Source organism: Chlorocebus sabaeus, chromosome 15 (genome assembly GCF_047675955.1).
Source record: "Chlorocebus sabaeus isolate Y175 chromosome 15, mChlSab1.0.hap1, whole genome shotgun sequence".
Taxonomy (NCBI): domain Eukaryota; kingdom Metazoa; phylum Chordata; class Mammalia; order Primates; family Cercopithecidae; genus Chlorocebus; species Chlorocebus sabaeus.
Genome location: NC_132918.1, coordinates 31,668,978 through 31,957,335, shown reverse-complemented (window position 1 = coordinate 31,957,335; position 288,358 = coordinate 31,668,978). Strand labels below are relative to the sequence as shown.

The 288,358-nt window shown below is 38.6% G+C and overlaps 1 protein-coding gene across 1 annotated transcript; it reads left to right on the top strand.

The window, feature by feature from the left end:
- The first annotated feature begins 55,987 nt into the window (after nt 1-55,987).
- Nucleotides 55,988-238,389, top strand: IQCJ (IQ motif containing J). The gene is made up of 4 exons (XM_073023488.1): nt 55,988-56,230; nt 219,092-219,156; nt 226,093-226,173; nt 235,946-238,389. Exons 1-4 carry the CDS (start codon nt 56,222-56,224, stop codon nt 236,127-236,129), a joined length of 339 nt encoding a protein of 112 aa, XP_072879589.1. The 5' UTR covers nt 55,988-56,221; the 3' UTR covers nt 236,130-238,389.
- Nucleotides 238,390-288,358: the final 49,969 nt, after the last annotated feature.

Sequence of the window (288,358 nt, the reverse complement as noted above, 5' to 3'; positions counted from 1 at the left end):
AAACTACTGATAGACAATATAATTTCTTCATATTAAAGGCAATGGACCTAATCCTATCACTGAATGAGGAGTAAAATGCTTACCATCTGAAAGTTAATTCTTTATGCCATTAGGGTACTAGTTAGAATCAGTAATCTTTCCTCATGAGCATATCCTCGTGGATCAAAATCATATTTATTGGGCATCATTTCATGCGCCGTTCATTTTACTAATAAGACTAATTCCTTGGGAAAGATCTGAGGTGGTGTGGTGGGGCTCAGCCACGCAATTTTGAGTAGGCAAAAAGATTTTTATTCTCAAATTCATTATCAGCTCTATATTGTACTCATCAATCATATTTAATCTTCCTGCTCATCCTAAATCTCTCCCCTTATCTGCCCTCTTCTCATCTTCCTTTTCCTTTTCATATCAACTCCCTTCTTCCTAGTCATCATCTATGCTGGAATTCACATACCTAATCTTTAAGTTTGTAGTTCAGTTTTTTTCTTTTATTCACCACTGATCAGAAGACATGTAGTTCAACTTGTAAAGAAAGAGAATGGGCAGTCTTTAGCCTGTCAATAAGTCAAGGTGAGGCATGGGGGAGGAGGATAAGCTTGGGGGTGTTGCATAGATTGAGTTGCTCTATTTCTTTTTTCTCTTGCCGAACCAATATATTGTGATATATTAAATCAAAATATCTGGGTTTCTCTTTCATTACATTACAAATAGAATCTCAGAGGCTTCAATATGAAAGTGGGGTAAAATCACAAAGGGCAAAAGCGAAATAGAGAAGAGAGCATAGTCAGTTAGAACCCCAAAGAGCACCAACAACCAAAAGAAGTAGAGCAGAAGAAGTCACCAAAGAAAACCAAGGAGATGGGAGGAGCACCAGGACAGCATGGTGTCATGGAGACCAAGGGAAAGGAGTATTAGGAGGGGTCAACAAAGGGTGGAGAGCTGCTGAATGGTCAAGCATTGTGAATGTAGAGATGTCTTCATTCTGTTAGTTACATGGAGGCCATTAGTGATTTTGCTGAGTACAGTTCTGAGATATAATGGGGCAGAAGACTGATTGGAGTGTGTTAAGTATGACAGCAAGTGAATAAATGGAGACAGCTAGTGAGATTATCTACACTGATTTCTTCCATTCTAAGACCTGCTGTTTCCCTTTCCTCTCCAACGCTTAGATATTTCAGGAGATACCTTGCAATGGCTCTCTAGGACTCCTACCAGCAGCCAGGTGGAGGAGTGGGCTGAGACAGACTTGCCAAGGCCTGGGGCATGTGTGGACAGAGCCTGGGCAGAACTCGTTCATCCAATTATCACTTCAGCTGAGCTCTGGGATCTGATCATACCACACTCTATTGAATTTTAACTCAAATTCCTATCTTTAGTTGTGGTTAAAATATATTCTAAAAGGATAATACTGTGATGCAACATTGAAATCAAGCATTATTAGCAACCAGAAGTTGCTTATTCAAAGCCAAACAATGATACTGAAGGCCATAAATATGGCCAATCCCCAGTTCTAGAAAGCAAGATATTCAAAGGTGGAGAGGTTAGAGGGATGATTTGTGTTCCCGCCCACCTATCTTTTAAACACATCTAGAGCTGACTTTTAAGGAAAGCTGCTCAGCACTACATCAAATGTACTGTTTAAAATTAAATCAAAATAACATACCTTTATTCATATGGTGACACTTTTTTACATCTAAATCCTTACATCTAGAAATTCTGAATCACTTTTAGTCACTTTCTGAGTTATGTTTAGCCTCAGGAGGACATGTTAATTTCTATAAGCTAGCTCAAGATTTTGACTTCTTTATCATGTTTAAGTTTAGCGTACAATTTTTCATAGTATTTTACATAAAATGATAAACTTTGTTGGGTAACATTTGTTCAAGTTTTTTTTAAAAAATATACTTTTAAATTTATAACTTACATATAGCATAGGACACAAATCTTAAGTGTACAGCTAATAGTTTATACATATTCCTGTGTAAACACCATCCAGATCAAGGAACTTCAGAAGGGTCTCTCTTACCCCTCCTCATTATATATAATCACCTGCTGTTTCTCTATAAGGCAATTCCTATTTTGACCTTTAGCACCATGGATTCACTGTGACTGTATAAACGTAAGAACTCAATAATACCCCCCAAAAAACTCAACCCCCAAAACAAACTAAAACAGGCTTCCATGTTTCCATATACTTCTTAAAAATATTTAGGCCAGACGTGGTGGCTCATGCCTGTAATTCCAGCACTTTGGGAGGCCGAGACAGGTGGATCACAAGGTCAGGAGATTGAGACCATCCTGGCTAACACGGTGAAACCCGTCTCTACTAAAAAATATATGCAAAAAAAAATTAGCCCAGTGAGGTGGCAGGTGCCTGTAGTCCCAGCTACTCGGGAGGCTGAGGCAGGAGAATGGCCTGAACCCGGGAGGTGGAGCTTTTAGTGAGCCGAGATTGCACCACTGCACTCCAGCCTGGGTGACACAGCAAGACTCTGTCTCAAAAGAAATAATAATTTTAATGGGTATATGAGATATTTTGATATAGGCATACAATGCGTAATAATCACATCAGGGTAAATGGGGTATCCATCACCTCAAGTGTTTATCATTTGTTTGTGTTACAAACACTGTAACTATACTCTTGTTATTTTAAGATGTACAATAAATTTTTGTTGACTGTAGTATCCTATTGTACTATCAAATACTAGATTTTATTCATTAGATCTAATTATTTTTTGTACCCATTATCCATGCCCACTTCCCTTGCCCCACTATCCTTCCCAGCCTCTGGTAACCATTACTCTCTATCTTCAAGAGTTCAATTGTTGTAGTTTTTAACTCCCACAAATGAGTGACAACATGAGACTCTTGTCTTTCTGTGCCTGGCTCATTTCACTTAACATAATGTTCTCCAGTTCCATCCATATTGTAAATGAAAGGATATCATTATTTTTAATGGCCGAATGGTATTCCATTGTGTATCTGTACCACATTAAAAAATAATATCAGCTTTTATTTTAGATTGGGGGGTACATGTGCAGGTTTGTTACATGGGTATACTGTGTGATGCTGAAGTTTGGGATATGAATGATCCCATCACCTGGCTAGTGAGCATAGTACCCAAGTTAGTTTTTCAAATCTTGCCTCCAACCCTCCCTCCCTCCTTCTAGTAATCCCCAGTGTCTATTGTTGCCATCTTTATGCCTATGAGTACCCAATATGAGCTACCACTTACAAGTAAGAATATGTGGTATTTAGTTTTCTGTTTCTGTGTTAATTCACTTAGGATAATGACCTCCAGCTGCATCCATGTTGCTGCAAAGGACATGATTTCATTCTTTTTTATGGCTACATAGTGTTCTATCATGTATATGTACTACATTTTCTTTATCCAATCTAGTATTGATGGGGACCTAGGTTTATTCCATGTCTTTACTATTGTAAATAGTGCTGTGATGAAAATGAGTGCATGTGTCTTTTTGGAAGAGGGATTTATTTTCTTTTGGATATATACCTGGTAATGGGATTTGCTGGATCGAGTGGTAGTTCTAAGTTCTTTGAGAACTCTCCAAACTACTTTCCACAGTGGCTGAATTAATTTACATTCCCACCAACAGTATATAAGCATTCCCTTTTCTCTGCAGCCTCATCAGCATCTTTTTTTTTTTTCACTTTTTAATAATAGCCATTCTAACTGGTGTGAGATGGTGCCTCATTGTGGTTTTGGTCTGCATTTCTCTAATAGTGATGTTGAGCATTTTTTATATGTTTGCTGATCACTTGTGTTAATATGTCTTCTCTTGAGACATGTCTGCTTATATTTTTTCCCCACTTTTTAATGGGGTTACTTGTTTATTGCTTGTTGAGTTGTTTAAGTTCCTTATAAATTCTGGATATTATGGCTTTGTTTGCAAATATTTTCTCCCATTCTGTGGGTTGTCTGTCTACTCTGTTGATAGTTTCTTTTGCTGTGCAGAAGCTCTTTAGTTTAATTAGGTCCCATTTGTCAACTTCTGTTTTTGTTGCAATTGCTTTCAAGGACTTAGCTATAAATTATTTTCGAAGACCGATGTCCAGAATGGTGTTTCCTAGGTTTTCTTCTAGGATTCTTGTAATTTGAAGTCTTACATTTAAATCTTTAGTTCATCTTGAGTTAGTTTTTGTATTTGGTAAAAATTAGGGATCCAATTTCATTTTTCTGCATATGTCTAGCCAGCTAACCCAGCACCATTTATTTAATAGGGAGTCCTTTCCCCATTGCTTATTTTTGTTGACCTTGTCAAAGATCAGATAGTTGTAGGTGTGTGGCATTTTTTTTTTTTTTGGAGTTCTCTATTCTGTTCCTTTGGTTTATATGTCTGTTTTTGTGCCAGAATCATGCTATTTTCGTTACTGTAGCCTTATAGTAAGTTTGGAGTTAGATCATGTCATGCCTCTAGCTTTGTTATTTTTGTTTAGGATTTCTTTGGCTATTTCAGCTCTTTTTTTGGTTCTATATGAATTTTAGAATAGTTTTTTTCTAAATCTATAAAAAACGACATTGGTAATTTGATAGGAATAGCATTGAATCTGTTGATTGCTTTGGGCAGTATGGCCATTTTAATGATACTGATTCTTCCAATCCATGAGCATGGAATGTTTTTCCATTTGTTTGTATCATCTCTGCCTTCTTTCAGCAATATTTTGTAGTTCTCCTTGTAGAGATCTTTCACCTTATTTAGATGTATTCCTAGGTCTTTTATTCTTCTGTGACTGTTGTAAATGGGAATATATTCTTGGTTTGGCTCTCAGCTTGAACATTATTAATGTATAGAAAGGCTATTAATTTTTGTACATTAATTTTGTATCCTGAACCTTTACTGAAGTCATTTATCACTTCTAGGAGCCTTTTGGATGAGTCTTTAGGGTTTTCTAGGTATAGAATCATATCAGTGAAGAGAAATAGTTTGACTCCTTAGTTTTCCTATATGAATGACTGCTGGGAAAAAGCTGAGTGCTGGGAAAAAAGTTGAGGCAGAGCTTGCATGTTTGACTTAATGTCCAGGGCTCAGGGCATAAAACCCCTCGTGGCCTCTGGAATGAGTCTAGACTTGCTGGCTCCTTGCTTCTAACTTAAACTAGAAGAACATGCTCCCCATTATCTCAAGAAGCAGGATATGTTCCACATGCTTCAAAGGAAATGCTAAGCCATCACAGCTGTAGATCATGCGCTTGCCCTTTTGATCCCCACAGTCTCACCACCTGTTTCTTTGTTTGATCACCAGTAAATAGTCTGGGCTTCCAGAGCTCGGGGCCTTCACAGCCTCCATACTCACGTTGGCCCCCTGGACCCACTTTCTCTCTCAAACTGTCTTTTCTTAGTGCTTTGACTCTGCCGGACTTTGTCACTCCCACGACCTGGTGTTGGGTCTGATCACTCCAACAGATGATTTTTATTTCTTTCTTTTGCCTGATTGGTCTGGCTAGGACTTCCAGTACTGTGTCAAATAGAAGTGGCGAGAGTTGGCATCCTTGTCTTATTCCAGTCCTTAGGGGAATGCTCTCAGTTTTTGCCCATTCAGTATGATGTTGGCTGTCGATCTGTTTGTCATAGAGGGCTCTTATATTTTGAGGTATGTTCCTTCAATGCCTAATTTGCTGAGGGCTTTTATCACAAAGAATTGTTAGATTTTATTGAAGGCTTTTTCTGCATCTATTGAGATAATAATTTTTCTTTTAAATTCTATTTATGTGGTGAATCACATTTTTTGATTTGCCCATGTTGAATGAGCCTTGTATCCTAGGAGTGAAGCCTATCGATCATGATGAATTAACTTTTTGATATGCTGCTGGCTTCAGTTTCCTGGTTATTCTGTTGAGGATTTTTTTTGTCTATGTTCATCAGAGATATTGGACTGTGACTTTTTTGTTTTGTTGTACCTTTGCTATATTTTGGTATTGGAGTGACGCTAGCTCTAATACTAGAAGGTAGCTTTGTAGAATGTATTAGTGGGGAGTCACTCTTCCTCAATTTTTTTGGAATAGTTTCAGTAGAATTGGTACCAGTTCTTCTTTGTACATGTAGTAGAATTAGCCTATGCATCCATCTGGTCTGGGGCTCTTTTTAATGATGGCTTCAATTTCAGAACTTGATATTGGTCTGTTCAGGGTTTCTGTTTCTTCCTGATCCAATCTTGGGAGGTTGTATGTTTCCAGGAATGTATCCATTTCTAGAAAAGTTTTTAGAAAATTTCTAGATTTGCTAGTTTGTGTGCACAGAGGTGTTTGTATTTCTTTTGTATTTCTATGGGATCTATTGTAATGTCATGTTTGTTGTTTCTGATTCTGCTTATTTGCATCTTTTTTTTTCTTTGTTAATCTAGCTAGCAGCCTATTAATCTTGTTTATCCTTTCAAAAAGCCACTTTTGGTTTCATTGATACTTGTGTGGACCTTAGCTCTCAATTTCATTCTGTTCTGCTCTGATTTTAGTTATTTCTTTTTTTTCTGCTGGTTTTGAGGTTAATTTTTTTGTTTTTCTAGTTCTAGGTATGATGTTAGATCATGCATTTTAGGTCTTTCTGACTCTTTTAGGTAGGCATTTAGTGCTATAAACTTTCCTCTTAACACTGCTTTTGCTGCATTGCAAAGATTTTGGTATGTCGTGTCTCTGTTTTCATTAAGTTCAAAGAATTTTTTGATTCCTGCCTTAGTTTTGTTGTTTACCCAGAAGTCATTCAGGAGCAAGTTGTTTAATTTTCATGTAATTGTGTGGTTTGGGGAGATCTTCCTGATATTGATTTCTATTTTTGTTCCACTATAGTTTAAGAGTATGTTTGGTATGATTTCAATGTTTTTTAATTTATTGAGACTTGCTTTATGGCTGAGCAAGTGGTCAATCTTGCAGTTATGTTCTGTGAGCAGATGGGAATAATGTGTATTCTGTGGTTGATGGGTGAAGCATTTTGTAGATTTCTATTAGGTCAAATTAGTCAAGTATTAAAATTAAGTCTAGAATTTCCTTGTTAGATTTTTGCCTCAGTGATCTAATGCTGTCAGTGGGGTATCGTGTGACTGGCTGAAACTTTTTATAGATCTAGAAGTCATTGTTTTATGAACCTGGGTGCTCCAATACTGGGTGCATATATATTTAGAATAGTTAAGTCTTCTTGTTGAAGTAAACACTTTAACATTATGTAATGCCCTTCTTTGTTCTTTTTTACTGTTGCTCATTTAAAGTCTGTTTCATCTGAATTAAGAATACTAACCCCTGTTCTTTCTTGTTTTCCATTTGTATGATAGATCTTTCTTCAGCCTTTATTTTGAGCCTGTGGGTGTTATGTGTGAGACTGGTCTCTTAAAGACAGCAGATGGATGAATCTTTTATTGTTTTTTAATCCAACTAGCAAGTCTGTGCCTTTTAAGTGGGACATTTAGACCATTTACATGCATGGCTAATATTAACCTGCTGAGGTTTTGATTATATTATGAAGTTGTTAGCTCTTTGCTTTGTAGTTTTTGTTGTGTGGTTGCTTTATAGAGTCTGTGGGATATGTACCTAAGAGTGTTTTTGTGGTAGCAGATATTGTTCTTTCGTTTCCATGTTTAGAACTCTCTTATAGATCTCTTGGAGGGCTGGTTTTGTGGTAATGAATTCTCTAAGTTCTTAAATATCTGGAAATGATATTTCTCCTTTGCTTTATGAAGCTTAGTTTGATAAAATAGGAAATTCATGGTTGGAATTTATTTTCTTTAAGAATTCTAAAAATGGCCTCCATTTTCTCCTGGCTTGTAAGATTTCTGCTGAGAAGTCCACTGTTAGACTGATAGGGTTCCCTTTGTAAATGATCTGACCTTTTCCTCTAGCTGCCTTTAAGATTTCTGTTTAGTGTTGACCTTGGATAGTCTGGTGTGTATATGCCTTGGTGATGTTCATTTTGTATACTATCTCACAGGTGTCCTCTGGATTTCTTATATCTGGATGTCTATGTCTCTAGCAAAATTAGGAAAATTTTCTTGAATTATTTTCTTAAATATATTTTCCACGTTGTTTATTTTTTTTCCCCTTGTCTCTCAGGAATACCAATCACTCACAGATATAGTCACTTTATGTAATCCCATATTTCTTAAAGACTTTGTTGATTTTTAAAGATCATTTTTTCTTTATTTTTATCTGATTCAAAAGACCATTCTTCAAGCTCCAGAGTTCTTTCTTCTGCTTGGTCTAGTCTATTATAAAGCTTTCAATTGTATTTTGAAATTCCATAAGTGAGCTCTTCAATTCCAGATGATTGATTGATTTTTTTAAAGGTGTTTATTTGTTTCTTCATTTCCTGGATGATTTTCTCTCTGTGTTGATTTTCCACCTTATCTTGGATCTCACTGAGCTTCCTTGCAATCCATGCTTTGAATTCTCTCTGTCATTTCTGAGTTTCCATTTTGGTTGTGGACCATCGTTGGAGAGCTGGTATAATCCTTTGGTAGTGTCACTACATTCAGATTTTTCTGTCTCTTATCTGAAGATGCCAGTACTTCTAATTTTTGTAATTACTTTCATGCAGGCAGGATTTTTGTCTTTTTATTTTTTTTCTTATAATTTATAATAATGGTTTTTTTCATTCCATTTCCCTCCCTATCCCCAGTCCTTAGGGGGTGTGACTGTAGAGAATGCTGGGTAGGGTCTTTTGGCTTTGCTTCTATGGCCCTATGCATGCCCTTTGGCAGGTTTTATATTGGGTGATGCAGTTTAACCTACAAGCCAATAGGTGATGCATATGGGTAAAAGCCAGCTGTGGCCAATGTGGCTGGATGTATATTTGATCCTTGCTTATGGGGAAAAGCTTTCTCTTGCCTCAAGCAAAGGACTGTTCTCTGAAGTCCACAGTGGTCTGAGCTCTCTGTTCATCCCTGGCCGGGGAGGGGGGCGGCAGTGGGTGTACAAAATGGGAAGGGCCAAACCTTGCAGGTCCACTAACAGGTTCCCTGGTGGCAGACACCAGCACCAGAATGGAGGGAGAATCCAATGGACAGCCACCAAGTGCCCAAAGGTGTGCATAGTCATGTTGCTGGGAAACCTCCTTAGCCCCTAATTCTCTGCATGGGCAGGGTGGTGGTCTAAACTCCCAATTCAGGAGAGAGTGGGTCCTCCAGATACCTGTAGTATAGAGGACCCTGCTTCACCATAATCTCTGCACAGGAAAGGTAGAGAGGCTGTATCCACGCATACAGGTTCTCCAACTGCTTGGAGATATACATGGCCATGGTCTGGAGAGGAACCTGCTTCACCACAATCTCTGCACAGGAAGGCTAGGGCAGCTTAGGCTGCTGATCTGGGTGAATGGGTGCTCTGACTGCCTGGAGATCTGCCTGGGTGGTATCTGAGAAGGCCCTACTGTACCACAATCTTTGCACAGGAAAGTAGGGTGGCTCAGCCTGCTGGTCCAGGTGAGTGGGTACTCTGAATGCCTAGACATGTGCCTTGGGATGTGGCAGAGAAGGCCCTACTGTATCATGATCTATACCCAGGAAACACGGGGCAGCTCAGGCTGCTAGTCCAGGCAAGCATGTGCTCTGAATGCCTGAAGTTCTGCCTGTGGGTGGAGTAGAGACAGCCCCACTGCACTGCAACCTCAGGGAACAGGCTGAGGCACCCAGCAATAACATACAGCCCCACTGCACTGCAACCTCAGGGAACAGGCTGAGGCACCCAGCAATAACATAGGCAGACTGGTTTCAGGTCACCACGCTGGCCCTGACTGCAAGTCTTGTCATCCAGGAGAAGGTGCTGCAGTAGCAGCTCTCCTCCTGCCCTGGGCCTGTGACAGGGGAGAGTGTAATTCCAGTGACTGCTACTGCTGAGGTGCTCTTCACAACACTGGCTACCCCATTCCAGAGCAAGAGATTCAAAATCTCCAGCCTGAGACAAAAATGCCTGCATGGCCACACTACTGGGTTGCCAAAGAATGGCTGACTTTGTATGTTCCCAGATTAAAAATGACATCCTGCTGTCAGTCCTGGATCTGGGAAAATGCCTGCAGCTTTTCCCAGTGTCTTTCTCTCTCAGTATCTCCAAGCATCTCTCCAAGTTAGCTTCATGGCTTGGGAGAAACAAAGTGTGCTCCTTCAACCTGGGTTGCTTGGATCCCCAGTAGATAGGTGGATCACAGAGGGAGGAGGTTCTGTGCCTCTCTCACATACTCTTTAATCATTTTTATCAGCTGGATGCCATTATGGGGGCTGTTTGCCTACATTCTCCTCCCAGGGATTTGGTGTGTCCTTTGTGATTCCAGTGGATTCCCATTTTGTTTCTTGAATGATAGCTCACAGAATTGATCTTTATGCATTATTTTGCTATTTCCAAGTAACTGAGGTATGCTTAAATGCATCTAATCTGCCATCTTGGGAAAAAATACATTTTCTTTATCTGCTTATCTGTTTATGGACATTTAAGTTGCTTCCAAATCTTGGATATTGTGAATAGTGCTGCAATAAACTGATTCCTTCTTTTGAGTGTATACCTAGCAGTGGGATTGCTGGGTCATATGGCAGTTCTATTTTTAGTGTTTTTGAGGAACCTTCTTACTATTCTCCATAGTGGCTGTACTAATTTACATTCCCACTGTATTTGTCCATTCTCACATTGCTATAAAAAAATACTTAAGACTAGGTAATTTATAAAGAAAAGGGTTTTAATTGGCTCATGGTTCTGTAGGCTGTACAGAAAACATGATGCTGGCATCTTCTTGGCTCTGGGGAGGCCTCTAGAAACTTATAGTCATGATGGAAGGCCAAGGGGCAGTGAGGTGTCTTACATGGTGGGATTGGGAGCAAGAAACTATGAGGGGGAGATGCTGCACATTTTAAACAACATGATCTCATACGAGCTCAATCATTATCATAAGAGTGCAATCATGCATCAAGATGATAGTGCTAAACCATTCATTAGAAATCTACCCCAATAATCTAATCACCAGGCCTCATCTCCAACACTGGGGACTACAACTACACATGAGATTTGGTGGGGACACAGATCCAAACCATACCACGCACAGTGTACAAGGTTCCCTAGTCTCCACATCTTTGTTAGCATTTGTATTGCATGTCTTTTGGATAAAAGCCATTTTAACTAGGGTGAGATCATATTTCATTGTAGTTTTAATTTGCTTTTCTCTGATCAATGATGAGCATATTTTCATGTACCCGTTTGCCATTTGTATGTCTTCCTTTTAAGAAATGTCTATTTATATCTTGTGCCCATTTTTAATTGGATTATTTAATTTTTTTTCTATAGAGTGGAGTTCCTTATATATTCTGGTTATTAATTCCTTATCAGAGAGATACTTTGCAAATATTTTCTCCCATTCTGTGGGTATCTCTTCACCTTGTTGATTGTATTGTTTGCTGTGCAGAAGCTTTTTAATTTGATGTGATCCCATTTGTCCATTTTTGTTTTGGTTGCTTATGTCTTTGGGGTATTTACTCAAGAAATACTTGCTCAGACCAATGTCCTAGAGAATTTCCCCCAATGTTTTCTTTTAGTAGTTTCATAGTTTGAGGTCTTAGATTTAAGTCTTCCATATACTTATTATTTCACTACTTTCATAGCTTCATTTCTTATTTGAGTTGTCCATATTATAGCTTCTAGTTCCATCTCTCCTTTCCCTGTCCAATCATCTCTAGATGGAAGGAAAAAAAGGAAGAGGATTATGTTCATAGAGGTTTAAGGGGGCTGCTTTAGCAGAGGAATTTACCTTCTCTTTATTCCTTGATGCCTAAAATTGCTAAAGTTTTCTTCTTTCAATTGAATGGGTTGTCTGTGGATGGCAGTAGCATCAGGTTATTAGTGTGAAACAGCATTTTCCGATTCTCTCTCATAGTGCAGTCATGCAGCAGATACTGAGAACAGGTGAGGGAAAGTTGGGTGCTTGTCAAGGGAGGGCTGTAAGTAAACTACTTCAAGAGGAGGACGGAAGTTGATAAGGGAGCTGGACAGTAGCTGACTGTAAGCGACCCTTCCTCCAGTCAAGCCTCCTTTCCTTCAGTCCCTGATGATACTGCCACAGACCACCTTCCTCATGATCTTGGATCCCAGTCTCTCTTTAGACACCAAATGCCTTCCGTTCTTTGATTTTACAATGGCTTTGGAGGGCTGTGTGAGCTCTTCAACACCTAAGAACCCTATGCTCTGCTACTCAGGGTTTGTAATGGCTCACCATTACTAACTAACCAGGAGGAATGTGGCTGGCGATTTGTGATCTTTTTTATTCACAACATTTGTTAACACCACTAGGGTGGGGAGATTGTTGGGATGTTTCTGCCATCATTTGAGATGATTTGCTTTTGCTCTTCAGCTAAATGGATGTATCCTGTTTAGAGAGGATGCCTTAATACTATTTTTGACCCAAGTTCTGCCTTATGGAGCCTGAAGAAAATGTCATGCCTTTCTGGCTTGCATCACTGGTCATTTTGAGGGCAGTTTATCTGTGGTTCTGGCTGTCCTTGGCTGGGGAAAGGGTTCAGAAAAATTCAGAACACATTCCTGTTTACTAATATCCCCTTTCTACCCATTTCCTCTCACACTTCTGTTTTGGTGAAATATTATTAAAATTAAAACTGAAGATAACCTGGAGGAAAAAAGAATATACCTCAAAAAAGGTGTCAACCCAGAAATCTGTGTGTGAAAGGAAAGGGAAGGAGATGTTCTGGCACCCCAACACACTTCTTGCTGTGATTGTGTGAACATGAGCACCTCAGGTCTTACTTTCTGTGGTCAAGTCCTTACTATTTATTATTTTGTCTTGTTCCTGAAAACTCACAAAAGTTTCATATGACAATTTTGGGTATTAGTCATAGTCTTATTTTGTATCAGAGAAGAATAAGAGTGAAAGCAGGGAGACCAGTTAAAAGCCCACGGTAATAATCTAATTCAAGAGAGGATGGTGTCTTGTATCAGTGTGGTTGTAGTGAAGACCAAGTTAAGAAGATAAGTTTAAATATTGCTTTAGATGTGAGAATCTAAAGGAGTGCTCATAGATTTAATGTAAGAAAAGATAGAAAGCGATGAATCAGTGATAACTCCAATATTTTGGTTGAGCAACAACTGGTTGGGTACTAGTGTTTAAGATGAAGAAGACAGACATTTTTTAGGGGGACCACACATATACTATGGGTACAGTATATAGAAATCAAGAGTTCTGTTTTAGCCATAAGTGTGAGATGTCTATTAGACATTAAATAGCTGTGTGAAAATATCAAGTAGGCAGTTGGATACAGGATTTGATTCTCAGTGAAGATATCAGGACCAAAGACAGATATTTGAGAATCATTGGTATGTAGATGGCATTTAAAGCCTTAGGAATGGATGTGATCATGAAGGGAGAAGTTGTAGAGGAAGAAGAAAAAAGGGCTTATGTCTGGCCTCCAGCACTGAGAGGTCAAGCAGATGAAAAGAGAGAGAACTCATCCATGGAGAAAAATAAAAGACAATCTAGAACCTGGCATGTAATGGTAGGTATTGTTACAACCCTTACTACTGTCACTGTTTTATAATAGAGCTAAAATACATAAAATCTCTAATTTGACTTTGCCTTGTAGACATTATCTTTCATTATTCAGTGCCAGAATTTTCATGCATGTTCTTTAATTTTCTTATTTGCCTTCACAGTTGAAGGCACAGGCAGCTGGCTTCAGTCCAATGAGCTTCCAACTGAGCCCAAAGATTCACTGTTTCCAGCACACCTAGTGGTTTCCAACTTTGTACCAATTTATATTAACTTTATGAGAATTGTGCTTCCAATCTAATTACCTATTCAAACTAGTATTTACACTTTCATTTTTACATTTTCCACTCATCTTATAAACCAATCAAGACAAAATGCAGTAAAAGTACTCGCATAATTGCACGAATTGCTATATAAAGATGGTGGTTGCCAAAATGAAATGGGCTGTGAGCAGGCAGTGCCATAGTGTGATAGATTTACATGTTTATTACTCAAGTGAGGTATGAAAATGTGCATATAAAGGCAGTTTTGAGGGGGTCTATATATCAACTACAAATGCATTTTTCCAGAAGTCAAATGTGAAAGGCAAGACCCAGTTGTATTTTTTCACTGCCAAGTGGACCATCTTCTCTTTCATATATCTCTCTAACCCCTTTCTTCACAGAAGTCACAGACTAAGAAATAGGACTCCTTTTTGTAGTACTGGGGCTTGATTCAGTAATCAATAGCTCCAAATATCATTTAGTTGAATAGTCATCTTTCTTAATAAGGAGTTAGAGATTAACAAAAGACATCACAGATGGTAAGCAACAGACTTGAAGGGAGTCATGCCAGCCACTAATTACTAAGACGTATTTGGAGAGCATTGGTACTTGTCTTAACCCACAAGCAAGAACTTTCATTGCTTCAGGCTTCCTTCCATTTCTACAACATTTGAGGCATGGTTTAAAACCAAATACTTTAGCAATTGGCTTGGCTTTCCAAGTATCAGGCCAATTTTAATTCTAAAAAAAGAACTCTTCTTATTCCACAAGAGATTAAAGAATTTCTTTAATTCCTCTAAGAACTCAATTCCTTCAACCTTGATTTACCTGCCAAATACATATACATATATTTTCCCAGGCAGTGAGTGCTTACTGATGTATTGTTATTGTCAGTGCAGACTTTCTTTTAGATTCTTGTAGTATTCATACTGGCAAAAGAAGCCCTGAAATATACATTAGTGATCCGTTTGTGAAGGCTGATCATTCATGAGGTTTATTTTATTTTATGTATTTGGCTAGATTTAGTAGTATTTATTTATAGATAGCAGGTGTGAGGTGATGATATCTTGGTGCTTCAAAAACTTGTAAAGGAAAGTTTTTAAGATATGCATCAAAAAGTACACTACAAAGCACAGTACTAGAGTGAACATTCATGAAGTCATTCCTGTTTACGAGTGAGAACTTTACCAGTGATATTGAAATTTCCTGTGTGCACTTACTCATTTCATTCTCTGCCACCCAGAAGATGGTAGCCACTTCCTTGAATGTGGTGTTTTTTCATTTCCTTGATTTTTCTTTTTAAATGTGAAAAAAATGTGTATTCCTAAGCATTGTATTGTTCAGCATTGCTTTTCTGAACATTATACAAAATGGCAGCAAATTGAATGTAATCTTTCCAAAGTGTCTTTTCTACTCAGTATTATGCTTCTAAGGTTTGTTCATGTTGTAAGAGTGTAAGAGTCTTGTGGCTTTGCTTTCTAGCAAGCACTAAAACTGTTAGACTTCTTCATTAAAAAAAATTAAGGATAAACTGATAACTTGGGGCTCTTAACTTTTATTCTCTCGTTTACTTACATTAGGGCATATTTTAAAAATCTATGGATCATTTACTTCTTGGAAACTCCTGTTTATTTCTTTTGTGTGTGTTTTTGTAAATATTGGATTTTTTGCCTTTAATTTGTTGTATTCTAAAAATGCTAATTATTTGCTGTTTATAGGTGCTGTAATATCTTCTCCCATTTGTGGCTTATCTTTTCACTTTCTTTACAACATCTTTTGGTGAATAAAAGTTCTTAATCTTACCGCAGCTGAATTTATCTTTTATAGTTAGAGCTATTTTGTATCTTTTTGTAAAAGATTTTGTAAGAAATTCTTCTGTATACTGATATCATGAAGATATTTATATTTATTGTAAAAGTGTTATGATGTTGCCTTTCACATTTAAGTCAAAACCATTCAGAACTGATTTTTTCCTCTGTGATACGAAGTATATGAAATTTGGCTCACATTTTTTTTCTTTCTATATGGAAATCTATTATACTGATCTGTCATGCTAATGGGAAGGCTGAGGTGGGTGGATCACTTGAGCCCAGAAGTTTGAGACTGCAATGAGCTATAATTGAGTCATTGCACTGGGTGACAGAGTAAGACCCTATTTAGAAAAAAAAGAATTACGTGTACTCTTGATTTAGTGTCAAGAAAATATAAATGTCATAAAATGAATTGGGAAGCATACTCTCTTCTATGAAGGCAACTTAATAAATTAAAAGCTACCTGAAGTGCACAACTAGTTGGTTAATTTTAATCAGGATTCAAACAGGGCCTACATATTCCTTATAGTTAATGTAACTGTTAAGGTGTTTTTTTTTTTTTTTTTTTTTTTTTTTTTTTTTTTTTTTTTTCTTCCCTTTTGAGATGGAGTCTCGCTCTGTCGCTCAGGCTGGAGCACAGTGGCACCATCTCTGCTCACTGCAAGCTCAGCCTCCCGGGTTCATACCATTCTCCTGCCTCAGCCTCCTGACTAGCTGGGACTACAGGCGCCCGCCACCACACCCGGCTGATTTTTTGTATTTTTGGTAGAGATGGGGTTTCACTGTGTTAGCCAGGATGGTCTCGATCTCCTGACCTCGTGATCCGCCTGCCTCGGCCTCCCAAAGTGCTGGGATTACAGATGTGAGCCACTGCGCCCGGCCCTTGTTAAGCTTCTTTTTTAAAAAACCTTTTATTTTAGGTTTAGGGGTACATGTGAAGGTTTGTTATATAGGTAAACTTATATCACAGGGGTTTGTTGTGCAGATTCTTTTGTCACCCAGGTATTAAGCCTAGTACCCAATGGTTATTTTTTTCTGATCCTCTCCCTCCTCTCACCCTCCATATTTAAGTAGGCCCCAGTGTCTGCTGCCATGTGTTCTCATCATTTAGCTCACACTTATAGGTGATAGCATGTGGATTTGGTTTTCTGTTCCTGTGTTAGTTGCTAAGGATGATGGCCTACAGCTCCATCCATAGACATGATCTTATTCTTTTTTATCACTACATAGTATTCTGTGGTATATATACACCACATTTTCTTCATTTTTTAAATTATTAAACTTTTGTATTCTTATACTTTAAGTTCTGGGATATGTGTGCAGAACGTGCAGGTTTGTTACATAGGTATATACATGCCATGGCAGTTGCTGCACCCATCAACCCATCATCTATATTAGGTATTTCTCCTAATGCTATCCCTCCCCTAGCCCCTCACCTCCCAACAGGCCCCAGTGTGTGTTGTTCCCCTCCCTGTGTTCACATGTTCTCACTGTTCAATTCTCACTTATGAGTAAGAAGATGTGGTGTTTGGTTTTCTGTTCCTGTGTTAGTTTGCTGAGAATGATGTTTTCCAGCTTCATCCAATTCCCTGCAAAGGACATGAACTCATGCTTTTTTATGGCTGCATAGTATTCCATGTTGTATATGTGCCACATTTTCTTTATCCAGTCTATCATTGATGGGCGTTTGGGTTGGTTCCAAGTCTTTGCTATTGTGAACAGTGTCACAATAAACATGTGGCTTTATAGTAGAATGATTTATAATCCTTTGGGTCTATACCATATTTGGTTTATTCAGTCTACTATTGATGGTTATTTAGGTTGATTCCATGTCTTTGCTATTGTGAATAGTGCTACACTGAACATAGGCATGCATGTGTCTTTATGGTAGAATGACTTATATTCCTTTGGGTATACACCCAGTAATGGGATTGCCGGGTCAAATGGTAATTCTATTTTTAGCTTTTTGAGGAATCACCACACTGCTTTCCACAATGGTTGAACTGATTTACACTGCCACCAACAGTGTATAAGTGTTCCCTTTTCTCTGCAACCTTGCCAGCACCTGTTGTTTTTGACATTTTTAAAAGTAGCCATTCTGATTGGTGTGAGATGGTATCTCATTGTGGTTTTGATTAGTATTTCTCTAATGATTAGTGATGATAGGCAATTTTTCATGTGCTTGTTGGCTACATGTATGCCTTTTGAAAAGTGTCTGTCCTTTGGTTTGCTGCACTCATCAACCCATCATCTACATTAGGTATTTCTCCAAACGCTAACCCTCCCCTACCCCCTCACTCCCCAACAGGCCCCAGTGTGTGATGCTCCCTTCCCTGTGTCAATGTGTTCTCACTGTTCAACTCCCTTTTGTTGGCTGCATGCACGTCTTTTGAAAAGTGTCATGTCCTTTGCCCAATTTTTAATGGGGTTGTTTTTTTCTTGCAAATTTGTTTAAGTTCCTTATAGATACTGGATATTAGACCTTTGTCAGATGCATAGTTTGCAAATATAAAGAACTGTTCCTTATTTTTCCCCACATCCTCTGAATGTGGCCCATTCTATAGCACAATTGTGCTCTATTTATCTATTTGTCTCCTATGGTATCTCATTTAACTTGTTCTTTCATTCTCCATATATTTGGTATGGTAAGAAGAATTTATTCTAAAGGCTTTACTAAGTTTGGGTCATTTTTTCTTTTGAAAAGCAAGTTTACTTCCTAGGTGATGCTAAGATTGATTGGTGGTTTCAGGTGGTAACAGCCGGATTTCTCCCCTTAATCTTTTACCGAATGCTTTCATCCGTTGATGATTTCGGTTTGAATCAATTATTTCATTTGAAATGTCAAGAGGGGAATTTTTAAATCATCATTTCTACATTTGCTAGCAAGATACTTCTGTGGAACTAAAATATGGTTTGTATAGGAAATGGAGGAAAAAACTTAATTCTTTCTTCTTGGTAATTTTCTGAGTATAGTTTTGGTGCCCTTGTTCTCTCCTAAAATGACCAACAGGATGTTGTTTCTAGTTTTTTTTTTTTTAATTATCTTTTAAACGAGCTCATGCACTGCTATACGTTTAACATGTTTCAGTCTGTTGCTATCATAATTTTGTCTAGTGTCCAGTGGGAGTCTCTTCATGATGACTCACGTTCTTTGGGGTTAACATGGACATGACATTATCAGCTTATACATTTCCTACCCCCAGACCTTTAATAAGCCTTTCCTCTAAGAAGTTATCATTCCTGTTGATGGGAATAATACTTGATGATGGTCATCTAGACATTGGGAATTATCTTGGCTTCTAGTTCTTTTTGGTGGGCAGAATTAGGAAAGAGGTATTTTAAAAAAGAAAAAAAATTATGAATTCATACTGTTTACAATTCAAATTTAACCTTGAACTTTTTTTCTTATTTTGGTGTATGTGTGTATGTCTTATCTTGGACATTAAACGTTGGTTCCTAAAACCACTGACAAAAATTTAATCTAAAGTATATGTAAAATAGTTTCTAAATATTATGTCAATATTACTACTAATGTGATGCCTACTGAATAAAGTTTAAAATTTGTTTGTGTCTCTCTGTATCAGAATAGATTTTACAATGGAGGTGCCTTCCAATGACTATGTATCAAAGTCACTAGAAAGAATTGTGTTCTCTGTTTGGTTATGCTACCGTCTTATTATACAGCTAGGTTCATCTTTTTCACTCTGTGTTTCAAACTCAGAGACTTTAAATTTTGTATTTCACTTTTATATAAAATCATATAATTTATGTGATTCCAAAGTTGGAACTATGTATTCAAGTATTTATTCTGGTCTTGTTTCCATCTCTGTCCCCTCAACTGTGTTCCTTCTCCATTTTTATAAGTAGCAGTTAAAAATTGTTTTTTGGTTTATTCTTCCAACGTTTATTTAAAAATGCAAATATTTGCACAAATTTATATCTTTTATGTGAAAAAGAACACACTATATAAATGAAAAAGTAGCATACAGCATAGTGGCTATATATGCTTTTAAAAAAACCTCAATTACACAAGATCTTGTAGTATGTGGCCTGTTGTCCTTTTTGCTCTCTCTCGCTCCCTTTCGCTCTGTCTCCTCCTTGTATTTAAGTATTTGATTGCGAACTTTTGTATTTTTGTAAGTAATAGTGGTCACTTTTATAGAAATATGTTTATATAATACTCTTAGTACCATCTTCATTTATATATTGAGTATTGTTACTGAACATGAGCAATACTGCAATTCTCTGCTTACAGTTTCTTCCTCCACCGGGCTTTCCTCCACTATTAGGTTTACTCACTATGGCGCTGTCTTGGTCTTAACTCTTAATTATGTGTAAGTTCTTAGTGTATGATTTGCCAGCTCCAATACAAAATGGTCAGCAATCTTATTCTGCTTTCTATTGACTCTTTCCCTTTCCTGCTAGCTTTGTTAGCTGTATCATTTTTACATTATCAGAGTATGTAACATTTTCATAATATCCTCATCTTTAATTTTAGTTATATTGTTAAATATATTCTATGCTTAGTCCATTATTTTTACCAAAGCTTTTGCAATAATTTCTTATTTGTCTGAAACTCATTTTCTAGTAGAATACTCAAGAAGGGCTCATGGAATTAATATCCCTAAATTTTTGCATTTGGCTGAAGCATTTATCATAGAAAGATATATGTATATATAATTTTTGCTTTATATTTTCCTTTCCCAGAGTATCTTTTAACATGTTCCATTGTTTTCTACCACTAAATGTTGCTGTTGAAAAGTCTAATGTCAATTTGATTATATGACCCTGATATGTAACCTGGTCTTTTTGTTTAATACCCTAATGACTTTTTTCATTTTCTTTAGAGTCCAGTAGTTTTACTAGTATATATCTTGGTGATAACTATTGTGGAATAATTTTTCTAGGTATACTGTATGGTTTTTTTTTGTATGAAGATTTAAGTCTTCTTTTATTTCAGGCAAGTTTTCTTATATTATTAAATGTTTTTCTGTTTGTCTTTCTTTTTTTTTTTTAGTTTCATTTAGTTTTCTTTTTTGGAACTCAAATTATATGCATATTGGAATATGTTTTTGCCCACATTTTATTTTTCACAGTTTCTTTTAAAATTGCTTTTTCTAATTCTGTTTGATTTCTTTTACATTTCCTTTTTATCGCATATTTTGCTCCCTGAATTTTTATGGGGTCTATTTTCTCCTGTGTTCCTTTCGTTTATTTATTTTCCAATTCTTTCTGAGTTCAGACAAATTTTAAATATTATTCACTTCTTGTTTTACCATTTATTTATCATTTATTTCTGACTTGTGACATTTTCCCAAAACTGTTTTTTTAAATTTCTTTTAGCTCATTTTCAGATATTATAACTTTTATCTGTTTTGTACTATATTTTTCTGGTTTGTTCTAGTGTCTGTTAAGATATTTTGAAGTTCATTTTTTCTGTTTTTTTGGCAATGATTTTGCATGACATTATAGAATATATTCCTTTTTCCCCCCCATCATGTTTAAGTGAGATGGGTTTTCTTGGGCTATGAGAAGATTTCTGAGAAATCCTCCAGGAAGTTAATTGAAAAATATAGTTTCACTGCAGTTTATTTATTAAGTAAACTTTTAAAAAATTAGGTCTAGGCATGGTTCTGGAAAACACCTGACTTCAAAATTTCTTGAAAATGTGTTTTTAAATTTATTAATATAAAACATGACATAAAATTAGGAAAAACTACCTGTAACTCTGCCTTTTTAACTTTGAGCCAAGACATTTGTACAGCACAGTTAGAGGTACAAGTCCTAATGCAACGGTTCCCTCAATTACAAATTAGTCTGCTGGGTAAGAGCACGAGAATCTGTGAAACCTTGCAGAAGAAAAATCTAGAAGGAGAAAAAGACCTTTTTCTTGACCCATGGGGACCAAGAATGCCTGTTTAAGAATGTCCACTCCTGAACCTTTTCCCAGACCCACCAATCGGGATCTGAATTTTGGGAAACTCTCTGAGTGATGGGTTGTTCATAGTGAAGTTTTACCACCATTGGCTTAACAGTTTTCACCAATTTCTTACTGAGCAGAAACTAGATGTTGATATCACACTCCCACCAGCTATGCTTTAGGTTGTTTTAGTTATCTATGTTCAAGTTAATATGAGGTAGATGCTATATAGTTATTCCAGATTGTGGGTGCAGTCACCGTTAAAAACATTGTTTATTACACTAATAAGATTTTTAAGTTCATAGACTCGATATAACTGTCATTTTTAACTCCAATATGATATTCTAATGAGAATAAATCACACTTTCTTTAGCCATTCCTTCATTGTTGTACATTTAAACTATTTCCAACTTGCTGCTATAATATATAATACTGTAATAAACTTCGGTATGCATATACTTTTTTCAGTTTTAGTATTATTTTCAGTTTTAGTATTATTTCTTTGCACTTACGTAGATTTGGAATTACTGGAAAGTCTGAAGTGTAAACACACTTAAGACTTTTGATGAAGATTGCCAAATTGCTTTCCAAAAATTTATACTAATTCAAACTGCTGCCAGCAATGTAAGAATATATTTCAGGGTATCCCAGCCAGCACTGGGCATTATCATTCATCTATTAGGCAATTAATGTTCTTATTGATTTTTAATTTTCTGCTTTTGGATTCTACCAAGTCTACTTAACGAGCCATCAGAAAGGGCTAGGCTGAGTGAGGAGTGAAAAGATGTAGGGCTGAGGGCATCTCAATTGTTTGGACATCCATCATATAATCTATCCGTATCTGTGTCCTCTTGGTCTTCCAAAGTGCAGGTCATTAGCTTCTTTCAACCTTTCTTTTCTCATTCATGAAATGAAGGGGCAAGGCCAGCTGCCCAGCAAGGTCCTATTTGGCTTCAAAGTTCTGATATGTCTGTTAATGTGAGCCTAATCTTTCGTATCTGCGCAGATTTCTCTGGTTGTCTTGTCAATAGTTGCAGAAATATGTCTGTCTATCATGCATATCACTTTTTCTTTGGTGTCTTCAGTAGAAGGTATTTTAGAACTTGCTCTTCCTATGCTCTCGCTCTCCCTTTTGAAAATTCTGATTTAAAAAAATGCAAATATGGTATATGAATATTTAAAAAGTGATTTCCATTTAACAAATTACACATGATCACATAATTCCCAATGTGACTTTGCATCAGGGAAGAAGTAAGAATATGTATTTTATATTAAATGCATAGCATTTAAATACTTTAATACAAACAAACTGCATTTGAATAATATTAATCTCTCCTAAAAAGACCTTGCAAAGCACATTAAATATTTAAAACTTTTGCTTGCTACAAAGTTCTTGAACGACTTGACCATTTCTACTTTTCTGTTATTTGTAAGTTTGGAGAACTTTTATATGCATTATTGCGAGTTTTGAATCTCCACTTGTGAAGATTTTCTCCCACAAGGATGGGGTGAACTGAAAAGCTAAGTGTCCCTTAGGGTAGAGTGTGTTAAACCCATAATGTTACATGCAGCAGTGAGGAGAGCCGAGTACGTGGTAACAGGAAGGAAATTGTCCAATATATGAGGTCCTACCTAAGAGCGGTAGAAACATAGATTCTTTGAATTGGCCATGATCTTTGAAATCATCAGTTGAACCATCTATTTATTAGAGAATCCAGGTACCACATCTGCTGGTGGTTGGTCAACTAGTCACTCTTGTATACTTTCAGTGTTTAGGAGCTCATCATTTCACAAGCCAGCCCAATGTAGACTGTAGGTGGAAAGCATTCAATTTGGGAAAGTTCTTATTTACCTTGAGTTCAATTCTACCTCACTCTGAGCCATAACTTTGGGAATTACCTAATCCCATGGAATCACTCCTGGAGCAATTACATGGATTAGGTAATTCCTAAAGTTACTTTGTATAAAATGATTTTCTGCAGGCATGTTTACCACTCTTAGCAATGATTAAAAATAAGTTCCATGAAAAGGAATGATTTTCTAAGCATGCATTGAGGGAAATGAATTAAATATATGTTAGGAGTTATCAATAGTGATATTGATGATAATAACAACAAAACCTAGCATATAGTGTTTCTTCTGTGCCAGGCACTGCCCAAAGTGTTTTATATACATGAACTCATTTGATATAAGGCATCCTATGAGGTATGTACTATTATCCCCACTTTGCAGATGTGGAAATTGAGGCAGAAAAAAATTGTATTAGTCAAGATTCTCCAGAGAAACATAATCAACAGGATATATATAATATAATACAATAAATATATTTTTAAATATAATATATAATGTATATTATATTATATATTATAATATATATTATGTATACAGAGAGATTTAGTATAAGGTTTTAGCTCATATGATTATGGAGGCTGAGAAGTCCTACGACCTGCTGTCTGCAAGTCAGAGACTCAGGAAAGTGGTGGTATAGTTTGAGGGCCTAAGAGCCAGAGTTAATGGTGTAGATTTCAATCCAGGTCTGAAAGCTTGAGAGTAAGGGGCAACAAGGGCAGGAGATCAGTGTACCAACTCAAGTAGTTAGGCACAGTTAACTCAACCTTCCTCCACCTTTTTATTCTATTCAAAAGATTGGGGGATGCTTGCCCACATTGGGAGGGTCATTGCTTTATTCAGTCTGGTAATTCCAATGCTAATATCTTCTGGACACATCCTTACAGACACGCCCAGGGATAATGTTGCTATCTGGGCATCCCATGACCCAGTCAAGTTGATACATAAAATTAACCATGACAGAAGTTATATAAATTTTTCAGTGATTCTCACCACATAGCTAGTAAGTGACTATCACTGGTTTTAAACCCAATAGTTTGCTCCAGAGTTTGGGCTCTTATAGATGATGCTATACCTAGAGTGAGCACATAATTTATCATTCAAACCAAGACACTTCCCTGCCCACCCCCTCCTTTTTTTTTTTTTTTTTTTTTTTTTTTTTTTTTTTTTTTTTTTTTTTTGAGAGACAGTCTCTCTCTGTTACCCAGGCTGCAGTGAGGTGACATCATCATAGCTCACTGCAGCCTTGATCTTCTGGGCTCAAGTGATCATGCCACCCTAGCCTCCCATGTAGTTGAGACTACAGGTGTGCCATCATACCTGGCTAAATTTTTTTAAGAGATGAGGTCTTGCCATATTGTCCAGGCTGGTCTTGAACTCCTGGCTTCAAGCAATTCTCCACCTTGGCCTCCCAAGGAACTGGGATTATAGGCGTGAGCCAACATGTATGCCAACACTTTTGAAAATGAAAAGAAGCACTAGTAAAAATTAGTCCAGAACAACACCCCAGCTACATGCTTCTCAGATGACAGGCTGATAAAAATATTGAAAGGGCGCAGTATTACCATGAAGGGCAGATCAAAGTTTTGTGGGCCCCAAATGTTATGCAATGTTGAGGAACCTCTTTCAGAAAAAGAACATGAAGTTATGAATACAAAGTATTTTTTTTTTTTCAAATACAAGAAAAAAGTCACAACAAATTAATGGAAACTTGGGGATTCAAGTCCCTTTCTTCTGATATCTATTTGGGAAACTTACCAGACACCCTTGACTGTAACTTGTCTTCTCTCCCACATGGAACATTCTAGAACTCCCAGATTTCACAGGGTGGTGAATATCACAGGCCTTGAAGCTTAAGCTTCAGTAGATCTATTCCTGTTCACCTTTTTCAGGTGACTTAGAGCACCTAGTGTTTGGTGCTCATTACTTGGTAAGATAAAGCAGTACTTAAAAATACATGTCAAAGGATCACCACAGACATGTCAAAAGGGCCACTTTGTAGTCTCCTAGTCCATATAAGGCATGGTTTAGATCTTCTGGGTCTACAAGAAAAGTTCCTGCCCAGGCAGGTGGTCTGGCAACTTACTGTGAATGGGTTCTAGGTTTCTAGTATGAATCCAGGATGAATATATTATATGAATTACATATTCATATAATATTGAAGTAAATATTACATTATACTCTTTAAAATTAAAGCTATAGTAGGATTTAGGACTTGTCAATGCAATACACTAGGGAGAGGGGGATCTAAGGTTCCTTTACCATTTTCTCAGAAACAATTCTTCATCACATTTTTTAAAAGATGTTTTACTGGCCAGTGTGTGGTTTTGACATGACCTTCTCTCTCTGCCCTAGTGACTTTTGACTCTCTCTCTCTTTCAGGTCAGCTATGACTTCATAATCTGGATTCCAGCCTTAGAATACCTGTTTCTGTAAAGAAAAATCTGTTATTTTTTTATCCTGCAAGGTCTGGTGCTTCTATCTAGGAATCTCATAGTGTCATATGCATTAGCAACATTAGATTATCACTAATAAAAGATAAGAAAGCTAAGTGCTGCCTGCAAAGCAATCACTTATGTGTGGTTATATATAATTTGAATGCTCTCAGAAATATAAATTAAGTTCTTGATAGTGTTCTATTGTGCAATGCCAACTTCATTCTCCTCCTCCTATTCTCCTCTGCTACAGTCCTTCCTCACCTGTTCTCTCCACACTGTATCTCCCTTTTCCCTTACTCTTCTAAGACAGCAATGCAGTTTTGGTTAGGAGAGGATTAAATGTCACTTCACATTTTCTTTGTTTGTTTGTTTGTTTTTACATTTTTATTGATAGTAAAGGGATAATGGCATAATGGCACTGAGGTGCCTGCAAAACAAAGAGAGAATTAGAAATAGGAACAGAGGACGTCTTCCTTACCGTCCTAGTGAAGATTTCCCAGGGAGTCTGAAATCTGAAGCTAGTACTACTGCCTGTCAGTCCAAGTTGTTCATTATATTCCTGTTTGTCTTGTTTAGATTATACATCCCCTGGGCAAGAGGCTGGGTGCTTTTATTACAGTACCCATGACTCTGTCAACATCATCTAAATTAAAGCAAACACTTTCTCGAATGGCACCTTTTGATCATGTCTCCCTGTGCCCAGACTGCTTAGGACTGAGAGGTTTGAGTTAGCTATGACACTATTAAAATGAACTGAACCTAAAATGACTGGGATGTTCTTGAGAAAATTCATTTTCTCATCCTGACATGGGCTGCAGAAGACACATTGAAGCTGTAAAACACAGCTTGGAAATGACTAGACTAATTTTAGAACTCGTTTACACAGCTGCTCCACTGGAAAGCAGACTTTCATTGTAATTCTTTCTCTGGGATGGCTTGCCTTTTATTTAATTAAAAATGATTGGCAAGGCAGCCTTTTGATACAACTGGGTCCACAGTAAAACTGCAAGACAAGTGTAGTTGCAGTAGCTCTCTGACATTCTACTTTATTAGATGTCAGTTTATAATTAAAAGTTTGAGTGGCAGAAGTCTGAGTACCCAGAAAAATGATCTCGAGGATCTTAATTATTTCCAGCCATCTTCCTGGCAAATATGTGAGACTGTAAGATCCGATATAGAGGGAGTCATTTAGACCTTTGACATTGCCCAAATATTCCCTTTGAAAAATACAGAAATAGAGAATGCTCTGGGGTTTAAAACCTGGATGAGAAAAATTCATATTTTGAAATGGTATTGAAACCATCTCCTCCTTGGTGAAGGGTTGCAGGTTTGAAGCAATAGATATTAGGAGTAAAATAAAAGGAGTCAAATATCCTACGGAAAGACCTTGGTCTTAGTTATGAAGTTAATTTTTTTAAAAAGTGCTTTTTCCTTCCAGTTACACTTGTTATTTGATGATATTCAGATACTTGTTGTATAAGAATACGTTTTAGAAATACCTACATTGTATTTTACAAATGTTTTGAGATATTTTTCCATTTGTACAAACTAGTACAATGATTCACTGAACTTCAGGAATCATCAAATGCTCTTTTGTTCTTTGACACTGGGTGCCCTGACTTGAATATATTACAATCATCAAATGTTTTTCTTGTAAAGGGTATTTATATTTCTGAAACTTCACACCTTGAAAGTGACCCAGTTAGAAATTTCTGGGGAGCCAAGAATGATGGTCTCTAGCCACATCCATGTCCCTACAAAGGACACAAACTCTGAACAGAAAACCAAACACCGCATGTTCTCACTCATAGGTGGGAACTGAACAATGAGATCACTTGGACTTGGGAAGGGGAACATCACACACCGGAGCCTATCATGGGGAGGGGGGAGGGGGGAGGGATTGCACTGGGAGTTATACCTGATGTAAATGATGAGTTGATGGGTGCTGACGAGTTGATGGGTGCAGCACACCAACATGGCACAAGTATACATATGTAACAAACCTGCACGTTATGCACATGTACCCTAGAACTTAAAGTATAATAATAATAAAAAATAAATTTAAAAAAAAGTTTAAAAAAATAAAATAAAATAAAATAAAATAAAAAAGAAATTTCTGGGGAGCCAACCAAATGAATTTTTAATCTTATTAGCAAATTGCATACTATAATAGTCACAAAAACTTTGTATTAATAGACTCAAGGCTACTTTTAACTTACTTTGGATTGATACCTTTAGTACTACTACATTTTAGAGATCAAGTAATGTTTAATAAGAATATCAACAAAGTGCCATTGAATCTATGTCAAGGATATTTTAATGGGTGAAAGTTGAGATTCAGGGACTTTGTTACCTCTTTGTTATCTGGTACTGTTTAATATAAAGATTCATTAATTCATAAGGCAGAAATAATGTAAAGAGAGGTTATATGTTCTAAATGACAGTAGACCTGTACCATGGTTTGGCCTCATGTTTCATTTTCTAGGAGGAAATGGTAGCAAGCAAAGAGAAAGCAGCCATTTTCTATTGCTATCACAGTAGCAGATGACTGAGATTTTTGCAAACTGAATTTGAAAGCCAAGTTCAGAAAATATTAAACTGTACTAATTTCCAACAACTACAAATTGGCACATTTTTAGAACTGTCTGGTAAATTCAAATGAGAGAGGTAAATTATGATTTTTAAATGAAGTACATGTGGTGCTTGGAGATGACTTTTTTAAACATGCACATTCCCCACTAATTGGCTCCCAGGAGGTGAATGAGACTTTTTGTTGTTTTTCTTCTAGGTTCAGCTTTAAACAAAGTGAACTAACAAAGTTAGTCACCTATTGGCATTCAGTTAAAGTATTATTTAAAATCCTCCTCCCACTCCCACCACCACAAAAAGAGACTATGTCACATAAGAGATAAACTAGCTTTGGTTTACAAAATATACTGTAAAAATACTATGTATGTTACATTATCTCCTCCTTATGTCTTAGAATCATACAGTTAAATAACATATTTTCTTTAAAAAAAATCTGGCATGAACATTGAAAATACTTTAAGTGGAGAGTAAGTCCAAGTGGCACAGTGTTTTGGAAAATAAGCTCTGAGAGTCAGAGGAGGTGGCATTATAAAGGCTGAATAGACTATTTAACACATTAAGGATAAACTCTCAGCTGGCTGTATGAGAACCATGTCCCTCATCAAGTCCTTATCCAAATTCTGTACTGTACTAGCCAGTTTGGCTAAGTCTCTCTCATCAGGTTAATTAGTGATGCTGGGAAAAATAAAGGACTATTGGAGAAATTATTTATCTTCTACAGTGTGTGTATGAAAGAGCAGATTTGGCTTTAAAATTCTTGACACAAAGCGATACTGCTCTGTACATTCCCCTACTCTTTCTTCTCTATCATTTTATTTTTCTTGATGCACAGTATGTGTTTTTGTTTTCTTCACCTCCATAAAAATAAACCTCAAGTCCTACTGGGATGAATTAAGTCTTCTTTTCTTTTTCTGATTTTAATGAGCACACATTTTAGTGTACCCGCTTAATGGGATTGGGTTGTGTATTGATAAAAATCACTGTAGTAACATTGGTCTGTTAATTAACAAATTCAACACACATTTATTCAACACACTATATGCTGTGGACTTTTCAACGTTCTGGAAATCAGAGTGAATAAAGTACAGTTTCTGCCTCTTGTGGGTACAATGAAGCAGGGCAAGACCTGCAAATAGATAACGACCATGCAATGGAGAAGTGCTACAATGATAGCCAATACAGGAACTTACTATGCTCAAGAAACTACTGTAGGCACTGAACATGTCCTAATGTGAATGTAGTCCCCTGGAAACCTCTGTAAGGTGTATACTACTATTAACCCATTTTACAGCTGAAGAAACTGAAACAAAAGTGGTTAAGCAACTTTGCCAATGTTATACAACTAGCAAGTAGCTACCTAGGCAGCCTGGCCCATGAATTACCTAATTTCTGCTCAGTAGGATAATGCTTCCATTTTGAACCTCATGATCTACTGTGCCTCAAATCTTTCCCTACTCCCCACCCCGATACATGCAACAGATCCTTGCTCTTCAAGGTGCATAGGAGGCATCGATGTTCCTATACGTCACAGCTTTTCTTGATGGGCCTCCCTTTTGGCCAGCTCCATGCCTTTTTCTTTCCCCTGATTTTGTACTGTCTGAACTGATTTGGTAGATTAAAACCTAATAAAAAGTAAGCAAAATAAGTATGGGAAATCTACCTTCTTACCCCTTCCCTATTACAGAAAGAAAAACAATGCATGCCAGTAATAAAATACCACTCTGAGTCACAGGCTTTCAAATGATATTGGGGTACATGGTTTTGGAGAACTTTGAAATCTGAGACAATGGCTGAAGTTATTTATCTTTCTAACATTCCCAAGGTGTGTAAACCATTTCTAATGTAAAATAGAAAACCTATAGGCTTCAACAGTGCACTAGATTTAACATCATCCTTCATTATGGAAAAAGTATTTCCCATTGTTTAGTTTTGTCTGACTAATGCTGTATATTTTCTGAAACTAAATCCATATCTAATATCTGTACACATATAGCTATACTTTTTGAGGATTGATCAACCTCGCTACACACAGGGAACAATAACAGATTTTGGTGCTTCAGGGTAGAAGAGGAATCTAAGAAGGAATCATAGTTTATACACATAGCTTAGCATCGTGGATTATGTGGGATATTGAGGGAATTCCTTATTCTCTGAAGAAATGATCTGATGAGATACCACTAGAAAAATACACTAACCTCCGGGACAAGTGCTCAGGAGGATCCCCTTTGCTACAATCCTTTCAAACAGGGGTCCAATAGAATTATGGATATACATCAAATTCTAAAATACATATTGCCTGACTTTAATGATGCATTACTGTCTCAATAATAAACTCATTTGTCTAATTATTCTCAGATGGTTTCATAAAACAAAACAAAACACCATAACACATTGACAACCTTCCTACTGTACTCCCTATCCCACCTCATCCATGTTTTTGTTTTCTTTATTTTTCAGGGAAGTATGTATAAGTATTTGAGTATATTTCCTCCTTTACCACTATACATTAACTTTCACCACGTTTTAGTGTTAATATTAATGAAAATAATATTTTCACTTTAATCATTAAAGACCAATGGAACTTCATTGGTATATGACTGAGGTATAAAAAATTATAATTAATGGTGGTGGTGTTTGAAGTCATCTTGAATCTAATAAATACTTATTATCATTAGCCGGGCACAGTGGCTCATGCCTGTAATCCCAGCACTTTGGAAGGCTGAGGTGGGTGGATCATCTGAAGTCAGGAGTTCGAGACCAGCCCAACCAACATGGTGAAACCCCGTCTCTACTAAAAATACAAAATTAACTGGGCATGGTAGCACTTGCCTGTAATCTCAGCTACTTAGGAGGCTGAGGCAGAGTTGCTTGAACCTGGGAGGCAGAGGTTGCAGTGAGCCAAGATCACACCATTGCACTCTAGCCTGGGCAACAAGAGTGAAACTTTGTCTCAAACAAACAAACAAAATATATATATATATATATATATATATATACGCATATATATACACACACACACATCTATATATATATATATATCTCACTAGTATTATAAGGCACAAGTAGCATAGTGGAAAAAGCATGAGCTTTAGATCAGGAAGACTGACATCCAATTGTAGATCTACTTCCTACCTGCATGATCTTGGACAATTTATAAACTTCTCTGAGCTTCATTCCTTCATTTTTATAATGGAGATGACATCTACCTTGGGAAACTTTTACTTTGTTTTGTTTTTGAGAATTGTAAGTATATGAAATTTCTAACATAAGATCTAGAATGTAATAAGTGGTAGCTATTATTATTTTTTGAAATCTGAATTAAAAATTTTTTAAGTTTATTTTTTATTTTTGTGGGTGCATAGTAGGTGTATATACTTAGAAGGTAATATAGTGTATATATAGTGTATATGTGTATATATAGTGTAGTATATATGTAGCACACAATGAGTATTGGATTTTTTTGAGTATTGTTTAAAATTTACTTCGATTATTGAACATATATCTCCTTATAGAGTCTTATGAAGATAGGAATCATGTTCCCAACCAATTTAGAAATCTCACTTTCAGAACTACCTCTTCAAAAACAAAAATGTGGTTGGCCTGGGATCCACTCTCTCCAAGACCTTGCTTATCATATGAATTTTCTATTATCTTTGTTATCTTTGTGGGCCTTCTACAAAATGTGAAAAGAGATGCAGGTAATTCCAGGACTCTAGACGATTCTTAACAATTGTCTCTAGATGCACTATTTGGGTTGGGCTAGGCTTATCACTTGATAGAAACATAGGTGCCTAGAGAAACCAAGAGTATGGGTGCAGTGGTGCATGCATGTAGTCCCAACTACTCAGCAGGCTGAGGTGGGAGAATCTCTTGAGCCCCAGGAATTGAAGGCTGCAGTGAGCTAGGACTGCACTGCTGCACTGTAGCCTGGTGATATGGTTTGACTGCATCCCTACCAGAATCTCAACTTGAATTGTATCTCCCAGAATTCCCATGTGTTGTGGGAGGGATGCAGGGAGAGGTAATTGAATCATGGAGGTTAGTCTTTTCCATGCTGTTCTTGTGATAGTGAATAAGTCTCACAAGATCTGATGGGTTTATTAGGGGTTTCCGCTTTTGCTTCTTCATTTTCTCTTGCTGCTGCCATGTAAGAAGTGCCTTTTGCCTCCCACCATGATCTGGAGGCCTCCCCAGCCATGTGGAACTGTAAGTCCAATTAAATCTCTTTTTGTTCCCAGTTTTGGGTATGTGTGGAAATGAACAGTATAGTAAGTTGGTACCAGTCGAGTGGGTGTTGCTGAAAAGATACCCAAAAATGGGGAAGAGACTTTGGAACTGGGTTAGAGGCAGAGGTTGGAACAGTTTGGAGGGTTCAGAAGACAAGAAGATGTGAGAAGGTTTGGAATTTCCCAGAGACTTGTTGAATGGTTTTGACAGAAGCGCTGATAATGATATGAACAATAAGGTCCAGGCTGAGGTGGTCTCAGATGGAGATGAAGAACTTGTTGGGAACTGCAGCAAAGGTGACTCTTGTTATGTTTTTGCAAAGAGACTGGTGGCATTTTGCCCCTGCCCTAGAGACTTGTGAAACTTTGAACTTGGGAGAGATGACGTAGGGTGTCTGGCGGAAGAAATTTCTAAGCAGCAAAGCATTCGAAAAATGACTTGGGTGCTGTTAAAAGCATTCCATTTTAAAAGGGAAATAGAGCATAAACATTCAGGAAATTTGCAGCCTGATGATGCAGTAGAAAAGAAAAACCCATGTTTTGAGGAGAAATTTAAGCCAGCTGCAGAAATTTGCATAAGTAGCAAGTTGCCTAATGTTAATCCCCAAGACCAAGGGGAAAATGTCTCCAGGCCATGTCAGAGACCTCATGGCAGGCCCTCCCATCTCACGCCTGGAGGCCCAGGAGGAAAAAGTGGTTTCATAGTCTGGGCCCAGGGTCCTGTCCTGTGTGCAGCATAGAGACTGTGTGCCCTGTGTCCCAGCTGCTCCAGCCATGGCTGACAGGGGCCAATGTAGAGCTCAGCCTGTGGCTTCAGAGGGTGGAAGCCCCAAGCCTTGGCAGCTTCCATGTGGCGTTGAGTCTGTGGGTGTACAGAAGTTAAGAATTGAGGCTTGGGAACCTCCACCTAGCTTTCAGAAGATGTATGGAAATGCCTGCATGCCCAGGCAAAAGTTTGCTGCAGGGGTGGGGCCCTCATGGAGAACTTCTGCTAGGGCAGTGCAGAAGGGAAATATGGGGTTGGAGCCCCCACACAGAGTCCCTACTGGGGCACTGCCTAGTGGAGCTGTGAGAAGGTCCTCCAGACCCCATAATGGTAGATCCACCAACAGCTTGTACCATGCACCTGGAAAAGCCACAGACACTCAATGCCAGCCCATGAAAACAGCCAGGAGGGAGGCCATACCCTGCAAAGCCACAAGGGCAGAGCTTCCCAAGACCATGAGAACTTACCTCTTGCATTGGCATGACCTGGATGTGAGACCTGGAGTCAAAGGAGATCATTTTGGAGCTTTAAAATTTGAGTACCCCGCTGGATTTCAGACTTGGATGGGCCCTGTAACCCTTTTGTTTTGGCCAATTTCTCCCATATGGAATGGCTGTATTTACCCCATACCTGTACCCCCATTGTATCTAGCTTGCTTTCTCTTTTACAGGTTCATAGGCAGAAGGGAGTTGCCTCAGATGAGACTGTGGACTATGGACCTTTAGGTTAATGATGAAATGCGTTAAGACCTTGGGGGACTGTTGGGAAGGCATGATTGGTTTTGAAATGTGAAGACATGAGATTTGGAGGAGTCAGGGGCAGAATGGTATGGTTTGACTGTGTTGCCACTCAAATCTTGACTTGAATTGTATCTCCCAGAATTCCCATGTGTTGTAGGAGGGTCCCAGTGAGAGGTAATTGAATCATGGGGGCCAGTTTTCCCCGTGCTATTCTTGTGATAGTGAGTAAGTCTCACAAGATCTGATGGGTTTATTAGGGATTTCTGCTTTTGGTTCTTCCTCATTTTTCTCTTGCTGCCACCATGTAAGAAACGCCTTTCACCTCCTGCCATGATTCTGAGGCCTCCCCAGCCATGTGGAACTGTAAGTCCAATTAAACCACTTTTTATTTCCAGTTTCAAGTATGCCTTTATCAGCAGCGAGAAAATGAACTAATACACTTGGGCGACATAGTGAGACCCCATCTCTAAAAAAATTCAACCAACTAACCAAACAAAACAACCAAGAAGAGGAAAAAAACAATATGGCTTCTGACTCAGTTTTGGCTTTAAGTTCAGGATTCTTTTTAGGTTCAGAAACATCCATATATAAGAGAAGCAAGGATCCCTTTATTTGTTCAGTATACATTAATGAGACATACATGTTGTTTTTCCTGTCTTTGGGCAATGTACTGTTTATCTTGGAAAACAAGACATTTACACATTAATTCAATAATAAAGCAAATTCCAGGAGTTACATTAACAACTAAATAGAATAGATTGTGTGTCAAAAAATTGTTCTAACATTGGAGGCCAAATTTTTTATTATTGGCTTATAGAATGTTAGAGTGAGAAGGAACTCCAGGAATAATTTTATTCACCGTTTCTCAACTTGAAGTCAGTTGATACTGCTTTTTCAAGATGTTTCTTATATTTACGTCATTAACACATATATTATTTAGCTAATATTTTTCTTCTTTTTATTTAAATAAACCACATTGTACCATGAATGAAAAGAAACCAGTCTTATATGCTATAAATATAAAATCAAATACAGTAAAGATAAAACAGTGGTTAAATTCTAGCTAGAGACTTTGCCTTTGGAAGGCCCTAAACTTGAAGTCTGCCCTCTCTTCATTAATAAAGGAGATTTGCTGCTATTAGGGATGTGTAAAAGCTATACCAGCACCAAACTGAGACTTTCTTTTTGACTTTCATAGAAAAGTTAAAAACATTGAAAAGAAAATGATTTTCTTACTTTGAAATTCAGTCGTATTTAATACTTTTTGCCAACTTATCTACTACTTCTGCTAATATAGTTCTCATACTTTGGGACACATTAATTTAGTTTAGTCTCTTTAGTTTTCAAAGTAGAAAATCTAGATTCACAGAGATCAATATTGGACAAGATGGCACTAAAAGCTGGGTCTCCTGATCCCAAATCTCTTCCCTGTGCCCTCTCTCCGTAATTAAAAACACACAAAAGTAGGATGCTTTTTAGACATAACCTGTCAATTTAGAATGCAGCATATCTGAACTCTCTTGTAGCCAGTTATGGATGATGCCCTTGATAATAGAGTGATCTCTGCTTTCCTGTCTTTTGTTTAAGTGGATTTACTATTCCTTTTACGTATCTGCTTGCTCATTTGTATGTCTTATTTGTAGTTAAACATAATATATGAATTTGAATTTGAATTTTGGAGGTTCTTGAAATTGAGAGACTGAATTAAACACAACTTCAGCAAATCAATGATAACCATAAGTACCATTCCCCTCCTCTCCCCCTGACACTGCATGTGATGAAGTGATGAACAGCTGGAGTTTTGCTATTACCCTGGGAGCAGCTTATTTTGACCTTGTCACAGTCTACCTGCTTGCAATTTCTAGTACAGAACCTCTTCTCATCAGAGAACCTGAAGCAACTATTATTTTATGCTGTTTAAAATTAAAGCCACAGTAAGGTTTAGGACTATACCAAAACAAGACACTAGGGAGAGGGGGATCTAAGGTATCTTATCATTTTTCTCAGAGACTATTCATCACATTTAAAAAAAGATGTTTTACACTTTACCTATTGTGAATGAAAAAGAGCCACACAGTAGCCCAAAGAGGGCAGGTTTAAAATCACACACATGCTTTTGGGTTTTAGTTCAGTTCCCCACCGCCGCCCCGCCCTTGGAAATAACCATATTGTCCTATTTGGGTCTTCTTGTTATTTTTTTTTATTACTCTTGTTTTTGGTTCACTTGTTTTATTGATGTTACAAACTATTTTTTTCTAATTGTACAGTTTTATTTCCTTTTTTCGTAAGTGAATTTGTGATTAATGTCAAATAAATAGTGGTCTGAAGGCTTTAAAATGTTTGGTCTTTGCCTTCATTTTTTGTTATTGTATTGTATTGTATTGTATTTTTTGAGACTGAGTCTCACTCTGTTGCCCAGGCTTGAGTGCAGTGGTGCAGTCTTGGCTCACTGCAACCTCCTTCACCTCCTGGGTTCAAGTGATTCTCCTGCCTCAGCCTCCCAAGTAGCTGGAATTACAGGCACGCACCACCATGCCTGGCAAATTTTTGTACTTTTAGTAGAGACAGGGTTTCACCATGTGGGCCAGGCTGGTCTCGAACTCCTGATCTCAGTTGATCCAACTGCCTCGGCCTCTCAAAGTGTCGGGATTACAGGCATGAGTCACAGCACCTGGTCTGTATTCATTTTCTGTTGCCACGAAACTTAGTGTTGCCACAACTTAGTGTCTTAGAACAATACAAATTTATTATGGTCTGTTTCTGGAGGTCATACATCCAACACAGGCCTCATTGGCTGAAATCAAGGTGTCCTTAGGGCTGCATTCCTTTCTAGAGGTTCTAGGGGAGAATCTGTTTTCAGCTTCCAGAGGCCTCCTGCATTCTGTTGCTGGTGGCCCTTCACCTCCATCTTCAAAACCAGCAATGGCTGGTCGAGTCTTCCTTACCTTAGCACTATGACACAAATTCTTCCTCCCTCTTCCACTTCTAGGAGTCCTTGTAATTACATTGAACTCACCTGTATTTTCCAGAAAAACTTCTTATCTTGAAGTAAGTCAGTTAACACACTTAATTCCATCTACAACCTTATTTCTCCTTTGCCATTTAATGCAAGATATTCAGTTTCCAGAGATTAGGATGTGGACATCTTTAGGGGGGTCATTATTGTGCCTACTTCATTCTTTTCTTCAAAGCGAACTCTTTAGTAGGTGGAGTTTATGAGGTCTGGTTGTGATGTGCTTTTCAAACCACTGGTCTTTCCTGCTCTCCTCCAGTCTATTTCTACCCCATCCCTGTATTTCCTTCTACCCAAAGCTTTTCAGCATGTAATTATGGACACAAGTCAACCTCAACACTTCCAACAGAGGCCTGAGAGCCTCAGTTATCGAGATAAGATTATATCCTACCTTGGCCTCACCTAATTTTAATTTGGGATGGCCTAATCTAAAATGATTCACAGATTATGAATCATTCATTGCACTGACAGATATTACAGGTTACCACCTACTATGTGCAAAAGTGCTTTTCAAAGAAGTTAAAATGTATATTTTATATGGTTTCTGTTCTCAGTGTTAGGAAGGCAAGATGAAGAAATTAAAGCAACATAAGAATAATGTATTAATACAGATTAACAAGACAAGAAATGTCACAGGCAGCACATGATCAATGATTAATTGGCAAATCAGTGCAACAGGACATAAGAGTAATGAGTTCTAAGAGAGAACTCTTTGTGTTGTGTATACCCCTTGCCCCTGTATTATCTATTACTACTTAACTAACTCCATCAAACATGGCTCCAAATCTATGGCAGTTCTCCATATCATCCTTAACCTGTCCTTGTAAAACGAAAAATCTGATATCAGATGTAAATAAGGCTTAGAAGCTCATGGCCAGATTTGGAGAAATTATGATATCAGTGTTAACAGGGCCATTTGCAGGAGGTGGTCAGCATAAAGTACTCATAATGAGTCAGCAAACAGTTATTAACATGAAATGATACTGACTCAGCTTTTATTATTTTTTCCAAGTTGATAGACACTTTCCTAACATTTTGCTATATGTTATTCAAATATTTTCATGACTTTTATTGGTTTTGGGAGGGAGTTTCTAGTTATCTGCATTACTCAATTTAAAATCAATAGTGGATTTAATCAACATAATGTTTTCTAATCATTAATGAGTATTAAATAAAACCCAGTCTAATAGCATTTTAAGCAACATTTTCTGTCAAAGAAGTATCTGAACCATTTTCTTTCTCCCAAAACCTTGATTTAATTATGATACTGGTATTATTATTGTACATGTTCATATGGGATGGGCTCATTTGACTATAGTTAAATAACTTAAGTCCCATCCTAAGAAATTTACAACTGTAGAAGGCTATTTTTAAGAAGGATTTTTTTGACTTGTTAGTTTAAGAGGAAAGGATAGAATTTTTAAACCATATACTTTGTTCATTAGAGACTATTTACATACCGACCTGTTCTCTAGTAATCATGTTCTTCTTAGATGTGTATTGCTTTTGGAAGTTTTAATTAAACTGTTTTTGATATCTACAAAGACTTTCCATAGAGTAATTCAATTCCATTGTCTGACTCTAATTTCTTGCCTCCCTGACACTGATATTTTCTTTCCATTATTTATAATTGAATTTTGTAACAACTATGATGCCTCAATTTTATTTTTGCATATGTAATCTCCATATGAGTCTCATAACAATCTTGCTAATGTAAGAAGCTGAGATGAGGAAATTCAGAGAGCAACTGGTTATTGAGTTGCAGCAGACCTTGTGAACCTATGGAGGCAGGTGAAGCAGGGGCTGTGATATGATTTTCTGTCTCTGCACGCTTCCCCTCTCATCACACTGTCTCCTGTTTGAGTCTGCATAAATACCTTCATTTCATCATCTCTCTTTCACCATGACTCCCATTTTGGTAAAATTAAACTTCTTGACCAATGGAATTGTTTTGACTGGCAGCAAATAATTAGGGATTCTCTATTTCTGGTCTCATTTTGTCACTGTTACTAGTGTCAATTATCATTAACATAGAGGCCACTTTATAGGCAGTTTTGTTGTGATGCACATGTGTGTTGCAAAGCAAGAAAACATAGGGCTAGCAGGAAGAGGGCAGGCCTGGTAAAGACTGGCTAGCTGCTTACCAAATCCCTTTTTCTCATCTTTCGGCTGGACTGCATTTCCCGGGCTCCATTATGGCAGGGGGTGGCCACGTGACTAAATTATGGACAACAGTGTGAGCAGAAGTGATGTGCCCCACAATCCACCAGTCTGGCCCTATTACAAACCTCCTATATGTGATCCTCCATAATGTCCCCCTATCAGACATAAGAGATTGACCATGTGAGCCTGGGGGAGACATGTTGAAGATGGCACACATAATATAGAAGGAGCCTGGGTCCTTGAATCACTGCTTGGAGGAGAGTCCCGTGGTGCCCTGGGGCACTGGCATAATAATTTACCTCAACAAGACATGTACTTATCTTAAGATTGAGTCATTGTTAATTCTGTTACAGCAGCTAAGTTTAACTTAATTGATACACTTGGGTCTGCCAAAGATATTTCTGCAGGCCTCAGTTTCTTCTTTCAAAAAATGAAGGAATTTGCCACATGGGCCTTCTTGCTGTTCCCCAAACACACTAGACAGCCAGGACTTCTGCACTTGCTGTTGCCTCTGCCTGAAAAATCCTTCCTCAGAAACTCACATGGGCTGCATCCTCAACTCTCAGTCTTCAGCCTGAATGTGACCTTATCAGTGAGACCTCCTGTGGCCACCCTTAGGTATAATAACATTTCTCCCTTCCTCATCATTCCCTCTTCCTCTTAGCTTGCTCCAGTTTTAAAAATATATATATAACACAATCACCAAACAACTGACCTATGTGTGTATTTGGCACTTCGTTAAATATTTGTTGAACAATTGCATGAGTGAAGCGCTCTCCAAGGTGACAAGCAGCTGTAAAGGATTATGTTTCCTAATTTCAAGACATTGTAATCTAAGGAGAAATACAAAACTTTTACAAAAGAGAAATCTTCAATACACAGAAGACATATGAGCTTTGATAACATATTTCTAAATATATAAGGAAAAGAGATTCTAATAATTACTGGCCACTTACCAAGTGTTATACATTAAATTTTTCAAAATGTTACTTCATTTGATGACTCTACAAACTCAATATTATTGTACCCATTTTATAGCTAAGGAAAGAGATTTCCAGGGCTGGAATGGAAGCTTCTTGAGAGCAGGATCACATCTATCTTTTTTACTATTGTATCGCTGGCATCTAGCAAAGTTCTGACAAAGTAGCAAGAAATAAAGAATATTAAGAATAAAAAGTAAAGAATGGGTTAAATAGCTTGTCCATGATAAGACAGTTGGCATTAGAACATACATTTGCACAGAAAGGATTTTCCGCGGGGGGCGGAGCAAGATGGCCGAATAGGAACAGCTCCAGTCTCCAACTCCCAGCGTGAGCGACACAGAAGACCGGTGATTTCTGCATTTTCAACTGAGGTACTGGGTTCATCTCACTAGGGAGTGCCGGACCATGGGTGCTGGTCAGCTGCTGCAGCCCGACCAGCAAGAGCTGAAGCAGGAAGAGGCATCGCCTCACCTGGGAAGCGCAAGGGGGAAGGGAATCCCTTTTCCTAGCCAAGGGAACTGAGACACACAACACCTGGAAAATTGGGTAACTCCCACCACAATACTGCGCTTTAAGCAAACGGGCACACCAGGAGATTATATCCCACACCTGGCCGGGAGGGTCCCACACCCATGGAGCCTCCCTCATTGCTAGCACAGCAGTCTGCGATCTAACCGCAAGGCAGCAGCAAGGCTGGGGGAGGGGCACCTGCCATTGCTGAGGCTTAAGTAGGTAAAAAAAGCCCCTGGGAAGCTCAAACTGGGTGGAGCTCACAGCAGCTCAAGGAAACCTACCTGTCTCTGTAGACTCCACCTCTGGGGACAGGGCACAGCTAAACAACAACAAAAGCAGCAGAAACCTCTGCAAATGCAAACGACTCTGTCTGACAGCTTTGAAGAGAGCAGTGGATCTCCCAACATGGAGGTTGAGATCTGAGAAGGGACAGACTGCCTGCTCAAGTGGGTCCTTGACCCCTGAGTAGCCTAACTGGGAGACATCCCCCACTAGGGGAGGTCTGACACCCCACACCTCACAGGGTGGAGTACACCCCTGAGAGGAAGCTTCCAAAGCAAGAATCAGACAGGTACACTCGCTGTTCAGCAGTATTCTATCTTCTGCAGCCTCTGCTGCTGATACCCAGGCAAACAGGGTCTGGAGTGGACCTCAAGCAATCTTCAACAGAGGGCTTGACTGTTAGAAGGAAAACTATCAAACAGGAAGGACACCTACACCAAAACCCCATCAGTACGTCACCATCATCAAAGACCAGAGGCAGATAAAACCACAAAGATGGGGAAAAAGCAGGGCAGAAAAGCTGGAAATTTAAAAAATAACAGCGCATCTCCCCCGGCAAAGGAGCACAGCTCATCGCCAGCAACGGATCAAAGCTGGACGGAGAATGACTTTGACGAGATGAGAGAAGAAGGCTTCAGTCCATCAAACTTCTCAGAGCTAAAGGAGGAATTACGTGCCCAGCGCAAAGAAACTAAAAATCTTGAAAAAAAAAAGTGGAAGAATTGATAGCTAGAGTAATTAATGCAGAGAAGGTCATAAACGAAATGAAAGAGATGAAAACCATGACACGAGAAATACGTGACAAATACACAAGCTTCAGTAACCGACTCGATCAACTGGAAGAAAGAGTATCAGCAATTGAGGATCAAATGAATGAAATGAAGCGAGAAGACAAACCAAAAGAAAAAAGAAGAAAAAGAAATGAACAAAGCCTGCAGGAAGTATGGGATTATGTAAAAAGACCAAATCTACGTCTGATTGGGGTGCCTGAAAGTGAGGGGTAAATGGAACCAAGTTGGAAAACACTCTTCAGGATATCATCCAGGAGAACTTCCCCAACCTAGTAGGGCAGGCCAACATTCAAATCCAGGAAATACAGAGAATGCCACAAAGATACTCCTCAAGAAGAGCAACTCCAAGACACATAATTGCCAGATTCACCAAAGTTGAAATGAAGGAAAAAATCTTAAGGGCAGCCAGAGAGAAAGGTCGGGTTACCCACAAAGGGAAGCCCATCAGACTAACAGCAGATCTCTCGGAAGAAACTCTACAAGCCAGAAGAGAGTGGGGGCCAATATTCAACATTCTTAAAGAAAAGAATTTTAAACCCAGAATTTCATATCCAGCCAAACTAAGTTTCATAAGTGAAGCAGAAATAAAATCCTTTACAGATAAGCAAATGCTTAGAGATTTTGTCACCACGAGGCCTGCCTTACAAGAGACCCTGAAGGAAGCACTAAACATGGAAAGGAACAACCGGTACCAGCCACTGCAAAAACATGCCAAAATGTAGAGACCAGCGAGGCTAGGAAGAAACTGCATCAACTAACGAGCAAAATAACCAGTTAATATCATAATGGCAGGATCAAGTTCACACATAACAATATTAACCTTAAATGTAAATGGACTAAATGCTCCAATTAAAAGACACAGACTGGCAAACTGGATAAAGAGTCAAGACCCATCAGTCTTCTGTATTCAGGAGACCCATCTCACAGGCAGAGACATACATAGGCTCAAAATAAAGGGATGGAGGAAGATTTACCAAGCAAATGGAGAACAAAAAAAAGCAGGGATTGCAATACTAGTCTCTGATAAAACAGACTTTAAACCATCAATCAAAAGAGACAAAGAAGACCATTACATAATGGTAAAGGGATCAATTCAACAGGAAGAGCTAACTATCCTAAATATATATGCACCCAATACAGGAGCACCCAGATTCATAAAGCAAGTCCTTAGAGACTTACAAAGAGACTTAGACTCCCATACAATAATAATGGGAGACTTCAACACTCCACTGTCAACATTAGACAGATCAACGAGACAGAAAGTTAACAAGGATATCCGGGAATTGAACTCATCTCTGCAGCAAGCAGACCTAATAGACATCTATAGAACTCTCCACCCCAAATCAACAGAATATGCATTCTTCTCAGCACCACATCGCACTTATTCCAAAATTGACCACATAATTGGAAGTAAAGCACTCCTCAGCAAATGTACAAGAACAGAAATTATAACAAACTGTCTCTCAGACCACAGTGCAATCAAACTAGAACTCAGGACTAAGAAAGTCAATCAAAACTGCTCAACTACATGGAAACTGAACAACCTGCTCCTGAATGACTACTGGGTACATAACAAAATGAAGGCAGAAATAAAGATGTTCTTTGAAACCAATGAGAACAAAGATGCAACATACCAGAATCTCTGGGACACATTTAAAGCAGTGTGTAGAGGGAAATTTATAGCACTAAATGCCCACAAGAGAAAGCAGGAAAGATCTAAAATTGACACTCTAACATCACAATTGAAAGAACTAGAGAAGCAAGAGCAAACACATTCGAAAGCTAGCAGAAGGCAAGAAATAACTAAGATCAGAGCAGAACTGAAGGAGATAGAGACACAAAAAACCCTCCAAAAAAATCAATGAATCCAGGAGTTGGTTTTTTGAAAAGATCAACAAAATTGACAGACCGCTAGCAAGACTAATAAAGAAGAAAAGAAAGAAGAATCAAATAGACGCAATAAAAAATGATAAAGGGGGTATCACCACTGACCCCACAGAAATACAAACTACCATCAGAGAATACTATAAACACCTCTACGCAAATAAACTAGAAAATCTAGAAGAAATGGATAATTTCCTGGACACTTACACTCTTCCAAGACTAAACCAGGAAGAAGTTGAATCCCTGAATAGAACAATAGCAGACTCTGAAATTGAGGCAATAATTAATAGCCTACCAACCAAAAAAGTCCAGGACCAGATGGATTCACAGCTGAATTCTACCAGAGGTACAAGGAGGAGCTGGTACCATTCCTTCTGAAACTATTCCAATCAATAGAAAAAGAGGGAATCCTCCCTAACTCATTTTATGAGGCCAACATCATCCTGATACCAAAGCCTGGCAGAGACACAACAAAAAAAGAGAATTTTAGACCAATATCCCTGATGAACATCGATGCAAAAATCCTCAATAAAATACTGGCAAACCGGATTCAGCAGCACATCAAAAAGCTTATCCACCTTGATCAAGTGGACTTCATCCCTGGGATGCAAGGCTGGTTCAACATTCGCAAATCAATAAACATAATCCAGCATATAAACAGAACCAAAGACAAGAACAACATTATTATCTCAATAGATGCAGAAAAGGCTTTTGACAATATTCAACAGCCCTTCATGCTAAAAACGCTCAATAAATTCGGTATTGATGGAACGTACCTCAAAATAATAAGAGCTATTTATGACAAACCCACAGCCAATATCGTACTGAATGGGCAAAAACTGGAAAAATTCCCTTTGAAAACTGGCACAAGACAGGGATGCCCTCTCTCACCACTCCTATTCAACATAGTGTTGGAAGTTCTGGCTAGGGCAATCAGGCAAGAGAAAGAAATCAAGGGTATTCAGTTAGGAAAAGAAGAAGTCAAATTGTCCCTGTTTGCAGATGACATGATTGTATATTTAGAAAACCCCATTGTCTCAGCCCAAAATCTCCTTAAGCTGATAAGCAACTTCAGCAAAGTCTCAGGATACAAAATTAATGTGGAAAAATCACAAGCATTCTTATACACCAGTAACAGACAAACAGAGAGCCAAATCATGAATGAACTTCCATTCACAATTGCTTCAAAGAGAATAAAATACCTAGGGATCCAACTTACAAGGGATGTAAATGACCTCTTCAAGGAGAACTACAAACCACTGCTCAGTGAAATAAAAGAGGACACAAACAAATGGAAGAACATACCATGCTCATGGATAGGAAGAATCAATATCGTGAAAATGGCCATACTGCCCAAGGTAATTTATAGATTCAATGCCATCCCCATCAAGCTACCAATGAGCTTCTTCACAGAATTGGAAAAAACTGCTTTAAAGTTCATATGGAACCAAAAAAGAGCCCGCATCTCCAAGACAATCCTAAGTCAAAAGAACAAAGCTGGAGGCATCACGCTACCTGACTTCAAACTATACTACAAGGCTACAGTAACCAAAACAGCATGGTACTGGTACCAAAACAGAGATATAGACCAATGGAACAGAACAGAGTCCTCAGAAATAATACCACACATCTACAGCCATCTGATCTTTGACAAACCTGAGAGAAACAAGAAATGGGGAAAGGATTCCCTATTTAATAAATGGTGCTGGGAAAATTGGCTAGCCATAAGTAGAAAGCTGAAACTGGATCCTTTCCTTACTCCTTATACGAAAATTAATTCAAGATGGATTAGAGACGTAAATGTTAGACCTAATACCATAAAAATCCTAGAGGAAAACCTAGGTAGTACCATTTAGGACATAGGCATGGGCAAAGACTTCATGTCTAAAACACCAAAAGCAACGGCAGCAAAAGCCAAAATTGACAAATGGGATCTCATTAAACTAAAGAGCTTCTGCACAGCAAAAGAAACTACCATCAGAGTAAACAGGCAACCTACAGAATGGGAGAACATTTTTGCAATCTACTCTTCTGACAAAGGGCTAATATCCAGAACCTACAAAGAACTCAAACAAATTTGCAAGAAGAAAACAAACAACCCCATCGAAAAGTGGGCAAAGGATATGAACAGACATTTCTCAAAAGAAGACATTCATACAGCCAACAGACACATGAAAAAATGCTCATCATCACTGGCCATCAGAGAAATGCAAATCAAAACCACAATGAGATACCATCTCACACCAGTTAGAATGATGATCATTAAAAAGTCAGGAAACAACAGGTGCTGGAGAGGATGTGGAGAAATAGGAACACTTTTACACTGTTGGTGGGATTGTAAACTAGTTCAACTATTATGGAAAACAGTATGGCAATTCCTCAAGGATCTAGAACTAGATGTACCATATGACCCAGCCATCCCATTACTGGTTATATACCCAAAGGATTCTAAATCATGCTGCTAAAAAGACACATGCACACGTATGTTTATTGCGGCACTATTCACAATAGCAAAGACTTGGAATCAACCCAAATGTCCATCAGTGACAAACTGGATTAAGAAAATGTGGCACATATACACCATGGAATACTATGCAGCCATAAAAAAGGATGAGTTTGTGTCCTTTGTAGGGACATGGATGCAGCTGGAAACCATCATTCTTAGCAAACTATCACAAGAACAGAAAACCAAACACCGCATGTTCTCACTCATAGGTGGGAACTGAACAATGAGATCACTTGGACTCGGGAAGGGGAACATCACACACCGGGGCCTATCATGGGGAGGGGGGAGGGGGGAGGGATTGCATTGGGAGTTATACCTGATGTAAATGACGAGTTGATGGGTGCTGACGAGTTGATGGGTGCAGCACACCAACATGGCACAAGTATACATATGTAACAAACCTGCACGTTATGCACATGTACCCTAGAACTTAAAGTATAATAATAAATAAATTAATTAATTAAATAAATAAAGAACATACATTTGCCTGAATCTAAAGTCTGTGCTTTTGTTTTGTTTTGTTTTGTTTTTACTATCAGAGAATGGCAAATATGCAGCGTTGTGATCCCCTTTCTGATTCTGGGCTGTTGCTTTTCTCTGTTCTTCCTGGTGAAAGGCTGTCCCCTTGATGGACATTATGTCTGGGATGTTTCTATTCTTCAGGCCTTAGTCCAGCCATGACCTCAGTGGAATGGCTTTCCCTGACCGCTTGGTTGGAAGATTGGAAGTAGCTTTCTCCAGTTACTCTCTGTGCATCACCTGTTTATTGCGTACATCACCTTCATAACACCTACCACTGCAAAAAATTATCTTGTTTGCTTTTCAGTTGTCCCTCTACCTACTATAATGTAGACTCTGCAAAGATAGTGACTTTTTCTGCCTCTACTCTGTGTACCCTGTGTGACACATTGTTGATCAATAGGTGTGTGTTGAATAAATCAGTGAATCACTGAATAATTTGATTGATGTTGGCATTCTCTCTTCCAGTGCTCATGACAGGCATTACTGATCAATCATGACACTCTCTACTACTAAATCCAAACTCATACTCTGAAAAATTTGTAATATAGTTCTCTAGGCACTTGGAATTTGAAGTCTGACCCACTGATCAATAACATCAACATCACCTGAGAGCTTATTGGAAATGCTCGTTCTCAGGCCCACTCAGACCTACGGTATTGGAATATGTATTTTAACAGGATCCCAGATGATTCCTGTGCACATCAAAAGTGTGTGCAACATGACTCTAGGAATACATAATACTAGTCAGTGGGTTTGGCAAATAAGAGGAATCCCCTTTACCATCTCTGTGTTCTCCTCCATTTTGCTTGTACAAAGATAGAACCCCAGCCTTAGCATTATTGTATATTATCTGGAGTGATTAGGTCTTAGTGGGGTTAATGTAGAAATACTTTTATTTTATTTTATTTTATTTTTTTGAGACGGAGTCTTGCTCTGTCGCCCAGGCTGGAGTGCAGTGGTGCAATCTCGGCTCACTGCAAGCTCTGTCTCCTGGGTTCACGCCATTCTCCTGCCTCAGCCTCCCGAGTAGCTGGGACTACAGCTGCCCACCACCATGCCTGGCTAATTTTTTTGTACTTTTAGAAGAGACGGGATTTCACCATGTTAGCCAGGATGGTCTTGATCTCCTGACCTCGTGATCCGCCCGCCTTGGACTACCAAAGTGCTGGGATTACAGGCGTGAGCCACCATGACCAGCCAGAAATACTTTACAGAGAAGTGTTTAAAAAAATTGGTTTCCCCAGTTTGAGAGCTGCTAACTATGGAAATAGATGAACATTTTTGTGTAAAGTTGAAAGAATCCCTCGTGCAAAGAATGGATGTAGGAGGAAGGAAAAGAAAAGTAGGTGCAGAGGAAATGCTAGGTTAATGCAAAAGTAATTGCCGTTACTTTTTATGGCAAAGACCACGAGGTTGGTGCAAAAGTAATTGTGGTCTTTGCCATTAAAAATAATGACAATTACTTTTGCACCAGCCTAATAGGGTTAGGATCAAGGGTGCATATGTAAAGAGCAAGGCTAGATAAGGTCTAGATGGAGAATGATATTAGCAGTTAAAAGCAAAAAACAAAACTTGCTTCTCAAATTAAACTGGGGTAAATAAATTTGATATGAAGAAAGTTAGATGCTCTTAGTGAAAATAGTTTTGCTACATGGAAAAGACACAGATTATAATCTGAGGGTGGCAAAAATCAAGGTTTTAACAAAAAAGTTAATGGATAAATAGAACCATGGATATAGATTATTTGCTCTTCTAGTTTTACCATTAAGAGAATCACAGCAGGGAAAGAGTTCCCCTGGAAGGGTGTTGAGTTCAGTAAGTACCTCCTTAGACCCAGGCAACCAGGGTCCCTGCCCTGCTCTGACTTTGTATCTTAGAGGGCCTGGCTTGTGGCTTTCTCTGGTCAGTGCCCTTCCTTATGGTATGAAGGATTCAAGGAACCAAGAGGACATACCCACTTGGAGTCTTTGGCCCCCTTTTTAGTACATGGTCCCATAACTCAGACTCCAGAAGTCCCTATGTAAGTGACTCTCGGGTTGTTTCCAAGATCTGTGAAGACCTCTCTCCTATGGCCTGGCTCCAAAATCCTGAGGGTGTGAGTACATAACTAGTGTCCACATATTCAGGCCCACAGGGTGTGCAGTGAAGGTGTTTGTGGGCATTGGATGGTGGTGTGAAGAGTGGTAGACTTGTCTTCTGGATTGTCCACACACATTCCTGTGAGGCTGCAGCTTTTGCAGGGTGGAGGTAGGGATGTGAAGAGAACGGCGCTAGGCTAACGGGGAGTGGTGGGAGGCTCCATGATTGCCCTAAGGCTAATATTGGACTCAGTGATGTTGTCAGTCCATTCTATACTCCATGAATCTTTTTCCCCCTTAGGGGGAAGATATTTTCATAACTTATGAATGTCATTAATTTTGCTTGGATCTTCAATTAAAGAAGTTGAATGATACACAGCTGAATGCAGTATATTTACTGATTCTTCAAACATTCAGAAGGCACCACTATGGTATTAATAAATATTTGCACTCTCACTGCAGATGTGGGACAAATCAGAGTGCTATAGGGGAAGATATGAATTTGACTCAGTCCTTATTTTTAATTCACTTCCACTTTTAGAAAATGTCTTTTATCATGAGAGCCATTCATAATGTACTAAAATTAACCACCATGTGATTGTAGCATTTACAGTAACATCATGCTTGTGCCTGGCATCTGTGTTTGTCTCCTTGTTAATTCCTCAACCTTTCCATTTATTTTTCATGTTCACAAAGGTTAATTGACATCGACTACTGTTTATATGAGGAATTCCTCGGTGAGTCTTAGTGGTGGCCGCTTTGTAAGGTTTCAGTTCAGTTGAGCAGAGAACTTTGATAGTCAATCTACAAGGCTCTCTGTAAGCCTAGCACTTAATTGAAGTGCACTACCCCTGACTGGGCTGCATTGTCAGGCATGGGGGATGTTTGATGTTTTTGCTTTCTTTTTCATGTGGCTTAATCCTCCATACACAGAGTCCCTCTTGGGGTTCTTATAGGCACTTTCCTTTTTGCTAGGTCATTGTGCTGATAAAACAGTAGTGATTTATTGGTGATGCTCTGATGCCTTGGGCTGAGGTTGGGCAGTATGGATACAATACATCTGTATACTGCTTTTCACTTGGTATGCAAACTGGCACACATAATGTGGTTTTTACACAACAACACTGTAAAGTAGGCAGAGCACTACTTCCTCCAACACTGGTCCCTCTGTAGCAATGGGAGACTTAAGGCTCTGGTCACAGTGGCAGGTGATGGAAAAACAGCTGAATCCTTCTGACCAGTGCTTATCCCCTACACAAGTGGCACATGGACCCATTTCCCTTGTCATGAAGGTCAATTGTGCCTGCTGTGGAGGCCCCCAGTGCTCTGTACAATTTGAGAATCAGTGACCCACATATGTTACTTTTTGATTCTGAGTTGGTAATTGGCTCCTAGTAACTCACTTCACATACTTGGGTTTCTGTGGGTGGTGTTTGCACATTGCTCTCATTTATGTCCACTGGCTTGCCTTTTGAGGCTTAAAAGTATTGTTACCTGTTGTTGTCACTTAAAGACAAAAATATATTTGTCTTATAGCAAAAGGTATAGCCGTATATATAGGATGATACATATGTATGTGTATGTACTATATTTTCTTGTGGTTTTGTATCTGTTACCACCAGCTAAAATTGATGTAAAAAGATAGGCTGGTAACAGTTTAGCCTACTTGTTCATGGTTTTCTGGGGGGAAGGGGAATCAGATAATTTTCCCTTAGATAAATAAGTGTTTAGGGTTGAGATGTCTGTCTAACGTGGCGCTATCACCCTCTCATAAAATCACCTTTTTATCCTCTGTCCTTTGGATCCAGAGAATTAACATCCATAATGTCAGGGAAATAGGATTCACTACCCCCATCTAGCTTCCTGTTCCAAGTCCACGGCCAGCACCTTGGCTGAGGCTTCTCAGCAGATCCATGGTGGTCTGCCCCTCAGCCATCTGTGCCTGGGAAACATCTGTAATTGGTGGCCCCAAGGCAGTGCCAAAGCCTCTTGGGATGGGTGGACACCAGAAACATCCAAGTTTCCAACCCTTCTGCCTGACGTGGCCTGCCAGTTTCTAACAGAATTCCCTCTAATACCTCTGCTCACAGTATCAAGGGACTCCCAGATGAGCCTGAAATGGACAAGAGCGTACCTCTGCCCATGCTGACATGAGTGTAGGCTTTTCAGGTTAATGGAAGAAACTGGGTGCCTTTGGAGTTTACTTTGTATTGCCCCTGACTGGTTCGATGAACAGGGATTATCAACAATTTGCCAAGCAGCAAGTATGAGTTTACAAAAAGCAAAACCCATAGGTGGAACAATCTTGCCAAACTGCCAGCTATGATATTCTGGGTTTCATTTAATTTTAAATCTATTTACCCCCAGGTGCAAGTGGCATGGAATTACAGTATCCCCTGTGGTCCCTCCCTGGATGTAGGTGTGTGGTAGACATCTGCTGACCAGCACTTGCAGAAGCTGAATTCTTATCTAACGCTGTTTGCTGGGGATCTTGTAGCCAAAGCCTTTTAAATCAAAGGGAATCATCAGAGAGAACAAAAAGGGATCCCCTACTCTTAAGAGAAAGGCCCTGATGGTGTTCCATTAACTGTCTGCCTTAAACATCTGAATGGTTTAAATAACTAGAGTGCATTTGTCTCCCTGTCTCTGTCCTCATTAAGCAGGATAAGTTTAAACACACACACAAGTACACATACACACACATGCACACATACTTCTGTGGGGATACAGCCCATGTCACTATTTGTTATTCATCACAGTATATGAGATCTCTGTTATGAAATGTCCTGTCTCCAAGAACAGATATTGCTTTTCTTTTAGAAAAATATCTTTGGCTGGATCCCTGGAACTTTAATTAAAATCCTTGTTGCTCTTTAAAAAATGTTATTGCATTTCAGACAGCTTGGATGTAAAACAGTGATGCCAGGAACCAGAATGTTTTGCTGGTGGGATAAGGGACTATGAGAACAGATCAAAGGGCTGCCTGGGCTAGCCTGAGAGGTGTCAGGAGACAGCTCCTGGGAGAGACCTGCCACTTAATGTGGGACCATCAGTCCCCCAGATTTAAAGGTAGTTGTCTGAAGCAGTCACAAATTTTCTTCCATTTGTGCCCTTGACATTGTCTGGGTTGTTTTCAATAAAAAACTAAGAAGATTATTATTAACTAATTAGTTAATTCATTTATGATTTTTGGTCATTTGTGGCACCACTTAACACTGATCTCTTCAATAGGCTGTGAACCACCTGAGGACAGGAGCTACACCTGTTTGTTTGCTGCCATATCTCTGGCACAGGACTCAGAATGTGTTAGTGAAAGTAGGTAGGCAGTAAACATTTTTGGAATGGATGTGGAGGCCCTTGATGTTCTGGATATGAAGGATGAGATATGAAGGAGGCTAAGACATAGTCCTTGCCCTCATAGAGCTCTCAGGCTATTGGGTATATCAAAGGTAATTAGAATTAGAACTTTTGGTTATTAGGAGTTACCATTTCTTTAGTGACTTATGATGTGCCACGTACTTTTCAGACTTTTAACTCTCAAAGGAACTTCATAAGATAGGGTTTTTTTTTTTTTCTTTTCCAGAACATGAAACAGTACGAGAGAATTTGAATGGTTTACTCAAAGACACATGTCTACTAAATAGAGAATGCTGTCTTTCAACTTGGACCTATCTGTCTCTAATAATTTTGATGGTGCTATCACCTTTGAACATTTATCTCTTAGTATTTCAAAGTCAAGATTTTCTGCTTGTTCTTAATGGAGAACTAGAGGAGATTGAAAAACACAATTTTTTTTTTTTTTTTTTTTTTTTTTAGTAAAGTTACTAAATGGTTTGCATTACATTTATTTGGTCAGATGAGCTTTGTCTTCATAAAATGGGAATGGAAGTATCTATCTTCTGCTTGTCCCACCATTGTAGTTTGGAAGTAGAGAACTTGTTTGATTTCATAGGCTCATGGCTGGAAATAATTTGCCTCATGATGTGTTATGCCTTGAGTCTCACCTGTTTTTGATTTAGATGAGTCTCTGGATTTATAGATGAGACTGGTGCTGAAATGAGTTAAGACTTTGGGGCGTTTGGGATGGGATGAATATATTTTTCACTGTGAGAGGAACATAAATTTGGGGGACTAGGGGTGAAATACTGTGGTTTGAATGTTTCCCCCAAAAAGCATGTGTTGGAAACCTAATCCCCAATGCAACAGCACTGGAAGGTGGGGCCTAACACGAGATGATTAGCCCGTGAAAGCTCTGCCCTCATGAATGGATTAATGCTGTTATCACTAGAGTACGGTCATAAAAGAGTGAGTTCAGTTATTTCTCTCTCACTGTCTCTTGCTCTTCATCCTTCCACCATGTTATGATCAGAAAGAAGACCCTCACCAGGTGTCTGCCCCTTTATCTTGGACTTCTGAGCCTTTGAACCATGAGCTCATAAATGTCTGTTCATTATAAATTATCCAGTCTCAGGTGTTTTGTTATACTAGCACAAAATAGACTAAGACAGTACCTGTGAAGGTGAGACTCTTCCTGAGTGAGTGAAGGTGGTGCTGAGTGCAGGGCAGTCAGGTGATGTGGGGGAAGCAGAGTGAGCCCTGTGCTCTGAGCTACTCTGAGCTTTTCTTACTTTTACTGTGGGTGAGCTTGCAGGATGTATATCAGTTGGTGCTGACGGTTTGGGCAGGGGGCAGGCAGATCAGCTGTGGAGGGTGCTGTGGCCATATTCTTCTCTTATGTTTCTGAGGAGAGACATGGGACACTCTGCCACCACCAGAGACTTAGGAATAGAGCCGGTGGTGGGGGGTGCTATTCTTGTGGGCACCGAACCCCCTCCTCAGGTTCTTACACTCATTTGAAGAGGATCTGTTGCAGTTGAGCTGGGCAGTAACCTGGCTTCTGGTAGCATGTGGCCCCTTGCTTGAAGACGACAGGATCTGCCACTCATTAGGAGGTCCTTCGGGTCTGGAGCTGAGGCAGATGCTGAAGCAAAGGATGAAGGGAATTGGCAGATAATGTGCTTTCTCATGCGAATTCCTCAGTGGTCCTCCCATGAAGAAGGGTAGAAGAATGCTGGGACTGTCACTCCTTAGGCAGAAGGGACCAGATTTGACTTACTGCCTGGGTGCCTTTAAGTCAGAAATTCTGAGTTCTTGTCTCAGGCGTGCTCTTGCATAGAGCCAGGATGCCACAGAACTAGCTCCCTCTTATATTTTGGCAGAGGATACATAGACTCAAAGCCTGCCCTGCCTTCTCATTCTACAGATTAAAATTAAACAAAACAAAACAGAGGCCCAGAGAGGTTATACGAATGAACCAAAAGATTTGGGGTTTTTTTGCCTTCAGCTTTGGCTTCCAAATCCATTTTCAGCCTTGTGCACTCAGGTTATGGGTGAACTGAGGAAGTCCAGACCTTCCTGCGGTAGAGGGATCCACAAGAGCACAAAAGTGCAGGTCAGCTCCAGCATCTATGTTGCTTGAGTCTGGAGGTAGTGGCGGATGGGATGCCTTCCTCCTTGAATGACTCCCAGGCTCTGTAACAGCGGTCTTGAATGGCAGCTGCTTTTATGGGTGAGAGGGCGGACTTCATCAGAATCTCCTGGAGAGAGTTTCAAAACATGTGTAAACTCTGCTTGCCTCATGCTACCAAGTGTAATCCACAGTGCAAGAGATGGCAGTGAGCACAAGTTTTGTAAGTAATTCTGATGTGTCCATCCCCTGCTGAGTGCCTTGTGGTACTATTTGACAATGGTAAACCCTTGAGGGAGTTCTCATCTTAAGGGTCATTGTGTTCTCCACAGCATCTGATGTGTAATTCAGTGGATATTTGTTGAACAAATGGATGAAGCAAATGGCAGTGGAGAGATAAGAACAGAATCTGAGCAGACAGGCCTGAGCACTGGAATGTGAGGGGGACTGGCGGTGCCTTGGTCAATACGTGTTAATCGAGTGTGCTTAAAGGTGAGTCTGGCCTTCTGCAGCAGTCTGACCATTGACTCTTTATCAATAAACATAAATACTGTTCTGCCCTTGACCTCGAGAGTTAAAATAATAAATAGCTTAATTGGTCATCATTAACTCCACTTCAAATTTACTATTGCCGAGTGTGGCCTTGAACAAAATGACTCCCATGCTCAGCCCAGGCATTTTGTCCCCGAACCTCCCAAAGGAGTGTCCCTGGTAAAACCAATAAAATCAGCCTCCCACCTACTCCCTCCCATCAATAGCACATTTGCTATTGAGTCCAGGCAAATGGCCATTTGCAAGGTTGGATGAGTAGTTAAGCCACACAGGCACAATGTAGTATGACAACATTCTTCATGGTAATATCGTCCTCCTCATTACATTTGAATATAGATTGCCAGTGTGCAATGCCTTCGACCTCGCTCTCTATTTGTGAGGTTTAGGAGTTCTTCAGACAAGGTGACGTCCACATGTGTTCCTCAGAAATTATTAGCCTATTTGTAAACCTAAACAAAATCATAGCTATTGTCTCTAAGCACTTAATTTGCCAAATCTCTTTTCTTCCTATCCTTAATTATGTATAAATTTATAGACTTAAGCCACCTGCCTCCTCAATGCTTGTATATAATTGTACCTCTTAGCTACCACTTAATGGCTCAGGGCTCTTCCTTTATACTGTCTTTGCTTCAAACTGTACATTTAAATATCAGTACTCAGCTCAGCTTCTGAGTATTAAACATTTTTTCTCTACTTCCTTGAAAAGCTGTGAACAAGCCTTTTAGCATTTTATCTGGACCAAACAGTAGTGGTTTTACACGAGAAACGAGAACTCTGGAAGTAAATCTATGTATTTATATGTCTAAAGTGCATTATAAAAAGAAGCAATAAATCTAGTTTTCTGCGTAAAAGGAATTAGATTTTCCAGTTTACCTCTGCACTGGGATTAATAAAATGTGCAACAAATAGCTGATGGAATGATCCATTTGAAGTTTGTAAAGGTATCTAGGGAAGCTGGCTGGAGTAGCCTTTCCATTTTTTCAAAAGCAGGATGCCTCTTAATTTTTTGATTCAGTGTTGTTTCTGAATGACTGTTTTAAAATGAGCTGAGAGGCTGTTACCTGCCTATTTCTGCATGGCTGAGCAAATTCACCCGTAAATCCAAGTTTCTCTTCGTTTCCATCACTATACGTCTCCAAATTACAGAGAATTCATTCCTGAGCTGGAGAGGTGCCAGAAGTTTCTCATCTGGCTGTCTGTGGGCTGCCTTTTTCTTTCCCCTCTTTGAGGCTTTCTGATGCCTAGAGTGAGCTCAACTCAAAGGTTTCCAGCCTCACACTCGCCTCACATTCCCCCACAGTCACATTGAGCTCTGTGATTCTGAGGAATACAGTGTGCCAGCATCCGATCCAGTCTCCTTTCACCTGCGGGTGTTCCAGAAACTTCAAAATGCGTCTGGTAATGTATTTGCTTTTCTAAACATGCCACTTTGATGTGCGTTATATGCAGCTGCTTATTATTTTTTAAAAATCTGTCATCTGAATTAAAATGCATGCAAAAAATGTCAAAAAGAGCTTATAGAACAGTGTGGGCTTAATTGTTGGTCTAGGTGTGTGTGCATGTGTCCTTGTTAATGTAGGCATGTGTGCATAAATATGTATTATTTATGTATACATGTGTCTGTGCAGACAGATTTCACTAAAGGAATCTCATTGAAAGCAACACTTTTTATGAACATCCAGATTTTCTAATCAGATCTGTAAACATCTTAACAACAGCAAGTAGAGGAAAAATAAAATTTTCAAACCCATGCAAATGGTATGTTTTAAACACTTATTTAAAAAGCCCTCCTTTCTTGTGTGTGTGTGTGTGTGTGCATGTGTATGGGGAGGAGGTGTTGATTTTTGAAAACTGGGAGAGAAGAGTTGTATTGCTGCTGCACGAGAATTTCTACCCCATGTTACCTGCCTTCTTAAAACTCAGTAAGCACTGAGGGGAAAAGATGTGGTTCTGCTTTGGAGTAACCCCAGGGGAACGTTGATCCGCAGTGTTCAGCAGGCATTTTAGGTATTCTAAATACTAGTGCTTGAATAATAAGTAGATGGGGTAGATTTGCTATAGCCAAATCCTGCTATGTTTTCTGTCTTGTAGGAATCACATTCACACTGTACGTTTAGGATCTGCATGTGTTTATTGAACTCGAGTGAAGCAGCGTGAGAGTGCAGGCTCATAAATCATATTATTTATTTGCTAGTGTTGGGTGCTAGATTCTAAAATTAAGAGATTACTTAGCAATTAATAATATAGTCAGCATCCCTTGTCTCATTGGGTGAGATTTACATCCTTGGGACTTGCTCTTCTAGTTGTAAAGATGAATGATTTAAGGTTCGTACTTAATTGCTATTTCAAACTCTTAAGCTAGAAAGATACTTGCAACACTATATTTAAAAGACTTATTCTGAAAAAATGTGTATGTATATTTCTAACTGACGGTGAGCTAATTATGACTATAATGTGCTATTTGCTTAAAAACAACTGATCTTGAGTATTGCTTACTTTTGTAATAGAAACTTGTTTTCTTGCCTTCAGATTATCATAATTCTTTCACTTTGCATTATGCTCTTGCTTTTTGAGATCAATATTAACTAATTGTTGTAAAGATGAGAAAATGAGGTAGCAAGTCAAATAGCATTCACTAAGTAGGTTTTCTTTGAACTAGTAGTTTTCTAAGAAATTAAATAGATTTTCACCAGTAGGTTTTCTAAATGTTCAGTGAGTAGTGATACTTGAAAATGGAAGCATCTTAAATATTAACTTAAGTGGAGCAGATTAGGATAGTATTAATGCCATCTTGTAGTTTCTTAATATATTTAAGATGGGGTAGTAAATAGGTTAATTATTTTATATTGGCTATTATTTTTGCTTCATGATAATGATTATAAAAGCAACAATTGCTTTTGATTTACTTCGCATTGTGGACAATTGTAAACTTTAGTAAAATAGTTTACTAAGTTGTAACAATAAAAATGAATATTATTAAAGTCAGTGTGAAAGCTGCTTTTACTTTTTAGCATCCGAGATCTAATATTTTATCACATATAGAGCTGTGTACTTATAGAGGATTATGTATATTTTTAAAAATTTACATAACTCTAAATGCTGATTTTATCAACCATGTTCAATTTATAATTAAAGTATAATAATACAGTAAAAATGCATTTCAGTGTGTAGAAATGGCTCCTTGAAACAGCATATTATATTAGGAGCCATTAAAAATCTGTGTAGACTATTAATATTATACTCATAGATTGTTCTGTGTGTAACTGATTCCTATTTTAGGTCCTATTCATTTCCAATGTTATAAATGAACCTCAGATTGTGTCCTATTCAGTGTAGGAATCTTGCCTTGAATGTAAATATCTTAATGAAGATTTTAAATTGAATGAATAGGATGGCTGAAGATTTAGCAGTACCTTTTTTCATGTGTATTGCAATATGCATAAATACATATATAGAAATAGTAAGTTATGTAAAAATATTCCTTGCCTTCAATCACATTACAAAATACTCTCACTTTACTTTTGAAGTCAGTTATTTTGTTTGAAGTTTCATAGGTGTAAAAAGAGGTTTTGTTTTTCAAAGCTTATGTAGTACTGTGTGGTAACAGGAAAACATTCTGTGCCATTTTGTAGTGAATATCATATGTACTAAAAAGTGAAAGGAAAGAATGCTGCATTTGCCATCTGTCTCTAAGTATGACCTCCTACTGGCTTTAGACATATTGTAGACCAGGCCTTTATTTTATGAAACAAATTTATATTACCCCCAAATACCTAAAATGATTGTAAAACACTTCCCCCATACAATAGTTTCCCCATTATGTGACTGAGACTGTCCTAACAAACATTTTATTTTTAAGGCTCATATATAGAATGAAGACATACAAATATAATTTGTAGGCTGACCACGCATCCAAAGCTGAAAACATTCTTCCTTTAAGTAAGCATTTATTAAGTATCACATCGCCAAGCTGGCTTCTAGCTTTGGGACAAAAGGAGGTGTCAAGGAGGGAAGCTCCTGTTTAAAGATACCATTCCTACTATTTCATTATTAACTGTTATTTATGGAGGCATGACACCTTCAATATGGTTTGAGAATTGCATTGGCTTTTTTGTTTGTTTGTTTTTTTGTACCACTTACTTTCAAAAGGACAAAATTCTTGGGAGCATTTGCCAATAGAGAAGAACAATCACAGTTAGGGTGGGGAGGGCATGCTGATCAAGAAAAATTCTCTGGGGAAGATGAGTTCTCAACCAAGCAGGGGAGGAGGTTATTAGCAAAAATTGATATAAAGGAGAGGAATAGGAGAATTTGGGGTAGATGGAACAGAAAGGAGAAGTAAATCATGACAGGAGACGAGAAGGCAATGACATTGTGTGGAGAGAGGAGCTATATTAGAAGTAAGAGGAAATAAAATTAAAAAAATTATAGAGTTGGGCTTTACATTTTTCAAAATTAGTATTCACTAACCTTATTATAGTCTGTGGAAAATAATTTGATTAAGTAAACATTTATCCTATTTTGTTATACCAAACAACCTCTGTAAACAAAATTTCAAAGTCTACATAATAATTTTAATTTCTATTTATTGAGCATTTACTATGGGCCAGCTATGGGCCAGGCACTACACTAAATACTTTAAATGCATTATCTTATATAGTCCTCATTTACTATTAATATCCACATTCTACTGGTGAAGAAACTGAGGTACTGAGAAGTTTATGTAACTTGTCTAAGTTTGTATAAGGTCAGAAATGGAGGAGTGGGATTTGAACCCAGATTCTAGAGCCCAACCTTCTAGCTACACACACAAAAAAATCACGTCAGCTTCTTTCATCTCTAGTTCCAGGTCCAGACTGGTATAACTAGTTGTTCACTGGCTGTGTCATTTAGGTTCTCTGGGAAGAGATTCTGAGACAGAATTAGTAGTGCAAGTGGTTTATTTGAGAGTAAAGACAAATGGGGAAGGAAGCAAAATTGGGCAGGGAGAGCCTTCTGACCACACAATGCAGATCTCACAAAATCTCACCCAACCCAATGGCAACCTCTGGAGGGAAGAGTGCCCATTAAAGGAGTCTCACAGTGGGCAGAAATGACCAGGCCTAGTACCCCTGCTATGCTCAATCGCCGGCTAGGGGTTCTCTGAAAGAGCATGACTGTGGCTTAAAAGTCAAGGAAGATCCTGAAGGTCCTGTAGCTGGATGTTGTCAGCTAACTGCACTTCTTACAGCTGAAGAGCAAGTTCTTTCTTGAAGGGAGAGCTGGGCAGTGTACCTCCGTGGCTGCCGAGGTGATATCTCTACAAAATGTATCATAGGAACTTAGCGGTAAGGCAAGCTAGGTGCCTAGGGTGAAGAATTTAAGGAAGTACGTATGCTTTGGGACATTCAAGTGCTGGGTGGGCACCTCAGAGTAAGTGTCTCCTTAAGTTTTGCACCCTCAGGCACCTTGCGTGTCTCACCCTAGTCCCCAGAACCTCACATTCAACACACTTAGAATTGATCTCATCATAGTCCCTCCAAATGTACTCTTACAGTCTTATCTCTCAGGAAAATCCAAGAACTGCTCAGTACATCCTCCTACTAGTCTCTGCTCCCATCCAATTCAGTCTCTCCACTGCCACAGCATCATCTATGTGAAATACAACTCTGATTTATAATTCCAATGCATAATACTCTTCATTGGTTCCCTGTAGCCTAAAGAATGAATTCCAAGGTTCTTTCTATGGCATGTAAAGACCCTGTATGATCTGACTACATGGACAATCTGGATTCAGGGCTGAAGCAATTTCAGTGCTGTATCTAAGGAACATTAGAATTGTTTATTTTTAAATATTTTAAATATTTTAAATATAGAATAGGTATTTTACAGAATAGAATTTTATAGAATAGAATAGAATTTTTAAATATAGAATATAGAATTCCATATATTTGGAGAATATATGGAAACTAATGGGAGATATACCTGGCAAAGTAAATTGGAGCTGACCAAAGAACTGTAGTCATGGAGTTTAACTTTTCTTTTGAAGGGATCTGATCAGAGAAGTAACATGATAAAATTAGGCTTGCATGAAGGTGAACGAGGCTGCGATGTGGAGGCTCCACTGAATGGAGATCAATCAGAAGTCAGGGAGACCAGTAAGAAGGCTGTGTTGCTATTCCAGGTGAGAAGAAATGAGGTCTTGAGTTAGGAATGTAAAAAATAAAAAAAGACATGAAAAAACATGAAGGAAAAATAGAATTTTAAGGCTTATTAAGAGAAGATGTGAGGGGAAGATAGTACTCAAATGGGACTTGAACACTTGAATTGAGTGATGGGAGGCTTGTGTATGGGAACCAGAAATGGACAGAAGGATCTTGTTGAGGAAAGATGACAAGAGTCTAAGAGGTGTCTGCAGATTAACCATCTTATTTATTTCCCCAAATGAATATTACACAATTTTTTTATTTTTCCTTCATCTCAGGCACTGCTTGTTCAGTTCCTCAAATTTTGCCTGATTTTTAATTTACTGTCATTTAGAGATTTTCACAATAATCCTTTAAACAAAAGATTAAGGCATCAAAGACAAAAGCTATGTTTACAGACACCAACCATTCTAACAACATTTAGGTTCTTTTTTCTAAATTCAACTGTAAAAACACCTTTTTGGGATCCACACAATTTCTAACAGCCAGTTTGAGTAACTAATTATTATTATATTTTATTTTTTTAAGAAGTTGTATTGGCTTCATATAGACCTGATCCTGCCCAGCAGAGGCTGACAAGACTGGCCCATCTAATTAAAGGTCTTTGTTCCTGGGGTAGATAGAAGAGCCAACACTGTTATCATGAGTTGCAGACATCTTCTCATAGAGGAAATCTGAAACTGCTGCCTCCCACTATCCAACTAACAAAGGGGCAAAGGTAATTGATTTAACATGAACAGAAAAAAGACTTTGCAAATAAAGATTCACATTATATATGATTGTGACACATAATTAAAAACTCAATTTTCAATAAAATGGAAATAATGGCAAAGACTTGATGCTAAATAAGCTTAAGGTGCAGAAATGAATAGTAAGTTTTATAGGAATTTGCAATGCAATATGAGAAGCTCAAAGCAAATATTTAATTGCCCTGAAAACTGAACAACATAACAGTCACATTTGCATATTCTTCCAGGCTGACTTGTTTTACTGTAGAGTGCAGGAAACCTCTTGTAGTAATATTATGTTAGCATCCATGGTGTACAAAAAAAATTTTTTAAGAGACAATCAAATTAACCTCCAAATCTGACTGAATAACCGCCTACACTGACTTGTGCCTAACAAGCTGTGACAATCAAAAGATAAGCTGGTAACATGTTGTTTGTTTTGTGACAGTGATAACAGAGATCTAACGCCTCATTCGTAACTAGGGCTGCCAGACATAGAAATACAAGATTTGCATACTCTGACCTCCAGAGCATGGAGCTATCGTAAGCCAATGAGTATAAATTCCCTTTTCTGTTTCAGACTTAGATATAGGACAGTATGTTTTCCTGATTTCATTAAAAAAATGAATAAGACACTGAAACATAAAAGGGAGGGGTCTGTGTATGTGGACATTTGTAATTCTGTGCTCTAACTCCAAACTTCAGGGAAGCGATCTATACGGATGATGTTTAATCTTCATGGCAGATCAATGAGGCAGACACTGTTGGTTACTGCCTATCTCACAGATGAGGAAAACTGCTGGAGAGGCTTGATAACCTGTTAAAGGTAACACAGTGGTCAAGTAGCAGAGTGGATTTGGACCCAGGGCCTGAGCTCTTAGACATTGAGCTGGGCATGGAGGGTGTGAACAGAAGCAGTGATTGGCTGGTGGGGTTTGCCCACCCAGAAGGCTCTCCTCTGAAACTCTCCATCCTTGGACTGCTCTTCTTACCTTTCCTGGGCTCTCAAACTTTCCTATATACTGTAAGGAAATACAGTTGTAAATTCAGGAACCAGCACCAAACCTATTTTTTTGATGGACAGATAATAAGTTTCTCACTGAGCTTAAAAATATGTTGCTACCATATTCTAGTGATGTATGTCTCTGCAGTGTGGGAGTCCATCTGCTCATCCTCACCTAACTATATCACTTTTTTAAAATGGGCTTTGTTGATACTTGGAATTGGGAGACTTTAATTCTGCATTCAATTTTAGTCCACATTGGACAATTTGAGCTCATACTTTATGGGAGACAGCAAATTGCCACTATATGCTACTCTATGACCATGTATATGTAATTAAATATACATGAATATTCCAACTGTATGGCAGTCTGATGAAGGAAGAACTAGATGTGATGGAGCTCCCTGGTAGGCTCTCTTTGTTAGCAAGGATGACCCCATTTATAGCCCCTTATATGTCTCATTCTGAAGTATTGATTTTCTTATCTGTAAAATGAATATTATGACAACTAGTTCCTGTAAAGAAGCATGTTGTAGTGGAATAAATACAGGCTTTGGAATCAGACATGCCCCGGTACACATCCCCTTGCTGTCACTTTGGAAAGCCACTTTAATATCTCTGGAACAGGAATAATACTACTTAGTATTGCTATGAGGATAAGACGGTGCCTGTGTCAGTCCTGGCACAGGGTAGGTATTCAATAAATGTGTTTGGCATATCGTTAGGAGCACAGAGACAGAGTGCATAAGTGATTAAAAGCACCTGACCCTGGACCCAAACTTCTAGGCTCAAATCTGAGCATTATCATTTATCAGCCGAGTTACCTTGGGGAATTGAGTTCCCTGTGCCTTAGTTTTTTTTGTCTGTAAAATGGAAATGACTAAAGTACCTTTGTAATAGGGTTGTTGGGAATTACAGGAGACTTAAGGTATATGAAGTACTTAGAACAGTGCCTGGCACACAATAAACACTCCATGAGTGTTAAGCCCCTCTTTTGAGATTTATTTCACTTCAATGTGATTTCTTCTCAGAGCTCAAGGCCTGGAGATTCACAGTACCTCTAGGGACAAGGATTTCCAGTTTCTTGTTATCTAAGACCTAAAAAAATACTTGTTTTAATCCAGTGTCCACCGAAAATTAATAGTATCCATCTTAGTTTAATAGATTGTTGTATCATCTATACCCATTGTTGGCAAAGGCAGGGCTCTCAATAGCAAGGGTGGGGGAAAAGCAAATTAGGACAACCAGCTTTAGATGGTAATTTGCATTTAAAAAAATCTATCAACACATGATTAGCACCTCCCTTCGGACCTATCAGTTTTACTTCTAAGAATTTTTCTAAAGATGAACTCACATAACTGAGCAAAGACATGTGGTGAAGTTTTCATTGCAGCATTGTTTGTGTTATTAAAAATCTATAAACAACTAAGTATTCACCCAGGGAAAAATATTGAAATAATTTGTTATATCCATGCAATGGAATACTGCAGGGGAGAGAGCTTAAAACTGTTTGAGCAATACAGGAGAATATTAAAAACTATACAAACATACTTTTAGGAAAAAAGCATTTTGGGGGCAGTCTATAGCATAAATGATACTATGTTAAAAATAGTTATATATTTACATCCATTTGCTTGTATAATCATAGAAAAATTCTCAAAGCATGTATGAGAAACTAGTGTTTACCAATCAGAAGTGGAATGTTTGTGGAGTGAGTACTTTTCCATTTCACTTTATGTACCCTCTTTGAATTTTAAAACATGGGCATATATTGCTTTTACAACTTAAAGTTGTTTTAAAAAATGGTCAATAAAAAATTCCTTTGTTCCCTCTACTGCCATATATTAGTTTTTTAAAAAAATTAGCCCTTGCAAATGTAATCCTAAGCCTTGGTATAATATTTTTGAGTAATGGAGCCAACTATCATCTTTAGTTAAAAACAGAATGTGTATCAACTCACGGCCAAAGCTCTAATTTGCTCCCAGGGAGCACAGACCAAAATGACTAAGGAGATACCCTAACATCAAGTCACAGGAGACTCTTAAGTCCTGTGGCAAAATTTCCTGTATTTCAAAAATTCATGCACTTAGAGAGGAAACATTAAATCAAAAGCATTAGATGGGGGTAGGGAGCATTGAGTCAATGACTTTTCCTCAGGACTTATTAACGCTAAACATGGGGAAACATTACACAGGGGACATTTTTACATTAAGGTTTCTCTGTATTTCTAAAACCCCTCACTCAGTCTTTTGCAAAATGCTATATAAAAGTTACATTGCTTTTGAGTTTTGAGGGCGGAAGTGATTTGCATGAGGAGTAATCAAGATTCCTGCTCTTTGTACTTTCAAAAGTGCCTACACACACATTGTCTTATTTGATACTCACAAACAAGGTATTTAGGACAAGAATAAAGCTCATTTTCTATATAGGGATCTGAGGTTTAGAAAAGTTAAGCGACAAGCAAGTCAGCATGGAGCTGAACACAGAAGGACCCTTGGCTGTGTCTTGGCCTCTTTTTTTTTTTTTTTTTTTTTTTTTTTTGCCACCAGCACTCAAGGGTGTGGCTATACAGCAGAATCACTCCTCTGGTTGTGAAATGTGAAGTGGTTTAGTACTTTCTTGGAATTACTTTTAACTCTGGTCTAGAAAGACCCAGGAATGGCAAATTGAACTTTCTCCCCAAAGTGAATTATAAACATCCGAATTTAATTGGTTAAGGAACCTCTAATAAAATCCAGGTAGATCTAGTTTCTCATTTTGCCTCTCATCCTTACTAGCCATATAATCTTGGGCAAACTGTTTCTTCATCTATAAAATGAGGTTAATGATAGCTTTAACCTTCCATGGCTGCTGTTAAGATTTTAAATGAAATAATGTGTGAAAAGTGCCTGGCAAAGTGCATGGTACACAGCAGAGGGTCAATAAACACCCAAGGCAATAATAATTATTAATAATATGATAACTAAATCAGGGTCCAGGTAAGCATGGCAGGCAGGGTTCTGGTAGAAGCCAGAACTTTTGTTTCCTTGGAGGTGACAGCCAGGAGCTGCATCCCAGAGTGGGTGCCAATTGGCTTCTTTTCTTTGGAAGGATCCTTCCCTGGAAACACAAAGAACCAACTAAGCATGGGCAGGAAAGCTACTTTAAACTTCCCTGCATGTCATTGTAGGGGCTTGGACATTTCTGACTGAAGAGAATACCCCCAGTTTAGAACAGAGTTCACTACCTTTCTAGTTTATGGTCATCAATAAGACGAGGAGGGAGCAGTCACCTCCCCTAAAAGGACAACCTGATGATCTTCTTGCCCTGGGGAGTTGGTCTTCAGCCTCCTAAATTACAACTTTAAAAATCAGATTTTGGCTGAAATCTGAGAAGCCAGAGTTCAGAATCTAGATAATAAACAATGAAAAGTCTATTTACTAGATATTTAGCTTCAAAGTATTTTACTAATTTCTCATTTGAGTTTTTAAAAATTATTTTGCTTTATTACACAGTTTATACTTACTGAAAAAAATACAGAATCAAGATGGAAGAAAATAAAAATCCTTAAGAAGAAGCATTTCATAATCGTTTTGGTATATAGCCATTGAAACTAAAAAAATAAATATGTTTTAATGAAAACTCTAAAGCACTGAACGTACAGTTTATGACCTCTCAAAATCTGGGAATATATCATGTGCATCTTTCCATGTCAATACATTTTTTTTTCCTATGCTTTCATTTTCAATGGTTGTGTAGTATTTGATTGGGTAGACATTCCATAATTTAATCTTTGGATCTTGAATGCTTAGGTTGTTTTCTTCCTGCAAGAAAAATTCTTGAAAAATTATTGCACAAGTCTTTATTTCTTTATAAAAAATAAATTCCTAAAAGTGGAATTTTTAGGTCAAAGAGTAAATGCATTTTAAAGGGTTTTGATGTCTAATTGTCTCCCAGTTATATTTGCCAATTTTACCCTCATTATTAGTACAAGCATGTAGCTAATGACTATTTAGGTAAACATGACTTCTATTTATTTATTGCAAAAGTTGAATACCTTTACAATAGCCTGTATTACCATACCAGAAATAAAGAGGACTTCTTGCTGACACCAACTGCTACTTTTGTTTTTATAATCCAAACACAATATATTATTAAGACAGTGTGTTAATTAATTGTATTCAGGAGCTTGGTAATTATGATCAGTAGAATACAATTTGCTTTTGGTGGAATGTAATGGAAAATGTAGAAATAACTCGGAGGAAAAGTTACTACAAGCACACTTCCCTGGAGCCCATTAATTCCACCCACATACCTTTTTTAAGGTGTGAGAATAAAACAATCAAGGGCGTATAAACCTTTCCACTGTGGTTATCGTCACATCAATTTTGTCTATGGTTGGAAGTAACCCTGCCTGATCCCTTCTGCACCACACTAGGCTTCACAGTAGAAATGTGAAGGTTGGAAACTTTTCAGCAGAAATTACTCTTGATGACACCAGCCCCGCTGACAGAGTAATTCCTGCTGGAAAGAAGGCGTCTGAATTAATGGTCTAATAAACCGAGTTAGTGTTTCATCTTGGCAAAGGATTAATTAGGGGAAGAGAAATTAACATTTATTTGGGTTCCTATTTGACAGGCCCTTTATTATTACATTATTGCATTTAGTACACCCTATCAACCTATGAGGTAGGTATTGATGTAGGCATTTTACAATGAAGGAACTGAAATTCAGTCAAATAAAGTATCTTGCCTAAGGCCCCACAGCTGGTGAGCTGCAAAAGTGAGATTTGAACCTGGGCTCCCTGCTTCGGAAGTCTGTGTTCTTTATACTGTTACTTCTCACTGGTTGTACAACAAGTCTGACTGTCTCTCCTCTAGAATAGTCATTGTAAGTATGAATGCACTTCTAGTCAACTAAACTGCAGGTTTCCTCTTAAAATCAGTATGTCAGTCTTACTTAGAGCACTCAGAATACTGAGTCTGCTTACAAACTTTTGTAGGCTAGAAATAGAAAATCTGCTAAGCTAGTCAGACAATAAAGAGTTTATTATCTTAGGTAACAAGATATCCTGAGACAGAGGGACTCCTGCCTTTTTTCAGAGGCTCAGTGATTTCGTCATGGACTCAAGTCCCCCACCTTGCTGCTCTGCCATTCTCAGTGCTATCTTGCAAGTGTCTTTTATTGTGTGGTGACTTCAGAAGCTCTGAGTGCAACATCTTCATGTGTACTACAATGTTCAGAGACAGGAAAATGAAATGGCTCCTCCTCACACATCCTCTTTCTTTTGTAAGAGCAAGACAAACTTCCCAGTAGACTCTCTTGTGCCTCATTGCCCAGGACCGTGCCATAGGCCCCTTCCTAAACCACACCTTGGCATTAGGAATGACTTAGGCCAAGATTCACCTGAGGGTGGGGAGGGTGAATGCTGACACCAGAGCCAGGCTTTGTGGCAGGAAGAACCACCAAAAATACTGCCAATACGGCATTCCAGAGATTTTGATATTTCTTTTTGTAGTTAATTGTGTATATATTCTGGGATTCTTCAGTGGTATAAAAGTATACTGTTGCTTTTCTAGATAGTTTTATTTTTATATAACTACCAACTAGAAATGAGCATGTATTTTTTCAGTGTGGTTGACCAAATCCTTCCCATTTCCATCACCTTCTCCAATGTATTTTATATTCTTCTTTACCCAAATGTTCACCTATTCTAACTCTTCTTCACAATCCTTCTGGATACAACTTCTTCCAAGAATGTGGAGAAAGTATGATTTTAATGCAAAATGAAGAACCCAATATTCCCTGTCTATTAGAGTTAGCATAATTTTTACCCTTAAACAAAAAAGAATATTGTCTTACTGGAGATCATTAAGTAGAATAAACCTACTTTTCTGTCATTAATAAATAACATGATCATCTTTTCTTTCAGCAATTCATTTAACCCTCATGCTTGTATTCAAACAAAACAAAAATTGAAGTGGAGGGATGTCCATTAATTTCCAAAATAATTAGTTCAATAAAACAACTTGTTGATTCAAGGGGAAAGGTCAGTTTTTTTCATTGTATTGGCTTATTAAATTTGAAGAATTTAGTTCAACAAATGTTTATCACAATCTATGATGTACTAACATTGTGGGAAAGTAAGAGAAGCTACAGAAAACCTTACACAACCTGGTAGAGAAGAAGAATAAATAATCAACTTAGAAAAAGTATCTATAATAAACTATTACATGAGATACAACAAAGGTATATGAAAATTATGACATCAATAACAAATGTATTGAGCACTGATTATGGCCTAGATTGTGCTTCTATTTGCTTTACAGGTATTAACTCATTTAGTTTCCAAACAACTCTATAAGGTTTTTTTTTTTTTTTTTTTTTTTTAGCCCTATTTTACAGATGAAAAAACATAGGCAGTAAAGAAGCGTGAGGAGAGTTTCATGGGAATTTGGATGAGGATGTAATTCTTCCTGGGAAGTTAGGGGAGCAAGTGTTTTAGGGGAAAGATATGTGGAAAAGGTGACCTTCCAGCTAGTGTTGAGGTGGGAGACACAGGGGGAAAAAAAATGGTTTTGTAGTGCGGAAAAATGGCATCTGGAAAGCATCTCTGAAAGACCTTTGTGTGTCCTGTGTGGCTGAAGCACTGTGCAAATATGTGGAGGTTAAGGAAAGGGAAACTGTGGTTGGGTTGTCTAAGTGGTATATGCCCAGCTAAAGGGCTAGAGGTCTGTCATCATGAGTTAACACCCATCTAAGGTGTTTACACAGGAGAGTGACATGATGAAATGTGGTTTAAGAAAATGATTCTAGGACAGACAGAGAAAAACAGACTGGATGGAGGAGGACATGAAAAGGAAAAGGGAGACCCACAGGCTCAATAACCCCTCTGTGAATAGCAATGTCATTGTTCAAAATGTGAGAGAAATATGATATCCTTCAGCAAGAATATGAACCTCAACCATATGCCTTATACAAAAATTACCTCATAATGGATCACAGACTTGAATGTAAAATGGAAAACTATAAAAAGTTTAGAAAAAAATAGAAAAATTTTGAAACCTCAGATTAGGTAAAGCCTTCTTAAACTTATCACCAAAAGCACTATTCATAAAAGAAGAAAACTGTCAAATTGGACATTATCAACATTAAAAACTTTTGTTCTGTGAAAGACCTTGTCAAGAGAAAGAAAAGACAAGCTATAGACTGGGGGACAATATTTGCAAATGGCATATATAACAAAGGAATTGTATCTAGAATATATACAATGAACTCTTTCAACAATAAATAACCCAAACAATCCTTTTGGAAAATGGACAAAATACATATACATACATTTCACGTGAAGAGGATATATAGATGGCAAATAAGCACATGAAAAGATGTCCAACATCATTAGCCATTGGTGAAGTGCAAATTAAAATGACAATGGGGTATCACTACGTATCAATCAGACTGGCTAAAATTAAAAGTAGTGATAACATCAAATGCTGATGAGGATGCAGAAAAACTGGACCACTCAGACGCTGGTGAGAATATAATGTGGTACAACCATTCTAGAGTAAAATATGGCAATTTCTTACAGAACTAAAATGTGCTTACCATGCAACACTATAATTGCACTGTTGGACATTTATCTCACAAAAATGAAAACTGTATTCACGTAGATGACTGTACACAAATGTATATAGCAGCTTTAGTCATAATAGCCCCAAACTGGAAACAACTCCAGTGTACTTTAATGTGTGACTGGTTGGTCAAACTGTGGTATGTCATAAACTGGAATACCATTCCATAGTAAAAGGAAGAGAACTATTGATATACACAACTTGGGTGATCTCTTGGAAATTATACTGAGTGAAGAAAAGCAGTATCAAAAAATTATATATTGTATGATGCCATTCATATAACATTCTTGTAGTGACAAAATTATATAGATGGGGAACAAATTCGTTGTTGCCACAAGTTGGGAAAAGAAGAGAAAGGAGGCGGGGGGCTATAAAAGGGTAGCAGGAGGGATCTTTGTGATGGAACTGTTCTGTATATGGACTGTGGTTAGTGGTTACATGAACCCATATATGTGATAAAATTATATAGAACTAAAAACACACGCACACATATACAGTGCATGTAAAACTGGTGAAACTTGATTAAGCTTGGATTGTGTCAATATCAATTTCCTGGTTGTGATATTGTACTGTAGTTATGTAAGATGTCATCATTGGGGGAAACTAGAGAAAGAGTACACAATATTTTTCTCTATTATTTCCTACAATGAAAATTGTGTGAATCTACAATTATCTAAAAATAAGTAAAAAAAAATAGGCATAAAAATGCGTGTACTAAAAGAAGATAAATTCGGTTTGGAAATGTTGAGTTTGAGAAGCTAGAAAAGTCTAGTAGCATGTTGGTAGGACAGTTTTAGAGTGGAAGAATGGAAGACTAATTAGAGGGTATTGGTAAATCTGGAAGTTGTTTGCATAAAAATAGGAAAGTCTTTGATGAGATTGCCCAGCAGGTGAGAATGAAGCCATAATCAAAATAAGAGCTCACATAATTGACCTATCACTTTCAGACATTTTGCATCCTATAGACGTGTTCCTTATTCACTCTTCACAACAAACCTATGATGTAGCTACTATTATTATATCTACTTTACAGATAGGGAAACCAAAGCCTAGAAGGGTTAAGCAACTTGCCAGGGTCACACAGCTGGTAATCAGAGGAGCTAGTCTATGTGACTCCAGAGGTTACCTTGCCTCCAGCATGAAAGAAAAGCACTGAATAAAAGCATGGGAATATGATCATTTCAAGTTTTGGCAGAAACCAGAAAAAAAAGCTCATGAAAATGACGGAGAAGGTAACCCCATTAAGACCTAGGTTTTATATCCTGAGCCTTGAAGGGGATTTACTCTAGTCCTGTCCTCCAGGTCTTGGAGGCACATCCTAGTTACTTGTTATCAAGGGAAATGCATAAATTCTGTTTGTACAAGATTGTTGGATGCTGGGTCGGTTCTGAGAAGCATATGGTCCATGGAGTTTGTGGGTGGGACTGGTCTGGGTCTATTCATGGAGTCAGTGGACCATGGGAGGGAAGTTAGACTTGTCTAGGGCTAAAAACTCAGAGGCACATATGGGTGTGTCATATCGGAGGAATTAGGGGAGGGTAATGAAATGAAGGTCAGCTGTGAGGAAGCTGAGGCGAGAGTAAGAGAAATGAGTGGAGTCCGGGACTGTGGAGAGGGTACAGCGGCCGCCCTTCCCACAAGGTCTGGGACAGCCAGGCCTCTCCCTTGAAGGGCAGAGCTAGGACTCACAGCCCATTTGCGTAACCTAGACTTGGGCTTCCCACCTTTTCTTTTCACAAAATTTATCAGTTGGAAGGAATCAACAAAACTGATCAGTTGTCTAGTTTCATATGGACATAACATAAAAGCCTTACTAGCTTTCAGGAATAAGGGATAAAATGTAGTTTTGTTCTTTCTTAATGTCCCCAGTTGATTTGTATCATAATTCCTGCAGATGTAGCTAAAAACAAAATCCCTAAAATATAGTGGAAAGCATTAATTGAGGAAGTTTCAAAATGATATTAATATAATTAATGTTGACCTATGGAAACTGTAACTTGAATTTTTCTTAGGACTTTTTTTTAGAATAATAGTACTGTCATCTTCATAATTCATCAGCTTTTGCTACAATAACATTCATTAGAAAGAATACTCCTGGATTAAATGTGTGAATACAAGTGTAGGGCAGAGACAATATCTTAGTCTATTCAGGCAGTTAACAACAAATAACATAGACTGGGTGGCTTATTAACAAAAATTATTTCTCTTGGTTTTGTAGACTGGAAGTCCAAGATCAGGGTGCCAGCATGGTTGGGCTCTTGTGAGGACCCTCTTTTAGGTTGCCAATTACTGACTTCTCAACTTCTTGTTGTATTCTCACCTTGTGGAAAGAGTTGTAGAGAGTTCTTTGGGGTCCCTAATGGGATTAATGGTACTAATTCCATTCATAAGGGCTCCATCTTCATTCATAAGGGCTCCACTTTCATGACCCAATCACCTCCCAAAGACTGCACTTTCTAATATCACCTTGCGGATTAGGATTTCAACAGATGAATTTGAGAGGGACACAAACATTCAGACCATAGCAGTGAGTCTGCAGTGTCAGAAATTAAGACAGTTATCAAAACCTAAATGGGTATTTACACACACACACACACACACACACACACACACACACACCCTGCAGTTTGAAGGACTCCCTTTGGCTTTTGGGACAATTTGAATATCAGAATGATAATGACACTAAAATATTATAACTTTTAAATAAAAACTTTAAAAGCCCATGGGTTCATAGTGATACTAAAAAGAAAGAGAAAGGAGGAAAGAGTAGTGCAGAAAGCTATGCTTCACAGAATTTCAGCTAATAAATGTAGAAGGAATAATGGAATTAAATAATATCTATTTTGAAATTTCTAATAAATTAAGCAAAGAGTGTCAATGAATGCTAAAATTATTTTACGGATTCAGAATATTCTCATATTCTCAAAGTCTAACCCTTCAGATGACTTAAATTACTACAAAGGGGAAAATGTGCCTCTACAGTGGACAGATCTGGAGGACATCACCTTCCCCAACACAGCATCATCAAGAGGGGGACCACTTGACATTATCTGCTTCCTGATGAGTTGCAGTAAGATGAATACAGTATCACCTACATAGTACTCTTGGCAAAAATGTTAAATCAGAATATAATCACAAGGATACAGTCAGACAAATCCAGAATGTGGGACATTTTGTAAGACAAGTGGCTGGTATCTTTGGGACTGTTCTAGCTATGGAAAGACCAAACAGAAACGTAGCATCCAAATGCACTATGTGGACCTTGACTGGATCCTGGATTTCCCTCTCTACACCATACAAAGACCATAAAAGACATTTTAGGCCCTGTGCAGTGGCTCATGTCTGTAATCTCAGCCCTTTGGGAGGCCAAGGCGGGCGGATCATGAGTCAGGAGATCGAGACCATCCTGGCTAACATGGTGAAACCCCGTCTCTACTAAAAATACAAAAAAATTAGCCGAGCGCGGTGACAGGCGCCTGTAGTCCCAGCTGCTTGGGAGACTGAGGCAGGAGAATGTTGTGAACCTGGGAGGCGGAGCTTGCAGTGAGCTGAGATTGTGCCACTGCACTCCAGCATGGGTGACAGAGCGAGACTCCATCTCAAAGAAAAAAAAAAAAAGGACATTTTAGAAACAACAGGGGGAATGTCAAGGTAAACTGTTTATAAGATAATATTTCTGAATTAACTTTTTTTTTTTTTTTTTAAGCCAGGATAGTATATTGTGGTCATACAAGAGAATACTCTTATTCTTAGGAGACATGTGCTAAGGTATTTAGGGGTGAAGTTTCATGATCTCTACAATGTACTTTCAAATAGCTAAATTTTCAGTGGACTTATGAGCTGATACAATTGGTTTAGGCTGTTAATTTATTGGTGACTTATTTGGACTTTCCTTATTTCTCAAAGTTATGACAGTTCATTTTAAATTCCTCTGTGGTAGTTCAAACTTTGACTCCCATTTTTATCTGCTTCTTGATTCCTTTTCACCTCCATACCTTCTTAGCAATGATGAAGCAAATGCCTGGATTTGTATTAACCTTCTGTATCCTTCAGAATCCCCTACTCACATCTCAGTCAGCAGGTGTAGGTTAGCATATAAGCCTGTAGGATTCTTACCATTTTATTAGACTCTCGTGACAATTTGGCAAGAAGCATTTAGTGTTTTCCTTGTTTCCAGCTAGCCTTTGCCTGAAAATAAATCTAGCTCAGTTTCCTAGAGATTGATCATTTACAAAGAGAAAAGTCAGGGGCTTTTATATCACCACTTCCAACTCCTTTTGCTAACTAATTCTTCGATAATAGATGATATTCTGTGTATAAAGGTTGTACAACTTTTTGTCTTTGGGAGGCCGAGACGGGCGGATCACAAGGTCAGGAGATCGAAACCATCCTGGCTAACTTGGTGAAACCCCGTCTCTACTAAAAAATACAAAAAACTGGCCGGGCGAGGTGGCGGGCGCCTGTAGTCCCAGCTACTCGGGAGGCTGAGGCAGGAGAATGGCGAGAACCCGGGAGGCGGAGCTTGCAGTGAGCTGAGATCCGGCCACTGCACTCCAGCCTGGGCGACAGAGCGAGACTCCGTCTCAAAAAAAAAAAAAAAAAAAAAAAAAAAAAAAAAAAAAAAAAAAAGATTTGGCTCCCACATTTCCAATAAAATGCTCCACCTTTCAGTGGTGACCTCAGTTAGCTGTATTGTGTCCTGGCCTCGAAACTGACCTCACCATAACCTGGGGAGCCTGGCAGGACAGGGGCTACCTTCATTTTCATGATGAGGAGGTAGAGGCTGGGGAAGCCAGTGTATTAGTCTGTTCGCATGCTGCTGTAAAGAACTGCTTGAGACTGGGTAATTTATAAAGGAAAGAGGTTTAATTGACTCACAGTTCCACATGGCTGGGGAGGCCTCAGTAAACTTATTAATACAATCATGGCGAAACAGGAAGCAAACTCATCCTTCTTCACATGGCAGCAGGAGAGAGAAGTGCAGAGCAAAGGGAGGAGAAGCCCTTTATAAAACCATCAGATCTCCTGAGAACTTGCTCACTATCACAAGAACAGCATGGGGGAACCTCCCCCATGACCTAATCACCTCCCATGAAGTCACTCCCCAAACACGTGGGGATTATAATTCAGATTACAATTCAAGATAAGGATTTTGGGTGGGGCACAGCCAAATCATATCAGCCAGGAAAGAGCTTTTGTCAGTCACACAGGTAATTAGTTGGTTAGTGATAGGAACAGGGTCTGGGCCTCCTGGCTCTTTGACGAGAGCTTTTTCTCCTTTACATGTTTTCTCTTGGCAATGTTCAAAATCTATGCTCCTAGCCATCTTCAAAGTGACGTTTCCTTCATTCACAATAATGGATTGAGAAGCTGCTATAGGTCCAGACCAGGACCAACACTGGGGACAAAGACAAATATTGGCCTCAAGGTTCTTATGTTTCGTTCAAAAGAACTAGATATTAGATATTACAGATACTGTAGAAACTAGATATTAGATAGCAGAGATTTGATATTATAGAAAAGGAAGGTGGAAAATTTGTTCAGAGGCACCTCAGTGGTCTTCAGGATCTTTTTTAATTCTCTACAGTTTTCTGCAGTTTTTTTGGACAGAATCTGTATTTTTTTTTTTTTTAACTATTAGAAGTTTTAAATGTACATCCATGATGATTTCTTTGATTCTAGAGTGGGGAAGTTTTAGGAGGACAGATATCAGACCCTACCTTACACGATTCCATCCTTCAATGTTGTCTTTCTTTGTACATCTACAAAATGGAGAGAGCCAATGTGTTACCTGGGATGAGTTCACTTAGAAGCAGAGAATACAGGGAATCCTTGTGAATCCCTTAGAATCCTTAGAACAGAAAAATGAGATTAGAGTTGCTGAAAGATGTCTGATCTCTATGAGGTCTTAACTTCATGGACTTTTGTTTTGGGAAATAGGACTTGACCTTGGATGGGTCAAATAATGACATTTTAGAGGCAGTTTCTTTATTATCCATGTTGGTTGATGTAACTTCATTCTCATCATAAGCAAGTTGATATTTATCTAATATGTACCTGTATCAGTAGTTACAGTATTGAAGTTATTCCACATCAGCTGTTAATAACTGCTGCCCCACAAGATCATTCACCTCTGCTCTCTCAGCATCTTCTCTGGGACTGGTTTCCCCATTCCCATTTCCAAATCCAGCAACCCAAGGATTAGTGCTTGGCGCAGCAAGGACACTGGTTGTCACATATTTTGAATATCTCTTTTTCTCTAGTTATTATTATACTGTAGTTCTTAATTTCTTGCCAATCAATTGCACAATTCTTTCTCTAAAATACCCTTATACCTTAGAAGCTGGCAAACCGACTATTAAGCTCTATTTCAAAACCATGACATCAAGTGAAAAATCACAATCTTAATTTTTAAATTTAAAATAGTAAAAGTAAATGTGTATAGACAGTGTTCTTATTCCTGTATGCTTGATAGAGGAGCTGCTTATTTTTGGAATATAGAGACCACAGATCAAGAGGAAAATTTAAATGAAATCAAGCAGAAGGGAGCCTGGCATATCTGTGAAAACTGGTGGTTGGTCCTGTTGGAGGCAAGGTTGCTTCATGGGGAGAGGAGAGTCATTCAGTGGGCATCAGCTATCATCCCCATGTGTTTCATTATAATGGCAACCTTCTTTGGTTGTTGACATCTTCTCTGCACCTCATCTTTGCCAACAGAGCTCTAGGTAGTGACCTCGCAGGAGCTGGCTTTAGCTGTCCTCAACAATGCTCCTTTTTGGACATGAACTCAAGCCCATCTACTGTGTCCCAGACTGATCTTTGTGTTCAGATTTCACCAGATACAGCCCCACGTCTTTCTGGGATCAACACTTTCTTGATGTCAAGACCCCAGCCCTTAGTTTATGTTCAGTTAAACATGGTTTTTCTTAACTGTAGGAAAGACTAGACTCATTAAATTATTTTATAGTTGAATTAAAAACATTAATCAATCTCCATGAGTGTATGCTTCAGTAGACAATTTCATGTATCTACTACTTACACGCAGCAGCTGCACATTTTTAGCTACTGAGGTGTTTGACTGTTTTTCAGCTTCAGAAAAAAGTAGTCACATCTGGTGTGAGACGTGCAGAATGTCAGTCCTTGTATTTTCTCTTGCTCTTTCGCTGTAATGAATATCATACTAGTAGCCAGTCAAAAGCATGTTCATGTAAAATGATTCCCTTTACAAACAAGAAACAGGACTTTGAGTGCTGTACATCAGTTGTCAGGCTAATCAGATAATCCGCTTTTCATTTCAAAGTCCGTACTCTAATCTGAAAGCAGAAATCTTCTCTCTTCTCTTTGCAATAGTCACTGGATAAAGATTCTGTTATCATAATCCTATTAAAATGTATTCACTTTTGCAGTACACCTTGATAATAGTATTTATCCTTCTAAGCACCCGGGGAGAAGAGTGATAAAAGACAAATCTATTCAAAATTTCAGGAAAAAATAGTTGCAGAGATGGATATGGTAAAAGCTTAGAAATGAATAACAACTAATATCTGTAGCAGGAAAGAGTAAGCATTAATTCATGAATTAGGCTTCTAGTTAGACTCTGAATGGGAAAGGTAGTAATTTTCCTACTGAAATGTCCAATACCAATCCCATGGGTCTGCATGGGCGAATGCTGGTGAAACTGAATTTCCTGAGCACTGATATTCACCTGTGGCATTTCTAATACATTACTGTTTATTGGCACTAATGGCTTTGAAGTTGCAACACCATTTTAAAAAATAAATAATTAGCTTTGATAGGAGATGTGCAATCAGAACCATAATTAATGAATTGACTGCTGAGAACAATAGCTAGTGCCCGAACTTTTAGTTGTTATAGATATTGTGCTTTCTCCTCTTCATTTTGTATGAGCAATTAAAATTCCTGGTGACTTCTGACATTTTTGCCTTGAGTGAGGGGATCTCCAACTTCGCCACTCAGATGAACCAAGGGTGGTAGATTTTATTTATTCCTGATATGATCATCCTGTATTGATCTAACTTCATTGATATAAAAGCTACATAAAATGATTTGCCATTTCCACAGGCCTTCCTCTGCATGTTTTTGCTTCAAATTAAAGTGCATTTTCAAGCATCTCTGTATCTTACACTAGCCTCTAGTACTAGGCTTTTCATTTATTTCTATATAGGTCTATTGTGAATTAATGGTATATTTCAGGTATAACTCTGATTCACATCATGGAAAATTATCCACTTTCATTCACAAAGATTTCACCTGAAGGTTATTTACAAATTAGTATAAATTTAATGTTTAATGTTATTAAATGTCCTCTCAGTTGTAAAATGTATACTTAGTATTTGTATATTTGCAAGAAATCTGTGGATTTCCTGTCTTTTACATTTTAAAAACCTGGAGAATTACTTCTTTTGTAGGTAAATTGACTTGTCTTACGCCCTCCCCTTTTAGTCACTGTCATATGATTTGATCGACACTTATAAAGCTTCCTGGGATATGTCATACTCCACTCTTGAGGTACTTGGTGACTAAATTAAATACAAAATGGAGTTGTAATAGCTTATGGCTTGAATTAAGGGTATTTTAGGATCGACATTCTCCTCATCTAAAGAGTAAACATGTTTTACAGGACAATTTAGGACAAAAAGCCCAAACTAAAGCTCACCATTTTGAAATGAAATATTTATGAAACAAGTTTTGTATTTTCCTTTTCTGGGCTGAGTCTAAAATTCCATAATGTGGGTATTTCTCATAGAAACTTGCCAGGAATCATTCCAGTGCTGACATTGAATCACCCTCTTGTCTATGGTGTTTCACATCTAAGTTGCTGGTTTGCTGGGACAGAAGCAGCACTCTCTTCTCTTTACATGAGAAAGGAACACTTTAAATGCCCAGCAGCTGCTGAAGCTTAAATCTGGAATAGGTACATTGTTTTGAGAAGTAATAATGCTAGGTAGTTTTCTCCATTTTGAAATGGAAATACTACATTGATTTAATTTAATGTATATTCAAATTGCATACACCTATGTGGGTTTCTTTGCTTCATTTCATTTTGGGGGCCCCATCTAGTGAGGCAGAGAGAGGCTTCATCCAGTCTCTGTGCTTCTTGGTCTATAGGCCTCAGCAGGGCTGGTTGGTGGGGAATGGATAGTTCAGAAATGAGCAAAGCAGATATGGGCTGTGGCCTCATGGGGATATCAAGCCATAAAGGGCCATTTACTCTTCCCTAAATGTCCCATAAATATTATTTCCTAGGACTGCTGGTGATCCAGTCTTTGGCCTTCTCCCACTTCACCCCTCCAGTTGTTCCTTCACTTCAGACCTGGATTTAGAACTGAGCTAACTCACTCCTTAGTTCTTTGAACACTTTCACTGACAGTCCGTGCAAGGTCCCTCTCTTGTGAATTTATTTTCTTCGTAGCTCCTAATGATCACACTTATCCCTCCTCCCTAAAGTATCCACTAGATTGTGTTCGGTATGAGTACAGTGACGTGTGATTCTTTATAAAATATGTAATCACTTTGTGTAATTTTATGTGTAAATGCGCTATAGTTCTCATTCTTTCTTACCTTTTCCCTTTAATACATTTTAAATATCTATTCATGCATGTATAGCTAGTTCATTGCTTCTACTACTGCATGGTTGTTTTGGAATAAATCCCCCATGCATTATTTACCTCTTCTCTTAGAGCTCCTGCCTACCTTAGTGGCCTTCTTGCCCACCATTTTTCCGCAGCCTGCCATTCTAGCCATGGTGTCTTCCCTACATTCCTCTAAAGCAGAAGATCTTTGCAACTCCTGTGTGCCTTTGTGACCACCACCTAAGTAGCACTTATTATTATGCATCCTTAGATGTAATTTAATTTAGGAAATCATTTCTGATCTCCCCTTCAGAATATGTTTAGCCCTCTGTTCTGTGCTTATTATACCCTGTACTTCCCTTATTGAAACCAAAGTCACACATTGTTGTAATAGTTTACTAATCAATAAGCTCCCAAGGGTCTGGCTCATGTCTGCCTTCCTCACTGTTGAATGGTTGACTTCTCAGTAATTAGCCCAATGACTAGAATGTAGTAGATTCTTGATAAAAATGTTTTGTTGATTGAATAAACAAATGTGTGAATGAAATCAAGACATGACTACTATATCCAAGAAGCTCTTAGTGCACCAAATGACACAACCAGTAAGTAGTAGCATTTCCATCCTACTGAGAAGCAAACTGAAGCGCTGAAAGATAAATTGCTAAAGTCACATATACATAAGTTATGGAGTTGGGATTTGAACACATGTTTATCTGACTCTGTATGGTCATATTTTAGACTCAGAGGCCTTTGGGTACTCAAGTATGGCTTTTTCTCATGGATGAATTTGTTACAATTACCACCCTCCTACCTGTGGATATCTACTATTGCTTAGCCTACATCTTCTGGAGCTGTAGGCTGAAGGGGAAGATAACAGACAAATTCATTAAGACAATTTATTGAGCATCTATTACATTCTGGGTATTCGCTTAGAACACAATGGTAGGGGTAACAGGAAACATCTCTCTCAATGGAGCTTACACTCTCATGGGGGACACAAGGAGCAAGTAAAGGTAGAGTTGCAGATGATGTTAAGAGGATTGAGAGTGAACCTGTGCTGCTGGTAGTGGATATTTAGACTGGTTGGTCAGGACGTTTGAATAAAGATGTGAATGAGGAGGAGCCAGCCATGAAAAAATCCAAGGCAAGAGTGATCCAGAGAAAACACTGGGGCTGGGGTGGAGGGTGGGAAAACACGTCTGGTGTTATAAGGAAGAGCAAAGAGGCCCCTGGGATTGCAGCTTGGTGAACATGTGTGGGCATAGAGGAGATCAGGTGGCTAGATAGGGGGGTGACACATCATACACAGCCATACAGGACATAGTGAGGACTTGAGATATCATCGTGAGTGTATCAGGAAGCCATCTGAAGGTTTTTAAGCCAGGGAGTTATTGATCTATGTTTTCAAAAGGATCAGTTTGGCTGATGATAAGGGGGAAAAAAGTAGGAGGAGAGTGACCAGTTAGGAGATTATTGCAATAGCCTGAAGTTGTGGCTGTGAGAATGGTGAGAAGTGGTCAGATCTGGATACATTTCAAAAGTAGAGCAAATAGCATTTGCTAGTTCATTGAATATTGGTATGGAGGAGAGGAGGAGAATGGAGTTGGGGATGTGAGAGAAAGAAACTAAGGTGAATTGACTACAGGGAAATGACAGAGCCATTAACTGAGATGGGAAAGGCTGACAATGGAGCAGGTTTCAAGTGGAAAGCTGGGAGCTCTGTTTTGGACATGCTTGGTTTGAGATATCTGCTAGACATTCAGAGACCTTGTCAAGTAGGAAGTTAGAATAATAGCCCAGAGCTCAGAGGAGAGGTTAGATCTTGAGATGTAAACATGAGAGTTGTCTGTGTATAGATGGTGCTAAAGCCAGACCCCTGGAGGAGATCATTCAAGGAGTGAGGGAAGCTAGAGAAAAGAGTGGAGGGCTTAGCCTCAAAATACCTCACCACTTAGAAGTTAGGAATTTGAGGAGCAACCAGCGAGAAAGATTGAAGGAATGGCCAGTGAGGTAGGAGGGTGGGGTGGGGAAGGCGGGGAGAGAGAGATGTATTTACTACTATCAGAATCTTTATTTCACCCACTGAACACCAAATGCTTGGGGTTTTTCCTTTTACCACCAACAAAGCCTGTAATTGTCCATACACTAACTAGGTGTCCTACAATTAAATTCAATTCTAACACTATCTACATTGAGTTAGCATCATATCCCACAGGTTAGGGGCTCACTTCCATAAGACTGCCCCCATTTTAGACACCAATCACGAGTTTGGGTCACCCATATTTCTGACTGACCAGCTATAAATTGGGGTTCCCATTACCTCTTCTTTGGGTTTGAGAATTTGTTAATGGCTCGCAGAACCATTCTATTTCACAGAAAATAGTTTACTTAAAGCTAATGGATATGCTTTTTAATTTTTATTTATAATTTTATAAATCAAGTCTGCTTTATAGGAGCCACAGGTCGTATTACTTTGACTTTACAGAAGGATTGCTTTTGTGAAGTCAAATATTCTGTTGTTCTGCAAATTATAACCCTCACTTTTTTTTCTTAGAGTTGTTATTCATATTCAAGGGGTCCTTTCTTTCTCCAGTAAAACTCTCATTCCTTTATCTGCCCCACCTGCTGTGGTTTGAATGTTTGTGTCTCCTCTACCCTAAACTTCATATGTTAAAAACCCTAACTCCCAAGGCTGTAGTATTAGGAGGTAGGGCCTTTGGAAAGGTGATTAAATGATACGGGCAGGGCCCTTATGAATGGAATTAGTGCCCTTATAAAAAAGACCGCAGAGAGCTAGCTGGTCCCTTTTGCCGTTTGTGGACACAGCTCGAAGATAACTTCCAATAACCAAGAGGTTGACCTTACCAGACAGCAAATCTGGTGGTACCTTAATCTTGGACTTTCCAGTTCCTGAACTGTGAAAAATAATTTTTTTTATCAGCTCTCCAGTTTATAGTATTTTGTTACAGGAGCCCAAGCAGACTGAGACATTACCTAACTGCTTAAGGGGCTTAAAGCCTTTACATTTATTTTCTGAGAAATGACAGTCTACCAGATAATGAAGCTTCTGTCCAATTCATTTAAGAACGGTGTGGCTGAGTCTGATAATACTATTAATAATTTATTTAGCATTTACCATTTGCCAGGCATTGCTATAAGGGCTTTACATTTATTAACTAATCCTAAGGGCAACCAATGAGCTAAGTTCAGTTGTTACTCCATTTTATGGACGAAGAAATTGATGTACAGAGAGGGTAAGCGCATTACCAAAACTCAAGCATTTAGTAAGTGGGGGACCTGAGCATGCAAAGTCTGAGCTTTCTAACCAACAAGGTTGTTTTTATTTGTTCACTAGATGTCCTGGACAAGTTGAGCATTGGTGACAGACAGGCATAACAGGCAGCTTCTCCCCTGAAGAACTCACTGCCACACTCTGCTCATGCTTGCAGGCTTCCTTAACCTAGCTGTGTGAATTGAGATTGTGCATGTTGCATCTGTGGTTTTCTAAAAAAAAAAATCCTAGAAAATGACCAATGGGCATGAAAAGAACTTTAATACAGGGTTGGCAGAGAGGAGAGAGGATAGTACTCTCTAGTTCAAGTTAGTGAAAAGAGAATTTGTACAATGTAAGTGGCCTGCCAAAGGTCCCAAGAAGCTACCATCGCAATTGCTATTTTATTTAGAGATTGTAAATATTGACAAATTGCAATTAAATTTCCTAGCTCCCCTTTTCTGTCAGCAATAATGACACTGAAGATCTGGTTAAAATTACTTCATTGTCATGTATGCTGTTAATCACTCATTCCTTATAAACTGGAATATTTTCTTATCTCAGAAAATAAAGCAAAGATAGCAACAACACTGAAAGAGATAAAAGCTTAAATCTATACTAGTTTCCACTTATTCAAAAGTAAAGTCAGTGTTTTGTCATCTTAGGTATTTAATTTCTTGGATTGAAGGGGAGTTTCCTCTTCCTTACATAAAATAGGTGACAAGAAAAGAGAAAAATTATTTTTGGTTTGTTTGTAAAAACACCTTGTACTCTATTAGTTACTTACATTGAGCCTTTCTTAAGAAAAAGATTCTCAGTTATTTGCATAGATGTATTAGTTGTGAAACTAATAGAATGATTCACAGACCTGTATTAGCTGTGAAACTCTGTGGCAATAATTTATTGGTAAATTTCATCCCCCAAGACTGGGCTCTGCAGTAAATTCCCATCATCTTGATACTTTCGTATGCCTACCACTTGGTCACAGAAGCAACTATTTGAAATCACCAAAAACATCAAAAGATTATGCCATCAACTCCTTGTGCTTTATTGTTTTTATTTTTGTCTTCACCTGTCTAAGAAACTACTGTAATAAAAAATGGCACTCATGGCCGGCTCAGTGGCTCATGCCTGTAATCCCAGCACTTTGGGAGGCCGAGGCAGGTGGATCACGAGGTCAGAAGATTGAGACCATCCTGGCTAACATGGTGAAACCCCGTCTCCACTAAAAATACACACACAAAAAAAATTAACCAGGCATGGTGGCAGGCGCCTGTAGTCCCAGTTACTCAAGAGGCCGAGGCAGGAGAATGGTGTGAACCCAGGAGGCAGAGTTTGCAGTGAGCCGAGATCATGCCACTGCACTCCAGCCTGGGCGACAGAGTGAGAGTCCGTCTCAAAAAAAAAAAAAAAAGAAAAAAAAATGACACTCATGACCAGATGGTAGAGGAGAGAGTGGGATTTATGTGGGAAAGAGGATGGGGCCAACCAGCAGCCAATGCCTCCTGGGTCCCAGGACTGTACTAGATACTTTAAACACGTTATCTAATTTAATTCTTCCAATAACATATAGAGGTAGGTATAATTGCTCTTAATTTACCAATGACAAGCCCTGAACTGAAAGCTCTAGACATGAGATCTCCAGGTTTATGGCAGCTTGAGCTGCGTGGAACCCAGGTTGAATAAATCTTGCACCCAGTACTTACTGAGTAGGTTGATGGAAAGTTGTTTCCATGTGTGCTGCTTTTGTTATGGTTTTCCTTTTGTAGTAAAGAAGGGATTAGCTCCCATACAAGACCTTTCTCCAATTGGGGTAATTTGAATATGTAAATCCACCTTTCTGTCAGGCTAATTTGAGGAGGGCAAGACATTTATAAAGAAATGATCAGGCCGGGCGCGGTGGCTCAAGCCTGTAATCCCAGCACTTTGGGAGGCTGAGACAGGCGGATCACGAGGTCAGGAGATCGAGACCATCCTGGCTAACACGGTGAAACCCCATCTCTACTAAAAAAAATACAAAAAAGTAGCCGGGCGTGGTGGTGGGCGCCTGTAGTCCCAGCTACTCGGGAGGCTGAGGCAGGAGAATGGCGTGAACCCGGGAGGCGGAGCTTGCAGTGAGCTGAGATCCGGCCACTGCACTCCAGCCTGGGCGACAGAGCGAGACTCGTCTCCAAAAAAAAAAAAAAAAAAAAAAAAAAAGAAATGATCACACAGCCCACAAGAGTTACTTGGAGCCTTAAGTTAATGATCTCACATTCTCTTGACTTGGGAGACAACTGCGTTTTAACTCACAAATAGCCACATTTAAAAAAAACAGCAAATAAAATTTCTCAAAAGCTAAGAAAGCACATAAGGCTGTAGAGTATTCTTACTTGTATTAACTAAAAAAACCAAAACCCCCCCCCCCCCAGAAAAAAAAAACAGTTGTCATTTTGTTTCGCTTTGCCAATTAAATGTTCCACTTGTCCAGCAAGAAATAATCATCATCTTTACTGGTTTCTAGAGACAGCCTTGCGATTATCTTTGGTGTAGGGGTGTGTGTGTGTGTGTGCGCGCGCGTGCGCGCACGTGTCTGTATGGCCTGCACCTTCCTGTGGAAATGCCTCTGTGTGTGTCGTGATTTCCAAACATGGGATTGGGACACACAGACTGCAAAAGGATTTTGTGTGATTTGTGAATTTATTTACAGGTGAACATCTTAAGATGTTCCACTTCAGTATTTAAAATGATAAATAAACACACAAAGTCCTACCTGTTCTGACAAGAATGAAATCAGGGATTGGTGTACAGCAAGGGTCACTAATACCTATATACACTAATGTGTGGTTTGTGTATGGAGCATCACTCCTAACCTTTGTGACATTGGAGGTTTTACTATATTTAATAGTCACACAGATCAGTGTTGATAAAAATGTAGTATTTTAGCAGTCAGATGTGTTTTTTCTCTGTGCCTTCAACTTCATGCTTTAGCAATATCAGACTATTTATAGCTTCCTAAAGCTTTTTGAACGCTAGAGTGGAGAGGTGGACAATGTAGGCTGCAAAAACTTCATTCCTAGTTTGGCCTGAACTCTGTGGCTTAATAGCTATAGGATCTTGGACAGATTAATTTATCTAAGGTTTACATTTCTTATCAATAAAATGGGGATGAATCTCTTGTGAAGATTGAATGAAACAGTGCACCCAAAGTGCTTAGTTTTAGCACAGTGCCTGGCACACAGAACCACTCAGTGAAGATTAGCTATTATGATTATCATCAGCATTATCAACACCTGATACTGTTTTATACTTTGTACCTTTGCATCTGTTTCCTCTGCATATTTCCCCACTTGGTCTTCCTTCCAGCAAACTCCTTTTCATTTATTTAAAGAATGTCGCTTCCTCCAGGAAGGCTTTCTTCATGTCCAACCCAGCAAAATGATTTGTTCCTCTTTAGTCCTCCTCCTTCTCCTTTTACTTGATTCTTCTGTGGCCTTATACACCCTGCCATGATAGTTGTTTACAGGACCGGTCTCCTCTTGTAGACTGTGACTGTTAGGAGGGGCCATCTTTCTTACTCATCACTGTATCCCCAGCACCCAGCGCAGTACCTGGCAGACAGGGTGCTCCATGGATGGTTACTCAATTGAATTTCTAACGGACACAAGTTGTTCTGAATCTAGCATAAATGGGCCCAAGGATTCTGAATCTGAGAATCGGGGATGTTTAACAATAAACATGTCCTTCTCTCCACCTGCTGCATCAAGTTGAGATCTGTTATGCTTAAAAAACAAAAGCAAACAAAACAAAATCCAATCTGAAATTGTGGTTAAAGGGATTTTAGTGCAACATTGTAGACAATAGAGATGAAAAGAAAATGACCTGCATATGACTAGATCCTTTATGATAACAGAAGAGGCTTTCAGCAAACCTTATTGATGTGGCTTTGCAAGTAATAGTTTCAGATGTTTGCCCTAGGCCTCACTGCTCTGGCTGCAGGCCTCCTGCTGCTGATGCTCCCACATTTTATGTAACCGTCACATAGTTTTGATGTACATTTATAATTTTAATATTCTCAGAAAGCTCTGGAACAAAACCTTTATGAATACAAAGGGTGTCTTCTAATCTTTTACCAGGAAATGGATGAAATGCATTTGTTGTAGACAAAGGAGTTCCAGTATCGAAATGATTCTCTAATTTGAAGTGATAAAACTATCCAGTAAAAACTCTTTTGTGTTAAATCATATCATATTGAACATATTTATATTTGAATTAGCTCTCTTCTCTTTGATTATATGATTTTAAATGGAAAATGATGAAAAAAAAATCTTGAAATAAATAAGTTGACCAGTGTTTCTCAAACTGATCTGGGTCTATATTCTTGGGGTTACACGTGTGTTCTGGGAGAATCTTGAAGGTTAGGGCTTTTGTTCTGATGATAGTCTGCAGCTAATCTAAGCATCTTCTGGACCATCCTGTAACTGAATACAGGGTTTGCATTCTGCTCCTGTGGGTGCCAAAGGATCACAACTTTGTAGTCTAAGGAGAAAGACCCAGGAGGGGCCAAATGACATCACTGCTCACATGGTGGAATTCATCTGCTTGACCCCAAAGAACCTGCACCTTAGCAGTCAGCACTGCGTTCACATTCCCAGAGGTGATTCAGTTTCGGCAAGAGCACATAAATTTGTCACATTAAAGTAATACTATTAGTTGGACTTTACTGGTTTTGTAGTTTTATTTGCATTTAATTTGAAAATTTGTTTTAGTTTGATGGTTGCTTGAAAGAGCAATAAGTATAAGGGGTTTTACATTTATACATAAATAACATAATGTAATGTGACATTGTGTCATGGGTTTTTTTCCCCTCAGTTGTCTGAAAGCTAATCATATAACCAGTCCATTTTGAGAAATGCTGCAATGGGTTCCATTTATGCTGCTGACTTTTCTGGAAAAGTTTGTCAGTGACCAAATAGCCTCTTGTATGGCCCACTGTATGCCATAGGCACTCAATAAATCCTCATGATATGAGGACAGCTCTTGGGTCTTGTCCTCATTCTGCCACATGCTTGTGAGCAAGTCTCTGGCTGATATGACCAAGTAAGTGCTTGGATTGAAGGATCTCTTTAGCTCCTTCCATCTCTAAAATTTGAGTCAGCAAACCCCAGACATTTCTGCCATTTGTTTACTTTTCTGCCTCACTGTGCCACCTAGCCTGACCCATAAAATTGGATTTTTTTCAACTTCTTAGACATCAGCAACAACAATGCCATATTTGAGTACATTCAATCAGTTTTCTTGAAACACAAACTCACCTTTCTTGTTGGAAGTTGTAGTCTTTTTATTTTCCTTGAAAGAAAAGAAATAAAAGGAAAGCACTTAACCTAGACCTTTGGACATATAGAACTCATACATCCCTTTGGAAAGAACTTTAATATCTCTGACAAAGGCTGCTGGACAGAGGCTGAAGAATGGTAACAGTCCCCTCCCTGTCTCTGATCCTGAGGCCATTAGTCCTCTTGCCTCTGCAGTGTGACGGACCTGGACACTGACTGCATTCTTGCACATCGTTTTGTTGGGGCTTTGGGGAGCAGGAACTGCTCAGCTATGGGAGACACAAGCTGGGGTGCCTCAGGACAGTCCTTATGCTTAATGAATCAGTGAGCTAGTTTGAACAATTCTAATGTAGTTTAGATTACAAGCTTCTTTAGTTTCTTTGGGTGGGACCAGCAGACCTGGAGAAAAATGGAAAGAAATGGAAAGAGAGGGTGCTTTCCCAATGGAGTAGAGACTACCAGCCTCTGACATGGTCAACTAGCCCCGACTAGAGGCCTAAATAACTTCAGAAGTTCCCAAAGAAATGGTACATTTAAGAAAATTTCTCTCTCATGTGTGATTAATTCAGGCTGCTGTGTGCTGGGTGGCATGTTGGAAAAGGGGAATGTAATCTTGTAATAACTTTTTGGTCGATGGGCTGTAGGTGAACTCAGGTTTGAGTTGACGTGAAAAACCATGCCATGAAGAAAAATGTTTATGGTTGCCATTTGGTTTAAACAGCCCTGGGCCTCACATCTTTATTGTGAAATATAGTCTTAGAATAAAAATATTTAGCTGTGCTTCTGTAAATTAAAATCTAGTTTCTCCTTAGGTTTATGATTTGAAGTCAAGTTTCTGACTGAAGTGGGATAATTAAAAGAAAAACAGAAGCAAGAGGATGATAGATGTGACCTGCAGCCTTGGCATACAGAAAAGCCCTGGCCGTTTTTCTTCTGCTCAGCGTAGACTGCAGATTTATCATCAGGACAGCAAACGTATTTAGGAGGAGGAAAAGAAAGAGAAGTTACATATGAGCCTTGTGACAGCGTCTGTCACAGAGAAGCAAATGAATATTCTTACAGGGACATTCCGTTTAAAGAGTTGCTTTTTATTGTCCTTTGAGTTGCTTTATGTTCATTTAATAGGCAATACTGAGTTCAAAGGTAGGTCTGCCCTTACAACACTTACAATGGGAAGTGATATTCCTGGCACCTTAGTATAACGGGCTGAGATAGTAATTACATCATCGGTATCTGTCAGATGCTGGAGCAGGCAAATGCAGAGGCAGAGTGGAGAAAGCGTTTAGTAATGGAAGACTCATAACTCTAACTACTGCTTACTCAATGATCTCTGACCATATAAATAGTACAAACTCTATGGAGCCTAAAATAGTAAGATGAATGATACCATAATAAGGGGAAAGACCCCAAAACGTTTCTTTTTATACATTGAAGAAAGAGGAGGCAGTGATAGTTTAAGAACAGATGCAAAGATTTGAGAACATCAGACAACAGAAGGTCAAAGAACAGTTCTAGTGGATTATTCCTTTCAGCTCTATACTTGGCTGCCAAGGGTGATTTTGTTATTATTTTCTGCTCTTTCTCCCCACCCTGAAGCAAAAGAAGAAATTAGTCAGAGGCAATTTCTGGTAATTTAGTGTGAAATTGGCACTTGCTATTTTGCTGACCTCATTTTTCTGAGTCGAGGAAGGATGGAAGCTCACCTCGCATTGTCTGGACACACTGGGTATCTGGGCAGTCTTCCCATAGGAACAGTACACTGTATTTTCTAGGCTCCTTTGTTGTGTGAATAATCTTTTGTATTTCACACTTATGAGTAACACAGGTTTAATTTCATGCAAGACTTCTTGTTTCTAAATGTTTTTTTTTTTTTTTGAGATGGAGTCTTGCTATGTTGCCCAGGCTGGAGTGCAGTGGCATGATCTCAGCTCACTGCAATCTCCGTCTCCCAGGTTCAAGTGATCCTCCTGCCTCAGCGCCCCCCGCTCCTCATAGCTGGGACTACAGACACGCGCCACCATGCCTGGCTAATTTTTGTATTTTTAGTAGAGAAGGGGTTTCGCCATGTTGGCCAGGCTGGTCCTGAACTCCTGACCTCCAGGGATCCACCCCCCTGCGTTGGCCTCCCAAAGTGCTGGGATTACAGATGTGAGCCACTGCGCCCAGCCCTAAGTGGTTTTAATGGTCTCTTTGGGCTAAATTCTGAACTCCTTTGCACTTTCAACCTAATGAAAGGGGAACTGGTAAGCTGGGGAGCCACAGCCTCTGCTCTGGAGTGCTCTGTGGGTCTGCCACAAGAAGCTTGAGACTTCAAAGCTGCTCATGATTTCCAAACTGCCGAAACAATACACCCTTCTCTTAGCTTTGCCATTTCCTCTCCTCTATTTCTCTTGATCTGCTCCAGAAGCTCAAATAAAGCTGAAGAGATTTGTCAGTAAAATCATGCAAATTTTATTAGTCAGTTTTCCTGCCCCCCTGCACCCTGGGCTAGTGAGGAAGGGCTAGTGTGTAATTCATGCTTTAAAAATAGCACATCAAATCTGGAATAGTTAGCTCAAGCAGTACTTCAAGATTTTCCATATTTCTAGTCCCTTAACTAGAAAGCACATAATATGGTTCATCCTATCTAGAAGGGGCTTTTCAACCACCTTCATAAGGTAGTGTAGTAGTTTGAGTAGGAAAGTTGCTTGTTGACTAGCAATCCCCAAATCTCAGTGGTTTCATATAATGAAAGTTTATTTCTTGCCCACTCTCCGTTTTGGATTTATGAAGGAGTGGAGACAGGCTTCCTGTCCTCCATGGCTCTGTCATCTTCTAGGCTAGGCCTCATCCCTTCAACACCTCCACCCCCATTAACACATGGATGGTGAAAAAAAGTGAGAGCCTTGAGGATTGCATGGGTAAATTTAGAGGCAAGTCCTAGAAGTGGTATATATAATTAATGCCCAATTTCCATGGGTCAAAATTTGGTTTGAGAGCCTCTAACTGTAGGGAGGGCTGGGAACCAAGCTGTGTACCCAGAAAGAGTGTAAGTTGTAGTGAACACATAACATTTTGTCTGTCACAAAAAGTAAAATTTGCCTTCTGTCTTATTCATCCTAGTGAGGAAGATTAGGAGTGATTGGAAGCCATGGTGAAAAATACTTCATTTGCCTTTTTTCTGATCAACATAGCAAGTTCTTTGTCTTGTTGTTTAGTTCTTCCAGAATTAATTTTTCTGCAATTTGTGTTTGTCTCATGCAATCATCTTGTATTTGGGGATCCTACAAGAGAGAATCTTTTAGCCTGGGAAACATAGGGAGTCCCCATCTCTACAAAAAAATATATATATTTTTTTAATAGCTGGTATTCTCAGCAAACTAACACAAGAACAGAAAAAAACAAACACCACATGTTCTCACTAATAAGTAGGAGTTGAACAATGAGAACACATGGACACTGCTTGGGTTGGGGGGCATGGGTATCACACACTGGGGCCTGTTAGTGGGTGGGGGGTTAGGGGAGGGATGGCATTAGGAGAAATACCTAATGTAGATGATGGGTTGATGAGTGTGGCAAACCACCATGGCACGTGTATACCTATGTAACAAACCTGCACGTTCTGCACATGTACCCCAGAACTTAAAGTATAATAATTAAAAAACATAGCTGGGCATGGGTGGGGCACAACTGTGGTTCCAGCTACTCAGGAGGCTGAGATTGGAGGATCCCTTGAGCCTGGGAGGTCAGGTTGTAGTGAGCCATGTTAGTGCCACTGCACTCCAACCTGGACAACAGAGAAAGACTCTGTATCAAAAAAAGAGAAGAAGGAGAAGGAGAAGAGGAATAAGAGGAGGAAGAGGAAGATGAAGACAAAGAAGAAAAATCTTTCAAAATTGTCAGTGGATCTGGTTCAGGGATATATAGAAGGCTTTGACCACTTTCTCCAACAGTGTCTCTTTTTAAAAGATCTTTGGAAGAAATTTAATCTTCTCCTCAGCAGTGACTGTATTTTCAGTTCAAGAAGATTGTGGATCTCTTAAGTTAATCTGTTTCCCTTTGCACCATTGCCATTTTGAAGTTGAGTTAACATTCTACCTCAGGCCACCTGTAGCATCTGTTAACATGCATTTCTATGAAGGAACTATACCTCTTGTTCTATTTTAGCATCCTGCTCTTATATATACCCTTCATCTAGATTTTCTCATCTGCTCTCTTTTATTTTATTTTGAACATCTTGAACATTTGCATATCTAAACATCTCTGTAAACCTTCACAGATCTTTTGTGGAATTGAAAAAGGGTAAAAATAAGAACCAAACCACACAAGCACACAACTTGGAAATAGTCTGAGTCTTAAAAGTCTTTTCTTGAGCTTTCTGTTTAAGTTGAGATGTTCCTGAGAAGGATCACTGTTTGCTACCAGCCCTGGAGAAAGAATGAGCAGAAATAGGAGACCTGGGGTGAGTGGAGGTAGGAAGGAAAGAAAAATAGAAGTTTCAACATCCTGAAAATACTTTAGTTAACATTAAGGAATTGTTTCTTGCTAATTAATTATCTTTTTGTTCTACTACTCTTCTGTAAAACATTTTGAAAGAGTAGTGTCTAGTCGCTGCCTTTGCCACCTTGCTTTCCCCTAATTCCTTAATCCTTAGCACAACCCCCAACTAAAGCCCACATGAATATCACTAATTCCCTTAGTCACTGCATTCTGTAGCCTTTTCCTCCCAAACCTACAGATTGTTGAAGCTCTCTTCTTCCTTCCTCTGTCCAGGTTCTCCTCCACTATTTCTGTTGCTGAAGATGGCTTAGGAGGAAGCCGGGCAACTACTAGTTGTGATAGTATGGGGACAATTCATGTGTCAGGAAAGGGCTGTGCTTCTGACCCAGGACCTTTTAGATCCCTTCCAATTCCAGGCTCTAGATTCTGTGATTCTCTGCCTGATCCTTTTTGGCCTTATTTCACTTATTTAATCATTTAATAAAATGTTGAGTTTATTGCATGTACAAAGCATATGCTAGGAACTCCAGGCATAGCAAAGTGATTAAAATTTTGTAAAAGCTGAATAGTAAAGAGTCATAGAACATAGTGGAAAGAGCTCTTGGCTTGGGTTCTGGTTCTGGATCTTCCATTGATAAACTGTGGGACACCAGAAAGCCACTCAACAGTTCATTCACTCAACAAATAGTTATTGAGTGTCTTCTATGTGATAGGTACCCTGCTAGGCCTGGAGACACAGTGCTGAATAGAAGAGACAGTTTCTGCCTTCAGGGAGCTTACAATCTATCAGAGAAGACGCAATAATATTGCCAGCTTATTTAAAAGAATGACACAGTTTTTACACTGTTTATAACTTACCTGGCATCAGATTTACTAGCTACTGTCCTAGGAGCTTCCACATGCATCATTTCACTTAATTTTCATAATTACTCCATGATGCACCTTATCCCCCAGCTCTGCCTTAAGATGATCAAACTGAGGTGCAAAGTAGTTTAAAAAATAATTCCATAAAAATGGTAAAGAGTAATTTTATTTATTTACTCAAAATATATTTGAAAGCATTGCTAAAGTGTATTAATTTTTTCCTGAAGCAAAATAGTAAACCTTCTATGTCTTTAGTTTCATAAAAGCAGTAATTATAAAATGGAATTTTAAGGTACTAAACTCAAATGATGTAGGTGTGAGCTTAAAAGAGAGAAATGGGGAAGTGATAAGGCTTGCTGGAGGGGAGAAGGGAGATGGCTTGCAAGGCTCCCCACAGAAGAACAGGAAGAAATCCTGGGCACAACAGAAAGCAGAACTAGTTGGTAGATGCTCCCAGCAGACTTCCCCTTGATCAGAAGGAATCTATTGAAGGCTTTCTGACCTCTATCTCCAGGGAACTACTCAAATAATGGCAAAAACAACCATGACCCCAATCAATATTTATGAAAGCTTATGACCTTCCAGATACTATTATAAACATCTTACATGTATCGGATCATAAAATCTCCAAAAACCTAAAGAGGTAAAAGTTATCAGTCACATTTCATAGTTTGGAAAACAAGTGTCAGGGATGTGAAGTGACTAGCTCAAGGTTACAGCTAGTCAGTGGCAGATCCAGAATTTGAATTCAACCAGTTGGCTCCCAAGCCTAGGTTTTTAATAATGAACTATACTGCTCTTAACCCAATCTAAGCTTCCGTGTTGGTCTATGAATATAAACCATACACATACTGAACACCATATCTATGGTCTCAACTTAGGTAATCCTGGAATATCTTATTACAGTAACATCTTTGGCATCTTCTCCTTATATTGGAAACTCCTTGAAAGCAGAGTCTATGCCTAATCTACACTACCGAAGGAATGTTCGTGCATAGCTCTTGATAAAATGATCCTTATCAGGAAAAGCTACCAGACAACCGCCTTTCTTCTCACTAACCACTCTGGAGTATATTCTTAGAATGGAGTTTGAGGTTGAGGAGGAGAGATGAATTGCAGAAAGTTTCCAGGATATCAGAGACTTGATGGCTACATTTACTCATGCTTTCCACAAAATAGATCACAACTCTGAGAACTGAGCCTTGGCAATCTGTTTTGGCTATATCCAAGGGCTTTCCATGGGAGCCCATTCCTGCTTACGCCGGGGTATGCTCTTGTTTGCTGCTGTGGCAGAGGATTGGCCACCCTACTGCAATGTCCCCTGGTTCCAGAAGCTCAGCATTTCAAAACCAAGACCTTAGAATAACCAATTAGCCTAGGAGGTTGCTCAAAGTGGACATAACTCCTTGTAAATGGTAGAGGACATTTTAGTTGGGTGCTGAGGATCTGTTCTGAACTGTGTGCATTGCCATCTTCAGTCTTATAAAACTAATCACTTTTCCCTGATCCCTGAACGTGGGGCAAACTACCAAAACTTAAAATCAAAGATGCAGAATAAGTCTCAGTTTTAAATGGTCCACAAATGTTGAATGTGATATTAGGGCCATGCCTTTTTTAAGATGAAAAATTATATAAATTTCTTGCTTTTTCACAGAACATTTGAAGATGTTTACTAGTAAAACATCAGAAAAAAACATTCCATGAAGTAGTAAAGTTGTATATAGAGAGCGCTTTGGAAAATTAAAGCCAAGAGAAAGGAGACTAGAGATATGTCAACTGTAAGGATCTTCAGAATGTTGTCAACATTGCTTTGCTCCACAGATTCTATAAAGTGTGATTTTTGAAAAATAAGCAATGTATCTCCTTTTTGATCAAACTCTCATGCAGTACTTCAATACTGAGGCTCTCTTTTCCCCATGTATCCCCATTCCATATGGGTTGGGGAATTGATGAATGGGGCTTTGGGCTTCCCCACCTTCATTGACCAGAGAAGTACTACCATCACCTGTTTTCTGTATTCACCTTGTACGGAAGTTCTCATTTGAAGAATGAGTTAAAAACCCTACTCTACTAAAACACCCTACTGTAGTATGAGATCCATTATTTTTTAGAATTGTATATTTCATTAGTAAAAAATGATTTTGTGCATGCCTTCAATATATTTATTTGTTATAAACATGTAGTATTTTATTAATATGTGCATTACTACATGGTCAAAAATTAGTTAAATTAGTTAAAAATGCAATTAAGTAGAAGTTGCAGTATTTTCTCCCTGTACCCCAGGGGATCATCATGCATACCCCCCGCTGTGCTAGCCCTCCACTTTGGAGAGGGTCCTAGAGCTACATTTATAGTAGGCTGGCTACTGTAACAGCAACCTCAAAATGCTGCTTGCTTAACATACTAAACATTTCTTCTTGTGTGTATGCCTATCCAGTTCCAACTGTTGCAGAGCTCTGCTCCATAGTTCAAGGACCTAGGCTTCTCCTTTTGTATGGTTCTGTCACTTTCCAGAAGTTTTCTTCCTACACAGTCAGCTGGAAGATGGGAAATAAACTAGTGTGGTGAATCTGGGGGAAGGGTTTTATGCATGAAACCTGAAAATAGCATACATAACTTCCTTCTCTTTTCCATTGGCTAGAACTCAGCCATTATAGCCATATCTGGGGAAAGTTGGAAGCCCAGAAATTTAGGAAAACAGGACTTGGTGAACATATAGCATCCTTTCTGCCACATAAATCGATGCTGTACCGAAGAAGAGACTGTTTTCCTTCCAGTATCACTGGCCTTGAAGTTTGTTGAATGTGGCATTTAGAGAGGTGGGTATGTGACTGTTTATACGTAGGTAATATGTTCTGCTGATTATAACAAAAACTCATCTAAAGTGGCTAACAGTAAAGGGTTTTAGTTTTCTTAGGTCATGGAGTATGGCGGTAGGCAGTCTAGAACTGTCGCAGCTGCTAGAGGCATCAAGCACCCAAGCTCCTTCTAGCTCCCTTTTCATTGTGCCTATTTCTGGATTTATGTTCATTGTCCCCAGACGGCTGCTCTTTCTCCAGACATTTTTTTTTTATTCAAATAAGATGAGGGGTGAACAGTAAAAGGCAAAATGCAAATACAAATGTTAGTTGAGCCTGTCCCACTTAACAAGTAGCTCTGAAGTCCCTTCTGGTAGACCTTCACTCCAATCTCCAATCTCCTTGGCCGTAACTATCCCAAGACCAACATACCCAGCCTATGCTGCAAGGGAGTCTTTAAGCTGAGCATTTTTGTTTTTTCTTCTTCATTTTAAAATTAGGGTCTTGCACTGTTGCCCAGGCTGAAGTTCAGTGGCATGATCATGGCTCACTGCAGCCTCCACCTCCTGGGCTCAAGTGATCGTCTCACCCCAGTTTCCTGAATAGCTGGGACCACAGGCATGCACTACCATGCCCTGCTAATCAAAAAAAATTTTGTTTAGAGACTGGGTCTTGCCGTGTTGCCCAGGCTGATCTCTAACTCCTAGGCTCAAGCAATTTCCCACCTCAGCCTCCCAAAGTGTTAGGATTACAGGTATGAGCTGCTGCGTCCAGCTTAAGCTGAGCATGTTACCAACTTGAACAAAGCAGAGGGAAAGAAGGGGGAAATTACTGTCTGCAGCCATTTGATAATCCAGAAATTTCAGTCTCTGCATAAGTCCATCCTGGTGAAAGGAGGTTGGTATGCACGCCTTTTCAATTTTTTGTCTAAGCTCCAGTTGGCTGCTGGGATCATTTATAACTGGCCTAAAAATTAAGCCATATTTTCTTCGAGGTTGAAATTCTTTACGTGTTATTTACTCTTAGTTAACTATCATAGAAGCCTTTTGAAACACATTTTTGAAGTAAACATGAGAGCTAGCATTTAAAACTCAGTCTTGTATTGGTTACCAGATGCACCTGGGGCAACTGCTGTTTGAAGAGAGCAGAAGTGATAGACTGACTTCCATATTCTGGATTCCCTAATATTGAACCCTGCGACAATCTGGTTCTTCAAAAAGAATGTACTTGACATTAGCTTATTATCCACAGACAACATTTCTTATTATACATTTAGATTATGTCTTACTCAGTTCAGACTGCTATCACAGAGTGCCATAGACTGGATGGCTTATAAACAACAGAAATTTATTTCTCCCAGCTTTGGAGTGTGAAAGTCCAAGATCAGGGTGCCAGCATGGTTGGGTTCTGGTGAGGACTCTCTTCTGGGTTGGGTGGGCTTCCAATTTATTGGCTTTTTGTTGGTTCATTGTGCTGTGGAAAGATGGAGAGTTATCTGGGGACCCTGTTATAAAGGGCATTAATCCCATTCATGAGGGCTCCATTCTTATGACCTAATTACCTTTCAAAGGCCTCACATCCCAATACCATCACATTGAAGGTTAGGATTTCAGCATATAAGTTTAGTAGGGGGACAAAAATATTTAGTTCATAACAGATTACATGCAGATTAAATGAAGACTTTTTGGAACACTCAACATTGTCACTTGGAGGAACTGTTCGATATGAGATTTCATTGACAAGTGAAGATGTGTCTCTTTTAATGAACTGAGAAATGCCCCTTAGAAGGCTTTGAGAGATACTTGACTCCGGTCACACATTTTTTTTTCTTTGTCTTGGCTGCTGGGAAACTCAGAGCCAATTTAGTGCTCAAATGAATAAGACATTTCTTATTTCAGATTCCTGATAATATCATTTCCTTTTTTCTTCAAAAAGTTTCCTTTTCTTAACTTCACTTTTGACTATCTTCTATTGTATATGATTTTTATCTTAAGCTGCCTTTTGAAATATAGAATAAAAATGATAAGTGAATAAAGTGAAAATAAAAGAGAAAAATCCAGATTGTTTATTAATGTCTTCTTCTGTAAAAGCCATTTCTTTTGGTAAGGAGTAATTTACGCTGTCAGATTTGTCTTACAGTCTTTGGGTGGCAAAATGGCACTTTCACTTTGGAAGTAAATAAATAAGCTACATTCTTCAATCTGTTCATCTTTCTGCATTTTAACTAGAGTTTAAATCTTGAGAGGGGTTGGCATGAATGGGTAATTGCTACCGAGATGAATGGTGATGATATTATTATGATGGTCTTTTTCTTATTTGAACTTCCAGAGGGAAGCAGCATTTATCTTGGTCAGTCTTAGAATTTGGAAAGATAGGGGAACTAGATGTTTCCCTTCTTTCAAAATAGCAAATTTTAAATGTGACAGGCAGTAAATAAGTTATGCTTGAGGTAAGACAACAATGGTGTTAATGTAATTGAAATGAAATAAGCACTGGGATGGACACTTTTCTATTTCAGTATAATTCTACTCAATGGCTGTATATTTGACTTGATATCCAAAATATGAATGACCCACATCTCTATTCAAAATAACCACCTAAAGTCAGTTCTGCCCTTAGATCTAGGTAGTGTGGCCTCTCTGTCTCCTTTTCTAGAAAGCCTGCTCAGACCCTGCTATGGTCATGGCCCTCCCCATAGTAGAAGAATTCACACTGCCCACCTGACATACATGCTCCTCTTAGAAACCTTGCTGCAGATGTTTAGGATCCTGGACACCGCCTACCCAGTCAGCTTCTAAGATCTGTGTGGAGGTGGTCAAGGGACAGCTGTTTTTCCTAAGGGTGATAATAGTGGGTGGTTTGGAGCTTGACTGGGTGGGTTGGGGTATCTACTGACTTGCACTTGAGGCCCCTCATGGCACAGAATGGGTTATGGGCTGGAAACAGAAGGGGTAGGCAGGACAGGGGCTGGGGGCTAGGCGATCAGGGCTGAACCACTCCACACCTCCATATTTAAGTATGAAACTCCACAAGGTCTTAGAATTCTACATTTTGATTTTCCGGCTCCAAGCTCTTAAAGAACTTGAGGAAACGATGCTGTCAGGAGTGAGGACCTTGGGCTTCCCTGAAGATAGAGGTTGCCTGACTGTGATTTAGTGGGGTGAGGAAAAGCTTCAAGACACATGAAATTAGGAACTTCATCTAGATTTTTGCCCTGAGCTATGGGAATATTGGAGACAGACCCGCTTAAATGTTTCTCTCCTCCCTAGGTTCTACTGTATGAAGTCCAAACTCTTTCAGTGGTTTTCAGGGTCCATCACTGCCTACCCTCAACCTCTTTACACTCTTGCAACATCCTTTCATACACCTTGTGTGTCATACCTATCTATCTTATTTCAGTGCCTCACTTGCCTTAAATATCACCACCTGCCATCTAATCACCCCAAGGCAGAGAGGCAGAGTCATCTTTCCTAGTTCCAGCTCCCTCTGCCCTCATTTACAGTCAGCCACTAGGTGCTCTGGACTCCTTCCATTTCTCCTTTCTTCCTGGTCACCTGTCTGGTGCAGGCTATCATCATCTCCACATGGATTACTGCAGGAGCTTTTGGTCTTCCCACATCTACTTGGACCTCATCCAATGCTGGTCCACTTTGTAGCCACAGTAATGTCTTTGAAACCAATATTGAATCAGGTAACTCCTTGCTTGACTGCAATGGTTACTATGAATAAATACCAAAAATGTGGCCCCCAGGCTTAGATCACTGTCCTCCTCGCTCTCTCGATCCTGTTGTACTGCCCTCCTCACAGTTGTTTCCTTAGTCATGTGCTTCCCAGGGCCCCATCCTTCAGCTGTCAGCTCAACTCTCACCTTTTCAGGGAAGAAATAAGCAGGTTCCCCTGACACATGCCGTCATAGCATCCTGTGACTTTACTGCACTTCTCACTGTTCGGATGTATATGTTCATTTACATGATTATCTCTTTAATATTTCTCTCTTCTTGTGGACCTTACTATGTTCTATAAGATCAGTTGCTGTATTCATTTTTGCAACCATTGCAACACCAGGATTTAGCATGGCGTCTGGCACGGAGTAGATGCTCAAAACATGTTTGTTGAATGTTTTGATGACTCAAAACAGTCAAAAAATGACTCAATGTGCTTTTCCACAAAGAAGATAGTGTATAAGGAAAATGATAATAAGAGTGGTTAATACTTACAGTTTATGCTGTTCCAGACACTATGCTAAGTGCTTTACATTGATTACCTCAAGAAGCACAACATACTCACAAGGTACATTCTATTCTTATCCCCAACTTTACATATGAGAAAGTTAAGGCCCAAAAAGGCAAGGTACCCACTCCTTTAGTGTGGGATGCACATAGTGACTACTTTCTAAATATTGTCATGTGAAAAGGGGGAAAAAGAGTAATTTGATAGTGTAGAAACCTGACAAACACCACCTTAGCCAGGTGATCAAGATCATTATGTTGACAGTGCATATCCTTGACATGATGTGATGAAAATGGTGCTTTACCTCTGTGATCTTCCTCCACAAAACACTAATCATGAGAGAAATATCAAATCCCAATTCAGAGACATGCTACAAAATACCTGACCAGCACTTCTCAAAACCATCAAGGTCATCCAAAACAAGCAAAGTCTGAGGAACTATCATGGCCAAGAGGAACCTAAGGAGACATGATGACTTCAAGGAATGTGTCATGCCAGGTGAAATCTTAGAGCAGATAATGGACTTTAGGTAAAGACTAAGAAAATCTGAATAAAGCATGGGCTTTTCGTTGATACAAATGTCTCAATATTGGTTTGCAATACAGTGCAACAAATGAACCATACTAATGTAAGTTGCCAATAAGAAGGGAAACTGGATGTGGGGTATATGGGAAGTCTCTGTACTACCTTTATATTTTTCCTGGTAAATCTAAAACTGTTCTAAAAGCTGAAATTTATTTTTTTAAAAAGGCAAGGTCACAGAGCTGGTAGTGGATATAGTTAAAATTCACTGCCCTGTCATCTGACCAGATTCCTTGCTTTTAACTGGTGAGGTTTTCCCTAGGGCTGTCCTTGGAAAACATGACAACATTTCAAATTTCAAGTTCCATTTCAGGCTAATCAGTCCAAATATGGCAGCCTTGACCCCTACAGGGGACCAACCTGGGGCATCTCCAGTAGGAGCAGAGTCACAGGTGTGCTGTGGGATCGGTATTCCAACCAGATTGGGGAAGGTTGTAAGCAATGGCTAATGAGAAGTGAAGATAATCCCTACACTCAGACTTGGGCTGGTCTGAGGGGCAAGTACAGCAGGTTCCCCCAGAAAGTTATGCTGAGAGCAGGGCAGGGCTCATTGCTGGCATCTGGATGGATTTTCCTTAAACTTCTGTTGAAATTCCATGTATAAGCTCCAGTATCCCTATCATCTATGAAACTCTCTGATCCTCCCAGAAAAAAGCAAACTCTGGCAGTGTGAAGTCAGAGTGGAGGAGCATGTGCTTTAAAATGGATGGGTGAGAATCTTGCCTCTGCCAGTCCTGGGCGTGTGACCCCAGGCTAGCTATTCAACTTCTTAGAGACTCAATTTCCTCATCTAAACAACAGGGATAGAAATTCTTAACTCTTAGGGTTGTGAAGAACGACAGAGAAAGGTGAATATTTAAGTACCCAGCTCAGCACAAAATTAATGCTAAGTAAGAGTGAGTTCTGTGTGTCTCCTTCCTAATTTCCTCTCTCTGGAGTCAGCACATTTCTTATGCCATTAGTAAGTACTGGCTTCAGTCTTTCCTATTAATTACAAACATGACTGTGTCCCCACAAGACCACAAACTTCTTGAAGAAACAGGCTATGTTTAATTCATCTTTGTGTTTCCAGTGCTTGAAACAGAACAGGGTAGGTTCTGAATAAATCATCAATTTAACTGAACTGAATTAAGCTGAATTGAAAAAGCTGGGTGTTTTTCAAACAGTGTTTCCTCTTAGGGAATTTGACAGAAGTGGATAAGAGCACACCCAATGACTTCTGAGACCACCCTAGGCTTTCTGTCAATGTTGGTGGAAGCAATCTTTCCAGGAGCACACTGACTTTTTTTTTTTTTTTTTTTTTTTTTTCATTTGTTGATAAAGAACTTTGGTCATCAGCTGTTGATACAATGCTTCCAAGTTAACTGAAATCAACTTCCCACTACAGTGCCCCTGTTTTCAGCCTCGGCTGATCTTGCTTGAATGGCAGAAAATGAGGGCAAGCCAAACACCGGTGACTGACACAGGTGGGTCGGCCGGTGGTTGACCTCCCCTTGCTGGAAGCCTTGGGCAGATTTGTTTGACCATTAGCCACAGTGGGCCCTGGCGCTGCTTTTGGCTCCTGTGTGGCACAGATAAGGGAGCACAGAGGTGAAACAAATGGGCATGATGCTGACAGGTTTCTATTAATTTAGTAACAAGGAATTCCATGCAATTAACAAACATATTTTGAAGGTTGTTGGCAGAGCACCATCATAGCCAAGTGAATGTGATATTAACCAAGCCATAGTTCATTTGGAGCCCATTACTGCCTTCTTCATTTGTCGTTGAGAGGACAAAGTTTCCACCAGGCAGAGGGAGTTGAGGGGGTTTGGCAAGGGCACAGGCTTTGGGATTCTGGCTCCACTGACCAGCTGTGGGAACTTGGACCAGAAACCTAATCTTTCTGCATCCCTGTTTACACCCCTGTATGTTGTATTTGATTCCTATTTGCAGTGAGCGCTCATGAAATGCTTACAATGTATCCTGGTACAAAATAAGAGCTCAGGAAACTCTAGTTGTTTTTAATCCTGGCAGCACTTATTTTTTAGCCATAAAGCATCTATTTGTGTTTCAAGATTGAACCTCCTAGTTGTATATTATTCTCAAGATGCACATCAATTTCACATGATTTATGTTTATTAAGGCTCTAGGAATGACTGTTCCTGGACACAGAAAGCATAGTGCATTTAGTCATGTTGACTGAGAAGAAGTGGCAATTAAGATAATTTTATCAAATCTATTATCAGTAATTACAAAATATAGCATGAAGTATTATTATCAAAACTTTGAAGAAAGTCATATTATTGATAGTATGCTTATTAACTCAGTGGGAATGACACTTAATTAAAAATCAGTCGGGGGCTGCCTTTGGGTTTTTTTGTACAACGTGTACCAAAGATTTTGCTGCAGTGCAGAAGTGTAATAAATGCTTCTCATTTAATCTGGGAGTTCTGTTACTCCACAGTGCTTATTTATGTGATAAACGATTATCATTGATCTTTCATAAGTTACTGCTGCTGTCTATTTTAAAAGAGGCCTCGGTCACTTTTATTATAGTGTGTTTGAAAGACTGTAGAGAGAAATATCTGAAATCACCACTCCCTAGTTACCATCTTCATAATACTGTAAAGCAACACGGAATTTTTTTCTTTCATTTTGCTTGAATAAACTACAGTCTAACAAGATGCTTCTGTTTTATTATCAGGCAAAGGTACATGTAAAAATTCATGGGACAATGGGCTGAGATTACCAGAGAATACATTCATAAGAGAAATTTGGGAGGCTATGAATTTCAAATATGCTCTAGGGCTGAAAATTAGTGATAACTATAATTGGTTGTGGATATGTCTGTATATGAGCCAGAGGGATGGATAGAAATCCAGACATTAAGAATTAATTTCAGACTGGCTATGTCATTTCACTCGTGCAGACAAGAATCTTCTCATCCATCTGGTGACGGAATAGATATTAGAAATACGTCTTTTCCTCTCTCATTATCTGAAGATACACAAGCAGAATTCACAAATATTTTTCTAGGAATGTCTGTTGGAATACCCCTTCTCAATCTTGGTGTCTCATCCACAAATGCCACACCTTTTGTAGTGCTGACACACATGCCCCTCATTTCTAGACTGACCTCCCCTCTATGTGAAATCTTGCATGGACTCTGTCAGCCACTGTCATCTTCCAGCTTACTAACATTCCAGTCCATCCTGCCGGTGTGGCCGTATCAGTCTCCCTAAAGATCTACTCCCAACACATCACCCTTCCCTTTCCCAAAGCTTATAAAACACCCTTTCTTCCCACTATGCTTTGAGAACAAACTTCTCCTTCACAATATAATCTGACTCATGTTTTTCTACCTATGTCTTGCACAGTTCTTAAATACTTGCTCATATTCTATCCAAACGATGTAGCCCCTTGTTTTCAGAACTCACATGCCCTTTGCTTTCCTGTTTCTGTCTTTGCTCATCCTGTTTCTTCAGAAGTCTGTTTCTTTTTTTATCCCTATCTCTGTTTGCTAAAATCTTATCCATTGCTAAAAACAACCACCCATACCAACTCATCACATGTTCAACAACAACAATAACAACAAATTTTTCAACTTTTATGAAAAAATTACTATAACATTGATAATTTGGAACATAGAGGAGAAAACAATCACAAGTCTCTAATGTATTAATAATTGTTAGTATTTTCATCTTGTAGATAAGGAAGCAGAGGCCCTAAGAGATTAAATAATTTGCCTGGGCCACACATCCTGTAACTAGCAGAAAGATGGGATGATAACAAGTCTACACCAAAACTGCTGATTTGTGAAACAGGAAAAAAATTTCATTTCTGTCTCTTGTCTTCACTTAATAGTTTGAGAACTGAGGGCTAGTCCTATAAAGCTAGCCATTTCCCCTTAAGTAACACCTGCAAATCTAATTGCACCTGAAAATATGTTCCGTTATTTGTAACCTCATTGCCTTCTAAGCATGTGGCACAGGTTGACTAGAGGTAGGGTTCTTTGTTTACTCAGCACCATCATAAACTTGGTGAGCATCTGTGGTGGCAGAAGCTCAAAAAGGCCAAATTTCTCTGTGTAATAGAGGGGAAAGGGATGTAAAGTTCCCAGAAGAAAAGTTCAGGGGAGAGGAATGAGAACTAAAGAGAAATCAGTTGTATGGAAGGAAGGGTGTGGTCTAAAAGAAAAACCTCATAATGAAGAGCAGTTTTAGCATATAGAAACATTTAAAAATTGTTTCATTTTTGATTTAATATACATTATCCCCAATGTAGATTCATACACAGCAGTTAGAAATAATACAGAGATATCCCCTAGGCATGTCACCCAGTTTCCCCCAATGGTATTATCTTGGATAAGTACAGTTCAATATCACAACCAGGAAACTGACATTGATAAAATCCACTGACCTTATTCAGATTTCACCAGTTTTACATGCACTTGTGTGTGTGTGCACAAGTGGGTGTGTGCAGATGCCGATGTGTATTTGGCTGTATGCAATTTTATCACAAGTGTAGACTGGTGTGACCAACACCACAGTCAAGGGACAGAACAGTTTCACCATAGGATTTCTAGTGTTGCACTCCTGTAGCAAACCACCTCCCTCCCCTCCCCATCCCTAACCTCTGGGAACCTCTGATCTTTTCTCTAGCTCTATAATTGTATCATTTCAAGACTGTATATAAATAGAATCATACAGTACTGTATATAAATAGAATCATACAGTAAACTTTTAATATAAAAATTTCAGTTATTTGTTGGGAAGTTTTGTGATATAAGTACCTCATCTGTCTTTCTAATATCATCTTCAAAATAGTCTATGCTGCTTGCTGTTGCTTTTACAACTTAGGCCATGGAGAGGCAGTATGTGATGGAATGCAAGTTCCTGGGAAATGACAGAAGTTATAGGTAGAGCTTTGACTTTCAAACACCACAGAATTGGTGGAACTGTGAGCCCATAGTACCTAGATCTCTAAGGGGCAAAAGAGGTACATGTGACATTGCATTAGATAATATTTGACATAGAGTGACTAGAGATGTGAGTGCATTCTGGCCACATCATTTGCTAACTGTGTAAGATGTTTCCTCATCTGTAAAATGAGGATGATAATGATATCAGTCTCATAAGGTTGAGGAGAAGATGAAATAAAATACATTGTGTACCTTGCCTGGCATGTACAGTTTGAAACATTGTAACTTCTCAGGTATAGATTTATTTCACAAATATTTGTAGAGCATTTCCTATATGCCAGGAAGCACCAGGGTCAGATATAAAGGTGAGCAAGAGTAGAATAATCTCTAAGAAATATGTACTACTTTTAGTTAAGTGGAGTATGGTTACAGAAAGCATACAAAAGCAGGACTAGAGCATAATTTAGTCCGATTTACTTTTCTATAGAAATACAGTTTTTTTATTTTAGTAGAATCATACTTCTGGTTAAGTTCTTTTTTGTTTTGTTTTTGTTTTTGAGACAGAGTCTCGCTCTTGCCCAGGCTGGAGTGCAGTGGCATGTTCTCGGCTCACTGCAACCTCCGCCTCCCAGGTTCAAGTGATTTTCCTGCCTCAGCCTCCCGAGTAGCTGGGATTACAGACACCCGCCACCACACCCAACTTATTTTGTGTTTTTAGTAGAGATGAGGTTTCACCATATTGGCCAGACTGGTCTTGAACTCCTGACATCAAGTGATCCACCCGCCTTGGCCTCCCAAAGTGCTGGGATTATAGGCATGAGCCACTGCGCCCAGCCAAGTTCTTTTTTATAAATTAAATTTATCTCTCCTTTGTTACAATTTAACAACCCCTTCCATTTTGTTAAAAACAAAGATTGCAAGCCCATTCCCCTACCCTGCTGGAGAAAAGGAGAAGGTTTAGCATCACACCTTTGAGATCAAGTCTGTAGCTTTACTGGGTGATTTTTTAAAGAAGTTTCACCATTCAAATAGCAACACTCAATTAGCTAGATGTTAATTCTTGTCTTTGTTTATACATTCTTAGGGAAAAATAAAATTTAGACTAATGATGAAAGACATATGGAAACTTAATAAGAATTATAATAAATACCTCTTAGTGCCTTTCTCATTTTAAATTTCAAATGTCATCAAATCTGTGCTTAATCTTTTTTATTTTGCTAACTTTTGTGCCAGGCAGACCCCACCCTTTATTGCCTGTTCCCTTCTGCTATTGATCCAAGCTGTTAATTATCACCTACCTTTCAGAAGAAAAGTGTTAATTGTTTCTTTAATCCTTAACTCCTTCATTTGTAAAATAAGACTTAACTCCATCTTTCTTACCTCTTAGGATTATTCTAGGGAAAGAATTTGGGAAGAACAGAGAAGGCAAAGTATGTAAAAGAATTGGTAAACAGCAAAGAGCTTGGGAATGTGAGGTACCACAAGAGCAGCATGGAGGAATGAGCACATACTTGGAGGTAGAAGTCCTGGGTTCAAATCTTGTATCAGCCACACGGTGCTAGTTGTGTGACTTGGAGCAAGTAATTCAACTATTTGGGGCTTCAGTTTCTTGACATGTCAAATAAGAATAACATCACACATAAGTATGTCTCCCTCTTAACGTTGTGTTCCAGGCACTACATACCACGCCCCGCCTCACCCCCAGCCCAATCCCTCTCTGCTTTTCTCCTTTGCTCTGTGCTCTGGGTGCCTGATCCCCATGAATGCCTCATCCAGCTCCCTGGCCAGTTAGCTGTCAATTAAATTTGACCAGTGAGAGGCATTGGCAAATCAGAAAGTTACGGGAAAGAAGCTGGGGCACTTCTTTGCTCTCCCTGCTTCTGTGCCTAGTCTCTGGCAAGGATTGTGCCCCTCCTTGAACTCAGTCTCCAGGATAACCCCTCCTACATGGGTGCAATCCTCACTGGGCTTTAGTAACATTATATTTTCCTACAGGTTGATAACAGCTGTCTACTCTTGTAAGTCTCTGGATGCCTCACCATCACTTACTAGTTCACTTTTTCCTCTCTGCACCTCTGCACTCCTTTCATTAAGGTCTGTTCCTTTGAACTAGCTGAGCTAATTATTCCTGCCGAGATCCCAACTGGTACAGGTGGAAAGGGATTAAATTTAAATATAAATGAACATTATTTAGCCTTGGATCTGGCACACAATAATAAACAGGGATTCTCAGCCTCTCATTTGTCTACATGATTTTGCTTAGTTTTTGTGCAGAGAGTAACTTCTTTTTATTCCTTATGGCTTACATCAAATTCACTCTTTTACACTAAGAACACACACACACAAATAGAGCAAGCCTGGTTTCCCCATCCAGAGATTATGCTGCCATGAATTTATGTCTCTCAGCCTTTCCAGCTGATCCTCACCCTCTGTTTGGAAACTATCTGTATTTTTGTACTAAATGCTAAAGAAAGATCATGTGTAAATTAGCAGAGCTTCTCCTGGAATTTTTACAGCCTGCCGTTTTCAGTTGAGAAGGTCTTGGAGTTTCTTGTTTGTTTGTTTTTTAAGATTTAGGCTCAGAACTGGAAGTTACCTTGGGGTTGTCTCCTTCAGCTTCTTTTTCATCCATAACCCAATCCTTTGAAGCTCTAGGTAGCTGAGAAGTGTGATTTGGAGAAAAATTAAAAGAAACCCCTGCTCTTCTCTCACGATATCCAGGCATGGATTAAGATGCTGTCATTTGAAGATCTTTCTGGTTGGATTTTTCTTCCCCTAAATGATTGAGTTAACACAATTAAGTTTATAGCATCTCCTCTGGTAATCACAAATGATTTTTTATTATATAATTTCCAGTAGGAGAAAGATAGGTGAGTAATGAAGTTGTGTGACCAGAGACGAATAATGTGATTGCCAATATTCAGAGTCTAATTCAAGTCTGTTTCCTGCCTTTGATGCTTTAGACTCCTGGGATTTTAGGAATGGAAAGAACATTACTGATCACCAATCAATTCCTCTTACTTACAGATAAGGCTACTGTATGAGGCTCAAATTTAGGAACTTACTTGCTAAAGGAACATGTCGTATCTAGTTTTTATGGCTAATAAATTCAAAAGCATAATCTAAGTGTTGCTATTGATCTCAGAACCTTGAGTGGAGAAAGGTTACCATTTCCATCGACTATTTTGGAAAGAAAAGCAAAAATGTGAGAACACTGATCTATATGACTCTCAGTTTAAAATTAAGAAGGAAATCTGCCTCCCTGCACACGTGCTTGCTTGCTTTCTTGTTTTCTTGCTTTCTTTCTCTTTCTTTCTTTCTTTCTTTCTTTCTTTCTTTCTTTCTTTCTTTCTTTCTTTCTTTCTTGCTTTCTTGCTTTCTTGCTTTCTTGCTTTCTTGCTTTCTTTGCCTTCTTTCTTTGTTTTAAGCTAACAAGCTCTGAGAATTATAATATTTGATTTCAGTTTTTCTACATATGTATGTCTGAATTCTACTTTTCTCTTTCTTTTCTCTTTCTTTGAACCATGCATGACATTTGCTTGTGTGAAAAATCATAAATTTAATAAGAAAAGAAAAGAGGTATGTAAGAAAAGCAGGGCCCTTTATTCATCAGGTATTATTGGCACAGAGCCCAGGACACATGTGGTTCTCAGGGAAAACCAGAACAGATTAAGACCTGAATAAGAAATCATTGGTTCCAAAATTCTTAGAAAATCCTTTACAAATGAAATTAATAAATATTTAAACATCTCCTAAAAATAACATTATGTCAGTTTCATTCCTTGTTCAATTTAGTATCTATAAACATTTCATTGTCTTAGAAAACATGTGAGGGTGAGATGTTCTTTCACAAATTCCCAAGTCTGCATGATAATTGCCAAGAAATCATTGACATTTTAAATTAAATGAGTTTTCGAGCCAACTAATTTTCAAGGCAAAATTGTAAATAAAAACCTTTCATTTTAATTTCCCTGCAGAGAAAATGATATTTAATGTGTGATGTGGGTACACATGATATTATTTATGTCATATGGACTGATGCCTCCAAGAACAAAATACATGGGATCTTTGAGGGGCTTAAAGCTGTGCAGAGGATGACAGGGGAAGTGGGAGGAACATTTTATAATTCGCTAGAATGGTCTTCTGTACCAGTGCCCCACTAATGTTACATGAATAACATTACATGAATAATATTACAGGGACAACCTTAGTAGAGTGGAAGGCACTGATGGTCACTGTTTCTGTTAATAGAATGTACTTATTATCTATTACTATGTAACAAATTACCACATACTTAGCAGCTTTAAACAGCAATTTATTATCTCATAATTTTTGCGAGTCAAGAGTCAAAGCTCTGCTTAAATGGGTCTTTTGCTTAGGGCCTCCCAGTCTGCAATCAGGGTATCCACTAGGCTGTTTTCTCCTCCAAAGCCTCGACTGGGAAAAATTCACTTCTGAGCTCATTTGGATTTGTAGGCGGAATTATTTTTCTTGCACTCTTAGAAGAAGACTGAGGGTCCCACCTTTGCTAGGTCACAAATAGAGGCTGCTCTTTGTTCTCAGAGGCTGTCTGTCATTCCTAGAGTCTGCCTGTGGTTCCTAGAGGCTGCTTGCAGCTCCCTGCCATGCTGGCTTTTCCCCTGTGGCTGATCACTTTATCAAGTCAACAAGAAGAGTCTCTAGAGTAAGTCTGATAGCAACATGGAGTCTAATATACTCAAACACAATTATGGGAATAATAGCCCATCACCTTTGCCACATTCTGTAAGTTAGAAGCAAGTCATAGGTCTCTTCTACCTTCAAGAATAGATGGTTACACAACAGCGTGAACACCAGTAAGTGGGGATCACAGGGGAGCCACCTATAAGCCTGTCCAACATTCATAGAATCTAAGGGCATGAATTAACTCAGCTTTTATGATTATACATTTAGAATGTTTCAATTGTAGAGAGAGGACCATGGAATAAACCCAAGAGTGATCAGAACCACATTTATACAAAGAAGAGAATACATCGTTTATACAAAGAAGCTTATACATCTTTCTTTCAGTGGCCTTTTCTGTCCTCCTGGGACTCTCAACAGATAGATTTCTAGCACTCAGATGACTAGCATTTCTCTCAAAAGTGACATACCCAAACTTATCTTTCTTGGTAGCTGTCCATACAGAAGACCAGCCCCACTTCTACCATCAATAATTACCTGTACTGTGTTCCATTCCCTGGGACCCTATAAGCAATTGGAAAACTGCTCTTATAAAGAAATACAAACTCATAAATTCAGGGTGAATAATGACCTTATTTATTATCCAATGTGAATTGCATTTTCACGATAATAAAACATGCAACACTATGTCAGCTCAGGGTTGTAAGAATTATGGGAATTTTAGTCCCTGAGGCAAGTCTACTTGGGAAAATGTTTGGGCATATTACACTAAAAATGTCAGACCTAGAAAATTATATACCAGGACAGTTTGTGCTGATGGGAATAGGAAGTCTGGTCAACAGAGGGAGACTGTCCTCTAGAAATTATCTGAAGCCATTTGGACTCTTGTACTTGTTCTTATGATTTTGACAGCTGTGATGACTGTGGCCGTCTTTCAACTCATAGTTTCTCCTAGAGTTTTGTGCTTAAGCTTTGGATGTTACATTTCTTGCAAGGCTTACTTGGTCTCTACCTCTGTCCTACCCATAACTATGCTTTCTTTTCTGGATAAGGCTTTTCTATGTCATCTATGCTTTCCTGGCATCTAATCCCAGCCCAATCACAATTTTGACCCAGCCATTCCCTCTAGGCGCTGAAGGTTGTAATGACTTTACCTCAATATGAAGCCTCATGTAAGAAATACTGGATTGTGTGGTTAAGACAGCATCACTAGCTGCTGTAACAAAACCTCAGAGGCTTAACAAACAATCAGAGTTTATTGCTTATAGACCCCTGAGGATAAGGCAGATGTTCCTGGTCAGGCAACTCTCTCAAAATACAGTGATGTTGGGACCCAGGCTCCTTCTACCTGTGGCTCTGCCATCTTTAACACATGACTTCCTCCATCACTGTGTACATCTGTTTCAAGACGTGGAGAGGGAAGACAATGGCAGCGTGTGCGTGGAAGGTTTTATGGGTTAAGTGTGGAGTAATACCCATCACTTCTTTTGCTGGCCATACCAAATGCAAGGGAGTCTGGGAAATGTAGTATAATTATGTGGCCAAGAAGAAGGGGAAACTTAGCAGCAGTTTCTGCCACGTGGAATCTTTAGGCAACCATGAAGTTATACCTGCATTCATGTTGGGCAAACTTAGTGGGTGGCACCTTTAAGGAAAGGGACAGTAACCAATTATTTATGTATTAAACAAGTATGCAGAACTTAATATGTTAAAGATACTACTCTAAGTGCTTTTTAAATAATAATTCATTTAATCCTTGTACAACCCAATAAAGTAAGTACTGTCACTATCCTCATTTACAGAAGGGATCATGATGGCAGAGTGCTTACGTAGATTGCTCAAGACAACAGCTCCAGTAAATGGCTGGAGTGAGAATTTGAATTCAGGCATCTTGACTTCAGAGTATGTGCTGCATAACTATGCTGACTCTTTATCAGTACTGTGACTCTTATCAGAATAAAACCTTTTTATTTGTAAGAAAATTAGATATTTTAGTACAGCCCCCTGAGAGAAAAACAATATTATCCCCATTTTATAGATTACGTAGTACAGTTCACAGAAGTTAATGGACCTCCCCAAATCACACAACCAGAAGCAGTAAACTGCCATGGCCTTTGGGAAGAATTTCACTTTGAATTGAATTCGATGTTCCTCAGGCCACATCTGGTTTTCTTGATGGTAATTTGAGTGTGTTCCCCTTAGAGACCATTTTGGCGCTACTTTTATAGGCCAAAATGTGAGTATTATATCTAAGGCAAAAGACTGATGTCTTAGTTCATTTGGGCTGCTACAACAATGCCATAAAACTGGGTGGCTTATGAATAGTAGAAATTTATTTCTCAGAGTTCTGGAGGCTGGAAAGTCTAAGATTAAGGTGCCTGCATATTCGGTGTCTGATGATGGCCCACTTCCCTGACAGCTGGGTCCTCACTGGTGGAAGGGGCAAGGGTCTTTCTGGGGTCTCTTTTATAAGGCCACTAAAATTATTCAACAAGGGCTTTGCCCTCATGACCTGGTAATCTCCAGAAGGTCTCACCTCCTAATACCATCACCTTGGAAGTTAGGATTTCAACATATGATTTTTGCAGAGACACAAACATTCAAACTATAGCAACTCATTTAATCCAAGAAGGGAAGAGCAGATGTTGTTACCTTCAAGGTTTCATGAGATCTTAAGTATGGTATAAATTGACAGCACAAATACAAAGGTTTCTGTGTTGGGTGATGCCAGCGACCACTGGTATTAGGAAGTATAGTAAGTTGGCTAGGCGTGGTGACTCACGCCTATAATCCCAGCACTTTGGGAGGCTGAAGCAGGTGGATCACTAGGTCAGGAATTTGAGATAAGCCTGGACAACGTGGTGAAACCCCATCTCTACTAAAAATACAAAAATTAGCTGGGTGCGGTGGTGGGCACCTGTAATCCCAGCTACTCGGGAGACTGAGGCAGGAGAATTGCTTGAACCCGGGAGGCGGAGGTTGCAGTGAGCCAAGATTGCACCCCTGCACTCCAGCCTGGGCAACAAAGTGAGACACCATCTTAAAAAAATAAAAGAAAGAAAGAAATAGAGTAAGCTTTAGAAAATCCTGCACATGATTCATGTTTACTTATTGTTGAAAAATAATGCATAAAACTATTGATGTGACCTTCACACTTCTTTGAGTGAAGGCTACAAAGAGTACTAAAGAATATATCACAGTGATTTGACCTTTATACTTCATGTTTCAGTTTATGAAAAATACTTAAAGGTCTGCCTTTTAAATTCTTCCCTTGAATTTTCAGATTTTTATCAGACTCATCATAAGACAATGATCTCTTAAAAACATAAAACAAAAAAATTGGGACAGTATCTCTGTTTCAGCCTTTTAATTACATTTAGCAAATAGCTGTATAACTTTATTCTTTATTTTTGATTTATTGACCTTCTTATTTAAGTATCATGACCATATACCTGATCTCTTTGGATTACACCATGAGCTTATTAGTGCCATTTTATGAATGTCATGATTCTAGCATCAATAACAAATGACTCTGCTTTAAGAAACCAATTTTTCATCTCTAATGCTCTCACTACAAAAAGTGCAATGAATCTCTAAAAAAAAACCAAAAAACAAAAAACCCAAGGTTTTTGTTAAACTTAGATTTGTAAAATAAAATTTTAAAGCAAAACCAATAGGAAAGGGATTTTTACTATTCCAACATAACCCTTTATATTTCTGTATATCTGTATATCTCCCTTTTGTCTTTATATATAAAATGCAAATTCCAATGTTTATAGATTACTTTGAAATTTATAGAATAATTTCATATACATCATTTTACGTAATATATTAACCACATTTTTGGAAGTAAATGTAACTACATTTACTTGTCTTCAGTTTACACATAAAGGAACAGAGGCCCTGAGATGCACAGTGACATGTTCCTGCCCCACAGCTCAGACGGGACAGTTTGAGGCATGTTCTTTTCACAAAGACTGACAATCTGGTTTTCCCTGACTCTTTCTACTGACCAAATGTTAGTAGGAATATTTCCACTAAAACCGTGGCAGTCAGAGTCCTTGAATGAAGGAAGAGCCTTCTACATGTTCCCAGAAATCTGCTGAAACTTGACCTTCTTCCTAAACACTTCATTCTCATAATAATCCTTTGGAGTTCATGTTACTATCCTCCTTTTTATGGCGGGAGCGGGGAGGAAAAAAACATAAAATTTTGAGAGACTATGAGACTTATACAAGAGTTCATGGTTAATACCATAAAATTTGAATTCAAGCCTCTGTTCTTCTAGATCACAATTCTGTGCTTTAAAAATATTTATTTCAAAGTAAAAAGTTATTTCTAAATACTCTGTGTGTGTTTAGACATACCTGTATTACGTTAAACAGTGAATCTTAAGTAAACACCTGTACTGGTTTGGACAATACATAAAGTAAGGAGAAATTGGTCATCACTCTGGGTCTTGTGTGGTGGTTGTGTGCATTACTGATTGAGTGAATACGTTTGTATTAATGGTCATGTTCATGTTCAATCTTTCTTCACTCCTGGTATCTGAGCTCACCTGGTAAGTATGTTCTAGTGCTTTCAGATGAGACTGTTCCCTTTTGTATTTGGGGTTGAGACACTTAACTTGGTATTTATTGCATATTTATTTGTGGAGCTCTTTAATGAGAGGCAATTTGAGGATTTTGTCATAAAGTAGTGATTGACTTTTATATGAAAAACAGTTATTTGCCTACAACAATGAAATCCTGAGGACAAGACCTAGGGACAATTTGTCACTCAGCCTAAAATCGAACAATTTTCTTTTCTCTGGTGCTTGGAAACTAATGACTTTATTTCCTAAAGAAGCCAGACTAACATTTAGGTAAATCTATGCCTTCATATTCATATTTTTAGAAAATGGATTTTCCTGAGTAAAAGATGAAATCAAGGACCATTTTATTTCTTTCTTGGATTCTGTGTTGTAAGGATGTTAGATTTTATTTACATCTGTGCATTGACATAGTGATGAAAAGTGAATCCTAAGTTCTGTCGACACTTTGGTCCTGAAGTAACAAAATTGAAAAGAAATGAATTGGTTATTTCTGTTTTGTTTTTTTTGATAGAACTATATTTGAAAACAGCTTTACTTGGAAAAATGTATTCTGTGCGACAGCACATTGTTAGCCTGTTTGCTGTGTGACTGTGTGACTTGGTTGCACCCCACCTTCTCACTCTTGGTCATGGTTGGTTTCTTCTCCCTGGTATTATTTACACATATCTTTACTGTCAAGTCACCCAATGATCCTCTCTCATGAGGTCTGGCTCACTGCACTTTCCCTCAGCTGAAGTCTACTTGCCAAAGTTCTGCCTGGCTAGGCTGACCCTGGTTCAGCAGCCAGAGGTGGTAACAGGTTGCCAACTGTTGGGGCTATTACTGTGAAGACCAGCAGGAGAAATGTCCTGTGGGCTTGCTAAGAAGCCCAGGAGCAATGGGCTGGGACATCTGCCAGGGTGCTGCTCAACAGATTCTCTTCATGCATTCACCTTCATTTGAAGCAACGGGCAACGAGGTGGGCCTTGAGCAAATAGTTATTGAGAACTGCCCATCTCTCCAAGGCCCTGCACTCAGTGTTTTTCAGTGAGGATTAGATGTAAGATGTGGTATTATATGCCCATTTGCCTAATAAAGAAATGTTGCTAAATGTTCTACATTTAGCCATGAACAAGGCCAGGATCTAAACCCAGATCTTCTGATGGAGCACTCTAATGTCATTTAAAAAAAGAGATAGGATATAATTTTAAAAAAATTTTTAAATAGATTTTTTTTATAGAAGTTTTAGATTCACAGCAAAATTGAGCAGAAAGTAGAGAGTTCCCATGTTCCCCCTGCTCACCCCCATTATCAACATCCCACACCTGAATGGTACATTTGTCAGTTAATGAAGCTACATTGACATATCATTAGCACACAAAGTCCATAGTTTACATTAGGGTTCACGATTGGTGTTGTACAGTCTATGCGTTTTGACAAATATGTAATGATATGTACCTACCATTAGAGTATCATACAGAATAGTTGCACTAAATTTTTAAATAGCACTGAAAAAGGCCTTCTGACTCCAAATCTAGTGACTCTTCCATGTGAGTTCAGCTGCTCCAGTAACCCCTGGAGAAGGAAAGGAAGGTCCAGAGATGAGTAGTTGTGGATGCAGTATAATAGAGAGGATGTGTGTTCAGGTCTGTGGGTCACCCTGCTGGTTGCAAGCCTCTAGTATCTTCCAGTTTTTGAATAGTACTATATGTAAAATATCACGATATAAATTTTGTGTTAGTCCATAGTGTGAAGTCATTAGATGGTTTTCACGGGGATACCCAAGAGCAAACATGAAACATGAAAGAAAGAGTATGACACAGAGGCAGGGTTAAATAGGATTCTGAGTGCGGGGTCTGGAATGAAAGTGCTTCAGTTTGTCTCGTGAATTTGCTACACAGCAACTGTGAATCATTAGGTATGTCGTTCTACTGCTCTGTCCCTCTATTTCTTCATCCATAAAATGAGAATGATGGTACCTACCCGTATCAGTTTGTTAAGGCTGCTACAACAAATGAGGCTGCCAAACTAGGCTGCTTAAAACTGCAGAAATGTATTGTCTCACAGATGCATGCTATGCACCCAGTGGGTTTGTGCCACAACTGAGAAAATCAGGGTAAAGAGCCCTGCACTTTTCATAGCAAGCAGTAAGCAAGCTTGCTTTCTGTCCATAATACACTATTTCACCTCTCAAGACTGCTGAATGTATAAACAATCCGGAGAAATGGCCTGGTTAAAGAGTGAAAGGGTAAACAGGACCCTGCAATGTTGACCTATTCAGCAAGACACAGGAGAACAAGAGGCCAGGAAAAACAACTGTTTCCCAAGAAGGAGTAGATCTCATGGAGGTTCCAGAAAAGCTTCCTTGGGGAAATTGTATTGGAGAGTGCGTTTTAAAAAAATGCATAGAAGTTATCCAGGCAAAGAGGAATTTGGAAGAGAAGATCATATGCAGAGGTGAGAGCATGAGCATTGTCAGGCTAGGAAATCTTGAGGTCCAGGGAGGCTGGGGGGCATTAAATGAGGAGGTGGAGGTGAATGGTAAGATTGAACAGGTAAGCAAAGATGGATCACACAGGACCCAGTAGGCTGTATTAAGGGTTTTAATGATTATACTAAGATTTGTGGGAAGCCATTGGAGAGTTTTAAGCAGTGGAGGTGAGACTCATTAGAATAATAACAGTCTCTTTAGAATTTTGACAATCAAGAAGAATTTTCCACCTGTAACCGTGACTACAAATAAGGCAAAAGCAGCTTACACCATTTACAAAACAGTCCATGTTTGCGATAAGTTTCTGATTAGCTAAGAGAGTAGTAGAAATTCTCTTCAAATATTGTTAATACAATACAAATCTTCTGCTAATTAATATCTATAGTTAGCATTTGAATAAATTTTCTTTACAAGTTAGATGTATGATTTTGATAAGTAAATTACTAACCAAAGCCATATTTTTCTTCCAAATTATGTGAGCACTTACTATATGCAAGATACTCTGATAAATCCTGCTAGAATTATTTTAAGACATTCCATACACTTGAGCATTAATTATATTGTCTTATTTATCTACTTTCATGGAACAAATTATTTATGATAACATATTAGAATATCATCCATTGCCCAATGATTACTGTACTTGCAACTTCATCACCTCCAGTTGTACCTTTTTGTTGTTGCTAAAGGAAATAAAGATAAAAGATTAGCATTAATCTATCTGTTCTTAAGTTGTTTTGAATATCTTGAGGCATGGAGTAATCACTTACCTTGCATTTCTCAGAGCCCTCACCAGTCCTGCCTCTGTAGACTAATTACATTACTGTTCTGTTTCTTGTATTTGAACAGATAGTTGTGACAGTTCCTTGAAATGAAGCATAAATATCTGATTTGATTTTGTTTTTTAGTCTGCAGTCACAGTCAAAAACCTGTTACTGTATCCTGAACTGATCATGGTAAATCTATTTCCTGAGGGTTCCCAAGGATTGTTCAGAGGCAAAAACTGCCTTATGTGTGTACCCCAAGAGAGTATAAGGTCTTGTATTCTTCATAGTTGGTCTCCAAGGCCCCATGGGCTTTGTCCATGAGAAACTGCATTGTTCAACTATCCATCATGGTAAGTGCACTGAGTGGCAGGTCTTTTTTTTTTTTTCTTTTTCCCTAGATGGAGTCTTGCTCTGTCACCCAGGCTGGAGTGCAGTGGTGCAATCTTGGCCCACTGCAACCTCCACCTCCCAGTTCAAGCGATTCTCCTACCTCAGCCTCTCGAGTTGCTGGGATTACAGGTACCCACCACCACACCTGGCTAATTTTTTATATTTTTAGTAGAGACGGGGTTTCACCATGTTGGCCAGGCTGGTCTTGACCTCCTGACATCAGGTGATCCAGCTGTCTCAGCCTCCCAAAATGCTGGATTTACAGGCGTTGAGCCACTGTGCCTAGCCTGGGGGCAGGTCTTTTATTTTATTTTTGTAAAACAAAATTTTATTTTTGTAATGCCAAATTATCGCCCCAAATACATAATATTGGCTTTCTCACATCCCACTGTGTCTTTTTATGGTCTTAATACTTCGATTATTACAATTTTTAAGTGATAGAGAAACAGCCTGAGAGCATGCTATAATTGATATACATGTAAACCTTCGGCATATATTCATATAATTAATATATGTTAGGTCTTGATAATTTAAATGGTCATTTGTTCTTCATTATCATGCCCAAAATAATTTCTGTGAAAACACAAAATTCAATCACATTTGGGCAAACTGCTTTGTGTATGTTGCTGCATTTTTTAACCATCAAGTGTGTAGAGTCATATCCATACATCAGCTCTTAAGAAAGAAAATTCATGTTTTTGGAACAAAACACTAAAGTTACCATCTCAGCATCACATAGCCAGTGATGAAGTGTGAGGAAATCACTCACAGCATCTTTGGCAGCAATGCTTATAAAACTCACATAGTCCACAGCAGGACCACATTTAAAGATTCAGGGCCTAAATCACGTCTTTATTAGTATTTCTCTCAAGTATGGGCCAAGTTCCATACAAATTCTCAGGGTTCTTTCTATTCTCGAACAGCCTGAATCTCTCAATCGTTCCTTACCCCACTACCCTAGAAGAATATTTTTTCCCATTTCTGTTGACTGTTTTCTTTATCTTTAGTTCCTCGTCCCTTCATTGCTCTTTTCTTCATGGTCTCATATCACATTACATTCTCTCTTCAACACGTAAGCTCCATAGACACTGTATTATTCTCCTGTTGCCTTAAACCCAGAACACGGGTCATTGTTCTTCTCAGAGAAGCAGACAAGAACTGGGCAGGGGAAGTTAAACATTAGTTTCCTGAGTGGTCTTGACAAGTTGGAGGAAGGTCATGAATCTCCATGTGTCAATAATTATCTCTAAAATAAATGGGAGTGTTTACTTCAAAATTATAACCAGTCAACTCCTCCTGTGCTTCACAAGATTATTGGAGCCAGGAGGTACGTCTTAGTCCATTTGTGCTGTTGTAACAAAAAATTTGAGATTGGGTAATTTATAAAGAAAAGAGATTTATTTCTCATGGTTCTGGAGGTTACAAGACCAAGATCAAAGCACTGGCAAGTTTGGTGTCTCTTGAGGGCGTGGTCTCAGCTTCCAAGATGGCATTTGGAATGCTGTATCCTTCTGAGGGGTTCAGTGTTGTATCATCACATGGTGGAAGGCAAAAGGGACAAACGCTGTGCCCTCAAGTCCTTTTATAAGCATACTAATACATTCATGAGGGTGGAGCCCTTATGCTGTAATCACTTTCCAAAATGACTTGTTTGTTAATTCTGTTGAACTGGGAATTAAGTTTCAACATGAATTGTGGAGGGGGCATGAACGTTCAAACCACAGCAAAGTATACTAGAAACCAAGAAGGAAATTGATATTCTGATGGATTAAGTGACCCAAACAAGCTTGAACATTTATTCAGTTGCAGATCCAGGACTGAACCCAAGCCTCTTGAACCTTTGCTCTTACTAACCTTATGCAATATAGTTGTCTAAAGAGTCTTCAGTTGTGTGCAGGAACACTAGACTTGAAGGTTGTGTGTGTTCAAGCACAGGTAGCTAGCACATCTTTGGCATGATTTAAGGATCATAAGTATCTCTGATACCAACCTTACACTGAACAAACATGTAGTTGACAATTCCTTTCTCACCAGTTCTCATAAACCCTCTAAGGTGAACAGATAGATATTATTGCTAATGAAAAAACTGAGAATCAGTAGGGTTAAGTAACCTGTTCATGGCAACATTGCTGGCTGAAGGATTGAGCCACAATAAATTCCCAGATCACCTGACTTCTGACTTCTGGTCTATTTTTCAGTCTTACTGCCATATTCTATCTACACACACACACACACACACACACACACACACACACACACACACACAGTTCCTGCTGCATTTCAAATCATTGTGTAACATAGGGTGTTGTAAGATCTTGGTATCTTCTTTGGGTAGAAAAGATAACCTCAGTACGTGTAGGAGGAAATAAAGCAATGATTCATCATTAAATGAAATTTTTTAACCTTAAAGAATCAGATATGAAGAAATGACCTCATTTCTAATAAAGAAAATTTTCATCCTCTATTAATTTGCTTGAATTCTTTCCACTGTTTCTTCCAGTACTGCTCACACATGGTTAAATGTCTCCTCAGAAGGAAAGCAAACATCTGAGTGATCATATTCTTCTTTTTCCTTTTCTTTCTTTTTTTTTTTTTTTGGTTTTGCTGCTGTCTCACTGAGCTTGAAGCAATGAGATCACCTCTGTTTCCTTTCATTGGTGTTATTCAGGTTAGCAGAAAATTCTGCCTCCTTCATCTGTCAGGAGTTTCAGTCTTTTGCTTTCTTTGAAATCTGACCTATGAACAAGGCTGTAACATCCAGAAAATAGTAGCTGAATTGATTTATTTCACATTGTTGCTATGGTGATTTCCCTACTGATATAGACAGAAAATGAGGGAGAGAAAAGAGTGTGTTGAAAAGAATGGTGGAGAAAGGGTCAAACCAGGAAAAAGACATGAACTGTGGAAGGCATTTCCGCCCCATCTACCCATGCATAGAGTCAAATGTCTTCTTATGTTTACTGTTAATTCATCCGTAGTGATCACAAACAATCTATTTGCATTTTAAGAAGCAATGAAATGTTTTTATCACATAGGCAGCTAGCTGTATCATAAGTAACCTTAAAATTTCCAGAGATATTTTTTCACAGGAATAATGTGAGTTGTAAAAAAGTGTTTGTTAACAGAAACATTTTGATTCTTGAAATAGTTTCCCTTGATTATAATTTTTTTTTCCTAAATATATTTCTTGATATCATAGGAGAAAGACTTTTCTGGAGCAAAGTGAATATATCCATAAATTTTAACCAATCACTCATTTTTCCATCTCTCCAACTTTCCATTCTTCCATTCAAAAAATACTTACTGATCCTTTATTCCAGGCTCCAGCTATACATTGATACATTCAATGAATATTACTAAATTTAACAAATATGTATTGGGCATTAAACATGCAAGAAAATGTTTAGGTCAAAGTGAGATGCAGAAGTGAGTAGAGTCTCTGTCCTCAAAGTGATCATAACCTGGAATAGGATGGAAAGTTTAGACCCACATCCATCAACATGAAGAACCATTATTATTGTACCAAAACTATCAGAGCCAACAAGTACCTATTTCTTCAAGGAAGGCTACATGAAGTAGATTTGGGGAGAAAACTAAAGGACATACAGGATTTTGATAGGTACATTGAAGTAGAATGGAGAGGAAGAGAACCTGTGGGAAGTACATTCAATTGTGATTGGAAAGGGACAATTACATTGGCCTCCTTTACAGATTGAAGATTAACAACATGTGTAGAGACCATCCACTATTCACTCACATCATTGGCCTTTGAAAGGCAGGAGCTGAACCTGGGACATGGCGTTAGCTCTAGTTTGAAGATGTGGCGAATTGATGCCATTTGTTTGAGTGGACGTGAGGGTAAGAAGGCTTTGGAAATAAACATTTAGAGCTGCTCTAAATCAAAGTACAAAAAAAAGGAGGCAGTGTAAATACAACAGAATGGAAACCAAGTGGAGTGCAGTCACAGGCACTATTTTCTGGGCCTTTCTTGCCTCCTGTGTCCCTTTGAAGCTTACTTTAGATTTCAGCCACATGAAGGAAGGAGGAGAGGGGTATTCCATTCCTTCACTTCACAATGTTGCTTCTTTTAACCCTGTCTTCACATGGGATTGGTTGCATGGATGGTGAGGGGCAAGAATCAAGGGTGTGTTCATGTCTTAAGCCTGGCCTTGACACTGTGTTTAACTTCAGACAAGTCATTTAACTTCCAGGAACCTTAGAGTTCCCATCTGTCAGGGCAAAACAACCTATAAGCTGAAACATTCCATAAGACCACAATATTATAATTGGAAAGGACCATAATAATTTCATATATTTTCAAATATGTAAATAAAAGGTCCAGACATAAAGGAAATATGATAATTCTCACTTTATTAATTCATCAGCTGTATCACCTCACTGATGAGAACTTTGTGATTCCATCACATATTTCAGCCAAGATTAAATAGTCAAGGGCTGTCAGGTGGGCTCAGCTTCCTAAGACTTCATTACTATTAAAAATATACTTTGAAGAATTATAAATAATTAAAATCAATGTCAGTTATTAAAATAAATGAACAAAGACTGTATCCCTCTTTTTCACACGAGGTTTTCAGCATCTATGAATTAAGTCACTCTCCTCATTCTCTGCCAGGATTTAGCCTTGAGAACATTCTATTCATTTTTCACATTTGTGTAATTTCCCTTTAATATGCCAATGTAGAATTTATGCTAATTTTTACTAAAGTCATGCTTTCATATCAAAATGAGGTTCCATTTGAGCTCCTTTAATTTAAGGATGGGAGAATAGACAGAAGCATTTGTTTAGTGCAAAGGGAAATGATTTATTTATTTGTTCCTGGAATTCAGGCTGAGATTAAAATATTCATTCAGGCATAAAGACTATCATTTTCTGCAGGTTGTAAGAAATGTGACCTGCTGATGCTGAGCACTTCCCTTTTCAATCACAGTCTTTGCTTCTCCTCTTCCTCATCATCTCTATCATGAAACAGAATAATAGGTTATGTTTTCACATTAATACAGAGAACATGAGACCTCTGAAGAACAAATATCAATTTCTGTGAATATCTGTCTTCTTTCTCAGAACTTTATACTCTCAATAGGGGAGAGAGATTGACCTAGATCCTGAAACATCCTGTGAACTGATTATGACCTTAAGCACATCTCAGTGAGACCAACAATTTCCTTTCTTTCTGAAGAAGTTTAGGTTGGGGTAGGGGAATTAAGGATATGGAAGTAACAAAATAATTAATATTACAAAGCAATTACTGCTGCCGAACTTTTTTATCAATCATCTCAGTTTATTCCAAGATAACCACTATATGAACTCTGCATGGTCATCTTGTCAACATACTTCATGCTTATCTTGTCTACATAATTTTACAACTGAATCTCTCTTTGAAACTTACTAAAAGAGGAATGATATAAAGTTTTCAAGGATGCTAACTACAGTGAGAGAATCGTGGTATTGTGAATTTGTCTATACGTCTTTCTGCTAAGACATTCATTTATAAAAGTAGTTCTCAATGTGTGGTCCCCAGACCAGCAGCATCAACAGCACCTAGGCATTTGTGCAAAATGCAAATCCTTGGGTCCCACCCCAGAACTGTTGAATCAGAATCTCTGGGGGTGGGACCCAATAAGTGTGTCCATTATTGAACTCAAATGGGATAGCACCTTACTCTAGGAAAGTAGATTACCTGGCTGTACTGATACATGTACTTTATTCCTCACTTACTGTTTTTGTTTCCTATGGATTCTGTGACTCTTATAACTAGTCATGTTTTCCTCTTTAATTTTGGCTGTTAGGAATCCCACAGCCAAATTTGAAGGCTTATACAGATCTTCTAGCCTCCTTCCTATGTCTGTTTTTGTTTTCCTTGCTATTTTTCCCTTTGCCCTAATTTCCCCCACTTAATTATCTCATGTGAACTGTTTTGAAAGATGATGTATTAAGTAAACAAACTTGTTCATTGGCATGAGTAGTAAGTGAACATCCCTGACAGGATTTCCTGTTGTCAGTTCTCAATATGTTTATTTTATTCACAAAGTAAAAAGTTCATTTGGGTTATTCTCAAAAGAATCTATAAGATATGTGTTTAGATATCCAAGCTCATTTCATCTGATAGCTCCCACATACTGACATCTTTCTAGTACGAAGTGATCCATTAACTTAAATATATTGAAACTAAGAAGTCCTATTTACCTGTTATAGGTACCATCTTTTCCTAATGGCAGTGAAATTTTTCATCAAAGATTCCCTTGCCATCAAAGTCATCCCTTCTGACATTGCAAAATCACCTCTGCCTAATGGTTTTATTAACACATTGACAGCCAAATGTAATTGTAAAAGATGGATTTTTTAAACAAGTGCTTTAATTTAAGATGGATAAGGTCAAAGGTTATATAAAATTTCAGCTTTCAGGAAAATTCAAACATGCAGCATCCACTCCTTCAGGTGCCTCTGACACATTTTGGCAACAATACCATAATTAAGAAAGTTAGGATGAAGCATAACATCAACAATATGATCTGGGCCACTAAAGCTCTGTTTTATTTAACTTACGGATGGCACCTCTATCACGTTTTAATTGTGTCAGATCTATGCAGCAAGCAGAAATATTTAGGGGGAGAGGCATCTTCCTGTATGTTTTGTAATGAAGCTTGTGAGCCCACTAAATAATTAAAATAAACAAATGAAGGCTAATTTGCTTACTTTTAATTTTTACCCAATCTACATTAATTAATAATTTGCAAGGTAAAAATGAATAGTAGATAAAAATGACTTTTCTTCTGGGGCTTACATGGGTACAATCGTGAACAGATTCTGCCTTATTGACTACTCATTTGTAGTCGAAATAACCCCAGAGAAAACAGTGTTCAATGTGAACCAGGCTTTAATAAAAGGAGCGGCAGACTCCGGAGGTTTTTTTCTATTTCCATATAATCCCAGGATCATTTGTCTGGAGCTGTTTTTGAATTATTCATACAAACGGTAGCTCCTTCAGATATTGGATGTGAACAACTTCTATGGTACGGTTTCACAGGCAGCGTCTTTTTTGCTGGCGTTTTAAAAATAGAACTTTTTTTTCCTGTTCCAAATTGCTCTTGGGTAGTTCTGAGTGGGGTTGTATTAACAAAACGTTAAACATTAAGAGGCTGTTTGGGGGCTACTGCCAAGACTTCTCCAGGTAAAAGAGAAGAGAATGGAGAAATATAATGGGAATATAATATTCCTGGGAAAGCCTTCATTTTGAAGCAGCTTTTGAAAATCTCAGCATAGTCTCCTGGTGTAAGCATTGTTTAGGAGACTCGAGTTAACGTTTATTCTCATTCACTGCAGTCTAAACTACAAGTAAATTGGATTTGAGGGATTTACTTGGCTGATCCTATTGTTCTTATACCCCATTTGACACCAAGCATTGAATCTGTTTTCAGCCTTCAGGAGAAAAACAAGGCTCTTTAGGGAGGCCTCCAAGGGCAGGGAGATGTGGTTCCTCCATCTTTCCCCTGACTCGTCTCTCCCCGCCTCCTTCTCTCACTTTACCTGCCAGCATGCCAAAGTCCTTTAAGTTCTCCCATCCACCAGGAATATTCTTTGTCTCTTCTTTGCACTGTCTCATTTGCCTAAAATGCCTAGCACTTTCCTCCCACCAACACCCTATTCTCCCTGCTTTTATCTACTTCTTTATCCTTTAAACTTATGTTAGTGCTCATCTCCCCGACTCCCAAAATGGTTGTTGATTGCCTGGGTTGGAGGGTTTCCCCAGAAACCAACTCTGAACAGGGATTTGAATGCAAGTAGTCTCTTGGAAAGTGATTCCAGGAAATACTGGTAGGGTAGTGGGTAAGTGAGAGAGGGAAGGGATGGAAACCAATAGAAAGTGTATTGTATCATAAGCAGTTGCCACTGTGAGCAACTGAGGCTCACCCTGCAGGGCAGCTCTGGGAGACAGTGTAGAGTTAGGGCCATCCAGGGAGAAGCAAGCTGAAGTATGTCTTCTAGTTTCCATTTGCCATTGACTGAGGGCTGAGGGCTGCTCCTGGAAGCGCTGTATGAATCCCTGTGAGTCTGGCCTGTGCTATGCTGTGAAAACGACTGGTGGAGAATTGCAGATGGGCTCAGTAGGATGCATAGGCATAAACTGGAGCAGTGAGAGCCATGGAGGGTGTGTATCAGGCACCAATAGCATATGTTGCATTGTCCCCAACACACACACACACACGCACGCACGCATTCTGGGGGCTGTGCTTCTGTAGGTTGAGGGTAAGAAACTGCTTCTCCATTTCTGTACCCTTTGTGCCCTAATGTAGTACTCAGCACACAGCAACTATTCAGTGAACATTGGTTGAAGTGGTGAGTGTAGAATGATTGATTGCCTCTGTTAGGCTGCCCCATCCTAAGTTTTGATTTCCAGTGCTTCCTCATAAGCACATTCTGCCAATCACTGAGGCACGTTCATCCACCTCTACTCAGCTCTCATGGTTCAGAGCGTCATATCCATGCTTCTGAACGACTACCCGGGTGCTTTGATTTTCCATGAATGGATAAATATTGCAGCCCATGCCATCCCCTGGTCCTGCGCGCTGCTTTATCAGGCTTTTTCAGGTGGAGGTAGTTAATGTTGGGAGCTGTGTGGAACTGCAGGTAGGAAGGTGGTGGGAGTAGAATCAATGTCAAGCTTTTAGCCCCTGGGTCACCTTCCACCTTCCTCCTCCAACACACTGTATTGGGTGGCAGATGTCCCCAGAGCCTGGCTCTTTGGAAGAAGCAGAACATCTCTTCCACCAGGAAGCTTCCCAAATCCAAGGCAATGGGTAGAGAGCCCTTTCCTGGAAACAATAATCTTAGCCTGGTGGCATGGGGAACCACTGTGCTCTCTCAGCCCACACCCTCCTTGTGTGTTCCTTCCCTGAATGCCAGCCAGCCCTGTGCTTTGGAGGCCAACACTTCCTGCCAGAGCATCTAGGATCCAGCTTACTTGGCCTGTGTCTACTAGTTTGGCTGACGGGCTTGGCTGTGTCCTCAGCACTGCTATTCTCTCCGACTGAGTTCTTCAGCATGCTGGACAGACTATCTTTCTTTCCAACCTTCCACCTGCTGCTCTGGCCTGCTGTCTCCCCAGCCTGTCCTCTGTGGAGCTGCCCCTCCTGTGGCGATGGCCCTAGGAGAACTCAGTCAAGTTATTTACCTGCACTGGTCTCAGTTTCCTTCCCCCAAAACAAAACAAAAACAAAAAAAAAACAAAATTTAAGGAGAGTCAGACTAGATTTCTTTTCTTCTTTTTTTTTTTTTTTTTTTTTTTTTTTGACAGAGTCTCGCTTTGTCACCCAGACTGGAGTGCAGTGGCACAATCTTGGCTCACTGCAAGCTCCGCCTCCCGGGTTCATGCCATCCTTCTGCCTCAGCCTCTCAAGTAGCTGGGACTACAGGCGCTTGCCACCACGCTTGGCTAATTTTTTGTATTTTTAGTAGAGATGGGGTTTCACCGTGTTAGCCAGGATGGTCTTGATCTCCTGACCCCATGATCCACCTGCCCTGTCTTCCCAAAATGCTGGGATTACAGGTGTGAGCCACTGTACCCAGCCCAGACTAGATTATTTTTAAGACTACTTCTAAATATCAGATTCAAATTCTGTGATCCAAGGTTGTTCCCACTACCCTTCCCAGCCACAGATACCTAATTTCCAGTTTGCGATCCATGCTCAATTTGGTGAATTCTGAATGCTACAAAGCCCTCCACTGGATGGGGCGGTGGTGGGGGTGGTGAGGTGGGCACAGCAAGGATTGCCGCCTCCAGGACCCACCATCTGATTGGGGGAAAATGGTCATCAAGTAGGTCCCCATGCTAGAAGCGATGAAGAACTGTTCCTGAGAGCTATTCCGTAAGGTAATGATGGCTGTGAAATCAGGTCACTGCGGCATCAGGGGGAGTTTCTTTCGTGCTTGGAAGTCAATATTGAGCTGGAAAAGGCTGTTAATTCTGGCTACATGAGGTCATGGTTTCCCTCCTCTGAGATCCCAGCATCCACCATCAGGTTCTCTGGGGCCCTTTGATGGCATGAGGGAGGTGGTTTGTGGCTCCTCAGGACCCTCCAATGTATGTTACCATGTGTCTGGACTAGGAGAGACCATGGGTTAATAAAGTCAGACTAAAGACCTGGGGTTAAATACTAGCTCAGCCACTCACTAAATGTGTGATTTTTACCTCTCTGCAGCTTACTTTTGTCACCTGAAACAAGTGGATAGCCCTTGCTTTGGTGTATTTTTTGAGAATTAATTCCATGAACAATCATTGAGTTCTTACTATGCCTAGGTTATTGTGTTAAACTTGGTGGGGGGGCCACACAGAGAAATTAGACATTATCTTTGCTTCTATCTCTAGTTCACATTCTAGTAAGGGAGGGAGAAAAATTTATTACAAAATAATCTGATAAATGTAACAATAGATTCAGTGAATCGATAATTTCCTCAGAAACAGCATATGCAGTTTTCAATAAAATTTATTTTGCTTCTCCTACCTAAGTAGCAAAGAATCTGCAAAAAGATGAGATAAGGTAGTACACTGTAGGTGGGTGACCCACCTCTGGAGAGCTGTCAGGGCCATTTTGCACAAAGGCAAATATCACTCATACTTCATAACTGAAAAAATTATTTTGAGTTCCTTAATAAGTCATAGGATAATCCTGAGTTTAAGGGTCAGAGAAGTATTTAATATATTTAGGACAGTTTATATCTCAAAACATTAAACTTTTTTAAATTTTTATTTTTTAAGATAATATTTGGCATACTGATAGATTTATAAAAATTATGTAGAATTATATTAATATATAAACTTTGAGGAAGAAATGAAATCAAAATTTTACCATGCGTCCTTACAATGTATCCTTTAATGGCAGATTAAGAAACTTTCCTTTAGGAGCTCTGTTAGTCAACTTTCCCTTAATCAACTCCCCCAAATATATGAAACCCTCTATTTCCTCTATAAAATATTCTAATAGATACCCACAGCACAATGAAGGCTCTGGGTAATAGCACCTGTGAATGTCTTCCACAACCAGTGGAGTTGTGTGCTTGTCAAGGGTGCTGGTTATCATAGCTATTAATTCCAGTTCATTTCTTTATTCAACAAATTTTTTTATACTTTATAGACATTGCTTTAGGGATTAGAGATATGGCAATGACCAATGTTCCTTGTATTCTAGTTGTATTTACTTTTGCAATTATGTAAACTGAATATTCCATCAACTAATGAAGAATAAATGTGAAAGGCCAACTGCTGATTTGCATGAAGATTAAGTGAAAAGCTATAGCGGGCACTTAATTTTTTTTTTTTTTTTTGTGACTACCTGAGATCTTTTAAATTTCTTCTCTGTCTCAAGTTTCCATTTCCCTTGTGACATAGGTTCTACCAGTCAGATGCCCCTGTAACTAATGTACACGGGGCTGAGTATACTCGTTTTGCTAAGTAGGTAGTAGCGGAGAAAATCCTAGTGCTGTGGTTGTGGAGTTGGCTATGGCGGCAGTTCCCTCAGAAGACTGGTTCCGTGGTGTAACTCTTGGAAGCTTAGTCTCAGCCTACTTCTACATCTTCCTCCTCAAATTTTGTAAGTCTCAAATAGTTCTTAATAAATTCCTTTTCTTAATGAATTAGTGATAATAAATCCTTTTGTTTGCCACTAGGAAGCCCAACTATTAAAAATTCTCTGGAGTCCGTGCACGGTGGCTCAAGCCTGTAATCCCAGCACTTTGGGAGGCCAAGACATGCGGATCAGGAGGTCAGGAGATCGAGACCTGGTTAACACAGTGAAACCCCATCTCTACTAAAAATACAAAAAATTTAGCCAGGCATGGTGGCGGGCGCCTGTAGTCCCAGCTACTCGGGAGGCTGAGGCAGGAGAATGGCATGAACCCGGGAGGCGGAGCTTGCAGTGAGCCAAGATTGAGCCACTGCACTCCAGCCTGGGTGACAGAGCGAGACTCTGTCTCAAAACAAAAACAAAAACAAAAACAAAAACAAAAAACCCTCTGGAAAGGCCTTAAATGTTCCTTAAAAAGTTCCCAAAAAATCCAAACCCCCAAATGGTCACATTTTGTGTGGGTAATACAATTGTGCACACTGAGGGGACAATAAAAATAATTAGATTTCACACTTAGATTGCTTCATAATTTTTTCACATTAGTTTTTGCTTCACTTTAAAGAAATCCAAATTGGAAATCAGCGCTGTGGCACTGTAGGCATGGACACAGAATGATGAAGCCCCAGTCCATGGACCCAAACACAGAGAGGCCTTGATTTATCATCAAGAGATGAGAGGATGAATGCATACTGATATTTTTTTTTAGAATAAAATATTTAAATTATTTATGAATCCTTTTTTAAGATTCTTAATCACTTTTATTCACCAACTTTGTATCAGCTCTGCCTGGTTTTGGGTGAAAAGACTTCTCGAATACCATGTGAGACCTCTGAACTTGGCAGGTACCTCTACAAGGGGGCCTTCTCTTCATGCCCACCCTTGGCTTCTCTGGGTTTCCTCTACCTCAGGTAGGTCTAGAGGTTTGCTCTACTCACTTCTTCAAGCAACGCCTTTTCAAACTCAAAGATGTCGTTTCAAGCCTGTTGCTTCTGGGAGCTCTAAGCAAACCTCTTTGGTTGGAATCTCTCTCTGAGGTTACTGTGAATTCAGGCTGTCTCTAGTCAGTGTTATTGAGCACTGTAGTCACGATGTCTAGGGTCACACCTGTAGCCAATGGCCGTGCTCAACACTACTGTCTTATAATACATCAACTACTTTTCTGATTTCCTCACAGCTTTTCCTGCTTTTTTCTTGCCTCTCCTTTCTCTCCCTCCCCTTTACTCCCTGTCTTCCATCTTATTCTTTCTCCTTCACATTTGTATTTCCCACCCCTGCTTTCGTCGTCTCCATCCTTCGCCATCCCCATTTATATCCTTCCTTCAGGCCCAGGGAGACTGAGACCTTGGTATGAAATGAAGCAGAAATTGCCTACACTGAGCACAGGCTCCCCTTTCTTCAGTGATCTTTGTTAAATAAGGTTTCTGGCTGATCGTTAATGAAGGGCAGCAACCAGTTACTTATTTATTTATTTATTTATTTGAGACAGAGTTTTGCTCTGTCACCAAGGCTGGAGTGCAGTGGCATGATCTCAGCTCATTGCAACCTCTGCCTCCTGGGTTCAAGAGATTCTCCTGCCTCAGTCTCCTGAGTAGCTGGGACTACAGGCACATGCCATCATACCTGACTAACTTTTATAATTTTAGTAGAGACAGGGTTTCACCATGTTGGCCAGGTTGGTCTCAAACTCCTGACCTCAAGTGATCCACTTGCCTCGGCCTCCCAAAGTGTTGGGATTACAGGTGTGAGCCACCGTGCCTGGCCTCAGTCATTTACTTTTGCCTAACAGTTAGCTAACATGGATCCCACTTGCATAACCTTAAGAACTTTACAGAAGACTATACAATATGCTTCTAAAATATTAAGTCATTACCTAGTTCTTTATAATATCAAACAAAAATATATTTGATTACAGGAAAATTTTAAACAAAGTAATTTTTACTTCACCTTATGACATGAGAAGACAAATACCAATGATGAATTTCCAGTCATTCAGGATGATTTTAGTATGCCAATTTCAATTAACCTTTTTAAAGGATTATAGAAACTAAATGTCATAGGGATTAAAAATGTACATACAAATCACTTGGAATTCTAGAAAAAAGCTAATATTTTTGGCAAAATAAAGCAATCCTGGACTTGTGGCTTTTAAAAATAATGCATATTGCCATATTATGTAGCAAACAATGACATAGCAAACAGCAGATGGGCATTCAGTGTACATTTATTAAGTGGTTGTAGATCATTTCTGAGGTAGTGAAATTTGACTTTTCTTGCTAGTGTTAAAATTAGCCAACCTATTTTGAAAATTGAACTGTAGTTATAACATATATACCTGAAAGGAATGGCAGAGACACTAAACACATGCCATCTCACTTCTAAATATATACACATTTAGCACTCTGTATGCATTTTATATAGCCTCCCGATTTTGTCTATTCCCTACATGTTTTCATCAAATATTTCTTAAGCCCTGCTATGTGCTATGCTAGATCTTGGAGACCAGAGAAGTCTAAGACAAAACCAGATCCTGTTCTGGAGGAGTTTCTAATTTTACTGGGAAGATTGAATATATTTAGAAAGAGGTGGATAAAATGCAGTATGGAGAAGCAAGAGATAACTAGGAAGACTTCCTGAAGGAGGTGAGCATTGACGGGGGCCCTGTGCTGGTTTAGAAGGCCATGTATGACTCCTGAGGAGTGGAGGGAGGCACATGGGCCTTCTGGGTGCAGAATAAGCAGAATAGAAAGAAGAGGCTGTGTGGTATGTTCCAAGAGAGATAAACAGACAAGTTTTGCTGGAGTGGAGTGTTCCTGTAGAAAAGAATGGGTCAGAACGTTGGTGAAATGAGCAGATGAGATTCTGATTCTAGAGGACCTTGAATGTGAGGTTAAGCAGATTGAACCTGATTGGTATTTTCCAAAAAACTTCTTTCAACACTAAGGCATTTCTGGAGATGACTCTGGTCTTATCTTGGGGAAGGAGTGCAGGTGGAAGAGGTATAAGTAGACAGAGCTCCAAGTGTTCCACTTTTGCATACCCTTAAGTTCATGCATAAAGTTTTCTTTAGAGGAAGGGTCGTAGTACTAAAATAAAAGTGCAAAAACCAGTGCCCCAATAAATAAAAAGACATTAAAGGTATTTGAGCCCGTCCAATAATTAATAACATATAGACTCATCTTCCAATTCAGTTATGAGAAGGAGGCCAGCCAGGGGGCTTACTAGACTGTTTTCAATTTTTTAAGTCTTTATAACCTACACCTGGCTGTTTTCACCAATGGACCTGGCATTTCAAAGCAACAGATAATCCAAAAGTCAGTTATATTTGAGTTTGTGCTGTGTGGCCTGATCTTTCCAGTGGCAGACTTATCTTCTTAATTGTGTTTTTCTTAGTCTATGTTGAAATTAATTTGCATTTCCCAGGCACACAATGGCTGGATAGTAGTGGAGAGGAGGAGGAGTCTGAGAAGAAAAAGTAAGGGAGAAGGGTTGTTGTCCAGGGAAGCTGGCTCAGGCTTTGGCATTCGTCACACATCTTTGGTCTGTGGACATCTCCTCACAGGTAATTACAACCAACTATGGTATGGTCAATTGGCCAGAATTGCTTTTCACCTTGTGGTCAGTCTGCTAAAATAAATGTATTTATTATAAGTGGTTCACTTTTCATTTCTCGCCTTTTCCCTCCATATCCTTTTTTCTCATGATTGTCTTTATCTTCTTAACAAAAACAAACATTTGACAATGTTTCTGGTCAGTGGAAGCCTTAGGCAATGTTGATGGATAAGCAAACATTTATATGATGAGCAGTGAACTCACTGTAGCCTACAATTAGGTCTAAGGTAAAACCGTTCTCTTAAACATGTTTTGAATAGATGTTACATGTATATGGTCTCAGTTTAAATATGTGCCTCTAGGTATAGATACAGATACAGGAATGTGTGAAGGTAAAAGTGAACAATTTCCCTCCTGCCTTTGTCTAACATCTACATGATTCTCATGGCCTGGCATACAAATAACCACTATTATTAGAATAATTATTGGAATAATTCATATATCCTTCCACTTTATGCACATACAAATATATATTCATTTTCTGTTATTTACACATGAGGTTGCATACTATGCCTACGTTATTGTGCATGTTATTTTCTCATATAACACATCTTAAAAACATTTCCACTTCAGTACAGAGAGAGCTCTTTTATTCTTTGTGTAGATCCAAATAATTTTCCCGTATGGTTGGGCAGCAGTTTATTTAACCAGTTCCCTACTGAGAGACATTTGGGCTGTTTCCAATTCTTTTCTATCACAAACAATGCAACGATGGATATTTTTTGTGCACCTGTGCAAGTAGGGATGTATATAAATTTCCAGAAGTAGAATTACTGGATCAAAGAGAATATTTATTTGTAATTTTAATACAAATTGCCTTATATTTATACGTGCAATTTTCTTTTAAATCAGTTTTTTCTGTTATAAAATGTTTTAAAGGTATTGTTTTGTGGAAAAACTACAAATCTCTTTAAGATTAATTTTGAGATGTTCCCTTACAAGCAGCAGTTCTAGCAGCTGCAGGGCTGATGTATCTTACAAGGCCATTGTATTAGAGGCCAGTGACAGCTGCAGTGATGATGCTGGAAGCCCTGTAGGAGGCAGAACAATACTTCCTTGAGAAAGTAGAAAGTATCTCCCTTCTGATGAAGAACAATTACTCAGAAGTTTTGTGAGTTCAGATGGTGAAGCTTCTTGGTCATTGGTCTTCCTTCCTTGGTAGTTGATTGAAAGGGGTTTCAGGAATTCTCAGAACCCAATTTTGGAGAGCTGCCAGCATTATGATTAGTACAGTGCTAGTTATTTTTGTATACAGGAGCTGTTAATCTAGGATTCATGGACTGTTGAAGTCAAGAACTGTTGAACTTGGGTGGGAAAAAATGCATTTTTGTTTTTACTAACCTCTATCTGAAATGAAACATTTTCTTCAATAACAACTGTAAGTAAAATCAGAGTAGAATTGGCAGTACCTGTGACTTTGTCACTAAAATAAATGAAGGATGTAGCCATGTCACACTATAGTCATTGCAAATATTCTAAAACATCATTTACATTCATCATCATGTCAAGTGGTGAGGTTATTAGACCCACTCCTAGTGTCCTAAAATTTATACTTGGGATATGTTTTAATCAGGTATGGTAAGATAGGCAGACACAGACACGATTTTCATGAAGGAAGAAGTTTATACCCACAGGTCTCTAGAAACTGGAAGCCCAGCAGGCCACACAGAGCCACATGGGAAGCACTGGGGTTGGTCAGGAGGCAGGAGAGAAAGTGGGGAGAGCATAGACCATTAAAGGAAAACCTCTTACAACAAAGGGGTTACAACAAGTTTTAATAGGAAGAAAGAGGTGAAGAAGCATGGGTATGCTGAGTAAGGTAAGATTAGATAGTCTGAATGATTTTGGTGGACTCTGGGCTATAGAGGTGGTCCCTCCTTGTCTGGTACCTGGCTGTGGGGTAACTCAGGACAGGGAGACTATTGACTGGGTGAGTGAGAGCTTGATAAAGCAGAGGGGTGGGGCTGTGGGCTCTGAATTGAATGGTCCATATATCAAAGATGTGTTTGCAGGAGGGTAATTTGCTTTTTCTAGGAATTAGCTAGCTCTGGGAGGGACAGTCTCTCCATGATCAAGGCTTCAAATACCAGTGCATCAAGCACACAGAAAATTTTAAAAATCATCAATACAGCTAGATAGTTATTTTATGTGTTGATAAATAAGCACAGGTACTACATAATCATAGTTGTGCTTTAAAAGTATTTTAATAACTATATTCCAATCTTATTAGCTTCCTTTGTAAACCCATGTAATTTATTTTCTGTCTTCAAAAACATTATCCTGAGAAGGATACTGCTGTGGTGTGGATGTTTTGTTCCCTCCAAATTTTATGTTGAAATGTGACCTCCAATGTTGGCCATGAGCTTAGAGGAGGTGTTTGGATCATGAGGGTGGATCCCTCATAAATGGCTTGGTGCCATCCCCATGGTTATGAGTGAGTTCTTGCTCTAGTAGTTCACACAAGAGCTGGTTGTTTGAAAGAGCCTACAACTTTCCCCCCTTCTATCTTACTCTCTCTCTTTCTCACTATGTGACACACTGCTCCTCCTCACTTTCCACCATTATTGTAAACTTTCTGAGGCCCTCACTAGAAGCAGATGCTGACCCTATGCTTCATATAGAGCCTGCAGAACTGTGAGCCAAATAAACCTCTTTTCTTTATAAATTACCCAGCCTCAGGTATTCCTTTGCAAATCTGACTAACAGAGAGACCATAGTCTTCATCAAATGGCTCAAATGATATAAAGCTATCAAGAGAGACAGTTTCTTACTTGATTAACTCTTCTGTATTTTCTATTTTTCTTTCTTGTGGACTGAGGTTTAGCAAAACTTAGGACAGAAGCAAGATACTGCAAGAGATGCTGCCCTGTTTCCATCACCAACACTCACACATTCACCTGGGAGAGGAGGCACTCATTATGGCTGTAATTTATTGAGCACTTACCACATACCCAACATAATTCTATTCTTAATTTTTTTTCTTTCTTTTTTGAGATGGAGTCTTGCTCTGTCACCTAGACTGGAGTGCAGTGGTGTGATCTCAGCTCACTGCAACCTCTGCCTCTGGAGTTCAAGCCATTCTTCTGCCTCAGCCTTCTGAGTATTTGGGATTACAGATGCGTGCCATCATGCCCGGCTAATTTTTGTATTTTTAGTAGAGGCGGGTTTTCGCCATGTTGGACAGGCTAGTCTTGAACTTCTGAGCTCAGGTAAGCCTCCCACTTAGGCCTCGCAAAGTGTTGGGATTACAGGTGTGAGCCACCATGCCCAGCCTCATTTTTCATGTATTATCTCACTTGATTCTTATAACAATCCTGGAAAGTAGGGTGCAATTATCACTCCCCTTTTGCAGGAGGAAACTGAGGTGAAGAGTGTTTATTATCTGCCCAAGGTCACACACTAGTGGCAGAACTATACTGGAGTTTGGGAAGTCTGGCTTCAAAGCCCACACCTGAACACTGAATACACTATGCTTGAGATATGAGCAGATCTGGCCTCATTCTCTGCATATGTGTACTGCATATGTGCATATATTAACTGCCTTAACTTACAAAAGCTTAGAAATCCATCTGAGTGCAAATCTGGGAGTCTTTAATCTTTAGGTTAAATATGCAAAGTAATTTAGAAAAAGAATCTAGAAATGAATTCAAGGTATAATTGTGCTATATTTGTTAATAGCTTAGCAAGTTAAATTCGCCCAAGTGGTAACCCCTTTAAACTTACTTTATAAAATTTCTAAGGGATCATAAAACCCCAGAGTAAATGAGTCTTATCAAAAGCTTATCCCTAGGTTCTCTGCCAGAGCCGTGATCACTACTGGCCTTTTTGCTACAATGAGAAAGTCTCAGGTTATACTTCCTGCTTCCTCACTGACCTGCCTTTTACAGTACTCGGTATGTACAAATCAGATGTTCACAAAGTAGTGAGTGGCCATCTTTTCCTTGCTACTGAATTTCAAGTATATTGCTTTGTCTTACTGTTTTTAGAAGTATTTTTAAAATGCTTACTAAACTCTCAGTCAAGCTTTGCTTTATTGTGTAAGCCTACTATAATTAGAATTAGGTTCAGCTGGCCGGGTGCAGTGGCTCACGCCTGTAATCCCAGCACTTTGTAAGGCTGAGGCAGGCGGATCACCTGAGGTCAGGAGTTCGAGACCAGCCTAGTCAACATGGTGAAACCTTGTCTCTAGTAAAAATACAAAAATTAGCTGGGCGTGGTGGCACATGCCTGTAATCCCAGCTACTCAGGAGGCTGAGGCAGGAGAATTGCTTGAACCTGGGAGGCAGAGGCTGCGGTGAGCTGAGATCACCCTATTGCACTCCAGCCTGGGTGACAGAGAGAGACTCCGTCCTGCCCCCTGTCCCCAAGAAAAGAGGTTCAGCTGTATGTGACAGAAAGCCCAAAATAACAGTGCATTAAATATCAGAAAGTCTTATTTTTCTCTAGAGTTCTTTTGGAAGGTATACCATGATTAAGCATTTTCCAGATCTTAGTTCCACTATTCTCACATTTCATCCTTGACTTCATGGTCTAATGTGGCTGCTAGAGCTCCATCAACCACATCTTTGTTTCGGGGGTTCGATGCTATACAGTATTTGTATTTACATCTTATTCACCAAAATTAGGCACATGGTTACATGTAGACAAGGGAAACTGATAAATGTACCAAACTAAAAAGTAGGAGTTTTACTGCTATGAAAGAAAGGTGAAATGGATGTAGGCCTGTAGTTAGCAGCCTTTGCTACACAAACTACTTAGTTACCTTAATTATGATTGAAGCATCACTAGGGACACATATCCTAAGCTCAATTGTCTCATGAGGCAAATAAATGTCTTGAATGTTATATTTGCATGTCCAAATATATACTGTGATGACAGCACATATCACAAGGTGCTAAGCTGTTAGCCTGCCCAGATGGCACATCATGTTAACAGGGTCTTCTGAATACGAATGCTCAACTCAGGGACTGACTCCAAGAGTGGTAACTTCAGGTACTATATGCCAGAGAAAGACAGATGTGGGGGATGGCAGGACTTTGGTTTGTCCCTCAGATTACATTACACAGGCAATTGTGTATTCTCTGTGAACATAAGCTATGTCTGTATTTTCAATTACAACAGAAACTATACTGAAACAAGCCTCATTTTGTGAAGCTGGGGCTATTGTTAAATTTTGTTAAAGTACATTTTATAAAATGTTAAAGCATCTTTTTTTGGGGGGGGAGGGGGACAGATTCTCACTCTGTTGCCAGGCTGGAGTGCAGTAGCTCAATCTCAGTTCACTGCAACCTCTGCCTCCCAGGTCCAAGCAATTCTCCTGCCTCTGCCTCCTAAGCAGCTGAGACTACAGGCATGTGCCACCATGCCCAGCTAATTTTTGTATTTTTTTTTTTTTTTTCAGTAAAGACAGGGTTTCCCCATGTTGGCCAGGATGGTCGCCATCTCTTGACCTTGTGATCTGTGCACCTTGGCCTCCCAAAGTGCTGGGATTACAAGCATGAGCCACCGCGCCTGGCCAAAGCATCTGTTTTTTTGTTTTGAAGTAAATAAATACATGTCTTTGGAAGTCTTTGGAATCTTGCAAATGCATCATACATTTGAGTCATTGGCTCATTTTCCTACTTTTCTGATTTCAAAGAAATAATTTTATTGATGTTTTTCTCCAGCAGGTGGAAATCCTAACAGATTCATGCAACGCAGGAAGGAGTTGCTAAGCAACCGTTTTCACTGTTAAAAAAAAAAATCCAAACAAACCTTCCTTTTAAATACCAGCAACATGTGAAAAATTAGATAACTCTTCATCTAACTTTGAGCAAACTTATATAATTTACAAAAATTATATCCATTTCTGTTTCCTACTCTTTTGTAACTTTCATCAACAATGGCACAATCTTCAAAGATGCAGTTTTAGATCTGGGTCAAGCTAACCGTGGAACATAACACGTACAGTTAGAAATCCTGCTGTACTCTCAATTATGGCTTTGCCAACCTGACATCCACTGACATGAGAATTCTTATAATCTGTCTTTGATGTCCTTGGAGTTAAAATTATGTTGGGACAAGTGTTGGGTCCTTCAGAAAAGTGGATTCTTTGTGGGTGCTGGATTGTAATTAAACTTTAACACTAGCTCATTTACTCCCCGAAATAAATTAAGTGATGTAATATAAAAGAATTAGTTCAAGAATTTGGGAATATTACCCTTCCTAGCACCAAGTGCAGCAATGTGCAATCGGGAGCATTTTAATATATTTATCAGATTTTCTTCTGCGTGGAGGCTGGTTTCCTCAGGTTACAGGAGTATTTTATGCAAAGGAAAAATTGAATGATCCCTCTAATCAGTCAGTAGCTGATTTCAAGACAAAGGCTCAGAATTCTTCCTAGAGGAAATATTAAAGAATATTTTAGTATTCGAGGTGTGCTCCCTCAGCAAGTCTTCCAAGCAGCTGTTGGGAGTGACCGCTGGTGAGCTGGGGCAGATCCTGTTGTTACGGGGCATGTGTCTAATGCATCTGCAAATACTAGGGATACTGGAAACTTAATCCTGCCTATATCATAAAATTAAATTCTGTAGGAGGCAACCCTGGTATTTCCTAGTCTGACTGGTGGACTTGCATGTACAAGGCTGCCTTTGATCAAACTAAAAATTGGCAAGGTTTGCCTTTTACCCCTACTTATTTATTCTGCTGGGGACTCATCCAACATTCCTGTTGCCTAGAAATCAATCCCAGCACAGGTATTTCTTGCCATTTGAACATGCAAATCTACTAGATTCAGCTACTGTGAAGTTCTTGTGCTTCTATAGCTTTTTATAACGTGAGTTTTCATAGTCCTTATTTGCTTCCTACAGCAACACTATTCAATAAAGCAAAGCAGATTAATTGATTTCCATTTTCTGACAAGGAAAATTGGTCATCCATGTCATGGAGCTGAAATTGGAACCCAGAACTTTCTACTTTCAGTTTAGAGCTCTAGTCATAACATTGCAGCTATTAATTTCTGTTTTGCATCTCTTTTTTAGTGCACCCTGCTAAATGATTGATTAATTAATACTTTAAAATAAAGTAAGTTAAATTCTCATTGGCTTGTCTTAGCTTAAAGTGTTGTCCTTTATAGATAACATTTGAATCTCAATCCGGAATATAATGCCATATTTAAGTGGGCATTTAAAGCGTCATGAATTGTTTTGAAGATGGAAGAAAGTATTTTCAGGCAGAATTCTTGAATTAATTAGTAAGTCAATATTGAACGAGTTTCTACCAGGTTACCAGCCCTGGTGTTACAGAAGGAAACAAAACAGACATAATCCCTACCCTCATGTATTTTACATCCCAGGTAGCTCATTTGTATCCACAAAATAAATATATTTTGTCTATATCTAAGGTTGCCTCTGCTGTGAAGGCAAGACTATCAAATGCTGGCCATGATAGAGGAAGAAGAGAAGAGAAGACAAGAGATAAAACTTAATTCCATAGGTTTACAAACTATTCTTTGTCACTTCTTTTCAGAGAAGTTTTGTACCACCTAGATGGGCCCACAGAGGCAGCGAAGGTAAGGAAGATTGGTAGATGCTGACAGTAAAATTCTTGCCCAGGTGAGCTGGCCTTTTCCCCCCAATTCTAGGACCGTCTGTGGCCTCAGAGAGGGGGCCACAGTGTGTGGTGAGAGGGCACTGATGGTGTTGGGTAGACTGGATGTGAGAACAACCAGTCCTGTTTTGAAGTACATCTGCAGAAGTTCTCACTGTTAGGGATCCGGCCTTTACCAGTCTCCTTTTGCTGTGAGCTAAGTGCTTGAAGGCCAGTGGGGAGTCCCTAGAAAGGGACTAGGCTGGGGATGAACTTGAGTCTCCTAGTGACTGAAGAAGCTTCTTGAAAAAAATCTTTTAAAACAGGAATGCTTAACAGGCAGAGACTGTCCTCCTGCAGCAAAAATACTGTGTAAATCTCGTGACTTGTAAAATGACTAGTGATCAATGGTTTTAAAATATTTTGTCAGTTATACCTGTAATATAAATTTTTATATTAAAAATTCAGTCAAATATAATTGTGGTTGTTCCTCTACCATAACCACTAAAATGAAGTGATCTTATAAATGGTACCAATGGTCATACCTGATTAAACACTCATATTACAAAATCAACTACTGTATTTGACTTGGCATGTAAGTGTCTGACTTTTTCACTGACTCCAGTGTATGTCATTTCATCCACGAGATTAGTAGTAAAGGACTCTGCATGTCTACCCTCCATTGTTTAATGAAACAGCTTATTTCTAACAGTGATGATGAGTACTAGTATAGCTAATAGTTGATTTATCTTCATGAAATATTCCATAACATTCATTGCTTACTACTCTTGAAACAAAACACTTTTAAGCCATATGTTTAAAAAAAAAAAAACTCAAAAAACAAAAACTTAGTTTAACATAGAATCGATGGGCCCACATACCTGAAGTTACTCTTCCATGGAAATTGTTCTCTCTGTTGGCTTGGCAGCAGAGAGAACAATTCTTATGACGCCAGGCCATCATTCTCATGATGATGAAGACATGATGATGAAGACATGATGATGATGATGACGATGATGATAAATGCCTGCCATTTATTTTAGCACATACTCTGTGAAGAACACTGTGGCACTGTTCTGATCTGTTTTATACATTATCTCATTTAATTGTCATTTTGACTCTATAAGGGAGATACTATTGGTATTCCTTTCTTATAACTGAAGAAACCAATACTCAGATGGTTAAGTAACTTGCCATAACTTGCTGAAGAATGTATAATTTGGAAATAAATGTTGAAGGTGAGCCTAAATGACTACAAAACCCATGTTCTTTTTTTCTTTTCTTTCTTCTTTCTTTCTTTCTTTCTTTCTTTCTTTCTTTCTTTCTTTCTTTCTTTCTTTCTTTCTTTCTTTATGCAGTTTCGCTTTTATTGTCCAGGCTGGAGTGCAATAGTGTGATCTCTCGCTGCAACCTCTGCCTCCAGAGTTCAAACAGTTCTCCTCCCTCAGCCTCCTGAGTAGCTGGGATTACAGGCACACACCACAACACCCAGCTAATTTTTGTATTTTTTTTTTTTTTTTTTTTTTTTTTTTTTTGAGACGGAGTCTTGCTCTGTCGCCCAGGCTGGAGTGCAGTGGCCAGATCTCAGCTCACTGCAAGCTCCGCCTCCCGGGTTTATGCCATTCTCCTGCCTCAGCCTCCGGAGTAGCTGGGACTACAGGCGCCCGCCACCTCGCCCGGCTAGTTTTTTGTATTTTTAGTAGAGACGGGGTTTCACCGTGTTAGCCAGGATGGTCTCGATCTCCTGACCTCGTGATCCTCCCGTCTCGGCCTCCCACAGTGCTGGGATTACAGGCTTGATTTTTTAGCAGAGAGGGGGGCTTCACCATGTTGGTCAGGCTGGTCTCGAACTAGTGACCTCAGGTAATCCACCCGCCTTGGCCTCCCAAAGTGCTGGCATGAGCCACTGCACCCAGCCAAAGCCCATGTTCCTAATCACAGCATAGCTCTAGCAAGTTGCCAGAATAAAAATGAAAAAGAGGGGCATTTGAGAACTTCAGGCTTGTTGCTTCACCCACCTTCAGAGTTCCTGACTCCAGCTTAGATCAGTTGGACCCAATGGTACTCCTTGAACTTGAGGGTAATTTTGAAGGTCAGATTCTGGGAGTGTGTGGAGGCAGCACTGCAAGAGGATGGGAAGAGCCCTGAGGACTTTACCTGCCTTTGATTGTAGTTCCTGGGTGGTTTAGAGGGGTGAAGTTTGAAAAACTCAGACCTGACTTTTACCCATCCAACTTCAGACTTCCGCCCCTCATCACTTCAGTTCAGAACTTGCAAGCAATTGTCTTCCACCTGTTTCTAGAACTGACCTTTTGTATGTACTCTGGTGACTCAGTCCTAGAAGGAAGTTTACTTTCCCATAGTAAGTGGTTAGTAAACTTTCTCCCTGCACAGATGTCTTTGATCATCTGATAGAAGCTGTGATCTCACTCAGAAAAAGATGCACAACACACTTGCATACAACTCATTATTTATAATTTTAAAGGATTTGGAGACTTCCTAAAGCCCATCCATGCTTCCACTGAGAGGTCGAGGAACTCAAGTTAGGAATAAATCTTCGGGGATGTTCAGTGTCATAGACAAATGTTTTTCAGTATTTTTTTCAAGATTATAAAGCATATTGAAAGCAAGCAAGGTAGGGAAGGAAGGGAGAGAGAAAGGAAAGGAAGAAAAGAAGACATGAAATGTCAAACAATATCAACACCCTCCACCACCGCTTCTCCTCCAGCTAGAATAACAATTTATGTAAATAATTTTTGAAGATTTGTCTAATTGGGGCAGTTCTAAAAAGTAGGATGGACACTAACATTCAATTTTGTCCGGTTTGCTATTTTAAGAGGAGACTGCAGCCAACAAGCCCTTAATGAACATTTTTTATACTAAACTAAACTTTAGTAACTTTAAGATCTTTAGAAGATGAGAAGCCACACATTCCTCTTGACTCAGCCTATGGTTCTTTCAGCCATTTTGGCTCCTCTCCCTTTTTTTTTTTTTCCTTGTTTTCGCTTGGCTTTGTGATGGTCAGAGTCAAAGATTACCTTAGCTGGGGTAATGTGCTATGGCCAGTCCTTGCTACAGGCAACAAAGGTGGGAAACTTCAGCTCCTCAGAAATCCCATGCGTGGTGGCAACCAGCCCTAAAGCCTCAGCTGTGGATTCCTTTCTCATAGCCCAAGTTAAAAAAGAACAGTGAAGTCATCTGTCATTTTAGTTTCATCTAATATTAGCTTTCCATTCCCAGCTAATTAAGGTGCAATATTTTCTTTAGTCATTCTCCTAGGCATGATTGTATTTAAATAACTTCTCCAGTTTCTTCATGTACTTGTGGAAAATTTTCTCCTTTTCTCTTTATAAGCTAGCAATTTAGTAATTGGCCAATTTTTAAAAAATTGCATGGACTAAAACATCCAAACCCCATCTTTAAAGTCATTATTCTTAGAAACCAGTAGGTACACAAATATGGCCAATGTTTAGTTGCACTAGTTATAGTCCCAGCTACTCGGGAGGCTGAGGCAGGAGAATGGTGTGAACCCGGGAGGCGGAGCTTGCAGTGAGCCGAGATTGCGCCACTGCACTCCAGCCTGGGCGACAGAGCGAGACTCCGTCTCAAAAAAAAAAAAAAAAAAAAAAAAAAAATAACAAAACCAGCAATGAGGTACTATTAAACAGCACTCCCCCATGAAATTAGCCAACATCTCTCTCTATCTAAATCTATATCTGTCCACATCAGTGTTATTGATGTACTTTTCCATTTGTTTACATACATGAATGTAGGAGTATAGAATGTATAGAATGCAGGTATACATATTTAGATAGCAGGGTATATAGGCATTTGTGCATCAGAGACACTGTCCTTATCCAAAGAGCCCCTGAGTGCTTGTAAAAGATTAACCAGCTATCAGCATGTTAAACACAGGTTCCTGGAACCCACCCTAAAGATTCTGGTGTAGGGCCTGAGAATTTGTACTTCTAACAGGCTCCCAGGTAATGCTGATGCTGCAGATTCAAGAATCATGTGTCAATCAGCCCTGCTTCAGATAAGTCGTTCTCAGGCCTGCTGCACATTAGAATCACCACAGGAGACCTTTAAAAAATTAATGATACCTTTGTTGCACTCTAGACAATTAAATCAGCACTTCTGAGACTATTTCTCGGGCTTCAGTAGGTTTTAGAAGCTTCACAGGTGATTCTTAAGTACAGTTAAAGTTGAAAGCATTGCTTTTACACCAGTGAGTCTCAGACGTGGGTGTGAATGAGAATCTCCTGGAGGGTTTGCTCAACAGAAATTTCTGGGCCCCACCCCCAGAAGGTCTGATTTAGTAGACGTGTGATTGACCAGCGACCTTGCATTTCTAACAAGTTCCCAGGTGATGTTGATACTTCTGGTCCAAGGACAACATTTTGAGAGATGCTGCTTTAAAATTTAGACTCTCATGATGTGTGATGGCTGACTGAATCATAGCACTTCCATGGTGTCACTGCAAATTGTCATATTTGGGGAAAATATTGTAGCAATATATATATTAAGAATCATAAACACCTTCATGTCTGTTGATCTAGTAATTCTGCTTTGGAGAATCTATCTGAAGAAAATAGATATGGAAAACAGTTATAAGCTTGATGTTCACAGAATCGATTTTTATAATGGTCAAAATATTATAAAGCTAAAAATGTCAGTAAGTAGGTGATTGGTTTAATAAATCATGGGATAGCCCATAATGGAATAGTCATTAAAAATGATAGCTGTGAAAGTTAGCAACATGTAAAAGCATTTGTGATTTAAATCTGATTAAAAAAGGTATAAATGTTGTGACTTACAACCGTGAAAAAGTATACATAGAAAAAATATCAGAAGGAAAGAAACTAAAGCAATAAAAGTCATGCTAAGATGATGGAATTATTTTTTTCTGCCAAATTTTCTTTGTGTTTATCAATTTTGTAATTATAATTGCAACTATATAACAATGCCATATATGATATATAACATTATATATATAGTTGTCATCAAATTACTCATTACCATTTCTCTTTGTGATAATGTGGCTTTATCTTGGTTTGAAATAACATTTCTAAGAATCCTGCATTTGCCTGCAGATCCTAATTGCAACTTTTCCTGAGTGACAGCATATGCCCTCTCTACTATGGCTCCTGCTCAGATATTTTCTGAGTGATGCTAATTACTCAGAGGTGATGAAGAAAGAGCTTAAAAGTTCCTATTAGGCAGGAAGCAGCCAAAGGTGGGGGAGGGGGAGATGTTGATTTTTTGGTTTTATGATGAATGATAGAGCATACAATGAAACTCATCTCTATTCACTATGCCTTCAATATCTAAAGGATTTGTAAGAAACTCCATTTATACCCTCATTTTGTACTGTTTCACCAGAGGTTTTGAGAGTTACTTTCCTAAGTCACTGTGTATGACAATATATAACGATCGAATCCCAATGACTGGAAATCAAATGACTTGGAAATATTATTTCAGGAGATTGCTCAATGTAAGTAAAATAGATCTAAGACTTAGATGGCCTGGGGCAACCTTGCTTTGCAGACCTTTTTATTACTAGATTGCCTGCCATGAACACCCTCTTCAGCTTTGACCATGCCATCTTTAGGAGTAGACCGTGAGCAGCTCTTGGATATTGCACAGAGCTTAAATTGTCAAAAACGTGTATAATACCACACTTGGTCTTTAAGCATTCCTTAATGCTAGGTTCTTTTCATTGTACCAATCATTTTTATAGGTTATTTTCTAAGCTATTGACACTGATACAATGTTCAGAAATAGGTTGTCCTTGGAACTCAGATGGTTTTTGTACATCTTCAAAATATTTTCTGTATTTTGGAGGGTATATTTTCTATTATTGTTTTTAATAGAAACATGGTTTTGATTTATAAACAAATTTTACCAATTTCCTTGCTGACTGTCACAGGATAATTTTACATTACCCTTTCAGAATAATTTGTCTTCTTGCTGAAGCTATCTGCGGATGTTAATTCTCTTATGCACCTGAAAATGTCATTATTTCCACCCTTTCTAATTAATTAGGGTAGAGAATTCCAGCTTTTCCCTTCGTACTTTGAAGATATTCTCTACTGTCTTTTGATTCCCTCGCTGCTGCTGCGAAGTTTGCTGCCAACTGATTGTCATTCCTTATGGATAATCTTTCTTTCCTTCTGTAGCTCTTTTTTCTTGATATTCTTCAATTTTACTACAGAATGTATGAAAGCATATTACATTCTATCTTTTTTTCTTGTTGCATGTCTTTTTCCATCTGAAGACTTAGTTTTTCTCTAATTCTAAAAGAATCCTTAGTTGTTATTCCTTCTGAAAGTTCTATTAGACATATCTGGAAACTTCTCATTAAATCCTGTACGTATCTTAATTCTTTCATAATTTTCCTCCGTCTATACTTCTTTACTCCATGATCTGAGAGTTTCTCAATTGTAACTTTTAACTCATTAAAATGTTATCTCATAACATTTATGTTCAATCAACTCCTCTGAAATTTTTTAAAAATTTCTATGACTATCCTTTTTCATTTTTAAAAATTATAATGCTTGTTTTTTTAATATAGGCCAATACTAGTTTTATATTCTCTTGTTTTTGTTTCATAAGCTCTTATGCTTGTTTTATAGTTGCTATTGTCCAGATTTCTCTAAAGATTTTAAGCAATTTTCTGATTGCTCAAATATTTCTCTACCCTTGAATGTAAAATTTCCTTTTGGTTAGAGTTTTTAACCTATATTATATGATTAAAAACAGCTTTGAAAATTATTCTCTCAAGACACAAATGGGTGAATTAAAAACATTATTCTCTACTTAAAAAATTAATGTACACAGGAACACAGAGATAAATACAAATACTCATCTTTCCATCACTAAAAATAATGTTAAAATTTTGTCATAAATATTTCAAATTATTTTTTAGAGAAGTAGATCATTAAGAATATATCTAAAATATACTTTTATTTATCTTTAACTTCATTGTTTTTGCTTCACATATTTGATCAATCAAAAATTGTTTAAAATCTCTAACAAAATCAAGAAGATAGCAACTTTCTTAGAAAGGCTGATCTTTATCCTACAGTTGGGGATAATATTTCTTATCCACATTTATCCAAATTTGTGCACATACATTACACAGAAATTTACTCATAATTTTGTTTCTCAAAATTTACAAATGTGATATATTGTATACATTATTTGTAGTATTTCTTTTTATCTTAGCCATGTTATTGAGATCTATGATAATGCACATAAGTCATACATTCTTGTACATATCTCACCATAAATATGTCTGAGACTCTCTCAAGACAACATATTTGAAATAGAATTGCTGAGTCATAAGCAATGAACATTGTCAGCTTTACTAGATACTGGCAAGTTGTTAGCCAAGTGATTGTTCCAATTTATACCCTCTGCCACCAGCAAAATAGAATTGCCATTATTTATGTTGTCATTGATACTTGCATTGCTGATTTTAGTTTTATCAGCTTTATTGAGGAACAATTTACATACAATAAAATTCACTAATTTTAATGTATGATACTATGAGTTTTAACAAATGTATACAGTCATGTAACCACGACCACAATTAAGATAGAAAACAGGCCGGGCACAGTGACTCATGCCCATAATCCCAGCACTTTAGGAGGTTGAAGCCGGTCGATCACTTGAGCCCAGGCATTCAAGACCAGCCTGGCAACATGGTGAAATCCCATCTCTACAAAAACAAAAGCAAAAAAAATTAGCTAGGCATGGTGGTACGTGCTTATAGTCTCAGCTACTCTGGAAGCTGAAGTGGGAGGATCACTTGAGCCCAGGAAGTCAAGGCTGCAGTGAGCTGTGATTACAAAACTTCACTGCAGCCTGGGCAACAGAGCAAGACCCTGTCTCAGAAACAAAACAAAACAAAACAAGCAGAACATTTTCTATCACTCCAGTAAGTTCTCCTCATGTCTTTTCGTGTTCAATTCCCTTTCCCATTCGTGAACCCTAGCAACCACTGGTCTGCTTCAGTCATCAGAGTTTTCCCTTTTTTGGAATTTTGCTTAACATAATGCTCTTGAGATTCATTCAAGTTGTTTCATATATCAATAGTTTGTTTCTTTTTATTGCTAATCAGTATTTCATATAGATACTCTACAATATATTTATCAACATTGATGGAAATTTGGTTTGGTTCCAGTTTGGGGCTATTATGAATAGAGCTTCTATTTACCTTACAAGTCTTTGTATGGTCTAGATAAATGTTTTGAGCTGGAACTACTAAGTTGTATGGTGAGTATTTAGTTTATCAGAAACTGCCAAGCTATTTTCTGTTATGGCTCTGCCATTTTACGTGCCTACCATCAATGTATGGGAGTCCCAGTTGTTCCATATCTTTGTCAACACTTGAAATTGTCAGTCTTCTTAATTTTAGCAATTTTAGTTAGTGTATTCCGCTAACAAATGATGATGTTGAACATCTTTTCATGTGCTTATTTGCCTTAATATAAGCTCTTTGGTGAAGTTTCTTTTCAAATCTTTTGTCCATGTTTAACCAAACTGCTTGTCTTCTTAATATTCAGTTGTAGAAGTTCTTTATATATTATCCATAAAAGTCCTTAATAAGATACATATTTTGCAAATATCTCCTCCCAGTCTCTGGTTTGCTTTTTCACTTGTTTACAGTACCTTTTTTAAAAGCTAAAGTTGTTTTTAATTTTTCTAGTTTTAGTTATTATTTTACTGTTTTGTCTATTTTATTTTTTAAAAGACCTTTTCCCTTAGAAATTGATATACCTATTTTAGAATACTGATATAGAATGAACAAGTTTTTAAAATCCAATATTTAATTATTAAATACATATCTTACTACACTTAACAATGATATATATTTAAAAGCAACACTAGATTTTGAAATGGTTTGTGGGTCTTGGAGGTGAAAGTAAAATTTAATTCTTCAGCAACAGCACTATTTTCTAGGACAATGTTTTCTAGTAGAAATAGAACACAAGCTGCACATGCAATTTTAAATTTCCTAGTAGCTACATTAAAAAATTGAACAGGTAAAATTGATTTAAGTAATATATTTTATTTAACATGACATATTTAAAAAGCTATGATTTCAACATGTACTCAATATAAAAATTAATGAGATACTTTATTTCTTTCATATACGCCAGTTGAAAAATTTTTAATGTGGCACTAGCCGCATTTCAAGTGTTCAGTAGCACATATAGCTAGGGGAGGGTACCCTATTGGCCAGGGACATTCTAGAGAAAAGGCAAACTTTACTTCAATTGAATAAGCTCCTACGGCATCCACAATACTGTACAAAGTGGCAATAAAATATATGAGATTCAACTGTGTAGTCAGGAGAATATAAAAAGCTAATTTCATCTTTGAAGGTTTCCTGGAAACACTATTGGGTAGTTCAGTAAAGCTGTGTTCGATTGTTACATGCTGGAAAGTGGATGTTGATCCCAAAAGATCCTGCTAGTGACAATAACACTTTCATCATTGAATAGAAAGCAGTGAGGAGGCTTGGGCTGGAAACTCCACATCCAAGTTTCTTTTTCCAGGCCAAAGAATTAATAGTTGAGCAATATTATTGTTTAATAATCCATATCAATGGGGCTCTTTTTGAATTACCTTCATTGGTTTATCACAAAATTCCCACACAATATAATAAACTGGGTGTTCCCTCTTCTTTCCTCACCCTGTTCAACAATCCTCATATATGAAGATTTCCTGGATGACTGCATGCATATTAGAATGTCTGACGACAAACAATAACTGGCAACGCCATGTACTGACAAGGACTTGATGCAACTGAGACTCTTTGCTGGTGGAAATAGAAAATGGCACAGCCACTCTGGAAAAGTGTGGCAGTTTCTTATTAAGAAACAAAGTTAAAAAGTTAATATGTTAAACATATATTTATTACGTGACCCAACAATCCCACTCTTAGGTATTTCCTGAGGTGAAATGAAAACTGAAATTCACACAGCTCAGGGATTGCTAAGGACCGGAGCTGGTGGGAAGCATTGACTATGAAGAAGCACAGGGGAATTTTTTCAGGTGATAGAACTCTACCTTGATTGCACTGGTGGTTGCATGATTGCAGCATTTGTCAAAATGCATACATCTGTACGCTGAAAAGAATAACAGTTATTGTAGATGTTATTCAACTTTTAAAGAAGTTTTAAAAATGTATTGGATAATTAGTAAATGCTAGGACCGAAAGAGGGTAGGGAGAAAGTATGAAAATAAATACAATACCAATTTATACAAGTAATGGGATTTGACCTGAAAATCAGTGTTGCCTCAATTTAGTTCGACTCAGTAAATTCATATTTGGGTGCCTACCCTGTGTCAGGGATAGATAGTGAAAGACACAGCTGGCTGCTAACTTCAAGAAGCAATGTTCTTTTTTGTGAGACATATGCAGGCTATGATGAACATTTTTATAACTCGCTCTCCTCTGAAGCAAAGCAAATATAGTTCTAAGAATGTTTGCTGCTTGAAAGCAAATCCAAGAATGTTGTTCAGAAGAACACCACATAGTGGAAACTTTTAAAGATTTCTTTATTTCTATATCCTCTCATATCTGGGATGTCATTACTCTCAGAGCGAATTCCCTGAAAGGTAGGTGACATGAAGTAAAAGAATGGCTTGCTACTAGCAGCAATAGAAAGGAAACTATCATGGGATGAGGACGTCCTAAGATATATTGCACATCTTGGTGTTGATGGTTCCATATAGGCTTCAACTTGACTGACAACCACTTAATCTTGGGTGAATGACTTGTTACCTGGTAATGAAACCACTTACTCTGACAACTGAAGACATTGCAGTCCTTCAATCAGCCCAGAAGTCATTCCTGGTGGGAATACAGTGGGAATCTTGGTATAGGTGAATATTCAGACAGCTGCAAAAGTGTTATTTTCTCAGAATGCAACATCCTCTGTGTAGCTTGAGCTCATACACATACACACTATACCAACACTTTTTTCTTTCCATGCCCCTTATGTTGCACCCTTGCATTGTATGCTTTCTCACCTTTTCACTGTGTTCTGCTCTATTGGAAGGAAGCGGGCTTATTAGATACCCAGGTAGATAATAGCAGCTATGTTTGCATAGCATTTAATAGCTTTAGAGTACATTAACCCTCAAACAGCTCTATACAGTGGACAGGGGAAGTCTCATTATCTCAGTTGTAGGAGAAAACAGGAGATCCAGAGGGGTTGTAAGTTGTCCAAGTTGCCCAACAGGAAAAAGATACAATCAGTTCTCAAGTTTGAGTCTTCTGATCAGGGCACTTACCCCGTACGATGATGCCTCATTATTGATTTTGATTTCAGATGCTGTGGGTGTTGACATATCTTTGTGTATGTGTGCACATGCATATAATTATGCTAGAAAAAATATATTTTGGAATAAACCTACATGTTATCTGTCCTCCACACTGGAGGACAGGCAACAGACACCACAGTCTCTAGCACAATGTCCATGAGTAGGAGTTATGCAAACTGGTGTTAAATCAGGGAATCCTTCCTTCTTTTATTCAAATGCTAATCATTGCCCTCATGTCATTTGATTTTTTAATATGCAGTTTGGTTGCTAGACACGGAACCAGGGACAGTAGGATGGGAGCTCCCTGGTCTTCTGCGTTGAAGAGGTTAATAGTTTGGGGCCATTTAACAGTTCCATTTAATAGTTTGGAACTGTTGGTTTTGAACTGTTTTTTCGTGGTCAGAGGTTCTCACCTCTGCATCTACTTACAACAGCAGTGACCTGGGAAGCTTTATATCCACCCTGATTCTTCTTGATTTCAAAGACTTTCCAGGAACCTATCAAACTGGTAAAGGGTTGATGGACTGGTAGCAATATTGATCTTACCAATGTAAGTAGTAGTTCTCATGATGCAGTTACTTCAGGGAAAATAAAAAAGGCTCTCAAAAGTGTGAATCATCTTCTCACTGGAATCTATTATGTCATATTTTTTCTTCTTGGATTAAAATATCTATCATAGATGTGGGGGAAAATGTGAGACATTAGGCCAGTATCAGTTTTACTTAAGCACATTTCTATGAAAAGAGACTGACAATAGCTATAAAAATAACTACCATTTATTAATCATTTAATAAGAATCAACCTTTAATACATTATTTTCTTTACTCCACAACAACCTTCTGAGGAAGTTCTGAATGAGAGACTGTGACTTAGAGGTTAAGTAACATTCAGCCAAAAAGTGGAAGAGCCCAGTTCAAATTCAGATCTGCCATGGCCATGATTCTGTGACCAAGACCTTTTTCTCAAGCAGATTAAAAAATACGAGGGGCCCTGAGAAAAAACTAAGCATGTGGAGAAATAGCAGTTCATGGCAGGTGAAACGGGAGCCACAAGAGGAGGGTGAGCAGATGTGCTTTTAGATTTGAGAAGAAGCAAAGCTTTCACCTGGTAAAAGGGGCTAGAGCAGAAGAGGCTTTGTGAAGGCAGTGGGACCTGAGGTGGGCTTGGAAGGAAAGGTAGGATTCCTGTAATAGACAGGGAAGTTCATCTGTAGCCTATAAATATAAATATGCTTAAATGGAACATTGATTCTGCATTATCAGCAGAGAACAACACATGCAAATTTTAGCTCTTGAGGTTTTATTTGAAATCATTTCCTGACTCATGGGTCAAAACTCAAGACATTTCTTTCTCTCTCTGTCTCTCTCTCTCTCTCTCTCTCACACACACACACACACACACACACAATCCTTAAGAGTAACAAGTCTTTGATATTTCAAGGCTTATTTGTTACTGTCAAGCCTAGCTAACCTTGACACTTGGCTGTGAGAGTCTGGAGCTCAGAAGAGAGATCTTGTCTGGAAAAACAAAATGTGTAAGTCGTTGCTAAATATGTGGAATTTAAAATTTGGGCCTGAAATAAGATCATACAGAGAGAAAGGAGCACTATACTCCTCAGTGCTCTGTTCTTGGTTTGTGCTCTACTTTTGCTGGCATTCTCACTGGGCAGGAAGTCTAGCCACTCACTTGGTTTTAACTTGTTAACTTGTTAAAACGAAGTGAGTGACTAGCCTTCCTGCCCAGTAAGAATGACTTCTGAATCTACCTCTTTATCCCTGAGTTCTCACCTGAACTGAACTTTGGGCTCAGAATCTCATGGCTGACTGGGAAATCCACCAGGGATTTCCACAGTCCTCTCAAGGCAAAATGCATCAACTGAACTCATCATTGCCATCTCCTTCTCAGCTTCCCCATTCCACTCCGCCACCCTTGCTTCCCTGAGTTACCCATCACAGTGAATTGTTTCATCTACCCAGATTCCTGAGCTGGAAGCATAGAATCCTTCTAGAATCCTTCCACATCCAATACAAACCAAGTTCTATTGATTTTCTCTTATCCACCTCTCTAATCTGTCCAATTCTGTGTTCCTATTGCGACTGCCCTGGCTTAGGCTCTCATCAACTCTTTCTGAATTCTTGCACCATCTCCAAACTGATGTTCCTTACTTCTGCCTTGTCCGTTGTCTTGCAGCCACTAGAGTAAACAATTTAATAAGAATTCAATCATGGCATTCCCCTCTTAAATTCCTCTAAAGTGTCACTCTTACCTTTCCTATAAGACGAAGTCCCAGCCTCTTAACATGCATCACCAAGCTTTATGTGACTTGAACCCTGTACACTGGCCTTGTTTCCTCTACGTTTGCTTTAACTGTACCCCTCATTATATTCATGCATGTAGCTCAACAAATGCCTTACCTCAGTTTCCTTGCTGCTTTTTCCTTTTTAAAAATACTCTTTCCCTACTTCTTGGCTTGGCTATTCCTACTAATTCTTACCAACAAAATTATACTTAAAAAAAAAAAAAAAAACCAGGAAAGCCTCTCTATACCCCCAATGACAGCTGTGCCCCAACAGCACTCTTTACTCACCATGGTGGGTGGAAGTGATTTGTTTTCAAAGCCTGTCTCTTCCTCCACATGGGAGTTCTGAAGCTAGGAAATCTATCTCATTCACCTTTGCATGTGGAGTTCTGCACCTTACTTGGCTCATGGCAAGAACTCAGCAAATATTTAATGAATTAAATGTCTGTCTAAGTAGGAACAATGGAGGCCTCTGAGTGTTTGGTATGTATAGCAAGTATTTCATGAAGGTGATAGGAGTAGGGAAAGTTCTAGTTCATGTCTGGAGGAGTAGGTATTCATGGGACTCCTTTGATTTGGCACAGGATAGACATCACATACAGCCACTGCAGGGCAAATTCAAAATCAAGAGGAGGTGGTTCAGAGTTAGAAAAGGATGAAGGGACATTGCAGGGAAATATTTATTTTTCTAATGCATATGTCTCATTCACATATCCGGTTCATTTTGAGATTGTTTTAAATAATTATGAGTATTTGCATAGCTCTTCATACTTTATATAGGTTTTTATTTCATTACGAAGTCTTTTTTGGACTGATTTCCCAGCATCTTACCACTATACCTAGGAGTGATGTCTCCCTACTTTATGCCCCCTCTATACTTTGCCTGTTATGCTCCTTTCTCTCTATGTGATCTTATTTCAGGCCCAAATTTTAAATTCCACATATTTGCCAATGACTTACACATTTTGTTTTTCCAGACAAGACCTCTCTTCTGAGTTCCAGACTCTCATAGCCAACTGTCAAGGTTAGCTAGGCTTGACAGTAACAAATAAGCCTTGAAATATCAAAGACTTGTTACAATAAAGTTATATTTCTTGATCATGTCTGAGTCCAATGCTAGTTGAGTAGCTCTCCTCCAAGATGTAACTTAAGGATCCAAGCTTCTCCCATCTTTTTATACAATCATAATACATATAAAAGGCAGTGTGGGTGATCAAGTGAGACATGACACTACTGTCTGCTGAGTTGCTTCATCAAATATCTCACAGTAATCTTTGATTTATCGCCATCTCCATATCCACTATGCCCTGCCATTAACTATTCTTCCAAAATGTTTCTTGAATCCATCTTTATTATCATCCCTATTCCTGTTTAATTCAAGACCCTACCATTGCTTGCCCAGAAGACCATCGAGTTTTCTGCCTTTTCTCTGCCTCTCTACAATCTAGTTGCCCATGCAGCAGCCAGAGATCTTTTTAAAACCTAAATCAGGCCCTTTCCCACCCTTGCTTAAAATATTTCATTGATTTTTCATTAAACTTTGAATAAAATAAAAACTCTTTGCTATGTTCTACAAAAGTTTGTGTGATTCACCCCCACTTACCTCTCCATCTTCATCTTACATCATTCTCCCCCTAACTTACTATACTGAGGTTATGCTTGCCTTCTTTATATTACTAAAATAAGATACCCTTGTTTTTACCTTGGGCCCCTTAAGCTTATTCTTCACCCTATCTGAAACACTCTGTCTCCAGATCTTCTTGTGGTTGGTACCATCATATTATTTGGATCTCAGCTTAAATGTCACCTCCTCAGAAAAGCCTTATATGATTATTCATTCTAAAGTCGCCCCTGAATCATTTCCTGATAACTTATAGCTCTTCTCCATGTCTAAACTTATTGAGGTATTTATTTGCTTGTCTGTTTATTGTCTCTCTCTCCCTCCCTCAATTAAAGTGTAAACTTTAGAAGAACAGTGTCTTTTTGTTTGCTTATTTACTTTTTAGCTGGTGTAGTCCCCAAACCTACAGTAGTCCAACACACAGGAGACTTACTAAATATCCATGAATGTGAATAAACAACATCCATAACTATTTTTGCACATTTCTTACATGTTCTACTTCTGTTACATTCCATGGTTCTTGAGGACTGAGTCCATCATTTTATTTGCTTCTTAAATCAGGTAGACATATTTGGATGAATCTTAAGACTGATCTGGTATATTGATCCAGTTTCTGTTGTAGAGAACAGCATCTAGTCTAGCTAGCACAATTAGAAGGGAGCTTATTAAAGGGTAGTACAGGTTTACTAAATTTAAGAAGGCTGAGGAAATAGGCTCTGGATTGAATTTGCAAGAGCATCTCCAAAATTTCCACTCTGGAACCATGTCACCAAAAGAACCACTAATTTTTGTGTGACAAGAAGTTACTTATTGAATTCAGAAACTTCCACTTTAGCTGCTGGTTTCAAAATCATGGCCCCATAGCCACAAGCAGGAAGCATCCAACATCAGTAACCTTTCATAATCTTAAATCCTTTGCCCCTACTTCTGTCAGCTCCAGAGCCATATCAGGCCCATTATAATCCATAACAGAAAAATGAATACTCTGAATCCTGATTCTTGGTACTCAGAAAACTAGGATGCTGGGACCTCTGTTAGAGCTGCCACAAACAACCCTCTGCAAATGTGCCTACTAATGGAGGCAACAGAAATAAGACTTTCCTTGCCTGCCCCTTCTATATCTCATAGGAGGGCATTCTGATTGGTGGAATCTAAACACTCTTTGAATCCTAGCTGCAAGGGAGTTTCTAAAATGTAATAATAATGTGTTTTTCAGCATTCTAGTCTCTGTAGTATGGTGGGCACTCTAAAAGACGGATAGAAAGGATCCTGAGGGTCAATCTACTATATTCATCAAAGCTATGGTTGTCAGGCCATTGTCATATTAGTTTTCTATTACTGCATAACAAATTATTTTAAAACTTAATTCAAAACAGAAAACTATTATTATCTTATAGGTTCTCAGGGCCAGAAACTCAAGAATATGCTAGCCAGTGGTTCTGACTCAGCATCCCCAATGAAATTGCTTGACTGAGGCTCGAAGATCCACTTTCAAAATGACACTCACATGATTATTTGCAGGAGCCTTGCTGGCTTTTAGCAAGAGACTTCAGTTCTTCACTTGCTGGGGTGCTTCAGTTCTTCATCTTTATAGGCTTCTCCATAAAGCTGCTTGATTGTCCTCAAAACATGATATTTGGCTTTCCCAGAGCAGGAGTTCTAAGAGAGAGAACCAGGAGGAGGCCACAGCATTTTAAAACCTCATCTTGGGAAAGTCACAGACTCTCACTTCTGCTATATTTTATTTGATAGAAGGAAGTCACTAACTCTAGACCATTTTTAACAGAAGGGGAATTAGACTCCACCTTTTGAACAGAAGAGTATTACAGAATTTGTGGACATGTTTAAAAACCACCATGGTTACCTTTACCTATCAAGGGTTGACAGTGCACAGTGATAGGGATTAGGATGGAAATTTTAATGGAGAAGCAGAGAGAGACAGTAAACAGATAAGCAAATAAATGCTACAGTGAAGGTTGACTTAGTGAGGGGTGAACTTTAGGGTACAGGATGAGTCTTACTGGTCTGTGTCAGCCAGAGTAATTGTATATCCCCAGCACCTAGCATGACATAAATGCTTAAGACTAGTGAATGAATAAAGGAAGGAGTGAAGGACTTTTTGAATAGGTAGGTGATGGCTGGATGAATACATTCTAATTTTTAGGATCCTAAATCATAATTAAACTAATCCTTCAAATATGGTGTTTCACATGGCCCATCTGGTTACATTTAGGTCTGTGGGTTGTTTCCTTAACAAGACAAGCATTTCAAACACTCCAAATATTGTGGAAGACTAATTTGAAACCCCCATGCATCTGTTATTCAGAATCAGCAAATAGAAGCCTCAGTCAAGCGCAGGTCAATCACCCCACATGCTCTAGATGTTATTAAGGAGACAGCCATTACTTTTGAGCAGCAGAAAATGTGCTCATGCTCTTGGCTCAGCAAATTCAGATGGGAGGAAAGGTGACTGTTACTGTTCTATCTTACTTTTTTCTTCAACAGCCTGAATTGCTATTTTTGAAAAGTTGCTTCCTGTCTAGCAAGATGCAGTTAATGACAGAGCAGCAAATTTCTCACTCATCAATCTGAACTAGCAGGTCTAAACCAGCACAGCACTTTTGAACGTGCTGCTGGTGAGAGAAAACGAGATGTCAGACTGGTCATCTTTGAAAGGCTTTCTTGAATCACATGGCTAGGTTTCTGAAGAGGGAAAAACAAGCCTCAAGGTGAGGGCATTCTGTAGCTCTGGTGATGAGTTCTGAGAACTTCATTGAGCTCCCCATTAAAATGCTGGCATTGGGCATCCAGTCTTGTGATTTGCCTCAAAGTTTCTGCTTTGAAGACACTGGATTAGACAAGCTATTATAACAGAATTTGTAAAAATCTAGATAATGTATTATACAGCTAAATAAAAGCATTTCCAGCATTTATTTTATTCAGCATGTATTTACTGAGCTCTTATTAGAAACTTGCTGATGTGCTAAGCCCTGAGAATGAATACAGGGTAACAGAAAGAAAAGGCTATTGCCTCTGTGGCTCATAAAGGGCCAGCTTTTTATTCTTGACTGAAAACCCAATACAGAACCCAAATAAGGCCTTGGACTTTTGAGCTCTACTTGGTCTGGCCCAGAACTGGAAGATAACTTGCTTTTGATAGACTCTTTGGAATGAAACCAAGGGGGCTATTGCCTAAAGCTACCTCATTCGACTTGTTGCTCTGCTTTCAAATTCATAAGCAAGCACTATGAAAGCTGCGACTACATGTCCTTTTCAATGAACTTGTCCCTGCTATAGGCCCTGTGACCAACACAGCAGGGCTTCGCTCCTGGTGCACCACGCTCCGCATGGTCAGGCAGCCACAGGCCATACTGTAACTGTCAGTCCATAGGATGAGTTTGAATTGTCCATGGAATAGGTGGTGGGAACCTAGAGGTCGCTCTGTTCTTAACGGCAGACTTTATCAGGGAAGCTCAAAGGATGGCACCAGGGTCCGTTTCTCAGCATTGTTCCCTTTGGATGTGAGCTCTGTCTCACAGTGTCCGTTGGTGTCCTTTTCATGGTCACAAACGAGCTGCAGCGTCTGACGCCTCATAATTCTCATATTCTTGTCCTGAGTGAAAGCTTTTCCTCCCTAAGGCTTCAGCAAGCAGGACCTAGAATCCCACTGCTCTGATTGGCTACATGCCCTGTTTTAAACGAATCACTGTGGCCGGGCGGGTGGATCACTATTAAGCTTAAGCCAATGAGAACTCTTCCACCGGAGCTGGGCGTGGGTCAGTCCACCCAAACTACCGACCAAGGCGGAGGGAGAGGTGATTTTTTAAAAGGAAATGTGTGCACCATTTGAACAGGAATAGTTATGGATGCCTCTGCCACCATCGTTGGTGCTCCAGCTTTTTCTTTCTTTCTCTTTAAAAAATACTTTGGCCGGGCGCTGCGGCTCATGCCTGTAATCCCAGCACTTTGGGACGCCGAGGTGGATGAATCATCTGAGGTTAGGAGTTCGAGATCAGCCTTGCCAACATGGTGAAACCCCGTCTCTACTAAAAATACAAAATTAGCCGGGTATGGTGGCACATGCCTGTAATCCCAGCTACTTGGAAGGCTGAGGCAGGAGAATTGCTTGAACCTGGGAGGTGGAGGTTGCAGTGAGCCGAGATCACGCCATTACACTCCAACCTGGGCAACAAGAGTGAAACTCTATCTCAAAAAAAAAAAAAAAAAAAAAAAAAAAAAAAAAGTTTTAAGAACAACTCTAGATTTTTAGATTTACATAAAAGATTGGTAAGAGCACAGAGAGTTCCTATATTTCCCCTATTCCCAGTCCCAATTTCCCCTATTATTAACATTTTACATTTTGTGGTACTTTTGTTAAAATTACTGAACCAATATTAATACATTATTATTAAGTACGGCCTATACTCTGAGCAGATTTTATTTTTGCCTAATGTCTTTTTCTTTTCGAGGCTTCCATTCAGGATACTTCATTACATCTAGTCATCCTGTCTTGGCTGTGGCAGTTCTTTTACTTGCCTTGGTATCTCTCCCTTCTCCTTGTGACTTAAAATCGAGGGTTAACTTTACTAAATCAATGTGCCCAGCTCATGGTAGGAGTTGGGGAAATTATTTGTTGAATAATAAAAGCTGACTTTTATATTCTCAGTTCTTTTAATGGTTTTAGGAATGTTCCCTCCATGGGGATTTATACCTTAAACTATAATCTGATTGAAGCCAGAGGGGACAATGCTCTGAGCATGAAATTACAGGTTCAGTTGTGGGGGAGGAGGTAGTGATGGGGTTGGGAGAGGGAATATTGTATTTAGTCTTTGGGGACTTCATGGCACATCTGAATTCATACTATAGATGCAAGCCTCTGTAAGGTTCCACATCATGGGGCAGAACTTTGACATGGTAGAGGATAGAATGCAGAAGATAGCAACTATGGTGGTGTGTTTGGGAGGGAAAATTACTAGCCAAAAATATAACAGTGATTACAGGTAACTTGCTTCATCCTGTCAAAGGAAAGGTAAATTTGGAAACAGAGGGTGCGATTCAAGTACATGAGAAAAAGTTATAGAGATATATTTGCATTTTTCATAGCCTTTGAGGCTGGGGACAAGGAGACAAGGGTTGCTAATATTTTTTATTTCGGTTTAGCTATCTATAATTAACAAATCAACGTTTAGTCCTTTACAGTTTGCTAACAGCACCTATAACCTTTAGCACTGGAACGTTCAAGACCAGTATTGTTCTAGCAAATTTTGGCTCTTTCATTTTACTCTGCACAAACTTCATCCTCTGGCACTAGAGGGAGATAGTGACAGGTGATTCCTAAAACTGATTGGAGTAAGCAATGAAGCTCTAGAAACTCACTGTGTGTATTTTGCTGCTCTAGGGTCGTTTTAGTGGCTGATATACTCCCACCCACCACAGCATCTTTGCCAAATAACATTAGTGTTTAGTCTTTGCCAAGAATAGGAATTTTTAGTCCTCTTTCAAGAAGACTCATGTTTGGATAAGGCAGAGGCTGTCACTAGTCGTTCCCATTCTAAAAAGAGGCATCTGATCTTCTGTGGATCCAATCTGAAGCTCAGACAAACCATGAGCACACCTGTGAAGCAGGCAAACCTGGTCTTCCAAGTCCTAATTGTTCTTTTCCCTCATTGCTGAATTCTGATCTCTGCCTCCTCAAGTCAGCACTTATGCTAGGGTTCTTCAAAACTCACTCAGGAAAGGGCCTAACACACCCATTTGTATCAAGATAGGAATGCCTGAAAATATTCACCCTTTATCAAGAAGTGAACCCTTAATCATAAAGATTCAGGCCTCAGTGGACTGTGTCTCGGGCATGGAGGATAGATACAGTTTTAGGCAGGATCCCTTCCATCCCAGTGTTCCTAATGTGTAGCTGGCCCTAAGGACCAGTTCCCTGTGTGTGACCAGAGGATTAGCACCCTGCTCAGCTGCAGTGGGTGGAAAAGCCTCTCCTTTCTCAATTAAGACTCTTCTGGATTTGTGCCATCATTTGATCCGGGGATCTTGCAGTTCTCTCAGCATATAATCAAGAAAAACAGCCATCTGTCTCACTGCCGTGTGTTTCAAATGCAAGTTTTCAACTCAACAAACATTTCCTAAGCACCTACTTCTGCCAGGGCATGTTTAAAGCTCTGGGCTAGATTTGGTAATGCTGACTTCCAAGACTTACAGTCTCATTAGGGAATGCATTCTTCTCTGGTAATGGAAGGACACATGAGTGTTAAGGTGAAGCTGAGGAGAGGGGCATGAATCGTAAGTAGGAAGGACTGCTTCAGAGGCAGCTGGAAGTTTAGCAGTGCCTTGTTGGAATAGACAGGAATTGATGGATGAAAGGAAAGTCATTCCTGGCAGTAAGACTAGCCATGAGGTGCATGTTTGGGTGAAGCTATAGCCAAAGGGAGGTCATTGGAGTCAGCATCCTGGGGTCATTAAGGATGCAGCACTGAACTCAGATGGACCTGTGTCCTGGTTCTAGCTTCACTGCTACCTTGGACATTTTGCTGAATTTTCCATGCCTCATTTTTCAATATGAGAAATGTGGATAATAATAGTAGCTACCTTGTAGGCTTAATATCAGGAGTAAAAGAGATATTTAGGATAAGTTCTTGGAAAAGTTCCTAGCACATAGCCGTGGCTCAAAAGGCGTTCTTGTATAGTTAGGGGAACATTCGACATTGTACCAAATAAATCTCCACATTGCAGTGCTTAACACAATCACTATTTTTACTCATATTTCAGTCTTATGCAGATGTTCCTATTCTCAGGGATTCTTCAATTCAATGACTTTACTGCCCCAAGGAATCTCAGTGCCCTTAACATGTAGTCAACAGGTTGGAATGGGGAAAATGCAACTCCTCTCAGCCTTTACCCAGGCCTGAAAATAACATATTTTTTGGTGGAAACAGGTTCCACGGCCCTAGTTGGATGCAGTAGATAGTGAGAAACATAGTTCCTGGCTAGATGGTGGCTTCCCAGCATCAACTGTAGGCTCAGGATGGAGGAGCATGGGTTTAGGTGTACAGTTAGCTATCCCTACCTCTGTTAGTTAAGATGATGAAGAGGAGGAGGAGGAGGCTGGAGTTGGATCATGGAGCATCTTGGTTTACAGACTGAGGATCTAAGATGATTTTTGTCTAAAGACATTAGGGTTTGGGGGACAGAAATGGTATATCTCATTAGACACCATCTGAAATTCGTTGCTCAGTTTTTATTTTTCCTCAGGGTGGGAGTGTGATACTTCCTGAGGCCGACAGAACAAGTGGTCATCGTGTTTTCCCTGTCATTGCTGAAATGAAGTGGGCGATGGGATTTATAGCCTATATAAGGCTTTGAGTCAGTTTACTAGAGTGAGTTCATGCAGAGGGTTAGCCAAATAGCCCTCCAAGTTGAGAAATAACAACACTGCAGTTTTATCTCTGCTTTTATCTGAGGAGCTGCAAAGTACTTTACAAAGCCTGACAGCATCCCCCTAAGGTGACTAATATTATAGCTATTTTAACAGGGAGATTTTATCTCTGGTACAAGTTAGTATAAATCCGTTCTGGAAATATTCTGGCCAAGGTTAAAAATTCTATTTGAGAAACAGAGGCAGTTGGACACAAGCTCTGTTTCCCATTCTTCCCATTAGGGACTATATAGAAATCTATATTTTATCATTATGATGATTTTCTTGTTGGTATCTTTGGTACATTCCTCCATAAAGGAGACTAGTGAAGCCACTGAAACCCTTCCATACATTTTCATCAGAAAATGATTTCCCTTAGGAAACTGACCTTTCCTCCTCAAAGAAGTGACAGTCCTGTAAGTCCGAGAGGTGAGAGCAAAATCTATGCTCTTAGCAAAGTTCATGCATGACTTTATGCCAAAAGCTTTAGTGGGACTTTGCTGTCCAAGGTGTCTTTGTAGATGATCTCGTTGGTAAAATCGGAATTTTGGCTCCTTTATGCATACCCTCCCTCGTATCTCTCTCTTTTCAAATTTTATTAATAATTTATGTGCTTTGGAGACAGACAAACCTCTTTTATAATCCAGGCATTGCTACTCCCATCAAGGGCAATTTGGAGTGGGGGGCAGTTTCTCTTGGTCCATTACATACAAAACTTATATTCTGGTGCTGTAGGTCCAGTCCCACAGACTCTGAGATGGATATTTGCATGCAGGGAACTTATTGGGGAGTGGTTTTATGAACCACATATATAAAAGAGTGAAGGAAACAGAGCTGGGGAGAGGTAGATATTGAACTTGAAGCAACTGTGACAAAGATCTCAGCTAGTCCTACTAGGAACTCTGGAGCTAGCATGGCCCTTCAGAGTTATTTGGAGTTAAGATTAAAGGACCTGGTTTTTGATCAGCCATTGGAGTTGATTGCCTGTAGAAGGGGGCAGAACCTTAGGCAAAGAGGCCATCTTCAGCCAAGAGCAAGTCCTGAGAGAAATTCTATTGGGCATTATCAGTGGCCAGTGCCTGGCATCTGGGGAAATGTGTGTCTTGGTCCTGAAGGGTGGCCTGGACAACACACCACAGCATGTACTACAGGTTATTCCTTGCATGCTTGGGTCCACTGTCTTGAAATATTAAGTTACCTCATCTGGGAACAGGTCCTAAAAAATTCTGATTAGCCTCTCTCAAGGGGAAACTTACAAGAAGAAGGTTAGAAGAAGAACCTCAGCTGGTCTTAGAGTCACAGCTGACTCTCACCATTTACCTCCTCTACTATCCATTCTAGTTTCCTCTCATCCTCAGCTAGCACTTTTGTAAGTTAAAGTGGCTTGTCTTGTGAGGCAACCCAGACTGTCATCTCTAAGGGGTCTTAAACACTGGCCACCATCCTTTTCAGTCTGTAACTGCTGCATTTGACCTTCAAAATTGGGTAGGAGAGTACTGACAGATATCCTAGTAGAAACATGATCAGAAGAAAATATCTCTCTCTGCAAACCAAGACCTACAGACCTAAAGAGTTTAGAGTTGTGAAGATGAGACACAATTTCTCCAAGTGGGTTACTAACAGTGGTGATAGTGGGACCAATTCTCCATCTACCTATTGGTTCCAGATCCATATATTCCAAGTATTGGTGCACTGGCCTCAAAAGGTGTTATGTCCAAGGTGATACCCCAGGGAGTCTTCCAAAGATCAGTTAAGTCCAGCAGCTTCTGGGATGTTTGATATGTGACAGGAGCAGTAGTCCCATATTCATTTGAGTATACCCATATGAGTATGCCTGCTGCTGGACCTTCTTCACTCTGAAGTGGTTTACTTGGTTTAATGTGATGTTACTTGTGATTCCATGTTGGTGGATCAAAGGTGCTGTAAGATCTTGTATAATAGTACAGGCTAAGAACTTATGAGCAAAGGAAGAAAATCTATACCCAAAATATGTGTTAATTCCAGTCAAAATGATTCACTACCCCTTTCTATTAGAATGTAATCAACTTGCCACCAGGGGGGTATTTGGTCTTCTCAAGGGATGGTGCTTTACTGGTCCTTTTACTGGTCCTTTTCCCCGGCAGGCGGGACATTGGTCAGCAGTGAAAGCTAGGTAAGACTTAGTACAAGGGACCTCATGATGTCTTGCTTATGTGTACTCTCCAACTCTACCACCAAGGATATTTTGTTTTGTGACTGTTGTGCCAAAACTAGTATGGCTGATGGCAGAGGCTGGCTTACATCAAATCCTGTCTACTTGATTTTCAAGGGGTATACATGTCCAGAAATCCTTCAGACATTTTGATATTTCTCTTCCCTCTGTGTATGGTTACTTGAGTAAATGGCCATAGGTCTTTTGGGGGAAGAACTGAGGAAGTCATTACCACAAACACTTGCTGTGGTCCAAAATCCTTTAGCCCAGTAACTCAGCCTCTTTTTCAGTCATTGGGCTCTAGTTTGAAAACTTGCAGATATGAAAATTGATGAAAACTGTGTGAGGGATTTTTATTGAAGAATTACCCTTGACCTACTGATAATCCATCCTTAATTTCTCTTGATTACTTGGCTATGCAATATCCTGGTTGGCTGCCATCTATCTTGCCCTGGAGACACTGCATTCTATTAACCATGTTGATAGCTCTCTGTATGTTAAGTGCCGCTGGTAGCCATTCTGACTTCACCATTTGCTATGATAATTGTACCCACCTTGTTTCTGATGATTCAGTGGCATCACCGTGTCTCTATGTTGGGATACTGTCAGATCCATTGCTGTAAGGGAGCCCAACACTGTTGTTCTATAACAACATCTCCTACAATTAGCCCTAGACTAGAGAAGGTGGCCACTGTCAAGCTTCTTGATGCGCTTGCAGCTTGATCAGCAGCACATTTCTTATTTTAGTTGCTCAGAATGTCCTCTGATCCCTCTGGGTTTGCTAAACATAGTTGACTGATGGGTTTTCTAGCCTTGCATAATGTATCTATTTTATCATCCTACTTCTTTGAGCCGTTTGATCTTTTCTTCCATCTTCTGCTGTGGCAATTATAGCATGACTTATTGTGAACCACCTAAGTTTCCTAGAGTCATCCTACCAGCATATTATTACCATCCCCCAAAGTCCTTGGCAGGATTTAAATTCTGTATCACAACCGAGTGCAGGTGTGGTGGCTTACACCTCTAATCCCAGCACTTTGGGAGGCCGAAGTGGGTGGATCACGAGGTTAGGAGTTTGAGACCAGCCTGGCCAACATGGTGAAACACTATCTCTACTAAAAATACAAACATTAGCTGGGCATGGCAGTGTGCAACTGTATCCCAGCTACTTAAGAGGCTGAGGCAGGAGAATCATCTGAACCCGGGAGGCAGAGGTTGCAGTGAGCTGAGATGACACCAGTGCACTCTAGCCTGGACAACAGAGTGAGACTCTGTCTCAAAAAAAAAAAAAAAAAAAAAAAAAAAAGTTCTGTATCACTGAGGCACATTTCCATATCTATAAATTCTTCCTTATTCAACCTCATTTGTACTCCTTGATCCAGCAACCTGAGGATCTAGTCCTACCTATCGTGCTGACTCTGCTGGTACATATTGCTAGTTCCTGTGCTCCTTCAGGGCATAGTGCCTTTCCTCTCTTAGGAGACCCAGCACTTCCCCAGCTGGTTATGTTAGCGCTTGACCTTGGTTATTGGTTTGGTGGTCAAGAAGGGAGATGTGGGTAGACACTGAGGAAGCACATGTTGTTGTTCAAGTAAATAGTCTCAGCAGTATTATCGTCAAGCAATGGAGGAGTGGCAGCCTTTAACAGGGAGGAGTGGGCCTATTTTATAAGCTGAAATGGTTCGGTGGGATCTGGGGTTCCAAGATTTTCAAATATGCCAGACCTGATGTCCCTGGTATAAGTCTCAGGGTCTTATTTCTTTCCAAACAGTACCTTACTATTTAGTTGAGAACTTGCTAGGTTAGTGAATTCAGCCTTCTCTGAACACAGCTATCCTTATGATTAAGTACTCGCCTGGGGTTCTTCAGCATCCAGTACACCTGGTATAGACCGCTTAATCTTCCTAGTTGAGCCTGAAACATAAAAGCTATCCCCCCCGTAGTTGAATTGAGACTTGAAGGTCTATTGGACCATCTCTTGAGAAGAAAAGGAAAATCAGTCTTTATTTTTGTTGATGGGTCCTCAGTAGCAGAAAGACAAGATACCAGTAATATCTCAGTAATTCACCCTGTTGCTTGTTAAGTGGACATTACAGTGTCTTGCATAGGATAAACACCAAATGGTGACAATCAGGATAATAATATCAAACCTTTATTAAGTGTTTTCTCTGTGCCAAACACTATTCTAAGTTATTTTCACAAATTAATGTACTTACCCTACAATTAGCCCTGTGTGGCAAATAGTGATATAATCCCTATTTTTTAGATGAGGAAAGTAAAATACAATGACATAAGTAAATTTCTCAAGTCCACACAGCTAAGCAAGTATTGGAGCTGTGATTTGAACCTATGCCTAATTTCAGAGCCCATGCTCACAATCAGTACAGTATTTCACTCCAATTGCTAGCAAATGGTAGCTATTATTTTTACTACATCTTCTAACAAGTCTCTGATATATAATAATGTTATAAGAAAGGACTTTGTTAGAATTTACATTTGAATCTACATTTTAATGGATGGAACCCATTTTAAAATGAGAAATCCTAGGTCTTTAGTGTCTTTCTTTAGGGATATGGCTCCCCAAATTGGTGTCTATTAGAATCGCCTGGGTACCTTTTAAAACTCCCAACACTCAGGCCACATGCCAGAACAATTTAGTCAGAATCTCTGGGAGTAAGACCCAAACATCAGTATTTTTTGGAAGTTCTCCAGGTGATTACAGTATGCAGCCACATTTGAGAACTGATGTTCTGGGCCCCATCTGCCACTCTGCCTCACAGCTGGGCTCTGCACTTGGCTTTCTTCCCTCTCCACAGAGTCTTCCCAAGGGAGCACATTCACTGTCTACAACTGTAATGGCTCATGTCTCTTTCTTAGGTCCCAGTAATAAGACTACCCCTATGAAGTAGACACATTATTAATTCCCATGTTTCAGAGAAATCAAGGCGCTGAGATGTTATATAACTTACCCAGGGTCACAGAACTAGGAACTAGTAGAGCTAGGATTCAAACCTAGGCATTCTGATTCTAGTTCATGTGATTGACCATTAAACAAAACCACTACTTACTAGACATAGATATCTCCATCCATTGCTTGAATTTTATGTGCCAAACTAAACTCTAATTTCCCTTATATCCGGCCTTCTGTGTCCCACCTACCCCTTAAAGATGAAAACAAATGTTGACCATTTTCTGCACTCTTTGTCTTCATTAAAGGCACCTGGTTGGTCTTCCCACCTAAAATTTAAGATTGATCCTGATTTCTTCTACTTCCTTTGCCACTTGTATGTAAGCAATCTATCAGAACATTAGGCAGAGATGAAACTATGAGCTGAAAATATGAGCTGACAGGAGGGACCAAGGCTTTTCTGAATGAGCAGTAGAGTCTGACTGAAGTGAGGAAGTGGGTGTAGAAAGTCCAGTAAGAGCTTCATAGAGGAAGTGAAGAGTAATTAAATACTAAAATCTAATCAGTTGTTACCTCCTATTGATTCTGCTTCTTCAAAATTTCCCACATCTGTCATTTCTCCATTGTCACTGCCATTGCCCTAATTCAAACTTCCATTCCCTCTCTCCTAAGCTATTGCTCTCATTTTTAACTATTCTCTCCTCCTTTCAATCTGTCTTTGATCCAGTTAAAGCTGGCTGAAACACAGGTCTGGCCATGGCATCCAAGCCTTCCCTGGATCAGCTGGTGAGAGGAACATTTCCAAATGCAGGGATAATTTGCATAGAATATTAGAAAACAGAAAATAGTGTGCATTGATCCAACAGATTTTCTCCTGAAGGAATAGACTATACAAATAAAAAGTCTAGTTATACCTTGCAGATCATAGGATCCAGAACAAAGGGTCACAAACTCAGTTGCTTACAGGGCCAAGTAGGAAAGTATGGGGGTTAAGGGAAATGAGGGAACTGAGACAAACTGCAGAGTTACAGCCCTGTGCAAAGGAAGCAGCTGCTCTCAAGCACATTGTTACCTTGTGGTACTGTGGACCCAATGTGGTCAGCTTTTCCCATTTTTTTATCAGAAGCAAGAAATTCAAATTTAATATGATATCTTTTGGTTTTTAAATGTTAGAAACCAAATCAATTTTTTTTTTTTTTGCTATTATAGCACACACAAACAAACCATGCCCATGGGCTGATGTGTTCTGTGGCCTCCAGTTTGCAACCAGTGGTCTAAGGAAGGTTGTTTTCTCCTCCATGTACTCTGACTCTCTGGTTGACTTATAAATACCCTAAGGCCATGAATTTTAAAAGTAGGGCCTAATGAAAAGTGCTTTCCAGCAATCTCTGAAATGAGCCTTTATCCTATTAAACAAAGAACGTGTGGCAGAAATTGAGAAGTTTCCTCAATGGTTATAGGGTAACTAGATGGACTGTGAAATTTTAATCAAGTAGAAAAGCATATGTACTATGCTTTTTTCTGTACCACCATTTCCTTGCAGAGGCAAGTTTCTCTGATTCTGAACAACTGGAAAAGAAGAAGGGAGAAAATAATGGTACCTAACATTACTGAGTGTCTAGTATATGCAAAGCATGATGGTTGGTACAATAAATACGGTTTTTAGAAATGTACCTGAGGGAGCATTTACTTCCTCAGTGTATTCTTCATATAAGCAATAGGCTGACATTAGGATGTGAAGACAATGATGAAAAGCTGTTATCTTTGCCATTGAAATACCAGTAGTTAGACTGTTAGGTAAATGGAAAAGAGAATAATTTCTGTCATCAAAAAAGGGAGTTCAATGAAATAAAGTAACTAATCAGAGACCACATAGCTAGGAAGGGGATGAGTTAGACCACTTGCCTGTTAGGACTGTCGCATGAAAGGTATTGGCTGGAAAGAGCCTATTAGTGTGTCTTGGCTTCTTTTTGCTCTCTTAGACAAGATAATCAAGCAAAAATTGGCTGGTTTGAGATTTAAAATGGAAGGAAATGTAGAAATTTAGAATCCAGGAATGGGGGGCTTCACTGGGCTTTAAAAGCCAACTGCTTCTGAATTTAAGTGATAAAAGAGAGACTTTTATAAATAAAAAAGAATACGTTGAACAATAAAGTCTTGGAAAATCTTTGCAGTTTGATCAGATAGATTTCCAACTCATGATCTTCCCTTCTTTTGGGTATTTGCCTCCATTTACCTGCCACAGCCAGAAGAAGGATTAGACCCTTTAAGAAATATTCACTTGGAATATTTAAAGAAATGTGGAATTCTCCTATTTCTGGATTTCAATGTCTAAAACAGGAAACATTGTGGTGGTAAGTATAACTGTTGTGTATTCAGATAGTTGTGGTAGGCAGAATAATAGCCCCTCAATGGTTTTGATATCTTAATCATCCCAGGCAGTGAATATGTTATATGACAAAACAGACTGCAGATTTGATTAAGAACCATAAGACCAGGGGATTATTCTGCATTATCTAGGTTGGCCCTAAATGTAATAACAAGGTTCCTTAAAGGAGTCAGAAAAGATGTAATGACCAAAGCAGATGTCATAATTAGAGAAAAAGTTGAAGATGATGCGCTATTAGCTTTAAAGTTGGAGGAAGGGGCCATAAGCCAAGGAATGCAGACAGACACTATATACTGGAAAGGAAACAGATTCTATCCTAAGGCGTCTGGGAGAAACAGAGACCTTTAATACCTTCATTTTAGCTCAGTGAGACCCATTTTAGACTTCTGAGCTCCAGAACTGCAAAAGAATAAATTTGTGTTGTTTTAAACTACTAAGTTTGTGGCAGTTTATTATAGCAGCAATAGGAGAAAATACAGACAGTTAAAACGACAATCACTGATGTGGCAGGAGGAAAGCTGGTCTGTCTTGATTAGACGGGGTATGAGGGTACTACTCAGAAGAAACATTCATCTGGAGCTGACAGGAGGAACCAAGGCTTTTCTGAAAGAGCTAAAACTTTAAACCATTATGTGTGGAGCAGTCCTGGACCCATGATACTGGCTCACAATGGTCTTATGATTAGAGTATAAATCTCAGTATCTTCAAAGTAGTCTAATTACAACTTAGAGAAAAGGACACCAAGACCCACAGGAGCCGCATAGTGTAGTGGCTAAGAGTACATATGCTTGAGCTAGCTTTTCTGGGTTCAAGCTACTTCCTAGCCGTGTAACTTTGAGTAAGATACTTAACCTCCCCATGCCTCAGTTTTCCTTCTGAAAAATAGGGAAAACTGTAATTTATTCATAAGATTGTTATAAGGACTAAATGACTATATGTAGTTATATATGTGTTATATATGTGTGTACATATGTATGTATGTGTGTTTATACATAAATATATATGTGTATCACTTTGAACAGTGCCTGGCACATATTAAGTCCTCAATAAGTATAAGCTGCCACTACTACTTGCCACATTGAGAGTGAATGGATAACATTGAGATTCATAGCTGGTTATTGGCACAGCCAGAGCCAGTATCCAGATGTCTTACTTCTTAATTAAGGGGCCTGTTTCCCTGCTGATGGAGTGACCTTCTAAAATAGCTGGTGGAGGAGAAGCAGTTAACCACCTTCTAGTGGTATGATCATGACTGTTGCATCAAAGAGGAAGGGGAATGGTCTGGTTTAGCCTGCTCCCTGGATTTCTTCATGAATCAGTCAGGGTTATTCTGCTGCAAGCACAGGAATTTCTTGAGCTAACTTAAATGAAAGAGAACTTGATAGGCTTGGGTGGTGTTGACGCAGGGAGGGGACTTGCAGAATTAATGGGAAGCCTGGAGACCTAGGAAGCAGAAGCCCCAGTCACCATCCTCCAGCAGGAAGGGACAGGTTAGGTTAGGTTAAATAATCTGATTGGTCCTTGTGTCCCTTGCTCAAGATTCAAAGTCCTGGAAGAGAACATCTAATTCATTGAGCTCCAGTTATATGCCTTTCTTCTGGCTGTACTGGGGCAGAGAGGAAAAGGATATGGCTTCTGGCATCCCTGACATATCAAGACTATACTCAAGACTACATCACGTCTTTACTGATTTCTAAAAAAGCCTCCTGGACAGATGAGGGGAGAAGGCTAGTGTTGGCCTCAGGCTGGGGGCGGTGTCCCACCTGTGGCTGAGCTGAGTGAGATAGAAGTGTGTCCTTAGTGGAGGTGATTAAAGAAACAAATACAGGGAATTCTGTGTTCTGATGAGAAGCTTCCCTATATAGATTAATGATATTTGTAGAACTGAGACTGGAAAGACACAAGTATAAGAAAGAAGTGAAGAAGTATATGTAGTAAAAGCTAAGAGAAATTCATCAGTAATCACACGGAGGGCTTGAAACTGACCTTACTGGGGTATGAAGTAAGAGAGTTAGGGAGTGTGCTTTCTCAAGAATAAAAGGCACTAGGATTGAAACTGAAGAGTAACAGGCTGATTACATTTAATAATTGTATAAGAAACTGTACTTACCATGTACATATACCCACATGAGTTAAAATTAATTGTAGCCTGATTTAGTAGTGCTACATACAACAGATGCTACTCTGTAATTCTTTTGAAAAGTGAAGATTTGGGTTTTATATAGTAGTGTGATTTAGAAAATGCCAACCAAAGGTATTTTGTAAACAATTAAGCATGTTAGTGGAGAAAAGGGATTTAGAGAAAACATTATCTATATTACCAAAATATGATTTTATGGTATTTTTTTATCAGTGCATCTATGTAAGCACCCATGGGTGATTCTTTGTGTGTGTGTGTGTGTGTGTGTGTGTGTGTGTAAAAAACATTTATTTTGGAATGAGTTGAATAGAAGTTCAAATCTGCTGAGAGTTGGAAACATTAGAAACAAAACTGTTGATAATGATTCTTAATCTTTTTTTTTTTTTTTTTTTTTTCTGTTGATTTGGAAGTCCTCTGTTGTTGTTGTTTACTCTTCTCCATCAGTAAGTGAATGAGTCACTTATTTATTGGGCACTTAGATGCTAGGTTGGTGAATAAGACTTGCCCTCATGGAGCTTAAAGTTTGGAAGACCTGTTTTCCAATGCACAGAATGTGGAGCATAAAATATACTACACTGGAAGACAGAAGACATGGGTGGGCTCTATGCTGGTTTCCTCTAACTAGTATGTGATCTTGGGCAAGTCATTTTACTTCTTATTGGTTGAGATCCAATTGACTCAGGTTACCTGAAATTGTATGCAAACTCATGTGTACATGCATGTATGTATTATTTGGGGGAGGGTGTCCATAGTTCCATCAGCCTCTCAAAGATCCATTTGTAACTTTAAAGACTCTTTAAGATTCTAGTGGCTACAACTTGTTTGGAGTTTTAAATCTCAGTCCCTGTTTTGAAATGTCCCAAAAAAGAACTGTTGCCAGCCTGAGACCTGGAAAGAAGGTGAAGATAATTTGGTGAATCAGCATCATTTTCTAAATAGAAAACTCAGGGCCAGATGGTTTATCAAAACAGAAGCAAATAGAAACATAAAGATGCGATTTAATAGCAGGTTCCTCAGTTTCTGTCCTCTGGAGACATTTCCATCCATTTGTCTCAGTTTCTCAGGTGCTTCCTGTGGATCCTTTCACATTCTTGTTCTCGGTGCCCAAGTGGGTTCTCTCTTGAAGCAGATAAGGAAATAGTGGCAGCTGTTCCTTCGTAGTTCCTCTTGGTCCTGTTGGCTTTTCCTAATCTGCACCTCCATTGCCAAAGCCTGGGGAATGTTCTATAGTGACAAGCTAATCAATTTTTATTTTATTTTTTATATATATTTTAGAGACATGTCTTGCTATGTTGCCCAGGCTAGTTTCAAACTCCCAGGCTTAAGAGATCCTCCCACCTTGCCTCAGCCTCCTGAGTAGCTGGGACTATAGGAGTGAGCCACCGTGCCCAACTTAAGTCAAGCAAATTTTAAATACCAAATCACCATCCTTGTTTTGGGGCTGTAGAACATAATTTCACAGATTGCTGGGTGTGCCTTTTGAGGAAAGGAGGGAGCCACTTCAGTCAGCTTTCTTTTCAGCTCAATGATCTCAGCTGAGCCCATAGACAAGTGACACAGATTCTTTTTGATAAGTTACAGTGGGTTTTTAATTGACTGTTACATTTATAACTGCTTTTTGACCCGTACCTGATAACTGTTAGTGGATCTAGCATTCTTGGAAATGTGTCATTAACAAAATCTCTTTCTGCTGGCTGTTTTTTCCTACCCAGAAATTAAATAACTCCTTTTCCTCCTTCATTCAGGATGTAAGCTCCTGGTGTCATTGGAGGAGTTAGGGAGGGAGTTCTCCTTTTCTTGGGTCATCTAGTATGGAGTTGTTTACCGAAGTGACTCAGGGCTTGGATTTGAGCATGTCAGCGGCAGGTATGGAGAGTGTGGTCTGTGAGGTGATTGTGCTCCCTTTAAAGATGAAGAAATTGCAGCTCAGTAAGTGGAAGAGTGATGAGAATTCAAGTTTACAGCGGTATTGGGGACTGGATATTCTGGGTCTTAGGTTTTCTGGTTTAGTGTGTGCTCCTTTTGTGACAGCATGGCCCCAAACATCACACTCAATTCCACTCCCTTGCCTAGCCATCTACCCTATCACAACCTTCCCCTCCTAAGAGTTTGCAATTTCTGTCATTAGAAGTAACTCAATGCATCAAACTCTAAAGGTAGCCTCATAGTCTCCACAAGGCACTGTTAAGTGTGCGTTGTAGCTGAAAAGAGAAAGGCAGGGGAGGAGGTGGGTGCTGTATCAGTGTGTGTGTGAGAGAGAGAGAGAAGCGGGGAGGTGGGAGAGGAGACAGAGGGATTGAGCAAGGCTAAGCCTTGCTTGTGAGAGACAGATGCGAGACAGATGCGAGACAGATGCACCTCTGAGGGCAGGTCACCCAAACGAGCACCACTCTCCAAGTGGGTGTAAGATTATAAGATGGTATACCAGGTGTGTGAGAGGTCTGAGTCCCCAGATGGGAGGATATTCAGTCCTTGTGTGTATGTCAAGAGCAGTTTTCTGTGGCTATGAGAAGGTTGTGTCCCTGTGTGGTAAGAGGGCAGGTCCTCAAGTGAGAGGGTTGAATTCTTGTATGTTTAACAGGGTCAGTTCTCTATAGCTGTCAGTGATCAGAAGGTCATGGCTCTGTGTATGAGAGAGAACTAGGCCCCAGTAGACATAAGAAAGAAAAGACCCATGGGTACAAAAGAGCTGAGTCTCCACCTATGAAAGACTGGGCTCCATTTATGAGGCAATGAAATAGTTATCTACTGCTGCGTAACAAACTTCCTAAAAGTTAGTGATATAAAGCAATGACTGTTTAATTTTATCTCACAGTTTTGTGGCTAGGAAACTGGGCAGGGCACAGTTGGGGATAGCTTGTCTCTGCTGCTTCTTGACTGCAGCCTCATCTGCAATGGCTCAAATAACCATAGATGATTGAATGGTTTTAGTGGGGCCATATATCTGTCTTCTCAGCTCTGGCTGTTTCCTGGTTCTTCTCTAGATTGCACCTGCTGAGGCTGGAATACTTAGGGGGCTTCCTCTCCCATGTCTGGCACCTGGGCTCAGATGGCAAGAACAGTTGAGGTTGGCCAGTCATCTTTTCAAGTGGCTACTTTGAATTTCTTATATGGTCTCTGGCTTCCCCCAGAGCCAATGCTCCAAAAGACAAGAAGTAGAAGCTGTTAGTTTATCAAGACCTGAGCCCAGAAAATATGCAGCATCACTTCAGCTATATTCTATTGGTTAAAGCAGTCACAATTGGCCCAGGTTCTAGGAGAGGGACCGTAGATTTCTTCTTTTAATGAGAGAAGTGTCAAAGAATTTATGGCCATCTTCAATCTGCCATAATGATGGATGAGTCTTCTTGTAAATAACAGGGCCAGGTATTTGAGAGGACAGCATCTGAGTGTGAGTGGGAATGAAGGTAGGAGAATTGACAAAACAGGGAAGTTTCTGAATGGGACTAAAAGAATATGTGCCTCTGCAGTCTGCACTGTACTTTCTGCATCTGTTGTCTCCTGTGTCCTTGATGCTTTGAAGGGGTAGCAGGCCAAGTATGTCCTGCTGTGGATGTCAGATTGTACATCGTGAGGTGGCAGGTCTTCCTTACCTTCCACTCTGGACCTATTCTTCCTAGTCTCACTTGTTTGTTTCCAGGTTGACCAGCAGCAAGTAATTCTGCACCATACAAAGTCTCTCTGCAAGGAGTTTGGCCAACTGCAAAGACAGAAGGAAGAATTCCCAAGACAGTCTCACTTCTGACACCTACTGCAAGTTTGGGGGCTTCCAAAGACTACCCTCAGATTTCAGAATTTGCTAGAAGGATTCACAGAATTCACTGAAAGAAGTTACACTCATGATTATGGTGTATTACAAGGAAAGGATACAGACTAAAATAAGCCAAGAGAGGAAACACAGGACAGAGTAAGGGAAGTACCAAATATGGAGCTTCTGTGAACTCTCCCTGTAAAGTCAGGACATGTTAGTTTCCCAGCATCAGTGTGTGACAACATACTCGGAGTACTGCCAACCAGAAAACTGTATCCAAGCCTCAATGTTCAGAGTTTTTATTGGGTTCTATTATGTTGGCATGACTGATTAATTGTCTATGTGATTGATCTCAGTCTTCAGGTCAACTAACACTGTGTGACCCAGAGCCCCATCCTAAATTACACTGATGGTCTTTCTGGAGTGTCCAGCTCCAAACTCAATAATATTGTTACTAATTTGACTAATTCAAGGATCTCAGCCAAATAAAGATTACCTCACAGCAGTGGAGGGCAAAGGCCAGACGTCTTTTTTTGGTAGGGTTAAATCCTTTACTACACAGTCTAATAAAGAGAAGGCAGCAAGCTGGGTGGAGGGGTTTGCTTCATGTAAGTACTCTGTGACATCCAGGAATTAGGATTACATGTTTCTCTGGTTGGCAGGCAAATTCTGGCAACTTGACTGTTTCTGCTTCCAAATTATAAAATGCTTCAGGTTGCTTTTCCTTCTCCTTCTGCTTCTCCTGTTTCTTCTTTTCAGCGTTCTCTGCAGCCCCCTACCCAACCCTGGACACCACCTTTCACTTTTCAGAAACATTAAGAGAATGCCACTGAGTAGGCAGTGCCTTAACTTCTCTCTGCCACAGATTTTTCTTCTTTTCTTTATTATCTCTATTCTTTGCTTCCTGAGTGGGTAGAGATGGGAGTGTTGGCCTGGGCCAATCCCTCCATCCTCAAAATTTCTTCTTTCACTCACTTCTCTGAATCTTTCTTCTTCAGTTATTCCTTGTTTTCAGATTCAGTTTCTCCCTTTTTAGTGTAACTTGCTGAAACCCACAAACTCTTCTTCTAGCCACCATTTTTAGTATTTCACTATCTTCCATTTTTAAACTAAGCAATTTCTTCCTTTTCCTTTTTTTTCTAGCCCTCTCCACCAATAGAATCACAATGATTGCAACTGGTATTTATGTGCTGCTGAATAGATGACCAAACACTGTAGAATGCCACGGTGGGATCTCTTGTTTTTGTGTACCTAGTGTACCTAGTATCTGTTCCCCTTTCTTTAGGTAACAACAGCCCAATTTTGCAAAGAAGCATTGTCCAATTTGGGACTAATAATCTTGCTGGAACTGTCAATCAAGATGTTCATCTTGATCTTGCTGTGTGACACTGGCTGATCATTCAGGGACTCTCCTTGGAACTGGAGTCTTAGCCGAGGAATTAAGATTGTAAATAGCTAATGTGTGTTCATCTTTGTGATTCTGATAGAACAGGCCACACATTAGATGCTACTACCACATCCTCTAACCTTGCCTTTGTTCATGTCTTTTCCCAAGACCTAATTCTTCAGCTTTTCTTTTAATTCTATAAACTACCCCATATCCTTTTGACACATTCTTCCCTTTCCTCTAAGTCAGTCAGTCAGCTTCTGTTGCTAGCAACCAAAGAACTCTGATAGCTCCTTTTGTTTGATTCTTCATTAGTCGCATATAAAGTACAGGACATAAGTAAAACTAATATTTACTGAAATTTTCTAGTTTAGATCTTTCAAGTAAATTTGAAGTTTGAAAGGTTCTGTACCTTTTCTAAAGTCTTGTATTGTTTTATCACTTCCAAATTTCTTGAGATATTTGTGTTTGCTGACTCCCTAATCTAGGCTCCTCTCCATTCTTGAGCCCTACTAATTTGGTTTCTGTATCTTGCCCTCCTTTAAGATTCTGGGATATTATTACTCAGTAGCCAATATCCAAATAGACTCCTACTGAAAGCTAGAGTTACTACACAAAGCTTCTGAGCCCAGCAGCCTTTGTTCTACATGCAATACTAGTGGAAGGCATCATTACACATACCATCTATTTACAGCTCCTATTTTGTAACTTCCTTTTGTTTTCATGCCATTAAGCGAAACAATTACTTTCATAATTAACATTCTATAATTTTCTTCTTGCTTCAAAACCTTGCTTCAAAACCCTAGTGGCCACAGCATTCAACTGTATGTAGTAATGAAAAACTGTAGAAAAAGGCTTTATTGTTTTACTTTCTGCCAGATTTTTAGCCTATTAATAAAATATGAAAGTTAAAAGCTATGGCATTTCAAAATGAAGAGCTATGGGGAAATTCAAGATACCATAAAATGATTAAAGCAAAGAATAAATGTCCAATATACTATTTTGAAAAAAATAAATAGATGACTTTGAAACTCACTTGTCTGTTGTTGCCTTGATGGGTTTCAAAACCATTGCAGTTCTGGTATCATGGGGGTAAGCAGGCCTAATGGAGTCATATTCACTCATAGAAGTTGGAAATAAGATTTCTGATCATTCATCAAAAGCTGATAAAAAGGGAAGTTCAGTGTTTTGGGAATATAGCAAAACAAGGCTAGAAAGTTGTTTTAAAAATATTTTTTTGAAAACATTTGTGGTAGTTATTAGAAATCTAGCTCCATCTGGTTGGCGTTGGGAGGGGTAGTAACGAACTTCATCTCAAATATTTGGGGCATTTAGAAATTACGCTGATTTTTCCAGTTTGCATTCCCAGCTGAACAAGCTGGAAAACAAATGCAGGCAGATCTTCTGACTTCATTTGTACACATTCGAAGAAAGCAAATACACGATAGTTTGGAGGCAATTATTGCTGTGGTACAGAGCACCATTATTTTAAAATTTATCCTTTAGCAGAGTTGTGACAAGATAATGAATGTGCATTTGCCGGTATGGGAGTGCAGCAACTTAGAAGGGAGAAAAAAAATGAGCTCATTGAGTCTTCATGGACCATCAAGTCCAGAGACCTTTCAGTGTGAAAGAGTCCTTTGTTAGTGCCTCTAGGGAGCTCCTGACAGATGATAGAAAGGGCCCAGACTATTTATCAAGGAAAATCCATCCTAAGAATAACTGCACAATGCTCAGTCTTTGCTCCCAACGTCATCCCAGCCCAGCCAGTCCTGTGGAATGCTTTGCGGTTTCCAAGCTCCTCTACTCTCTCCCTCTGTCAAGAGAGAGACCAGGTCAGCCATCACCTACCCCAACTGATGTGCCTGCAGAGTCCACAGATTGTTCTGCCCACACTCTGCCCACTGACAGTATTCTCTGTGATATTTTTGGCTCCTACTGTTCTCCTCTGAGATGAGATCGGTATAAACTGAAGCCTCTTTGTTGGCATCTTGGGATCCTGATATTTTTCAGCCTCTTTCCAGGGTACTTGTCCCCATCAAGGATTCTTAAATAACGGACTGGGGTCTACTCAATTCCTAACAATCCTCATTTTGTAAAGGGGAATTTTTTTTTTCTCCAACTTCTTATTTGTGAGGGGTCTTTGGATTAACCGAACACTGTTACTCTGTATAGTGGGTTGAATAATGGCTCCCCAAAAGATATTTTCATGTCCTAACCCTTGGATCCTGTGAATGTGACCTTATTTGGAAAAAGAATTTTTGCAGACATTATTGAGGATCTCAAGATCTTTTGAGATGAGACAATCCTGGATTAGGGAGTATTCTAAATCCAATGGCAGGTGTTCTTAGATGAGAAGAGAGACACAAGAAGAAACACAGAGAGAAGGCCATGTGAGGAGAAATAAATAAATTGGAATGATGTCAACACATGCCAAGAAACACCTGGAGCTGATAAGGACAGAAGGCAGGGAAATACTGGGTAGAAGAGGGCGGAGTCCCTGGCAAGGGTTTCACTCACAAGCCTGAACCCGTGGCCCTAAATGAGAACTTTACATCCTTGTTTTCCCACTCAAATGTCGCCTTTTCCAAGACCACCCTGATTTGCCACACCCCCGATCCTGTTCCCATAAAAACCCCAAACTCCACTGGCAGAGGAGCAGAGTGGTGTGGCAGAGAAGAGAACAAGTGGCTGAATGTCTGGAGGAGAAGCAGCAACTGAGTATCAGAGACTACAATAGATGCAGCTTAACTTCAGATGGCACAACTTTGGTGAGGAACCCAGCCAGAGATGCTGGGCTTCAGGGAAAGATCACTTTCTTTTCGCACCATCCCCCTTCAGCTCCCCTTCTGCTGACAGTCACTTCCACTGCTTAATGAAGTCTCCCCATTCACCACCCTTCAAGTCCATGTGACCTGGTTCTTCCTGGACAGACAGACGCCAGAGAAGCTGGAGGAGAAGCCAGGTACCAAAAGGGCAGGGTGTCTGTCACTCTGACTCTCCACTGAGCTCGTTAACACTTAGCCATCCACAACAGCAACCGCTAAAAGGGTACTGCTTGTAATACATATCCTCTGGGACTCCAGAGGTCATGGACAACTGCTAGACACTGCTGTGGGTGGGCACGGGGGTTTGTTCCTGCCAGTACCTAACAGCACTCACCCCAGCTCCTGCCCCCACTCCTGCATGCTCTCCTTCCCACAAGGGATTTGAACTGGAAGCCGAGCAAAACAAGCTACCCCTATTTCAAGTCCTGTAAGGGGGTCAGGGAACTCTCCCATCTCAGAGCCATCAGAAGAGGCAAAGATCCTCCAGTAGAGCGTTTGCAGGAATGCAACCCTGCTGACATTACTCTGAGGTTCAGAAGGGTTGGGTCTGCCTCCACCCTGGAGTAGTTTATATTGTATTTTAGTTGCTAGCACAGGGCCTAAATACATTTTTTAAATGTCATGTTATTACAGAAACTAACTGTGAGGACAAACACAAGGCACATCAAAATAAACTGATAAAGCTAAGAAAAAGTGAGGCTGTGAACCCAGAGAAAGGGACAGTTGGGTGGCCTGGAGGGGCTGCCATGACCTGAAGGTATCAGAGCCCAACCAAGAGTGGCCAATGGGAATGATCTTCCCAGTGCAGACAAAAAGGGGTGCCTTGTCTGTAGGGAATCTAAGAGAACAATAAAATCAGCTAAAAATTGCTCTGCTTTTTAAAAGTCAGGTTTTAGTGGTTGAGGAGTAAATTCCTCTTTTCACAGCCTTCTGCCACAAAAGTTGGCTTAATATTTTCCCTTCAAGTATTTTCCCTTTCAAAGATAGAGACCTGAAGAGATGAATTGCCAGCATTCATTCATTCATCCATTTAATCCACATTTATCGAGCACCTACTGCTATGAAGAAGTCAGCTAGACAGTGGACTGTAGAAATCCGTGAGACCCAATCTTTAGTGGAAGGAGTTTAATATGAGTGGTAAAATAAAATAAAACAAATCATTACAGTGTTGGCCTGCTATACACAGGGCCTTATTGGAGGATGCCCCATGACAGCCTGGAAACGGAGCCAGAAAATGTTCCCAAGAGGAAGTAATTTCTTAGTCTAGTCTTAAGCAATTGCTCACGTTCATGTAGTATTCATCAGGATCCAGGTTTCATCCTAAGTACCAAACATTTAATTCATTTCATCTTCACAACCACTGCCCAGGGTAAGCAATATCATGACCTCCATTTTACAGATAACAAGACTAAGGTGCAGAGATTGACTGGCGTGGGACCACGCAGCTACAAAGTGATAGTGGTAGGACTCAAACACAAGTACTCTACTTCCAAAGTTCATGCTTAAAGCCACCACATTACACTGCCCTTTAAAAGATAGCTCAGAATTTATTCAGCAAATGCAGGGAAATGAGTGTTCCTATCCAAAAAGGGCACACACAAAGACAAAGAAACACAGAAGAACACAGCACAGTTATGGTGGCTTCCATTCACAACTACCCTGTGGAAAAATATTCTCCCAGGGCTTGCATCATTTGGTCTTATCTAGTGTCTGAGTCACACTGAGATTTTATTTTAAACTCAGAATATAGATTTCTTCTCTCAGCAGTTAGACATTTTTCTACTGAACTCAGCCGCTCTCCCCCACACTGTCCACCACATACATTTCTCTGCCTCCTCAAATACTTGGCATGGCCTCCCTTTCCATCCTCCTTGATTTGACCCCAGCTTTGATAATTTTCAAATTTCACCCTCAAACTCCTCTTCTGTCTACATTGTATATCATCACTCTGGCATTCCTTTCAAAACTGTCAAGCAAAGAAATAGAAATTTGATGATCCACACCAGTGCTTTTCTTCTACACTACTCATCTGCAAGTCCAACCAATGAAAAGAGCTGCACCTTATTGCCATTTAAGCAGACTCATGATCTCCCTTCACTACTCACTGGTTATTTAATACTAATTTGCAATTGAAAGTAAAGTTGTCAATTGCCATTCTTACTACTAGGCGGTCCTTAACATTCATCTCTTTAGAACCAAAAACAGTATTTCAGATTCCAAACTTTGTTCTGTGTGGGCACAACTTGTCCATCATCTACAGAGTGACCAATGTGAGGGACACCTTTGAGAGGGAAAAGAAGTTTTATTAATGGTGACAGTGGGCAACCACTTAAACTGAAGCTTTCCTCAGCAAACCAGAATATACAGTCACCCTAAGAATCTACATAACCTCCTTGTTTGCTGCAAAAGTTTTGTTAAAATGCTATTCAAGTTGGCCAGGATAATTTTAAGCAACAGATTTAAATTTGGAGGAGTGAACCAACATTTATCTACTTCCTGGCCTTCCTCATCCACAATAGTGTATTTCACATATTTGATACCCAGAGAGGATCATTTTTTAATACTTCCTCCAATACAATAAAGTTATTTTCAGAAATGGCCATTAATAATCAGTACTAATCATACTTATTTGCTCTTTAGTTTTCAATTGATTTAAAATAATTCATTTCATTTTTAAAGATATCCAAATTCAGTAAAATATTTTACATATGAGTTAAATTTGCACTTACCTAACAAAAATAGTACTCCTTGAAATTTGCACTCTATTTCATACTTTTAAAATTTGAGGCAGGGCGTGGTAGCTCATGCCTGTAATCTCAGCACTTTGGGAGGCAGAGGTGGGCGGATCACCTGAGGTCGGGAGTTCGAGACCAGCCTGACCAACATGGAGATACCCCAACTCTACTAAAAATCCAAAAATAATTAGCAGGATGTGGTGGCACATGCCTGTAATCCCAGTTACTTGGGAGGCTGAGGCAGGAGAATCGCTGGAACCTGGGAGGTGGAGGTTGCGGTGAGCCTACATCAGGCCACTGCACTCCAGCCTGGGCAACAAGAGTGAAACTCAGTCTCAAAAAAAAAAAAAAAAAAAAGGGTGATCAATCACAAATAAAAATTCAAAATGGTTGCATAGAGTGATACAATTGAAGTAACTAGTAACTGAAGCTGTTTCCTTGTCTTTAGAATCCATGTGTGATTGTTGCTTCTTACGAATCTCTTATTCACACACAGGGATATGAGTATCACAGGAGTCAGAGACATAAATATCACCCAAAATGACCTCAAACCATTCCTTACCATTATACACTTAATCTCAAAACAAGCACATTTCAGGGGCCAACTGTATAGCTCAAATTAACTTCTCTGTAGAGTACAATGTTTATGAAAGGCTAAGTGACAAAAATGGGTTAATTGGAGGTTTGCATATATGGTAATAAAACTCAGCAGTAGTGCAGCAATTGTTTAAAACTTATACAAATGAAAAATTTGTGGGGAGGATCATTTTATTACTGATATTGTTTCAAATTGTTGGCCCTTGGTGATAAAAAATAAAAAGCAGAGTGATTTTTGGCTGATTTTATTTTCTCTTACATTCCCTACAGACAAGGCACCCCTTTTTGTCTGCACTGGGAAGATCATTCCCATTGGCCACTCTTGGTTGGGCTCTGATACCTTCAGGTCATGGCAGCCCCTCCAGGTCACCCAACTGTCCCTTCCTTTGGGTTCACAGCCTCACTCAGTATATGACTAGACTGGAGGAGCAAATTTTGCTGTCACCATAAACATCCTTCTATAGTAAAGACCAGTAAACAGTTTTCTTTTCTTTCTTTCTTTTTTCCTTTTGTTGGTATTGGGTGATTTATTGAGAGAACTTACAGACAGAAACGTGGTCTTAGGCAGCAGCAAGGCAGGTAGATTTCCACACTGCTGCTCCTCAGACCCAAGGCTTCTATCGCACAGGGAAAGGGGATGCCTGCTCCAGCAAGATGGTTAAAGGGAACCCTCCAGAACAGGTAAGAATGCCATGTGTGTTGCAGCCCATAATTTGTGGACAGCATCAAGTTTGCTCTGTTCTTACGCTAGTTGACAGTCAATAAAGTAAAAACCAGGAGGCATTCATGAAGTTAATCAGAAGTCAACATAGCAGATTTGCATTCAAGGTGGAGCCACTTTTGTCTCCAGAGGTGCTGACACTGAAGTGGGTCAAACCAATTGGTTTTATTCTAGTTACCACCAATCACAAGCTGCATGACTTTGGACAAGGTGTTTGGCCTTTCTCATTCCTGTTTCCAGAGATGAAATGGGTCTCAAGGTGCATTTTAAGGAGTTTCAACTTTTAAAGGAGATGATATATATTGAAGAGTTTCAAAACTGCAAAGTACTATATAAAGAATTATTACTGTTTGTGTCTGTGTCAACAATTAAACTTGTTTATGTTTCACATTGGTATGGGAAATTTTTATTCTCATGTCTTCCACTTTCTGGGAAAAAAAATACACAAAACACCTTCCTTGAATCTTAGCTCCGTCACTAGTCATAATGCTATTTTGCTGCATAACTTACAAATGAGTTTTTAAAGCAATGGACCCCAAATATTCACTTAAAAGTCTCCAAAATAACTTCCTAAATCTTAGATTCAATCATCTTCTTTCAAATTCCTCAAATCAGTTTCATGCCATCACAGTTTTCCATTCTTCTTTATCATTTGTGGCCTCTTTTTAGAAACTCCTAAGTTGACTTCTGTGACCCCATTTTCTCCTCCTACTTAACTGGTTGCTGATATTCAGTCTACTTTGTGAGCTTCCTTTCTTTAACCTGCCCCTTAAATGTTCATATTCCTCAAAGTTTTGTCTTTCTTCCTTTTTAGTTCTTACTTGGCACACTTTCCCTGGGAAATCCTATTCATTCCTATTACTACCTGCTGATTCCTAAATTTCTGTCCCTAACCTGGACCGTCCCCTGAGTTGCAGACCTGTTTGCTGGACATGTCCATCTAGACCTTAAACTCAACATGACCCAAACACAAAACATTATCAACTCCATTCCCAGCTCATTCTGTTCACTATCCCTCCTTCCATTCTTATAAACGACACCATTATTCTCTCTGTTAATGGAGTAAAGAAGTTGAGAATTATTGTAGACAACTTTCCCTTTTTGCCTGATACAACCTGGGGGTAGCTCCAGCTGTTCAGCCTCCTGATGATCTCTTGACTTCACCCCACCTTCTCTAGATCCTCACTGTCATTGCCTTAGTTTCTTAGTTCCATATCTTGCTGGAACTACTCCAAAAACCTTCCTATTCAGGTCCTACAGGATTCACTGGTTTTTTAATTTAGTTTTTTGGCTTGAGGTTTCTAATCAAATGAATGTTTCAATTCAGGCTTTTCACCTACATAGCATAGGCTTTAGATCCCTATCTTTCAATGACTCAATTTCTACATGTGGCCCAGGGCAGGATGCTGGCAATGATTTTCCTCCACCCATTCGCATATGTTGTAACTTCCTTCTAGCTCCCAGCCCTATGAAATAGACTCTTTCCATCGTAGCACCAGTGTGGGGCCTGCAGAGACATAAAGTGAAGTATGCGTCCAATCTACCTTTCCTGTGAGCTACAGGATTTCAGCTCTGGCTCATATCTATGACTATTGGTTCTTTCTTTGTTTCTGGCAGCTCGAGGTTTTTCTTTCTTATTTTTCAGTTTGGCTATGTATCGATTATTTTAAAACTGTATCCAGCAAGTCTGTGTGTTTGGAGCCACAGGGGATATTGCTACCCCCTTTCAGTCTGCCACCTTGATGGGAAGTCTGCTGTTTAAAGGTCATTTCAAAAGAAGATATTGGGGAGAAAACAAATCTTTTTTCCACTATCCTTCTAAGTTATTGACTGGGACCCCTATAGTAAAGACAGATGAACGAGAGAAAAGCATACAAATTTACTTAGTGTAAATTTTACACTACATGGGAGCCCTCACAAGAAAATGAAGACCCAAAGAAGTGGTTATACCTGAGTGTTTTTATGCTAGGCTTGATGAGAAATGGAAAGTCATGGAGAAATGTGGCTGAGACAAAGGAAGTATGAAGTAAACTTAATAAACTAGGGGAAAGACCAAATGTATCAAGGCCTGTTTTTCAGATTCCTCTCTTCCTCTTCAGAAGCTTCTTTCCTCCAGGACTAGGGAGGACACCTCTCCCATGAAGGTTTTATGACCTGCTCAGGTGAAGGTCAGAAAATCCTTTCTATATGTTGTTTCTCGTATTTCTTCAGCTTAAAATATTCAAATGCCAAGGTGCCATGTTTTGGGATACTGTGTTCTCAACCCTATTAAGAGTAAAATCATAACTCTCATACAGATTTAAAAACCAACCCTACAATGAGAAAACCAGCAAAGGTGTTACAACTGTTTCAAAGAAGTAGAAAACCAGACACATTTATAAATCAGGAATATTTAAATGAGTGTGCAAATGGAGGTAAAATGAACTTCCATAGTGGGAGAGAGAAGTCAATTGGACTTCCACCAGAAAGGACAGTGTTTGTATATCTGTAGGCAAGAATTATTCTGCACTGCTATCAGTTATCTACAATTTGCAGACTTGAAAAATAGCTCAAAGGCGATGAACAGCTGTACTCAGTTCAGAAGGATGTGCTGGATGTTAACAATACATTATTTTTTAGTGAAGCACAATTTTCTCCTACATGACACTGTAATTATTTGTCTCATGTTTGTTTCCCCTACAAGATCAAGTGTCTTTCAGGAATAGGGGCTGTGTTCAAGTCACCATTGTACACCCAGGGCCTAGAACTACTTATGTTGTATTAGGAAATGTCTCACTAAGTGCATATTGAATAAATTAATGCATAAATGTCTCTCAAACTGTAAGATTTTTCTTCCTTCACTTGAAGAGGGGGAAGTTTTGAGAAAAAAGAAAGCATATGTGTTGCGGGGGTTGTGCGGTGGATGGAGAGAGAGAGAGAAAGAATTGAGGCTCTTCTGCTTCCCCCTCTTCCCTCCTGTTAACTCCAGGCATCCATCGGGCTTGCCACCGATTGTCTAGTGTCAACATATCATCAATGCATCACACAGATGTAGGTGAATAGCAAATGAGAGATCTTTCTTTTTAAATTGTCTGTCAACCAGGTCTAATTTCTTAAGGCATATTTGCTGAAGTATCTTTCTTTTGATAAATAATGCTATTTCTCCTCCTGGAATACACATAAAGAAAATTCATAATTACTTTCTTTTCAGATGCTTCTGCATGTAAATTGCTTAATGGCTGCTGCCCCTTAGGTCCTGCCTTATCAGGGGGATCTTCAGGGCATTGCCAGCAACACCATCAGTCAGGTAATTTGCAAGAATAGTTATTTAATAAACATCCAGCCCCCTTATCACTGTTCCCTGCAGGATCCTCATTAGTCGGTAACTTAATTCAAGCTTGAAAGATTTCCATTATGGTGCCCTTTGTTTCCTGCCCATTGCCTCATTTTCTGTTCAGCAGGACATTTTTCTGCAGCCTGTGACTTGTTTCTTGACTGACTGACATGCATGCATTTTTTTTTCCAAAATAAATGAGTTTGTAGAAACGCATGGTCCTTTCCCATTAATGGAGTGTTCAGTTGGCAATACAATAAAATGTCAGAAGGGTGTTACCAAAACAACCTTTGAAGTTATCTTTAAAAACAAAACAAAGTGACTTAAAACAATAGAAGTCAATAACTAGACTTGTGAGTATATATGAAGGCAAAAAGACAATCCAAACTGCAAAATCAATTAAATCATTGAAATAGTAGCTCCCATTTTACCAACTTAATAGCTCAGTTATCTCTCCCTTTTTGTTGTCCAACAAATTTGAGTACTCTGAATTGAAATAGATCATTTAATCAGAAAGTTTGAAATATTTCAAAAATCTTAAAATCTTATAGATAATGCTAAGTCAGTCATTCTTATCCCTGGCTGCACAGGTCGCACATTATCACCACCTAGGAAGTTTTAAAGAATGCTGTTGGACAAGTCCAATCTGTCGATGTTAATATTTAATTGGTTTGGGATGAGGCCTGAGAACAGGTAATTTTCTCCCTAGGTAATTCTAATGTCCAATCAGTGTTGAAAACCTCTGTAGAAATGTTGCACTATAGCACTTATAAATAACATTAAATTGTTGTGTTCTTATTGGGTGACTGAGTTGTCATCCAGATTTCGAGGTAGTCCTTCAAGATATTTTTCTTTTAAAAAATGGAAGTATATCTTTTGTGTTGGTTGAGTGTTACCACATGCTTGGCTGCACTTAATCATAGTGGCATGAGAGTTTGTAAGATATATAATTTCTGCCATATAAGAATCAGAAATGTTGATTTCCACTCAGTCTTTATTATTTGGCAATAATAATCTTGAATGTGTGTATTGTACTCAAAACAAAATTCAACCTGCACAGCTCTAATAAATCAAGGTGGTGTTACTTCTTACTGGAGGTACTCTCCTTCCTGTACATATCTTGTCCGTCCTTCAGGGAACATTCTTCTATTTTGTTTCCACTGCTAAGATATGCTTGTCCTTTTCTCTTTTATGTCTACTCCACATTAAAATCCCTCCTCCCCAGTTTCTCCATTTACCTAGCAGACTCTTTTCATTTCCTGGGTCTTCCCTGCAGGATTACCTGCTTAAGTAGCCTTACCTGACTGTCCTCCCTCTCCACTCCCAGTGGGTTCTGCAGCGACCTATGTGCTCCCAGAACCTGTTCTTCCTTCTTGATATTTGCCCTGAATCACACTGGCCTCTTTTCTTACCTGAATCTCCCACTAGAAAGACAGCTCCTTGAGGACAGTGGCTGCATTCTCTTCAGTATTACAGCTTTGGTGGTTGGCACATGGTGGTAATAACAATAATATATAATAATATTATATACAGTAATAATAGCAAACATTTATGTACATAGTAGTCACTGTCCTAAGTGTGAATATTATTTTTTCATACAAGTCTCATAAACAATCCTATGTAGTAATTATTGCTATTATTCCCATTTTAAATGTGATGAAATGAAGTTTTTAAAATGTTTATTAAATTGAATATTCAAGGTCACACAGCTAGCAAGGGGAGTTGCTGGGATTTGAACCCAGACATTCTGGCCCCAGAGTCCACGAGTTCTTAATAAATATTGTTGAATAAACAACTATATAAGAAGGAGTGCAGAGTCCCTCTTACACACATGCATACCTGGGGATATGGTGTGTGAGTCCCACTTAGGGTGCCCCAGGGATTATGCTGACATTTAGGGACAGTGGGATATGGTTTCCCAAAAGAGAACGTGTGTGTGTGTGTGTGTGTGTGTGTGTGTGTGTAAAAGAAACATATCGTCAGAAGTTCAAACATACAGATAGATGCAAGATCATAAGTCAGTCAATGACATGTTTGGGATGGGTCTAGAGGTCAGGTGAGAAAGGTAAAAATACTACAATACTGTGTCATAAGTTTTTTGAACCAGTTTGTCTTTTATATAAGAAGAAAGGACAAGAAGTAATGTCAGAATATGCCTGTGATTTAATTGGACCATTTGGAACTCCGTAGATGACCAGGCCTGGAGAAGATTTGAGAGTTTTTAAGTTGAATAAGTGTTTATATTATCAGTGAGGGTGAATATAAAGCAGGAAGAATTTTGTACTTCAAATTTCATTTGGGGGCTGTTTGGAGTGAACCTTTGTATTAGTTTTCTATTGCTGCTATAACAACTTATCACAAACTTACTGGCTTAAACCAACACAGATTTATGATCTCACAGTCCTGAAAGTCAGAAGTCCGAACCAGGTTTTGATAAGTTAACATCAAGGTGTATGCAGGACGTTGTTCCTTGTGGAGGCTCTAGGAGAGAATGAATTCACTCGTTTTTCTCAGCGTGTCTTGGTTTATGATCTTTTCTTCCATCTTCAAAGCCAGCAGCACAGCACCTTCAAATCTCTCTCCCTATTCTCAGCCCTCTGCCTTCCTCTTAGAACCCTTGTGATTACATTAAGCCCCTCTGGATAATCCAAAATAATCTCTCAATCTCAAAATCCTTGACTTACATCTGCAAAGATCTTTTTGCCATGTAAAGTACCAAATTCACAGTTCTAGGTGGCATCTCTAGGGACCATTACTCTGTTTACTAGAATCTTACATCAAAAATCTCTAGGAGAAGCATGTCTGATCAAAGGACTCCCCCATTCATTCTGTCTGTCTGGAGGTACTGAAGGAATATAAAACTACAGACTCAGAATTTTTTTCAAACTTAGAATTAAAAAAAAATACAAAAAACCTGTTCTTTATAAGAATTATGTCACAGGAAGGATGGAGAGAAGTCTTCAGCCAGAGGCTAGAAAATACCACATTTCAATTCTATGACACATAAAAATTACTGGTCACCTTCTCTATATGGGGATACTTTAGCGTCCACTCTGGGTACTGGCCTGTGGTCAGCAGAGGTCATGACCTTTTGACACTCAGGAGAAACAATACCATTTGATGTTCAGCAGAGGAGAAGGTAAATTTTGTAGTTATAAATTAGCAAGCTTCAAAAAGGTTACTTGAAAAGAGTCAATTCCAGATCTTTCAAAAGGATCACAATGGTTTTATAGAGAAAATATTAAAGATCTCTCCTTTGCTAGAGATTTTGATTTTCTTCTGATTGTATTGACTTGCAGGCCTGTCTTAACAATATGGAGGGGCTAATCTCATTGGGAGATACATGTTAGTGGACCCATATTCTATAGTTGGGAAATGACTTGTAGTCTCAGCTGGAAAGACCTCATAACTTCCACTTCACATCCAAGCCTGCAATGCTCTCTCAGTGTCAGTCCCACCGGAGAAGCCCCTGGTGCGTGAAGGAGAAAGTTGACTTAAGTGGAATGCTTTCCTCTGCACTCAGTGGTGTCTCTGGAGGAGTTTGACAGGTTTCCCTTTGCCTTGTATGTTTTCGAAATTTTTCTCTGTTGAGGCATGAAAAAACCTAATGGATGAGGGGCAAGTCTACAAGTAGCGTGCTTCCATTCTTTCGATATCTCATATTTCTATGACATGGGCTCCCTGAAGAGTCTTTGATAATCCATTTTACTCTCACTTTGTCAGATTTTAAAAGGCATCATCTGCAGCAGGTTAAAAATGGGAAAAGCGTTATGGGGATACAGTCAAGCACACAGCTCTCCATGGCCTCTTTTAGGGACTGAATTGTGTCCCTGCCACCCCCAATTCATATGTGGAAGCCCTAATCTCCAGTACCTTAGAATGTGACTGTATTTGGAGATAGAGCCTTTAAATAGGTAATTAAGGTTAAATGAGGTGATACAATGGGGCTCTAATTTAGTAAGAGTGGTGTCCTAATAAGAGGAGGAAGCACCGAAGTGTGGGCACTGAGGAAGGGTCAGCTACAGAGCTGTCATTTGCAGGTCAACAAGAGAGGCCTCAGAAGAAACCAATCCTGCACCTGTGCTTTACCTTGGACTTCCAGCCTCTAGAACTATAAGAAAATACTTTTCTATTGTTTCAGCCCCCAGTCTGTTGTATTTTGTTATGGCAGCTCTAGCAAACTAATGGAATTTCTTCTTTCTCCTGTCATGGGGACTGGAGACACTCCAGAAAGTGGCTGTTCTGTTGTCCTGGGATCCAGCATCAGCACAACAAAAATACCACACCCTAATGGAGGATCCCCGATGAACAGGAACATGAGAAAACATTAACCTTGTGGTTTTAGAAACTGACATTTGGGAGCTGCACAGCCTAGCCACTAACTATGGGCTTGTTATTTCTTTCTTAGAAACAAGAAAACAAAGTTACAGTTTGGGTGACTTGCCCAAAGTTTTCTGTCCTCTGGACTAAAGCTTCCATTGCAGACCTATGCTGCTCCCATACCACTGTCATTTACATGCTGGGTTATTTCAGAATTTGAGCTGAGAGAAGAAACCTAACACTACAAGGGAATACATGTGCTATGGAGAGAGTAAAAGTAGGGTTGACAGCATTTGAAAAATAGAATAAGGCAGCAGAAATCAGGTAATTTAGGAAGTCAGAAAAACAACACCTGTTTCATTGTTTTGTTTTACTTTGTTTCCTTCAAATTTCAAACAGAAGACAATGTAGTTTATGATCATGGAGTTAGAAAAGGCCAGAATTCAAATGTTCACCATTCTATGTGATCCTAGACAAGGGCTTAACCTCTTGGAGTTTACATTTCTTCTCATTTAAAATGGTGATTATTAAAAGAGTGGGAGAGAATTTAATAATATAATCAATATAAGGTAAGGTGCCTGACATGAAGTAGATGCTACAGAAGTTCCAGGCCTCATTCGTTGACAACACAGATGCTTCATATGAGATCTTAAAGGGTTAAGTAAGGCTTTTCTGAAAACTTAAATGGTCTCTGCTGCAGTCCTAGAATTCTGAAGGGAAGGGCCTGAAGGTAATTGCCCTTGAGTATTTTCCTGCAGAGAATAAAGTCGTTATAAATTACTACAATTTTCTTTAAGTAGAGGCAAACACTAGTGCTTTAAAAGCGCATAATATTCTGCTCAACATCTCAGAGACATCTTGGAGATGTGAATATGGATCACCTGTCAGCTTTCTACATTTTTCCCCCTTGGTCCAAATTCTTCCAAATTAGAAGAAAAGGCCCTGCTGTCTCAACCCCTTAAGCCTTACCAATGCAGTTTTAAAAAGCAGTTTTAACTCCACCCGCTCTCTTCCGATGTGGTGGGCTTAACCTAGAGTCAGCCTCTCTGCCAGGGAAGTGGCAGAACCAAGAAAGAATTAAAAAAAAAAAAGAGAGAAAAAAAATTTATTAGAATTGAACAGTAAACTGGAAGACACACAAAAGTGAATAAACACACAGATAGTGCTTTAAGAGAAATAAGAGGTTAAAAAAGAAAAAATTTTTAAACTAAAAAACAAAGATAAAACAGAGATTTGAGAGAATCTGACTAATATTGAAAAACATGCCAGGAAGATCCAACATATTCAATCCCTATAGAAAAAAGTCAAAGCAAGGGAACCAAATACTAAAATTATAATGCAAGAAACCTTCCTGAAATAAAAAATGATCAAAATAGAACTCCTATATGATCCAGCAATCCCTCTTCTGAGTAGATATCAAAAGTAAATGAAATCAGTGCCTCAAAGACATTTGCACTCCCATGTTCCTTGCAGCATTATTCACAGTAGCCAAGATACAGAAACAAGTGTCTGTCAATGGATGAATGGATAAAGAAATTGTGTGTGTTATACACACACACATGAAATATTATTCAGCCTTTACAAAGAAGCAGATATTGTCATTTGTGACAAATTACAAGGAGATATTGCCATTTGTGACACTATGGATGAACCTGGAGGATATCATGCTAAGTGAAATATGCCAGTCACAGAAAGAAAAATATTGCAAATGTCACTTCTATGTGGAATAAAAAAAAAAGTCAAATTCATAGAAGCAGAATAGAATGCTGGTTACCAGGGGTGGAGAGAGGGAGGAAATTGACAGATGAAGATCAAAGGTTACAAACTTGCAGTTATGTAGGATAAATAGGTCTAAAGATCTAATGTACAGCAAGAGGACTATACTTGTATTTTGAAAATTTGCTAAGACAGTAGGTTTTAGGTACTCTTGCCATAAAAATAAAAGAGCAAAAGCAAAGAGTACGGAAGGCAATGCATATATTAAATTGCTTACCTATAGTAATCATTTCACTATGGATATGTATATCAAAAGTTCATATTGTATATCTTAAGTTTATGCAATAAAAAATTATCTATAAACAGTGACCTTGCTATGTACCTGAGATTACCAACCCAGAATAAGAAATGCCAAGACATATTCTAGTAAAGTTATTCAACTCTAAAGAAAAAGAAAAATACCCACTAGAAACCTGTGCAAAAAGTACATGTGACTTAGGGGGAAAAGTTAGATTATCATCAAATTTTCATTATGCCAGAAGAAAATGGAGCAACATATTTATACTACTCAAGGAAAGAACATGTTTGCCAAAGATTTTATATACTTGAAAACAAAACTTCCAAGTATAGAGAGCACAAATTATTATAAACATCTAAGAACTTTAGGGATTTTGCTTCTAAGAGTCCTTGAGGAATTTGCTAGAGACTAAGCTTCAGACAACCAAAATGACGAGAGAGATGTGAGCCTATGAAGTGATGGCAAGTGTTAAATATATACTCACTAAAAAGTTCAGATGAAATAAGTGTCAAAAAGGAAATGATATAATAGGCAGTGGGCATATGCAATGATATAGGCATAATGAAACTATTTGAAGAAATGGGGAATAAAAAGGAGTATAACATATGTAAAAATGTGACTGTTTTTATTAATCACAGTCAGTGGTAGCAGTATTAGTAATGTTACATGTATAAGTTCTTATGTGTATGACATAATTGCAGAATAAGTAAGTAATATTCTAATTATATCACCTCATGTATCTTTGAGAACTAAGACTGGTTTGGAAGATGGAGATACAGACATGTCATAAAAAAAGGTTTAGTTAAAACCCTGCTGTCCTGAAATTGAATTAGAAATATCAGAATACACCCATGAGGCATTTTACCATATATGTTTCAGCTCTGTCTACCAAAAAGTCTTAGAAATAATGACTAGTGCAGTAATACATGTTGAGTATCTGTAATCTGAAAATCCAAAATTCAAAATGCTTCAGAATTCAAAACTTCCTGAGCACCAACATGATGCCACAAGTGGAAAATTCTACACTTCATGTGATGAGTGCACAAAGTTATTTAAAATATTGTATAAAAGTTCCTCAGGCTGTGTACATAAAGTGTATATGAAACACAAATGAATTTGTGTTTAGATGTGAGTCCCATCCCCAAGATAGCTCATTATGTATGTGCAAATATTCTAAAATTTAAAAAATCAGAAATTAAAAGCATTTCTGGTCCCAAGCATTTCAGATAATGGATGCTCAACCTGTAATAATCACTTATACACCCCAGATTATAATATTAAAATATCATTTCCCACCAAAACCAAACCAAAACAACAACAAAAAAACAAAAAAGAAATGGCTGGCTCTGGGTATGTGACAGGAAGTATATAAGCCCGGACCATTGTGTCAGAGCAAATAGCCACAAAGTTAGCTGAGGCTGCAAGGGTTGTGTCAAAAGAACTCAGGAGACAATTTGGAGAGGCTCCCACTGCCCCAAAGTAGAACAATTTGAGTTATAGTAATAGGAGAAATAATAGTAATTAGAAATACCCAATATTTAATAAGATAAAACTATCAAATTTGTTTGCATTCATGAACTCCTAGTGATGTTAAAAAGATAACTGGCCACCTTTGCAGAATAACAAAGAACCACTTCATCCTGAAATTTGGTAAAAGAAAATAAGATTTGTCCTTCTTCTGTGTGAATATACTACTGAGTAAGCAAACAGTAGATAAAGAAAAGTTTTTTTATAAATTTGTTTCATGTAATATAATCATATAATTAACATAGAACCGTTTTTCAATCTGGCATAAATTAATGGATTTAGGAACTGAGCTTCAAAAGCTGCTATCAACAGAGATAGAAGATCAGTAGATCACTATGAACTTCCTGATGGAAGTATACACTACCACCTAATGCCTCCACAGAAAGATCAAAGTAGAATCTAATCAAGCTTTTGAACCTAGTTTCTTGTTTAACTTCACCATGAGCATATACTCAGTAAAATCCAGACTGGGAAACTCTACAGGTCAACCTGCCTGAGTTCTTCAGCAAACAAACTATAAGGAAAAGAAAGATAAAGGGAAAATTAAATATATAACAAATTCTTTTTTAAATGGTAAACACACAACACTGGCAAGGATGCGGAGAAACAGGATAACCCATGTATTGCTCGTGGGAAAAAAAATAGGTAAAGTCACTCTAGAAAACATTTTAACAATTTATTCTAAAATTAAAACATATAACCCATAAAATTTGGCGTTTGTCTCGAAAAATAGAAAGTTGTGTTCAAACAAAAATATGTACCTGATAGATTTATAATAAAACTATATCTATTGATAGAAGCTTTATTATAATGGCCAAAAATTGGAAACAACCTAAATGTTCTTCAATGGTTGAATGATCAAGCAAACTGTGACACATCCATACCATGGAATATAACTCAGCAATAAAAAAGGTACTGTTCATACACACAAAGTGAATGGACCTCCAGAAAATTATGTTATGTGAGAAAAGAGCCACCCTCAAAAGGTTACATGATGTATAAATTCACTCGAATATTCTTAAAATAATGAAATCATAGAGATGGAAAAAAAGAGTATACTTACTAGATGTAAGGATTTGGGAAAGGAGGGGTGGTTATGTCTATAACGGGGGAGCAGAGGAGCTTTGTGGTAATGGAACAGTTACTTATCTTGATTGTAGTAGTTGTTAACCAAAGCTATGTATGTGATGTAAATTTCATAGCATTATAAACACACACAAATGAGTGAATATATAATTAGTAAAATTTAAATATACTTTGTGAATCGCATCAATGTCAATTTCGTGGATTTCATGGTATACTATTAAAGAAAAAAATTTGTCTCTTAGTCACAACACTTCTGACACCAAATATGGTGTTTTTTCCACCACCAAGAAATTCTCCAATTCTCTGTAGACAGCAACCGGGTTCATTCAATTCACCGACTGGGTGCAGTCAATTCAATTCTACTGCTATTTACCTAGTGTTAGCAATAGATACCACAAGTTAGAGGGCTCAGTCCAACACTACCCCAACTTCAGATGCCATTCATAAATCCCAGGTTGCCATCTCTACTTCTGCCTGACCAGCCACAAACTGGGGATTCCCACGATTCCCTCCTCATGTTTGATATTTGCCGTAACAGCTCACAGAATTCAGAGAAACACTTTACTTACTATGATTTGTTTACTATAAATAATACAATTCAGAAATAGCCAAATAGAAGAGATGCATCGGGCAAGGTATGTGGGAAGGGATGTGGAGCTACCATGTCCTATCCAGGCATGCCACCCTCCAGGCACCTCCAAGTGTTCACCAGACCTTCACATGCCATTTTTTAGGGGTTTTATGGAGGTTCCATTATCTAGGCATGATGGATTAAGTTATTGACCACTGGTGATTGAACTCAATATCCAGTCCCTCTCCCATCTCCAGAGGTCGGGGATGGGGCTGAAAGTTTTAATCCTCTACTCACATGGTTGGTTCCTCTGGCAACCAGCCCTCATCATGAAGCTATGTAGGGCCCCAGGTGCCAGTCATCTCATTAGAATACTGAAAGACACACTCATCACTGTGAAGATTCCAAGCATCTTAGAAGTTCTTATGTATGGAGCCAGGAACTAAGACCAAATATTATAATGAAAGATGCTCTTATCACCCCTATCACTCAGGAAACTATAAGGGTTTTAGGAGCTCTGTGTCAGGAACCACGGGAAGAGACCAAATATGTATTTCTAATTATATCACAACTACAGTTATGCAAGATGCTAATATTGGGGAAGGAGAAGTAAAAGGTGTGTGGGACCATCCTGTAAATTTCTGGAACTTCTGCGAATCTATACTTTTAAATAAAAAGTTTCAGAAATGAGTAAGACTAAATAATAACATTTCAGGATGCCCAGTTGGGCGAGAAAAGTATAGAGAAATGTAAGAAAGTGGTTGCTTTGTAAGTTGTGATTCTGATTAGTTCTGGAGAAAGGGAGGCAAGTGTAATCAGGATAGGGCATATGAAGGGGCTTGTGACATATTTGGCAAAGTTCTATTTTTTGACTTGGGTGATGGTCACAGAAGTTTACCTTATGACTTACCAAGCTATACGTGTTTTATGTAAGTGTTGTATGTTGTATTGTGTGTGTTGTGTCCATGTGCATGTGTGTGTACATTCTCTAAATTTGCTTTTGTTTGTGGAGCAGAGGTGAACAGGACACCGTTTAAGCACACACAGTAGATTGCTTTCAGATAATACCAGACAGCTGCTGAAATCAGGAGGCTTAATGAGATGGTGCAATGCTCTTAGGTTTATGTCTTTGCATTAACAGGGAAAATCTCCAAATGATCCAGGTTTAAGGAATGGGATGCTTTCTAAATTGTTATAATTAGATAATTTTGGTAGCAACAAACACAGAAAATGCCATGTTTCACCTTGAGAATGCATGTTTTTAAAGATATCAGGAAATTCATAGGTTTGGCTGTGGCAAATTATAATCTTACGAATTTGCAATTATCATAAATTATTTAGCCACCATGAAATTGTAGATAATTGGATTCCAAGGTCTATTAAAGCTTATAACTACTTATATTGATATTTTTGAGACCTGTTTACCTCGAGTAAGCATCTTTATTATTTTATGTAGGGGATGGTGGGGTAAAATATCAAGATTATTTCCCTTAAAGGGATATCCAAGAATGCATTTGGCTTCATTCAAGTTACATCTGGGTAAATGCTGGAAGTTACTATAATGGACTCCAAATGTGACATTATGGATTCAATGACTGTCTCCACACCTCAGAACTTCAAAGCTGCTGATGGCAGAAAATAGCCAGGTCTGGAATGGACTCTCAAAAAATATTAGCTAGACGGAGCCTATTGTATGCATAAGGTTTCCCTTGCTAATTCTGGCTGGAACATTCCTCAAAGAGGATTATTCCAGAGATCTACATAGCAGAGGAGAAACTTTACCAAAGACTATGTTGTAAATGTTTTATCAAAGAAGGAATGCATTTTCAGAAGAGCCTTTCCAATGCAGGTGAGAACATGGATGTTGCAGAGAATACAGGATGCAATCCTCAATTTGAAGACTTTACAGATATTAAGCATGACAATTTCGCATTGAAGAGAGAGGGGTAAAGAATGGTCAGCAAGACAATTTAATGTAAATAGGGAGAAGAGAGAAGAGTAGTCATCAGGCTGGGGAAGGGAGCTTTAGTGAGCTGTGTACTGCGGGGTTAGCACCATGATTCTAGGCAATTCTGAATAGTAGAGACTCCATTCCATGTTCTGTTCCAATAATTTCTTACTCCATCTCTTTCCCTCCTCATCCTCTACCTTTAGAAAATCAAGTATTTTTCCCCTGGTTATTTCCACTTGATTTTTAGAAAACAGTTGTATCAATATCTTGAGCACATGGAGATTACATGTCTAAAAGATGTAATAGTAGTTTTAATAGCAGAAAGCTCAGCTGAGATTTAATTTCCTCTTTGGGATGTAGGCATTCTTTCTGAACATGCTGCTGTAGCTGTCTGAAGAGAAACATACCAATTCTGACATATCTCAGTTTAGAATAAAATACCTCTCCTTATCAGTGTTGTTCACCCACTTGTTATGAAGCAATTTGGGGCAATCACTAAGATTATGAAACATAATGTTGCACTGATGGGAAGTTTCACATATGAGCAGAATAAAGTCATTGGGAATTTCTTGTTGACTTTAAAAAGTGATGATCTGTTTACATAAACCTAATATTTTCCCTTTGGTGTTGGTATCTATATAAGAAAATTAATATGTGGTTTAGAATGGATAAATCTATAGAAGAAAGACTTAATCTTCTGCACAATCTACCTTTGATGTTACTAGACATGATGAGGTACTCAATTGTTGTTAATAGATTATAATATGCAGGGGGTAAATGGATCCTCTAATCCACAATGCTGTTATAGCCTCATCACATGACAAAGCAGATTTGGCCACACTGTCTTTTGTTTTCTTATCTGTCTGCCTGCCTTGTCTGTCTCTGACAGTGAATGCCATTTTTACTGAATAAGCCTCTAATCCACACCCTGGAATTTTACATTTTAACTTTGGTGGCATTTCCATCACTCTTTCCACATTCTGCACACAGGCATGCCATTTCATTCAGCCAATAAGGAACAATTCCCCAGCAGTGAGCACATGGGTCCACTCTTAGCCTTTTCTTGGCCCTCTCTAGAATAGAGCTTTTTCAAGCTCTTTTGTCATGCATACAACAGTTAGGCTTATTTGATCTCATTCTGTCCTGAATGTCAAAATGTTTAAGTCAGTTTTTGCATAGAAACAGTCTTCAACAACTCCTTTCCTTCTCTCTGGTCATATTGGGCCTTTCAGGCTGCAGGAAGATAGAGGCTGTGTCTTCTTACTAGCTTCCCCTTCCGCTGCCATCGTAGACCCATCCATAGCACAGTGTCTAACACGTGATTACATTTTTGTTAAATAATGAATGGAACAATGATTAAATAACTAAAAGTTTTCTTGCTTGTGCCCCTTTTTTTCATATTCTTTCTCAACTTCTGTTTTCAATGTCATGCTTTCTGTGTTGTGGCTTCTACTCAACTCCACAGTTTCCTCCTCCTCCCTCTCCTCCCTCTCCTCCCTCTCCTCCCTCTCCTCCCTCTCCTCCTCTCCTTCCTCCTCTCCCTTCCCATTCTCCTCCCCCTCCTCCTCTTTTTCTTTTCCTTTTTCCGGGTTAAAGTTGCTTGCCACCTCAACCACAGTTTTGTGAATTTTTTTAAAAATTCAGCTTTTAGATACAGGGGGTGCATGTGTAGGATTGTTACATGGGTATATTGGACCCAGGTAGTAAGCATAGTACCCAAGAGGTACTTTTTCATCCCATGTCCCTTTCCTCTTTCCCTCTACCCTCTTATAATCTGCAGTGTCTATTGTATCTATTTATGTCCAGGTATGCTTAATGTTTAGCTCCCAATTACAAGTGAGAACATGCAGTGTTTGGTTTTCTATTCCTGCATTAATTCTCTTAGGATTATGGCCTCAACTGCATCTAGGTTCCTGCAAAGGACATGATTTCATTCTTTTTTATGGCTGTGTAGTATTCCATAATGTGTATACAACACATTTTCTTTATCCAATCTGTCACTGATGGGCAGCTAGGTTAATTCCATATCATTTCTATTGTGAATAGCATGGCAATGAACATACAAGTGCATGTGTCTTTTTTGATATTTTGAATGAATACCTATTGGATATTCTTCTTAACACTTAAGTTATTACTGTGTGCACTTAAGAATTATGCTGAATGCTAAAATTTATGATACTTGATGTATCCAGGAGATCATAATACAAGCTCAGAAAACCCAGCATCTACTGGGTCTGATAAGCAATCATGTGTAGAAGTGAACTTTCCCTTTCCTAAGTACAGTGATGCCTGCTTCGTACAATCTCACATAGAAAGAAGGCATTAGACATACATGGATTTCACCTTCCTCCCTGACAAGCAATGAGGAAATATAATAAAGGCCTATGGCATTTAAAAGAAGAATGCTACCTTCACAAGTACTTTTTAAAAAACTTTATCCATTGTTAATAGAACTCACACTATTACATGCTTTCTAGCCATATTAATTTTAAAAACACATGATACTCACTTCCTGTCTTCTCTAGGGTAGTGTGTGTCAAATTCTCTACCCAGAAATCTCAAAGGCAGAAAATAGCGACTGTGTGTATTATCATTGGGGGTGTGTAGGAAAAATAGCCATATTCAAACCTAAACATTATTTGAGGCCTCCTGTTTTAGCTCTAAAATTAATTCAGACTTTGTACTACATTTTGAAATCATGCTTTTGCTGTTCATGGAGTACACTTGATATTCTGGGAAGATATATGCCTGACCACAAGCTCCACGTACCCCTAGTTTGTAGCTTGCACGCCCCAGTTGGCCAAACTAGGGTTTGTAAGTTAAAAAGATATTTAGAATTAATGGGAACAAAGATTCTGCTTCCAACATTTAGGCTATAGTAAGGAGGATCAGACATCGTATATGGGCAACATAAAGGCTATACCCAGCATAGCCACATAAGAGTCTGGGGAGTGAAAGCTTACATCAAATGAGAAAACTTCCAGAAGTTTCAAGAGGAGACAATATTCCAGGCAGTAGAAACCTTTATATATGTCTTCAGTGAAAATATAGTTTAGGATCTGGTTTTCAGTTTCTTGTTTCTTCCCCCCACATCTAGTCTGTGATCACCTTATCTCATTCATGTTTTCTGATAATCACATTCTTATGAATTCTTTTATTTCGTGCAAGCTAGGAAATAATAAAATTAAGCTTGTTTAAGAATCGTTCCTTTTGATGTGCTGCTGGATTCAGTTTGCCAGTGTTTTTTTGAGGATTTTTGCGTTGATGTTCATCAGGAATATTGGCCTGAAACTTTCTTTTTTTTGTTGTGTCTTTGCCAGGTTTTGGTATCAGGATGATGCTGTCCTCATAAAATGGGTTAGGGAGGAGTCCCTCTTTTTCTATTTGTCTGGAATAGTTTCAGAAGAAATGGTACCAGCTCCTCTTTGTACCTCTGGCAGAATTCGGCTATGAATCTGTCTGGTCCTGGGCTTTTATTGGTTGGTAGGTTATTAATTATTGCCTCAATTTCAGAACTTGTTATTGGTCTATTCAGGGATGCGACTTCTTCCTGATTTAGTCTTGGGAGGGTGTATGTGTCCAGGAATTTATTCATTTCTTCAAGATTTTCTAGTTTATTTGCATAGAGGTGTTTTTAATATTCTTTGATGGTAGCTTGTATTTCTGTGGAATCAGTGGTGATGTCCCCTTTATCATTTTTTATTGTGTTTATTTGATTCTTCTCTCTTTTCTTCTTTATTAGTCTGGCTAGCAGTTTATTTATTTTGTTGATCTTTTCAAAAAACCAGCTCCTGGATTCATTGATTTTTTTTGAAGGATTTTTTTGTGTCTCTAACTCTTTCAGTTCTGCTCTGATCTTAGTTATTTCTTGTCTTCTGCTAGCTTTTGAATTTGTTTGCTCTTGCTTTTCTTGTTTTAATTGTGATGTTAGGGTGTCGATTTTAGATCTTTCCTGCTTTCTCCTGTGGGCATTTAGTACTATAAATTTCCCTCCAAATACTACTTTAGCTGTGTCCCAGAGATTCTGGTATGTTGTGTCTTTGTTCTCATTGGTTTCAAACAACTTATTTATTTCTGCCTTAATTTCCTTATTTACCCAGTAGTCATTCAGGAGCAAGTTGTTCAGTTTCCGTGTATTTGTGTGGTTTTGACAGAGTTTCTTTCTTTCTTTCTTTTTCTTTTCTTTTTTTTTTTTTTTTTTTTTTGAGATGGAGTCTCATTGTGTCACCCAGACTGGAGTGCAGTGGTGTGATCGCAGCTCATTGAGTTAGTTTCTTAATCCTGAGCTCTAATTTGATTGCACTGTGGTCTGAGAGACTGTTTGTTATGATTTCCATTCTTTTGCATTTGCTGAGGAGTGTTTTACTTCCAATTATGTGATCAGTTTTAGAGTAAGTGCTATGTGGTGCTGAGAAGAATGTATATTCTGTTGATTTGCTGTGGAGAGCTCTGTAGATGTCTGTTAGGTCTGCTTGGTCCAGAGCTGAGATCAAGTCCTGAATATCCTTGTTAATTTTCTGTCTTGTTGATCTAATAATGGCAGTAGGGTGTTAAAGTCTCCCACTATTAATGTGTGGGAAAGAATCATTCCTAAAGAGGGCTTTAAACGAAAACTTTCAGGTCAAATAGGTGGGGTTTGGCTGAGAGCTGTGTGACGGATCTTTTGAGACAGGTAGGACTTAATATCCAGGTAGAGAGATTTGTTCCAATATATAATGCTCTCCTAGGGACTGCTCTCCAGATAACTGAGGTAATGCTGTGCTATTTAATGATAATATAGACACTGCAATATATTCTACCCTTTTCTTTCTTCTTTAAAAGATTCTCTTATTGATTTATTTAAACCCACATCTGGACTGATTCATCCCAAGTTTTTGAGTTCATGATCTTATTCTGGATTTTGATGGCACGTTTATGTTCCAAGAGAAATAAGTAGGTTGGGGATGGAAAGAGAGGGCACGTCACACAGAACTTGGTATGAAGTTCTGCCAGGCCCAGGGGCTTAGGCTCTATCTGCTAGGCAGGGGAGGGTGCGGGGGGTCAAGAAAGAGTCCAAGGAGTTGACTGTCCTGATGAGTTTGGCATTTCAGGTTTCTCCTTCTGGCAGGTAATAAGTCTTCAAATAAGGACGGTACAAATAGATAGTGTTCCAGAGGCCATTTGGCAAAACTGGGTAACTAATGGGAAATGGGTTGAGAGTGAACCAAGAGAAGATACTTAGGTTAACATCCATGTTTTGAAGAGACTGAGATACATAATAATAAAAAATCTATGTGATAGTTACAATGACTAATGTCATCAAGCACCTGCTATTTCCCTGGTGCAAGACTGAATTTTTAATCATCAAGCTTTGAAATTTGGTACAATTAGTGTCCCCATTTTACAGATGATAAAACTGAGTCACACCACCCAAGATTACACAGGAATGGAGCCAAGCTGGGCACCACAGGAATGAAAAGACAAGTAAGACATAATTGCTATCCTCAGTGTGACACTTAAGGAATCTGTCTATGGATGATCAGCACTTTAGAGTACACAAAACACTTTTAAATATGTTATTTTAGTTAATCCCCACATAGTACTGTGTAGTAGGCTTTGCCATCATCATCTTACATATGATGAAACTGAGATCTAAAGGGAAGGAGTTGCTAAGATCAGATAGTAATTAGGTGACACATTTAATTTGAATGATAAATCTGAGCACTTTGCAGAACATTACAGCTTCTTTACAAATACCATGGGTGAGATACTGCTACTACTCACACTGGTGTAAGTCCCAAGTCATTCATGGGAAAAGAGTGCAGATGACGATTCTGGGATCAGACTTCTTATTATATTGGCACCTCATTTCTGCTATAAGACCTTGGACAAGTTACTTAATCTCCTAAGTATGTTTTCATATCCAAGAAATGGGAATAATAATGCCATATTTTTCTATTTTAATAAGGCTTCAGTGATAATTTTTAAGAGATAATTCATGCAACATGCCTGGAGCCTAGTAAAAGTCAATTAATGTTAGTAGTAATAAAAATAGTTCAAAGAAATGACATAGAATAAGTTGCAGAAGGAAATACTAAAATATATAAAATCACATTTCAAATGAATTTTGAAGAATTTCAGAAGGTATAAGAGAAGCAATCCTATGACTAGGGAGTTAAGAATGTTTTTAATTCTGAAGATTGTTTTTGTTTAAGATACAGTAGGGTTTATGAGCAGAAGAGTTAAATTATTGGAGATGGGCCAGGCACAGTGATTCATGCCTGTAATCCCAGCACTTTGGGAGGCCAAGGCAAAAAGATTGCTTGAGGCCAGGAGATTGAGACCAGCCTATACAACCCTGTCTCTACAATAATAATAATAATAATGTTTTAAATAGCTGAATATATACTTAAAGAAAAGCAATTAGGAAGCACAATGAAATAGTCCCAGAGAGAAGAATCAAGGCCCTGAAGAAGGGTGGTAGTGGAGGGGATAGAAAGGGGGAGATAGATTGGTATGAGGGAATGCAGGACATTTTGGGAGCTCTTCCCAGCATGCATTTGGATTGCTTCCTCACAACATCACTTGGTAAATACATAAGAAATGCAAACTCATTTTCAACCTGGCTAAGCAAAAAAATCTAATCTGGATGGTGTTTGCTACACTACAACAAAATGCATTCCAGAACCAGGTATAAACAATTTGGGGGTTACATGTTCTGATTGCCTGCACTCTGTTTTTGTCCTTTGGTGCAAGAAACCCAGAGTTGGTGTGTGGATTCACGTATCCACATTTGTTGTTCTGTCTGCATTCTGAGAGGGTGTTTATTTATTGGCTTCTGTGCTTATTTGTAATTGTGTTCTCATCTTGAAGCATGGTCTCTAGGATAATTTTCTCAGAAGGCAGAAACATATGAAATGTAAAAATATCTACACCCTTGTGCCTATACCTATATTTTGATCTCAGCTGAATTTTTATAGTTGTCCTGCTGTTAAGCTGAATTAACATTGCGCAAAGAGACCACTTAAAAAATTTTACTAGTAGTGTTTCAATTTCTTGTATCCTAGATTTAGTGGAAGTGGTTAGACATTTTGTAATGAGCTGGTTCTTCATTCTATAATGATAGTTTTTGAATGTCATGATCTAAAACTAGCAAAAGTTTTGAGACCATGTACTACTTATGGAAAGGAGAGGGGAATATTGAAGCCTGAAGGTTATTTTCCAAAATAGCACTGGGCTGGTTTATCCTGTCTAACAATCCTGGATGCAGTGCGAGTGGATTGCAGTTTGCTGGTGCTTATTCAGATTAGGGCAAAGAGCTGGCTTGAATGATCTGGCTGTAAGTGTACCCTTCCAGAAGTGCCCATCTACTCTTGGAGGATCTCAGGGACTGAAATTATCTCAGATTCAAGGTTACCAGGGACAATGACTTAACCAGTTAAAATTAGATTTGTACTTGCTATGTTTCCACTTAGATTGAGTGTTTGACATTTTCATACGTGGCAGGCAAAAGCTTTTATGTCCTAATGTTTATGAACATAGCCTGGTTGGTCAAACAAAAATAAAGAATGAGTTATCACAACAATTTTCAATTTTCATAGGCATATCTTATGTTTCTAAGTTTACAATATATGAGGCAGCTAATATTAATAATAAGTCCACTGTCAACAAGTGTAGTAAGGCACAGGACTATCTCACTCAGTCATTACTGCTGTAAAATCACAGTCCCTCTGAATCTCGTTGGACATTCAAAATGTCCTTAAAGTGTTAGAAACAGGCATATCTTTTTTTAAGTCTAGTACCTCATGTATGCTTCATGTGCTCATAACTTAACTGAATGAATCCTTTAAATGAGCTGTTGATGTCCTATTTGCAATTTTTTTCCTCCCAAAGAAATTTGTGTTTAGCTGCAAGGTAACTTCCCTGTGTGAAATTTACAGGTTTGCCAGCCATAGAAAACATTAATGCATAATATATAAACAAAATGTATACTCCTTTTGCAAAAAAATGGCAAAAGGAAAACAAGGAATTTAGTCCTTGCTTTCCAAAGGGAGAATACATGAATCTTGCATTTTTATTTTTGATGCCTTTTTGCCTTTAAATATATGAGATGACTATTAATGCCTATATTCACAGCAGGGATAGAAGGGAAATGGCAGTAAATTGTAAAGCACATTTACATTATAACAAGGCCTGTGGAAGCACTGTAATTCACACAGTTATTTCAACAGAGGTTTGGACTCCCTCCAATTTAATTTTCTGAAGTTGGGCTGTGCAGCTGGGTCATTCCTGTTCTAATCTGGGAAATGTATCTCTTAAGGATGTGGATCAGAATGCCAGCCTCCCAGCTGTCACCAAGGAGCATCATTTACAGCCACTGAGGTCCGAGGGCAAAGCATCAGAATCACTTAATGTGGACACAGCAGCCTAGCTAGCTTCATAAATTCTGTTGCAAAGAGCAATAATCAATATTTCATGTTTAATGATGCAGAACTAAAATTACTATAGATTTTATGTCTTCTACTTTTCCAAATTATGCAAACATTAGTAACCCCTTTTTTAGTGCCCTTATTACACTTCCATTAAAAAACAGATGGAGGGGAGTGGGTGAGGAAGCCTGGTAATATATAATGAAATTATTGAATAGTCAAAAGCATCAAAAGTGATTCTGGTTTTTAATTTTTGTTAAATAGTTGCCCTTAGGTTAATATATAATTATTTCCAATACAAAAAACCCTGATTTATGCAAGTGGCACAGGTTTTGTCACCTATAGCTACATAGTGAAGAAAATTGCAGATTGTTTTCACATTTTAAGTTAACTTAAATGCTCTGGGATATGCTAGGATTAAATGGTCATGATGTAAGTCAGAAAAGTTAAAAGGTTGGCATTTAGAAACAAGTGAACAAGTGTACTTTACAGAAAAAGCAATTTTGATTGGATTTCTTGTTTTAAACCTGTCCAAAGAACATACGCTGCTTGTTTAGACAATGGAAGTGGTAGAGATTGAAAAAGGAGGAAAAACAAAAAACAAACCAGCACAGTGTTTTATTATTGGGCTGGTCAAGAAGCTGACTAAGCAGCCACAGAGATGGGCTTGTCTAACCTCTTAGCTATTCCACTGTCTGTGACACAAGAAAAGCCTCCAGGATTGAGACAGGAGGGTAAAGCCAGACACAAAAGAACAAAATTCAATATCCACCATTCATTCTAATGGTTCACACCCAAGTTACTTTAGAATAACTTTTACAACAGTGGGAAGCCTGGAAAGTAGTCAATAATTTTTCACTGTAACAAAGTAGCCTAGATTCCTTTGCCACTCATAACACAGACTTCATTTGGAGAAATGGGATTAAGGATTCTGGAATGCTGTGTGTCTGGATTGTACTTGAATAATTTAACTTGTATTTTGTAGAGGGGTCTAGCCTACATTTAAAAGAAAAGAAGTAAACAGAGCATAGTAGAAATGGTCCTGTTATTTGGTGAGTCAAACTGAACCAGAAAGCTGGGTTCAGGTCCTTGAGTAGTGACAGCTTCTCCTATAAAGATTAGTCATCAAACACACAGGTTCTTCTGGTAAATAATATGATTAATTAATGTGATTAGTTAAGTTTATTGTTTTATAGAAAAAGAATTGCAAAGACAGGACAAACAAAAGAAACTTAGGATTCTTGAAGCATATCAACCTGGATTCAGGGACAACTCATGTAAAAGGGCGACTGAGAGTTTAATGAAGTGACTGTTCACGTAGATGTGGCAGAGTAGAGGAGAAGCCACAAGGAAGAAGGAAGCATCTGGGGTTATCAGTAGTTGGAGGGGGCAAAGGAAGGGAGAGGAAGGAAGGGTAGGTCTTGGAGGGATGAGAAAATGGAGCAGTTATGGGAATATGCACTATCCTGTGGGAAAGGCCACTCTGTGGAAACTATGGCCATTAGTTATGTCCAACCTATGCTCCAGCAAGAGAGGAGAACAAAGAGAAAAAATGTTCCAACTTCTTTCTTCTGCTATCCTCTGGGCTTATGCCAGTGCCTGCCTCTGCTCAAACATTCCCCAAGGCCATAGAATAAAGGGCCTAATAGATAAAGTCCAAAATTATGAGCCTCTCAGGCCACAGTAAAGAATGGAGAAGAGTAAAGACTGTACCTGACAGGCAGACAATGGTCAGCAGAGGATATAAAATTACTTGGGATTTTTTGGACCATTAAGCTACTAAAGTTTCTTTTCATGTTAGTCAGAATAACACATTCATTTATTCAACAGACAATATCAAGCACCTCTTCAATAACTCATTTTGGGAACAGGCACATCAAAGTGAATAAGTTACCATCCCTGACCTTGAAGAGCTGAGTCGGGGAGGCAGGTAAAGATTAAATACTAAAAACGGTGATCACCAGAGGTTGCAGAGGAAGGAGGGTGGGGTACCCAACTTTCTTGTTGGGTTAGAAATATCTGCTTGGAGGAGCGGAAAATTGGGGTCTTCCTGAAAGAAGAATGGTGTGCATCAGTAGAAGAGTTAGAGGCATGCTGTCACTGAAATGTCCAGTGGGCATGTGATTTCTGGGATTTTGTGATGAATCATTTGACCGGGCTCAGAGAAGAAGTGTGTGTAGGAGTCAGTGAGGTGGAGTGGGGAGAGGCAGGCTGGGCCCTGTCACACAGACCTTGGCTGAGGAGTTTGGAATCTATCCTGACAGCAATAGGGAGCTAGTAGAAAAATGGCTTTGGTTTCTAGTAAGAAAATGGTATTGCCAGATATAAAATCAGAGACAAATAGGACTAGTAAAAGAAACCAATGATGGGATAGATCTATTTGTATATGCTTTTAATAGTAAAATAAAACAAAGCTTTCTCAAAGGATTAAACTCTGAGTGAAGATCTGTGGAGTAATTTGACTTGCTTATCCGTCTCTGAGAAAATGAGGACGTGGTTTGGAACTTCCAGGCCAATTGAATTGAAGTGTTTTTGTATAGTTAGCTTAAATAACCAAATGATGAAATCAATCCTCCAAATTGTCAGCAGAGCAGCTGCTCAGAAAGCTCTTGTTAGTCATTGACCTTATGTTTAATATGATTTCCTAGAATGGGGATAGTCAGATATTGAATAAAGTACTGCATCAAAGCCCTCCCCACCCAGCAAGCTTTCTGCAATGAAATATCCAAGGAAAGGAGAGTGGCTGGCACAAATTGCAAAAAGGCTTTTCTTTTTGCCTGCTAAGTCCCCAGAGAAAAAAGAATAGAAGAAAGCGTGCCACAGCCACATCTTGGAGAAGAAAGTGCCAGGACTGGCAGTAGCTCCATCTCTTTTCTAATCATGATGCAGGGGGGAAAAAAATTACAATATAAAAATTCACTTTTGGTTTTTAAGAATAGTTAAGATTTCTCATTCAAGCTATTTCCTTGCTATATCAAAGCAACTTCAAGTCTGACCATTTCCAGTCCTGCACCGCATAATGACATTTGATCAATACTGATCATATATACAACCCATAACAACAAAACATTACAAAGGTTGCAATACAATATTTTTACTGTACTTTTTCTAGATTTGGATATGTTTAGATATACAAATATTTACCATTGTGTTATAATTTTCTTACAGTAACATATGCTTTATAGGTTTGTAGCCCAGGAGCAATAGGCTGTATCACATAGCCCAGGTGTGTAGTAGGCTATACCATCTAGGTTTGTGTAAGCATACTCTATGATGTTCACACAGTGATGAAATCTCCTAATGACAAATTTCTCAGGACATATCCTTGTTATTAAGCAACACATGACAATATATGACCTCGATTTGTTACTTATGTCATTGAAGGTGAGGTGTGATATGATTTTAAAAAATTAGGTAGGAGGTGTAGGGGAAAATAGAGGATAAATGTGGAGGCTTATTCTTAGAATATGGAACCAGAGTCGAGAGGGCTAAAGAGTAAGTTTTATCCTAAAAATAAAATGTCATGTTAAAGATTGCAAAGGATAATCTATCTATCTATCATCTCTATCTTTCTACCTATTATAATTACTCTTTCACTTACTATAAATATTACAAATGTAATAACTGAGTTGAAACAAATATAAAGATGTTTATAAATCAGGTAGTTAAAGCGGTGAGGAATGATCATTCTAACTGCCTAAAAAGAATCCTTGCGGCAATTAAATATTTAATTTTGCTTAAGCTTCTACCAGCCAAAGCAAAACAAATGACTTCATTAAGACTTACAAGTTGTTATTGTTGATGAAAAGTAGTGTACTATTACATCACAAGGGGCAAATATACCCTACTTCTAAATTCTAAATTGTATTTCTCTTTCATTCCATTATATAAAAAGAGATCCAGTAGCAAAATAGACAGGGTTTTATATACACCCTGTATAATAGATCTCAATCCCTACCTCACCACAACATACATAAAAAGTAATTTACAGCCAGGCACCATGGCTCACGCCTGTAATCCCAGCACTTTGGGAGGCCAAGGCCCAGCACAACAGGAGTACACCACTATACCCGGCAATTTTTTTGTATTTTTTAGTAGAGATGGGGTTTCACCATGTTGGCCAGGCTGGTCTTGAACTCTGGACTTCAAGTGATCCACCCACCTTGGCCTCCCAAAGTGTTGGAATTACAGGCGTGAGCCACCACACCTGGCCCTGTTAGTGTTCTGAATAAGACATTTTAAAAGACATGGCCAAAACAAAGCAAGCAAACAACAGTTCAGTTCTGAACTTTTAGAATGCTATTGTTCATCTTCGAATTTTGTATTCTAGTCCTAGGTTATGGCTCACATGGTAACTTCTCAGGGTTCTTTCAGTTGTATAAAAACAACAAAACAAAACAGAAGCCTCAACTGAAAGTGTTTTTTAAAAGTGAGAGAATCTGGCTGGGTACAGTGGCTCATGCCTGTAATACCAGCACTTTGGGAGGCCAAGGCAGGCAGATCATGAAGTCAGGAGTTCAAGACCAGCCTGGCCAACATGGTGAAACCCCATCTCTAGTAAAAATATAAACAGTTAGCTGGGTATGGTGGCAGGTGCCTCTAATCCCAGCTACTCGGGAGACTGAGGCAGGAGAATCACGTGAACCTGGGAGGCAGAAGTTGCAGTGAGCCGAGATTGCACCACTGTACTCCAACCCGGGTGATAGAGTGACACTCTGTCTCAAAAAAAAAAAAAAAAAAAAAAAGAATCTATTGACAAAACTGAAAAGTCCATCAATGTGCTGGTTTCAAGCTCCAGTTTGAAACAGATGTTCACAACATCACCCTGGCTCTGGCCTCTTGGCTCTTTTTCCTTTGTCTCCATCCGCTTTGCTGTGTTATATTTTTCCTTCAGTTAGTACCTGTCACAAATGCAAATACTTCTGTCACAGTTCCAGTGTCCCTCACACTTCGAAATCCTAACACTCCAAAATCCAGAGGAATAAACTGAAGTTCTTCTCCAAATCTTGAGTTAAAGTTTAAATAATTAACATTGGTTGAGCAATTGCTATGTGCTGGGCACTATTCTATGCACTGAAAATATAAAGGTGGATGTGATGAAAAATCTACTTCCATGGTGCCTACAATCTAGTGAATGGAGACAATGAAACACAAATATGTTAGGAAGTGATGAAGATCATAAAGAAGTGAATAAGAGCATAAAGCACGGTAAATATACAATAAGTAATGGGTGGCATTTTAGAGAGTTCAATCAAGGAAGGCTTTTTTGAGAAGGCAATATTTGAGCAAACACCTGGATGAAGTGAGGAAGCCATGTGAGGGTAATGTTGATTGTAATTGTGCACAGAATTAATATTCTCTGTACGAGGAACAGCGAAGATATGTGATCTAAAAGGGAGCAACCGTGGCTGTTTCTGAAACACCCCAAGACCAATATGGCTAGATAAGTGTGAGTTGTATGTATAGAGGGTGGTAGGAAATGAGGTCAGAGAGATAGGTGGGGGTTCTTATTACATAGGGTTCTATAGGCCATGGTGATGAGTTTGGATTTTATTCCAAAAGTGATGGAAAACCACTGAATTATGAAGAGGAAAACATCACTTATCTACATTTGTTTAACTATGATGAATCAATAAATTAGTAGGTTGGTCTTCTTGCATGACAAGTATGTTCATATGTTGGTAGATCAGAGTTGAAGTAGCAGCTCCATGGTTTCATCAGGGTCCCATGCACCTTCTGTCTTTCTATTTTATTAACTTTAATGCATGGTTTTCCTCCTTATAGGCACAATAGCTTTTGCACTCTGGATTTCATTACTATGATCCCAGCAGGAAGAAGGAAGACCAAACATTGAAAGCCACATGCCAGCTGACTCTTTTTTTTTTTTTTTTTTTGGTATCAGAAAACAATAGTTTATACAGAAACCCCATTTAGTAGACTTACGCTCATATTCATATGAAGAAAAATTGATCTCAATTCTTATCACACACCATACACAAAAATTAATTTACTGTACTCCTAAATGTAAATGAACTATACATTTTCTAGGAGAAAATATAGGAGACTATATTTGCAACATTGGGGCAGGAAAATATTTCTTAGGATGCAGAAAATACTAAATAACAAAAATAAAATAATAAATTGCATTGCATCAAAATGAAAAGATTTGCTTGTCAAAATATATTGATTGGGAAGAAATATTAGCAACACATGCATCTGACAAAAGAGTTGTACCCTATAATATATAAAGAACTTCTACTGCTTGAAAAATAAGACATATAACTCAGTTAAAAACACATGCAAAAAATACTCAACATTATTAGTTATCAGAGAAATGCAGGTTGAAGTCACAATAAGATATCACAAATCCAGGAGAATAAAGTGAAAAAGACTGACATTGAACTTTGGTGGGAATGTACAGCAGCTAGACTTCTCCTACATTGCTGGTTGGAATATAAAATAGTACAACCGCTTTAGAAAACTTTGGAAGTTTCTTTAAAATTAAACATGTGATCGGGCACGGTGGCTCATGCCAGTAATCCCAGCACTTTGGGAGGCCGAGGCAGGTGGATCATGAGGTCAGGAGATCGAGACCATCCTGGCTAACATGGTGAAATCCCGTCTCCACTAAAAATACCACAAATTAGGTGGGTGTGGTGGTGGGCCCCTGCAGTCCCAGCTACTCGGAAGGCTGAGGCAGGAGAATTGTGTGAACCTGGGAGGCGGAGCTTGCAGTGAGCCACGATTGCGCCACTGCACTCCAGCCTGGGCAACAGAGCAAGACTCCATCTCAAAAATAAATAAATAAATAAATACATAAATAAATAAATATAAAAGTTAAACATGTATTTACCTCATAAGGTAGCAATTTCATTCCTAGATATTTACTGAAGAAAAATGAAAACACATCCACAAACACACTTGCACAGCAGACTTGTACAAACAGATTTGCACAACAATGATCACAGCAGCTTTATTCATACTAGGCCATATGGATACGAAAACAATTAGAATGCCCATTAACAGGAGAATGGATTATTGTGTATGTATACAATAGAAAACTACTCAGCAATAAAAAGAAATGAGCTACTGATATATGCAACGGACAGCATGGACAAATGTCAAAATACAATGTTGAGTTAATTAAGCTGGACACAATAGATAAATTTATACAAAAGTCTAGAACAAGCAAAACTAATCTACACAGATAGAAATCCGAACAGGGGTGCCTTTGGGATAGGAAAATTGATTGTAAAGGGGCACAAAGGAACTTCCTGGGAATGATAAATGTTCTATATATTGTTTTGGCTGTGGCTCTACCAATGGAAGCGTTTGATAAAAATCACTGTATTGTATACTTATAAGGTGCATTTCATACTTTGTAAATTATACTCCAATTACAAAAGAAAACCCAGGTACTACAAGACCACTCAGGCTGATGTAAGAAGTGACTGATGCAGCCTAACATAGGAAGCAGGGCAATAATTAGAAGATTACCATGGTTGGCTTAGACCAGACTGAGAGGTGGCCAAGTCCCAAATATATTTTGAAAGTGGAGTCAATAAGAGTAGCTCATTGATTGACTATAGATGGTGAGAGGAAGAAATGAGTAAAGTCTGGTTCTTAGGTTTAACTCTTCATAGCTTGGTGAATAGTGATGCCATTTGCTAAAATGAGGAAGAAGCAGTGAAGAAGGAGGTTTGGGTAGGAGGGTATAAGCAGGGATATCAACATTTTGCTTTTGAGCTTGAGATGCTTGTCAAACACGTACATAGAACTGTCAAGTAGGCAGGGTGGATGCAGAAGAGTGAAGTTAGAGAAGAGGTCAGGTACAAATATAAAATAGAAGCTGTGAGACCGGCTGAGATCCCCTGAGGAGTTAAGATAGATAGAGAAGAGGACAGATGACTGAGACTGGCAGCTGGTATGTTTCCAGAGGTTTTGTAAGAGTGGCGAAGATCTAAGGAGCAAAGAGGGTCCCACCCGACCTCCACACCATGTAGTATGTAGCATGTGGGGAAGAAATGACCACCTCTTAAGAGGACTGCAGGGGAGAGGGTGTGCTCAGGTACTCAGCCAACTTTTTCATATGCAAAATCGTCTATATACTAGACCTCTTTTCTGAACAACTATTTGCTCTTCTTGCTCTAACAAAAACTTAGCTGTCCCAGAACAGTGAGGCATAGTTTAGTTAGAACAACATGATTAAGGGCATATTCAAAGAAGTTGGGGAGATACAGGATTTTGCTGATGACAGACTCTAAAGGACCCATTGGAAAGGCTGAAAGGACTGGGGAGAGGTGGGTGATTAGGCCACATTCTGGAATGCAGTATGGGTTTAAGAGATTGCATAGTGGGAGAGGTGATCTAGGCGACTTGGGTGTCTGGTGGGTTATAAGCATGTAGAGAGACTAGTCCTGATGGTCTTTTGGATGTAATTGAATAATTATTTCTAACTGCGGCTTCCCCTTGGGACTGGTCACTTTGACAGTTTCTGGTGGGGGGTAAGTGGTGTGGTGAATGGTATGGTAGGTAGTGTGGCCTCAGGGAACGGTGGTCTTCCCAGGAACAGAGTCCTGTGAGTCTTCCTTAAATCCTGCCGTGATAAGACTGAAGAAGGGAGTCTTACCAGGAACGTGGGTCAAATCCTGTCACACCTCTGTGGTCAGAGAAATGAGATTACAGAGACAACAAATGCCTGGAATTCAGGGAAGGGGTGTGTGTGTGTGTGTGTGTGTGTGTGTGTGTGTGTGTGTCTGAGCATGTGGGCTATGGAGAAGAGGTTGCCAAGAGTTACTAAGAGACAAGAGAGGATGATTGCTGAATGGCCAAATGCAGCATGCAGTCATTAGTGTCTCTTACCCAGCAACCAGCAATGACATTACTGTTGAGAAAGTGAATTTGGAAAGAGTGTGGGTGGATCTATGTAAACATATCCAAACTCTGAAAAAAAAAAAAAAAAGGAAACATTATCTTGAGTAAAAAAAAAAAAAATTGCACAATTTGAGTGATAATATTCTAATTTGATCAAGGATCACGCTGTATTTTTGTGTGTTTAAACACTTAACCATCACAAAGTCCAGAACTCTTATTTTTTTTTTTTAATTTTTTAATTTTTTGAGACGGAGTCTCACTCTGTCACCCAGGCTGGAGTGTAGGGGCACAATCTCGGCTCACTGCAAACTCTGCCTCCCGGGTTCACACCATTCTCCTGCCTCAGCCCCCGAGTAGCTGGGACTACAGGTGCCCACCACCACGCTTGTCTAATTTTTTGTATATTTAGTAGAGGCGGGGTTTCACCATGTTAGCCAGGATGGTCTCGATCTCCTGACCTTGTGATCCGCCCACCTCGGCCTACCAAAGTGCAGTCCAGAACTCTTAATGTTGTGTTGTATCAATTTTGCTAACAAGTATGCTTGAATAGTATTGCTCAGAAGTAGCTGGTGATAATTTGTAAGATATATCTTTTCTTTTTCACAGGAAGAACTGAAAAGATTGCAGAATCCTCTAGAACAAGTTAATGATGGAAAATATTTATTTGAAAAGTAAGTAAAAAGTATTAAGTTAAATCATTTGCATGGTTGGAAAGCTTGAGTAAAATGAAAATCTTTCTGGTAAAAATAAGTAAATTGGACAGTTTCTTGTTATCATTGTGGTTAGAGCCCAGAAAGGTGGCTCATTTGAGATATAGGTAGATAAATGTATGACTAGTTGAGCAATGATACGCAAGCTCTACTGCTTAACAGAGTAATACGATGCCTGGAATTTGTTTCTGGTGGTATGTCTGAGGGCTGAAACTTAACTCTGACCTGTCTTAGTCTTTTAATCAGGGACGTTTATAGAAGGCAGGTACAAAATTTGTGAAAAGTACAAAGCTAACACTAAGACTAATAGACTGAACATTCAGATTAACACTACAGAATGGAACAAAATTGAGCTAAGATAAAGCAAAGAGATGAAACTGAACAGAGATAAAAGTAAACATTTATAATGTACCCTGTACTGTTGAACGCTCACAGACACTCCTCATCAAATTCTGATTATAGCCTTTTGATATAGGCATTATTATTTCCATTTCACAGATGAGGAAAAACAGGCTCAGAGAGGTTTCAGCAACTCCATGTATACTCAGCTAGTAAGTGGTGAGAATGGGAAATAAACCCAGGTTTTATTGCCTCCAGAATCCTTGCTCTCAATCACTGGCTGAGCCCCAATGTACTCAGGACCAGTCAAGCCAGTTGGGTGTCATGCTTGGCTCTGGACACTACATTTAAGAATCACATTGACATTCCCAAGAGTATTAGAAAGAGGTCAATTAAAATTGTGAGAGTTCTGGAACCATGGGAAACTACTACAAGGAGCTGAGGGTGTGTAGCTTGGAGAAAAGAAGTCTCAGAAGAAATGTAATAGCTATCCTCAAACATTTGAAGGTTGCTCCTATAAAAGAGAGGCTAAGTTGCTCTTCCTGCTCCAGAAAATAGAACAAGAGTCAATGAGTAGGATATATGGAGAAACAGTGTTGTGACTCAGATAAGGAAAAGATTCTGTAAAAGTTCAGCCTAACCCCAAACAGAATGAACTTTGTTAAGAAGTGAGCCATGTAGGGGCAGGAAGGCATCACACCTTTCCTCACGCATTGTAAGGAGCACAGCCAACACTCCTGTAACAAAAGACAGGTTAACAAAAGAAAAGCACAACAAGCTTATTTAATCAGGGTTCTTTATTTTATTTTATTTTTTTGAGATGGAGTCTCACTCTGTCGCCCAGGCTGGAGTGCAGTGGCACTATCTCAGCTCACTGCAACCTCCATCTCCTGGGTTCAAGTGATTCTTCTGCCTCAGCCTCCTGAGAAGCTGGGATTACAGGCACGTGCCACCACACCGGGTTGATTTTTGTATTTTTAATAGGGTCAGGGTTTCACCATGTTACCAGGCTGGTCTCAAACTCCTGACCTCAAGTGATCCGCCCACCTCAGCCTACCAAAGTGTTGGGATTACAGGTGTGAGCCACTGCACCTAGTCTATTTAATCAGGATTCTATGTGACTTGGGAGCCTTCAGAAATGAAAACCTGGGGAAAATTGTTCACTTTTATACTTAATTTTGATGAAGAATGGACAGCCCTGTAGAAATGTCGGGGGACAAAAAGGAAGGATCTAATATATGAGGTGGGGAAACCCAGCAAGGCTGTCTATTCACATTCTTCTTGGCCTCTCTGTGCAGCATTCCTTTCTCTTGGGCATGGGGCAAGAACCTCTGGAATGAGGGTCTTAGGACTTTACATCAGACTAGGTAGGTCAGAGAATTTCTTTATGACCAGATTTTATACAGAAAGGCAGGGGAAGTTTAGAGGAATATTTTTAGATTTTGTAGCTTGTTTGTGGGAGAAGGGTTCTAGTTTCCATAACCGGCCTCGTGGAAGAGGAATTCTGTTTTTTATGGCTTGCATCATGGAAGAAAGAGGGGCAGGGACAGAAGGGCAAGAGAAGGTCAGAGAGAAAGAGACTTTGCTTCTGAGGCCTCTTCTCCTTCGGTTCAAAGAACTGAGCATGCCAAACACCATACTTTACAGTACATGCTGAGCCCCACTAGCTGATAAGATACTGGAAGTGCCCAAGAAGAGTACATCTGAAATGTTTCTTTTTTTTTTTTTTTTTTTTTTTATCTGAAATGTTTCTAAAAAATATCCTAGAAAATGGAAAACTTTGGGTTTGATGCCTCTTTCTACTTTTTCTAAGCTTTGTCAGTCTAGACAAAAATTTGAACCACCTTGAGCCCCACTATACTCATCTTTAAAAATGATAATAGTAGTCTTGACTTGACTGTCTTATTGAGAGCATTAAATGAGACAGCCCGTAATAGCCTGATGCCTTCAATGCTGGCTCCTTTCCTTTCCATCTGGGCAAGGGTTTGGACAAGACAGTCTCAAAGGTTCATTTCATCTGCACGATCCTAAGAATCTGCCATGTCATCACATTGAAAGGCAGTTTCAGCCCTTTGGACAAATGAAGTTTCTGTTCATATATTTTTATTACGCCTACTCTCGTTAATATGAATAAATAAGAATAAAATAGTAGAATTTCCCTCCACCATCACCATCACTAGCTATATGTAAACAATACCTAAAGAGTTTTTTGCTGACTCTAGAATGAAGACTTTTCTTTTATAGAGATTAGTGTTGTAATGACATTAGGCTAAATCAGTTATTTTTCACCTTGGCTACACTTTGAATCGGCTGGGGAGCTTAATAAAAATGCCCTGGCTTAAGCTCCACTCTAGACAAATTGAATTAGATTCTCAGGGGATGAGGCCCTGGAATCAGTATTTCTTAACATCTTCCTTCATGTAGCTCTAACGAGGAGCTGGGATTGAGAACCAGTAGTGTAAATATATTTTAGATTCATTTCACTTATTCAGTAATCTCCTCATGCAGCTTAATTCTCCGAGGACACACTTTCTCTATTTATTTGGCCCATTTATTTATTAAACCTGGCCATGCTGGTTTTTCATTATTGATTTTTTTATTTTTTTGAGTTGGGGTCTTGCTCTGTCACCCAGGCTGGAGTGCAGTGGTGCAATCTTGGCTCACTATAACCTCCACCTCCTGGGTTCAAGCAATTCTCCTGCCTCAGCCTCCCGAGTAGCTGGGATTATAGGCACCTGCCACCACACCCAGAAAATTTTTGTATTTTTAGTAGAGACAGAGTTTAACCGTGTTAGCCAGGCTGGTCTCGAACTCCTGACCTTAGGTAATCCACCCGCCTTGGCCCCTCAAATTGCTGGGATTATAGACGTAAGCTACTGCACCCAACCCATTATTGATTTTGATGTAGGAAATGAAGTTTTTTTTTGTTCTGCTAATTGACCACAATTCTATATTAAACCTCTCACTAACACCAGCATGTATCTTTCTCAGCTGTCTGCTCTCAGGACGATATTTGAAAATTAATGGTATATATGTGGGCTTCCATCTGCCCTACCCTACTCTTTCCGTTTTATTATTCAGAGGCCTGAGAAAGCTAAAACCTTCTGGAAATAACCAGTCTGTTTTGTGTGCTTATTTTTTTTTTCAATCCCGATTGAGAAATTCCAGCAATGGGAATTAAATACTTTCTTCAAAGCACATGGGCCCATGGGGGTAAACTTTCTTTTCATGCTTATCCAGGACAGAGAGAAAATAAGCAGTGACTGCCAGCCCTAACAACTATACCCATTTGCCTGGAATCCTGGAGATTTTTTTGGTCTGTTTCAGGTCAGGACTATGTCCTTGAAAGCTGTCAAATTTGATTGAAAAATTGGTGTACTTTGAGTGAGCAGATTAGGCATTTCGTTATAGCTGCAGCTGACTTAGGTGCTGATGTAAATCATCTCAGCTACTTGAAATGACCATAAGTTAAGTGATAGTGGTGTCAGAACAGTTGATCGGTTATTCCCCCTTGGAACATTACATTTATTCTGAATGCTCAACAGGGTTTTGTGGTAGAGAGTTAGTGTGAAGGGGAGGGAAGCTGCAGCTCCATACTATCTGAGACCATTGGCAGAGCCAGTCAAGTGCATTTGTGTACACACACACACATGAGCTTAGCAAAGCTTGGCATGTGCCAATACAGAGAAGAGCAATTGGTAAGGCCATTAATTGGAATGCTACTTATGACTCCATTGTTTATGAAAATCACTTATTAACTTAAGTAAGACCTTAGGCTGACTGCCATATTTTTGTAAATATTAAATCAGCCTGGGTTTCTGGTAGGAGATGTGTGATTGCAAGTCACACATTGTACTGAGGCATAATCACTTTATTACCCATAGACAATTATTGATGGAATGAACTAAAGCTATCAGATTTAAACCAACAGGTATTGGTAGTTTATAGTTTGGTGAGGATATATAAATTATATCCCCAAATTAGCAAATGTGTTAATATTGTGAAAGTTTTATTTTCTTTATGAAAACATTGGCTCTGTCTTTGTTTGTTACGTATCTACAGGCCCTACAATGTATAACTTTATTGCTTAATTTATAATTAATAAGTAACAGAGTCTTAAAGTATCCTTGTCATAAGGCTGCTATTTCTACAAGACCATACAATAATAAAAATAAGACTTTCTGTGTTAGTCCATTCTCACACTGCTTTGAAGAAATACCTGAGACTGGGTAATTTATAAAGAAAAGAGATTTAATTAACTCATATTTCCACATGGCTGGGGAGGCCTCAGTAAACTTGCAATCTTGGCAGAAGGCACCTCTTCACAGAGCAGCAGGAGAGAGAATGAGTGCCCAGCAGTCGGGGGAAGCCCCTTATAAAACCGTCATATCTTGTGAGAACTCACTATCATGAGAACAGCATGGGAGAAACTGCCCCCATGATTCAATTGTCTCCACCTGGTCTCATCCTTGACATGTGGTGATTATTATAATTCAAGGTGAGATTTGGGTTGGGGACACAGCCAGATCATATCACTTTCTATGCCTACCTACCCAGGATTAGGTTCCTGTGTGCTTCTCCTTTAATGATATCTGTCACACTTGCAAATACTTATGTAATGTTCATGTTCTCCTAGATTGTGGTACCACAGGAACAGGGACCATGTCTAGTGTTTTCACCATTTTATCCTCCATGCTTTGCATCATTCCTGGCACACAGGAGACATTAAATATATGTGTAGAATAAATGATTAACAATGAGTTAGTAATGCACCCTGAATACCAATGGCACAGAATAAACAAGAGTGCTTCCTTGCCCCTCAACAACCAGGCTGAGCAACCCCAAACTATCTTGGAGTGCTGACACTTGCCATGTAGGAATTTATGTGCTCTCCTGTGTTTTCCTACTTGCCTTGTAGGAATTTATGTGCTCTCCTGTGTTTTCCCTACTGCTTGATCATTCCTTTCTAAAAAGGAAAAAAATACATTTGTGATTCTAAGGGATCTCTCCAGCACAATTTTTTTCTTTCTTTCTTTCTTTTTTTTTTTTTTTTCCTTTTCTTTACTACCAGTGCAATCTTAGTCCTCATAACCTGGACTATTTGAATAGCTTTCTAACTAGTTTTATTTCACTCTCCTTGCTCACTCCCACCGCAAATCATCCTTAAGCCCTCCATTGATCATATTTCCCTGCTCCAAATGCATGGAGCTCCCTGCTGCAATAGATTATGATCTACAGTGTGAAAAATTTTGTAAAGTTTTTCACACTGTAGATCATAATCTATTGATGGTTTGTTAAATAAATTTGGTGGGTCACACTGGCCTTTTAAAAAAGTTTCAAATATAAATCAGAAATCAAAGTACATCACATGTAGTTGGGGAAGTAATGTTTCTTGAAATTTTTGTTACACACACACACACACACACACGTGCCCCTACCTTACCACATGCATGAGTATTGAATTGGGATGTTGAATATATTACCTATGAAAACTTCAGTCAGTTTTATATATATATATAAAATATAATATATATTATAATATATTATTATTATAATAATCCTGATATTAAAATACTCCAACCAGTGCCTTCTGGTGGACAGAGCAGTGAGATGTGAGTTTTAATGTAGTTCCTCCTGTACAGTAAATTTAACATAATCTCTGCAAGCTTCAGATTTTTCAGCTCTACAGTGGGGAAAGTGATACTTAGTTAATGGAAGTTACTGTGATAAATAAGATAATGAATATAAAATGTCTATGACAGTGTTTTATACACATTATGGGATCAGTAACTATTAGCTTTCTGCTTATCAAAGCTTATTTCCTTTTGTTCTCCTATTTTTTTCATCTACTTCCACCAAATTTCTCTTTATTTTCTAAAATTATCCTTTGAATGTTTTCACCTCTACTATTTGTTTTGTAGTCTTCCTCATATGTTGCTTTTCACTCTCAGCTTACCTACTTCCTATCCATTCTTCAAAATTCATCCCAAGAGCTGCCTTCTCCGTGAAGCCCTTCTTGATTGTTGTAGCACTAAGAGTTCTGTAAGCTCACTGAAAGCAGTGATCATTTCTCTATAATCCTCTGCCTTTCTACAGGTCAAAGATCCATGCTTTGTTCCCAGTGGAAGCCCTGAAACAGCTTAAAAATGAAAGGAGGGAAGGTCCAGTGGCAGTGGTACTACTGGGGATGAGTAAGGTCTTCTCTACATCTTACTAGTTGGCCAGTATCATGGAATTTATAACCCTCTCCTTGTGTTTTTTCTCCCCCTGAAATTGTCCAATGTGCTCCTTTTCTTTTCTCTTAAAGAAAATGATTTTCATACCATAGCTATGGATGTTGAGTTGAGAACAGCAAAAGGACAACAGAAAAAAAAGTCAAAGTCACATTTTTTTTTCATGATATGGTTACTTATCCATCGTCCATCAACAGGAACTTTAATAAATTAAAATGAACAAAATTATATCCTATTTTACAAATAAGTATAAATTAGCAGTATTATTGCTATAAATGTTAAGCTTCTGGATTGAGAGATATTGAGACATTATTTCTGTTTCTAGTCACCAGCTGGCCATGGATATGGAGAATAATATTGAAAAATATCCCCTCAATGTACAGCCCTTGGAATCAAAGGTGAAAATGTAAGTTATTTCAAAGTATAAATTAAGCAATTAGTTCTACAGTTCTTATTTTATGAATTACTGAATAAATCTAGAATTTTCGTGTACAACAGTTATGCATCTTTATTTTACATTCATGTGCTGCAAATTATTTCCTCCCTCTTCTAAGCCGGAACACAGCTACTTTGGGTGCACAGCGCCATCTACTGGGTAGTACAGGGAATTATTTGCTTGCCATTGCTTTTACCACCTCTTGGTTTTTCCATTTCTGGTCTAGTACAATCCTTTAACTTCCACTAGCATTTTCCTTTGCCTTTCATCTTAGTAACTTGGTTAATTCTGTCATAGAATAATTTGGTTATTTCTACCTCAAGCCATTTATGTATTAAACACACACACACACAAACACCCTTTTAAAAATCTTTCTATTTCAGCGTCTGTTCAATTATTTTGGGAAAATGTTTCTTCTCTTCTTTTTTCTCACTTCCTATCCTTTTCTTCTTATTCTCTCTTAAGACACCCAAATGTAAGCCTCCTCCCCCTATTATAAATGACTATTACCTTAAAATAGTGCTAAAAACATTTCAATATTAACAAAATGAAACTAACAATATCCAAAGTGAGAAAGACTTTATTATAGAACAAAATATTAATCTTCTCAAGCCATTTTTAAGTAGAGAAGGGGCCTATTATAATTGGAAGCAATTTCAAAAATATTTATCTCTGTTTTCTGAGATCTTTTCCTGTTCTGATTTTCCTTCAGAAGCATATATGAGAAATGCCAGTGAGTGTATATTTAATCTCTCTCCCCACCCCCTCCCTCACAAACTCTCTCTCTCTCTCAGTTTAACACTCCGAGAAGCATGAGAATTTAAACAAGAATGTTAACATATCTGAGCTTGGCCAGAATCACTGATCATTTTTTTAAAGTGCAAGGAGGAATCTTTTAGAAAAGAAATCACCCTAAAAAAGGGCACCTTGAGGTGTGTACAACTTTGAACAATAAGTCGTTGCTGGACTTAGGAACTAAAGCAGAAATGACACAAATATGTAATATCCTGCTGGATAAAAGCAAATACTAATACATACCCCTGTAAATCTATGTTAACCTTGGTCATCAGTAAAAAGCTTGCCTATACATGAGCATATAAGGTTACCCCTCAAGATAAAGTCCAAACAAGACTTCTGAACCAGTTGGGTGCTCAGCTAGAAAGTTCTGTGTCACACACTTACTAAATACATAATGAATCAGGCTATGGAATCATTTTGTGTAAGCAGTGTGTCAGCCTCACTACACAGGACTTTAGTTTGCCAACATAGGTTGCTTTATCATTAGGAATTTTCTCATTAAGATAAGGTTCAAATGTGCTGGTGAAAGAAAAGTTGGTGTATGAAAAATTAGAGTGTTTAATGTGAATGCTGAAATTAAGTTAGAAAAACTCCTGGGTCTTTTTTAGTTTTCATCACCTTCAATATGTAGGGGCTGCGGGATAGGTACCAGGAGAAGGATTAGGCAAAGACAAAATCTCTGTGCTTCAGATTCCAGCCAGCTAAGAGAGCCTGAGATTTTATATTTGTTGATTTGATGGAGGAGTCTCAGCTCAATGAGGTACAAACAGAATGGTTCTTATCTCTTCTAATAATTCTGAATCCCATGTCTGTTCACTGGAGAGAAAGAAGGGAGAGAATACTTAATCTTGCCGAATAATGGAACTTGACTCCCATTGGAGAACTTAGTCTAGTTCAGTGACTTTTGTCTAATCTGGTTATTAAATTCTTAACTCTCATGGCAGGTTGAAAATCTCCCCTCTGCTTACAGGAGACCTTTTCTACAGCTCTGTATTCTGCTTCCTTCCTTTCACTCTCCTCTTACTTATCTCCCCTTCTCTCCTCCCTCCTTCTGCCTTCCTTTATCAGTGTTATCTCTCCCACCCACCTGTGCTAAACACCTAGACTGCCCCGGGTTTCCTGTGAATAGATGGCAGACACTTTCACTCTCAGCAGTTGTTCCCTTTAACAACTGTCCTATGTTTGGGGACTCTGAGGGAAGGGGTCATTGGGTCTCCTCTAAGCCCCCCCAATGGTATAGGCTGCTCATCCTCACTGGGTTTGTGCCTCTTGCTCTGTGGGGGCTTTGCCCCATGATGCACCAAACAGTGCCTTCCTCTGCCGACCGTGGTATCTTCAACAGGGACAATCTTGGGATATTCTCATTCCTGCTTTCCAAGAGAAGATTTTTAGTCCTGCAGAGCATTGGGTATAAAAAATGGGGCCTTGTCCAAGGTACCACAGTCACCCTCTATTATCACAGGCTTTCTCTTAGGGCCTTTTGACTTCTTTTGGTGGGGACCAACTGAGAGTCTGTCTTCTCCCAGAGGCAGAGGGAAGTGAGGATCACTCCATCATAAAATCCCCTCTCCTGAAGGCTCTCCTTTCCCCTCCCTGATGAGAAGAGAGTAAACAGTTCCCATACAGTGTGTCTGGCTAGTCTAGTGCCTGCAAGCCCTGAGGGGGATGGAGGTGCTGTGGCAAGGCAATCTCTGAATGTTAAAGAGAGGAAAGATGAGACCTGTTCTCAGGTGTAGGCTGCCTTCACTGTCTACCTGTGGGAATCCCAGGATGGGAGTCAGAATAGCAGGAAAGGGTTCGGATGGTTCCTCATACTCAGGACATTGTGAAAAGGAAAGAATTTATAAGAAAGTGTAAACCTGCGTGTGGCAGTGCAAAGTATCAGTGGCGGGAGGCAGAAGCCTGTCAGAAAGTGTGGCTCAGTGAAAAAAATGTGTGAGTGTCGGGGAGGGTGTGTGTATCAAAGTTGAAGGGAGTGTCAGAAAGGGTCCATTACCTGGTTCATGAATGCAACTGTTAAGAGGTAATTTTGAGTATTAGACCAGAGGATCAAAAGAGTGCGTCAAAAGGGCAAAAGCAATCAAGATCACATGGTTATTAATGAAAAGGCATTTGGGGGAGATAAAAGGCAAGTTCTCCGAAGATCAAACAAAGGCAAGCCTCTCAAGTCAGAAAATTTGTGAAAGTAAAAGTAATAGTGAAAACACCAAAAGGAAGGCTCTCTGAGCAACTCTAAGGCTAAAGATGAATGTGTTCCTAAGAGCCTTAAGGCTGGAACAAGCTTTGGGGGATGAAGGTGCACAGCAAAGGAATGCAGGCTTAGTGAGAAGCACTCACAGCACAGGAAGAGGTGGGCTCCCCAAGCCCCAGCAAGCTGCTGCCCTCCATCTTGTAAGTCACTCTTTACATGTTGTAGCAAGATCTAAAACAGATCTTCCCAATACAAACCCTTGCGTAAAAGTTGTTCATTAACTCTGTGTAATCCCCCAATCCCCTTCCTTACATTTTAACAATATATTTACTTTGTGATGGAAAAACATAGAGATGTATTGAATACAAATTGCTTTTTTGAAAGTCAGCTCAATAAATATGCTCAATTGCTCTCCTAATTTTTATTATTATATTTGATTTTGCAATGAAACAACATTTAGGTTCTATAAAGGAGAGAAGGGGTACACACACACACACACACACACACACACAAACACAGAGAGAGAGAGAGAATTTCCTAAAGAACTTTAAAGATGTTTAGTAAACCCTTATTAAATTGCATTTGAGAGTAATACATATCTACTTTAGTCGAAAATTTAATTAAAAGAAGATATGAGAGAAGAGTGGTTGAGAGCACAGACTTTGGAATTTGAGTAACTTAGGTTCAAATCCCAACTCTGCTTTTTACCTGCTGTGTGACCTTGGGAACACCAATGGCCTCTCTGGGCCTCAGCTGCACTTCTCTGTAAAATGAGAATGCTAACATATCTTATTAAATTGTAGTCAGCTTTCAGTGAGAAAATTCAAGACTAGACATTTAGTCTAGTGTATTTTTTCCATGCAAACATACTTTTTTCAAACATATTTTTATGTCCACTTGGGCTAATAAAACATTGCCAGGAGGGATCCTTAGATGACTTGCAATGGTGACTTCAAAGTATTTGAAAGTGTTTGATATGTCCTTTCCTTAAGTAATTATAATAGTTTATCTAGGAGTTCTATTTGTCAAGTTTGGGCTAAGTAACTTACATACATTATCTTTGACTTCTTGCAGGGGTTACAAAGACGTTATTCTTACTCCTATTTTATGGATAAACAAGAGTGAGGCCAGCATGTTTAGTATTTTGTCTAAAGCTACAGCTCATGAGAGGTAAACTAGGCAAGAACCTCTATGACTCTAAGCATGCTTTCTCATGAGATAAAACTTTTTCTTTTTTGAGCTATTTCTGGGATGCAATGTTAGAAGAATTACATTTGTTAATCACCTGTAACATATGTCCCAGAACTGTGGAGTGGTCACTGCCCTCAAGGATTGTACATTCTAGTGGGGAAAGAGGACTTGTTTGAAAAGAGGCAATTGGATTGGCCTAATCTGATACTCTTCTTTTTGGGTGTTTAATAGCATTTCAGGACCACTATTCTCTTTCTTAGACTCAGTAACCCTGAGTGCATTATTTCTGAGGTGCCTCCTCAGTCCTCATAAAGAAAAGAGTGTTATAGATCCAGGACCCAAATTGCCCCAATTCTCATGTGTGAGAACATTGGCATTCTTGACAGTCTGCAGAGTCATGGGTATTTGAGAAGAGACCTGTGGAAAAAGCCAAGACGGCATAGGCCCTGGTGCATAGGAAGCATCATCCATCAGTGTGGCAGTGAAGTCGAGAGCTACAAACCGGGCAGATGCTGGAGTGGAGGGGAAGCAGGCTGGAGAGAGAGGGCAGTTGCTGTAGGAAACCTGCTTATTGCATGCAGTGGCCCCGTATTGACATTTGAGCAAGTTTGCATCAGGATACAGGGTTGGGATAGATAACAAATGATGAAAATATGATATATCTGTTAGGATAGCTTTCAGCTAGCTGCACATAGAAAAATCAGCAAACAGACTGAAAGAAGTAGGAGTTCTCCTTCTCCACTCACAGTCAGTATATGACAAGCCAAACCCACCCTGCTTCTCTATTTCTGCCTTTTGCTGACCTGTAAGGAGGGAACACATGTAATGGGGGCCAGGCATCTGCTCCAAGTGTTGGGAATGATGATCAGTTCCCATCTTGTTCCCTGAGACCGGCCAGGACTCTTTGGTTGTCAGTATCAGAAACTCAACTCAAACTAATTTATAGATGTAAACAAGATTATATTGAATCACATAACAGAAACACCCATGGTCTAACGTGCTTTAAGCACAGTGAAACCCAGGTGGCTGGGCAAGGTCATCAGGCATCTGTCTTTCCTCTTCTGTAAACTCTGCTCTTCCCATGATTCATTCTCATGTGGGCTCTCCCAACATTGCAACAGAGTGGCCACTGCCAGCTCTAGGCTTGCAGGTAGTTTCAGCTCTGCTTGCTGAAACTTTAGGTGAAAAAGAGGGTCTTTTTCTCAGTAGTCTCAGTACAATCCCCAGAGCAGCCTTTAATAGACCTGGCTTGAACCATGTGTGCATCTCCAAAATGAACCAACCACTGCCCTCTGGCTGGTCAGCCCAGGGGAATGGGCCACCATCTACAGTGATAGGGTAGAATCTGTTTCATCCAAAGCTCACTAGTAGAGAGTTGGTGGATCCGCAAAACTAATGAAAAGGAGAAATTAATATTGGGCACACAAAATCTACCCATGTGATAATCATAGTGCCTCCCTCACAGCTCACTTGTGGTAAGGATTGAATGGGAGAATGCACACAAACAAGAGCTCTATGTATATCAGCTATTGTTTCCAAGATACTCAGATTCAGTGTATCCTCTCTCATTGTGTCCTCTTTCATCCATCCCTAAATTCAACCTACTTGAGTTATAATGTATTTTGAATTTTTTATAATTGTTTGGTAACATATAAGAAATAGTACTTTCTCATTAAAAAAATCAACATTTCTGGCTGTTCTTTAAAAGTTGAAACATCTGTCAATTATCAACTGCACCAAAGCAGAGTTGCCCACACTGCCCAGTCTGCACCCAACTGCCCAGTCTGCCCCCAACCTGACCTCAGGTGGCTTCTGAGATCCTCTTCCCAACTTTGTAGCCTCAGACTTACTGCTCTTCTCTGGGATCTTCCTGCTTCCTGCCTGGTGTCTTCACTTCTGTACCTTTGCCCAAAGATCTTCTTCCTCCCCATCAATCTCAATCCTATCCATGCTTTAGGACTAATTAAAATCCTAGGAGTCCCTCAAGCCTTCTCTAAGCACCCCAGCTCTCTGAGAGCCCTCTCCTCTCCACTCCTCTCCTCTTCTAGATAAACACATCTCTTGGCAACCAGGACTGCACAGAATGTGAGTCCCCCAAATGGCTGTGAGTGCATGAGAGAGCCAACTGCACTGTAAAACAAACAGGGATATACAGAAAAAGGGCAGAGGCAGGCAGATTGTGCCACCCCTGCTATGAGAAAAGATAGATAGGAATTGACCTAGCAAAAAAAATTATTGAAAATGTATTTGTCATCTGTTTAGATGTAAACCCTTATACTTTATCTGTAATTCAAAATATAGGAACACACAACATGTGCTTTCTTACTTTAAAAAGTCTTTAAAGAATTATATGAATAGCATTGTCTAGTTTCAAAAATAAAAATGTCAAGGTAGTGTATAATTTACTCTGTAGCCGCAAAGGAGACTTGTGAGCAGGAATTATGGTACATCTAGGAGAAGAAGTCTGAAAGTGATTCATTATGATTGAGAGATGAGGTGCTTCTACATTTTATTTTAGTTCCCTCTTACAGTAAAATAGCATCTGGAGATGGTATTAAGACAACTTAATATTGGAACAATTTAATCTTTGAAGGTCATGTTGTAGGAATGGCCAAGGGGAGTAAATAACATGTGATGTAAACACTTTTCTATGATACAGAGAGTAACATAGCATAGCTCCATCATTAAAAAACAATGTAGCAATTTTGGTTAATAGCCTGGTGTGACATGAGGGCCCTGTCATTTTTTAACCCCAAATGCTAAAGACTCGTCCAGCTTATCTAGTCCTTAAAACTGTAATTATGAAGGACAAGTAGTAACGAGAAATATATATATCATGTTATAGCATGTTTTAAAAATAATAAGATCATGTAATACATTGTTTTTGCATATGTGGATGACTATAAAGTAAATGTTACAAAATAAAATAGCTGCTGTATTAAGAAAGTCAGTGGGTGTATAGATGTTTTAAATACATATTTTAAAAGTACTTAATATTGTCACCTTATAAATTAAAAAAAGGATATCCATTAATTAGGAATAAAATAATATTGTCTTCTTAATATCTGACTTAAGGAGAACTGGTATGCTAATTTCCAAATTCCATAAAACCAGGAGGGAGAAGAGGATATTTTAAGTGCAAATTCCTTTGCAAACCGCTCATCTCAACTTTGTCCAATGTTATTTGGTTCTTTACAGGTGTCACACCGCCCTCTGGTGTTCAACAAGCTAAAATGTAATATCTCAAATGGTCACTATATTTTGTTTTTATATTTTCTGAGTAATGAAGACAATTTAAAGGGGAGAATAAAAAAGACAGTGTAGAATACCGCAAAGTCCTAGAAAGTGGTGGGTGGTCTATGGGTTGTCAACATTTTCTAATGTTTAAACTGCCTTTAAAATGTTACACATTTTGAGCTTTTGATGGGCAGGTTTAGAGACTTGAGGCACCTGCAAGCAGCAGAACTTGTTAGCTGGGCTCTGGGATACCCCAGGCAACTCAGAGGATCTGAAAATCACTGACAGCTTCCTTAAGTTCACTCTTCCCTGATATAATGGGTCCTGAAGAAGCAACAAGACCACTAAACTCAGGCAGGCAATCTTACGGGACTCCCTTTCCCATTCTACTTAAAATCTTTAAGCCAAAGAAAAACAGAAATAAAAATGCACTTTGAGCAAGATTTCATAATAAAACAGTGACCAAATATAATTCAAATTTGGACCAGATTCTGCTTTAGTGGGGCTTGAAGTATGTATAATCTGAAGGTTCCTTAAAAAAAAAAAAAAAAACTCTAAAAATACCTTATTTTTACAATTCTATACAAATCATGAAGAGCCCCTCATCAGGGTCTTGGAATAGGCTCCTGGCCTTTAAGGAAGAACCCCTAAAGCTTAAGTTTCCTAGCTTCAGGGAATTGGCCACTGATCCAAAAGTATTGTTTTCACTACAGTTTCTGGACTTTTCCTTGAGATTATAATTCTCAGACCTTTAATAAATTAGGGAAACTATACAGATTCGATAATGTGGTAGCATTTTTGTGTTATTTATATCCTGTAACTATTGAGAATTGATGATGATCTTTGAACTATTCCAGTCAAATGAAAATAAATCAGTTTGTTTATTCAGAAACAACTTTAACAACTTAGGTTGTGCATGGAAGAATTACAGAAGATCAGATGCTTCCAGGAGTTTAGAAAAGATAGTGATGGAATTAATACAGCTATCTTAAATTACTTTAAAAGGCTGAATCCTAACAACTGGTCTGCATGTACTGCTGACTCCCAGAAGAGGTTAGATTGTGTTCAGTGACCCCCTATGAAAACCTAGATGTTAATCTCAAAGATCAAAAGCCAGTCTGATATGGTTTGGCTCTGTGTCCCAACCCAAATCTCACCTTGAATTGTAATGATCCCCACATGTCAAGGTTGTGAGCAGATGTAGATAATTGAATCATGGGGGCAATTTCCTCCATGCTGTTCTGTTGATAGTGAGTTCTCAGGAGGTCTGGTGGTTTTACAAAGGGCTTCCCCCTTTACTCAGCACTCATTCTCTCTCCTGCCACTCTGTGAAGAGGTGCCTTCTACCATGATTGTAAGTTTCCTGAGGCCTCCCCAGCCATGCAGAACTGTGAGTCAATTAAACCTCTTTTCTTTATAAATTACCAAGTCTCAGGTATTTCTTCATAGCAACATGAAAACGGACTAATACACAGTCTGTCCATGGGGGAGTCAGTTAGCTTATACTAAGAAGAGGTTTCTATTATCCTAAGCAGAAGATAATTTATTTCTTCTGATACTAATCACAGAAAATAACTTCCTTAGGTGAAACCTGAAATAGCTGCCTGATCACATTACATTAATTCTCTGGGTAGTACATAACACTTGAATAATCTTTGTCCATTTCTTTCTTTATAATCTTTGTCCTTTTCCTATTCCCTTCCACAGTATATAAAACCCATGGTGCGGTACTCTTGCCTGCCTTGTGCCCCACATCAGGGCCACTGCATTTGGCCATGCAGACTGTGTGGCACATCACTGACACCCTTCACCTTGCGGTCATGCAAAGGACAGCTCTGGAGCTGTGCATGGCAGAGTCCCTATTCAGATTCTATGGCTGACCCTGGCACAGAATGGCCCCTCAGAAATCATACACTGAGTGAATGCAGAAGTAGTAGTCAGCCTATTTATTATTCTCATTTAAAATATAAGATGAAAAATTGAAAGAGTTTTGTGTCTCATAAATCAAAGTACATTGACTTGTGCAAACTAGTTTGTTTTGACCAATGAATTTTATTATTAAGTTGACTCTTTTAGGCCAGTTGAGTGCAGTCAAGTCTGTGAAAGTCAAACCAGTAAGGCAGGGAGACAGTCTCAGTGGCCGAATTGAAGTTAAAGTTCAGGTCTCCTGGTTAACTACATCACATTCTGTGTGTTCTAGTTCCCTTGTCACCAAAACCAATTCCTTCAGACTCCTTTTTGAGGAGTCTTCAGTGAATTTCTGAGTCTGTGGGCTATGATCCAGCAGTAATCATGTGTGTGCTGTTTTGTTTTGTTTTGTTTCAGCATTCAGCGAGCATGGCGAGAGTACTTGCAGCGGCAGGAGCCTCTGGAGAAGAGGAGCCCATCCCCACCCTCCCTCTCCTCAGAGAAGCTGAGCAGCTCTGTCAGCATGAACACCTTCTCCGACAGCAGCACACCCGTGAGTGTCATGTTTCTTTTTCTATGTCCTGACTTGACATTCAGCTGAAAGCCTAGACTTTGGTTCTAAGAGAAATCTTGGGATGTGAGCAGGTGGTTTGTGACAGTGAGGATCTACGTTGCTTATTTGCTACACAGGAACCCATGGTGAGAGTTTTGTCACCTCAAAATGAAGACACAATTCATAAGCACAAAGTGAACTTTATCAAGTCTGGAGAAAATAGATTGCATTTATGTGTTCTCCTTTCTCTATTACGGAGGTGTCTTTTTTCCTTTTCTTTATAATAACATATTTCTTTTGGTATGTGCTGTGTGTTTCTTTTATTGTGTGGTGCTAATATGATAGAAGATAAGATTGGTTATAAGGAGTAGAAAGAGAACTTTTACAGGAAGAATCGAAAGTGGTCACACACTCAGGGGTTGCAACTCAAATGCCTCCAGGGACCAGGTAAGTCACCTTCATGACTGAGGTGGCTGACCTGTGCCCCGGGCTACATGGAGAACATAGGCCTCACCCGAAGGGCAGTGCACTTGGCTCCTGAGAATGTGTCAACCTGTGGCAATACAGGCAAGCATGGCCAAATGTGATTTTCTTTCTTTAGAAGATGTCAGAAATCTGTATTTTTTAAGTGTTAGCATCCAGTAATAAAATTTAAAAGGTAAAGCAACCCTGCCTACCGACCACAATTGACCTACAGGCCACCAGTTTAAGAAATCTGAGATAGAGAGTTAAGGAATAAGGGAAACTGCTGGAAGTATTTATTTTTAAAAAACTCCAAAAGTGGGAAGAAATCAGTGGTGAGGGATTTATGAACCAGGGTTTTGTGGATTTAAGCATTGTGATCATTTGTAACCAGTCACTGAAATGCTGAAAAGTTAGAGAAATGAAGTAATTACACAAGTATATTACTTCCAAAAATTTTCCTTTACTATTGGTTATCATGTTTATTATGTGGTAAAAAGGTTTCCCAACACTCAAAACAATGTATTCTTTTTGGGATCAGGTAAAAGTTACTGTATTGGAAATGTTTTCAGATGGTTGCATTGCATATTCTTTAGTAAATGGTTTTGCTTAGATATGGATTTAAAGAGAGAGAATAAGTTGAGTTTATAGCAATGCAAATAAAAGTGGCAGAAGATCTATTGTTAATTGACAGCAGAAATTGAACATTTAGTGAATCCTCACTTTTTAAAACAATTATTTGGGGGAATGGCTTATCCTAACTGACCTCACTATCACTAGAGGGCACTCGTGAACCACACTGGAAAATGCCAGGGCTTCTCGTTTGTGTCTAAATCATGATTTGTGAATAAAAAATAAAGTGAGAATTGAGTGTTTAGGATGTCTTTGCTGTGAATGCCAATAGAAAGTGCAAATTAGATGACTTTAGGATTTTATTTGAATGATGGAAACTCAATATTAGAAATCACTTTGTGAGTTAAATGTTTGGATTTACTATTTTTGTACCTTCTCACAGCCTAATTCAAGATAATTCTCAATTGCTGCTGAATCCAGTGATATCTAAAAGTTTTAGTGTTGCTTTAGGGTGCTTAACCTTTTGGTTTTATTGGACTCCTATGAGAATATATGTTTGTTTTATATTTGTACTGCTGTACTGCTTCGATTCTAGCATAAGTGTTTTGTGCATAAATGCATGTTCTTCCCTGTTCATGAGTCATCAAGTTCATTTATATCTCTGCACAACTTCACTAACAGTTCTACCTTATTTAATTTGGCTTAGCCTCCTGGTTCCTTGTTGGTTTTTAGTAGAAGATATTTCCTCCCTCAAATATTCCCAGCAATTTGGTCTCCCATCAGGTATATCAGACGGACTTGAGAGTGCATCCTGCAGCCCCACCATATCATCATCCTTTAGCTCTGTGCTCATGGGATAAGGACGACTATATTCAGTGAATGGCAGTCTGGCTTACCCATGACTGCCTATAAAAAGTGAGAATCAATGCCTGTAATCCTAGCACTTTGGGAGGCCAAAGTGGGAAGATCACTTGAGGTCAGGAGTTTGAGACCAGCCTGTCTAACATAGCGAAACCCTGTCCCTACTAAAAATACAAAAATCAGCTGGGTGTGCTGGCACGCACCTGTAATCCCACTTACTTGGAAGACTGAGGCAGGAGAATGAATGGCTTGAACCCAGGAGGCAGAGGTTGCAGTGAGCCGAGATCATGCCACTGCACTCCAGCCTGGGTGACAGAGGGAAACTCTCCTTCTCAAAAAAAAAAAAAAAAAAAGTTAGAATCAGAACAGATTTTCAAAAAGAATTAGCTGTCAGAAAGCAAGCAGGCCCTGCCCAGAATACAAATAGAAGTTATTGATTATAACAAATGACTTAAATATTGATAATGACAGTGATGTGACACTAAATGTAAAAAATAAAATATGAAAATATAAGATGTTGGGATGTTTCCAAGTCTCTAGTTTGTCACTTAGGTAAAATATCCAAGTCATAATTTAAAAGAAAACTTTATGTGTAGTTGTTTGGAGTTTAGTGAGCTAAGCTTTTTTTTATCTGCCATGATCGTCCGTTTGCCAAGGCCCCTTTTGGGAAGATTCATCCTTAGCTCTCTTGGGGGTTGCAGTCACCCGCGGACAAGTTGCCTGGTGGAAGGAAGGTGATTCTGCTCTACCTTGACCAGCCTGCCAGACCCACTGGGTTCATACACACTCTCAGGGAGCCCCAGATAGGAAGACTTGGTTTTCTCACCCTCCAGTGAATTGACCTCAAGTTTATGGAGGGAATAGGATGACCCCTGGCCTACACTGACTATGCCTGTCATCAAGAAATGAGCTTCCTCTAACATCCATGAGTCCATTTGGAACTTCTGTGTTAAAAGCCTTCAGTCCAAGTCAAATGTTGTCAGTGAGCTGTGCCCCTGGGGAGTTCTTTAGGCCCTGCCTCTTGCTTGATCTTTTCCAGGTTGTTGAACCTCAGTTCTCTTTCTCTGGGTTTAATCTATTGCTGTTGCTGCCTAGACAATTTTCTATCTTCTTAAATCTGATCAACTGCTGTATTGTCCCAAGTCCCTGCCTTCCTGCTACTAACCTCTAGCACAACCTTAATGGAGGCCAACATGCCCTTACCTAACTTCTGGACATTGCCAGCTGTAATATACTGCATGAAGTTGCAGTGCAGAGGTTGCAGTGAGCCGATAATAAACTGCAATTATTGCCTATCTCAACTGTCTTACCCAGACATGTACTACATGGGAAATCAGCTCACTAATCTGGTTGAGTTCCTGTGTGCAGCTGAGAATGATGCTTCTGCATGCTTCCACTCTGATTGTTCTGGCTAAGCATAGTGTTTAATATAGTTCTTAGAACATTTCTGCCTTAAAATATATAACAACAGTAATGTTTAAGTATGAGTGCTCAAATTCATTATCTTAATAAGAACTGAGCACTTGTTATGTGCCAGGAACTCTGCTATTATCTTGTTTAATCCTCTCAATGATCATACAAAGAAAGGCACTATTATTATCTCCATTTTACAGATGATGAAAATGAGACTTAAAGAGATAACTACCTTTTCTTGGGCCACCCATTGGGCTGGAGCTCCATGTTTTATTCTTCCACTATATGATTTTAAAAGAAGGCTGCATTTAGACATGGTCAAGCTGTAGGGGTAGCAATCAGTTCATGCATTTCTAAGACTGTTTTACAATTTGGTAGTCATAAACAGTGAATGAAACAATATTTTCAAAATCCTCATTTGATTTTATAAATTGCTTCATTCAATGCTCCTTGATTAAAACCTCAAACCTCAGCTGTTCAATGCCAAATTAAAGAGCAACAGGAGGGAAGATAATATTAAGTTATGTTAGCAATTTGCATATTAAGTGCCCTTATACCACAATGTATCATGTGGTAACAGAAAAATTTGTTTTAGAAATAGGAATTTTGAATAGCAACTGTTAGGGAATGGAGCTTGTGGATATCAAAATGATTTTTAAAAAGAGTAATCTTTTCTCCTTAAAAAATATTAGTTATTGCACAAATGACAACAGTAGGAAATGCTTTGTGTATTTTTTATTAATCAATTTCATATCATAAAATATTTACTGCTTTTCGTTTCCAGCTCCCAGAGAGCTGTAGCTTGTCTAATAGGATTATCATGGAAAGAAACTATAGTATGGTATTTTCTAAACTCCGAGATTGATAACCTTTTCAGAAATTATTAGCATGCCCTTACAAATAAGTCCAGAAAAATCTTTGGGATTATTTAGAGACATTCTCAATCTCTTTTGGTTTAGAATTGTTTCCTCCTGCGTGGGCCTTGCTTTGTGGTCACGCCTACTCTCTCCCATTGGTTCCCATATTATTATGATCTGGCCTATAGGGGGCACTGTGGCTCATGGAATGAGGCGCTGCCTGGGTAAAAGGATGTGACTTAAAATAGCAGCTCTGCCACTATTTCTATGTGTCCAAGATATATCATTTGAGAGGACATTCTTCATCTACAACTGGAAATAATACCCACCTCAGAAATGGATTGGGATTGCTGTGAAGGTTAAACGGCACTACCCATGTAAACTACAGCACAGAACCTGGGACTCTGAAGGCTCTCACTAAATGTTAGTTGATTTTGAGTCTGCTCTTGAAAACATTCAGTGAGTTTATTCAAAATGCTTTGGAAAAATTGTGGAGAGCAGAGATGGAATTTTTAACTTGACACTGATTGAGGGGCACAGTACTTGTTTGTGATTCCCCAAGTGAATCCATGAGAATCAACTCATGTCCGAGAATGAATATGAATATATATATGGGAACTGTACATTACAAAGGTAATAAATTAAGCATTTATTTTAGTGCTGCTCTTACTAAAGATTGATTTTCCAGTTCTGAAAATGAACTGGGTCTTTTTGCATCTAAATGAGTAGACCTCCTCTGAGAGACCACCCCCACACTCAGAGTAAAAGCAAGCACAGACCGCTCTCCTTCCTTCCAAGACCCGATGAATAAGGAACAGGCAGATTCTTAGGACACTGGGGAAAGCAGAATTACGTGCCATTCCTGCAGCTGCCCAACTTCTACCAGCAGACCTTGCCTCACTCCTGGTCAAGAGGAATTATAGTCTCTGTTACCTCAAGTGTTCTAGAGTGAAGGCTGTGGGATGCACAGGTTAACAGCACTGCTTAAGTGTCCCGGCTTTTAGCAAGAGTGTCTGGATATTCAACAGATGACCCACCAAACCTTTCCAAATATACTTCTAAAGGTCAGTCTTACCCTTGCCGTCGAACATAGCAGATTCACTAACATTCAGACTGCTTCATTACCCTCAAGCTTTACTGCCCTTTTCAGATTTACAACCTCCAAGCTTTAAATACATCGAGAAAACTCTGGTGACTAATTAGGCAGAACGTCCTGTTACAAAGTCACACTTGGTTGGGGGAAAACTCAGCCCTAAAAGAGGATTTCTGGGACCCCTTCTAATACAATTTTGAGAGATTTAAAACTAGAGAATATAGGCCAGGCACGGTGGCTCATGCCTGTAATCCCAGCACTTTGGGGGGCGGAGGTGGGCAGATCACCTGAGGTCAGGAGGTCGAGACCAGCCTGACCAACGTAGTGAAACCCCGTCTTTACTAAAAATACAAAAATTAGCAGGGTGTGATGGCGTGTGCCTGTAATCCCAGCTACCCAGGAGGCTGAGGCAGGAGAATCGCTGGAACCTGGGAGGCAGAGGCTGCAGTGAGCCGAGATTGTGCCACTGCACTCCAGCCTGGGTGACAGAGCAAGACTCTGTCTCAAAAACAATAACAAAAACAACAACAACAACACAAAACTATAGAGAATATAAGCTTTGTGCTACTTAAAAACCTAACAATTTAATAACCTAGATTTTCCAGGTCAGGGACAGGTTACAGTATTAAGCTCAGCTGTTATAAATTTAGGTACCATGAATTATAATGTTTTAGTATCCAAACATTATCTTTCATCCTTCCTTTCAGACCCCTAAATAGCACAAATTCTTTGTCTATTTGTTCCAAATTTTGGTTCTAAGAATATATTAACCATATATAAAAAGAGAAGTCTTCTTAGTATTAGAAGTAGATACATTTCTCTTTTTTCAAACCAGAGCCTGAGAGAGTATTTCATTTTCCAAAGTTTTATAAATTATATAATATATAAACATATATGACAGTATGCATAAATATATTTTTATATAAAATAGTATATTTATACCACAAACATCCACTCCCTTTTATGTCTCTAAATATTGACTGATAATATAGATTCCTTTTCCCAAATTATTTTTTAACATTGTGATTTGAGGGTAATTTTTCTTGATAGGTTTAAAAATAAACATGTTGTTTTGGTTTGGGGATTTAAAATTTTTTCAGAAGGACTGCTAATATTAAACATTGCATGAGTTCAGAATGATACGCAAAATTGACAGTGAATTGATCACTGATTCATTCATCCATAGTAACATAATAAATCTTCCTTAGCAGTCTCCACACTTAATGACCTATGAGTATAAATGCAAAAACCTAGACATCAAGTATGTCACCTTTGATAAAGATAGTTAAGAAATAACTTGTTTTCTTTGTAGTTTATCTTAAGTCCACTCTTGGCATTTGTCCTCACATAAACTCTGTCTTTATTCTACAGCTTAGGTGAGATAAATTGTTAGATCTCTAATTTAGACACAGAGTGCACCTACATAATAAATCCAGTTTTATTATTACAAATAAACATTCCAAAGCACAGAAAGACAAGCATTACATGTTCTCACATATTTATGAAATCTAAAAATCCAAAACAATTGAACTAATTGGAAGAGAGAACAGAAGGATGGTTCCTAGAGCCTGGGAAAGGGAGTGGGAGCCTGGAGTGGGGCAACTGGGGATGGTTAATGTAATGGGTACAAAAAAAAAAAAATGAATGAATGAATAAGACATACTCTTTGATAGCACAAGAGGGTGACTATAGCCAGTAATAACTTAATTATACATTTTAAAATAACTGTAAGTATAATTGAATTGTTTGTAACACAAGGATAAATGCTTGGATGGATACCCCATTCTCCATGATTACTTAATGGATAATAATGTGATTATTTTACATCGCATACCTGTATCAAAACATCTCATGTACCCCATAAATATATGCACCTAATATATAAAATATTAACAACAAACCAACATTCCACTCATTGAATGGGTATAAAAGATGGTTTAGGGTCCAAGGAGAAATTAGATGTGGTGAAACTGGAGTGTGATATATCATTGTGTTTCATTTCTTCTGGAAAGCTCATTAGCCTAAGGGTCTTTTTGTAAATAAGACATCTTTGTGGGTGGGGGATAATTATTCACATCCATGGATTAGGTCTACATTCATTCACTCATTCCACAACTATTTGAATGTCTACTGTGTGCCAGACCTTTGCCAAGTAATACCTTTGCCAGGGATACAATGATCACCAAAAGAAACACAACTTCTGCCCTTGCGGAATTTATAAATTCCTCAGTCATGGTTGACAATTCTTGTAACAGAGCTGTTGATAACTTCAGGCAATAATAACTATTAATTGATTAATTATATAGAAGGTTTAGGTGCTATTATTAACAAAAATCTTACTGCTGAAACATCTTCTAGAGCAGAATTTCTCTGAATGTGGCACCTGAAATATTATTTTTATAGGACATTGGTAAATATTAATTGGAAGAGAGGTAAAATGAGTCAATTTATTTACTTTACGACTTCTTTGAAACTTTTAAAGTTTATACACATTTTGATTCTGCAGGAAGGCTGTATTGTTTTCACATTTTCTATGCTTCTTTGAGCATGTAACCTGAAATGAGTCACATCTTACTGGACTTAATGGATCCATGGAACACATTTTGGGAAACATTATCCTAGAGTTACTAGGTGTTAAAGAAAAATTCCAATAGCTCAAATTTTCCTCTAAGTGGCTCAATAATTCAATTAATGAGTTGAACAATGCATTTCATAAAACTTCCAATGAAAGTTTTACACACAACATGTCCTTTTTGTAGGTCTGTATCTATACAGCTGTATTATGCAAATGAAAATTTTATTAAGTTAGTTCACAGATAAAACTTGTTGCATTAACTGGCTCATAGGGTTTATATAAAAAACAAATCTAGTCAACAAAACAATAGTACTAGAAGATGGAGTTTTAGAAAGTCAATAAATAACTCAATGTCCCTTCTTGATTTAGAAACTTATTTTCAGAAATAAGAGATTTAGGCAGAGGGAGATCAAAATCTCAACTTTATTTCCTATCAAAGCTGGATTTGAGGGTGTAACTCTGACTGTGGCAACATTTGACCTCTTACTGTTGAACTTTGGAATGAGAGAAACTTACCAGTCTCACCTACACGGCAAGCCAGAGTGAATCCTTTGCAGAGAGCTGGATCCCACACAGAGACGGAGGGAGAGTGATCCTGAGCTGTAGAAACCCAGTTCCTTTGCCTAACCCTCCAATCAGTGTAACTCCTTCCACCTTTGTAGAGAGGAGTAAAGGATGGAAATCAGAGGCTGGGAGTCTTTAGAAAAATGCTTTCTTATAGAAACCTGAGAAAATGAGAAGGGAGTGCCCAACACTGGATACTTCAGGGAGCAAAAATTGGGCTTTTTTAAAAATCATTTTAAGAATCACAAATACTTTTTATTCAGTTTGATTTTTATATGATTTTATATATTATAATATATTAATTAGTGTTTTCCAAATAATAATTACTTTTGGAACTTTTTTTTTTTTTTAAATGCAGATTCCAGAACCACAACAGATCTATCATGTCAGAATATCTGAGAAGCAGCCTGGGACTTTTAATTTTTTTTTTTTTTTTTTTTTTTTTTTTTGAGGCGAAGTCTTACTCTGTTGCCCAGGCTGGAGTATAGTGGTGTGATCTCAGCTCACTGCAACCTCCGCCTCCCGGGTTCAAGCGATTCTTCTGCCTCAGCCTCCTGAGAAGCTGGGATTACAGGCACCCACCATCACGCTTGGCTAATTTTTGTATTTTTAGTAGAGACGGGGTTTCACCATCTTGGCCAGACTGGTCTTGAACTCCTGACCTCGTGATCCACCTGCCTTGGCCTTCCAAAGTGCTGGGATTACAGGGACTTTTAATTTTTAAAAATGCCCCAGATAATCTTCATCATTATTAAAGTGTAGAAAACACTAAGATGTAGAAATTGAACAAAATTATCTAATTTATTTAGGATATCTAAGTGGATCAGAACATTTAGGTGATCCATTTTTTTCTCAATTTTTATTTGGATATTTTAGCATTGTATAGATATGCTGTGAGAAGCTGGTGAGGCAGTATTTTCCTGATGAGATGCCAGAACAATCACCATTGCTTTAATAGAATTTGTTCAGTGGCACTGGTTGTGTGGAAAATTGTTTTCTCCTCAGATTTATGGTTCTTTCTCAAAAATATGACAGAATACTATGCTCTTCAAGGAAAGTTGCTTTTGTTTGATCTATTTGGCCTTAAGGGAGGAATACATTTAATAAGCACTGATTAGATTAGTTTCAAGTTATTCTTCACTTGGGCTATAAGAATTATTTAGTTGGCATGAAAGGGGATTAGTAATTTATTAACTGGCAGAAATGACAATTATGACTGAAAATCATAAATTATGGCATGTGACTAAATAGAAAGAGAAAAATGTGTTGCAAAGAATGGTCATGGACATTGCTCATTTAAACATTCTTTAAAAGAATATGTGTACTATCAATTACCAGTTAGGTGTACAGATTAGTAACAATAGAGCTAATTTTCTATTTTTACTTTATTCAGAGCTGAAAAACATCTAAAAATAGTGAGTTAAAGAAAGTTTTTCTTTAATCAACACTTGAAAATATACTCCAATCATTTCAGAGATAGTAAGATGTTTTTCTGTTTATGTAGCTTTTAAATTTTATTACATAAACTGTTGTTAGAAGTTGAAGATGGTTGCCTTAATTTTTATTTTACAATCTTTATAGATTGAATTAAAAATAATTTTTGGACATGCTAAATATTCTGAGAGGTGTTTTAGAAGTAGCTTCTGTATCCTTAGAGACCCTCTAGTTCCCACAGCAGCTTCTCCAGGGAAAAGCCCTTCTTCACTATATTCACCACAAATTAGTTGCAGTTATTCATTTTTTAAAGCAGCACTAGAAGCTGATCTTAGCTTAAAGGGAGACTCATCTCACATATGAGCAGCAAATTGATTTTCTCTTCATGGCACTGTATTGATAGGGTTAAGTATTTTCATAGAAGACCATGCTATCTAATGCAAGTAGATTTTCAAGAAAATCACTATGCTAAATACTTCAGTAGAAGGACTTTATCTACATATAGCAGCAACTGTGACCTGCTTTAGAGATGACATCATTGGGTGTCATGTGGCTCTTTATATGTTTCAGCCTCAGAAAGAGATAATCTGTGAAAGCCACAGAGCCTGATTTCTGCTGTGATAATCTTCAGCAGACCAAGGCTGGGGCTAGAACGAGGCAGATCTGTTTATATGGTGTGTGCAGTGCCTTGTGGAATTCTTAACTCTATTTTGTTGTATTATATTTAATCAAAAAGTAGATCAGATGATAGCATGAAGTGAATTGGCTGCTTTGGACTAATGGGATCTTCTTTTCTGCATTAACATCAAGAACTTTTCTGGAATCCTTTCTTCTCCGAGTAGCCTTGTCTTCTCTGTGTGTTTTATCAATTTGAAGAACACTGGCAAAAATCAGCAAACTTCATCTCCAAAAAAGCTCTCGCTCTTTTTTGCCAGTACTTGAAGATTTCTGCTCCAAAATCTACTTTGAGCTGCTTGAGCATGGTGGTTGATAACTGAAAGGCAAAAGCATCACCTATTTAGTGTGTGTTATAGAAATTTTTTAGATAACTTTACTAGCTAACCCAGGTGACCCTTTACGGATTTCTTTCAAAGCCAATTTGAATAAACAACTCTTCCCTCTCAAATGGGCAAGAGTAACTCTTCAGCACCATGGAGAGGTCCGCGCAGCGTGCTTCAACGTGGGACTGTGACCAGGGCAAGCACTCTGACAGTGTAAGTTTTACAAATGTTTGCCATCTATTTTAGGTGTATCATATTTTTACATATGAAGAGAGAAAACTTCAAAGTCGAACTGAGTCAGGTTAAATTTAAGCTATAAAAGCTGATGGCCTTCATTACATTTTTAAATTCAGAATTAAGCATTTAAAATATATCAGAGTATTCATTTGAAAAAAAATACTTTCTCATTGCATAATTAGTACGTGAATATTTGATGCTTTGAATTTTATGAGTCTATGTTTGGGTGTTCTTTTTTTTTAGTACACCAAAACTAATTGCATTGCAGTGGACAAAACAATGGCTTTAGAAATAGCATTTTAATATACACATATAAATAGTTCCAAATGTACAATCTGTTGCCCTTTGTATGTACAAGCCTCCTTTGGAAAGTAGTTCCTGATTTGTACAGTTTGGGAAGGTCAGTGTTAAACCTTTTCACTTTAGATTATACTTTCAGTCACCAAAAGAACGAATGTCTAGGTATTCTAATGTCAGTACATGGGAGATATTTGATGACTTAAACATTTCAAATTTATTGGTATGAAATGTATAGAGTGGCAGTTTATTATAAGTAGAAATAATAAGTAAATTTATAAAATTATATATGGACCATTGAAATAATACTTTTAGCATTATTGAAAATAATTAGTTTCAAAATGTTCAATTTAAATGTTCAAACCAGAAATAAAAAAATATGGTTTCTTCAAAAACATCTTTTAACTCCATCTTTAAGACTATCAAAGATGTAGTTCTATGATATTATGATATGACACAACCAACAAAGAAATAATACTTTGAGTTACTACCCAGAATGACCCCAACAGATATTTTGATTAACTATTGAATTTTTTTCTAAGAGAACATATTGTCATTAAAAAGTAACTTTAATAAATCACGATTCTTTTCTCAGACCACTTAAATGTGGTTTGGAACATTTATTTATGCAGAATCATTTATTTTAAAACCTAATAAACATATATATTTATATTATTGTATTATAAAATGTATTTCCCTTAGTAGTTTTCTTCATTTTTAAAAACCAGTGGTAAATGCAATTTACTCAGCTCTATCTCTAATTCAAATATAATGGATTATTTCTGTTATGGATAATTTCCAAGTGAATTACTGTTGCTTCTTAACTCTTCGGTAATTTGGTATTTTATTTTGGGATAAATGGTACTTACAGTTTGACAGTGTATGAAGTTCAGAATTTTAGAGGATGTAACAATTTTCTGTAAAGGAGACCTTGGTATACATTTTTGTCATCTTTCCTCAATAGATCCACTGATAATTTCTGTAATTGATGTCAGTATTTAAAAGGCCTTAGTTTTTGAAAAGAATGAAAGGTAGATTTATGATTTCAGTTTTTTTAAGTTTCATTTCCCTGAATTTTATTATTCTGCTTTCGTTAATAGGTAAGTAGGACTTTTCACACACCATTGCATGTACCTCTGTGATTTTAAACTTAAATTGTTCCCTTACGGTAAACTGTATCCATTTCCAGACCCTGATGAACTTTGGACAAATTATTCTGGTTTATTAAATTGTACATTCTAATCCAGAAGAATCCAAGACTCATGTCATAAAATGCATCTGCTTGCTCTGAAATGGTGTCAGGAGGAGATGTACTTGATTCAGAAATTTATTTGATCTTTGTCTCTGTCTCTCTGAAGGATGTGATTCATTTATGATATTGTCAGAAGTGTAACATTTTATATTTGCTGCTTTTTTGCAAACATTTTAGTGATATATTTATAACTACAGTTATCCAGCACACACACTTTTCTGTAGTTGAGATATCATTGCCTATGTATTTATTTAACCAGAAATTGTTGCTGTATGACAAACTACAAGCACATGTTTGCTTCTGTTTTGATAGCCTTTCAATCATTATTGAAACAGTCACCTGAATAGTAGAAAAATGTTCAGAGCTAAACTATTAGATATTCACATTTCTTTTTCTTTCTTTCTTTCCTTTTAAATAACATTCTGGTGGTAGCAGATGTATGTGAACAATCTTAAATTTAGTTGAGTGACATTTTGCTTTTCTTGCCAATGTAAAAATATGCTCCCAGATCTCTTTACTGTGGTCCACCCACCCTTGCAACAGATTTATAACCTTTGGCTACAAAGAATGTAGGGGCATATTTATTTATGAAAGCCACCCTAGTTAGGATGCTTTACAGGGTGGCTGAATATAGAGGCAGTTAATTGGCAGGTGTGGTTTTTACTGCTGATTTTAACCCTTTTTGGCACTAAGAAAGATTAGTTGATCTCATAAATAGTTCTTACATCCAAGGTATTCAGACTCATCTCTGTTGCATCAGTCTCCATCACATATTCCTGTAGAAGCAGCTCCTCTAGCTACAGTCCCAATAGGAGCAGTTCCAGTAGGGAAGAGCCTGAAACTGGAATGTGTTGCAAGAAGATCCTAAATGGTAGCTTCTTAGAGGGACATAGGGATCCTTGGGGTTATTTCAGTGAGCAGGATGCTGATTGATTCCAAATGGGTTCTAGGCTTGTTTTAGTATGGTTCTAACACTCTAAGGGGCTCAGTGGACATTAGAGGCTCAAGAGAGGTACTCTAGCATCCCAGAGAATCATTATAGAATCATGATTCAGCATAAAACTTTCTATCAAGTGATTTTTGTCCTCAGTTACTACGTTTTACTGTTGTTCCTTTCTCTCTCCCAATTTTATTTGCAAGGCACATTCCTACTTTATATTACTTGATGGGTGTAACTAGATATGACCTGACTGATTTGAGATTTACATTAAATATTACAAGAAATGATGGAATAATCTTACATTTTCCAGAGAACTGAAAAGAGCTTAGGGACTTTTCATGGAAAATATACACATAGCTGAAAGTCCGAGAATATTATCCAAATAGAAATGTCTGGATATGATGCTTTTCTCACTTTAACTAATCTTTCAAATTCCAGTCCCTCTGGATTTTACTCTCCCTCATAAGTAAACTTAAGTTGGAGCATGTAAAGAACAAGTACACATCCAGGCAGCCAGTCCTAGGGTGAAGTCAGGTCACTTGCATCTTGCCTAATTTGTCCTGTAATTCTGACTCTCTTCTTGGATTTTTGACACCATCTCATCTACACTTTTGGAGTTGACACGCTACATCACACAGTCCCTGACTCCATTAATAAGACCCATCTTGATGCAATACACATTTTGAATCCAACATTCTGGATTGACCTAAGTAGCATGCTTCTCTAGAATGCTGTTTTAGTGCTCGATCTCTGACTCCTGTGCACAACAATGGCAGGAAATAAGACCCCACTTCTCCACCTTGGGTTTCATTTTGTGTGCTTTGAAATGGATGGAACTGTACTGTGTAGAATACAATGTTGGTATAGAAAGCATGTACATTGACTGCCCATGACATAGTAAATATCTATTTTTAAAAGCAGTCAAAGACAGACTCAGCCTAATGATGTGACAGTAGATATGAAAGAATATAAAGCTTCAGTGCCTTAGAGCAATTCTTACTAATTTTCTTATGTTTAATTTTTGTTGAGATTCCTAGAAATATAAATACAAGCATTATATCTGGACTTTTGAAGATTTTTTTCTGATGTCTTGGTGGAGAAGATAAAGACTTGTGAATGGAATGATAATTTGGAGATAGCAACCAATTTACTGACCCCTGGGCAAAGGAATTTCTTTCAGAATATGTAACTTGTAAGGGACCTCAACACTGACCAATCAGTGGAAGATTTATGGAGAAATTTTTTAAAAATAATTACAGGCTTGTGCAGTGGCTCATGACTAATCCCAGCACTTTGGGAGACCGAGGTGGGCGGATCACCTGAGGTCAGAAGTTTGAGACCAGCCTGGCCAAAGTGATGAAACCCTGTCCCTACTAAAAATACAAAAATTAGCCAGGTGCCTGTAATCCCAGCTACAGACTGAGGCAGGCGAATCGCTTGAACCCACTAGGTGGTGGTTACAATAAGCCGAGATCATGCCATTGCACTCTAGCCTGGACGATAAGAGTGAAACTCCGCCTCAAAAGAAAACAAAAACAAAAACAAAAAAAGGATGGAGCTATTTTTCAATGGTGTAGAAATAAAGCATTGAGCTTCTCGTCACCAGAAATATGAGTCACACTGGATGACCCAAATAAAAGATGCTATAGAAGGGGACTCCCTAATGGTGTGTGTGCATATGTAGCAGAAGGTCTACGTGATCTCTAAGGTCTTTTCCAACTTAGATATGGATAAGAGTCATCAGTGCAGTGTTGTCTCATTTAAAAAAGAAAACAATAATTTCTTCATTCAACAAATATGTATTGGGTACATACCCTTGTGATTAAAAGAACTGAGATGATTAATCCTCCCTGCGCTCCTTGAGAAACCACCCACTTGAAAAGGAGTAAGAAAGGGGAAAACTGGGAAATAAAACCCCAGGTAGGTTTTATTTTAAACCTCAGGAGTTGGAAAAATCCCAGGAGGGAGAGTAAGATGCATCACTTGGATCTATTTGAAAAGGGAAAACTAGGTTAAAGGAGAAAAAAGCAAAACTGGAGTTATTATTTATCTTTTCATTATCCCTAGCATAGAGATACTACAATGTATAAAAAAGAAATGAAAAATTTAGAATTTATTGATCCCTAATCAATTCTATGATTCTATTTATGACTGTCAAATCTCTAACGAGCTTTTTTGCTCTTTTGCCTGTATCCTTTCAACCTGTGTAGCTATAGCTGCATCATATACCTTTAAAGATTCTGTTCCAATTGTCGTCTGTTCTTTTATAAATTGGGAGAAATCCTGAAGCTGTAGACCATCAATTCAAGGGGTCAACATCAAGTCAGCATAGCTACTGGGCCTGCTCTGAACTTGAATCTTTGCTTGATTAATTTACCATACATGGTGAATCTAGGCTATGCTGTAACAAAGGGATCCCCCAAAGTATAATAGCTCCCAAACAGCAGTTTTTATTTCCTGATGAGGCATCAGTAGCAAAAGGCAAAGCAATACAGTGGGGTGAGCCTTCTTCATATAGTCATTCAGAGAACCCAGGATGGTGGGAGCTATGCCATCTTCAACACGTGGCTTTCAAGACGACCCTCCAGTTGTCTCTCTTCTAGCAAAATAGAAAGGAAAAAGGGCACATGTGGGAGGTTCTAGTGGGCCCATTCTGAAAGAGGCACACCTCACTCAACTCACATTCTTTTGACTGAACCCAGTCACATGCTGATATGGTTGGGCTGTGTCCCCACCCAAATCTCACCTTGAATTGTAGCTCCTATAATCCCCACGTGTCATGAGAAGGACCCAATGGGGGGTAATTGAATCATGGGAGCAGGTTTTTCCTGTGCTGTTCTCATGATAGTGAACAAATCTCATAAGATCTGATGGTTTTATAAAGGGCAGTTTCCCTGCACACATGCTCTTGCCTGCTGCCATGTAAGATGTGCCTTTGCTCCTCCTTCACCTTCTGCTATGATCATGAGGCCTCCCCAGCCAGGTGAAACTGTTATTTCACTAAACCTCTTTTTCTTTATAAATTGCCCAGTCTCAGATATTTATTCATAGCAGTATGAAAATGGACTAATACACATGCCATTCCTAACTGCAGGGGAGACTGGGAAATATCCTACAGGTTACATAGAAATAAGAAAATAAAATAGATTTTAGAGCACTTAGTACTTTCTGCCATACCTGGACTTCTGTTCTACTATGGGAAGACATCTTTCTCCAAACCCACAGTTCCTGTTGCTATAAACCTGGTATAGCCTGCTAGATATGCTTGATGTTAATTTTACTGCGGCCTCGACCATTGCTAATTTCAGTCTTCCAGGTTGCAAACTTGACCCTAGGTAATTTAAGATGAAAAATAATGTATTAGAAACACAACAGATAGCTCACTAAATTGACAGGAAGGCTAGAGAATCAGGCTCAGAAAAAGAAGAAACCCATGGAAAGGCACACACAAGAGACAACATTATTGGAATGCTGTTGGCCTCACAATACATTGGATGCAATGGCTACACAGTTCAAAAATACCCCTCACTTTTCTGAGACACTTCTTCCAGATTCAAAGTCCTGAACTGGGCCATGCCTTTGACTGGTTTAGATTATGCATTCAAGCCTGATTGCTAGAATTCAGGGAAGGGAATTACTTCTATAATGGGGGATAGAGTCCTGTTCCTTACTGTAATATGCAAAGCAGTGTATTCTGTAATTATGAGAGGGTCTCAGATAAACTAAAAAAAGCCAAAATCCAGTGTCCCTGATGTTGTAAGCTGCCCCTGATGTCACATTAGATCTACTGATGACCATGGTGATTCTTGTTGATCCCATGGTGATTCTTGTTGATCCCAGCCACACGCTTAGCCTGTGCTTTATTGCTATGCTTAGACTATGCCTTGTTGCCCCTCCTGGAATATGTGTTTTCACCACTTTCACCAGTTTTTTGCCGTAGCCTGCCTAGTAACCTCTATGAATCTTTCTTTGGCCCTTTTTGATGTTAGCTGAGCTTTTCAGGTCCTTTCCTACAACACTTGGCCTTGTTTGGAGAATTTAATTTAGACCTGGGACCTACATGGTAAGTCTGCAGGGCCATCACTCAGACATTTGACTCATCTCCTGGGGGGTTTTCTCATCTGTAAAATGAATAAGTCGGCTCAGTTCCCATTAGTCTCAAAGGGACACCAAAGCTTAACAAGATCGTGCTTCGAGATATTTGGAACACAGGGTGGCATTATCACATTATTATTTTCACAAGCTGTTAACCTGAAGGGGGAAAATAAAGAGTGGAAATTTAATGCCAGAGAGGTTTTGGCACTTTGTCAACTCAGCATTAGCTTTGAGGGCTTTTGGAATTTTGCCTGAAATTTTCAACACCACACGGCTAAAAGCTGTGTTTTTGTAGGCTCGTGATACTCCTGTCCCCAGGGATGGCATTAAGCACTTGTGAAGGATGAACTGTGCCAGGCCTATCTTCCAGTGTCCCACAAACAAAAAAGCAATGCACACTCTAAATTGCTGTGTGAACCCACATTTTCCACTTGGAACAGCACCTCTGACTTGTGCCAGTAGAAAAGGGATGATGGGAAGGGAGTAATCCACAATTGCATGTGTTAAATACATTCCCTATGTGACACGTGGGGCAATCATGGCTGGGAGGCTTCTGTTTGGGTGCTGGGATGGACCCTACTGAAGATGATGGGACCTTTGTAGGTCTTTCACAATCTCCCACATCAGTCTTTTTTGAAAGAGAGCTATTGGGTATGCAAAAGTCACCTTTGCCAACTAAACTGGCTGGGCTAATTAGAAGCTAGGAAAGAGAAATACATCCTCTTGGAACTTCATTTTGGGATTGTGGAAGGAAGAGAAAGGTGGGAAAACCTGCTAGAATCTGGGGAAACATTTATTCATTCCCTGTAATTGATGTTTAAGCTATGTGATCATAATTACCCTGAAAGATTCTAAATGGTTTACTTTATTTGGACAAGAATTATTTTCAAATACATAGGATTCCACATATGTGCCTAAAACACATATGCACATATATTTTAAAGCAGTGTGTACAGGGAAATTCATAGCACTAAATGCCCACAAGAGAAAGCAGGAAAGATCTAAAATTGACACTCTAACATCACAATTAAAAGAACTAGAGAAGCAAGAGCAAGCACATTCGAAAGCTAGCAGAAGGCAATAAATAACTAAGATCAGAGCAGAACTGAAGGAGATAGAGACACAAAAAACTCTCCAAAAAATCAATGAATCCAGGAGTTGGTTTTTTGAAAAGATCAACAAAATTGACAGACCACTAGCAAGACTAATAAAGAAGAAAAGAGAGAAGAATCAAATAGACACAATAAAAAATGATAAAGGGGATATCACCACCGACCCCACAGAAATACAAACTACCATCAGAGAATACTATAAACACCTCTACACAAATAAACTGGAAAATCAAGAAGAAATGGATAATTTCCTGGACACTTACACTCTTCCAAGACTAAACCAGGAAGAAGTTGATTCCCTGAATAGACCAATAGCAGGCTCTGAAATTGAGGCAATAATTAATAGCCTACCAAACAAAAAAAGTCCAGGATCAGATGGATTCACAGCTGAATTCTACCAGAGGTACAAGGAGGAGCTGGTACCATTCGTTCTGAAACTATTCCAATCAATAGAAAAAGAGGGAATCCTCCCTAACTCATTTTATGAGGCCAACATCATCCTGATACCAAAGCCTGGCAGAGACACAACAAAAAAAGAGAATTTTAGACCAATATCCCTGATGAACATTGATGCAAAAATCCTCAATAAAATACTGGCAAACTGGATTCAGCAGCACATCAAAAAGCTTATCCACCACGATCAAGTGGGCTTCATCCCTGGGATGCAAGGCTGGTTCAACATTTGCAAATCAATAAACATAATCCAGCATATAAACAGAACCAAAGACAAGAACAACATGATTATCTCAATAGATGCAGAAAAGGCTTTTGACAAAATTCAACAGCCCTTCATGCTAAAAACGCTCAATAAATTCGGTATTGATGGAACGTACCTCAAAATAATAAGAGCTATTTATGACAAACCCACAGCCAATATCGTACTGAATGGGCAAGAACTGGAAAAATTCCCTTTGAAAACTGGCACAAGACAGGGATGCCCTCTCTCACCACTCCTATTCAACATAGTGTTGGAAGTTCTGGCTAGGGCAATCAGGCAAGAGAAAGAAATCAAGGGTATTCAGTTAGGAAAAGAAGAAGTCAAATTTTCCCTGTTTGCTGATGACATGAATGTATATTTAGAAAACCCCATTGTCTCAGCCCAAAATCTCCTTAAGCTGATAAGCAACTTCAGCAAAGTCTCAGGATACAAAATAAATGTGGAAAAATCACAAGCATTCTTATACACCAGTAACAGACAAACAGAGAGCCAAATCATGAATGAACTTCCATTCACAATTGCTTCAAAGAGAATAAAATACCTAGGAATCCAACTTACAAGGGATGTAAAGGACCTCTTCAAGGAGAACTACAAACCACTGCTCAGTGAAATAAAAGAGGACACAAACAAATGGAAGAACATACCATGCTCATGGATAGGAAGAATCAATATTATGAAAATGGCCATACTGCCCAAGGTAATTTATAGATTCAATGCCATCCCCATCAAGCTACCAATGAGTTTATTCACAGAATTGGAAAAAACTGCTTTAAAGTTCATATGGAACCAAAAAAGAGCCCGCATTGCCAAGACAATCCTAAGCCAAAAGAACAAAGCTGGAGGCATCACGCTACCAGACTTCACTATACTACAAGGCTACAGTAACCAAAACAGCATGGTACTGGTACCAAAACAGAGATATAGACCAATGGAACAGAACAGAGTCCTCAGAAAGAATACCACACATCTACAGACATCTGATCTTTGACAAACCTGAGAGAAACAAGAAATGGGGAAAGGATTCCCTATTTAATAAATGGTGCTGGGAAAATTGGCTAGGTATAAGTAGAAAGCTGAAACTGGATCCTTTCCTTACTCCTTATATGAAAATTAATTCAAGATGGATTAGAGACTTAAATGTTAGACCTAACACCATAAAAACCCTAGAGGAAAACCTAGGTAGTACCATTCAGGACATAGGCATGGGCAAAGACTTCATGTCTAAAACACCAAAAGCAACAGCAGCAAAAGCCAAAATTGACAAATGGGATCTCATTAAACTAAAGAGCTTCTGCACAGCAAAAGAAACTACCATCAGAGTGAACAGGCAATCTACAGAATGGGAGAACATTTTTGCAATCTACTCATCTGACAAAGGGCTAATATCCAGAACCTACAAAGAACTCAAATAAATTTACAAGAATAAACCAAACAACCCCATCAAAAAGTGGGCAAAGGATATGAACAGACATTTCTCAAAAGAAGACATTCATACAGCCAACAGACACATGAAAAAATGCTCATCATCACTGGCCATCAGAGAAATACAAATCAAAACCACAATGAGATACCATCTCACACCAGTTAGAATGGCAATCATTAAAAAGTCAGGAGAGGATGTGGAGAAATAGGAACACTTTTACACTGTTGGTGGGATTGTAAACTAGTTCAACCATTATGGAAAACAGTATGGCGGTTCCTCAAGGATCTAGAACTAGATGTACCATATGACCCAGCCATCCCATTACTGGGTATATACCCAAAGGATTATCAATCATGCTGCTATAAAGACATATGCACACGTATGTTTATTGTGGCACTATTCACAATAACAAAGACTTGGAATCAACCCAAATATCCATCCGTGACAGACTGGATTAAGAAAATGTGGCACATATACACCATGGAATACTATGCAGCCATAAAAAAGGATGAGTTTGTGTCCTTTGTAGGGACATGGATGCAGCTGGAAACTATCATTCTTAGCAAACTATCACAAGAACAGAAAACCAAACACTGCATGTTCTCACTCATAGGTGGGAACTGAACAATGAGATCACTTGGACTCGGAAAGGGGAACATCGCACACCGGGGCCTATCATGGGGAGGGGGGAGGGGGGAGGGATTGCATTGGGAGTTATACCTGATGTAAATGACGAGTTGATGGGTGCTGACGAGTTGATGGGTGCAGCACACCAGCATGGCACAAGTATACATATGTAACAAACCTGCACGTTATGCACATGTACCCTAGAACTTAAAGTATAATAATAATAATAAATAAATAAATAAATAATATGCTTCATATATTAAAAGATGATAAATTTTCAGTGTCAAGAGCTGAAAAGTATAGTTTTGAATGAATGTGCTTATACTTCTTAATGTATATACATTTTATATTTTCATGGAGACCAACAAATCTGTGCTTTGTCAGTGGAAGAAGGGAGCTATTTATATTTTAGAGCAAAGTACAATGATCACTAATTTATCAAAAACTGATAGGAAATGAGGCTTATGTATAAATGAAATCTATCAATAATGGACGGTTACTTTTTTTTCAGTAGAAACATTTTGAATGACATTGTTTCTAAACTACATTGTAATATTCTCTGTCTCATTTTACAGCAATGCTTATTCATTTATCATTGTAATATATATCTATATTCGTTTTAGAAAATATGAAATGTTAGAAAATATATCTCACCGTTAATCGAACAAAGACCACTATTAACATTTCAGTGAATATCCTTGGAGTTTCCTCAATGTGTATACACTAGGTATGAATATGAATATATATAAATATACCTCTTAAACATATTTGCAACATTTTTAACTGTGCTTTTAAAAACTCAACATTTTAATTTCTCTGTCATTAAAATTTCTCAAAGTTTTATAGTACACTGTGAATGAGTAAGATTAAATCACATAGACATATAACTTATTGAATTATGCCACTATTGTTATCAACGTCAGCATTGAGGGTGTTTATATATTTTCACATTTTTGTTTCCTTACAAGAGATTACTAAGTATAATAAAAATTTATATAGAAATTTTAAGGATATTGATATATATTCTTACATTCCTAAAACTGTTGTGATAGTTCTGTTAATTTAATAGATAGAAAGTGGTCTGTGTTTAAAACCTGAATTTCTTTTTAATTGTTGAGGTTTAACATTTGCACATTTTGTGGCCATGTTGACTTATTCTGTGAATTGTCTATTGTTTCACTGAGATTTTGTGTGTTAAATATTATGTATACATTATTTTATCCATTCATATATGTGGGGTATATTTTCCTAGATTGCATATTTCAATCTTTAGAAATTTAGATATATTTTTGGAAACAAAACCAAGTATCCCATTCACCTATATATTTTTGTGTTTTTTGAAAACTGGTTTCAACTTTATCATTTGTCTTAAGTTCATTGAAATTTTGGTGTATGGCATAGTGAGAAATAATAGTCTTACTTTGTTCCAAGTAGTTAACCCTTTACTTGAGCACCATTTATGGAGTCCTTTGCTCTCTGCTACAAACTAGTAGAGAACACCATTACTGAGTACTAGTACTAGTACTAGTACTGAACACCACTACCAGTTTGTAAGAGAGAACAAAGGACTCCGTAAATGGTGCTCAGGAATCTTTACCATATGTTAAAAATAAATCCATTAGAATCTCTTTCTGAACTACCTTCCTGGTTTCACATGTCTATTCTAGTACCTGTATTCTACTGTCTTAAATATTACATTTATATGATGAATTTTAATATTTAGTAGAGAATTCTCCACTTCATATATTTTCATTGGTCAGACTCATTCCAGATAAACTTTACAATTGTATACTTATGAAATCATTTAGAGACTTATAACAATTGCATCAAATCTGTAAACTAATATAAGAACTGATACCTTTGCAAATTTGTTCTTACCATCTAGGAACACTGTGTAGATAAATAAATATTGACATAAATATGCATAAGAACATGAGTAGATATAGATATCAGGAAATATTTGAAATTTCATTTTATATGTTTTATGTTTTTTATTTTTTTTGGGATGGAGTCTTACTCTGTTGCTCAGGCTGTAGTGCAGTGGTATGATCTCAGCTCACTGCAACCTCTGCTTCCTGGGTTCAAGTGATTCTCCTGCCTCAGCTTCCTGAGTAGCTGGGATTACAAGCCCATGCCACCATGCCCAACTAATTTTTGTATTTTCAGTAGAGATGAGGTTTCACCATGTTGGCCAGGATGGTCTCGAACTCCTGACCTCAGGTGATCTGCCGCCCTCCTTGGCCTCCCAAAGTGCTGGGATTACAGGCATGAACCACCATGCCCGGCATATTTTTTTCACTTTACTTACTATGATTATTCCTATACAAATGGATTATGGATTATTTCCTTTTTTTTTTTTTTTTTTTTTGAGATGGAGTTTTGCTCTTGTTGCCCAGGCTGGAGTGCAGTGGTGCGGTCTCGGCATGAGTCACCGTGCCCGGCTATTTCTTTCCTTTTTTTCCACCTCTAACTGGTTATTACTAGAATATAGGAAGCAATGGCTTTTTGTTGTATTGATTTGTATCTTTTCAACTTATTAAAATCTCTTAATAGCACTTCAGAATTTTTTTAGTTGATTCTTTCGAGGTTGTTAACCATGTAATTTTCTCAACTGCAAATAGTACTAAATTACCTCTTCCTTTCCAAAAGTCTTATTGTATTGATTAGAAAATTCAACCTAAGCAACATAGGTTGTCTTATTATCCATAGCTGATGCAATGAGTTATGGTCTGTTCTTGCATTGTGGTATTGCTGTTTGGTTTTAACACGTAGTTCTTTATATGTTGCTTTTAATTTCTACTTTATGGTATGCTATTTAAGTTTTTACATCTCTGCTTATAAAATGAAATTCACCTGTAGTTTGTATTTCTCTCAAATTTGAATCAGGGCTATGCAAGCTTCATAAAATGAAAAGCTTCCTAGATTTTCCTTTGGTCTCTAATTTTATATAGTATAGTGATTACATGTTCCTTGAAAGTTTGAAAAAAATTCTTAATAAAACCGTTCAGCCACAATGTCTTTTCTTATACATATTTTAAAATAACATTTTCATTTCTTCCATGGTTATTAGATATTCAGGTTTTCTACAATATCATAAGTAAATTCTGGTACTTACTTTCCAAGATATATCAGTGAATATCTTGAGATTAACTATCATATTTTGTTTAAAATTTTTCTCTGCCTACTCCTTTATTACTTTCAATATTTATAATTTTGTTAACTGAAATTTTGTAACAATCAGCTATTGTGTTAATCAATTTTGTATTTTCTAGTTAATACATTTTGGTATTTTAATGTAATATTTACTTTGCCTGTTAACTTTAGGTGTTTTGTTTTGTTTTGTTTTGTTGAGATGGAGTCTCACTCTGTTGCTCAGAATGGAGTGCAGTGGTGCGATCTCAGCTCACTGCAACCTCTGCTTCCCGGGTTAAAGCGATTCTCCTACCTCAGCCTTCTAGGTAGCTGGGATTACAGGTGTACACCACCACACTCAGATAATTTTTGCTTTTTTGTTTTTTTCTTTAGTAGAGATGGGTTTTCATCATGTTGGCCAGGCTAGTCTCGAACTCGTGACCTCAGATGATCTGCTTGCCTCAGCCTCCCAAAGTGTTGGGATTATAGGCTTGAGCCACCACGCCTGGCCAACTTTAGGTGTATTTTTATTGTTCCATTTATTTTTTCTTCAGTTTAATGCATAATTTATTTGTTTTGATGGATTAATATTTTAATAACAAAGTTAGGTTTTTGAATTTGTTCTAATTCAATTGTGTTATCAATCTAATAAGCAGTATCCTCATTTTCTTTATATTGTAAAGATTTTATAATTACATATTTTTACCTATGACTCAACTATTATAAAAGCATTTAAAATTTTTATTTAGTGACAATTCTAAAAATGTGAAATAGTAAGACAATAATTTCTTATTTTGTTAGATTGAAGCCATCAAAGATGGCCTTTACAATTTTTATTTTCGGGTATTTGCGTAGGGATTGTTTTTTAGTTTCATATACAAATATAATCAATCCTACATTCCACTGATCCTTGAAAAGAGTTTCTGATCTTTCTTTTTAAGGTACAAAGAGTTCCTACGTTAATTAATTAGTCAAATATTCACATTCTTTATCCCTACTTTATTTTTTGTTTTCCTGGTAGATAATAGTGATTCCCTGATAGATAACAGATAGATAGATATCTATTCCCTGATAGATAACAGATAACTGATAGATAACAGTTACAAAACTTATTCTCAACATTTCTGAGTTATTTTAACTGATCATTTCATAAGCAGTATGTAGCTGAATTTTGTTTTAAACCTAAACACAAGTTGTTTTCACTAATCAAGAGCTCATTTTAATAACATACGAACAAACTATTATTAAGTTTGATCTTCTCTTGTTTTTTGTTTTGTGTTTCTCATGTTTCATTGCTGTTTTGTTCTCTTATCAATTATATTTTATTTATCATCTCAAATTGGAATATAAACATTCAATTTTTACTCTGTTGGTAGTTAATTACAGATGTGTAATAGTAATGTGTGTATCTGTTTTTAATAATAAAAACTAAAATTTCATGTTAGTTTATCCTTCTGCAATATTTTGAGTGAATGTTCACTCATTCAATAAACATTTGTTGAGGACCTACTCCTTGCTGGGCATTGACCTAGCATTGGGAATACAATAGAAACCAGGATAGATGCATTTCCTATTCTCTTTGATTTCTCCCCTATCTCATTATTCTCCTTTTCACTTCTCAGTTTGTTGTTTCTATATCTCTTTTATTTATATTTAATACTTGTCTTTCAAGAACTATTTTTTGATATATACATTGTTTTGTGATCTTTTAAGAACAATTACTTAGATTTAGTGTATATTTTATTCATTGCGTTTATTCATGCATTTTTTACTTTTAAGTTCAGGGGTAAATGTGCAGGTTTGTTGTAATATAGGTAAATTGCATGTCATGGGGGTTTTGTATATAAACTATTTTGCCACCCAGGTAATAAGCACAGTACTTGATAAGTTAGTTTCTTGATGCTCATCCTCCTTCCTTCCTCCAGTTTCAAGTAGGCCCTGGTGTCTGTTGTTCCTTTCTTTGTGTCTGTGTGTTCTCATCATTTAGCTCCCACTTATAAGTGAGAACATGTGGTATTTGGTTTTCTGTTCCTGTGTTACTTCACTTCAATAATGAAGTAAAGTAGATAGAGGATAGTAATAGAGGATAATGGCCTCTAGCTATATCCATGTTGCTGCAAAAGACATGATTTCATTCTTTTTTAGGGCTGTTTAGAATTCCATGGTGTACATGTACCACATTTTCTTTATCCAGTCTACCATTGACAGGCATTTAGATTGACTCTATGTTTTTGCTGTTGTGAATAGCGCTGTGATTAACATACATGTGCATGTATCTTTATGGCAGAATGATTTGTATTCCTTTGGGTATATACCTAATAATAGGATTGTCGGGTAGAATGGTAATTCTGCTTAGAGTTCTTTGAGAAATGGCCAAACTGATTTTCATAATGGCTGAACTAATGTACATTTCTACCAGCAGTGTATAAATGTTCCCTTTTCTCTGCAACCTTACCAGCACCTGTTATTTTTTGACTTTTTAATAATGATCATTCAGACTGGTATGAGATGGTATCTTATTGTGGTTTTGATTTACATTGCTCTAATGATTAGTGGTGCAACATTTTTTCATATGCTTTTTGACCACATACGTCTTCTTTTGAAAAGTGCCTGTTCATGTCCTTTGCCCACTTTTTAATGGGGTTCTTTTCTGCATGATGGTTTGTTTAAATTCTTTATAGATTCTGTATATTAGAATCAATCTTTGTTGGATGCATACTTTGCAGATATTTTCTCCCATTCTGTAGGTTGTCTGTTTACTCTGGTGATAGTTTCTTTTGCTGTGCCAAAGCTCTTTAGTTTAATTAGGTCTCATTTGTCAATTTTTCTTTTTGTTGCAATTGTTTTTCGCATCTTCATCATGAAATTTTTGCCAGGTCCTAGGTTCAGATGATATCTCCTAGGTTGTCTTCCCTTGTTTTAATAGTTTTAAGTTTTATACGTAAGCTTTTAATCCATTTTGAATTGATTCTTATATATAGTATAAGGATTTTTAACTATTGTTTATACTATACTTTTTCTAGTCTTATATTTATTTTTATTTCAATTTCTGAGACAGACAAAAATACTTTATATACTTGCATATCAGATAATGTGTTTTTTGGGCACTTGTGCCTGAATTTTAGCTGGGCTGGGTATAAAATTGTTGACTCTTAACTGTTCATTGAAGTATTCTATAATTATTGCTTTATTATCTTTTAGTAATTTGTGTTGAAGAACATTTTAATGACAATATAGTTTTTATTTTTATATTATGATTGGAGAATAAACAACATTCTATTTTAAATAACTCTAGCACACGATAATTATAATAGCTAAAATTTGTACTACATTGCTATATGTTAAGTGTTCTTCTAAGTATCTTACATATGCTAACTCCTTTAAGTCCTTTTATCATCATAGCAATCCTATAAAATACGAACTGTAATTATTCTCATTTTACAGGTGAAGAATCTGGGTCACAGAGATGCTAAGTAACTGTTTCTGACTATTAGAGAGTAGCAAGTGAAGCTAAAAGGCAGCCAGCTCAGCATGCTGGATCTTAACTTCCATGCTCTGATGCCTGTGCTATTAATAAACAAATGTTTTTCAAATTAAAATAGGAAAATAAATGAAAATATTAAATTGTTTTCTGTAGGGTTCAAAACAGAGCTTCATGTATGATATCAATTTCTTGATATTTTTCTTGATTTCTTTCAGAACATAATATACTTGCTTGATAAAAGCAGGGAAAAGATGAGAAAGAGAAGAAACGTATTGATGTGCCAGAGGTGACATATGGTGTCTGACTTGATCTTCTCAATACCACTTTGAGATATACTACATGAAATAAAACTGTAAAATCATGTCATACAAGTTCAAGTCCAGTGTTATTCCCTCTGCACTGTGAGTCTGAAGGACAGTCTATGTGCAGGCTATAAAGAAGAAATCAAAGACAACCACACTCTCAGCTATACTCCTACACATGAATAAAGTTACTTTTAGCAATATAATTTTTTTAAAATAAATAACATATTTCTATTTGAAAATGATGCCTAGCTAGTATCCTCTCATGCAACTGCTTCTAATTCTCCATTAGCATACCTATGAGGCCACAGTAAAAAATGAAAATGAATATTACCACCAAAATCACAGATGACTGACAGCCTTTTGCTAGGATCTTCGAGGCATGTGCACTGACAATAGAATCAATGAAGGTGCCTGTAATCCCAGCACTTTGGGAGACCAAGGCAGGCAGATCATCTGAGGTTGGGAGTTCGAGACCAGCCTGACCAACATGGGGAAAACCCATCTTCACTAAAAATACAATATTAGCCGGGCATGGTGGCACTTGCCTGTAATCCCAGCTACTCAGGAAGGCGGAGGCAGGAGAATCACTTGAACCTCGGAGATGGAGGTTGCGTTGAGCCGAGATTGAGCCAGCCTGGGCAACAAGAGTGAAACTCGGTCTCAAAAAAAAAAAAAAAAAAAAAAAGAAAAAGAAAAAAGAAAAGGAAAGAAAGAATCAACAAAGGTGGACAACATTGAGAACACATGCTTTAGCTGATGAACAAAGCAACCTCAAAATCTGAACTGGCAAGGCAAATGGGAATGTTCTGATTGTGGTGAGGGTAGTCAGATTTTTTTTGCTCCCTCCCCATGCTCCACACACCACACCAGCTTTCTTTAGTCACATTAATAACTTTCTTCCCCTCCATCTTCCCTATGTCAGTAAGTCAACACTGAGCTGATCAAGAGAAATGCTGGAATTCATTCTTCTTTCCTTCCTTTCTTTACCACCATTCCATCTTTTCCATTTACATCTAATCAACCACCAAGTCTTGTTGAGTTTATCTTCAAGAATGTATCTTAAATATGTAACTTTTCCTCATCACCATTGCCAACACCCTGGCCTAAGTCACCATCATCTCTCACCTTCATCACTACCATAGCCTCCTACGCTGAGTTTCCTGCCTGCTCTAATCCAGTCTCCATAAAGCACTCAGTATGGACTTATAAAACTTAAACTGCATGGATATTACCTGCTTATTTCAGTAGTATCAAATTTCCCTTTATGTAAAATCCAAATTCCTTGCCGTATCCTAACTCCAAAGTCCTATGTGATCTGGTCATTGTCTCTTCATATTGCCTTAGCCACACCAGTCTATCAGTTCATTGAACGCATAAAGCTCTTATTTATTTATTTATTTATTTATTTATTTATTTATTTATTATTTCTTGCCTTAGAGGTTTGCATATCGCAGTCCTTGTGTTTGGAATGTTTTCCTTCTTCTTCACCTGGCAACCTCTTCCTCATGATTTGAGTACTAAGTGGCAGCTCCTTGTAGAAGTTCTTCACAACTACCACTATTCTCTCAAAGTGCACCCTAGTGTTTTTCCTTTATCTGGCTTATCACAATTTATCATTCCTTAATTAAATTATTGTACTTGTTTATATTGTTTGTCTTTCCATTAAAACCCTATGAGGGCAAGAACCATACCTAGTTTCTGTGAATGCTCAGGGTCTGCCAAAGGATTGATACTCCATAAACATTTATTTAACAAATGAATCAGAGGATCCACCAGATGCTGCAGTCCTCAGGAAACAACAGGAGAGGAAATAAATGGTGGTGGCATATTTCAACGTGGTGGCACGTTTCAACATGCTTACATGGGAAGGGTAAGAGAGAGGGAAAATCTTGGGAACAGTCACAAATAGCACTGTGGTCTTTTTTATACTCCACTAGAGTAGAATGCCAGAGGACCAGCGGGTAAGAAAAGATCCTGCTGCACCCAATGAAGCTATACTAAGCAATTGCCTCCTAACACCAAATATGGGGCATGAGGTTATGTTTGTCAAACAAACTTTTTATCTACAGACCTAAGAAGATGACATTGGTAATGGGGAACTAAGTAATTATTTAGAATAGCCTTTCCATTGAAGACAACTAAAAAAAGGTGGATAACACATAACACAATATTATATAGCTATAAAAAGGAGTGAAGAATATCTTAATTTACTCATACAAAGTGATCTTTGGGATGTATTATTGAAAGAACAAAAGAAAGAGTCAGAAAGGTATATACAGTATTCTACTTTTCATGTAAGAATGGCAGGAAGGAGGTGGTAATAAGTGTCTGTACTTGCATGTTTTTGTTTGCCAAAAAAAGAAACAACAAAAGGAAAACCTAACAAACTAACAAAACTAACAGAAAATGTTTACCTATATGTGGACGGAGGAAGCATAGCAAAGTAGGCAGTGATGAAAATTAAACCTCTTTGAATATACCTGGTTTTAAAGTTTTGAACTTAGAACAAGGTAAATATATTCATAGAAGAAAACCAAATAAAAAACAAAATAAGGCCATCTCTAAAAACAAAAAAATAATGAAAACAAATTAATCTAGTTGTTTGTGCCATAACCACAAAAAGAAAAAAATTATTTCAGGTGACTTTGGGACATAATATTCTGTCTACTTGTAAAATATTTTAAAGAAAAACATTCTTTAAAAGAATATTATGTAAGGGAATACAGAACTACAAGGAAATCTTAAACTTTACTCAATAGTGATATTGGTATTACTACATTGTAATTATTTTACAGTGCTTTAATTTATAATTTACATAATGCAAGTAATTATCTTACTGTTTTGAGGAATTAAGATTTTTAGATATGAGAAAAGAAATTCAGTATAAAGCCAAAAAATTATGTAAAATTCTGCATTATTAAATATAAAATAGAAATATAAGCATAAAATTTTATTTTTATTTTAAAAATGTATATTCTTAGTTATTTTTTGTGAAAAAGCATAAAAGAAATAACACAACAGAAATGAGTGCACCTAGTTTGTGGTCTCCAAATACTATTCCAGTCTGTAAAAACCAGAATTACTTAGATGGGCAGCTTATTCCAGGTTTCAGACAAAAAATATACAAAATACACAAGGAAGATTCCACAGACCAATAGAGTTGTGTGAAAGTACACAGACGCTTTTCTGGCCAAAGATGAGACTATTTGGGCATGAAAAGATAATGAATGCAATTATTGGAAACAGAATATGTAAAAGCCTTTGTGTTTATAATAAAACTATAAAAAGACAGAAATTATTGGACATGACGGTAATAAGTAGAGCAACACTAACTACTCTAAAAATATCTGATTAATATGAAAAAATTAAGTGTATATTAAGTTTCTCCAGCATGAACTATATTTTGGGCAACCAGATAAACCTAGCTAATAAGATAAATTTCTGCTTTACAAAGTTCCAGGCAATAAATAAAGGAAAAGTGAAATGATTAGAAAATCACAATTTTGCAACCCCAATGAAATAATAGATTATGATCTAAGACAATCATGAATGGATGAAGCCACAAGATGAAAGGTTGATGGGAAATTATACCAAGGACGCATCAGGTCGTCATCACCTGAACCCACTTATTCATCAATCTCAGCATCAGTAAGAGTGTATCTTCTTGCTGTAATTCAAGCCGAAGTACACAGTATCACCACAGGACGTATCCCTGTAAAAATAATAGAACTCAAATCTAATCAAGTCTTTGTAGCTAACTTCCACTATAGGAAATATGGCAGGTGAAGGATCAAGTTAAATGACAACTTAAAGAAGCCAACTGAAAAACTGAATGTGTCATATTCTGTGAGACAATTGACTCGGGTTCCTCAAAAAATCAATGGGATGAAAACTAAAATTATTTTTAAAAAAGAAGAAAGAGGAAGCTACTCTACATTAAATGAGATTTTAAGGATGTAACAACCAAATACAGTATGTGGGCTTTGTTTGGCTTCTGACTCAAACAGACTGAGACAATTAGAAAAAGCTTAGTATTAGATAGTAACAAAATACCATTAATCCTTTTCTTACTTGTATTGATGACAACATAGGCCATAATAATTGAAGAAAACTTCCATGTTATTTTAGAGATAGATATTGAAATTCTAGGGGTAAAATAACCTGATATCTGGCATTTATTTTAAAAATAGTTGAGAAGGAGGAAGAGAAAGAAAAAGAGACAGGAGGAAGACAGGTAAAGAGAGAGGAGGGAAGGCAGAGAATAAGATGTCCAGTATAAGAAAATCTTAATAGCTAAAATCCGCGTAATGGATACATGAAGGCTCATTGCAACGTTCTATTTTGTATATTTAATTTTTTTCAGAGAAATAAGAATGTTGAATTTATAGCTTGGTGAAGTAAACAGTCTTGGTTAGTTGGCTAGTTAAATGAGACAAATACTTTATTCCTCATTATAAGTGATATGTGTTCTTTGTGTTGCAAGTTATTTAATATAAAAACATTAGGATGATAATGCTTTAAAAGGGGGCATGAAATAACTATCAAGAAAGGGAGCAATTACTTTGCTGAGATCTAGGAGAGGAGGGGAACCCAGAAAGTAGAACTCAGCATTCAAGGTAGTACATCCCTCTTAAGAATGTCATGAGGACTGAGAGGTTAGTGATTGTCAAGTGCTTGAAGCAATGACTGGAATGTGCATGCTAGTTAAATAACTAAAATAAATTTAATATGTAATCAGTTTCCCTACTACATTATCCATATTTCAGTTTTGCTTTATTTTCAATTTCTTTTTATTTGATATATCATCATACAATGTACAAAGATTTCTGGATATTGACATCATACTTTTTTGGTTTTGTTTTAGGGAATCATGGGATGTATATAGGGTTTCTTTTTTTTTTTTTTTTTTTCTTTTTGAGACAGAGTCTTGCTCTGTCGCCCAGGCTAGAGTGCAGTGGCACAATCTCGGCTCACTGCAAACTCCGCCTCCCAGGTTCACACCATTCTTCTGCCTCAGCCTCCCGAGTAGCTAGGACTACAGGTGCCCGCCACCATGCCCGGCTAATTTTTTTGTATTTTTAGTAGAGATGGGGTTTCACCGTGTTAGCCAGGATGGTCTCGATCTCCTGACCTTGTGATCCACCCGCCTCGGCCTCCCGTATATTGGGTTTCTATTCTGAAAGCACTAGTCTTTCTTGGGCTGGGCAGATTTTTCTCATCCTGTTTATAGCTACCCCCTTGTATTTTTTCTGGAGTTGATTGTCAATACAGGGCATCTTCGCAATGACAATGTTATCTGGTTGTCATCTCAACACCATATAATGATGTCCATAATCAACATTACTTTGTGTGGATTAAAAATAATAGCTGTTAAGCAACATTTCATCAGGGTCACATGATAACCAATAATTAAAACAGTTTTTTCAGTTTGGTTGGCTGTTTTGATATTTGCATACATTATTTATGGTAAATGGATGCAATAGAGATGCTAGAACAAATTCTAGCATTATCTTTGAAGTTCTTTGTTTGAATATTCACTATGTCCTCTAATAGTAAGAATGGCCCAAGATCTGCCCAGCAGTGTTCCCATGTGGATATGGGTACAAAATCTGAAGGGAAAACATCTATTTTCAAAAAGGGCTGGTCAACCCAAGGAAAACTGTCTTTGAGGCATTTGTGAACATATACAGGCCACCAAATTTGCTCCATTCATTCATCTTGAGGAGCATCAGTGTTTGTATAGAGTGTTTGTATAGTGGTATAGAGGTGAGAAGGTGGTATGGAGGTCACAATTTTATTTCTTGCTCTGGTCTTCACCTGCTCTAATCTGTGGCCTGAAGTTACACCGCAATTCTGATAGGTCACTATTAACAATGCCAAGTAGCAATCTGTCAGGAAGAATTATAAATAAGCCACAGAGCAGGTGGTTAATGCAGAAGGAATCTCAGACAAATAGGAGGCGTAAGTCTTTCTTCCATACTTCCTTTCCTCTGTTTATTGTCCTGACATCAAATTAGCTGCTGGAGCTTAAAAGCCTATTATTCTCAGGATGTCTTTCAGACAATTTAACTCAATAGTCACAGGGCGAAAAATAATTCTTTCTCTTGGAGGTGGAATGGGAAGGGAAACAGAGCACACACAACTTCTTTCAGATAATGTTTTTCTTTAGAAGATAATTAAAGTAACATAGGGGACTTCCAAGAACCAAGGGGCTCACAAATTGGTGTTATATTCATGCTAGAAATCCAGGCCAGATACTACAGGGCAAGATGATTATGGTTCCCAATACTGTCCAAAGACAGTAATCTGTGAGTATCATGTCTTAGGGGCTGTGTGACTATCCATCTTGAGTGGATTGCCTGTGCTGGACAGTGTGGACAAGTTAACCACTCTAGGACTCTGCTTTTACACAGACATGATAAGGAGGTTGGATTAGTTGCTCATTTGGATCTTTGGGAACTGCTATTCTAGTATGATGGCTTCATGTGCTAGGGCAAGTGGCCTGATTCTGAAACTCACAAATATTTGTTTTAGCAGAAGAAGAAAAATGTGGATTATTTTCATCTTACTATGTAATAGTAGCAGAATGTCTATGTGGTTCCAGCTCAGCCTCAATAGTAAATGACAAATACTAATATTTGATCAAGTTGATTTGGGGTTCTCAATAAGCTCTCACAAGCTGGAACTGCTAACGAGATGCTTTAAAAATATTCGCCTTTGTATAGTGAAACAACTTTGGAAATTGTAAGTTGAGAGTATATGGGTATTTATGTATAGCCCACCTTTTGGCTGAGATTTGAGATGACATTTTTCTTTCAACAAAACTCTCCAGTGGCACACCATGATTTATAATTTTATTTGGCTATTGTCTGCGTATGCTGCAGAAAGTTGAAAAATTATTCAAATCCTGCCAAATGTATTCACAGTTATTTTTCTGCTACTCAGATTCCCTCCTTCAAAACATTTTAAAGTCTCCATATAGAATCAAGATTGGACTTTTCAGAGAAGGGAAAAAGTAAATGAGAGAGATCAAGTTTTTGTCTTTTCTTAGAGAATGGTGAAGTAGATTTTAGAGTCTTAAATTACGTTGAAGGGCTGGGTTGGCAATAAATCTCTACTTGCAACTTGAACTACTCAGTCTCCATCGATGTTTCAGACCTGTGTCTGACTGGCTCATAAGAATTAGGAAAACTCTTCATAAGCATCTTAGAGTGGATCAGAACCAGATCATTACCAGAAAAGGAAAGGTAGTTTTGTCCTGAATCCTTACCTTATTACAAAGTTTGTTTGTTTGTTTTTTCAATCAACTGACCCAAATTTAGACTTTGCAGATAGAAATGGCTTGTATCCGACAGCACATTAGCCAAAATGATTCAATGTAAAGGTCAAACCTCACATAAAAGAAGAGTCCAATGAGGAAGTTTACAACATTCCCCAGAATTGCTCTTCTCATTTAATTTAATAATCCCAGCACTTTGGGAGGCTGAGGTGGATGGATCACGACGAGGTCAGGAGTTCGAGACCAGCCTGGCCAATATGGTGAAACTCCATCTCTACTAAAAATAAAAAAAGCTAGCCAGGCACGGTGGTGTGTGCCTATAGTCCCAGCTACTTGGGAGGCTGAGGCAGGAGAATCACTTGAACCTGGGAGGTGGAGGTTGCAGTGAGCCGAGATCACACCGCTGCACTCCAGCCTGGGTGACAGAGTGAGACTCTGTCTCACAAAAATCAATCAATCAATCAATAAGATGATTTGCCCATCTTAAAATATTATCCTCAGCACTCTCTTCTCTCTTGCCTCCCTCACATTATTCCTCAGGCTCCTTCATTTTTTTTTTCTTTCTGCCTCCAGAAGCATCCTCTTTCATCCCTGCTTACATATCCACCTATAGAGTCCTTCCTCCCATCAAGCATGGCCTGCTTCCAGGTCCCATCTCTCAGCCTCTGAGAAACAGGGCTTTAACTCCTGCCAGCCCTTGTGACATTTACTGTATAGATCTCTGTTCATGTTGCCCCTGCCCTGTGTTAGAACTATACATGCTTATGTGTTTTCTTCTAGACTGTAATCTTGAAGACAGATGTAGTTGATGTTGACCCTTGTATTTATTGCATGATATGCTACATAATGGATATTCCATAAATTTTTTAAATTAAATTCACTCGTATTTAGTCTTTCTTAATGTATAGTTAATAATGTACACATATATGTCGATGATAAGGGAAAACAAAATAAAATGAAGGTTAAATGTAAAGAGGAAACAAGAGATTATCAATGTTCATTTTTTGCACTAGGATGCACAGTTAGGTTTCATTGCCTCAAACCTCAATTTCCAATAATAAATAATGTCATTCCTGAGAGAGGAGGAAAGAGGAAAACAACCAAAATTTGAGGAGGCAGGGATTATGCTTGCTGCTTTTTTTTTGGAAGTAAAATATGTTTATTTGTAAAAATATTTGAGCCAAAATTATTTCACATGTGAACAAAATAATAGAATTAAGACTATTCTCCATTTAGCAGAATTTGCTCTGAATTTCCCAAGTACCCCAGAACCTATAGAAGCAGTACTTTTTAATTTTAATATGTTTAATTGACAAGAATTGCATATATTTAAGGTGTACAACATGGTGATTTGATATACATATATATTGTGTACCAATTACCACAGTTAAGTTAATTAACACATTAGCACCCATAGTTACCATTTTGTGTATTTATATGTGTGTGTGGGAAGGACACTTAAAACCTGCTCTCTCAGGCTGGGTGTGGTGGCTCACACCTGTAATCCCAGCATTTTGGGAGGCTGAGGCGGGTGGATCACCTGAGGTCAGGAGTTCAAGACCAGCCTGGCCAACATGGTGAAACAACGTCTCTACTAAAAATACGGAAGACTAGCTGGGTATGGTGGGGGATACCTGTAATCCCAGCTACTCGGGAGGCTGAGGCAGAAGAATTGCTTGAACCCAGGAGGCGGAGGTTGCAGTGAGCCAAGATGGCACCATTGCACTCCAGCCTGGGCAACAAGAGTGAAACTCTGTCTCAAAAAGAAAAAAAAAATTATGCTCTCTCATCAAATTTCAGGTAAACAATGCAGTATTATTAACCATAGTTACTATGCCGTACATTAGATACCTATAATTTATTATCTTATAAACTAAATATTTATACTCTTTGACTAACATCTTCCTATTTCCTTCACTCCCTAGCCCCTGGCAACTATCATTCTATTCTCTGCTTAGATGGGTTTGATTTTTTTAGACATTACGTCTAAATGAGATCATGCCTTGTCTTTCTGTGTCCGGCTGATTTCACTTAGCATAATTGTTCTGCAGGTTGATCGATTGTTGTTGTAAGCGACGTGACTTCCTTTTTTAAGGCTGAGTAATATTCCATTGTGAGGGCGCATGTGTGTGTTTGTATGTGTATGTACATAATCACCTTTTCTTTATCCATTTATCCATCGATGGTCTCTTAGGTTGCTTCCATAGTGTGGCTGTTGCGAATAATGCTGCAGTGAACATGAGAGAGCAGATACCTCTTTGACACACTGATTTCATTTGCTGTGGATATAAACCCAGAAGTGGGATTGATGGGTCATATGATAGTTCTTTTTTTAATTTTTCAAGGAACCTCCATTCTGTTTTCTATAATGGCTATACCAATTTACATTTCTACTAACAGTTGCACTTGGTACTTTAAGACAGGCATTGCTATTCTCATTTTTCAGGGAGGTTGAGTCACTGCACAGCCTGTCACAGTCAATAGAGCTGAAATCAGAATCTGGACTCAGGAGTGTGGGTTGCCAAAGGCCTAGCTCTTCTAGTGTGCTGTACTGCATTCCTAAGCAATGATGATGGTAAAATGTTTTTTTAAAAAATGATATACAGACACACCACTGTCAAAAAAAGCCCAGTTTTCTTTTACAACTTTGCTTCTATATTCCAGATACCACTAATACACTGTCAATCAGAAAAGGGCAGGATTTGTAAGTTCCAATCAATTTAGGGTCACCCTGAGGTCTTTCAACTTCTGTCTACCTACAACCATCTTCCCCCTTAGTAACTGTACCCTTATCCTCTCACTCCACCAGGGCTTTGCTCAAATGGCATCTGTCAGGAAGACCTTCTCTGACCATCCTGTGTAAATCTGCAACCCCGTCCCTGCCCACCAAGTTTTCTGGCTCAACATACTGTGTTTTTCCTCAGAGTATGCATTCCCATCTGACACATCATGAGATATTTGTCTATTTGTGTGACGCCAGTCTTCTGCTCACTAGAACGTAAGCAAGCTCTATGAGAGTAGGGACTTTGCTCTGTTTGTTCACTGATGTATCCTCAGTGTCCAGAGAGTGCCTGGACACCCCCAGTATGTATTTATTGAATGGATGAACAAACACAGAAAAGACCATTCTACAGCTCACATAGCTGATTCATAATTAGTGCTCCTGGTAGTTCCTCTATGACTAGATAATTTGGAATATTTTTCTTCCTCCAATTTACCTTCCTGGTGTCCAGAAAATTCCTGCCTTTGCTCACCTTACTACTTCCCAAACTACTCCCCACAACTTCTCTCTTGCTTTTGCCATAGGTGACTTTTATCACAAATCACCCACATAGACCTACAGTTGTTATTAATTGTTGTGAAATTTCTTGCAGCAAATCATACGTGTCACCTACGGGCTCCCCAGCATCTTTGTGGTACTACACACAATTCAGCACACAACTTACAGATTAAAAATAAAAACTTGTATTGCTGATTTCTTCACATCACCAAACTTGACTACTCTGATAGCTTATGTTTGGAGCATTTATTAAGGGCCCTTTAAGTCAGATGCTGATGGAATAATATAATGCATGGACACTCTTATATTGCCTGCAGAGCTCTCAGTCCTAGTTTTGCAGATCAGATCTGCACCTGAAGCCGTTCAAACACTTCACACCCAAAGCGAAGTGCTGCAGAATCCTCTGTGAAGAACAATGTAGAAGTGTTTGTAAAGGAGCAATAACTTTGCAAGGCAAGCATCAGAAATAGTAAAGGGGACTGAAAGCATAGAAAATAAAACAAAAAGTTTCAAATTTTTAAAAGTAAACATTGTTGGCCCATGCTGCATCTTTTCTGGAATTAAGCTAGATGGGCATTTTGTGAAAGTTCATTCTGCAGAGTTTTTTTGTTTTTGGCCCCAGTTCACCTACTCCAGCCCTCTTGCATCTCTGTAAACTCTCTCCTCTCTGTACCTTTTGCTTCACCATTCAGTGCATGAGTGTCTTCAACAAAAAGCTTTTTGTTGAAAGTTCTAGGATTTACCTTCTCATGATACAAATTCTCAAATCTTTATAATGAGTCAGAAACTTTCCAAACCTTCTAGCAGAAAAAGCATTAAATCATTATTTAATTTTAAAACATATGGTTTACTGAATTCTTTATTGATTTTACAAACAAGATTATTTGGCTGACTGAGTGTATGGGTGTGTGTACTTTGCACTCTCAAAACTGTCAAATTGGTCTGCACAGGAAGATATATCCCTTATGTTTCAGTCATTCAAGGGCCCTTTACCTCTAACAGTCTGAGCTTCAACAGGGACTGTTCTATCCTCTTACCCATGTGAATGTGAATAGGAAGCCTATACAGGTGCTGGTTTGAGTAATGGAATTTGCAACAGCCCCAGCCTCTGTTCTGTCAATTTTAGAAAAGCATACAGATGGCTCTTTGAATACAACAACAAAAAAAATCAAGGCAAAAGAGTAGAATTTGAAGGGACACTCATAAAACCAAGGTGACAGCTCCCTGTAGGCATTTACTATACCAAAAAGAAAGGTTGTTTAGATTTGTTGCCAGAACATAAAAAAAGAAAAATGTGTGTTCCTTATTCCCCTGGCTCTGCAGCTTATATTTTCAACATCTTTGTTAGGGCTCCTGTTGCCATTGCATTACTTTGCGACTGTCTGGATGGGTTGCTCTGGTGTGGAACAAGGATCCTCACAATGATCCCACACTGTGTACAGGCCTCTCCTGATCTTCCACAATGTATTTCTGATGCCCACAAATGGCCATGGACTGGTTTCTTCCCTGATGTAGCCTTGTCTACCATGTTGGGGAGTGAGGTCCCACACATTGGACCTCAAAGAAGGTTCAAACATACACTTAGGCATTCCTGTGATAATCGCCAAACCATGGGGGACAGTAGGAGACTATAAATTGTCCTGTCTGTCTATGTCATTCCCTCGTACTGCATAGCAAAGCAAGACCTTGAGGAGGTAGAGGTTAGAAGCAGGGGCCTCAGAAGGTGACTGTGGAGTGTCCTGTTTCCCTGAGGTACCTCTATTTGCCTCCTTTGTCTATAGCCCTCTCACTTTAATCTCAATATTGTGACCCCCCTCAGGGAGAGCTCCTTTTTTTTTTTTTTTTTTTTTTACATAGGGTCTCACCCCATCACCCAGGCTGGAGTGCAGTGACATAATTGTAGCTCACTGCAGCCTCAAACTCCTGGACTCAAGGAATCCTCCTATCTCAATCTACTAAGTAGCTGGGACTACAGGCAAGTACTACCACACCCAGCTAATTTTTAAATGATTTTTTTTTTTTTGTAGAGATGAGATCTCACTATGTTGCCCAGACTCACCTGTAATTCCTGTTCTCAAGCAGAAATCTGCATTTTTAACCAACACTTCAATAGGTTCTAACGCAGAGACTTAAAGGAGACTGCCTGCTATGTTCGAAAAGCACCAGTCTACATAATAAAGCCCAGTCCCTTAGCGTGGTATTGGTAAATTTTTCCAGCTCCCTCTTCTGCTCCTCTCCTGCACCCACTTCACTTAACCCACAACTCCCTGCAGTTAACATTTGGCCAAAACTGAACTCTTAACATTTTCTGAACACATGGAGCTACATCAAAATTCAGAGCTTTTGTACTGACTACAATGGCCTATTTTCATCTTCAGGCCTTGCAAAGACCTGCTTATTCTGAAAGAGGCAGTGTGGAGCCACTTTTTCTGATAATGCCCCATGGCTCCCTTCCTGCCTTTTGTGGCCCCTCTGTCTTCTTTCTCAAACCATAATTCTTCCTCTCTCCCTCTGTGGAGTTAATTGGCTTACACTTCTCACTGTCCTTATCATACTCAGTGGGAAAACCAAATCACCACCTCCTTAAAGTTTTTCCAGATTTCGTGAGATATGCTGTTTTTTAAATATCCATGACATGTTTTCTTAACCTGCCTTATGTTACCTGTCACATTCTATCTTAAAATTAATTATACATATTAATAACATGTACTGCTAATACTGTACTAATTATGTAATGTACTATTATGTAGTACTACTAATAAAATTAATAGTACATATTGATAGAACATAGTACATATATGTGTGTATACATATATATATATATATAGCACTTGATATGTGTCAGACCCTATTCTAAGCACTTTTCATAATTAAAACACTTAAGCCTCATATCAACTTTTGGAAGTAAGTGTCACTATTGCCCCCCATTTAGCAGGTGAGGAAATTAAAAACAGAAAGCCTAAGTGACTTACAAAGTCACACCACTACTAAGTGGCTAGGCCATAGTTCAAACCTGGTTAGTCTGGCTATAGAGACCATGCTCCTAACTGTTACTATACGTAGCTCCTCTGTACGTTTGGAGTTTATGTACTTTTGACTTTTTTTTCTTCCATCTTGGCATCCTGTGGCTCCTGGAACATGGTGAGCACTCTTCAAACACTTGAGTTAAACTACATGGGGTGATTTTTTTTAGGAGGTCATAGAATTCTCATGTTTGGGAACTGACATGATTTGGCTCTGTGTCCCCACCCAAATCTCATCTTGAATTGTAATCCCCACATGTCAGAAGAGGGGCCTAATGGGAGGTGATTAGATTTTGGGGGTGAATTTCCCCCTTGCTGTTCTCATGATAGTGAGTGAGTTCTCATGAAATCTGGTGGTTTAAAAGTGTGACACTTCCCCCTTTCAATCTCTCTCTCCTGTTGCCATGTAAGATGTGCCTTGCTTCCCCTTCACCTTCTGCCATGTTTGTAAGTTTTCGAGGCCTCCCCGGTCATGTGAAACTGTAAGTTAATTAAACCTCTTTGCTTTAAAAATGACCCAGTCCCAGGTAAGTTTTTATAGCAGTATTAGAATGGACTACTACAGGAACCCTTAGGGAAAAACTTCAGTATATCTGAGACTGAAATTTCTGGTGATGGTAAAGGGCAAAGCATAAATTCATATTGGAAGTTAGCATTTTCTCATGATTCTTCTTCTCTTGCATACCTTTCCAAGTAGTTTTCATTTTCATTTGTTTTACATTTTCTTAAGATATGTTCACACTTATATTTTAAACGATGGAAAGAAAAAGATCACTTGCAAATGCCAACTGGGAAGAGTGTTTATTTTAAACAATGCTGTTCCGGTGCACCAGCTGCTGTTGCTATGCTTGCATATTGGTTGCTAGGGGTAGTGAGAGAATTAAGCCTGTGATGTCAAGATGACAAGTTGCTTCAACCCCATGTTCTATTGGCTAGGATTTTTCTGAGATGAGGAATTCTCAGTCCTGAGCAATTAGAAAAGTACTTGGCTTCAACTTGCAGAAATAACTCATATTGCAGAGATAACTCATTGTAATCTAGTAGTTTTCCAAGGGTAGAATAAACTCAGAAAGTAAAGAAACTCAGATAGTGCCTAGGATTTTAGGATTCAGAATTTGGACAACAGTTTTTAAAAGTTTACATCTCCCCCAAAAGATGATTAAACCGTTACAGAAAGTTAATATCAGTGGTGTAAAATGAGAAAAGGGAAACCTGCCTTTAATGCCAAGGTATGTTGTCTGTCCAAAAGAGGATTTATTTAAATATGTTATCTGTCCAAAAGAGGATTTATTAAATATCAGTTGCCATATCAACACTGGAAAAGAGACTTCACTATTTTTGATATTATCCCGCTATGAAAGTAGGTTTGTAGATTCATGTTTATACAGAAAATATTTGTGTGCGCATAATGTTGCCTGGAATTTATATTCAAACTGATTAAAAATTCCTTAAGCACCTGCTACAAGTAAAACATTGTCTTAGGTGGGAATGCTGAGTGATCAACCATCCCAACTTGTTTGGGGCTAGCCCAGTTTTGGTATTGAGAAATCTCACATCCTGGTAAACCCCTCAGTCCTGGGCACACTGAGACCCATGGTTACCATACAAAGAGAAAACCAAGTAAGACTAAACTTAGGTCCAGACACTTTTATTGTGGCTAGGAACACAAGTTGAGCACCCTAATAATCAAGGAGCACAAACAATAAAACCTTGCATTATTGAGTGCTTATGAGGTAAGTATTATACTATTATCTCCATTTTAAAGATGAGCAAACTGAGATACACACGGGTAAAGAAGTTAGTTGGTGAAGGCACCAGAATTTAAACCCAGAAAGTTTAGTTTTAGAACACACACCACAATCAGCACTGTATGGAAAGTTCTCCAAGAGCAGAGACAGGCAGAGACAGGAGCGCTGGGGAGGACATCATAGAGGGGCTGAATGACTACATCTTGGCTTTAAAAAGTGAGCAAAAGTAAGAGAGTTAGAAAGGAGATGACAATATCATTTATAAATGGGAAAAGCACACAAGCAGGGGTCTGGAGTGAAGATCACACAGCATGGACTGGAGTGAAGAATGGGCTGAACCTTCTTTTTCCAGAGGCAGAAAGCAGTAAGTTTTAGGGAAAAGGATGGAGCCCTTTTCCCTAATAGGGGGGTACTGAGACAAATGAATGTAACGAGAGATAGAGAAAGAGAGAGAGAGAGAAAGAAAGAAAGAACAAACAAAAGAAAAGAAAGAGGGAAGAAAAGAAAAGAATAGGGAGAGGGAAGGATGGAGGGAAGGAGGGAAGGGAGGGAGGGAGGAAGGGAGGGAGAAGCTTTCCTAGGAGAGATTTAACCTCTTGGGTCACAGACAAGGTCACCTACTGAGTGGTGGATTGAGAGCTAGGGAACGGTATGAAGGTTTACAAGCTCCTTTCTTGAGCTGTTTTAGGAAATCCACAGCTGTCCAACAAGAGGATTCCTGAGCAGTAGGAGGGAGTTGAAATTGCACAGTAATAATTTTTAATTCAAAAATAACACAGCCATATTATAAGAAACTCTGGAAAATAAAAGGAGAAATCTTCCATAAAGTATGCTATAATTTTAGATTTTTACCATATGTTTGTTTCTTTCACACCTAAAATCATAGTGTACTTAATAGATCCAAATCATGCATTTGTTTTTTACTTAATTTATTACCATAAGTATTTCCCATGTTATTGCATAGTCTTTATAACCATCACTTTAACAACCAGTTAATACATTATCCGTGGTTTTAAGATTCAGAATTTGGACAAGAGTTTTAAAACTTTACAGCTCTCCAAGGATGATTAAACCATTACAGAAGGTTAATATCTATCTATCTAAGGTGTCTATCCTGGGTATAGTCCACAATTTCCTTAATCATTATACTTCATTAATATTTCTAATGTTTTCCTTCCATAAATGAAGCTAGAATGACATCTTCATTCTTACATTTTTTCCCACAATTTAACAAGCTCCCATATGGGTCTTATAACTTGTCTTTTCTTAGCTTCCATGTGGCTATGAAGCAATAAGATTCATTTTTCACATAAACATACACATGCTAACATATCCAAGCGTGTGTTGTCTCCTTTAAAGAAGCAAAAAGTATTTCCTCGGAGAAGCATTTACTTATCTTGCTGGAATTTTTAAAGACTTTGAATGTTTGGATCTGTTTTCTTCTTTGTAATTCCTTCAGATAAATATTTGCCACCTGGAATATTGGCCTATGTCTTGTCTATATCCTCAATTCTCATTATTTAGCCACACCCCTTCCTGCCTTAGAGGACTTAGTATTAAATAACACTGGGTTTGACCAAAACCTTTGTTACCACCCAGACTTTCACCTCAGAAATCCCTGCCTCTGTTCCCAGCTTCTGACAATAGCCCATACACACCCTCATGTCCCTCTCAAACCCGGACCCCTCCCTGCTGCTGATGGAGTTCATAGACATCTCTTGTTCCCATTTTTTCAAATCTTTAAACCAGCTCTTAACTTCCCAGCTTTTCCCTCTCATGCCTGTGACTTCCTTCATCCCCTCTTCCAGCAACCCCCTCTCCTGCCTTACCTTTCTACTGCCCTGTCCTACCAGTGCTGACCCTGGGCCAGTTCACCTGCATTCAGTCTCCTCCCCCACACCTGGCCCAGAGCCCTGCTGGGTCCAGTAGCGGGGATACCTCACAAATTGGCCTCCCATCCAAACTGTGTCCTCAGGCTTCTCAGCAGCCTTTCCCTCTCAGGGACTTCTCCAGTCTCCCATGTCCCTGACTACCTGTATTCTTCAGCTCTTGGTTCTTGAACAGTAACTCCTTTGTTATGTCAGAGAAAACAGAGGCCGACCGGTGTGAACTTCTTGATCTTCCCACTCCATGCCTGTAAATTTGTCTTCCTTTAAATCCTGCCTTTCTTTCTCCTTCTTTTTCTCATAGAAAGTATTGTTCCTCTTTCTGCCTAAAGCTAATCCTTTTACTTTCCACTGATATCATCCCATTCAGATTCCTCTGAGACCATGTCCCATCAATAATAAGTTCTCTTTCATTTCCACTGGTTCCTTCTTTCAACATGGAGATACACTTAAGATTCTCCCATCTAAAGGGAGAAAGGAAGACAGAGTTATAGTAAGTGCCTACTATATGTTGGTTACTTGAGAATACATTATCTCATATAATCCTCATAACAGGTTTATGAGTTAGGCGTTATTATCTTTATTCTTTGATTTAGATAAGAAAACCAAGATTCAGGGAGGTTAAATGGACCAAAGTTTTAAGTTAGTAAGTGGCAGAGCCAGGATTGAAACTGACTTGGTCTAATGGCAAAACCATGAATGCTGCCTCCATGAGCCCACTCCAATTTCACTTGTCTTTCCCCTCACAATCATATTTATTAATAGAGTAACAAATCACTTAAGTTCTACTTCAACCTGATTTGCTAATGAGTTGTCTCTGTGGGATTGTTTAAGATGTATCTACATATTGAATATGAAACCAGGAACTTCTTACCCAACCTAGATAACACTTTGATTGGTCAGCAAGGCAGAAAGAAACCTTGCTGACCATGGTTTCTTTGGCTATCCACTTGACTTGTGGATATTAATCACCATCTGCAGTAACTTTCACAGAAAGGATAATACTATACACATGAATAACAACAGTCTGTGGTATGATGATGAATGTTTAACAACTGCTCTCTGAAGAAAGATCTTTGATTAGTAGTGTTTGCCAATTTCTATAGTGAAATACTCCCACCATGAGGAGTATTTAATAATGCCTATGTTTAATAACTTTCTTGCAAAATCCTAAAAATTTAACAATCACAAGCCTTTCTGAGCTGGTTCCAGTATACCATTGTATTAGCTAACAGTTATTGAGCATGTGTTAAGTGTTTTCAGCATTCTAAATGCCAAAAAGTATTATCCCACTTAATTCTGCAATACATTTTTATCCATTTCACAGATGAAGAAACTGAGAGATTAAGTAAACTGGCCAAGGTCATGCCATCATGTGTGGGATCTCGAAATATACTGAGCACCTAAAAATGCTATTTTCCTTTATGAAAAAAATATACAAACACCTCACTACTTTAGCCTTCTTTATTTCTAATAGTTTTAAGGATCTGGTTCATATTTTGACATCATATGATTTATGGAGAAGATGTATATTTAAAATATATATGTAATTTTCTACCTTAGTTCTGAGAAGTAAGTACCAGGGTCTGATCTTCTGATGATTCTGTATATCTAACATTTAGCTTAGTGTACAGCAGGTAGCAAAAACTCATAAAAAGTGCTGAAACAATATAATATGGTAATTCTTATCCCTTCCTTGAAAGTCTCCTAAAACCTTTATAAGGTATGTAAATGTATTTCAAATAATTAAAGATTTTATGTTTATATCTCTTGACAAAATTATACTACTCTTGGGATTTAATCCTTAGGAACTAATTCAATAGAAGGAAGAGAAAAAACAAGTTATACAAAGAGAGAAAATGTTCGTTGCAGTGCTAGCTACAGAAGCAGATAAATGAGATATAAGTAAATATCCAAAAATAGGGAAAAGGTTAAATTACAATACATTTCTTCATGTGACTTTCAGGTAGCCAATAAAAATGATAAGAATTTCATTTACAAGATGAAAAAATTAAAGCAGGACATAAAAGTTTAGTCACAACTTGAGTGGGAACATGTTACTCAAGGGCCAAGAGTACAGGGTTTAGATTTGGACCTGGACTCGATTCCAGGATCTTTTAACTTGTCATGCCACCTAGGGCAAGTTGCTTAACTTTCCTAAGTCTTATTCCCCCCTTTAAAATGAGGACAACACTCTCAGAGTCATTGCGGGACTAAATGAGCAAGTATGGACAGTGCCTAGGACAGCATCAGGCACACAGATCTATTACATATGCATAGGAGCGACCCGAAGCGGAGCAAGATGGCCGAATAGGAACAGCTCCAGTCTCCAACTCCCAGCGCGAGCGACACAGAAGACCGGCAATTTCTGCATTTTCAACTGAGGCAAACAGGGTCTGGAGTGGACCTCAAGCAATCTCCTACAGCTACAACCTACAGCTGAGGATCCTGACTGTTAGAAGGAAAGCTATCAAACAGGAAGGACACCTACACCAAAACCCCATCAGTACATCACCATCATCAAAGACCAGAGGCAGATAAAACCACAAAGATGGGGAAAAAGCAGGGCAGAAAAGCTGGAAATTCAAAAAATAAGAGCGCATCTCCCCCGGCAAAGGAGCGCAGCTCATCGCCAGCAACGGATCAAAGCTGGACGGAGAATGACTTTGACGAGATGAGAGAAGAAGGCTTCAGTCCATCAAATTTCTCAGAGCTAAAGGAGGAATTACGTACCCAGCGCAAAGAAACTAAAAATCTTGAAAAAAAAGTGGAAGAATTGATGGCTAGAGTAATTAATGCAGAGAAGCTCACAAACGAAATGAAAGAGACGAAAACCATGGCACGAGAAATACGTGACAAATGCACAAGCTTCAGTAACCGTCTCGATCAACTGGAAGAAAGAATGTCAGCAATGGAGGATCAAATGAATGAAATGAAGCGAGAAGAGAAACCAAAAGAAAAAAGAAGAAAAAGAAATGAACAAAGCCTGCAAGAAGTATGGGATTATGTAAAAAGACCAAATCTACGTCTGATTGGGGTGCCTGAAAGTGAGGGGGAAAATGGAACCAAGTTGGAAAACACTCTTCAGGATATCATCCAGGAGAACTTCCCCAACCTAGTAGGGCAGGCCAACATTCAAATTCAGGAAATACAGAGAACGCCACAAAGATACTCCTCGAGAAGAGCAACTCCAAGACACATAATTGCCAGATTCACCAAAGTTGAAATGAAGGAAAAAATCTTAAGGGCAGCCAGAGAGAAAGGTCGGGTTACCCACAAAGGGAAGCCCATCAGACTAACAGCAGATCTCTCGGCAGAAACTCTTCAAGCCAGAAGAGAGTGGGGGCCAATATTCAACATTCTTAAAGAAAAGAATTTTAAACCCAGAATTTTATATCCAGCCAAACTAAGTTTCATAAGTGAAGGAGAAATAAAATCCTTTACAGATAAGCAAATGCTTAGAGATTTTGTCACCACTAGGCCTGCCTTACAAGAGACTCTGAAGGAAGCACTAAACATGGAAAGGAACAACCAGTACCAGCCATTGCAAAAACATGCCAAAATGTAAAGACCATCAAGGCTAGGAAGAAACTGCATCAACTAACGAGCAAAATAACCAGTTAATATCATAATGGCAGGATCAAGTTCACACATAACAATCTTAACCTTAAATGTAAATGGACTAAATGCTCCAATTAAAAGACACAGACTGGCAAACTGGATAAAGAGTCAAGATCCATCAGTCTGCTGTATTCAGGAGACCCATCTCACACGCAGAGACATACATAGGCTCAAAATAAAGGGATGGAGGAAGATTTACCAAGCAAATGGAGAACACAAAAAAGCGGGGGTTGCAATACTAGTCTCTGATAAAACAGACTTTAAACCATCAAAGATCAAAAGAGACAAAGAAGGCCATTACATAATGGTAAAGGGATCAATTCAACAGGAAGAGCTAACGATCCTAAATATATATGCACCCAATACAGGAGCACCCAGATTCATAAAGCAAGTCCTTAGAGACTTACAAAGAGACTTAGACTCCCATACAATAATAATGGGAGACTTCAACACTCCACTGTCAACATTAGACAGATCAACGAGACAGAAAGTTAACAAGGATATCCAGGAATTGAACTCATCTCTGCAGCAAGCAGACCTAATAGACATCTATAGAACTCTCCACCCCAAATCAACAGAATATACATTCTTCTCAGCACCACATCGTACTTACTCCAAAATTGACCACGTAATTGGAAGTAAAGCACTCCTCAGCAAATGTACAAGAACAGAAATTATAACAAACTGTCTCTCAGACCACAGTGCAATCAAATTAGAACTCAGGACTAAGAAACTCAATCAAAACCGCTCAACTACATGGAAACTGAACAACCTGCTCCTGAATGACTACTGGGTACATAACGAAATGAAGGCAGAAATAAAGATGTTCTTTGAAACCAATGAGAACAAAGATACAACATACCAGAATCTCTGGGACACATTTAAAGCAGTGTGTAGAGGGAAATTTATAGCACTAAATGCCCACAAGAGAAAGCAGGAAAGATCTAAAATTGACACTCTAACATCGCAATTAAAAGAACTAGAGAAGCAAGAGCAAACACATTCGAAAGCTAGCAGAAGGCAAGAAATAACTAAGATCAGAGCAGAACTGAAGGAGATAGAGACACAAAAAACCCTCCAAAAAATCAATGAATCCAGGAGTTGGTTTTTTGAAAAGATCAACAAAATTGACAGACCACTAGCAAGACTAATAAAGAAGAAAAGAGAGAAGAATCAAATCGACGCAATTAAAAATGATAAAGGGGATATCACCACCGACCCCACAGAAATACAAACTACCATCAGAGAATACTATAAACACCTCTACGCAAATAAACTGGAAAATCTAGAAGAAATGGATAATTTCCTGGACACTTACACTTTTCCAAGACTAAACCAGGAAGAAGTTGAATCCCTGAATAGACCAATAGTAGGCTCTGAAATTGAGGCAATAATTAATAGCCTACCAACCAAAAAAAGTCCAGGACCAGATGGATTCACAGCTGAATTCTACCAGAGGTACAAGGAGGAGCTGGTACCATTCCTTCTGAAACTATTCCAATCAATAGAAAAAGAGGGAATCCTCCCTAACTCATTTTATGAGGCCAACATCATCCTGATACCAAAGCCTGGCAGAGACACAACAAAAAAAGAGAATTTTAGACCAATATCCCTGATGAACATCGATGCAAAAATCCTCAATAAAATACTGGCAAACCGGATTCAGCAGCACATCAAAAAGCTTATCCACCATGATCAAGTGGGCTTCATCCCTGGGATGCAAGGCTGGTTCAACATTCGCAAATCAATAAACATAATCCAGCATATAAACAGAACCAAAGACAAGAACCACATCATTATCTCAATAGATGCAGAAAAGGCTTTTGACAAAATTCAACAGCCCTTCATGCTAAAAACGCTCAATAAATTCGGTATTGATGGAACGTACCTCAAAATAATAAGAGCTATTTATGACAAACCCACAGCCAATATCATACTGAATGGGCAAAAACTGGAAAAATTCCCTTTGAAAACTGGCACAAGACAGGGATGCCCTCTCTCACCACTCCTATTCAACATAGTGTTGGAAGTTCTGGCTAGGGCAATCAGGCAAGAGAAAGAAATGAAGGGTATTCAGTTAGGAAAAGAAGAAGTCAAATTGTCCCTGTTTGCAGACGACATGATTGTATATTTAGAAAACCCCATTGTCTCAGCCCAAAATCTCCTTAAGCTGATCAGCAACTTCAGCAAAGTCTCAGGATACAAAATTAATGTGCAAAAATCTCAAGCATTCTTATACACCAGTGACAGTCAAACAGAGAGCCAAATCAGGAATGAACTTCCATTCACAATTGTTTCAAAGAGAATAAAATACCTAGGAATCCAACTTACAAGGGATGTAAAGGACCTCTTCAAGGAGAACTACAAACCACTGCTCAGTGAAATCAAAGAGGACACAAACAAATGGAAGAACATACCATGCTCATGGATAGGAAGAATCAATATCGTGAAAATGGCCATACTGCCCAAGGTAATTTATAGATTCAATGCCATCCCCATCAAGCTACCAATGAGCTTCTTCACAGAATTGGAAAAAACTGCTTTAAAGTTCATATGGAACCAAAAAAGAGCCCGCATCTCCAAGACAATCCTAAGTCAAAAGAACAAAGCTGGAGGCATCACGCTACCTGACTTCAAACTATACTACAAGGCTACAGTAACCAAAACAGCATGGTACTGGTACCAAAACAGAGATATAGACCAATGGAACAGAACAGAGTCCTCAGAAATAATACCACACATCTACAGCCATCTGATCTTTGACAAACCTGAGAGAAACAAGAAATGGGGAAAGGATTCCCTATTTAATAAATGGTGCTGGGAAAACTGGCTAGCCATAAGTAGAAAGCTGAAACTGGATCCTTTCCTTACTCCTTATACGAAAATTAATTCAAGATGGATTAGAGACTTAAATGTTAGACCTAATACCATAAAAATCCTAGAGGAAAACCTAGGTAGTACCATTCAGGACATAGGCATGGGCAA

What these genes read in the sequence shown, in the direction of transcription:
- IQCJ (XM_073023488.1), top strand. An exon ending in GGAAAATATTTATTTGAAAA is followed by an intron (nt 219,157 to 226,092) that starts GTAAGTAAAAAG and finishes TTCTGTTTCTAG; the next exon opens with TCACCAGCTGGCCATGGATA. An exon ending in TTGGAATCAAAGGTGAAAAT is followed by an intron (nt 226,174 to 235,945) that starts GTAAGTTATTTC and finishes GTTTTGTTTCAG; the next exon opens with CATTCAGCGAGCATGGCGAG.